The 208417-nt window shown below is 36.3% G+C and overlaps 3 protein-coding genes across 6 annotated transcripts; 2 read left to right on the forward strand and 1 right to left on the reverse strand.

Annotated features, from left to right (window-relative positions):
* Positions 1-36230: 36230 nt before the first annotated feature.
* Positions 36231-131759, forward strand: LOC123563080 (WD repeat-containing protein 90-like). Of its 3 annotated transcripts, XM_045355658.2 has the most exons (39): positions 36231-36366; positions 49871-49962; positions 52958-53270; positions 53825-53995; positions 56725-56916; positions 59282-59397; positions 59909-60058; positions 61600-61662; positions 65425-65493; positions 81762-81872; positions 83634-83779; positions 93830-93887; positions 94179-94297; positions 94615-94776; positions 95395-95519; positions 96469-96656; positions 97350-97514; positions 98024-98163; positions 98620-98881; positions 100110-100274; positions 101014-101142; positions 101606-101733; positions 104471-104688; positions 110332-110438; positions 111435-111632; positions 114053-114155; positions 115546-115667; positions 116622-116778; positions 117422-117663; positions 118017-118167; positions 121005-121204; positions 121712-121801; positions 122095-122214; positions 123156-123384; positions 123830-123960; positions 124430-124603; positions 127366-127488; positions 128108-128192; positions 129150-131759. In XM_045355658.2, the coding sequence occupies exons 1-39, from the start codon at positions 36357-36359 to the stop codon at positions 129302-129304; spliced, it is 5679 nt and encodes a 1892-aa protein (XP_045211593.2). In that variant the 5' UTR covers positions 36231-36356; the 3' UTR covers positions 129305-131759. The 3 variants fall into 3 exon arrangements, with proteins under 3 accessions (XP_045211593.2, XP_053384270.1, XP_053384273.1); XM_053528295.1 differs by lacking the exons at positions 36231-36366; positions 49871-49962; positions 52958-53270; positions 53825-53995 and adding an exon at positions 54952-55073; XM_053528298.1 differs by lacking the exons at positions 36231-36366; positions 49871-49962; positions 52958-53270; ... (4 more) ...; positions 61600-61662; positions 65425-65493 and adding an exon at positions 80213-80272.
* A 3876-nt stretch (positions 131760-135635) lies between these two features.
* Positions 135636-193527, reverse strand: LOC123563078 (annexin A4-like). 2 transcript variants are annotated; one of them, XM_053528315.1, is made up of 16 exons: positions 193373-193527; positions 182659-182797; positions 179958-180071; positions 178980-179069; positions 171984-172200; positions 171790-171947; positions 169935-170016; positions 168111-168205; positions 165631-165744; positions 163360-163450; positions 162993-163072; positions 159612-159668; positions 155710-155899; positions 154317-154375; positions 153731-153853; positions 135636-137814 (listed from the first exon to the last, which is right to left on the reverse strand). In XM_053528315.1, the coding sequence occupies exons 2-16, from the start codon at positions 182779-182781 to the stop codon at positions 137755-137757; spliced, it is 1653 nt and encodes a 550-aa protein (XP_053384290.1). In that variant the 5' UTR covers positions 182782-182797; positions 193373-193527; the 3' UTR covers positions 135636-137754. The 2 variants fall into 2 exon arrangements, with proteins under 2 accessions (XP_053384290.1, XP_053384280.1); XM_053528305.1 differs by having other exon boundaries at positions 171790-172200; positions 193373-193526.
* Positions 193528-201932: 8405 nt separating this feature from the next.
* Positions 201933-207437, forward strand: LOC123562531 (uncharacterized). Its single transcript, XM_045355160.2, has 3 exons — positions 201933-202144; positions 204449-206561; positions 207328-207437. The coding sequence occupies exons 1-3, from the start codon at positions 202108-202110 to the stop codon at positions 207329-207331; spliced, it is 2154 nt and encodes a 717-aa protein (XP_045211095.1). The 5' UTR covers positions 201933-202107; the 3' UTR covers positions 207332-207437.
* The last annotated feature ends 980 nt before the right edge of the window (positions 207438-208417 follow it).

Here is a 208417-nt window from a genome sequence, read left to right on the forward strand (position 1 = left end):
CTTCTTCGAATTTGTCTGAGATCTTATGTTTGCCCTCGAATTTCATGATTTTCACCAGAACTTGATCGCCAACATTCACTTTTGCTGCTTTAGCTTTGATATCGTAATATTTCTTTTGTTTTGCTCTTGCTTTGTCGTTATGTTCTTTTACTATACATCTTGTCTTCTTCATGCGATCTTTCAAGTCTTCTAAATATTCCTGGGTGCTCTTTTTGGTGTTGCTATCTTCAGTTGCCTGTTCAAACATTGCATCAATTGGTAACTTTGCCTTCCGGCCGAACATAAGTTCGAATGGTGCAACATCTGTTGACTCATGTGGAGTGCAATTGTAAGCATACACTAGGGAAGGTACATATCTCTTCCAATCATGTTTCTGTGAGGTTTCTAGTGTGCCTAACATGTTTAGTAGACTTCTATTGAAGCGCTCTGGTGTCGAATTTCCCATCGGATGGTATATTGTTGTATGGCTCTTTTTCGTGTTTAAGAGTTGGCAAAGTTCTTTGATTATTTCTGATTCGAAGTTTGCCCCTTGGTCTGAATGCAGTCTAGTAGGTATCCCATAGTGTATGATGAAATTGTTGTAAAGTGTTTCTGCTGTTGTCTTTGCAGTTTGGTTTCTGGTTGGAATTGCTAGTGCGTACTTTGTGAAATGGTCTGTTATTACGAGGATGTTTGAAATTCCACCTTTTGATTCTTCTAATGTCAAAAAGTCCATGCAGACCAACTCTAGAGGATATGTCGTTGTTACGTTTACCAGAGGCGCTCTACTGTTAACGTTGCTCTTCCTTCTCATGCATCTTCCACACTTGTCTATGTATGTTTCTACATCTGTATACATTCCTGGCCAAAAATATCTTTCTCTTAGTAGCCGTAAGGTTCTTTCTCGACCAGGATGTCCAACATCTGTATGAAGGCCTTTTAGTACGTCTCTTCTGTATTTTTCAGGAATTACTAGTTGTTCTCTAGTGTTTTCGCCATCCTCTACTTTACGATATAATATGCCCCTCTTCATGATAAAATTCTTGAAATATCTCCTCATAACTATGTCTTCTTTTGTAAGTTTCTTTGTTGGTATCTTGTCGTCGAGAACAGCACGTCTCCATCTATCTATCACTGTATCTTCTCTTTGGCTTCTCCTTATTTCCCTGAACTCAACTTGGGAAATGACTTGACTTGGGTCTTCTGTAGCTTCTATGATGTCAATATTTTCACACGGTACTGTTTCTATGTAAGCTGGAATGGTTATGGTGCTACATATGGCTCTAACTGTATCATTCTCTATCTTTGTATTCTCGGTGTCTTCTTGTTTGTTTTCAACTGATTCTTTGTCGAACGGGTATCTACTTAAACCATCTGCATCTTTATTCTTGATTCCGGCTCGATAAAATATGTCGAAGTCATATTGGCCTAGTGCTGATGCCCATCGTTGACCTGTGGCGTCCAGCTTGGCAGAAGTAAGAATGTAGGTCAACGGATTATTGTCAGTGAGGACTGTGAAGTGGTTCATTTGAAGATAATCGAAAAATTCTCTGTAATGGCCCATTTTAATGCCAAGAATTCTAATTTGTAAGCGCTGTAGTTTTTCTCCGATTTCGTTAGCGATCTGCTTGCGTAAGCTACTACACGGTTGTTCTTGCCATCTTTCTGATAGAGAACTGCTCCTAAGCCCTTGGTCGAAGCGTCAGTGTGAAGTTCAAATGGCTTTGTAAAATCTGGGTAGGCTAATATGGGAGGTTCTGAAAGTGTTTTCTTGAGGTTTTCGAATATGTGTTGTTCATTTTCTGTCCATGTCCATTCTTTGGTATTCTTCTTTGAGCCTTTCTTGGTTGATGTCGGTGGTAATAGGTCGGCCAATGGTCTGGTAATCTTGCTGAAGTCTCGTATAAATCTACGGTAATAGCCCGCAAACGCCAGGAAGGATCTCAATTCATCTGAATTTGATGGAGTAGGCCAGTTTCTGACTTTATCGATCTTTTCTGGATCGGTTTCTATTCCGTCTTCAGAGACAACATGCCCAAGGAAGTTTACTCTTTTCTGAATGAAGAAACATTTCTCTGGTGATAATTTCAGTTTGCACTCTTCAAGCCGTGTTAATATGAGATCTAGTCTTTTGACGTGTTCTTCAAATGTTTCGGCAAAGACTATCAAGTCGTCAAGGTAAATTACACAAATGGTCATATTGTAGTCCCCAAGGCATTCCTCCATCAGTCTCTGGTAAGTTGCTGGCGAGTTGCTTAGTCCAAATGGCATCTTAAGGTATTCAAAAAAACCGAGAGGCCCCACCGTAAATGCTGTTCTTTCTTTATGACTTTCTTCTATTTCGACCTGATGGTAACCAGCTTTCATGTCTATGGTGGTAAAGTATTTACTTCCTTTTAAAATATCAAACACTTCTTCGATGCGGGGGAGTGCGTATGCATCTTTAATGCTCCTATCATTAAGTAAACGATAATCGACACACATGCGAAGCTTCTTGTTCTTTTTCCGTACCAGAACTACATTGCTTGCCCATGGTGATTTGGACTTTCTTATAATCCCTGCTGTAAGAAGTTGTTCCAGATGTTGTCGCACTTCTTCTATCATCGCTGGTGGAATTCTACGGTGTCTTTGTTTGAATGGTGCTTCATATCCAAGAAGAAGGTCAATTCTGTGCTTTATCTTGTCGCACTGCCCAATATCAGCATCACTAACTGAGAATATACTTCTGTGTTTCTCTAGTAGTTCCTTAATTTCAAGTTTTTGTTGTTGGTTAAGGGCATCACTTGTATCAATGTGTATCTTATTGAGTACATCTTCTTTGTCTATTTCTTCTTGTACCTTTCTCATACTATCATGATCTATTGTAACTGGTTGAAGTTCACAAAGTATCGACTTTGGTGGAATTATAACTGTGTTGGTGGTTAAGTTTGAAAGGTTTACTGTGATACCAGGGTTCTTTCTGTATTTGTAGTTCACTACCGCAGGTGCTATATCAATGTATGAAGGCAGGTTAGATTCTTCAGACTCATGTATAATGGCTGATGTGTCGTGGTATTCCATCTCTCTATCTGTATATGCATTGACATTTATTGTTTCATTTGGTTTCAGTATTATTCTTTCAGGTACAGCACTTCTGACAATGGCAATCTTCTGTTTATTTTTCTTAAGTTCTCTTTCCCTAGTCACTATACATCTGAATGCCAAATACCAAGGTGTTTTCATACCATGTCTCTGGGCCTTTTGTAAAAATTGAACCCCAAATTTGTCTTTGTAGTCTGAGATAAGCTGATTTAATGCGTTGGTACCAAGTATTACTGGTGTTCTTGCAGAATAACTGGTGTCTGGACTGATTAAAAATAAGCATGAATGTTTGTTGGAATCTGGAAGACTCTCTGCACTGTTAATTTCAAGTTCAATGTAACCTTCATATGGAAGCTTCTGTCCATCAGCACATTCAATATCAATAAAATCTTTCAGTGGTTCTACTTCAATGTCTGAAAATTTGTCCTCATAAAGTGATTTGGATATAACACTCACACAACTGCCAGTATCAATCAATGCTGTAACTTTTATATCGTTCAAGGAAATTTCTGTTTCATTTGTGTCGCCTACAAGTTTGGGATCTTTGATGGTGCCCTTGTCCGATCCCACAACAGGAGCACTTATGCGTTTTTTGGTCAGTTCAGATCCATATAAAGGCCTTGGTCTTTACCGGGCAAAGGCCCTGAAAATTTAGAAAGGCCCTCCATATAAAGGCCCCCGACCTATATAGTGGCTCTGAATTCCCATATTGTGGCTTCCTTGAAGGCCCTGACTATACAAAGGCCTCGACTTTTGACCATATGGTGGCTCCGGTGGCCTTGAGGTGACCTTGACCTTTGGATCATGTTCGAGTTGTGCATAATGCTTGCCACCGGTCAGAGGTTCGAGTCAGTGGAGTTGGTCGTGATCGGGGTATGTTTAAATCTTAAGTTTGCCTGGAGCATATCTTAAAGGCCCTGCCCCTACGATAAAGGCCCTGAGCGTATTATAAGGGGGACAACTCATGGTGTACTTAATGGCTTATTATATAAAGGCTCCGGGTTTACTTAACCCTTTACTATATAAAGGCCCCCGGATAATGTGAAGGTGTTACTATATAAAGGCCCTGTGCGAAAACAAGGGGGAAAAACTCGTACATACAAAGTTATGTCCCTTGTTGTTCCCGTATAAAGGCCTTCAGGTAATTTGCGAAATTCAGGGCCTTTACACGGGAACAGCCTGGAGCCTGCCGTACAAAATGCTAAGTGCAACAGATGTCAGGGCCTTTGCACAGGAATTAGCCTGTAACATACTATGTAAAGGCTCCGGGCACGCTCCCGTGCAATGACCCTGAAAGTGCTTTTTACTTAGGAATTTTATACAGATGAGATTCATCCTAAGTTATGGGCCCTGTTGTCCAGAGCGTCTATACAGTAAGACAGATTTAAATGATAAAGGTGTTTATACAGGACACTGTTTTATTCGTGTCATCCTAAGTTATGGGCCCTCTTGTCCAGAGCCTTTATACTGTAAGACAGATGTAAATGATAGAAGTCTTTATACTGGACACTGTTTTCATGGCCCATAACTCGTTTCATCCTAAATAATGGGCCCTGTTGTCCACAGCCTTTATATAGCAGGCCTTTATACAGTAAGGAACCATAACTCGTTTCATCCGAAGTTATGGGCCCTGTTGACCGGAGCCTTATTTACAGTAAGACAGATGTAAATGATCAAGGCCTTTATATAGTAGGCCTTTATACAGTAAGGGCCTATAACTCGTTTCATCCTAAGTTATGTGCCCTGTTGTCCAGAGCTTTTATACAGTAAGACAGATGTAAACTATCAAGGCTTTTATATAGCAAGCCTTTATACAGTAAGGGTTAGGGCCCATACCTCGTTTCATCCTATGGGCCCTGTTGTCCAGAGCCTTTACACAGTAAGACAGATGTAAATGATCAAGGCCTTTATATAGCAAGCCTTTATACAGTAAGGGTTAGGGCCCATACCTCGTTTCATCCCAAGTTATAAATAATAAAGGCCTTTATATAGCAGGCCTTTATACAGTAACAGTAAGGGCCCATAACTTGCTTCATCCTAAGTTATGGGCCCTGTTGTCCAGAGCCTTTACACAGCAAAATGTTAATGTCCGGGCCTGTGCGCAGTAAACTAACCCCAACCCTTACTCTAACCCTATACCTCATAGCACTTATATAGGAAAAAAATCCGGGTTAGAGGTATTTGCTTTCAACAGCCTCTATATATTACGTAATTTGAGATTCGAACTCTGAGACCCGAAACCCATGGTGGCCGATCCGGTTCGTTTCAGTCTCTTTCGATCTGTCTCAGTCCAGGCACCAATCGGCGGGAGTTTGAGCAAAATGCATCAAACTGTTCGTGAGTTATTGGCCTTTTTAGTCCTTTTAACCATAAATATAGGACCATGTTTGAGACGATGCTGCCGTAAAGAGAATGACCGCAACCCTAACCCGAAACCATGGGTGCAAAGCCCAAACCGTACTGGCACGCTTGTGTTAAGATCAGACATATAACTTGAGGTCAGGGTCTCAGAAAATGCTGTCAAACCTTGGAAACAACGGGGGCTGAAAACGCCTAAGTGCGGTAACGTGGAGGCCTTAGCACGGTAAGGATATATGTACTGTACAAAGGCCTTGGCAAACCTTTCTAATTACAACAAATGCAAGGCCCTTGTACAGTAGGCCTTTGTATAGGAAAGTACAGTGATACTAGAGCCTTTGTACAGGAGGCCTTTGTTGTAAGTAACGTGTAAAGGCCTTGTGAGCCTTATTGCCGTTTACCACTATACAAAGGCCTTTCCCTTAGGCCTAATACTGTGTGAAGGCCTTCAAGGGCCTTTGTATAGCCTCATTGCCGTTTTCACTATACAAAGGCCCTTTAACTTAGGCTTAACACTTACTATACAAAGGCCTTTGAACTTAGGCTTAACATTAAGCCTAAGTTCAAAGGCCTTTGTATAGTGTTATTGCCGTTTACACTATACAAAGGCCTTCAAAGGCCTTTACACAGTGTTAGGCCTAAGTTAAAGGGCCTTTGTTTAGTGGTAAACGGCAATATAGCTATACAAAGGCCTTTCCCTTAGGCTTAACACTGTGTGAAGGCCTTTGAGGGCCTCTATATAACAATAATGATGGTTAGTACTATATAGAGTCCTTGAAGGCCTTTGCACAGTGTTAAGCCTAAGGGAAAGGCCTCTATATAGTAATAACGATGGTTAGTACTATATAGAGGCCTTTCCCTTAGGCTTAACACTGTGCAAAGGCCTGCTATATAGAGGCATTGAAGTCCTTTACACAGTGTTAAGCCTAACAGAAAGGCCTCTATATAGTAATAACGATGGTTAGTACTATATAAAGGCTTTCCCTTAGGCTTAACACTGTGCAAAGGCCTTCAAGGCCTCTATATAGTACTAACCATCATTATTGCTATATAGAGGCCTTGAAGGCCTTTGCACAGTGTTAGGCCTAAGGGAAAGGCCTCTATATAGTAATAACGATGGTTAGTACTATATAGAGGCCTTTCCCTTAGGCTTAACACTGTGCAAAGGCCTGCTATATAGAGGCATTGAAGTCCTTTACACAGTGTTAAGCCTAACAGAAAGGCCTCTATATAGTAATAACGATGGTTAGTACTATATAAAGGCTTTCCCTTAGGCTTAACACTGTGCAAAGGCCTTCAAGGCCTCTATATAGTACTTACCATCATTATTGCTATATAGAGGCCTTGAAGGCCTTTGCACAGTGTTAGGCCTAACAGAAAGGCCTCTATATAGTAATAACGATGGTTAGTACTATATAAAGGCTTTCCCTTAGGCTTAACACTGTGTAAAGGCCTTGCCACTATACAAAGGCCGTTGAACTTAGGCTTAACTATTAACCCACTGTGTAAAGGCCTCTATACAGGAAACTGTTTTCAGGGCCCATAACTCATTTCATCCTAAGTTATGGGCCCTGTGTACAGAGCCTTTATATAGTAAACTGGTGTACGCATACTATACAAAGGCTCTTTAAAGGTATTCGTAACTAGTCGGTGTATCCAAGTCAAGTAAAATCACGGCCTTTGTACAGGAAAGCCTTTATACTGTAAGGTAGAGTAACTGGATCCTTTTCACTATACAAAGGCCATATAAAGACCGTTGAGATAGGTGGTCTTTTCAAAGTGTGTACCTCGTCGAGATCGATGAAAAAAAGTTGAGTCAGGAGGATTTTCACTTGAGATTACAGCTCTGCAACGCCTTTTCACATAAAGGCCCTTTCGTTCATTATTGACAATGAGTGTTTCATGTTGTGCCAATAGTTGCATCTCGATGAGGTCAATGAAATACAGTTGAGATTACCAGATACCCCGTTGAGGTTACGTGTTAAGGCCATGAAATGACGCCTGCTGTGCAAAGGCCCTAAATTGACCCAATTACTGTACAAAGGCCTTGGGGTTAGGGTTTAGGGTTAGGTTTAATCTCCTATATAAAGGCTCCTATGCAAAGGCCCTGACAAGAGAAACTATTTGACTGAGGGCCGTTGAGGTTTGGTTTCTTTTCTAAAGTGTGGAGTTCGTTGAGGTAAATGAAGCGCACTTGAGTCAGGAGGAATCGCACTTGAGATTACATGACCGCAACACCGTTTGACATAAAGGCCCGTTCGTTCGTTATTGACAATGGGTGTTTCATGTTGTGCCAATAGTTGCATCTCGATGAGGTCAACAAAATACAGTTGAGATTACCAGATACCCCGTTGAGGTTACGTGTTAAGGCCATGAAATGACGCCTGCTATGCAAAGGCCCTTAATCCAAAATTGAGTCTCGTATAACGGCTTTTGGGGGAGATTTGAGTACCATACAAGGGCTCCGGTAAACGAAAACCCTATACTACGTGAGCCGATCGGCCGGAGTAAATCAGGTCGTGTAGAGGGGGAGGAGGGGAACATTTTCCCCACACTGGTTCATGTCTCCCACCTGAATTCGTGAAGTTTGACATATGATTGCCATATTAAGGCCCCGGGCTATTTTTCCAGGGGCTATAACTGCTGTTTGTTAAGCAGCATTTTTATCGGACTTGTGCACAAGAATGACCCTGAATGGGTGCTACATGATGGACCATCAACCGAGCCTCTGCCAACTCCGGATCCGTCCCTGGCAACTTAAGGCCTACATACAGGGAGGAAAATGGAAACAGGCTGAATTCTACCCCTAGATGACCTTGGAGCGACCTTAAACTTTACCCCCGGATGGAGGCCCCCGAGCTTCAGTGACATGCAATAAAGGCTTGAAATTCGAGCACCTAAAAATATGGAAAATTTCTAAGTGTTATCGGAGTTTTCTATAGAGAACAATAAGGCTGCTATAGAAGATGTTGACTTTCGACTTTGACCGGAAATTAGGGCGTGGTCGGTGGGGGGGGACCCCAAGACATGTTCCTATTGGGTACCTTGATGACCCCCGCGGGTAATTAGATTGGGTTAACCCCCCCCGCGTGACCCTAAACCCTATTTTTGGGATAAAAAATGTGTCGGAAAAATCCCAGGCTAAATCGAGGCCTTTAAACAAAGAGTAACTGCTTAGGGACAGTTTCTTGCTATATGGCCTTTCTGGTGGCAATTGTAGCATTCAATGGTCATTGTTGTTGATCCTAATGGTCTTCTAGGTCTAAAACTACCTCGACCTCTTCCTCTGTTGTCGCCTCTACCTCGACTCCTTCCTTGTGCCCTGTTATATCCATACCCATGACTCCATGGTGGTGGGTAATAGCTGTCATAACTCTTTTTGTGTTCTTCTTTGTCTTTCTCTAAATGGTCTATTCTATCATTTAGTTTCTTCAGGAGCTCTTTGACCTCTGCCATATCATTATTCTCTTTCTTGTCTATGTTCACTGCTGCACTGCACTTCTTTGTTTCTTTATCAGACTCTTTCATTTCGGCCTCTATCTTTCGCAATTCAATCTTGAAGCGGTCATAATCTGAGATCATATCATTCTTATAAGCTGCCTGATGTTTTATTTCTGGTTTAAGTCCTTCAAACAAAACTCTCTTTAGCTGTTCATCATCTGTGCTGCTAAAACCTTTCAGTGTTACAGCCTGTGAAAATAGTTCTTCTAATCTAGAAGTGTATGTTGTGATGGATTCGTTTGGTTTCTGTTTACATGAGAAGAATTTACAAAGTATGCTTTCTTTTGTCTCTATATTGCCAAATGTGCTTTCTAATTTGTCAATTATTTGTCTGACAGTCACTCCTGTTCCTAATCTCCGGACAACATCACTAGCATTCCCCTTTAAAGCTCTCCTGATTCCTTGTAATATCTGTTCTTCGCTAAACACTTTCTCTACTATCAGTGCCTCAACCTCAAATTTAAATGTAGCCCAACTAACTTCCCCTTTATTTTCTTCTCCATAGAAACTAGGGAGTTTTGGGAAGTGATATGATCCTCCATATTTTGGGGTATCACTACTACTGGCTGAAGGCGGATGAGGTGCAGTACTTGTTTCCCCTAAATGTGGCTTTAAGCTGAATGCTGAGGGCTTTGTTTCACTAGGTGGTTTTGCTTTCGAAACTCCTAATGCCTTAGCCTGGGCTGTGATAAATTTCTCTAATGCGTCTGAGTTTTCAACTCCTAATATTTTTAGTGCCTGCAGCAACTGATCCTCCTCCTCTGTCATAAGCTTCGGTCCTCCTGCTTCCTCTTCTGTCACATGCTTTGGTCCTCCCGTTGCCTCACTAAGTTTATCTTCCTCTCCGTCCATCTTTTATTTCAATTATACAAAGTTCACTTCAATACAATATCACCACTTTTTATTTCACTTCAACACTAATGTAGCACTATTTCAAGTGTCTATGTATCTATGTTTTATTCAAAATGCACAACAGTGTCCCTTTAACTTTTCTTCATTAAAGTTGTACTATTCACAGTGTCCCTTTAACTTTAATTGATTCAAGTTGAACTTTTCACAGTGTCCTTTTAACTTTTATTCATTTAAGTTGCACTTATCACAGTGTCCCTTTAACTTTCAATTATTCAGTGTCTCTTTCACTTTTATTCCTTCACAGTGTTATTTTAATTTTTTATTCACTCTTGTTTCACTTTCAAGTTTTCACAGTGTCCCTTTAACTATAATTTAGTTAAAGTGTCCCTTTAACTATGAGTATGATATAGTTAAAGTGTCCCTTTAACTTTTATGACTTTCAATAGTGTCCCTTTAACTTTCAATGTTTGTAATTACTCAATTGCACTACACCACTATATCATTTCATTCAGGTTACACTAACCATTCAATTTCAAGCTCACAATAATGAAGTTAGTCACCAGCTTCACTAAGCTAAGTTTATTTCTTAAAACACAAGTCAATTATCCCTGATGTACTTAACCTTCAGTTAAGTTTATAACAAATGACTTAAACAAGTTCTACTAATGTGTTAATTCAACTTCACGTTGTTCAATGTATATCGCACTAAATTATGTACCAGTTGACAACAATTTTCAACACGCAAAGTCTATCTCCGGTGGTACAGTGTGAAGTGCACCAATGCAGATTCCTTTCAATCTCACTATTCAATGCGCGAAGTCTAACTTCAGTTATACAGTGTAACTTCACTTCAATATTCAATTAAGCAGTGTGAAACGTACAATTTCTGTTTCCGGTTGACTATAGTGAATAGTATGGTTCACTGTTTCTACAATATCTCTGTAGCTATATATTCAGTAGCACAATCACTCAAAACTGTTAAGTATTTTTACACTCTCAAACTGAGTTGACTGAAATATTCTATTCACTTCATTCACTAGATCTCTAACTGTATCACAATCTTACAACCACTAAGCTGTACTTCTTATAATTTCATCAATAAGATTATTTCTATTCAAAGTATTCAGCTTTTTCAGAACCGAAAATATTTCAAAATGTCGCGAAAATATAACGCGGTTATTCAGAGCTCTGCGTCGCGACAAGTAATATACGGTTATTATTTCTAAGTGACTCACGAGTAACTTCAACTGTTACCCTGCCTTTAATTATTTAAGTCCAAAATTGACTTAAACTTCCTTTATCTCAAGAACTAATTCAGTATATATAACCTGAACTAATTTAACTTTCAATTGACTGGAACTATTTCAGTTCTAGTAAACTGAACTATTTGTCTAACTTGAACTATTCAAGTTACAAGTGACTTGAACTATTTATGTTACAAGTGAATTGTATCCTTTCAGTTACAAATAACTTGAACTATAAAACTGATATGAACTATTTAACGTACAAGTGACTTGAACCCTTTTCAGTTACAAGTAACTTGAACTAATATGCAAGTTTGAACTATCAAAGTTGTAAATTGCCTTGAACTTATTCAAGTAACAATTTGAAATAACATGAACTATTACACTATTATGAATTGTAAGTGACTTGATCTGTTCCAGAAACAAGTAACTTCAACTATAACACTGGTCTGAACTGTTTGAACAACTGTTTAATTATTTCCAATCTTGGAAAAAAATTTAGTGGACAAAAAAATATTTTGACAGATTTATAATGAAAATAATTTTCTATCTGTCAGAAATAAATAGAATCTATACCTAGATCTAATTCTGTATTTTACATTTATTGTTTACTGCACTTGTATGCAGTATTGAAATACCTGTATCAAATCTGTATTATTCAAAAACTCTACTACAGCATGTTTATACTCTCTGTATATGTCCTAGTTTACTTACTATACATGTACTCTAAGTAATACAGACCGCTATTCGATCTGCTATAAATATTTACGTGTTTTCCTGTCATGTGACGGTCATGTGGTTGTCTACGTCACCCGTATATAGATATCGACCAATGAAAGGACGAAACTCTAGTCAGGTGATAATCACGTGGTTATATACGTCACTCTAACTGCAGAGCGAGCCAATGAAACCAGGGGAATCCCAAAAACACCGATGTAAACAAACCAAAAGTTAATCACTATCAAATAAATGGCTTGAATGCAAATAATACCAAAATATACAGTCTCAATCTAATGGCAAATCTACCAGTAAACAAATTAACCGATTACTTTCAAGAAAATATGCACCGGTTCACTCAAGATCAAAACACAGTTGTAAATATGATACTACACAAAACCGAAAGTAGGTCACTTTGATTATCTGGTTTTCCGAAAATGTGTTTGAAATGAGTTTCAAAATAACACTTTTTTACCTTGTCAAGTTAAAAGTTATACTGCTTAATGATGTAGAAAGTATACTAGTCAGTTATTATAGAAAAGAGTGAAGAGAATACCGTCACCAATGAGTTATTATGTAAAAGTGATTTTCTCTTACATTCTTACAATATCACTCTAAATCTATAAATATCACAAACTGCAGCTATTTCAAAACATTCAAGATTTCAGAATGTATGCTTACTGTATCTAAACTATTTAATAATATCTCATCATACAAGTGATAACTGCAATTTATGAATATTTATCAAAATTTTTGTACTCACACTCTGTAGACTGTATTTATACTGTACTGTAACAACATAGAACCTGACTGGCCACTAGCACTGATAGTGTTATTTGTAATTGTGTCAAACACTGTGTCAATTTGTAAGTTAGCACTTTTCACTAATTCAAATAAGTCTTTAGCGTTTTACTATAAAAGTGTAACATATAAGTCCATGCACTGTCTTCTAACTATAAAAGTCACTTGAAAGTTTATGCACTGTCGAAAGTGCCACTTGGAAGTTTATGCACTGTCTTATCTTCTGTAATTTTATGATAAAACTTATAAGTTTATGTACTGTCTTCTTGCCTCCTCCCGAAAATTCGCTGTCCTCAGTGTTCCCGTGTACGTACTCCGTTGACGTCTGAATTAAGATAACCAGCCTTTATGTGGGTTGATTCCACTAGTATCAATTCCAGTTTATACGTATTAACACATGGATTCACTGTATTGAATCCTAACGATTTGTAATCCGGTGAATGAATGTTCTGATTATATAATCCACTGTATAAGTTAAATTCACTGTGACATGTGATATTACACTATTGAAATAAACTACTAGTCACTAGTCCCTGATGTCCTGATTTTAACGTTTGAAATACACTAGTCTCTGATCTTCTGATTGAAACACTAACGGTTGTTCACAAGAAACCATGTTGGGCGCCAGATGTTACGGGGGTGGTATCGGTGCTATATTAATAATAATAATAGTCCGAACCCCTAAGGGTCTATGAGTTCGATTAAGAGTCCACTTGTGTAACTGGATGGTAGATCTACTAATAGATCTAATATGATAATATGTAACGACTAGGTCAAACTCTTCTATATCCAATTTATTCAACCGTTTACTTAAGTAGTACAGCAACACATTCTGAAAAGCAAAGGTTAAAAGATATTCAATACATGGTCAATCATATTAAAAGCAATACACAATACATATATTCTCGTAAGTACCGTACATTCGCATTTAGAACATATCAACAAACGCGTCTAGTGGCCAAATAACCTATTTGTCCTATAACGTAAACAATACTTATAAACACATATAGTTACATATACAACACATTTAGTTATACATCCAGTTACACATAGAGTTACACATAACACATCTTGTCCCGTATGAAAAAATGAGGCGTATTCCGTGCGTAAAAAGCACGTAAAATACACGTAACTATATTTTACGTGTATAATTGGGACGTAACTTGTTTTCATCAATTTACGTCTCTAAATTACTGGCGTAAAATTCAAAATTTACAGGCGTAAACGCAGAGTTTCAGGAAATTTCCAGAGTTACAGGCGTAAAGTTGAACTTAGAATTTTGTATTAAAGACGTAAAATGGTACTTTGAGATTTTAAAACAAAAATCTTTGGTTGCAGTCAAATAAAATTTCTAAGTCCAAAATTACGTCTGTAAAAGGAACACGTAAAATATAACTTAGACACTTGTGCTCAATCTAGTGTAAGTAATAGTTTATTGTTTACCATACATTTTACCCCTTGTCAGAATCATAACTGCAGAAATCAAATCTTAGATTTTTTAAGTTGAAAAGTTAATGAAATTCAGAACGTAAAGTCAGGCATAAAAATACAGGAAATACAAAACTGCAGAATGTTCATGTACATTGATTAAAAACATAGCAAATGAAAAATTATACAAGGTGTAGTAATTTCTTCGTTATACAATATCTGTTTAATTGCTCTATAAAAATCAAAACAATATCACAGTAACTGTTGCTTAACCTAATAAAATTACATTAAGTAGTCCTGTATGTTTGTATTTTAAAAGAAAACAGTAAATTTTCTTTTGTTTATCGTCAACAAATTAGTCATGACTTAGTAATTTCAAAATCATTATAAGAAAAAAATACTGAAAAATACTGATACGGAGAGAAAAGTCTTCAAATTTTTGAAAATCAAACTTTCAAAGACAAGAAATATAGTAATACTGACTAGATATTTTTTTTTGGTTCCCGCCTTTTCTAAATCAAAAATAAAATACAGAATAATGAATTTTTCAGATCAGTTTCTGAAAAAATTAAGCAACACAGAACATCCATTATGAATTACAATGCTAATTGGTATTTGCTTGAGTTACATTCTTGAGTACTGAGAAGTATTGAAAATACACTTGTAACTTAAGAAAATGTTGAAATTCACTATTTGGCTTTTTTTTCCCAATCAGCAAAATCAATCGGCATTTTTTATTTTCCCAATTATTCTGTATTTCATTTCTTCATGTTTCACCCCTTTCCCATTGGCTAATTGACCCCAGATTTGGAGAGAATGTGCAAGGGAAAATTCTGAACATTATTGGGAAAAGACAAAAAATAGGCATTTTCGTTACTCGGGATTTTCGATCGACACAGTCGAAAAGCTCGTTAGTTTTAAAGAGTTAATCTGACTCTAGTGTGTTTGGAAATCTGCAAACATATGAATGCTTTACATTGTCTACTGTTTTAAAAGACACATACATACAACCTTCCACAATGGAATTTAAAGGCACTACAGACAGCTGTCTGGACTCTTCAACAGATAGTATACTGATTGGTGAATACTTCTTGCAATTCAGTTCATTAACAACAGCAAATACATTCTTATAAAGGTCATCACTAACATCTATTATGAGAAAATCTTTCACACATCCAAAACATTCTGTACTTTTGTCATTGTTATGAATATCTACATTTTTATAACAGATAGTAGAATTGTCCCTCTTCTTCATTCTCAAATATGATGTTCCATATATCAAGTAATCATAAAATTCCATCCTTTTGAAATATTTTACACATTCAGTTAAAACTGGATCATATCCAAAATAGTGACACAATGCAATATGTTCCTCATTTTTAAGAACTCTTCTTTTAACAGATCCTAAAACATATATATTATCTGTAATCTTCAAACCTCTTGTAAGAATAGTTGGATGTTCAATGGAATTATACAGCTTTTCAAGTTCTGACCCTTTACTTATTGTTTTCAATTTTAATTCTGGTAACTTCTGAAGGAAAGAAACACCTGTTATTATCTGGCTATCAATATTTTGTGTTCCGCGGATCATTTTTAGTAAAACCCCATTTTTGTCTTCAAATGGAAAACAGCTATGTGTGAAAAGTGGTCCAAGGGATAACACATTATCAGACAAATGTAATAGCTGATGCAAATTAAGGGTCATAAAACAAGTATCATACAAATTAGGAAATTCTTTTACAAATTCAGTTAACATTAGGTCTGCAGATGTTATCTGTGTTTCTGAACTGCCTGCTTTCAAAAGGATATGAACAGCATTTATAAGCAGTAAAAAATGCTGTAATCTATCTTTGTCTAAAATACCACTGAGTACAGGTGCACCATAAAACAACAAAAAAGATCTGAATTCAGATGCTTTCCAGTATTTCAATTCATTCTGAATTGATCTTGGTAACCTTGAAATACTGAGTGTTGGACAGATTGAAAGAAGTCTACGGTCAACTTCCATAACCAGACTGCAAAAATTGAAAGCTTTACCTTTGTGCACAGTTGAAAACCAAAGATTTAACAGTAGTTTCTGAATTCCTAATAAAATGCCGTGCATGTAGTCAATGCCAATGCCTTGAACAATATCAAAATGAGGAAAAAAAGAAAGCCAAGATGGCCCTTTTATTCCATTTACAGAATATTTCTTTTCCCCAGATTCTAACTTGTCAAGAGCTTTTCTAGAATCATAGATTACAGATTCTTTTGTGCGTTCTGGAAGTTTAGGGCCTTCAGATTGAAATGGGTACACATGGCAATGACCTTTTCCTACTTTTGCAGTTTGACCTTTTTGCAGGCACTTCCAGCAAGAATGTGCCCCATTGAATTGTACACTATTGCAAAGTAAGCATCTTGCAGGCAAGTCTGAGGTGCCGCACAGTAAAAAAGCTTTACACAAAAACTGGCCTCGCTCTTTACAGGATAGCAGAATCCCTTGCTCAAATGTCTTGAACTTTTGCAAAAAGGGTTGTAAAAATGTGCCCATAGATGGCTTTCTGTTCCCAAACCAAAGCCCAGCTAGAATCATATACTCTTTTTTCATTCGAAGTTTGAAAGGTAGTTCATTGATAACAAGAAACAGTGGCCATACAGAAACATTGCTACTTTTAAATACTGATGCACCATCTGTGTTAAATGTAAATGATATATTATCTGCAAAAGAAAGAGGTCCATTATTTTCAACATAATTCTTATATAATTTTCCATCATAAATGTCACTCAAAACATCATTTTTATTCCGTGTGAATCTATGTTGAATGTGAGTATAAAAACCTTCCTGTGTGAACAAATTCTGTAGCTGGGACTCCACTGGCATCTCCAGAAAGTATTCTTTATTCTGTTTTAATGCCTTTCCACACGTAGAGAAGGGACAAACGTCAGCATTATGCTCCACAAGGAAACCAAGACAGAATTCACAATAAAAATGTTTCACAATTGGAGTTTTCAAGTTCTTAAAAAATTTTGTGAATTCATGCAAAGTGGTTCTCATTCTGTGTCCATGTGGTAATACAACAGCAAAAATATTTAGAAGCTGTTGAATACCATCTCCAGCTAAGTTATGTTTTGTACAAAATAATGCCAACAATAACATTAGGGCACCAACTGAAACTGCGGCACCAGGATATAAAGGTTCTGATTCAGGATCTTCATCTAAATCCAAATTTATATCATCTTCTGTGTATTCCAAATCAGAATCAATATCAAGTAAGTTATAAACTTCACTTTCATTGTTGCTAAAGTTAAAATCAACATCTCTGTCTTCTATATCCTGATCATCAGTAGAATCTGTATATTTTACATTTTCTTTATCTACTTTTTTGAAGTCCTGTACTGTGATTTTTTCTTCATTAAAATTTTATTACAGCTGAAAGGGTTTGTCTTAAAACCCCACATGGTGATTCGCTTCACTTCTGCAGAAGAATAGGGGAAAAAAAACATAAATAAATTTTTTAAATACTATGATTTGAAATGGGTCTGTAGAAATACAGTCACTAATTTTTTTCCACATTTTAAAGACAGGAAGTGCCAAAATGGGGTCCCAAATTTAAAACCGGTCCCCCGGGTTTTCTAGGATTAGGGAAAATTTCCGTATCCCTTTAAAAAACCCCTAGAGGATAGGTTTGGGTTTAACAGGATTATTTTAAGAAAGCATCAAAGTATATTTGGGACATGCTTTAAATGATTTTTGAAAACTAATTATTTATTTATTTTTGGGCCCCTGCCTTATTTTACGGTTTTCTATCCGCCTTTTTGGGTTTAGTAAAAATTTAAATTTTATTATTTTTTGGGGGCCCGGGGGGCCGGGGAAAAAATATATTAAAAGATGGATCAAATTTCCCCCCTATATTTTGGGTTTTTAATATTTAAACCCAATATTGTATATTATTAAAGCCCATTGGGGGGTTGATTTGATGAAAAAAATGCAGGTTATACAAAAAAACTTGATAATTTTATTTCCGCCCACCACCACAAAGATTTCCCAAACCCCAAAAACGGCCCCGATCGGGGCCTCACCCACAAAAAATTTAGAAAAATTAAGGAAATGGAAAGGGTTTAAAAAGGGCATTTTTTGCTTTTGTCTTAACATAAATTTGTTTCCCCCTTAAATACTTCCGAAATCCTGGGGCCTTTTCCAAAGGGGGTTTGGTCTAGGAAACGGGAAACTCCCGTAAACCCTAAAAACCCGGAAAGGCTTAGGGTTTACGTACCGTAACGTACCAAGGCCTTTTATTTTTTATCGCATAATAAAATTAAACCCCCAAAAAAAAACTTTTTCTTTTATTTTTTTTGTTTTGGGCCTAAATACAAGCCCGGAAAAAACCTTGGATAAAATTTTAGGGGGGCCCAATAGCCCTTTTTGGGGCCCCTAGTTCTTGGGCTCCCCCGGGGGGGGCTCAAAAAATTACTTGGAAAAAAACCCCTTTTAAGTTTCCCTTTAAAATTAAAAATTTTAAATTTTTTTTTTGGCAGTCCCGCCCCTTTTTAAAATATCCCTTTTTATAATAATCCCTGATATCAATATCGCTTTAAAAGTTTTCTTTTTAAACATTTTTAATTTTCCCATGTTAATAGTTATTTTCAAAAAAAAAGCTTTATAAAAAAAAACTTTAAAAAATGTTGAAAGTAAAAATGAAAATTTTTTCAGCTAACTTTTTTGGGTCTAATATTCATTAAAACCGGTTGCAAAAAAAATTTTGGGAATGCATTTGAAATCAGGGGATTTTAGCAAATGAACTTTTTTTAAATTATTTCAAAAAAAAAATAGGGCCGTTACTTTTCTACTAAACTCATTTTTTCCCCACGCATTATTTTGAATTACGGGGCAAATTCCCAATGGGGGCGGCCATATTTGATCATTTGGTTTTCCCCGTTGGGAAATTTTGCATTTGGGTTTCCCAAAGTCCCAAAGTTAAGGTGTAAAAAAAAAAAACCAAAAAAAAAACCCCCTTTGATTGTTTCCCCTTGCATTTTTTTGGTTTTTTAAATATGTTTTCTTGGCTTTTTTGGGCTGGGGATTTTAATTTGTCTTCAAATTTGCATGGGATGTTTTTTAAAAATATATTTTAAAAAAATTTTTTTGGCCGTTAAGACTTTCATTTTACAAAATACGATTCTTTTGGGCAGATTTGGGGGGTCCCGGGGGTTTCGCAGTTTTATATGGGGACTCCAAAAAATTTCCCCTTTTTTGCCATACGGCCCCCGCCCCCGTTTCTCCAGGGTTTATTTTTTCGATAACAAAAAAAAGGGAACCTTTTTCAAAAATTCCCCCCTTTAAACAAGCTTTTCCCAAACTTGTAAAACAATTTGTTTAGCCCGGAAAAACCCCGGGAAAGCAAATTTTTACGCCCAAAAAAAAAGGGGGGGGTTCCGGGGGGGCCCAGGGGTAATCTTTTTAAAAAAATTAAAAATTTGTGTGGGGGTGATTTGACTTTTTGGGCTTCTTTTAAAAATTGAAAATTTCAATCATTTGTATTTAGTTGAAACAAAGATAGCTTTTTGGTTTTAAAAACTTTAAAATTTTAGGCCAACCCAGTGCAAATGAAATTATTTGTACAAAAAATTTTTTCTTTTTTTTCCCTGAAATTTTGGCCCATCTACCTAATGAAATTTGTAGCTGAAAAGCCCCTTCTACTTTTTACACAAGACATCGGGGCACCGATTGGTCAGTTTGAAATACTATCCACTTTGGGTTTTCAGTTTGACTGTGTTTTAGGGCTCTAGAGGATCTATTGAAAAAAAACAAAAAAAAAAAAAAAAAACCACTTGTTCGTATTTTTTTTAAACCCAGAAAAAAGGTTTTTTAAACATTAAAAGATTCTTTTCGTTACGTTTAAAAAAATTTTTGGCTTGCTTTTTTACTTAAGGGAAGATTGCTAGTTAAGTTTTTTTTGTCAATAGGAAGGGGAACCTTTCGTTAAAGTTTTCTGTCAAAATTTAAACTTTTCCCCCCCCCCGGGGGGTTTTGGGTGGAAATGCCATGGAAGTTACCGGGAAAAAAACCCCAAAAGGGAAAAATTTTTTCAGGAGAAAAGTTTTCAAGTTTTGGCGGAAAGGGGATTTTTTCAGTCTGTTAATTTTAATGATTTTTTTTTAGTCATAAAATTTTCCCTTTTCTTTGATTAAAGCCGCTCTGGGGAAAAAAATAGGCAACGGGAGCAATTTCATGTTTAAGTGGGGCCGAGCTTTTTTGGAATCATATTTAAATCCCCAAAAGTCCTAAATTATTTTTAATTATAAGATCCCGAGAGCTAAAAATTTTCAAAGGGAAATTTTAAAATTTATTTTTACTGCTCTTTAAATAATTTTGAAAAAAAACCCCTCCCTCGAAAAAACCGAACGTACCCGGAAAAGTTGAAAAATGCGCATGCGCAATATGTTTGTTTTCTTTTTAAAAAACTGTTTTAAAAAAATTTGGGTTTAAACCCAGGGCCCGCGGAAAATTATCTTTGGAATTTGATGTAAAAAAAAATAAGGGGAAATTCCCAAAAAGAAAGTTATAAGAAAAAATTTCATCCATATTTTATCCGAAAATTTTAAAAGGGGAAGGGCTTTTTTTACATATAAAAACCGAAAATGAAAGTAGAGTTCGCGGGCACAACCCAACAAGTCAGAATTTTGGTAAAAGTGTATCCCTGTTTCTCGTTATTCCAAACCCTTTATTGATCTAGTTTTTGGGAAAAATTTCCACTTGCAGTAGATTTTTTTCTGTTTCTAAATTTTATGTATTTGGGCAAATTTCATAGGGGACATTTTAAAAAAAAAAGAAAAAAAGGAAATCTAGGCGCCCGGGGTTACCCAGGTTGGTTTTAAACCCATTCCCTCCCCCAAAAACTCTTAAAAACAAATTACGGGACCAGCACTAAAATTCCCTTTTTAAGGGAAACCCTCGGGAAAAACCGAAAAACGGGCATTAAAAAAAGTTGTTTTTGAAAGGGGGTTATAAAATTTTTGGTTTGTATTTTTTTTACTTTAAAAACCCGGATGTTCAGCGGGAGGGTTTTATCAGTTTATAAAAAAATTTTGGCCACCTGTCTTTTTCGGATGGCAGTTTTAAATTCCTTTCTTAAAATTTCATTTGAAAGTCACCACTCAGCCCATTTAAATGTAACCGGTAAAAGCCCACTCCCCTTTTGCGCATTCCGCCCCTGGGATTTTGCCCCCAAAACTCCTCCCTTTTAAAATTTTCACATGAAAAAAAAAAATTTTAATTGTTTTTTTTTAGAAAAATTAATGAAAAAAAAACATCCCGGGCGACTTTTGACAATTGGGGGTTTTTTCATGCTGTATTTTTACGGGTTTACATTCAGCGGTGTTCCCCAAACATGAAATTTTTAACCCGCATCAAAAAACTTTAAAAAAAAAAAAAGTAAACAGGAGGGAGATATTAAAACCGGGGTCTTCAAAAACCCTTTGACACCTCTTGTCCTTGTGTATATTGAAAAGTATGCTTTCCCCTGTCAGTGTATAATAAAAAAACAAAACGTTTTGGGTTTTCTTTTAATTTGACTGTTTTTTGATAAGCGGGGACTAGTAAGGCCAATCATTTAAAAATTACATTTGGAGCGGTCTTGTTCTAGAAAAATTTGTTCAGGCAGTATTATGTACTGTATTAAAATTAAAAGCCCAAAAATAAATTTTGATGCGTTTTGTGGGGAAATATTGAGATTTTTTTTTCACATGGGGCAATATCCTAAATTGGAGTAAAACCCACTCAAAAAGACCAAAATAGTTGAAGTTTCCCTATTGGGTTTAAAAAGGCTATTTTTAAAATGCAAAATTAATCAGGGGAAATTGCCCTTTTTTAAAAAAATTCAAAAAAAAAACTAACATTATCAAAAGGGGTTTTTCAATTCCTCATTGCTTTACGAAAAAAAAATTAAACAATATCAAAAAATTATGAATTTTCTGACCGATTTTTCCCCCTATTTCCCGAGTTTTGGAAATCAGCATAGAAAAAAAAGGGAAAAAATTTTTCACCTTGTGATATCCCTTTACCAACAAGTATTTGGTTTTTAAATTGATGAAATTTTGCTCGGTTTTTTTTTTCTTGATATGAATCAATTTATGCCCTTCTTTTTTTTCCGTTTTGGCTCTGCCCCTTTTCCCCCAAGGTTATAGCCCCTGAAATGGGAAAAAAAAGGGAAATTTACCCCCTTATGGGGTCCCTATTTTTAAAAAAACCCAAATTTGATGTAAAATTCAAAAAAAAGCTTGCAGAGTCTTTCCCCATAATGGTCCCTTTGGAACAGGTAATATATTAGGGGGGAGCGGTGGTCAAGGGGGGAAAAAGGTGTCGGCCCGCTAAATCCAGGGGTCGGGGGTTTTCGAACCCCACTGGGGTCCCCGCCCCGATTTCCATTTTTGGGACCCCCAAAATTTACGGGGTTTTTTTCCAGGAAGCGGACAAGGGTGGTTAAAATTTAAGCTTGAAGTTTTTCTTTCAAAATAAACTAAAAAAAAAATTTGGGAAAAAACAAAAACAAAAATATTATCCTTTGAGATATGTTATAATTTAACCCATTAAATTCGGTTCTCCGATTTTTTGTTTTAAGTTACCAAAGATGTTTTTAATTTGGGAATTTTACGGGGAATTAAAAGAAAAGCGCCCTTGCGATCCATGAAATTTCCAACTAAAGGGACAGTCATGTTACAAAACCCTGAGTTGTTTGTTTTGTTTTTGGGGTAAAACTGTTTTTCTTTTTTTAACATCAAAAAAGGGGCCCATTTTTTTAAGGGTTTTTGCATTTATTGCTTACAAAAAAATGAAAATCCGGGTTTAAGATTTCCCCCATTTTGCTCCCCCACAGAAATGTTTTAAAGGGGGAAAAGGTGTGCAGCGGGCCCCAAAAAACGCTCCTGGGCCCTTTTTTAAAATTCCGGGATCAGTCAGGGGGAGGATTTCTGGAAAAGGAAAAGATTTTGAAAAAAAAGGGTTTAATAAAAGGGGAGCAAGGAGCAGGAAGCCAGTTTAGCCCAAAAAAAAAAAAGGGGGAAAAACCCAGTCTACCTCCCAAAAGACAAGGCAAAGGAAATAAAAAAAGGGCCCGGGTTTGGAAAACCAAAGGGGAAGGGCCCCCCCCAAGAAGAGTAAACCCTCCTCTAAAAAAACCATCCCTTAGATGATACTGCGTTTCCAAGTAGGGAAGCAGATTTTTTCCCCGGGTTTGACATTTTTTTGATTTTGGAAAATAATGACCATCTGCCAGAAGGAGGGGGGTTTTAATATTCCCAGATGCAAAATAACCCGGTGTCAGCAGAACCCCCAGTTTTTGGACACAAAATTGCCAGCTGAAGAGGGAGCACTAGATGCAGGGGGAAATGTTTCCCGAAACAAAGCTACCAGCTGAAAATGATTCCCAAAAAAACGTGGGAAAACCCCCTTTTCCCCCCAGACCATTTTCCCCAGCTTTAATTGAAAAGGCTGCTGACATGGGAAAAAGCCCTCGCAGTTGGAGATGGGGCCCCCTAGCTGCAAAAAGGGAAAGGGCCCCGGTCAAAGTAGCAACCCGTAAAGTGACAGTTGTACAAAAATTGGGAAAAAAACCCCATGCAGAAACACAGAGCAAAACCCAATCCGCCAAATAAACATTTGGCAAACTTGTAAAAATGCCATGGCTGTTGTTGGCGGGGGGTTTATGAGTTTGGGAAAAAAACCCCGACCTGCAAAACCAGGTAGTATATCAAAAAAAATAAATAAAGCTTTTGGGAATTTGGGTTCATAAACTCAAAGCATTTTTCAGCAGTAATGATTTAAAGTTTTCAGTTTGATTCAACTCCATAAAAAAAAATAAACAATTCTTTAAATTTTAAAGAAAAACTGTTTTAGATTTTTTTTCAGTGGTTTCTTTTAATTGAATTTGAATAAAGTAAAAACAAATGTCCCCCTTAGTTTGTTAAAACCTTTTTTTAAAATGTTTATGAAAGGGCTGGATTTTGGAATAGGATTGTAACTTATGTATTTTGCCCCGTGCAAAAAAAAGCTGTTTTCTGATGATTTTTGCCCTTTAATTTTACAGTACCCTTTACCTGAAGTTTTTTTCAAACTTTTAGGGCGTTTGTCAACCCGGGAAATTTTCAGTTTTTTTCCCAAAAAGGTTTTTAAACTCCAAAAAACCGGGGCCCGTTATCCATGTTCCCGGGGACTGTGTTTTACAATTGTCACTTTCCGGGATGGTAAGACTTTTCTTTCATCTTTTGAATTTAAATTGTAGGAAAGAAGAGGGGTTGTCGTTATAAGGTTTTAGCTGTTAGGGGCCCAAAATTAAAATTATGTTTTTTTGCTGTCTCCCTACCCCACCCCGTTGGGAAAAGGGTCCCCCCCCCCCCCCACCCACACAAAACAAAAAAAAGTTTTTTTTTGCGTATGACAAGGCCCAATTATATTTCAAAAAATAAAGTTTAAAAATTTTTAATTTTTTAAATTTTATCCGTTCTAAAAACCCCAAAAATTAAAGATTATTTGTCTTAAAAATTTTTTCGTTTTTAAAAAATATTCTGTAAAAAAACAATCCCTATATTACTGGTTAAAAAAAGTAATCCACTGACCAAAAAAAAAAAAAAAGCACCGCCTTTTCGGGTTTCTGACGGTAAATTTATTTTTTTGTATAAAAGAAAATTTTTTTCCCAACCCCCCATTTTCTAAGTCTTAAAAAAAGGGGGAACATTCTTGCAAAAAGCAGGATAGAGTTTTGTTTTTGATGTTCCTTCCCACTTATGATTTCTGAAAAACGTTGGGAAATTTTAAAGCCCAAAAGCTTTTAAAGTTTATGAGGGAAAAATTGGCTTAAAAAATAATATTAAAAAGAAAATAATTTTTCTAAGTCCCAAAAAAGGGGCAATAATTATTGCAAAAGCAGGTGGAGGGTTTGTTGCTTGCTGTAAAAAGGGTAAACTTATGATGGGTGAACAAGGGTGCAAGTTTTAAAGCAATAGCTTTGATAGTTTAAGAAAAAAGTTGGGCCTAAACATAAAAATTAACCAAGAAAAACTGATTTTTCTAAGTCCAAAAAGGGGCCCTTTAAAACTTGCAAAAAACAGGGTGGGTTATGTTTTTTGGGGGGTTTCGGGTCAGCTTATGATGGTGAACAAAGTGTTGCAAATTTTAAAAACCAATTTTGCTTTGATATTTGGGGTAAAAACTGACCTAAAAATTAAAAAATTTAAACCCCCGAAAAAAGCTGACCCTTTAAAAAAAAAAACTTAAACATAAAACTTAAACCCAAGAAAAAAGGACCTAAAAATAAAATTAAACCCAAGGGGGGAAAGATTTTTTAAGTTCCCAAAAAGGGGGAAAATTCTTGGCCCCAAAAAAAAGATGGGGGTTTTGTTTCTTGAATTTTACAGGGGGCGTTATGAAGGGGAACCAAGTTTTTCCAAGTTTTTAAAAACAATTTGTTTGGGTAGTTTTGGAGAAAAAAATTTACCTTAAAAATAAAAAAAACCAAAAAAAATCTAAAATTTTAAGTTCAAAAAAAAGGGCCCCAAAAACTTTCAAAAAAACAAAATGGAGGGTTTTTGTTTCTTGCTATACAGGGTCAAAACTTTGATGGTGGAAAAAAAATATTCCAAGTTTTTAAAGCAATAGCCTTTTATAGTTTTAGGAGAAAAGCTGACCTAACATAAAAAATTAACCCGGCCCAAAGCCGACGAGAGCCGAAAGCGCAACCCCTCAAGTGATGACAATAAATATCATTTTTTTTTAAAAAAAAAGATGAGCTAAAAAATGAATTTCCCACCCACCTACCTACCCAACTTTAAAAAAATAGGTCGGGAGACCCAAAAAAAACAAAGATTCTTTATATGTGGTCTTAGGTAGAATTTGAGCATCCCCCTTTAACAGATAAAATAAGGCGTAAGGTTAGTCTTTTCTTTAGCCAATTTTTTATTGGCATAGAAAATGTTTTTGCCCGGGTAATTATTCAAAAAACCCTTTTAGCCCCAGATGGAATGAACACACTAGTTCCTTCTTGGTCTAATGGAAATTGAGAAATTTAAACGTAGGGAGGGCTACCCCTCCCGGGGGACCCTCCCTGATGACCACTGGCCCCGGGTCAGACATTTAACCTTGAGTCGGACGCCCCGCTAAAAGGCGATTTCTTAACCAAGAATTACCCCAAAATTGGTAAAAATTTTTAAGCTTATTCAAATAGGATTTCTTTTAAATAAAGAAAGGGGAAATTTTTCTGAAAGAATTTAATTTTATAGGTGGGTTTTTTTCCTTCTGTTTGTCGAATAGAATTTTTAAAATTAAAAAAAGATTTTTTTCAAAATCAAATCAACCTTGGGGGTGAATTTATTAGTTGTTAAAAAAAGTAAGTCTGGTTTCACAAGTTTTTGCCAAATTATGGCCCTGGATGTTTGGGGTTTAGGTGGGATGTTGCTTTAATTTTGGAATGTGCAATTTTCTTACAAAAGCTTTTGTTTAAAAAATTTTTAAAAAAAAAAATGAAAAAGAAGAAAATAAATGCTTTTTAATTGCTTTTTCCGCTCGGTTTGGCCCCGTGGGAAAAGGTTTCCCCCTTTGGTGGGGAGAGGTCGTGGGTTTTGTTCCCCCGCCAAAATTAAAACCAAAAAACTTAAAAATGGACATGTACTAGCAGTTCCTTTATTGGGGCTAAGCTTTAAGAGGGTTGTCTAGGGTGGTCCCGCCCGGTGCGTTTTTAATGTGAAAGGGTGGGGTATCGTGTCACATGTCTACGGCGTGATATTCCGTGAGGGAAACATATAAAAAAATTTGGGGATTGGGCTCATGCAAAGAGCACCCTCGTTTTATGACTGAAAAATTGTTGAAAAAGACGTTAAAACCCCAACACAAAACATACTCATAAGTTTAAGCATTAGTAATTTTACGGGAATGTAAAATTACTTCAAAAAAAGGATTTAAAAACGCTTAAACGCTGGAATTACTCTAAGTAAATTTTGTGGTTTTTTTTAAACTAATTTTAAATTGCTTTTTAGACAAATGCAGGTTGGAAATTTTCCAAAACGGTCTCCTAGAAAACCCCAGGGCCCCAAGGGAGAATACAAAAAAAAAAGGGGGGAAAAAGGGTTTAATAAGGAAAAGGTTTATACAAAAATAAGGGAAAAAATTTTTGGTTACAAAAAAAACTGTAAATTTTTACTTGAAAAAAGCAAGTAAAATCAAAAGTTTTGAATCAATATTTAAAATTTTCTTTCAAAAAAAATTTTATTTTATAACCAAACATGTTTTAGAAGTACAATTTAAATTTTTAATCTTTTAAAAGGGGCACTTTTTAGCCAATTCAAGGGAGAGGGATTTTTTTATTTTCCCCGTGTTAAACCCCTTGTGCTATTTTTATTTTGGGTTTAAAAAAAAATTTTAAAAAAATTTGCACAAATTCTGCAGGGAAAAAATACATCAGCAGTTCTGATCATGTATTGGGAACTGTTTTTCTTTTCAGCCCATATTCCCTTTTTGGCCCAAAAACCCCAATAAAGAAATATATGTCTAAATTGGAAGATGGGCCCGTCCATTTTTGAAAAATTTTGCATGGGAAGGGTTTTTTTAAAAGGCACTTTGTTGGGAGAAAAAGACAGTTCAGTTCGGTGTTAGTTTAGCTTAGTCATTTTTTTGCCTTTCCGGGCTGCCAGGGGTTTTAGGAAAAAATTTAAAAAAAATGTTTTAAGAATAATGTATAGTGGGATTTTGACTAATTTTATTATTTAAAAATATACTTTAGGTTGTTTTAAAAGCCCAATTTAAAAGCAGTAAGGTACAGGCAAAAACTCAAAATCAGGGTAAAATGCAACCCGTTCACATCTGTTTACCCGTCCCAGACTGACAGGGGAAACAATCAAATGGGAAAAGGTATTGTATATTTTCTTTTATTTTAATATTACTCTCTATTTTTAAAGTAAGGGAAACCCCGGCAGGCAGTTAAAAAAAAACACAGAAAATATCATTAGTAAAAGCTGTATGGTGTAATGATGGCCCAGCAGAAACACACTGACGTTTCCCGGGGGACTGGGGGAATAATTTAAATTTTGGGCCCTGGGCCCCACTGTGCACTGGTTTCGTCCGGTTTAAATTCAATTTTCTCAGTTTTATAAATACCCAAAGGGGCACTTTTAAAAAACCAAAAAAAATGTAAGCAAAAAATTTGGGGCAAATTTAGTGGTTGTTGGTTTTAGAAACTTACCCTATTTAATTTTTGGGATAAATTTTTGGGTGCATCTTTATTTTATGTTTTTAAAACAAATTTCATATTTATTCAGGTATTTCTTCAAGTCCATAAATTCGGGTTAAAAGGAAAATAAAAAAAACATCCCTTTCTAAAGGGCCCCCCGAAAAAAGGAAAGGGAAGGGAAAATTTGGGCCTTTTATCTTCTTTTTGGTGAAGTTTTCACAATAACCCGAAATTTCCCAAATTCAAAGGCCTTGGAATTGGAAAGGCTTCAAAGGCTGATGATCCAAGACCTTCACTGGACCAACAGAAAAAAAAGGATCTTAAAAAATTTCAGTTAAAAAACCTTCCAAATTTGAGTTCCCTAAGTCAAAGGGAGGCTATATGCTAAAACCGGTTTTAAAGAAAAAATTTCCAGTTTAAGGTGATTAATCACATTTTGAACAAGCAATGGATGTGTTTGAAACTTAAGTATTATATGTCACATCGGTATCACAATATGTATTTTTATGTGAGACTACCAAAATCGTTAAACCCCCAACATTTATCAAAGATTGCATTTGGGCAGTTAAATTTTTTTTCCTAAAAGACTATACAAAAAAAAAAAAAAAATAACCCAAAAAAAAAAAAAAACAATCATAAAAAGTTGTGTCAGAAAAAAACATACTGACATTTTGGGATCAGTTATTTCCCCGGGTAGGTCATCAAATAGCAAACATATTTAACCTAGGTTTTAGGTAACTTCCCAAAGGAAGGTCAGTTAATTTTTTCCAACCCCCAACCCCCAGATTTTGCAATGTTACTTTTACCTAGGTCAACAAATGTTTTTCCCACCTAACCACAAGCTAAAAATTACCAATAAATTCTGGTTTGTTTTGTAATTTTTTGTCCCCTTGGTGTAAGGGCCCCAAAATGGCAGTTTTCCCAAAGGACAGTGACCTAAAAAGTGCCCGCACCCGAAACAATGGCTATGCCAGGGAAAAGGGGGAAGGGAAAAAAAAACAGTTTGCCAGCCAAAAATTGGGAAAAAAAAATGCTAAATCATGGAGGCCCTTTTTCCATGATTACTGTTTAAACAATTTTTTTAGCGGGTTTTTTATATCAAAAGGGTTTGGCCTCATAATTTTTTAAAAATTTTTTTGCCAGTTTAGCATTGATATAATGATATTTTAAAATTTTATATAGCAATTTTACTTTTAATGGGTTTTTAACTGGGGCAGTGTACTTTAAAGCTTTGGGATTTTGAAAAAATTTAGGGAGTTTTAGGGGTTTAAAAGTTTATAAAATTTTATGCACAAAACTTTTAAATTTGAGGGGAAAAAAAATTTTTAATAGAATTGAAATAATTTTTTTTTGTTTAATCCCCGGATGTCTGCTTTTTCTTATTTGCCGGGTTTTCCCCCCGTAAAAATTTCATTCAGTTATTACGCACGTAAAAAAAAATTTTATGCAAAAAACGCCTGTAAATTTTAAAAATATTCCACCCTAAAATGGTATTGGGTTTTTTTCCCCAAAAAATTAAAGGGTTTTTCGGGGTTTTTAAACCCCTTTTTCAAAATTTTGAATTAAATTTGTGTACTTTTTAGTTTCCTTTTTCGGTTTAGTTTACGCCGTAATTTCTGTTTTTAAAATAAGTACGTTGTAACACGTAAAAAATTCTGTTTACGACCGTAAATTTTCAAATAAAATTTCCTTTTTGTTTACAGCCGTTTCAATTTGTACGGGTTTAAATTACCTCTAAGGGATGAATGCTCTGGAATGTAAAAATTCTCAAAAAAGGCTTCATTTCCCCAGTGACTGTTAATTGATACGCAAAGTTAAAAAAGTTAGCGTGAAAAAAAAGACAGAAATGTGATTGAGAAAAAACAAAGGGCACTCTGGGAAAACCCCTTTTTAATAAATAAGGAAATTCACAATTCTAAATTACCCAAAATCAAAGGAACCTAATACAAAAGGGCTTAAATTCCCCGTACCAAAAAAAATCAAACAATAAGCAAAAAAACAGGACAAATACAAACCATTGGAAATACTTTTTGACCACTGGTTTAAAAAACCCCAAACTTTCCCAAAAAAAGACCCAAAAAGGCTGACTTTACCAGAAATTTTAAAAAAGGGCACAGGTCAATTGAAAACCCCCAAAACCCCCGGTAAAACAGATAAAATCTTGATAAAGGGAGAGGGTACCAAAGGGGGAAAAGGTTTACGGGGTGTTCCCTTATGAAATATTAAGTTTTTTAAAAGAAAACGACCCTGTTACATCTTTCTTTATGCAACGTGTATACACTCGAACAGATTCCATTTGCGATTTTTAGCGGTTCTGTACGATTCTTGAGAAAACCGTTTTTTCCGTCTGCCTTGAAAGTGGGAGGTGGACTGGATAGGTGGCAACACCAGTAACTTTTTCATTTCTTGGAACCATGGTTGTGCCGTCCACTTTGGTGCAATAAGAGTGGTACAAGGATATGCTCGTAAGAAGAATTTAGGCTAGAAATGCTGATTCAAAAAGAAGAAAAAAAGAACATTTTGTTATAAAAACAATTGCGTAGCGAAGACATTTGTCACCTTAACCTTCACGTAGGCCACATTAAAGGGGCATCAAATAAGTTTATAAATGTGCAAGGCGTGGATTTCATCCCGGGGCGGACTTGATTCGCACAGCCGAGTACCCGGTTCTCAGAATTCTTCAATAAAGTGCAGTAGAGTATGCGCTCAGCAGGTGCGCGGAGTAACTCTTCATGCACCAGAAAAAGAGGCGGTGCGATTTGAGCGGCCACGTGAGTCAAAATGAATATAAATAAAGGTAAATCTGCAGACATTAACGGATTAACAATAGAACATGTATATGCTGGATCAGATTTTAAAGACAGTCTATTAAGGTGCATAAACTGTATTTTTGATGAAGGAGAAATCCCAAGTTCGTTGAAAATTGGATTACTGACTCCAATATACAAAAATAAGGGTAGTGCAAACGACTCTGTAAATTATCGTGGAATTACCATCTTGCCTGTTTTTGAAAAATAAATGTTGAATTTATCTTAAAAATTGTATCATCTCAACAATTGATCATTCACAAAGTGTTTATCAGAGAGGATTTACTAAAAAATGCTTCTCCATTACATGCATCTTTGATAGTCGAAGAAGTAACCATAGAGTGTAAAGCTAAAAACATTCATTGTGACCTTGTATTTCTTGATGCCAAAGCGGCATTTGATGTTGTGAACCATTAACACTTATTACGTGGTCTTTTTCACATTGGTATTAACGACAGACATTAGTCATTGATCAAGAGTCTTCACACAGAATCAACTAGTGTTGTCAAATGGCAACATAAAAGGTCAGAACCATTCTCAGTATATCAAGGAGTAAAACAAGGAGGTGTAGCTAGCACAGAGTTTTACAAGGTTTACGTAAATCCACTGTTAAAACGTTTGGAAGCAGCAAACATAGGCGTATCCATTGGTGACATCAACTGTTGCTCTAGTGCGTGTGCAGACGATGTGACACTTAGCTCTTACGATCACTCAAAGACACTAATTTCGATTAATATTGCTGAAGACTTTGCAAATTCAGAAAGGTACACTTTACAACCAAAGAAGACGGAAGTACTACAATTTTCGGGTAGAAGGGGTAGAAGAACTTTGAAGAATTCTGATAATCAACATCAGTTTGAACTATACGATAGTCCTATAAATAATGTACAAACAGCAACTCATCTTGGAATGAAAAGAAGCAATACGTTAACTCAAACTTCTGAAATTCAAATTGACCATAACATTGAAAAGGCACGTAAAACTATATACTGTCTGATGGCCTCTTGGTTACATGGAACAAATGGTTTAGACCCAGAAACGTCACTTAGCTTGTACAACAGTTTTGTGTTTCCTATCGTAATTTATGGTCTAGGGATTGTAATTCCGAATAAAACACAGTTATCTCGCTTAGAACGCTTTCAAAAAAAAAACAAGATGTTGAAACAAATATTGTCTTTGACAACACATTCTAGTGATGCAGCAGTGTGTATGCTATCTGGTGTACTTCCAATTGAAGCTAACATTCACAAAAGAATTCTGACAACTTTTAATAATATTTGTCTACAATCTGAACAATCGGTAGGAAAGCGACTCGCCAGGAAACAACTTTCGGTGAAATCTCGGCATTATCCTGTTATTTGGTCTGCGGACCAAATAAATTCCACAACATTTAAATGATATGTTTAGCTTCGATTTTGTAAAAAAATCATAGTGTATCCATCCGCCATTCTAAAAAAATCATAGTGTATCCATCCGCTATTCACTATGGAGGTCATGTAAGGTCGCGTAGGAAACACATAATAAATTATACATGTGCGGACCAAATACCAGGAGTATATATAGAGAGACGAAATTGTTTTCCGATAGATTCATTCTAATGCCTTATAAGGGGAAGTATCCCCGGGAAAAGGGTTTTCTTTGGGGGGGCATATTTTCAGAAAATGGGGCTTGGTAGTCTTTTGGGGGGTGACATTCTTAAAATAATTCGTTAATATAGAAGTTTTCAGATGCGGACCAAATACCAGGAGCATATATAGCGACGAAGAATTTATTTGGTCTGCGGACCAAATACCAGGAGTATATATAGAGAGACGAAATTGTTTTCCGATAGATTCATTCTAATGCGTTATAAGGGGAAGTATCCCCGGGAAAAGGGTTTTCTTTGGGGGGGCATATTTTCAGAAAATGGGGCTTGGCAGTCTTTTGGTGTGACATTCTTAAAATAATTCGTTAATATAGAAGTTTTCAGATGCGGACCAAATACCAGGAGTATATATAGGGATGAAGAATTTATTTGGTCCACGGACCAAATACCAGGAGTATATATAGAGAGACGAAATTGTTTTCCGATAGATTCATTCTAATGCCTTATAAGGGGAAGTATCCCCGGGAAAGGGGTTTTCTTTGGGGGAGCATATTTTCAGAAAATGGGGCTTGGTAGTCTTTTGGGGTGACATTCTTAAAAAAATTCGTTAATATAGAAGTTTTCAGATGCGGACCAAATACCAGGACTATATATAGGGATGAAGAATTTATTTGGTCCGCGGATCAAATACCAGGAGTATATATATAGAGAGGTCAGGCATTCTGCAGACAATGTTTACCCATAATTTTATGTTCAGATCAAAAGATAATCATGTACTTCAAATGAACCTATTAACATAGTTCGCAGAGATGTTAATATGCCTTGATTTTGATTGCAAGTTTCAGTTGACCGTTAGCTATGGAAGCACGCGATCACAGAAGAAAATATTACACACAATAGATGATAATACAAGACATTATTGGAGATGCTAAAAAGTTGCCAAAGCTAATTAGAAGACTGTTTTGGAAGATAGGTGTTAAACATTTTGATAGTTTATTATTAGCTGCATTCGTGTATGTCAGTGGATTAAATCCAGATATATTTCTAGAGTGGGCTTATCTGACAAATTTGTGCAGGGATGAGAGCGGGATATAAACATTTTCGCGATTTATTCCGTCTGTTTGACGAAAAGAAATACAATTTGTATGCATTTAATGTCACAAATAATCGGTACGAGTATATTGATTTTTTTGTGTGTGTACGTAAACAGTATCTCGGAATAAAGACTTTACTAATTTTGTGCTGGAACTGCTCTTTTAAAACTTGGATATTTCGTTGTTCATTTGCTGTGGAAGTAATTTTGGACTGCTAACTGACATGTAAGTAGTTTTTATATTCGGTTACTTTACGGAATAAATAGCAGTAGTCAATTGATAGAGACTATAGTCAACTGAGGTTAGGGACTATTTTTTTCTCAACACTGTACGGAATAAATAGCATTAGTCTTTTGATACAGACTATAGTCACCAGAGGATATATGATAAGATAAGATAAGATTTATTTAAAGGCGGAAAACATCGAACAAGTACAACATAAGCTCATGTGAGCTTTTGAACCTACTACAGATTAACATATGTTATATATTTAAACAATTGTATAAAAGCTGCAATGATAATATGGATTTAGTGTTAACGAGTTAAATAGCATTTAGCACAATATACCACTAAAAATATCTAAACAATCTAAAAACTATGACATATGCCTATCTACGAAGTCACTTAAAAGGAAGAAGATAAATCACAGATAAATAAATTTAATAAAAGACTCTTGTATAAAAAATATTACCATAAGGAAAACTGGTTTTATGTCTAACATGAGGAATGAAAAAGACTTTAGGGACTTTTTTGCAACACTATAGGAACTACTTTTTAGGATGGACTACTTTTTGACCCCAATACGGTGAGAAATACCGATAAATAATTTCAAGAAAGTTACATTAAGGAGGTAGGTTACCTTCATATTTGTATGTGCGTATGTCCAACCGGAAGCTAACGTGACGATTTACGTCGACGTTTACGACAAATTAAATGTGTTTGTATATTCATTCTCCTGAAAACAAATCATGAACCTGCCTCCAGTCTGATACTTTATGGTTTAATAATGCAGAAATAATGAATCAACTGCCGCAGAAACGCTTCAAAACAATGTTGCTATAAAATGACGTCATGACGTTACGTGTCAGTTACCGCGCAAAATTAATAGCTTTTATCTTGAAAGTACGCAATTCTGTGCATTTTCTTTATTTTAACTATCTTCAAATAACAAATATTTGCTGAAATATTTGTTATGAATCTTTTGCTCTGAATAATCATCAACATTTTGCTTCTTTTATGTAGTTATATTGAAACGTTATGCGAATTGTAAGAAAATGGATGATGGTAACCAACGTTATCTGGAATATAGTTGGACGAAAGGTTACTTGTAACGGCCATTTTCAAATAAAAAATCTAGCAGTTTGATTTGTAATACCTATTTTTCAGGTTCTGTTGATAATTTGTTACTTATATACTAAAATAAGATCTAAAACTGTTCAAATTTCAGTAGAAAAATGTGGTTCCTTAAATTTAATTGATGTTACCATGGAAACGAAGCCCGTGACCTATGTATCTAAATGTAAAATTCAAAAGCGTTGACACTGGTCTATTTAAGAAACACAACTTCGGCTTTTTATTTTCATTTCAACAATATCCATTAGAATAATATCAGCATGCTGAACGATTTTTCCATGAAAAATGCCAGGCGAGGGGTACTGCCGTATGTATTCTAAGCTGTGAAATTTGTTTGAATCAATGCAAATAACAAGAAAATATAACTTACGTTAGAAATAATATGTTTTAAAGCTACATTAACTAGAAAGATAATCTTATTCAATATTTTTTATAAACATTACGACAAAAAGCAAGATATAAGCTATTTTAAACATCTCTGTTGCCATGGTTACTGTAAACTTTAAGAAAAATAGGGTACCATGTAAAGTGCATGGTATTTTGCTTATAATATTTCCCAAATATTCCATGTTAGTCATTAACAGAATGCCACTTAGGCCGTCGAAAACGCCTATTTTTATACATAGTTGTTTAAAAATGAGAGAAAATGCGTTATCATGGAAACACGAGCCCCGCGACATATGCATTTAAAGCTTATATTAGAAAGCTAACGTGCATACTAGTAAAATTATCAATTATGCAGACTTCTACGGATATCAATGAAACTAAAATACACTGAAAAGTGTTAAATATCCGTATTTTCCTTCTTCTTTTAATATGAAATATCTTTAGAGGGTCATGTTCTTCAAACCTAGATAAAAATTGAATTTGAAGGGGCAGAGACAAACGAAATTGAGATTGTAGCAGGTCAAACTCTATATTACACGAAATGCAAAAAAATGCTGCGGTTCAACTAACTTGAATTTAACCTTGTAACACGGTAACCTACCTCCTTAATACAAGAAAATAAGACCGGAAAGTTTCTGGTCCGCGGACCAAATAACAGGATAATGCCGAAATCTCTTGAACGTAGCAGTTGGTTTATTCAAGCAAAGAAGATACTGATTAAATACTCACTTCCAGAAATCTGATATGCTAGAAAATGTAAAGTGAGTGAATTTTATATAAAATAAAGAACAGCCGGATTTAGTGGTGTTCAGCCTGGATCAGTTTAAATCAAGTCCGCCCCCGGCCTGCGCATGTGTTGTAAACAAACATGGCGGCAAATCAAAATGAGAAATAGTAATTTTCTAAACATTTAGCGTTTCCAGTGATAATACCACATTTCCAATATTGACAGCCCAGTTTTTGAGAAGAATTACAACATGGCACAATGTGAGTCTTTGAACCAGTCGAGAGCATAAGAATTTCAATTGATTGTTGTTGAATGGAAAATTGATCATGACATGCTAAAACTTGTTTTGACAGATCTTTATTATTGTGGTGGGATAACGCATTCTGAAAGGAATAAAAGAGTATGTGTATTAAGAGTATTGAGTAAAAAAAAACATAATTTGATGCCAGATTTTTTGTAACTCTTAAGGCAGTGGCTAGACTTCCTGTAACCTCCACTGGATGCTGGAGCCCGACAAACATCAGCATGCCCACTCATAGATTTTATCAAGGCAATCATTCTGACCATATTTCATGAAGATCAATTGAAAAATACAGCCTCTATTGCATACACAAGGTTTTTCTTTGATTTGACCTAGTGACCTACTTTTTGCTCCTGATATATTTAGCTGTTGTATCTAAGGGACCGAGCTGTACATGCTCTCCATGAGTCTATAGCTCTACCTATGTATGTCAGGATATATATAGAAGTAGAAACTTTAAGAGGCCGGATGGCTCATTCAGGAGTCCCTATCATGTACTCTATTAAACAATTGGCCCTGGGTTCGATTCCAGGTCAGACTCCATTTCTATAACACAGCTCCTTCATACTGGGGACCTCTTCGGGTTTGTAATAAGTATATGGTTACTACACTACATAACACAACACAACACCAGCTCAAGGTTATTAGTTTTAATGAAGTGATATATATCTCTTCATATATAAGACTAAGTCCAACGTATTATATGTATATATATAATATAGGCTCTTCGTAGTAGCTCTACATAGTGTACCGTAGAGAAAAGATTCTATAACCGTAGAGTATATCTATTAATAAGAATATATTTGTATATGTTAATAGTGTTCTTGCACAATATGGTGGTCTAAGTCGTGTAGATCTTGGTAGATAGTGTAAATTCTATATAGGGATTATCCGTAGTTCTCTGGGTGAGGTAATTTTTGGGGAGACCACAAGTACCAGTTCGTATAGACATGGGCTACTCATTGTAGAGCTTTATTGTTGTAGAAGTGTAGAGACAAACCTCGTTCTTCGGTCTAGGCATAAGTACTAAGCTCTTCTAGATCTAAAGATAGAATGTAAACAATGTAGAGCTAAATATTCGAATGACCTCCAGTAAGGGTCACCTACATTTTAGGAGGAGATTTGATTGGCAAAGAAGAGACGGAAACCGGGGTATTTATACCCGTCATAGATGTTCTGCCTACGTCATCAACATGATGACGCAGAAGAGCTCCGATAACGCATTTCGGGTGTTTCCGTGGACATCGAACTCGATTCATTTGGTTTCGTAGAGAATCGAGCACAACCGGAAACAACCAAAGTAAACAACAAAGATGGCGTCTGACCTAGGTAGAGCAATGTAGAGATGAATATGATTTAAAGGACAAATAAGGGTCTAAGGGCCAAGTTGTAAGGAATACCCGGGCTAGTTGGGTAAGGAAGTTGATAACCAATTGAAACAGATAGGGTTGACCACAGACAGCCATGGATAAGCTGGGAAAACGAGGAGGGGCGGGCTGGCACTGGTCTCCCAGTGAGATCTAAAATCTTGGACACAAAAGTAAACGGTAAATAACATCAAGTTCTGACAAGGCGGGGTGCCTAACAATATTAAGTCCCATAGGATATAGTAAGGATGTCTTTAAGCACTTTCTTATATATAAATACACTTGTTTCACATTGTACTACCTCTTTAACATACTTCCATTACAAAATTGTCCATAATTAGGTCAATGTTTGTGCAATTTTGATGAATTCTTTTTCAGAATGTAGATTGGGAAATTTTGCACTCATTTTGGGAAAAATACATACTTTTTGGCATTGGGAATATATAGTCTAATAACAGCTATAAAAATGGCCAAAAAAAACCCCTGATATGACACAAGGTGCATAACTCTGGCACCAATATTTAATGAATTATGCCCCTTTTTGCTTAGGATATACTTATTTAGTGTTTTGATACATTTTATCTTTACCTCTCTTATTACTTTAAGTTGATATTTTTGACATGGACACAGGCTATTGTGCAATATCTTCATCCACAACTGGAGTCATTAAACACTCCAGTGACAGCTCTAGTTTCCTCAGATGTGCCCAATTTCACTATCTAGCATCGAAATAGTCGAGCGCGCTGTCTCCTGTGACAGCTCTTGTTGTACCTGTATTTCAAAATGTTCTAGGGGGAGACCCCCTTGACCCCCCCTAAAACGACTGGGATACCTGCCACCGTGCTAAAATATAACCCCAGACTTTATTAATAATAAAATAAATAAAAATAGTAAAATGTATGAAAAAATATTTATGTTAAATGTAACTTCATCTATTGTAGAATTTCTATAATTTGATATCAACTTATTAATTTACATTTTTAGAATTTAGTCTGAAAGTAATTGCTGAGAGCATTCTCACATTTTGACTTATCTTTTGTTAAAGTATTAAGACAAACGATTGAACAGAAAGCCATTTCCTAAAAGGGTTTTAACAGCTTTCTTATTTGATTAAAGGTGATTATTTCCTGATTAAGTGAGATGCCAAAAATCTGTCATAACTAGAGCAAATACTTAGAAATTTAATATTTGCATATTTGTTACAATTATTTTTATTGGTCAAAACTATTAATTACTAAATTAATTTCATTGGTTGATTCTTTTTGTAAAATGAACATGTTTTAAGAAATTAAGTCAGTATTAAGAAAAATAAGAGACAAAAAAGGGCATCTTTGTAAATGTGTTCTAAAAATATTTAATTTGGCAGTCAACATTGGATTTACTTATAACTTTAACTTGAATTTGGACTTTGTTACATTTTGAGAAATTGGATTTATAACAAAATAGAAAAATTGAAACTAAAAACTGTGTTTGTCAACTCCCTGCCACAAACCCACTCTGCTAATACATTTAGCAGAGTAACACATAACTGTTGGAACCGTTGGTTTTGGGAAACCTGCTGAGCTGATTCCCCATATAAGAAAATACAGAGACAAATTCCCCGGTAACCTCGGACTGAAAGGGTTCGAACGTAACTCTCCCTCAGGGGCAGCGGTACCAAATCTGCCACCGTGCTAAAATATAACCCCAGACTTTATTAATAATAAAATAAATAAAAAATAGTAAAATGTATGAAAAAATATTTATGTTAAATGTAACTTCATCTATTGTAGAATTTCTATAATTTGATATCAACTTATTAATTTACATTTTTAGAATTTAGTCTGAAAGTAATTGCTGAGAGCATTCTCACATTTTGACTTATCTTTTGTTAAAGTATTAAGACAAACGATTGAACAGAAAGCCATTTCCTAAAAGGGTTTTAACAGCTTTCTTATTTGATTAAAGGTGATTATTTCCTGATTAAGTGAGATGCCAAAAATCTGTCATAACTAGAGCAAATACTTAGAAATTTAATATTTGCATATTTGTTACAATTATTTTTATTGGTCAAAACTATTAATTACTAAATTAATTTCATTGGTTGATTCTTTTTGTAAAATGAACATGTTTTAAGAAATTAAGTCAGTATTAAGAAAAATAAGAGACAAAAAAGGGCATCTTTGTAAATGTGTTCTAAAAATATTTAATTTGGCAGTCAACATTGGATTTACTTATAACTTTAACTTGAATTTGGACTTTGTTACATTTTGAGAAATTGGATTTATAACAAAATAGAAAAATTGAAACTAAAAACTGTGTTTGTCAACTCCCTGCCACAAACCCACTCTGCTAATACATTTAGCAGAGTAACACATAACTGTTGGAACCGTTGGTTTTGGGAAACCTGCTGAGCTGATTCCCCATATAAGAAAATACAGAGACAAATTCCCCGGTAACCTCGGACTGAAAGGGTTCGAACGTAACTCTCCCTCAGGGCCAGCGGTCCCACATTGGTGGTAGAATTCGGGTACCTTCCTAAAAAGTGAATACTTTGGAATGGACTTAATTGTGAAGAAGATAAAATTTTCATTGTGGCAGTCAGAATTTTTGTGAACAATTTAGAAGCAATATGTAGCTAATAATCATTGAAACAATATTTCTAATCAATGTTTCGATCAAAAGTGATGGACACGTGCTGCTTTGCAGAAAATTATCTTCTGCGATAAATATCAAAATCTCAAAATCTTGATGTGACGCCTGGCCAGAAGTGATTTCGGAGGTACAACTACGAGGCTCAAGTGGATGTGGAAGCAGAAGACACGATTATCCTTAGACAACAGTCCGGTGAGTGCAATCTTTCTGTGCATGGCTCTTGTATGCCTATATAGTTGTGACCATCTGATTTATACACTAAAAGGCTAATATTCAATATTTTTGAACCTTGGGTGCTCTTGACAAAGATTACTGTGTCTTACATGTTTTTTTAAAGACAACAATATGGTATAATGTACATTAAAAGAAATAAGAAATCTTCAAGCAAAGGTACAAAGCTATATTCTCAACTTTTAGAATTATTGTACTTATATATAGACAGTGTTTTTTCTTGTACACTGCATAATATGTAATAGTTACTGATAATGTCAGTCTAAACTTTATACATTTTATAGTAATTTACAAATTAGTTCAAACACATCTTGTCTGAAAGTCTGTTGAATTTTTGCATTTATTTTCTGTTTACAAGTTTGAAGTCTGTTATATATTTATTTACAAAACTTGTACTTACTGTTTTGTTGAAATTTGAAAAATGGCTCCTATAAAGGAAAACTGGTCTTGTTCAAAAAGCAATTGTAGGATTAATAGTGCTACTGTTAAGAACAAAAGTCTGATCATGGATGTCGGTTTTAGACTGAATTTGCACAAGAATTTCTTTGATGTAGAGATAAATTCTCAATTAGTTCAATGTCTTTTGGACTCTGGTGCAGACATAAGTGCAATAAGTAAATTCCTGCTGGATCAGGTAGCACCAAATGCAGAAGTCAAAAGAAGTAATCTTCAGCAAATTTTAGGCGTATGTGGAGAAACACATCAAGTGCTAGGGCAAGTTGAATTGACTTTTAAGTGTAATAATGTTGTATTTACTCATACATTCCATGTTTTCCAACATTTGCATTCTAAAATTCTTGTTGGTATGGATTTTCTTCAAAAATATAGTGTAAATGTTAACTTTGGTGAAACTGAAATGACAATGCTACATCCAAAAACAGTTCAAACATTGAAAGTTCCTGTTTCAACCTTGACATCTACACATACTGAGTATGCAAGAACAAATTCTTCAACTGTGATACCTCCACATAGTGAAACCATTATTCCAGTGTGGATTCCTATGCCGCCAGATTCATTAGTGCTGTTAGAACCAAATAACTGTTTGAATCAACATGAACTTGCAGGAGGCAGAACTGTTACACATATCAGTAATTTTCAAGGGACATATAGGTTAATTAATCCTACAAGTGCTACTGTGTATCTGAAAAAGAACTTTGCTGTTGCCAAAGCCAATCTAATACATAGCTCATCAGTGACAGTGCTAAATAATGACAAGCCAGTGAATATTTCAAATTTAAGTGCTAAAAATCAAGATAAAAATATTAACTTTGAACATACTGTGAAGGATTTAGGCATAAACATTGAAAACAACAAAAATCTGACCAGTGAACAAAAACGACAATTATATGAATTTCTTGGCCGCAATAGAGACATATTTGCAAAAGATCTATCAGAACTGGGAGAGACGCCGCTTCATTATCATGTCATAGAAACTGGTAATGCAAGACCTGTGAGCTCTGCACCTTATCGCACCACACCAGAAAAACGTAGGATCATGGAGACAGAACTTAACAAAATGTTGGAATCTGGAGTGATAGAGGAAAGCACCAGCCCCTGGCATAGTCCTGTTGTCCTCGTCAGAAAGCCAAACAACGAGTGGCGTTTTGCCATAGACTACCGTAAGGTCAATGCTGTGACAGAAATGATGTCGTTTCCAATTCCGCATATGACAGACGTCTTTGACACACTTGCAGATGCAAAGGCCACCGTGTATTCTACGCTAGACTTACGCAGTGGATTTTGGCAAGTGCCACTTCACGAGTCTACAAAGCATAAGAGTGCATTTATTACCGAATCAGGAATTTATCAGTTTCGACGTCTCAGTTTTGGTTTGCGAAACGCACCAATGACTTTCCAACAACTAATGGCTAAGGTACTCAAAAACCTCAACTTTAAGATTGCTCTTGTTTACATTGATGACTGTTTAATATTTTCTGGCAGTTTTGAAGAACATCTGCAACACCTAGATCTAGTCTTTCAACACCTGAGAGAGGCCAACCTGAAACTCCATCCTGGCAAATGTGTTTTTGCGACAGACTCTGTCAAATATCTAGGTCACCTGGTTACCAAAGATGGAATGAAAGTTCTACCGGAGAATACAGACAAAATCAAGAATGCAAAAAGACCAAAAATGCCAAAGAAACCAAACAAGCACTCGGACTTTTTAATTTACTATCGTAGGTTTTGCCATAATTATTCTAAAATTGCCGAGCCATTAACCAGACTTCTTAGAAAAGACAAAGAATTTCAATGGACAGATGAACAAGAGACTGCTTTCAACACCTAAAGGAAAAACTAAAACAGCGCCAATTCTCAGATACCCAGATTTCAACAAAGAATTTATTCTAGCAGTCGATGCATCAGACTACTCAATAGGTTATGTCTTGTCGCAAATACATGACGGCAAGGAGCACCCAATCTGCTTTGGAGGAAGAGGGCTACGTGATGCTGAACGCAAGTGGCACATCACAGACAAGGAAGGACTTGCACTTGTGGAAGCCATCCAGACCTACCGGCACTATCTGACTAATCGGAAATTTACAGTCTACACAGACAACGTCTCTGTCAAGTACCTGAAACAGATTAAAGATCAGAATGGTCGCCTAGGGAGATGGAGCATTCTTCTGCAGTCCTACCAGTTTGAGATCAAGCATAGGTCCACTTCAGCAAATCGCAATGCAGACTTTCTTTCAAGGCAGCATTATGAGGACACTACCCCAGCAGCTTCATGTGATCTTGCGGATCACATTGGCATGGTAGCCGAGGACAACAGCGATGGGTACACGCAAGTCACCTTCATATATCCTGGAGAACATGAGGCAACTGTCATGGGAGCCATACACGGGGACCAAGTTCGAGACCCAGAACCACAGTTCCCAGATCTGGCTGATGCACAGCGAAATTGTCCTGACTTCCGGGATATATTCATCTACCTTGCTGACAATGTAGTTCCAAAGGATTCTGAGCGTGCACGTACTGTAATTGCCCAATCACATAGCTATGAGATTGTAGATGGGATCCTGCAACACTTCTACTCTCGCCGTGCGAAACAAGTGCCAAAGGAGGAACGTCTAATACGGCAGATTGCAATACCTAGAATTCTGAGAGACGAAATACTGAAGTCATATCATGACTGTGTCACAGGAGGAGGACACCAAGGCTTCGAGAGGACATACGCTGCTCTTCGCAATAAATACCACTGGCCTTCAATGTACGAAAACATAAGGCAGTATGTGAAAACTTGCGAAGTTTGTCAGCAATCTAAACGGGCCTTCCATGCGAAACCACCTCCATTGCATCCACAACCAGTTGATGATATATTCAGTCGTTGGCAAATGGACATTTTGAGTGGGCTTCCAACATCCAAAGACAAATACAAGCACATCTTGTTAGTTGTGGATAGCTACTCAAAATGGGCAGAAGCTTTTCCTCTGCAGACTCAGACATGCGAAGAAGTTGCCAGTGTACTCTTCACACAGATCATTTCTCGATACGGTGCACCAAGAGTTCTTCTTAGTGACCGCGGAAAGAACTTCATGTCGAACCTGGTCAAAGCCTTAGCTGAACTGTTCCAGATCAAAACTGTATACACCAGCAGTTATCATCCAATGACTAATGGCCTGGTAGAGTCTAAGAACAGCTACCTGCTGCAATCATTCAGGGCCTACTGCCAGAAGGAACAACAAGATGACTGGCCAGAGTTGTTACCAGGGATACTGATGGCGTACCGGTCAACACCAGCCACTCAGTCAACCGACTTTAGTCACTTCTTCCTACTTTTTGGTCGAGAGATGAATCTACCTGTGGACATTGCACTTCAGCCAAAGGACAATCTAGCACAGAGCCATAAGGTCCACCTTCAACGTATGCTCCATAATCTAGAAATATGCAGAAAGTTGGCAAAGCAGAACACTGAAAGGGCACAAGACAAATTCAAACAGCAGCATGACAAATACTCCAAGCCTCCCAAGTATAGACCTGGTGATCGTGTGTGGCTCTACTGCACCAAGGTCCCCAAGGGTAAAGCACCAAAGCTACATCGTAAGTGGGTTGGTCCTTACTACATTGCTATGCTAGGGCCCAACTTCACCTACAAGCTGCGACACATGCGAACCAATAAAGAAGTGAAATCACTGGTAAACGCCATGAGGTTAAAGCCCTATTTCGATCCTGCTTCAAGACCAACCAATCCACCAGAGGAGTTGGCTGAAGATGAAACAGAGTTGGACCGAGATGAAATACCAGACTCTTCTCACGACAACAGTTCAGAAGAAAATGCACCAGCAGACGAAACAGTGCCTGCTAAAAAGAACACAAACAAGAATAGAGGACCATGTCCCAAGAATAAAATTACAGCCCCTGGGGGAAACACAACCCCAGTGGAAGAGACAAGGCCAGAAGCCAGCAAAATGAAAACTTACCATAATAACAAAGGCCAAAGAGCCCGTAAAAGCAACAATAAAGAGCAAAAGCTTGATGAAGATGACAAAACCACAAAGACACAGGAAAACGATACAAATAGGGGTGAAACCAAGAAGACTAATGATCCAATACAAAAGAAAAAAGTAAGGTTCCAGCTAGAACGCAATCAAGATATATCCAGTCAGCAATCACAAAGTCAGTCAACGGTCACACCAGAAACATCCATACGAAAGAACCTCACATCTTGTCCAGACTGCAAAGTGAAAACATGCAAGCCATTCAACGATGATGACATCCAAAGGATAATCAAAGGAAGGAATGTCAACAAGATCTACTATTACAAAGTTAAATTTTATAATAAACCTTCAGAATGGGTCTTCCCCTGCAAACTTTCGGACAAAGTGTTAAAACACTTTACTAGCAATTACACCATGAAGGGCCGAAAGAAAAAGAAACATAAAAACAAGAAGCCACAATATTTTGATGAAGTTCCAGAAGTAAATTCAGTTACAACACCAGGTCAACAGAGCATTTCAACTGAACCTGTTAGTACAGAAACAGTTCCCACGTCTAAACAGCATAACCCAAACAGACTAACAGGAATGAAATTTATAGATGGAAGGGCTTATTTCACAAAACAGGGCAAGAAGGAGCAGCAATTGTACCACATTGCAGCCGTTTATGCAGAAGCAGGTGGTTTAATCAAAACTCTGGAAAACAAAAACAATGAGAGAAATCTACAACTTAAAATGGAGCATTTAAGATCAGAAAATAACCCACAGTATGCCCAAAACAGGAAAGAACAATTTAGTGATGCTATCATTGGAAAAAATGTACATGAAGTCAAAATTAATGAAAATGGTGAAATAACAACATTAATTGAATACAGAAACTATCACATTGCTCCAGAATGGGTTCCATTTGAAGCCAATCCACCTGGATTACTTTTAGGATTAATAAACTCCTTGAAATATCAATACAGAAAATGTGTTATGCAGCATAACTAGATTTTATATTTTTCAAGAATATTTTTCAGTTTGCCTTCCTTTTTATAAAAAATCATTATTAAAATTGAATACAAGTACCAGCTCTATGTCAATTTTACCTTAAGTAAAACTTTAAATAATACTTTTTCTCACTTTAACTATAGATTTTAAGTATAATTACTATGTATTAACTGAATTACACTGGTGGACTAATCTTAGATGTTGTAAAGGTGTTATTTTATTTTTACCTTTATTGTAAAGGTGTTTTATAGTGCTAAGATTGATTTGTAAGTGCACATGCAAGTCTTTCGCCTAACCTTTGCATAATCTGACATTAGCAAAAAAAAAATAAAAAAAAAAAATTTAAAATCATACAGTCATCTTGCACTGCCTAAGTTCATTAACTTGTATAAAATGAGAAACTGGCATGTTTCAGCCATAACTTGTTCTACTACTTTTTTTAGCTTATTTTTGGAGGAATCCACCTTTGTATACTTATCTTTTTACCTAGTTTTTGTGCATTTTTACTCATTCTTGGGTTAGAGCACTTGTGAGTAATAGGCAGCGGGGTTATACCCTTAAATTGCTGATGAACAGTGCAATCCAAAGAATGGACTTATGTTAAGGAGTTAGGATTTTTTTTTTAAGGTCTTTCACGTGGAATTCCTCATTGTTTTACATTTTTTAGAACTTTTCTCATAAATATTGAAATTGTGTGTCACTACTGTTACTGGTCACAATTATATAGATATACAGTTGCCATGTACTAACTTGATTGCACTTTGCTACTAAAATGCATAAACATTTAAATTTTTTCTATGAAAGATAATACTGGAACCTATACCATCGTCAGCTTTAATACAAGGACTGTATAGCTTAGACTGTTTCAGGAGAAACCCATGATCCTGTATAACAAAACAGGAACTGAAGATGATAATTCGCAGTGAATTGTTTTAATGAAATTATATACCATTATTACAGACTGGATTTACCTGCTCAAAAAACTGGTGACGATGACTGATGCTGGGATAAAGCATGACATTCTTAAAGCTATAGCTATGTATAAAGTGTATATATTATCCTAGGAAAATTTTAGTTCATATGCATATGATCTCGTACTTCATGACTATTTCATGCTTTAATATCTTTTAATTTTCAGGTGTTTGTACATAATGTTACATCACATTCTATTCTTTCCATCCTAAGAAATACTTGTAGATCAATTGAAATTGTTAAGTAGTTCGAGGACGAACTTATTTAAGCAAGGGGGAAATCTGCCACCGTGCTAAAATATAACCCCAGACTTTATTAATAATAAAATAAATAAAAATAGTAAAATGTATGAAAAAATATTTATGTTAAATGTAACTTCATCTATTGTAGAATTTCTATAATTTGATATCAACTTATTAATTTACATTTTTAGAATTTAGTCTGAAAGTAATTGCTGAGAGCATTCTCACATTTTGACTTATCTTTTGTTAAAGTATTAAGACAAACGATTGAACAGAAAGCCATTTCCTAAAAGGGTTTTAACAGCTTTCTTATTTGATTAAAGGTGATTATTTCCTGATTAAGTGAGATGCCAAAAATCTGTCATAACTAGAGCAAATACTTAGAAATTTAATATTTGCATATTTGTTACAATTATTTTTATTGGTCAAAACTATTAATTACTAAATTAATTTCATTGGTTGATTCTTTCTGTAAAATGAACATGTTTTAAGAAATTAAGTCAGTATTAAGAAAAATAAGAGACAAAAAAGGGCATCTTTGTAAATGTGTTCTAAAAATATTTAATTTGGCAGTCAACATTGGATTTACTTATAACTTTAACTTGAATTTGGACTTTGTTACATTTTGAGAAATTGGATTTATAACAAAATAGAAAAATTGAAACTAAAAACTGTGTTTGTCAACTCCCTGCCACAAACCCACTCTGCTAATACATTTAGCAGAGTAACACATAACTGTTGGAACCGTTGGTTTTGGGAAACCTGCTGAGCTGATTCCCCATATAAGAAAATACAGAGACAAATTCCCCGGTAACCTCGGACTGAAAGGGTTCGAACGTAACTCTCCCTCAGGGCCAGCGGTACCATACCTCTTCCCATACCTATAAATTTACACCAGAAAAATGCACACAGAGCCCACCATTTCATACTTTTTAAAATTTTCTGGGGGGGGGGAGAGCACTTCGCCAGTGATGCTTTTGTTCTGAATCTGGCCAGTTTGTTCTCAAAAGATCCTGCTATTTATCATCAGATTCCTACTTTTCTCCTACTTTTTTAGCTCGACTATCGAAGAATAGGGGAGTTATCCTACTCTGCATTAGCGTGAGCATTACCGTTAGCGTCACACAAATGCTAAAAGTTTACATAGCTCCCCAAATATTTTCAGTCCATTGAGATATTGCTTTCATATTTTGCATACTTGTTTACCATCTTAACCCCATTCTGTAAACAGGAGCAGACAACTCTATCAAGCATTTTGACTGAATTATGACCCCCATCCAGCTGGCTTACGGATGGTCGGTGGTTCTACCCAGGTGCCCGCTTGTGATGAAATAATGCACGGAGGGGCACCTGGGGTTTTCCTCCACCATTAAAGCTGGAAAGTCGCCATATGACCTATCATGTGTCGGTGCGACGTTAAATCCAAAAAAAAAAAAAAAAAAGAATTATGACCCCTTTTCGACTTAGAATATGCTTATTGTAATGTTAAAGTTTGTGTACCACCCGAAATATTTTCAAAGTCCATTGAGATATTGCTTTGATATTTTGCATACTTGTTTACCATCATGATCCAAGTCTGTAAAAGGAGGAGGCAACTCTATCAAGCATTTTAACTAAATTATGGCCCCTTTTCGACTTAGAATATGCTTATTGTACTGTTAAAGTTTTATTCGTAGCTTATATCATACTTTCAAGCACTTAGAATAGTCGAGCGCGCTGTCAACTGACAGCTCTTGTTATATCAAAGGCTCCTACTTTTCTCCTACTTTTTTATCAGAGGTTACATGAAAGCATGAAAATGCCAAATAGTTCCTGTGCCGAGGTTTTCAAAAGATGACCAAATGGAGGGTACAGTGGATCAGATCTAAAGCATGTCTCATGAGGGCCCCGTGCCAAATTTAAGGTAACCCTATGTGGTTAATCTCAGTCACCCAACTAGATAGCCCTTGCAGAAACGTTATATTATATTGTAATTCAAATTTTTGCGGTATTTGTGTTGTCAATTATTTACGTATGTTTCATTAATTTCAGGTCTGCGTATTTTTCATAGTAGATCTATGAGCAGAAGTATCAATTCATAATTCAGAGTTTTCACTGGCCTTAATTTTTTTCCGCCACAAGATATTGAAGTCAACGACACAAAGTGGAGGGGTGTCCAGTGCTCAAGGTGAGCTATTGTGACCAGTCATTGTCTGGCGTCCGTTCAATGATGTGTGTTGTCTGTGGTCTGGCGTCCGTCAACATTTGCCTTGTGAACACTCTAGAGACCACATTTTTGACCCAATCTTTATTAAACTTGGTCAGAATGTTTGTCTTGATGATCTCTAGGTCAAGTTTGAAACTGGGTCATGTGGGGTCAAAAACTAGATCAGTAGGTCAAATCATAGGAAAAGCTTGTGAACACTCTAGAGACCACATTTGTGACCTAATCTTTATGAAACTTAGTCAGAATGTTAGTCTTGATGATCTCTGGGTCAAGTTCAAAACTGGGTCATGTGGGGTCAAAAACTAGGTCAGTAGGTCAGATCAAAGGAAATGCTTGTGAACACCCGAGAGACAATGCAAACCATTTTTTTTCTTTATTTCAGTGTGGCAGCATCCATATGTAAATGTCTTCAAGCATTTTAATGTTTCATCATGGAAGAAGGCCACAAAAGAAGGGGATGTCACCTCTTCAATGGTTTGTTTTCTTTTTACATATTTTTCTGTATATTTAATGAATTGACATTGCAGTAAATAGATTAATGATTGGTAACTTTTCAAATTTAAAAGCTGTTTTTTTTTTTTTTAGACAGATCCCTAACCAGGAAAACATACTTGTAATTAGGAAATTCAGCTTAGAAAAGGAAAATAAGACAGTCCATCTCTTCACAATGCAATTATTGTTGTCACTGGATTGCAACATTACAGCACACAATTTCTGAAGGAAAATAAAAGTGTTGAAGAATATTGCACAGGCTTTTTAGCTCACCTGTCACAAAGTGACAAGGTGAGCTTTTGTGATTGCGCAGTGTCCGTCGTCCATACATGTGTGCGTAGGTAAACCTTTGCTTGTGACCACTCTAGAGGTCACATTATTCATGGGATCTTTATGAAAGTTGGTCAGAATGTTCATCTTGATGATATCTAGGTCAAGTTCAAAACTGGGTCATGTGCGGTCAAAAACTATTCAGTAGGTCTAAAAGTAGAAAATCCTTGTGACTTCCCTAGAGGCTATATTTTTCAATGGATTTTCATAAAAATTAGTCAGAATGTTCACCTTAATGACATCTAGGTAAAATTTGGAACTGGGTCACATGCGGTTAAAGACTAGGTCAGTAGTCTTAAAATAGAAAAACCATGTGACCTCTTTAGAGTTCATACTTTTCAATGGATCTTCATGAAAATTGGCCATAATGTTCACCCTGATGATATCTAGGTCAAGTTCGAAACTTGGTCATGTGTGGTCAAAAACTATACTGTTGAAAAATGGCGTTAAACACAAAACAAACAAACAAACAAAAACTAGGTCAGTAGTTCAAATAATAGAAAAACCTTGTGACCTCCCTAGAGACCATATTTTTCAATGGATCTTCATGAAAATTGGTCATAATGTTCACCTTGATGATATCTAGGGCAAGTTCAAAACTGGGCCACATGCGGTCAAAAACTAGGTCAGTAGATCAAACAATAGAAAAACCTTGTGACCTCCCTAGAGGCCATATTTTTTAATGGATCTTCATGAAATTTGGTCAGAATGTTCAGCTTGATGATATCTAGGTCAGGTTCGAAACTGGGTCATGTGAGGTCAAAAACAAGGTCAGTAGGTTTAAAAATAGAAAAACCTTGTGACCTCCTTAGAGGCCATATTTTTCAATGGATCTTCCTGAAAATTGGTCATAATGTTTATCTTAATGATATATAGATCAAGGTCAAAACTGGGTCACATGTGGTCAAAAATTAGGTCAGTAGGTCTAAAAATGAAAAAACCTTATGACCTGTCTAGACTACATACTTTTCAATGGATCTTCATGAAAATTGATCAGAATGATATCTAGGTCAAGTTCGAAACTGGATCAACTGCGGTCAAAATCTAGGTCAGTAGGTCTACGTTGTCTGTGCATCAGTGCGTAAACTTTCGCTTTTGACCACTCTAGTTTAAGATCCAGCCTTGGAATTTGGATGACATACACAGTTTGCACACCAATCTTTAAACTGTCTTTCAGTGACCTTAAATGTGACTACTGATCTACTTTCTAATATTTAGCGTCAGTTTCCCATTTGAAACATGTGGTCCAGTATATCAGGTCATCATGACCCTCTTGTTAAAGGTATTTCTAACAGAAAGAAAAATAGGAAAGGGCATCATTACCACACACATTTTCTAAAGAAAAAAAATAACTGCAGTGCAAGAAAATTGCTTTGCTAAAGATACTGTGTAATTCATTATCGATGTTTGATGAGTCAGTTACACTTTATTTATATACCTCACCCAGTAGGGAAAGTGCAGATCACAGGGAGAGGCATATGTTCTTCATTATGATTTGATAGATGACATTGTGTCTAAATTCAGTTAGTTAGGTTAATGGAAATACTGTTGATAAACTGCATTAAACCTAAAAAGTACAGACAAAACTTCATTTATTAGCTCATCTGATTTTTTGAAAAAAAATGATGAGTTATTGTCATCACTTGAGCGGTTGTCGGCGTCGGCGTCGGTGTCGGCGTCTGCGTCGGCGTTGCCTGGTTAAGTTTTATGTTTAGGTCAGCTTTTCTCCTAAACTATCAAAGCTATTGCTTTGAAACTTGGAATACTTGTTCACCATCATAAGCTGACCCTGTATAGCAAGAAACATAACTCCATCTTGCTTTTTGCAAGATTTATGGCCCCTTTTGTACTTAGAAAATATCAGATTTCTTGGTTAAGTTTTATGTTTAGGTCAACTTTTCTCCTAAACTATCAAAGCTATTGCTTTGAAACTTGGAATACTTGTTCACCATCATAAGCAGACCCTGTACGTCAAGAATCATAACTCCATCTTGCTTTTTGCAAGATTTATTGCCCTTTTGGACTTAGAAAATCAGTTTTCTTGGTTAAGTTTTATGTTTAGGTCAGCTTTTATCCAAAAACTATCAAGCTATTGCTTTAAAACCTGCAACACTTGTTTACCATCATAAGTTGACCCTGTATAGCAAGAAACATAACTCCGTCCTGCTTTTTGCAAGATTTATGGCCCCTTTTTGACTTAGAAAATATCAGATTTTATGTTTAGGTCAACTTTTTCTCTTAAACTATCAAAGCTATTGCTTTGAAACTTGCAACACTTGTTCACCATCATAAGCTGACCCTGTACAGCAAGCAACATAACCCCATCCTGCTTTTTGCAATAATTATTGCCCCTTTTGGACTTAGAAAATCATTTTCTTGGTTGAGTATTATGTTTAAGTCAACTTTTCTCATAAACTATTAAAGCTATTGCTTTAAAACTTGCAACAGTTTTTCACCATCATAAGTGGACACTGTACATCAAGAAACATAACTCTATCCTGCTTTTTGCAAGAATGATGGCCCTTTTTAGACTTAGAAAATCATGGGTAGGACAATATTTCTATTACACAAAAAAAATCAGATGAGCGTCAGCACCCACAAGGCGGTGCTCTTGTTTAATTTGTAACTTAGTGAATTTTAACTTCAGGACAAGTCGGTGAAGTCAACAGTGTTGAAGATTGTTGGATCAATTCCTGCTGGCAACTATATCCAGTTACCAAAGACAAGCTCTCAGTCCCTGGGCCTCACTGGACGATACATGTATCTCCTCATAAAACCAATCCCGACAAAGTATTTTGTTGTTCATATAGATGTAGCTACACAGGATAACCTCGTTGTAAGGATTTCATTCTCAAACTTGTTCAAGGAGTTTAAATCGACTTCAACGTGGTTGCAGTTCCCGTTTGTATGTAAAGCAACACGAGGAACTGTTCATGCAGTTACTGCACTGACGGGTAAAGGTGAGCTGCTGTTTGCAAGTGTGATTTGAACAATCTTATATATTCTCAACTGCATTTAATTACGTTTCTTCGGTATGAGGTTTAACCTTTACCCTTCTAAATTTCTGAAATGGACTGGTCCATCATTCAGTTTGGGCAGTACCACTTCTTATTCAAAGGGGTGTTCACGGAAAAAGATGCAGTCTTGAAAAATAAGGCATTGCATTAAGTTGCTAAATGTTTTTCTTTTGTTTTTCTCTTTTAATTGATATGTAAATATGTAATATGTAGTGGTGGTCTAGTTGTTAGGATGTGAAATGCTCAGTCCAGAGGTTGCTGGTTCAAGCCACACTTGGATCAAGATCACATTTGTTTCATATGATGCTATATGTGTTATTTCTAGAAAGCAGACTTGAAATTGATTTGAAAAAGCTTCAAGCTTTTACAGAGTCCAGCTAAAATGAATTAGTATTAACTTAACAGTCTTAATTAAGTAAATGTTTAAAGAGGCTGCAATTTTATTTTGATAAAGTAGATATAAATATAATACCTTGCATGTTCATTTTTGTTTACAGAAAACAGTGGTCCAGCCCCTCTGTCTACACGATGGACAATTCTTTGTCTGGACTTTCAGTACATTCTAGCAATGTATCTCAATAGAAAATATTCATATATCAAAGGTGTACGCTTGTGTGCAAACATGCTCGTGAAAAATATCTTTACCAGTGATATACAGTATGAGCCAGGTAGGTCTTTCGTAAAATTTTACTGAATAAACTTCAGGCCTGTTGTTACTTATTGCCTTTCAGTATTTAGGATTTTTAGCTTGACTATTCGAAGAATAATCTAACTATTCTACTCACCCTGGCATCGGCGCCGCCGTCCGCGTCACACCTTGGTTAAGTTTTTGCATGCAAGTACATACAGTTATCATTTAATGGCATACAGCTTTGAAACTTATATTTTCTTTTTCTAGATCAATTACCAACCTCACTGGGTCAAGTCCCATAATTCTGACATGTATTTTGTGCATATTATGCCCCCTTTTTGACTTAGAAAATCCTGGTTAAAGTTTTACATGCAAGTTACAATCTCCAAAGCTAATGCAGATATTGAATTGAAACTTCACATGTGCCTTCGGGGTTATAAAACTGGTTGATAACATCAAGTCCCATAACTCTGAACTTCATTTTAGCCAAGTTATGCCCGCTTTGGACTTAGAAAATTCTGGTTAAGTTTTGCGTGCAAGTACATACAGCTATTACTCAAAGGCATATAGATTTGAAACTTATTTTTTTGTTTTCTAAATCAATCACCAACCTTACTGGGTCAAGTTCCATAACTCTGACATGTATTTTTTGCAAATTATGCCCCCTTTTGGACTTAAAACAGGGTTTTTCCTGATGCACAAATCCTGCGTCATAGTCGCACTTTTCTGACAAATGACCCATAAAAATAAATTCTGAGCGTCACAGTGGACGCAATTTCTTGAAAATCTAAATTGGGCCAATTTTGTTTACAAAGAGCAATTTTCTGAAAATGTACTTTCAGTTTCTTAATTAAATACAGACTGTGTCACCGATTTTCTATATTTGTGTCGATTCACTTTTCACAAATTTAATACCCAGTCTGATACTTTGACTGATTAACACCTTGTAACAGTTGTTATCGCTGCTCGCTACTACAACCAGTAGAACCAGTCTGCTGTTTACTAAAAAAATGGCTCAAATGCAAAGCAAGCTGACGATGTTTATGATATCATCGGCAGCAAGTACAGTAGGACCCAGTGGTTCAGATCGCCTGTTTCTAGTATAACACTGCCTGGTAAAAAGTACTAAAACTTATTTTAGCACATATATAAATAAAAGTCAAATATCAGCTGTATTTATCATTTTATTCAGTGACAAATATGAGGAAAGACTTCAATCTGTATCATCACTAGTATTTTATAAGTAAAACAAAGTTTTATTCAAAATAATATGAATTAAGGCACCCGCCTAGCATGGGGATTTATCTTTTATATATCCACTTACAAAGAAATATTCAACACTCAAAAGAAAGTGAAACTTCGCTCTAACAGTTTACATTTAGTGTCATCATACCTCTTATAGCGAATATCATACTTTGCAAAATTTATGAGAAGCCGTGACGATGACGTCATTCACCGCATTCTCGCACTGGCTTTAGGATTTTTTTGTTTGTTTGCACTCCACGCAGAAACTTTACGGCCTTTACACTTCCTTACTGTTTTGAAAGTGTTCTTCAGTTGCACTTACAGTTTTCATTACGAAAAAGAAGTAAAAGAATCATGTTGGCGCAGATTACGAATTTCTGTGACTGATTCGAGGTGTTCTGATGTTCATGCAGACAACCAGTCTGCGACCTGTACATAAACTGGAACCGGAAAATGTCGAAAAAATTGCCTCAGTATATGCAAACAACAAAGAGGAATTTCCATCCCCTACTAATTGTAGTATATATATATATATATATATAAGCCTCAAAATTTGGAAATGACCCCCATATGTGAAACACTGGGGGCCACGATTACCCTCATTTTCAAAAGTCAAGGGAAAACGCTGTTTAAAATTTCTGGTTAAAGTTTTGCATGTAAGTTACTATCTCCAAAACTAATGCAGATATTGAATTTAAACATCACATGTGCCTTCGGGATTATAAAACTAGTTGATAGCATCAAGTCCCATAACTCTGATGTGCATTTTGGTCAAATAATGTCCCCTTCTGAACTTAAAACTCTTTTGATATTTAACATTTTGTAGTGTAATATTTTCCTGCCTCTGTGACAATATTTCGAATAGTCAAGCTTGGCTGTCTTAAGGACAGCTCTTGTTTCATTGGAAAGGTTCTGGAGGTTGTTTTAAAAATGTTTCTGGTTCTAAATTTATGCCCATTCCCAGGATTTGTTTCAATGCTTTTCTTGGCAGGTTTCATTTATGAAACTAACTCTCAGTATGAACAAATAAAACTGCCAGTAATCATGTTTGTATTATGGTTTATACTTTGAAATCCTAAAATTAATGTCTTATATAGAATCTCAAATTTGGCTTAAAAAATTAAGGTACATCATAGTAACTTAACTACTTGTCCTGGGACCAATTGGTAATGCAAAGCTGCTGTACTTGAACATGCCAGTTTGTGTTACAAAGCAGAATGCCCGCCCACTTAGCTCAGTTGGGAGAGCACAGACCTACAATTCATGGGATCTGAGTTCAAGCCCAGGGCGAGGCATTATGTTCTCCTTGACAGTTTGATAAAAGACATTGTGTCTGAAATCCTTTGTCCTCCACCTCTGGTTCTTGTGGGGAAGTTAGCAGTTACTTGCAGAAAACAGGTTTGTACTGGTTCAAAATCCAGGAACACTGGCTAGGTGTTACACAACAGAAAGACTGTTTAAAAATAGCATTAAACCCAAAATAAACAAAGTAGAATTTTTATGACAGAAATTTATTGACAGGTTTGACAGTTGAACAGGTGAAAAGATCGGGAGGTTTATCGGGTGTATCTCCACTGCCAAGAGAGTTGGATTATCCTGTGATGAAAGGGGACAGATGGCATGACCTGTATGACATGATTAAATTCCCAGCTGAAGCCAGCAACAAACCACATGACACAATCAAATCTACTACATCAGAACCAAGCGTGAAAGGTAGAACATGCATTTTTAGCTCACCTGAGCAATGCACAGGTGAATTTTTCTGATCGCTGAATATCCAGCGTCTGTCGTCTGTCTGTCTGTCAACATTTAGCTTATGTATGCGATAGAGGCTGTATTTTTCAACTGATCTTCATAAAATTTGGTCAGAATGATAACCTTGATGAAATCTAGGCTGAGTTCTAAATGGGTCGTCAGGGGTCAGAAACTAGGTCACTAGATCAAATCAAAGAAAAACCTTGTGTATGCAATAGAGGCTGTATTTTTCAACTGATCTTCATGAAATTTGGTCAGAATGATAACCTTGATGAAATCTAGGCTAGACTTTGAAAATGGGTCATCTGGGGTCAAAAAGTAGGTCACTAGGTCAAAACAAAGAAAAACCTTGTGTATGTGATAGAGGCTGTATTTTTCAATTAATCTTCATGAATTTTGGTCAGAATGATTACCTTGATGAAGTCTAGACCGAGTTCGAAAATGGGTCATCTGGGATAAAAATTAGGTCACTAGGTCAAATCAAAGAAAAACCTTGTGTATGCGATAGAGGCTGTATTTTTGAATTAATCTTCATGAATTTTGGTCAGAATGATTACATTGATGAAATCTAGGCCGAGTTTGAAAATGGGTCATCTGGGGCCAAAAAGTAGGTCACTGGGTCAAATCAAAGGAAAAGCTTATATATGTGATAGAGGCTGTATTTTTCAATTGATCTTCATGAAATTTGGTCAGAATGATTGCATTGATGAAATCTAGGCCAAATTTGAATATGGGTCATCTGGGGTCCAAAATTAGGTCACTAGGTGAAATCAAAGATAAACTTTGTGCAGTCATAGAGGCTATATTTTTCAATTGATCTTCATGAAATTCGGTCAGAATGATTGCCTTGATGAAATCTAGGTCAAGTTTGAAGATGGATCATCTGGGCCAAGAATTAGGTCACTAGGTTAAATCAAAGAAAAACCTTGTGTAAGCGATAGAGGTTAATTTTTTTCAACTGATCTTCATGAAATTTTGTCAGAATGATAGCCTTGATGAAATCTATGTCATGTTCGAATATGGGTCAGCTGGGTTTAAAAACTAGGTCACTAGGTCAAATCGAGGAAAAACTTTGTGTATGCAGTAGGGGCTGCATTTTACACTGGATTTTCATAAATTCTGGTCAGAATTGTTGCCTTGATGAAGTCTAAGTCAAGTTGGAATATGGGTAGTCTGGGGTCAGAAAATAGGTCACTAGGTCAAATCAAAGAAAAACCTTGTGTATGAGATAGAGGCTGTATTTTTCAATTGATTTTCATGAAATTTGGTCAGAATACTAGCCTTTATGAAATCTAGTCCAAGGTTGAATATGGATCATCTGGGGTCATAAACTAGATCACTAGGTCAAATCAAAGAAAATACTTATTTAAACGCAAGATTTTTGCTCCAATTTTAATGATAATTGGTCAGCATATTTTTTTCCATGAAATCACTAGATCAAACATGTTTACACTGTTATGATGTGTTATGTTTCTGTGATGAAAGGTGGCAGATCACTTATATGTAGTATGTATGTCATTTAGGTTTTGAAAATATTGCCCTAGGAGTAAATTGCTTCTACATCTTTTGTTACATAAAAGTTAATTCTCTATTTTGTGACATATGCACAAACAGACAGATGAAAAGAAAGGCAGTGAAACAATATGGCTTCCCAGTATGTTGGTGAGGGGACAGTTACACAGGATTCATTTCGGGGTGCTACTTATATCCCAGTTAGTGTTTACTGCTTAGTGATAACATAAAATGGGGCTGTTCCCAGCAGTAACAGCCAAAACCTAGACGATTCTTTGTTAACCTGCCTGCTAAGTTCAGTAGGGAGAGCGCAGATCTACAGCTCAGGGGTTGTGAATTTGAACCTGGGGCTGGTAGTATGTTCTCTGTGAGGATTTGAAAGTTTAAAAGACAGTGTCTGAAATCATTCTTCCTCTGATTATGTTGGGAAGTTTGCAGTTACTTGCAGAGAACAGGTTGGTAATTGAATAGAATCTGGGAACACATGTTAGGTTAACTGCCTGCCATTAAGTAACATTAGTGTTGAAAAACAGCATTAAACCCAAAACTAAGACAGAAACAACAAATTGATGCTTTGTAAATATGACACTGGCTATGGATTTGGCTAAATACATTTTAATCGGACCATTCCACTTTTGGATTTTTTACCACTCTTGCTCAAATTTTAGAGAAGAAATCTTTACCTTCATCCATAAAGACCAAGTAATCTTTTTCAGAAAAAAAACATGAATGAAAATATATTGATAATACAACAGGAAAAAAGCTTTTTAAAGCTTGCGCTCTAAATTTTGATGGTTTTTTGTTTTAACAGCTGTGAGACCTACATCAGGTGGACCAAAACGTATAGAGTCAAAGAAGGTTGATGCTAGCAAGTGTGCCTCAGAAAGGGTTTCAATGATTCACAGCATTACAAGAGATACTGACAAGGTAAGCAATTGTTCTTGTATCTTGTCCTTTTCTTTCATAATGCAATTTTCAGTGGATCTATTTTTACTTATTCTCTCCCTGGAAATAGAATCAAGGTAACTTTCAGGTTTAGTTTCGACCATAACAAATGTTATAATGGATATGAAAATGCTCAAAGTATCAAAGGGTAAAGTTCATATGTGAGTTCTATTTCACTTATCTGTCATTGTAACTATTTTTAGCCATGTGACATCATGGCTCATCTCTGATTTTATAGTAAATATTGAATATCAGAAGGAAAGGGAGGAAAAGATCCAAATGTTTTCACACCAACAGTAGTGTTGCACATACTTCAGTTATTAGGATGTGTATATGTGCATGTATCACTGTAGATGACCAATGAAGCCCTGACCTTACAGCTGTTGGTGTAGGTGAGAATGAAACCACTGAAGGACAGAGAAAAAGAGCACATAATGTTTTTGCTCTACCAGATGGTTGTATTTTGCATATATGTGCATGTTTCTATTTTTAGTATCATCGTAGACGACCAGTGACATCTGAGCTACCATCTGTTGGTGTAGAAGAAATTGACATGCAGAAGGACAGAGAAGGAGAGATCCATGTTTTTGCTCACCCTGACAGTAGTGTTGTACTGCATCAAGATGATAAATATACTGGAGAGGTGAATACTGCTGTTTTTCATACTTATGTTACACAATGTTTTAAGTGACTCATTCAGCCATTTTAGGTGAAAGTGTTTTCTCTCTCCCTAAAAATCTGTAAACAATGGGTATTGTGAAAGTGCCCAGGGGTACAAACTTTTTGACATAATACTTTTGCAAAATAATCCTAATGAATAAACAAATATATTGTGAACTAAACATGGTGGAATGGAGCATGTTGAAAAAATTTCACCCAAACTGTGGGTGAGTAACTTTAATGGATGCTGTCCTAAATTCTACAAAGAAAATTTACTTTTTATCATAGACAAACCAAAATTTGAATCCCTGTTTAAGCAATGTTCTTTAACCTTTTTTTTACCTTACCCAGCTAATATGTAAACATAAGTTAGTTAACATTATTCCATAGAAATTGATAAAATGCCTTAACCTTTAGCTTACTGGCAGCAAGTGTTTCTGCAAACCAGTGCAGACCAAGATCAGCCTGCACTTCTGTGCTGGCCCAGGGTTTCAGAAATCTGCAAATTTATTGGTAGCCCATTGGGCTACCAAAATTTTAATCTGACTGGTAGCCCGAACATTTAAGTTTATTTGGCAATGGCCATTTTGGTTTATTTACTATGTGCTTCTATACTACAGTGGATGGAATGATTAAATTATTAGAGGTTTCATAATTTTAGCCATATGCACATTGTTATAAATTTTGTTCTCTTAAATAGCAATTATCATTACTCCTTTTTCTCATTTTAAAAGATAAAACTACATGTTTTTAAATTGAGAAATATTATCAGGAGTACTCCTGATAGTTATTGCAACATGGCAATAAGAAAAAAGGAATGCAAATCATTTTTTATAAACTTGCAAATTCCTTAGAACTAATACTAACTTAGAGCTGTATGAATTGTAATTTATCTCAAAATTATTTAAAGTTGATCCTGTCTGATTCTAAACATCTGCCTGTTTTAATAAACAGACTAGAACCGCGTATAACGTTTCTCAGTTTCTTGACATTGTGTATTCACTTACCGCCGGGCACGCTCTGAAAAAAAATTAGTAGCCCGACAGAATTTTCTGGTAGCCCCCGGGCTCCGGACATGGGATTTCTGAAACCCTGTGGCCATTCATGCTCTGCACTGTAAGCTACTGTGAAAGCACATATTTTCGCTGGGTCCATCTTGCACGAATTTGAAATTTTGAGTATGTTCCCGAGGTTTAATATTCGCGAAATTGTGAAAATGGTATCCTACTTGAATTTGAATTATACTAATGGTGAATGTTTACACAGGGATTAATTTTCGTGACATGTAGGGTTTTGCGAATATAGTGAAATTTAAACCTTTGCGAAAATTTCTGCTTTTACAGTATTCAGTCAGTAAATTTTCAGTCAATACCCCTTTGAATAATAAATGGTGCTGCCCAAACTGAATGATAGATCAGTCCATTTTAGAAATTAAGCAGGGTAAAGGTTAAAATTTGATTTCCATTGGCGTGATATTTCAGGTTACTTTTACAGAATGTTATACATTTCTTTTTTGTCTTTCAGAGTGTAGTTGGGAGAGTTGATAAACCAGTGGATATACTACCTGTAAAGAAACCTTCATATAAGGTACATATATTTCGTATTCCTATTAGTAGGCTGAGAGGATGGGGATATGACTGATGTAGGGTATATTTTTACTGTTTGAATCATTAAATCTTATATATAGGATTATTATTCAGCATGTGAATTTGTGCACTTGGCTTTTGTTTGGGATTTCAGTTTGCCAGACAAGAATCATTGCCCTTAAGTCAGAAAGTGCATGAAAGGGCCTAAAAGTTTGTGTTGCACCTATATCAGAAAGTGTTTGACATACTGTCATGAAACATTACAGTGGTGTTATTCAGCTTATGGAGTTGTGCACCCAAGGTTTTGTTTTGGGATTCCACACCGCAAAACTGGAGTAATGGCTCTTGACTTCATCAAAAATATGCATTATGGTCCTAAAAGTTTGTGATGCACATATATGGAAAAGGATTCGATCGGAATCATCAAACTCAGTGGGAATATTGTTCAGCATGTGAAGTTGTGCACCTGAGGTTTCATTTGGAATTGAACCCCTCTTCTCCCTCCCCACATCCCCAAAAAAGAAAGTTTCTTTTATCATGTGTTTCTTGATGATGTTTTGTAGTTTCCATACCCATACCCACCACTCTGATGACTCATACTACCAACCCAAGGAAATATATAGGTTTATTGTCTCCTGCCTTTTTCGAAGGAAAAAAGGGGACATAGAAATGGGCTGCATCCTTCCAGCAATACATCCATCCTTCTAACTGTAAGTCCTTCTGTCTATCTGTCATTCTGTTTGTACGTCGGTCACACTTCATGTCCGGTATATAACTGTGACATCCATGATGGGACTTTAAAGTAATTTTGCACAAATGTTCCCCATAATGAGAAGACATGCCATGCGCAAGACCAAGACCCCTAGCTCCAAAGTCATGGTCACACTACAAAGAGGTCAAAGTTAACATGGTTGGTTTAGTGTCTGGTCCATAACTCTGCCATTCATAAAGGGATTTTGGAATTAGTTGGTACAAATGTTACTCATAATAAGGCAACATGTCATACGCAAGATCCAGACATTACCTCCTAGGTCAAGGTCACACTTAAAGGTCAAAGGTAAACCAAGTCTGTTTCTTGTCCAGTTCATAACTGCCATTCATTAAGGGATTTTAAAATTACTTGGGAGTATATTTAAATAACTTGGCATAAATATTCACCATAATATGTCAAATATATCATGTGCTAAGGTCAAGGTCAGATGCACCCAGGTTCACAAAGTGACAAGGTGAGCTTTTGTGATCGCGCGGTGTCTGTCATCCGTGCGTGCGTCTGTCCGTCTGTGCGTGCATAAACTTTTCCTTGTGACATCTCTAGAGGTCACATTTTTCATGGGATCTTTATGAAAATGGGTCAGAATGTTCATCTTGGTAAATTCTAGGTCAAGTCCGAAACTGGGTCTCGTGCCATCAAAAACTAGGTCAGTAGGTCTAAAGATAGAAAAACCTTGTGACCTCTCTAGAGGCCATAATTTTTAATGGATCTTCATGAAAATTGGTCAGAATGTTCATCTTGATGATATCTAGGTCAGGTTCGAAACTGGATACGTGCGGTCAAAAATTAGGTCAGTAGGTCTAAAAATAGAAAAACCTTGTGACCTCTCTAGAGGCCATATATTTCACAAAATCTTCATGAAAATTGGTCAGAATGTTCACCTTGATGATATCTAGGTCAAGTTTGAAACTGGGTCATGTGCCTTCAAAAACTAGGTCAGGAGGTCTAAAAATAGAAAAACCTTGTGACCTCTCTAGAGGCCATATATTTCACAAGATCTTCATGAAAATTGGTCAGAATGTTCACCTTGATGATATCTAGATCAAGTTCGAAACTGGGTCACGTGCGGTCAAAAACTAGGTCAGTAGGTCTAAAAATAGAAGTGCCTTGTGACCTTTCTAGAGGCCATATGTTTCACAAGATCTTCATGAAAATTGGTCAGAATGTCCACCTTGATGATATCTAAGTCAAGTCCGAAAGTGGGTCACATGCCATCAAAAACTAGGTCAGTAGGTCAAATAATAGAAAAATCTTGTGACCTCTCTAGAGGCCATATTTTCCATGGGATCTGTATGAAAGTTGGTCTGAATGTTCATCTTGATGATATCTAGGTCAAGTTCGAAAGTGGGTCACATGCCATCAAAAACTAGGTCAGTAGGTCAAATAATAGAAAAACCTTGTGACCTCTCTAAAGGCCATATTTTTCAATGGATCTTCATGAAAGTTGGTCTGAATGTTCATCTTGATGATATCTAGGTCAAGTTCGAAACAGGGTCATGTGCGGTCAAAAACTAGGTCAGTAGGTCTAAAAATAGAAAAACCTTGTGACCTCTCTAGAGGCCATATTTATGAATGGATCTCCATAAAAATTGGTCAGAATGTTCATCTTGATGATATCTAGGTCAAGTTCGAAAGTGGGTCACGTGCCATCAAAAAGTAGGTCAGTAGGTCAAATAATGAAAAAACATTGTGACCTCTCTAGAGGCCATATTTTTCATGGGATCTGTATGAAAGTTCGTCTGAATGTTTATCTTGATGATATCTAGGTCAAGTTTGAAACTGGGTCAACTGCGATCAAAAACTAGGTCAGTAGGTCTTGAAATAGAAAAACCTTGTGACCTCTTTAGAGGCCATACCCTTGAATGGATCTTCATGAAAATTGGTCAGAATTTTCACCTTGATGATATCTAGGTCAAGTTTGAAACTGGGTCACATGCCTTAAAAAACTAGGTCAATAGGTCAAATAATAGAAAAACCTTGTGACCTCTCTAGAGACCATATTTTTCAATGGATCTTCATGAAAATTGGTCAGAATTTTTATCTTGATAATATCTAGGTCAAGTTCAAAACTGGGTCACATGAGCTCAAAAACTAGGTCACTATGTCAAATAATAGAAAAAACAACGTCATACTCAAAACTTGATCATGTGGGAAGAGGTGAGCGATTCAGGACCATCATGGTCCTCTTGTTTTGATGAGGTATAATAAATATGTTTTTATGTCAGCTTCCTCACTAATTTAAAAATGACATTATGTCCAAGGTAAGATGATTGATATTGATAAATATAAAAAGCTATTAACAATTTTAGATTTCCAGAATGCAAACCCATTCAAAAGTTATAACTTTATAGTACATTTAGATAAATACAGCATTATAACAATTGCAGTACATTAGTTTGATATGCGGTGCAGCTGTCTATTGACCAACACTGGTATTACCTTTTTCTGGAGTGTAATTCAAAAGCAAGTTTCATGAGTACTACATGTATATAGATGTCATACATTTCATTTGTTTTTGATTAATTACTTCCCTTTAATGTGATAAAATATTTCATTATATTTTCATTTTTTTATTTTCATCATGATGATTTTAAATATAAAATCACATTGAACTCAGTCTTTGAAATAGATATTAATGTTTGAAAGCATTCATCAATTATAGACATCCAGACATTTTCAAACTACATATCTTCTTCATAAATTGTAAGATAATAACATTGTTATAATGTATATATACATTGTTAGTAAGTTGCCCTATTATTTAGAAGGTGCTGTATTTGCATACAGTATGTTTTGTAAAAAATGTCCGTAGGTGGGTGACATTTGTAACTCATACAAATTCTTGTCTAGTCTTGTATTATCCTATGGGAACACATCTAGTATTTGCATGAAATACTCTTATATTAGAGAAGACCTAGAAACCAAACAAAGTTATGCTTGGCAGTCACCATTATGTTATGATATCTAAGTTTTATTTGTATCATTTTGCAGATACTGGAACCAGATCCTATATTACACCTGAAAAGAATAATTGGGTTTGGAGGTAGCTCGTTTAGAGATGTAAGTTTAATTCCTTAATGTTGTCAGCTTTGACATGTTCTCTTGTTGCTGCTGAAAAAGAGGACATAATGATCAAGGAGTAAAAGTAGGACTATGTAAACAGGGGTTCAGAGTTCTACTCCCTGCTTCTTCCACTCATAAATAACAACTTTCATAGTGTTCTTCATGTGATTTTAAATTGCAATGCTGTAAAGGTGCTTTGCAACTTAACTGAAGGTATTGTTGCAGATGTGTTGGGCACATCACTTAGTTTTCCTAAGTTAGACTTACATTTGAAAATTGAAAGAATAAACAACTACCCAGTTTCTATCTAGGTGCTCTTTATCATTATTCTTAGCCCACCTGGGCTCAGGTTCAGGTGGGCACTTAGTTTGGGCAGGCGCTACGTTGTCAGTACTGGTACAGAACCCTAGAAAATTGGTTAGGTTTACTGATAAGCATGATATATCAGAAAAACTGTGAAATCAGTTAATAACATGGGCATAAAGTTTTAAAGTTTTGGCAAGAATGGAGTTTTGTGGGGACATTAGTTGCAGAATTCAACCTTTTATGCATTGAATTCAGGGATGATAAAATCCAAACTAATCGAGAAAGTCTCCCAAGTTCAGTTTTGAGATCAATGTAAATCTGTTGAATTCTTATGGTGGGTTGGTAGGGTGATGGTGGGTGTGGGGGGACGGGGAGGATGGATAATAGTGCCAGACTTTAAAGTTTGGTGAAGGTCACCGGAAATATGGAAATTAATGGAAACTGTCTATGAAGTGTTATCTTCCTTTTCCTTTGCCACAGATTAAACAATGTAACTGTTTTTAGCTCACCTGTCACAAAGTGACAAGGTGAGCTTTTGTGATCGTGCGGTGTCCGTGCATCCGTCCGTGCGTCCGTCCGTAAACTTTTGCCTGTGACCACTCTAGAGGTCACATTTTTCATGGGATTTTTATGAAAGTTGGTCAGAATGTTCATCTTGATGATATCTAGGTCAAGTTCGAAACTGGGTCACGTGCCTTCAAAAACTAGGTCAGTAGGTCTAAAAATAGAAAAACCTTGTGACCTCTCTAGAGGCCATATATTTCACAAGATCTTCATGAAAATTGGTCAGATTGTTCACCTTGATGATATCTAGGTCAAGTTCGAAACTGGGTCACGTGCCTTCAAAAACTAGGTCAGTAGGTCTAAAAATAGAAAAACCTTGTGACCTCTCTAGAGGCCATATATTTCACAAGATCTTCATGAAAATTGGTCAGAACGTTCACCTTGATGATATCTAGGTCAAGTTCGAAACTGGGTCACGTGCCCTCAAAAACTAGGTCAGTAGGTCAAATAATAGAAAAACCTTGTGACCTCTCTAAAGGCCATATTTTTCATGGGATCTGTATGAAAGATGGTCTGAATGTTCGTCTTGATGATATCTAGGTCAAGTTCGAAACTGGGTCACGTGCGGTCAAAAACTAGGTCAGTAGGTCTAAAAATAGAAAAACCTTGTGACCTCTCTAGAGGCCATATATTTATGAGATCTTCATGAAAATTGGTCAGAATGTTCACCTTGATGATATCTAGGTCAAGTTCGAAACTGGGTCACGTGCCTTCAAAAACTAGGTCAGTAGGTCAAATAATAGAAAAACCTTGTGACCTCTCTAGAGGCCATATTTTTTACGGGGTCTGTATGAAAGTTGGTCTGAGTGTTCATCTTGATGATATCTAGGTCAAGTTCGAAAGTGGGTCACGTGCCTTCAATAACTAGGTCAGTAGGTCAAATAATAGAAAAACCTTGTGACCTCTCTAAAGGCCATATTTTTCATGGGATCTGTATGAAAATTGGTCTGAATGTTCATCTTGATGATATCTAGGTCAAGTTCGAAACAGGGTCATGTGCGGTCAAAAACTAGGTCAGTAGGTCTAAAAATAGAAAAACCTTGTGACCTCTCTAGAGGCCATACTTGTGAATGGATCTCCATTAATATTGGTCAGAATGTTCACCTTGATGATATCTAGGTCAAATTTGAAACTGGGTCACGTGCCTTAAAAAACTAGGTCAGTACCGTATATTTCCGGCCATACGTCGAGGTTTTTTGACCAAATAATTAGCTCTGAAGTCAAGGGTCGACTTTTGGCTGCATAACTAAACGTAGTCATGATCCTCTATCCATTTTCGGATCGAACACAGCGCATGTAAGGCATTCTAATAAGTTTGTTATGATTTTCGCCATTTTGATAAAGGGAAACTACTCTTTGCGCACTAATTGTCTAGGCTAAAAACAACGATTGCCGTTACGTTCCGTAACTAAACAAAATTAGTTTTATTTAAAGTTAATTGTATTTTGAAAAAAAAAAATGAAAAAATCGTAAATTTTATTATACCTTTAACCGAGATCAAACTGCTGTGAACAACAAAACTGACATGAGGCATCTCACAAATTGCCGATAATTACTGGCCATTTGATCTATAAAGTTTAACAGATCGTTACAAAGGACTTTGAGTTTTGGTTTGAATTAAGAACTTGATGTCATTCTGATTCCATTTTTGTTGATACATGCCGGGGGCATTAATTATCTTACCACCTATTGTCACAATCGGCAAACAATTAACAGTTTAATGGTACACTTAGACAGATCCACTGTCACATTTTCAATCTCGCTAATCAGAGCCAATTTAAATCAATTAATTCTAACCGCTTACAACCTTCAAATGTACAACTCCCCTTTGCTTTGAAATTTACAGCTTCAAAAGACTTTCATTGTCTTAACAAGTTGTAAACAATATCCCAGGTGTTGTTTTGAAGTATGCCGAGGTAAATGTCATGTCTCACTGAATGGCCCTTTATCGATCTTTGGTTGGCTAAGGGCAGTTTGATTGACAGCGGAGGGCGGGGAGAAGACAACATAATTTGCTGCAACTGCATTGATTTTTCATCTGAGAGTTGTTGACAGTTTTATTGCATTTTATCAGGGTTTTTTTTAACTAAATGGATCATTAATTTATGAAAGAGGACAAAGAGGGTCTTGATCCCTGTGATTTAGTGTCATTACTGATAGAGAATACTCGATAGTGATTATGTTAGTGAGTCTGATGGATTTTAATGACTGATGGATAAACCACTGAAACGTAGGTAGAACTACAAATCTTTAATTTTGTTCATGTGTCTGATTATTGATTTTTTTTTTCACTTAGTAATTTTTCACGCTTGTTAATGGTGCTAGATAAAACGCGTATTTTAATGCTTGTTTGTACGGTAATTAACAAATGTTTGACTATCGTTATAAACACATTTATTGGTCATAAAATGAAATCAAATAAAGGAAAATTTTATTTTTTATTTTTGTTTGTTCAATTATATATGCCTTTACTGTAAAACTAACAGTATACTTTAACACTATTACGGCAGTAATAATTTATCGAGGAAACGTAACAAAAACGCGAGCGAAATTAGAAAGATAACTTGCCAGAAACATTTTTCTTTTCACAGTTTTTTGTGCCATAGCAGTTGTTAAAATGCTAGAAATATCCATCCCTCGACTTATGGTTGGGGCAAGTTGAAAATCTAAGATTTTTTATCCAGAGTAGGCTCTCGTCTTATGGCCGAAGTCGACGTATGGCCGGATATATACGGTAGGTCAAATAATAAAAAAACCTTGTGACCTCTCTAGAGGCCATACTTTTTATTGGATCTGTATGAAAGTTGGTCTGAATGTTCATCTTGATGATATCTAGGTCAAGTTCGAAACTGGGTCAGCTGCGGTCAAAAACTAGGTCAGTAGGTCTAAAATTATTAAAATCTTTTGACTTCTCTAGAGACCATATTTTTCAATGGATCTTCATGAAAATTGATCTGAATGTTCACCTTGATGATATCTAGGTCAGTTTCGAAACTGGGTCATGTGCGGTCAAAAACTAGGCCAGTAGGTATAAAAATAGAAAAACCTTGTGACCTCTCTAGAGGCCATATTTTCATGAGATCTTCATGAAAATTAGTGAGAATGTTCACCTTGATGATATCTAGGTAAAGTTCAAAACAGGGTCATGTACCTTCGAAAACTAGGTCAGTAGGTCAAATAATAGAAAAACCTTGTGACCTCTCTAGAGACCATATTTTTCAATGGATCTTCATGAAAATTGGTCAGAATTTTTATCTTGATAATATCTAGGTCAAGTTCAAAACTGAGTCACATGAGCTCAAAAACTAGGTCACTATGTCAAATAATAGAAAAAACGACGTCATACTCAAAACTGGGTCATGTGGGAAGAGGTGAGCGATTCAGGACCATCATGGTCCTCTTTTTGTTTTTTTTCCGGAACATTAGTGCATATTACGGTAAAGCATTTGAAGATACATAAGGATGAAAGTGCGGATATCTTGAAAAAGCAGTGCCAAATCATGACAAATGTTCCAAAGGGATGAAAATTTTTACATTCATTTTTAGCTTCAAGATAGACCTTAATCAAATGAGAAATTTTTCAGCAGGGCGGCATATATCTGACAGAGTTTGCTCATCTCTTAACATTAAAACTTGATAGAACTGTTGCTGAAAATATATTCAGTTGGATTCTGGTTGTTTGAGAAATGAGTTTGCAGGGTTGGCTAGTATATCCCAGTGGCAGGAATCCCGGCGGTATTGACCATGAATTTCCGTCCTTGAAAATACTCCTAAAATAGCAAAAAAAGTGGAAAATATTGGTAAATAGTCGGAAATATGGCAAAAATGACTCCAAATTCAAAAGGAAATGCTGTTTGCTGTAACAAAATGAAAAACATCAAATATCTAAGGAATAATTAATATTTAAATGAACACCAGCATGAGAAAAATACTGTACAAGTACTAAGCACTTATATATAACATAGTTCACTTTTGAGAAATGGACTTGCAATTTTACATAGTTCAACCATCCTAATGATCAATGATGTATTTGTTGGGGTTAAGGGGGAAGGGGGCTGAATTTCATGTTTCCTTGAATTGATTTTATCTTTCATTTGAAATGGTCGTAATATTGTTAATATTTATTTTTGGTCAACATGACTACAACTGATGAACATATTAAGTTTTTCCTGCTTTTACAAACCAACTACATGTATGATAAACAGTAACAACAGTATCAACATAAAAAATATAATAAGCTGTAAAAGAGAATAAGTGGAAGAATGATCAGAGTCATACCAGCAGTTAGCTGACACATTACTCTATGTATTCTAATGATAATAAAATATGTATAAATGTCAACAATGATTGTTTAGGAAATATGCAAGCATTAGTCATAATAAGACATTCATTATAGGTAGTTAAAAATTTCCAGAAAAATGAATTTTGTAATGATCTACGGAAATAATACAAACAAGTTTTACGTTTAGGTCAGCTTTTCTCCTAAACTATCAAAGGTATTGCTTTGAAACTTGCAACACTTGTTCACCATCAATAGCTGACCCTGTACAGCAAGAAACATAACTCCATTCTGTTTTTTGCAAGAATTATGGCCCCTTTTGGACTTAGAAAATATCAGATTTCTTGGTTAAGTTTTATGTTTAGGTAAACTTTTCTCCTAAACTATCAAAGCTATTGCTTTGAAATTTGCAGCACTTGTTCACTATCATAAGCTGACCCTGTACAGCAAGAAACATAACTCCATCCTGCTTTTGGCAAGAATTATGGCCCCTTTTAGACTTAGAAAATCATATTTCTTGGTTAAGTTTTGTGTTGTCAGCTTTTCTCCTAAACTATCAGAGCTATTGCTTTTAAACCAGCAATAATTGTTCACCATCATAAGCTGACCCTGTACAGTGAGCACATTCTTAGATTTAATGTAGAAGGTAATTTAAAGATTAAACTGTGTTTTTGCTGGGGGAGGGGCCTTTATTATGTACAGAGGCTTGCCCCTGCTGCCACTCCTGTGAATGGAAAAGGATAGGGATTTTATACTTTGTTGGAATTACATGAATTGACACAACCATGAAATCACGAAAGTTGAAATAGGCCCACACAAATGATAATAATTTCAATGTTCTCTTGATTAACAGAGGTCAACTAGTCAGTAAGACCACCTCATTGCTTGTCATGTCAGTTTCTTTCTTTCCAAGGCAAGTTTTTCAATACCTGTAGATGTTCTTCTATCCTTTAAAACACAGAATTCTATCAGTTTTAATTTTTGGTCCAACATATGATCAGATAATGCCCTTAATGCTTTGTTCTTTCGTTCCTCCAGTGGATGGCAATGAACTGGATGAAATTTCCTGGCTTTCAGTGTGTCTGTATTTAGATCAATATTTATCACAGATCTTGTAATAGATTTACTTGCTTGCATGACTACAGACAGCTGAAAAATACGTTCAGCTTTGTCTCTGTCTAACCCTGCATCCAATATTTGAATAACAATACCAACTCCTTCCTTCATATTTCCATTTTTAACACTGAATTTAACTACATCACCAATTACAATTTCATTTCTCAGGTGGACAGTAGCAGTTTCAACTTCAAGTGAGCTGAGTATTTTTCGTTCGTGCTTAGTTTCCATTTGAGTCTCATTATTGGCCCCTGTTATATAATATTGCCAGTGTGACTGTTTGTTAACTGCCCAGTAGCAGACGTGATCTGACCTGTTGGAGTGCCAGTGCCATTTCTTTTCACCTAGTCGACTTTGTATACGCGAAATTACTTCGTGTGGAGGAAATGCAGTCACTTTTCTCAGATCAAGCCGCCAAACTGTTTGTTCAGGCCATTTAATTTCCTCTTCTGCTATCACTCTGGTGTTTGGAAATACTAAATTATAGTGAACAACAGTTATTTTGCCAGAATTAGAGTTGTTAGGATTATGTGTAACTTTTGTAGCTATTGCAAAATGCTGAAATCCATAATATCGGAAAATTATGACTTCTCCCTGTTCAACCTCAGATAGCTGTTTGACTTTGATAGACTTGCATGCAAATGGTGATTTAAGGCCCTTATATAACCACTGTATACAAGCACTTAAAATAATAAATATCATATTTATTAGTATTGTCACTGGCCATGCTGGGAACAGCGGGATACAGGCCCATATCATCATGTACGATAAAGTACCAGAAAAAAGGAACCACATGAGTTTAATTACCAAAATGTATCGTCTTTCTTCATAACAATAGGAACATACACGTTTAGTGTTTTGTAGTCTTTTAAGTTTCCAAAATCTGCAAAATATAACAGATAAAATCCACCAACTGCAAGGAGAGGAGATGCTAGATCATAGTAGTTTTTCTTTGTTGTTATGGTGAATAGTCCTAGAATGTTCAAGATAATTATTGAAAAGACTCCTGCAGCCCCAGAACTTACTCTTAAAGGAAACAGAAGTAGCTTTCTCTTTTGGTCAACCTGGTAACTTTCTTGTTTGCCAATTACGCACCATGTTGCAAAATGTTCACAGTTACTTTTAAAGAGATTATAATTACCAAACACGCTCTCAATGTCTTCTGATTGATTCTCACTATTGTCAACATTTTTATATGTTTTGTCTGTACCATTTCCTACATCTTCTATTTTCTCTTTATCATTAGTAATACATACATCTTCTGTTTTCTCTGAATCATTTTCTACACATTTTGTTTTCTCTGTATCATTATATAAACCTTCTTTTATTTTCTCTGTATCAATACCTACATCCTTTTCTGTTTCTTCTGTTTCATTTTTCACACCTTCTGTTTCCTCTGTATCGTTTCTTATGCCTTCTTTTACTTGCGATTCTGCTCGTCGAACTATTTCTTCAGGAGTGTATTTTGAATAATTGTACTCAACAGTATATATTTCGTCATATTCTAAGTGTCTTTTTAGCTCACATGTCACAAAGTGACAGTGTGAGCTTTTGTGATCGCGCAGCGTCCGTCGTCCGCGCGTAAACTTTTGCTTGTGACCTCTCTAGAGGTCACATTTTTCATGGGATCTTTATGAAAGTTGGTCAGAATGTTCATCTTGATGATATCTAGGTCAAGTTTGAAACTGGGTCACGTGCGGTCAAAAACTAGGTCAGTAGGTCTAAAAATAGAAAAACCTTGTGACCTCTCTAGAGGCCATATTTTTCACAAGATCTTCATGAAAATTGGTCAGAATGTTCACCTTGATGATATCTAGGTCAAGGTCGAAACTGGGTCACGTGCCTTCAAAAACTAGGTCAGAAGGTCGAATAATAGAAAAACCTTGTGACCTCTCTAGAGGCCGTATTTTTCACAAGATCTTCATGAAAATTGGTCAGAATGTTCACCTTGATGATATCTAGGTCAAGTTCGAAACTGGGTCACGTGCCTTCAAAAACTAGGTCAGTAGGTCAAATAATAGAAAAACCTTGTGACCTCTCTAGAGGCCATATTTTTCATGGGATCTGTATGAAAGTTGGTCTGAATGTTCATCTTGATGATGTCTAATTCAAGTTCGAAACTGGGTCAGCTGCGGTCAAAAACTAGGTCATTAGGTCTAAAAATAGAAAAACCTTGTGACCTCTCTAGAGGTCATACTTTTGAATGGATCTTCATGAAAATTGGTCAGAATGTTCACCTTGATGATATCTAGGTCAAGTTCGAAACTGGTTCACGTGCCATCAATAACTAGGTCAGTAGGTCACATAATGAAAAAACCTTGTGACCTCTCTAGAGGCCATATTTTTCATGGGATCTGTATGAAGGTTGGTCTGAATGTTCATCTTGATGATATCTAGGCCAAGTTCGAAACTGGGTCAACTGTGATTAAAAACTAGGTCAGTAGGTCTAAAAATAGAAAAACCTTGTGACCTCTCTAGAAGCCATATTTTTGACAAGATCTTCATGAAAATTGGTCAGAATGTTCACCTTGATGTTATCTAGGTCAAGTTTGAAACTGGGTTATGTGCCATCAAAAACTAGGTCAGTAGGTCAAATAATAGAAAAACCTTGTGACCTCTAGAGGCCATATTTTTCATGGGATCTGCATGAAAGTTGGTCTGAATGTTCATCTTGATGATATCTAGGTCAGTTTCGAAACTGGGTCAGCTGTGGTCAAAAACTAGGTCATTAGGTCTAAAAATAGAAAAACCTTGTGACCTCTCTAGAGGCCATACTTTTGAATGGATCTTCATGAAAGTTGGTCAGAATGTTCACCTTGATGATATCTAGGTCAAGTTTGAAACTGGGTCACATGCCATCAATAACTAGGTCAGCAGGTCAAATAATGAAAAAAACGTTGTGACCTCTCTAGAGGCAATATTTTTCATGGGATCTGTATGAAAGTTGGTCTGAATGTTCATCTTGATGATATCTAGGTCAGATTCAAAACTGGGTCACATGAGCTCAAAAACTAGGTCACTGTCAAATAATAGAAAAAAAACGATGTCATACTCAGTTCAAAACTGGGTCATGTTGGGACAGGTGAGCGATTCAGGACCATCATGGTCCTCTTGTTTCTTTTCTCTTTTGAATAGAGCCCTTCTTAAAACCCTTGACATTAGGATAATGGATCAGTACAAGAGTTGCTTGATAATCATTTCTCTCCTCGATATCGGCAATGATAGCATGATGAAAGTAATGTGCCTTCAGGTCATGTTTTCTCTCCTTGTATTTCAATTTATTACTTCCAGGTTCACAGATATGCTGCCCAATTTTCAACTGGAATGCATTTAAAACCCTTGTTTTTCTTGAGCAAAATCCACATCCAATGTTTTTATCTGACATCTGATTTATTGCCTATGGGAAAATGTTACAGTTGTTTTTCAATTGTGCAAGGACAATGCTGAAACAGTTAAAAAAACAACATTCTTGATAGCTAAATCGTATAGTTGCAAACATTAAGGGTTTCAGTGGTTTAGGAGGCTATTTTAAGGTTGTTGAACAAAAAACATTTCAAAATATCAGAAAAGACATATTTTAGCCAAAAGGTTTATAATAGTAACCTCTAACCTGCTAGCAGCAAGTGATTCTGCCTTTGGAACCAGTGCAGAATTCAAGGACATGTAGGCTGGTCATTAATTGCCCAAATGGAATTTTGGACTTGTCCATTTTAGAAATATTATCTAATAATTATTCATATTTGCAAAATGCTCTTATCATGAATATTAGTTATATTGAGAAAAAAGATTCCAAAAGGCAGCAGAAAAAAAAAGCTTTTTTCTCACATGGAAAAATTCTATTTATGAACCCATGTTGAAGCAGCTCAACAGTTGTCAACAAGTTGATATTTTATTTTGCCAAGGTTAGTGTTTGAAATTACTGTTTATCCAATGGCATTCAGTATTTTTCAAGTTATCAAAAAATTTATTTTGGTAAATCAGCATTTACTTCCAGTCGTTTATTAACCCGATAAGTCAAATACTGCACGTAGGCAGAGCTTAAATTTGTAAACAAAAAATAATTTCAAACACTAAACAGGTAAGTGATATACATAAAAGAAGTTCAGCAAAATTTCTCCTTTTTTTCACTTCAAATTTTGCAATAATGAGTTTACCTAAACAAACTACCGGTACAAAAGTGTGTATTGAAGATAAATTCTTAAACTCAGTAAATCACTTTTATTAAAATTATTTATAATTCAAAAAACAACAACAACAACAACAACAACACATAAATCAGAAGTCCTGCCCCTTGTAATAAAAACAAAAGAAAACTTAAAATTGAGCTGCGCCATGGGAAAACCAACATAGTGGCTTTGTGACCAGCATGGATCCAGACCAGCCTGCGCATCTGCGCAGTCTGGTAAGGATCCATGCTGTTCGCTTTCAAAGCCTGTAGCTATTAGAGAACCCGTTAGCGAACAGCATGGATCCTGACCAGACTGCACGGATGTGCATGCTGGTCTGATTCCATGCTGGTTGCAAAGCCACTATGTTGGTTTTCCCATGGCGCGGCTCAAATGTTTCTCAGACGGTTTACTAATCATGAACAAGTCTTTTTCATTATGAACAATCAAATTAAGTATTTATTTTTCCTGATTTAATCACCATGTTAACTAGTTCAGACCTTACCTTGCTAAATTTCTATAATGAACTTGTCCATCTTTCAATTTGGACAGTACCATTAATTGTTAAAAGGGGCAATTACCAAAAAGATACTGGCTGAATAGTAAACAGTGCAGGTAATGATCAGAGTCTGCAGTCACTGCACAGATGTGCAGGCTGAGCATGATCTACACTAGTCGCAAAGGCAGAATCAATCCTGTCCAGCATGGTTAGGGTTTAAGTGCTGTTCAGAATACTGTAGAAACATTTAATTTTGTGGTTTTGGTCAAAATGGCAATTTTATGGGGATATGAATTCGTGGATTTCAACTTTTAAGCATAAAATGAATGGGAATTTTACCTGGTCATTAGGATTAAATTATGTGGACTGACTGAACCACGAAATCCACAAAAATTAATTCCCCATGAATATTAATTGATCTCACAGTATTCTGATACTAGACCAGTGAAATATATTTCTGTCAAAATTTCTTCAAAAACTGTCATATTGGGGATACATTGTATTGATAATGATACTTTGTTATTGTAATCATGAATGCAATTCTTACGAAATAAATGTATGTTTAAATTTGACAGTGTAAAAAGTACATCAAGACTTTCAGGTTTAAGACTTACTTTGTGAAGTTGTGTATAACTTCTTAAGAATTTTTGCATTATATATTCATTACATAAAAAAAATAATACTTACTGACAAAATACCTTCCTATACTGAAAGACATTATTAAATATGCCTTAGGAAACCCAAAATTAAGAGTCTAAAAATAAATCTTATTTCATTGCCAGAAGTTAAACATACCTTGGTTGTGTTTTATAAGTAGGATATATCTTATTTTTTTGTTATACCCAATATTGATATAGGGTTAAGCACTAGAGGGATTATAAACAAACTGGAGAGATAATGGTGCCTAGATTATTAGCTCACCTGTCAGAAAGTGACAAGGTGAGCTTTTGTGATCGCGTGGCGTCCGTCGTCCGTCAGAATGTTCATCTTGATGATATCTAGATCAAGTTTGAAACTGGGTCAGTAGGTCTAAAAATAGAAAAACCTTGTGACCTCTCTAGAGGCCATACTTTTCAATGGATCTTCATAAAAGTTGGTCAGAATTTTTACCTTGATGATATCTAGGTCAAGTTCAAAACTGGGTCACGTGCCTTCAGAAAGTAGGTCGGTAGGTCAAATAATAGAAAAACCTTGTGACCTCTCTAGAGGCCATATTTTTCAATGGATCTGTATGAATGTTGGTCTGAATGTTCATCTTAATGATATCTAGGTCAAGTTCGAAACTGGGTCAACTGCTGTCAAAAACTAGGTCAGTAGGTCTAAAAATAGAAAAACCTTGTGACCTCTCTAGAGGCTGTACTTTTCAATGGATCTTCATGAAAATTGGTCAGAATGTTCACCTTCATGATATCTAGGTCAAGTTCGAAACTGGGTCACATGCCATCAAAAACTAGGTCAGTAGGTCAAATAATAGAAAAACCTTGTGACCTCCCTAGAGGCCATATTTTTCATGGGATCTGTATGAAAGTTGGTCTGAATGTTTATCTTGATGATATCTAGATCAAATTCGAAACTGGGTCAACTGCGGTCAAAAACTAGGTCAGTAGGTCTAAAAATAGAAAAAAACTTGTGACCTCTCTAGAGGCCATACTTTTCAATGGATCTTCATGAAAATTGGTCAGAATGTTCACCTTAATAATATCTAGGTCAGTTTCGAAACTGGGTCACATGCCTTCAAAAACTAGGTCAGTAGGTCAAATAATATAAAAAACCTTGTGACCTCTCTAGAGGCCATAATTTTCATGTGATCCATATGAAAGTTGGTCTGAATATTCATCTTGATGATGTCTAGGTCAAGTTCGAAACTGGGTCAACTGCGGTCAAAAACTAGGTCAGTAGATCTAAAAATAGAAAAACCTTTCGACCACTATTTTTCAATGGATCTTCATGAAAATTTGTCTGAATGTTCACCTTGATGATATCTAGATAAAGTTTGAAACTGGGTCACGTGTGGTCAAAACTAGGTCAGTAGGTATAAAAATAGAAAAACCTTGTGACCTCTCTAGAGGCCATACTCTTCATGAGATCTTCATGAAAATTGGTGAGAATGTTCACCTTGATAATATCTAGGTCAAGTGCAAAACTGGGTCATGTGCCTTCAAAAACTAGGTCATTAGGTCAAATAATAGAAAAACCTTGTGACCTCTCTAGAAGCCATATTTTTCAATGGATCTTCATGAAAATTGGGTCATGTACAGACAGGTGAGCGATTCACGACCATCAGGGTCCTCTTGTTTTTATTTTGAAGTGTGTATCGATTTTAAATTTTTGGTGTATTGATTTTAAATTTTTGGTTCAATGTCTGTATGTTATGTTATAAAATGATTTTTGCTATTATGTATCTGTAATCTAAAGTATCACAGAATCAAGAAGTAAAAACTTGCAAACTTAGTGGGGATATTTTCCAAAGCAGTGGGTATGCTCAGTAGATAACCCAGATAGTTTTAGGGTCCAGTAGGTCAATGTCATATTGACCTCAATACTAAAAATATTTCTATTCAATAATTAAGGGAAACTTGAGTCAGCTGCCTTTAAACTTTAATAGAATAATTGCTTGTGTTCGGCAGATAGCTGTTGTTGTAGGGTCAGTAGGTTAAAAGTCAATGTCACTTAGACCTCGAGACCAAAATGCTTTGTGAATAATAATTGGCCATATGACCACGAAACATCATGACATTGTGAGGATTTTCTATGGTCGTCTAAGATGACTCATTGGTTAAAAGATTGGTGTGTCAAAGGTCAAGGTCATGAAACTTAGTCAGAATATTATCTTGATGATCTTTGTGTCAGGTTTGAATCTAGGTCATGTTGGGTCAAAAACCAGGTCACTTGGTCAAATCAAAGGAAAAGCTTGTTAACACTCTAGAGGCCACATTTATGACTGTATCTTCATGAAACTTAGTCAGAATGTTAATCTTGATGATCTTTAGGCCAAGTTCAAATCTGGGTAATGTGGGGGTCAAAAACTAGGTCACCAGGTCAAATCATAGGAAAAGTTAGTTAACACTTTAGAGGCCACATTTATGACCATATCTTAATGAAACTACATGTATCTTGACGATCTTTAGGTCAGTAGGTCAGGTGAGCGATACAAGGCTTTTATGGCCCTTTTGTTTAGGTCAGACCTTGAGATAGAAAGTAGAGTCAGACCAATTTAGGCATAAAAATTCATTTGCATGAAAGTTTTAAAAATCCATGAGTACAATGCATGCGTAAATAATCTGACAGAAGATACATTGTACGTCCATAATGATAAACATATGGCAAGCATTTTCATTTCAAGTAGACAAAATTCTTAGTAAATGGACCTCTCTAAAGCAATAGCCTCTGTACAATAAACACATTTCAATCTTACCAGTGGTGTTCACTCTAGAGAGGCTGCATAGCATGATATGCATGGTGAAATATTTGTGCCACCCTTCAAAGAAGGAGTGGTACTGTGAAATCATTAATATTCGTGGGGGACTAATTTTCATGGATTTCATGGTTGAGTCATTAATCCCAACGAACAAGTAAAATTCCCATTCATTTTATGTTCAAAAGTTGATATCCACGAATTCATATCCCAACGAAATTGGCGTTTTGACCAAAACCACGAAATTCCGTGCCCACAAAATTAAATGATTTTACAGTATATTGTTTTGCTGATATAGATCTGTCAGACGGTCAGTCTGTATGTAGACCAATCTGTTTCCGGATAATAACTCAAGAACGCTTGGGCCTAGGATCATGAAAGCTGATATGGAGGTTGGCCATGACCAGCAGATGACCCCTATTGACTTTGAGGTCAGTACCGTATAGCGGGTTATTTCTATGGGGGGAATATTTCTGCGTTTCTGCGGTCTCTCGGTAGAATCGCAAAAATATTTCCAGCAGAATATTCATCCAGCAAAAATTTAAAACGCAAAAAAACTGCATTTTTCCCCAATGTTGTTTCATGTTATGTTTCCCTAGGTAATCCGAAGTAATTATTGGAAATTACCGTCGCAGTCTGACAATTACCGATAATTGTATAATTAGGTGTGATGGTCAATCAAAGCCCTAACTGTTAATCCCTCAGAAAACATTTTTCTTCTGTGAATGAAATAATTGAGTGAATTTCAGTTGTGTTATTCTTATTAAACCCTTGTAATAGATATCTTCCGAACTATACTTTAATAACCTTTATATAAGTATAACCGTTATGCCGATATACCGTAGCTTGCAGTTGTTGTTTGTGCAATTGTTGTTGTACTTATATTTTTTCAATTCACATGTTATTGTATCCTACAATGTTTTCATTAAATGCAAAGTTATTTTACAACAGTTACCGGTAATTTAGTTTATTGTTTTCATACGCTATCATTCTCACAACGCCCGATCATGCGAGGAACTACCTCCTATTTGGCATCATTAACGCAGAAATTTCTCTTCCTTTTATGTGAAAACGCAGAAATTAAACACGCAGAAATTTGTTTCACAATTTTTGGGGCCAAAACGCAGAATATTTTGACCGCAGAAATAACCCGCTATACGGTATGTCAAAGGTCAAGGTCACAGTGACCAGGAACAGTAAAACGGTTTCCGGGCAATATCTCGAGAAGGCTTGGGCCTAGGATCAGGAAAATTGATAGGGAGATTGATCATGACCAGCAGATGACCAATATTGATTTTGAGATCATTTGGTCAAAGTTCAAGGTCACAGCCAGGAACAGTTAAAACGGTTTCTGGACGATAACTTGAGAACGCTTGGGCCAAGGGTCATGAAAGATGTTAGTGAAATTCATCATAACCAGCAGATGACCCCTATTGATTTTAAGATCAGTAGGTCAGAGGTCAAGGTTACAGTAACCCGGAACATTTAAACCGTTTCCAGACAATAACTTGAGAATGCTTGGGCCTAGGGTCATGAAACTTGATAGGGAGGTGGTCATGACCTGTAGATAACCCCTATAGATTTTGAGATCTGTAGGCTAAAAGTCAAGGTCACATTGACCCGGAACAGTTAAATCCTTTCCAGACGATACCTTGAGAACGCTTGGGCCTAGAATCACTTAACTTGATAGGGAGGTTGATCATGACCAGGAGATGACCCCTGTTGATTTTGAGGTCAATAGGTCAAAGGTCAGTGTCACATTGAACCAGAACAGTAAAAATTTTGTTTACAGTGAGCAAATAATTTGATGTTCCTTGTGCAATTACTGAATGCATCAAGGGAGGCATTTCGTGTTTGACGAGCTCTTGTTGATGAAATGTGTATTATACTTGTTTCAGTTAAATGTATTTTATATTTCAGGCATTGTGGACAGAGGACGGACATTGCCTGATCTATCCTTGTCATGCAGTGGTCGTAGCCATGAAAATATCAAATGGTCATCAGAGATTCTTTATTGGACATACTGACAAGGTATTTTTAGCTCAACTAATGCGAAGAATAAGTAGAGCTTTCCTACTCACCATGGCGTCGCCCCTTGGGTTAAGTTTTTCGTACCAGTCCACATTTTGACAAAGTCTTTTGAGATAAAGCTTTGAAACTTTCAACACTTGTTTACCATCATCATAGCCAGTTATAGGCAAGAGCACATAACTCAATCAAGGATTTTGGCTGAATTATGGCCCCTTTTGACTTAGAAATCATGGTTAAGTTTTTCGTACCACTTCATATTTTGACAAAGTCTTTTGAGATAAAGCTTTGAAACTTTCAACACTTGTTTACCATCACCATTTCCAGTTATAGGCAAGAGCACATGACTCCATCAAGGATTTTGGCTGAATTATGGCCCTTTTTGACTTAGAAATCTGTGTTAATATTTCGTACCAGTTCATATTTTGACAAAGTCTTTTGAGATAAAGCTTTGAAACTTTCAACACCTGTTTACTATCACCATGTCCAGTTATAGGCAATAGTACATAACTCCATCAAGGATTTTGGCTGAATTATGGCCCCTTTTGACTTAGAAATCATGGTTAAGTTTTTCGTACCAGTTCATATTTTTTGCAAAGTGTTTGACATATGGCTTTGAAACTTTTACCACTTGTTTAGTATAATAATCTCTATCTGTAGGAAAGAGAACATAACTCTGTCATCTATTTTGGCTGAATTATGGCTCTTTTTGGACTTCGAAATTGGTTCTGTTTTCATACAAGTCCATGTTTTGTCAAAACTATTTGACATATGGCTTTTGAACTTTGAACACTTGTTTATCATTATGATTTCCATCTGTAGGCAAGAGTACATAACTATTTTGACTGAATTATGGCCCTTTTTGGACTATGAAATTGGCTCATATTGCCATTTAGTGCAAGACTTATCGAAATCAAAGTAATACAGGAACATTGTTAGTCTAATCTATTTATTTCTTTTGTCTGAATATCCGTGGAAATATTTTGACCCCATTCTTCAATCAATTCTTCGAATAGTCGAGCGCGCTGTCATCAGACAGCTCTTGTTTGTTAAGCATTCACTTTTGCTTGAGGTAACATTACTGAATATTTCATAATGATAGAAGTTGATAATAGGGAGAGCACAGACATACATATTGAGGGGTTGTTATGTTGATCCTTGGGCAAGGTGTATCTTTTTTTGTGGTGATTTGATGATAGATATTGTGTCAGTAGTCATTTCATCCTCCACCTCTGTTTCATGTGGATAAGTTGGCAGTTACTTACAGAGAACAAATTAGTAGCTACTGGTATAGAATCCAGGAACACAGGATAGGTTAATTGTCTGCCATTACACGGCTGAAATACTGTTGAAAAACAGCACTTAACACAAACAGTTACTTTGTGCATGTTATAAAAAGTGAAGGAAAGTTGATCTATTAAGGATGTATTCAAAGGCATTCAATCAGTATTGTTTGCCTTTAACAATTATTTTTCTTTACTGGGATTGAAATAACACCAAGGACTGTACAAGCCAGCTGGATAATCTTCCTGACATGAAATAATTTTACTTTCCAAACATGATCCGGAGGTGTTAGGGATTTGGAAGCGATGTCCTTTCAGCTGTATAGGCCCTGCACAAAACAAATTGGAAAGAAAACTCAAATGTCCCTAAGGCTTTCTCCACAATCCAGCTATAATGAATTAGAATAAAACTATACACTGGCATTTAGTTGAATGTTTCATATACCAGTATGAGTTACAGAGATATGCCTTCACCTTACAGGTATCTGTGATTGCTATGACAGGGAACTCTGAGTTATTGGCTAGTGGTCAAACAGGGCAGCTCAGTGTGGTTAGAATCTGGAGAGTATTGACTGGGGAATGTCTGGCTCTTTGTAAAACACACGCACATTCTTTATCATGTCTGAGGTAGGTAACAGAGGTAGTCTTAAGGTAGTTCTGCACGTTACGATCGAAATTTTTTCTACAATGTAGAATTTGATTAAACTCTGATTTTTCAAAACTTCAGAATATACTAAGAAAATTCAGCAAATAAAAAAGATAGGGTCGTGTGCTTGATTTTTTGCTAGACTGATTTGAAAAATTTCGGCCTCATGCAAGTTTTCGTAATGGGAGTCTATGGGAAAATCGCAACTTTCATAACATTTTCGCAAATAGAAATTTTTCTACAATGTAGATTTTAATGAAACTTCTCACAGTTGTAAATAAATATATGGCCTATAATAAGGTGAAATAAAATGTATAGGTCCGTGTGCTTATTTTTGAGATATTTGGCTATGATTAAAGTGAACCGCCTATTTTAAGCTAATTTTAAGACATTATTTTGAATTATTTAAAGTGTCAGATATTTTAATATCATATATTAACTTTATAAAGATAGTAACAGTGCCATTTTAATAAATTTACTCACTGGTTGCCATTAATTCATAAAATGATTTTCGTTTCCGTACGCCGAATCCAGGCATTATTCTACGTTTTCCGGATAAATGACGTTACGCCATGACTTCCGGTTTATCAAACGTGCAGAACTACCTTAATATGTATTCTAAAATCAGTTCATTGCAAAGCTCTATTGTATCTTCTTCAGTTATATACAGTTGCTGGAAAGCTTCAGAAATTGCAAGTTTTTTCGGATTTAAATCAGTTTTTACCTCACCTGAGCCAAAGGCTTATGGTGAACTTTCGTGACCACTCATTGTCCGTCATCCGTCCGTCAACATTTTTTAACAAAATCTTCTTTTTGAAAACCACTGGGTAGAATAACACAAAACTTCACAAGAATGATCCTTGGGTGGCTGCCTTTCAAAGTTGTTCAAAGAATTGTATTCCATGAAGAACTCTGGTTGCCATGGCAACCGAAAGGAAAAACTTTAAAAAAAAATCTTGTCCAAAATGGCAAGGCATAGGGCCTTGATATTTGGCATGTGACATCATCTAATGGTCCTCTATGAAGGTTGTTCAAACTGTGCCCCTGGGGTGAAAAGAGGCCCCGACCCGGGGGTCCCAAGTTTTACATAGACTTAAATAGGAAAAATCTTTAAAAATCTTCTTGTCTGAAACTGAAAGGCCTAGGCGTTTGATATTTGGTATGTTGCATTGTCTTGTGGTCTTCTACCAAAATTGTTCAAATTATGCCTCTGGGTTGAAAAGAGGTCCTGCCCCGGAGGTCTCAAGTTTTACATAGACTTAACTAGAGTTGGGGCGATTTCGTCGATGCATCGGTGAATCATGATTTTGCTTTAACGATACAGTATCGTGATACAATGCCCGGGTATTGATACAGGACGATACTCGATCACATGTGTTACCCACATCTGTCATTGTTGCCATTTTGGTAAAGGGAAACTACTCTCCGCGCTTTTTGTCTACACTAAAATCAAGATCGCCGTTATGTTCTGTAAAAGGTCGAGTGGTTTATACTTCTTTTAAACAAAACTAGTTTCATAAAAATTTAATGAAATATATAAAAAAAAAAAAATCACGAATATTTTGATAAATAAATATAGATCAAGTATTATTTTTAACCGAGATCAAACTGTGAATAACAAAACTGACACGAGGTGACACGCTAATTGTTGATCAAAAACAAAATCCATTATTGAAAGGAGGAAGCCTATTTGCAACAATCATACTTGATTAGGCAGTCAGTGGGTGATAACTAGATTACTGAATAACAAATTGGATAATTATAATCATTATTTTGTTTGCTTTAAACATTTATATGTGTGGTGGGCTGGTTACGCTTTATAGCATTTTTAGCTCACCTGAGCACTTTGTGCTTAGGGTGAGGTATTGGGATCGCTCACCATCCGGCGTCCGGCTGTCCGTCCGTCCACACTTTTCTTTAAACAACATCTCCTCCTAAACCAACAGGCCAATTTTGATGAAACTTCACAGGGATGATCCTTGGATGGTCTTTTTTAAAAATTGTTCAAAGAATTGAATTCCATGCAGAACTCTGGTTGCCATGGCAACCAAAAGGAAAAACTTTAAAAATCTTCTTCTCAAAAACCAGGAGCCCTAGAGCTTAGATATTTGGTGTGAAGCATTGCCTAGTGGACCTCTACCAAATTGATCAAATCATGACCCCGGGGTCAAAATTGACCCCACCCCAGGGGTCACTTGATTTTACATAGAAAAATCTTAAAAAATCTTCTTCTCGAAAACCAGAAGCCCTAGATCTTAGATATTTGATATGTAGCATTGCCTAGTGGACCTCTACTAAAGTTGTTCAAATCATGACCCCGGGGTCAAAATTGACCCCGCCCTGGGGGTCACTTGATTTTACATATGAAAATCTTTAAAAAATTTCTAAAAATAAACCAGAAGGCCTAGAGCTTAGATATTTCACATGTAGCATTGCCTAGTGGACCTCTACAAAATTTATTCAAATCATGAACCCCGGGGTCAAAATTGACCCCGCCCCAGGGGTCACTTGATTTTACATAGGAAAATCTTAAAAAATCTTCTTCTCAAAAAGCAGAAACCCTAGAGCTTAGATATTTGACATGTAGCATTGACTAGTGGATTTCTACTAAAGTTGTTCAAATCATGATCCCGGGGTCAAAATTTACCCGGCCCTGGGGGTCATTTGATTTTACATATGAAAATCTTCAAAAATTTTCTTAAAATAAACCAGAAGGCCTAGAGCTTAGATATTTCACATGTAGCTTTGCCTAGTGGACATCTACAACATTTGTTCAAATATGACCCCCGGTTTCAAAATTGACCCCGCCCCAGGGGTCACTTGATTTTACATAGGAAAATCTTCAAAAATTTTCTAAAAATAAACCAAAAGGACTAACTCTTAGATATTTGACATGTAGCATTGCCTAGTAGACTTCTACAAAATTTCTTCAAATCATGACCCCCGGGGTCAAATTGACCCCGCCCCATGGGGTTACTTGATTGTACATAGAAATTTTTTTAAATTTTTCTAAAAATAAACCAGAAGGCCTAGAGCTTAGATATTTGACATGTAGCATTACCTTGTGGACCTCTACAAAATTTGTTCAAATCTTGACCCCCCCAGGGCCAAATTGACCCAGCCCCAGGGGTTACTTCATTGTACATAGGGAAATCTTCATAAATTTGTTAAAATAAACCAGAAGGCCTAGATCGTAGATATTCGATATGTAACATTGCCTATTAGACTTCTACAAACTTTGTTCAAATCATGATCATGGTAAAATTGGCCCCGCCCCAGGGGTTACTTGGTTGTACATCGGAAAATTTTCCAAAAAATTTCTAAAAATCATCAGTTTGACATTTGAAACATGTAGTTCATATTACTCTGGTGAGCGATCCAGGGTCATCATGACCCTCTTTTTATTACTGTCGAGGCTTAGTTAAAAAAAAAAAAATGCAGGAATTGTAAGTATTGAACAAATGTGATGATAGAAAAGAAACTGAACACAGTTACTTTATCGAGAATTAAAATTCTAACATTCGTTTTTCATATGTCACCAGTTTTCGCAACCGTGATTTTCAGAGATTTTATCGTTTCCAACAAGAGTTTCTAGTACACTCTTAATGATAAGTCAATAAAAAAAAGACTGCATTCAAGAAAAATATGTCAACTGTTGCCAAAGCAGCTCTTAGTTTTGAGCATTTTTTCAAGAATAAAACTTAAAAATGTCAAACCCCACCCACTTTTAGACAATTTTAAAATGTGATCTGCTTAAGAAAATTCTTCAAAACCTCGTTTATAAATGGCAAACAATTATAAAAGTGATAAGTTAACAAAATTTGATATCTTTAAATAGATTTTGAAAGGGTAGAAAGATTAAAAAAAAATAATTTCTGGAGTGCTAGATCTATAAGTATACTTTGGTAGTCCTACAAGAACATCAATGCCATGCACTTTGCAGTTGACTTGTTGGCCTTATAATCTTATTGTTTCCGAAAATGAAGTGGCTCAGAGAATAAATACCCAGTATGATGCCTGAATAATTCTGTTTATGATTGGCAGAACTCATGAAGCAGACTAAATAATTAACAGAATTCAGGTTTGTGTCAGTAAAGTTGAAAAGAATGTTTGTATTTAATCATGCAAAATTCCCCCCTTGCATGGACTCTGGCCCCGGTCCCAAAAAGCAAGAGAGCTCTGAGGCTTAAGTTTGTAAACTCAGTTCAAAACTACATTCATTCAGTATGTGTAAGTATCGTGATACTTATCGCGATACAAGCAAAAGTATGGTGATAATATTGCGATACATTTTTCGGGGCAGTACCCAACTCTAGACTTAACCCCTACTCTGCTAAATTTCTATAATGAACTTATCCATCTTTCAATTTTGACAGTATTATTAACTCTGTTAAATGGGGTGAGTAAAAAGATACTGACTGAATGGTGAACAGTGCAGATCATGATCAGACTGCCCGGATGAGCAGGCTGATCATAATTATCTACACTGGTCACAAAGGCTGAATCAGTCGTGCCTAGCATGATGAGGGTTATTATATAGAATTTTTTTAGCTCACCTGAGCACAAAGTGCTCAGGGTGAGGTATTGTGATCGCTCACCGTCCGGCGTCCGTCCGTCCATCCGTCCGTCCGTCGTCCGTCCACACTTTCCTTTAAACAACATCTCCTCCTAAACCAACAGGCCAATTTTGATGAAACTTCACAGGGATGTTCCTTGGATGGCCCCCTTTCAAAATTGTTCAAAGAATTGAATTCCATGCAGAACACTGGTTGCCATGGCAACCGAAAGGAAAAACTTTAAAAATCTTCTTCTCAAAAACCAGAAGCCCTAGAGCTTAGATATTTGGTGTGAAGCATTGCCTAGTGGACCTCTACCAAGTTTGTTCAAGTCATGACCCCGGGGTCAAAATTGACCCCGCCCCAGGGGTCACTTGATTTTACATAAGAAAATCTTAAAAAATCTTCTTCTCAAAAACCAGAAGCCTTAGAGCTTAGATATTTGACATGTAGCATTGCCTAGTGGACCTCTACTAAAGTTGTTCAAATCATGACCCCGGGGTCAAAATTGACCCCGCCCCAGGGGTCACTTGATTTTACATAGGAAAATCTTCAAAAAATTTCTAAAAATAAACCAGAAGGCCTAGAGCTTAGATATTTCACATGTAGCAATGCCTAGTGGACTTCTACAAAATTTGTTCAAATCATGGCCCCCAGGGTAAAAATTGACCCCGCCCCAGGGGTCACTTGATTTTACATAGGAAAATATTTAAAAAATCTTCTTCTCAAAAACCAGAAGCCCTAGAGCTTAGATATTTGACATGTAGCATTGCCTAGTGGACCTCTACTAAAGTTGTTCAAATTATGACCCGGGGGTCAAAATTGACCCCGCCCTAGGGGTCACTTGACTTTACATAGGAAAATCTTCAAAAGTTTTCTAAAAATAAACCAGAAGGCCTAGAGCTTAGATATTTCACATGTAGCATTGCCTAGTGGACCTCTACAAAATTTATTCAAACCTTGTCCCCCAGGGTCAAAATTGACTCCGCCCTAGGGGTCACTTGATTTTACATAGGAAAATCTTTAAAAAAAAATCTAAAAATAAACCAGAAGGTCTAGATCTTAGATATTTGACATGTAGCATTGCCTATTAGACTTTTACAAAGTTTATTCAAATCATGACCCCTGGGGTCAAATTGACCCTGCCCCATGGGGTTACTTGATTGTACATAGAATAATCTTCAAAATTTTCTAAAAATAAACCAGAAGAGCTTAGATATTTGACATGTAGCATTGCCTAGTGGACCTCTACAAAAAGTTTTCAAATCTTGTTTTTAAAGTTATTTAAAGAAAATTTCAACTATATTTTCTTCTATTATGATCTTTTGACCTTGAAGACTTGTCCTTAAGTGCAATGATAACAGGTGAGCGATATAGGGCCATCATGGCCCTCTTGTTTTAAAATGTTCTTACCTGAAACTGCAAGGCATAAGCTTTTGATATTTAGTATGTTCACGGGTATGAAACGTTGCCTGCAGCACAAAATGTGCCGCACTGAAATGAAGGCATTGCGCTTCCGACGGCGCAGGCATTGCGCAGGATGTTTACAAAAATAACGAGCAAGGCGAGTAGAATTGAAGGTTTTTGGTTATTGTCTTTTTACAGTAAAAACTTTTTAGAAATCGGGGAATACAGCGGGATGTAGTTGTGTCTTGCCGACAAATCCATGCCCAGTTTGTAAAGAAATATGTAATATTGTTACTTTGTGCATGTTTTTCATCGGATACAGTAACGTGAAAATTACAAAAGCAGTGAATATTCCGAGTCATTTCACCTCCTGCTGAAAAAGAAATGATGTATTTCTGTAGTATCTTATATAAAGACATGACATCTGATTGACTGAGATAAACTACATGTCAGGAAAAGGCATATCCCCTAGTTCTGCCGACTTTTCAGTCCAGTGCCGCAGGCATCTCGATGGTGCCGCAGACATGAGAGGCGCAGTCATCTTGAATACTATTGTAGTCAGTAGTACTTATAATTTCGACCTTCTAACATGTATTGAAGTACAAAAATATCAAAAACAATGTTGTTCCTCCAGTTATTGCGTAAGACAAATCTTCTCAACCCGAACTTTAGAATATTACCGTATTTTGGTGTGTATAGGTCGCTGTAGTGTATAGTCCGCATCTAATTTTTGCTCTGGAAATGGTCGGAAAATTTAAGTTCTAGCGTATTAGTCGCAGTTAACTTTCGGATTTTTTCCCCAGCAATATTTAATATTTACCGGCATAAAAAGTTATGGCGGCGGCCATATTGATGCCGCGGACTGAATTATTATCGAAACCTGATTGGTGGAAATCGGACAGTGTTATTTTCGATCCCAACCGTTTCGTACCAACAGTAGTATCGGTAACAGACTACATCAAAGAAAAGCAGCTTTTTGACACTAATTGGCAGCAGACGGTTTGCGTTTACATTCTGTTATTATGCAAGTTTAAATGTGAAATGTTTGCACAGCAATTATAACACCTTTCCGCGTCATGTAATTAACCGCGTTCTTTTGATTCTGAGATTAACAAAATATCTCTTTTTGGATTTTTTTTTCTTTTATTTAATAATCAAAAGTAAAAAATATTTTTTAAGTTTTTTAATACGCTAAGAATTAGTATAAACAATGTTTGGAATGGATGACGGATCTGTCCGGATTTTATCCAACCCGGAGTACATGTCAATGGCGTCCAGTAAAACGAAAGTAGAAACAAACGTGATTGAAATTGCAAAAACATCTTTGAATTAAAGTAATTCGTAATTTTAATAGTCTGTATGGGTTATTTACGATATATTTTATTGGAAGTAACCGCTATTGGTTGAAACGCCGCCGATATTGATATTTTTTATCCATTATGTCGTTCGTAACAGATGCACGTAATTTTGCGAGAGCCGCGGTCAGAAAATTGGCCCGAAAAAAAACTCTGCTGGCAATGTTCTGTCGTATAGGTCGCAGGAACTTTTTCAGACAGCAAAATAGGTAGAAAAAGTGTGACCTATACACACCAAAATACGGTAATAGCTATTTTAAGAAGTTTGCAATATTTTTCCTTGCTCTTTTGGGGGATGGGACCATGTGCCTCCCAGTTGAGAAAGTCACATCATTTTGTTTCAAATCTGGATTATTTTCTGCTAAAAAACATTATTCAATTACCAAACCTTCTCATTTGTAACAATTATTGATGCTTAGTTCAAAGCAAGGTATGAAAACCAGCATTGGAGCACAAAAACTGTCATTGTCATTTTTCAACCAGTTTTGATGTTTTTGTTTCAGCATCAAGTTTTGTTGTTGTTGTTTTTCTTTACAGTTTGGGCGTACTATTTTGATAAGCGATGAGTTGAATTTTGCCCCCTCCCCCAACCCCCGAAAAAAAAAAAATGGCGAAAAATCACTGTTTTGGCTTTCCGAAGAAAAGGAACGGCAAAAAAGACACACACACACACACACACACACACACAAACCCCGTAAAAACATGAAACTTCCCTTAAAACGATACCATTCCCAAGTTTTGTGTGGAAAAGAAGCAATGAAGTTAATATTTTTGTAAAATTTCAGAAATAATTAGAACAAGTTAAGCCCCATTTGGACAATTTTTTCATTGGTTCTTTTCTACACAAAACTTGGGAACAGTATCGTTTTTAATATTCTTCATTCGTATCTAAATATCTTGACATAACAGTAAAATTTGTGCTGATATACTGTTACAGAAAAACATGGCGCGAGATAAGCGAGAGAAATTTCATGGTTTTTTGTGTGTGTGTGTGTGTGTGTTTTGTCTTATTGTGTTCATTGTTTTCGGAACGACAAAACTGCGAATCTCACCATTTATCTATATTTTTTTTGGGGGGGGGCGGGGGGTATTGAAATTCAGCTCACTGCTAATAAAAAAAGTACGCCCAAACTGTAAAGAAAAAAGAAACTCGATGTTGAAACAAAAACATTAAAATTGGTTGAAAAATGACAAAAGTTATGACAGTTTTTGTGCTCCGATGCTGGTTTTCATACCTTGCTTTGAACTATAAGCATCAATAATTGTTACAAATGGGATGTTTAGTAATTGAATATTGCTATTTTACGGGAGAAAATGAATCCCAAATCGATACAAAATGACGTGATTTTCCTTGGCCCCATTCCCCAAAACAGCGAGAAAAAATACAGCAAACTTCTTAAAATAGTTATTTATATTACAAAGTTCGGATTGAGAAGATTTGTCTTACTACTACAATAACTGGAGGAACAACATTGTTATTGATATTTTTGTACTTCAATACATGTTAGAAGGTCGAAATTGTACGTACTACTGACTACAATAGTATTCAAGATGCCTGCGGCACTGGCCTGAAAAGTCGGCAGAACGAGGGGATATGCCTTTTCCTAGGCATGTATTTTATCTCAATCGATCAGATACCATGTCTTTAAATAATATACTACAGAAATACATCATTCCTTTTTCAGCAGGAGGTGAAATGACTCCAAATATTCACTACCTTTGTAATTTTCACGTTACTGTATCCGATGAAAAACACGCGGACAATAACAATATTACATATTTCTTCACAAACTGGGCATGAATTTTTCAGCAAGACACAACTACATCCCGCTGCATTCCCCGATTTCTAAAAAGTTTTTACTGTAAAAAGACAATAACCAAAAACCTTCAATTTTACTCACCTTGCTCGTTATTTTTGTAAACATCCTGCGCAATGCCTGCGCCGTCGGAGGCGCGATGCCTTCATTTCAGTGCGGCACATTTTGTGCCGCAGGCAACGTTTCATACCCGTGATGTTGCCTTGCCTAATGTTCCACTACCAAAATTATTCAAATTATGCCGTAACATTTCGTGTCCGCTCTGTATCTCGTTAACCCCTTAAAGGATTTTCATGAAACTTTAGTCAAATGATCACCTCATCAAGACAACGTGCAGAATGCATGAGTCAGCCATGGTGGCTTAAGATCAAGGTCACAAGTCTAGGTCAAAGGTTTGAGCTTTCTGTTTTTTGCCCGTTCTGTATCTCCTAAACCCCTTGAAGGATTTTTAGAAACTTGGGTTAAATGATCACCTGATCAAGACGATGTGCAGAACTCATTAGTCAGCCATATTGGCTCAAGGTCAAGGTCACAACTCTGGATCAGATGTTTGAGCCTTCCATTTTGTGTCTGTGGTGTATCTCCTAAACCCCTTAAAGGAATTTCAAGAAACTTTAGTCAAATGATCACTTCATCAAAAAGATTTGTAGAAATCACTAGTCAGCCATGTCAGCTTAAGGTCAAGGTCACAGCTAAGGGTCAAATGTTTAAGCCTTCATACAGAATTCACCCCTGCCAGCTTTCAGTCAAAGTCACAACTCAAGTGTTTAATGGTTCCACCCCAAATCATCAACCCTTTCACTATCCATAACAGTCAAATAATTTCGACTTTTATAATTCTACTTTGAATACATGTAGGGTTCGTTGTACTAGGGTATTTATATCTTTTATTTCAGCTTTTCCCATAAAGGCAGTATCTTATGTGGGGTTGGAAAGGACAACCATGGAAAAAATGTGAGTTTGGTCTTAAAATTATTATTGACAATATGCAACATAATAATCTGTAACTGGTTGTAGATACAGATAGGAATTTCTGGATTGAGAGTAACTGTTTTGGGTGGATCAAAAGTAAAACTTTTTGGCGGTAACAAGGCTCTGAAAGTTAGTCATTTTATTCAGGTATGAACTTTAAAAAAAATAGGTTCTTTCCTCTTTATGACTATATATACATACAAAAATAAATTGGGCGAAATGATGTTTTGCCAGGGTTTATATTTAATGGTAATTTAACATACTACTTTTTAGATGGTTGTGATATGGAACACGAGTAAAGTGAGCAAGACAAGGGAGGTAACTGTGATGGCCAAAGCACATACTGATGTGGATATCTTCAGAATGAGAGTAGCAGTGTTTGATGATACAAGGTAGAGACAGTTTCTGTCAAATTTTGTTATCTCAAAGTAGAATGCTTGATCCTTTGGAATTCAGGATTCTGGGTTTCAACAGTAGAACTTCTGATGGCAGCTGTAAGACTTGGGGAAAAATAAATCTTTCTTTAGTAATGAATATTTTGTGAGGACATCAACTTGCTAGAAAGTATTTTTAGTGACAGTCCAGTAAATACCTTTTTATTCTCAGTATTCAGAGAGGTTATTTGAGCACAGATACTGGTTGACTGGTTGCAAATAGATTTGAAAATTTCTTATGATATGACAGATATGTACCTGTATGTTTTCCTTAGAATGGTATCCTGTGGCCGAGATAATATACGGTTATGGAGAGTTAAAGAAGGATCGCTGAGATCGGCTCCCGTCAATCTAGGGGAGTATCACAACATTGAGTTTACCGATGTAGCCTTTGAGGCGGGCTACCACACAAACAAAGATCCAGCAGACAGAATTGTGTAAGTTGCACCTTATGCTATATTTAGCACATAATTATAATAGTGTTAAATATGTGTTACAGATGCATATTGTTCAATATACTGAAAAGCGGAAATATTTTTTCATCATAATTATATTGTGTTAGTTTTGTTTCTATTTTAAACCATAATAAATAATAACAAGAATGATGATGAGTAATAATAATAAGTATAACAGCTTTTAAAGTAGTGGTGATAAGTCCATTATTATACCAACATACACATGGTATATCTGGGTTATATTTCAGTCATGTTTGTCCACAGGTCTGTCAGCAATTCCTTTCCAGAAAAATATATTTCAAAACAAGAAATGAATTTTCAAATAACTAAACTAAAACTATGTCATCATAATACTACCACAAAATACATGTGTAATGATGGTCACTTGGTCAAATGTCAAGGTGTCGCCTCCATAATTTCTAAACCTCTCGAAGGATTTTTATAAAACAGGCATAAATTACTATTTGCAAAATGCTTACCTTCAGTGTATCTAAAGAGTGTGAATCACCTTCCAGTATAGTAGTGGATAATAAATCTTGAGCAAGTGTATGTAAGTCTGCACATGTTTAGAAGACATAATTATTTATTCTTTTGTTGTAGTTATGCATGCAGCAGGTCAGGCCATATATTTGAGATAGACATTAAAAAAGTTTGTGTACAGCATGTAAGGAGACTTTTACCTAATGAGTCAAGGTCGGACAAAGATAAACAAACATTCAGATCAGGTAGGTGTCTATCAAGTTTTGATCTTACTTGAAAAGAATAAGTGTGTTTGGTACATACTCGCCTGTAAGGTTAATCGTTCATAAGACGGGTCCCAAGTTTGCAAGTTGTGTCTGAAAAAGTTTGCATCTGCACAGTCTGGTCAGGATCCATGCTGTTCGCTAATGGTTTCTCTAATTGCAAAAGGCTTTGAAAGCGAACAGCATGGATCCTGACCAGACTGCGCGGATGCGCAGGTTGGTCTGGATCCATGCTGGTCGCAAACCCACTATGTTGGTTTTCTCATGGCACGGCTCATATGTGTTCTTTCACATGTTTGAAGAAGGGACCTCCTTGGTTAGGTGGTTAATGTACCAGACTTTGAATCACTTGCCATTCAGTTATAAGAGTTTGAAACTGCACTTGATGTGTAGAATTCTTCATATGAGGAAGCCCTCCAGCTGGTATATGGAAGATTGGGGAATTCTGTCCAGGTATCCTATTATACCATGCCTGAAACAATATCTAGAGAGGCACCATTGGCTCTTCCTCGACCATGAAAGGCCTGAAAAGTCGCCTTATGACCTAAATTGTATTTGTGTTGCTGTAATCCCAACGTAATATAAAACAGACATGTTTGAAGAAGATTATTTTAAATATGAATTTTTACAGAAGTGACATGAAATAACTTTATATATAAATACTAGTAGCTTGATATGACGGGGCTACATAGGAAAATTTCAGTCAAAGAGCTTTGAATTCAGTAACAAACTCTGAAACACTCGAATTTTGTACTTTTTGTTTTGTGACTGTCATGCCAAAGGTATTGTGTTTAATTTCATGTTCTATACATATTTCTTTTTCATGCACAGAACAGTTATTATATTTCAAAAATAGTTATCTTTCATTTATCAGCATACTATGTAGTAAATTTAATACATAACTTTTCTCCAATCTCCCATCTATTTTCAGGTCCTGGTATTGCCATCAACTGTATGTCAATCAATGAAACATTTTGTGTGACGGGATCTGACGATGGATTTATGAGGCTGTGGCCACTGGATTTTGCCCATGTATATCTGGAAGCTGAGCATGAGGGACCAGTCACAGCTGTAGATTTCTCTTCGGATGGTCTCAAGATTCTGGCTGGAACTGCCCAGGTTTGTGACTGATTAGTTAATCCACCAGATTGGACTAATGGTAACTTAGTCCTTGTCCATCCATCTGTTCTTCCATCTGAAGGTCATAGAAAGCAGACTTGTGAAAACTACAATTCAAGAAACCTCATAATAAGGAATATACACATCCTTCTGTTATTCTTTAGGATTTATTGTTCCATTTCAAGGTTAAACTGTTCTGTTAATTCATATATTGGTATTCAGAGAGCTCTTGTTAGAAACTACAAACAGAAAAAATTCTTAAATTTGACACATTTGATAAACCTGCGAAGTTGTCAAATAGAAGATTTTCCCTATCATTATATGAGCCGCACCATGAGAAAACCAACATAGTGGGTTTGTGACCAGCATGGATCCAGACCAGCCTGCGCATTCGCGCAGTTAGGTCAGGATCCATGCTGTTTGCTTTCAAAGCTTATTGCAATTACAGAAACCGTTAGCGAACAGCATGGATCCTGACCAGATGGCGTAGATGCGCAGGCTGGTCTGGATCCATGCTGGCCGCAAAGCCACTATGTTGGTTTTCTCATGGCGCGGCTCATATAGTGTTATACAGTTCCTTTCACCTCTTCCTTTGATGATTTTAAATGATTCTGAATTTTTGCGATAGATGTGATGACAATTATGCATAAAAATTCTTTCACTTTGATTTTAATGATATTGTTTGATTTTCAGGGAAACCTTGGTATGTTAGATATAACGTCTCGAGGATATACAACATTTATGCGTTCACATACGGGCAGTATACGGAGCGTAGCTGTAGATCCATACAGAAAACATATAGCTACAGTGTCAGAAGACAACACAATCAGAGTGTGGGATTCTGAAACTTTACAGCAGGTAAAATATATTACTACAGATGGTAGAACTACTCACTCGGGCAGTAAATGGAACATACATTAGATCTTTAGAGGGACACAGAGTTAACATAACTTTTTTAAAATGTATAATTAAAATATTTTTAAAGCCACTTGCTCAAAGTTGTATTGAAAGGTTGAGATGTCTAATGTCTTCATATACACAGAGTTTCATATAATTATACTGTATAGCTGACATTTAGAATAAACAACTGAATGAAAAGTGATATTAAATTCCCATGTATTTGTATACAATACAGATTTTAGTCATTATTTTGATACATCTTAGAGATATTTGCTGTTTTCAAAACATTGCTTTTACACGGCTCATATGTCGATATAGGTAAATACTACTTACACCAAGGTATGTACCTGCCCCAATCCCCAGTCCAGCCACATTCTGCCCCCCCGCCCCCAAAACTTGAATGAGATGTTTTGAAATTGTATGAAATGAATGACAGTCATTTGTGTAATAGAATGATCTTGTTTCAGTTGTATGACTTCAGTGCTCCAAATGAGTGTCCCTGTACTATCAGCTACCACCCATCGCGGCAGATCTTTGCTTGTGGATTTGAGAGTGGTGTTGTACGAGTGTTCAATGTTCAAACAACAAGTCTGCTGGCAGAACACAAGTATTCTAAGTTTTATATATTATTAAATAATTGTGTCAGCAGAAGTAGATATTTATATATATGTATTGATACAGATTGAAATCTTTTCTAAGGAAGATTTTAATAATAATAAAAAAATTTCAACACCCCATGATAATTTTCTTTTGGAGAAATTGAAATTGACTACAGTATACTATTCACAGCCATGTACCACAATATTTAAAAGAAACTTGAATAAAGATATATTGTTATATCTGTGTAACTCAAATTTTAAATTTAAATGAGGCAAGCTCATTTAATTGAGAGTTAAATTATTCAGCATCAAGAATTGTGGTTTTTAACTTTCAAATATGTTGCCTGTGACTTCAATTTATATATTATAAGTACAAACAGTTGGAAATACTTAAATTTTTGAAAAAGCCTATAGTTTTAAAGAAGCCTACACATCTACAGTTTTACAACCATACCTTTTTACAGACAGCACAGAGGGAAGGTGACAGGTCTCTCATTCAACCCTAATGGAGATTATCTGTACAGCTCATGTTCTCTCGGCTCTCTGGCCATGTATGATGCATCATCTGACGGCTATCCACTCCTACGTCTCCTTGGTAACACAGTTGCCCGGGGAGAGAGGTACTGCCCTGATGCCCTCGCTGTGAGTCCTGATGGAAGACGTGTAGCATTTATAGGGCCGTCGGAATACACAGTCACCATTGTAGATTCTAAGTCCTTGGATGAGGTAAACATAAGTCTAGATAATTATGTCTCCTGGTGTGGGAGACATATTGATTTACTCCAGTCTGTGTGTCTGTCTGTCACAAAGCTTGTCCGCACTCTTAAGTCGAACATTTCTCATCCGATCTTTACCAAACTTGAACAGAATGTGTTTGACCATAAGACCTCAGCCAAGTTCAATAACTAGCCAAATCCCCCCAGGCACTTTTGAATTATGGCCCTTGAATTACTGATTGGGTCCACTCGTCCAAGCCATCTAATTGAGTCCACTCGAGAAACTAGACATTTTTCATAGGGGCAGTTGTGGGAGACATGCGCTTTTCTCAAAAGCATCTCTAGTTAACTTTTAGACTTTGCTAAATTTCTAAAATGGACTGGTCCTTAATTCAATTATGGCAGTACCATTTATTATTCAAAGGGGTGTTTACTGAATATTTACTGGCTGAATAGCAAACAGTGCAGACCAAGATGAGCCTGCAAGGATGTGCAGGCTCATAGTCCACACTGGTCTGAGAGGCAGAATCACTTGCTGCCAGCAGGCTAAAGATTAAGATAATCACCCACATCCAGTTGTAAAAATCTTTAATTTTCTCTGATTGTTTAATGTTGCGTTTATGTTACATGTTTTAAGCATTATTTTTTATCTATATAGATTGTGAAAACCCTATTTTGAAAAATAATGAGCTTCCAAAAAAATGTAAAGTTTACATCGCTAAAGTTGAAATCTGTCTAACATTCTATCAGCTTACAGTATGTGCGATACATTTATCAGTAAAACAGTGTGATTGTTAAATCGTTGACTCCACTGACTTTGAATTAAGAGTTTTAAATATCATTGAAGTGATAAGCTGGTGTTGTAACTATTTTTTGTAGGCTAAAATATCAAGTAAGGGGCCTCTGCAGCCAAGTGGTTAAGGCTGTTGATTTTAAATCACTTGGCTCTCACTTATGTGGGTTTGAGCTTCACTTCATGTGGGGAAGCCATACAGCTGGCTTTCAAAGGTTGTAGGTTCTACCCTGGTGCCCGCCCATGATGAAGTAATGCCCAGAGAGGCACCTGGGGACTTCCTTCACCATCAAAAGCTGGAATGTCACCATATGACCTATAATTGTCTTGGTGTGACTTTAAACTCCCCACAAATATCAGTTAATTGCACAGCCTGTTTTAGGCTTTATAATATCTGTGTAATTTTGCTGTATGGTGTATATATATATTCTTCTGATATATTTAGACAATGAGGATTGATGTTTCAAGTGTAGGGCAGAGTGGGAAATCAAGGATAGACACTGCAGCAAAAATATACTATTCTCCATTGAAAGTCAGCCATCTTCTGGTTGTCACTGGCAACAATAAACTACTCAAGTTTGAGGCTAAAACTGGCAGAATACTTTCTGAGGTAAGTTGGAAAAAATAGGCTCATTTCCAGGCTGTAGTTCAGTGAACTTGTTGTTGTAGGAATTTATCACATTTGGCATTCACTGAAAATCATAAACATTTCAGGTTTACCATATTTTGCAGTCATTGAAAACCATAAACATATTAACCTTGCCATATTTGGCATTCACTAGAAACCGTAGAAATTTCAAGATTACCATATTTGGCATTCACTAGAAACCATAGAAATTTCAAGATTACCATATTTGGCAGTCACTGGAAACCATAAACATTTCAAGATTATCACATTTGGCAGTCACTAGAAACCATAAACATTTCAAGATTAACACATTTGGCAGTCACTAGACACCATAAACATTTCAAGATTACCACATTTGGCAGTCACTAGAAACCATAAACATTTCAAGATTACCACATTAGGCAGTCACTAGAAACCATAAACATTTCAAGATTACCATATAAAGCAGTCACTGGAAACCATACACTTTTCAAAATTGCCACATCTGATAGTAACTGGAAACCATTAGCATTTCAAGTTCGAGGCTGAATCATGTAGAATACTCCACAAAGCTTTAAAAAGTGACAAATTATATCCTATCTTCCATGTTTTTAGGAAAAAGATCTTGGCCAAACATGGGATACTCCAATGATTACATTAAAGCAGAATGAAAGTGCATTTGATAAATTTTATATCAGATTTAAAACTGTTCCATTCTGTACGTATTTCATTATATTTCTAGGTTGACCACATACACAAGAATGGATGTTCCTCAATAGCCCTGACAGATAATGGTCATTACCTAGCAACAGGAGGTGACAAGGTCATCAAAGTGTGGGACTACAATATGAGATTAGATATCAACTTTCAGGTGAGGTTTATTTATAAATTATGCTGACTTTATTATAGTAAAAAATGTCAGCTTTTTAAGCTTCTTTAGGGGAAAAAAGCAGTGCTTATGTCTTGTGTTGGTGCTGTGTTTGTAACAAATTATAAGATAATTATGGGTGAAAATTATTTTGATTTTCAACTATGCAGTATCACAGACCAGGACTTCAAAATAGTTAGCCCTCAATACTGTGCGTTGGATACCTCCCTTGGAGTGTAGAATCCTTCCATCTGAGGAAGCCATCAAGCTGACTTGTGGAAGGTCGATGGTTCTGCCCATGCTTGGAGGGGCACCTGGGGCCTTCCTGCACTATCAGATGGAAAATGCTGTATGACTATAGTTGTGTAGGTGTGATGTTACACTGAACAAAACAAACAAATGGACTCAAAAACTAGGGTTCTGATAGTGGCAATGAATGCTTGAATGTGTGTATTATTCATTACAGGTATTTATAGGGCATTCAGAGAATGTGTCAAGGATAATATTCACACCAGACAGTAAGAACCTGTTGAGTGTTGGAGAAGCACTCTATCTATGGGATTTTCTAGCATACAGACCTCCTTCACCATCAGAGTAAGTAGATACAAACCATTTATATCTTGGTTCAGGTTGTGGATCCAAAATGACAAGCCACAATTTTTAGCTCGACTTTTTGAAGAAAATGTGAAGCTATTGCACTCGCGTCGCCGTCGCCGTCGCCGTTGGTTAAGGTTTTTGATAAAGTCATATATCTCTGTTACTATCAAAGCTATTGACTTGAAACTTAAAATAGTTATTTACTATCAAAGTCTACACCAGGAGAAACAATCCCCATAACTCTGATTGAATTTTGACAGAATTATGCCCCTTTTTAACGTTACTTAGAATTTTTGGTTAAAGTTTTTGATAAAGTCAAATATCTCTGTTACTGTCAAAGCTATTGACTTGAAACTTAAAATACTTATTTACCATCAAAGTCTACACCAGGAGAAACAATCCCCATATGATTTGAATTTTGACAGAATTATGCCCCTTTTTAACTTAGAAATTTTGTTGAAATTTTTGATAAAGTCAAATATCTCTGTTACTATTAAAGCTTTTGACTTGAAACTCAAAATAGTTATTTACTATCAAAATCTACACCAGGAGACACAATTCCTATAACTCTGGTTTGAATTTTGACAGAATTATGCCCCTTTTTAACTTAGAATTTTTAGTTAAAGTTTTTGATAAAGACAAATATCTCTGTTAATATCAAAGCTTTTGACTTGAAACTTAAAATTCTTATTTACCATCAAAGCCTACACCAGGAGAAACAATCCCCATAACTCTGATTTGAATTTTGACAGAATTATGCCCCTTTTAACTTAGATTTTTTTGTTAAAATTTTTGATAAAGTCAAATATCTCTGTTACTATTAAAGCTTTTGACTTGAAACTCAAAATAGTTATTTACTATCAAAGTCTACACCAGGAGACACAATTCTCATAACTATAATTTGAGTTTTAACACAGTTATGCCCCTTTTTAAATTGGATTTTTTTTTTTTTACTGGCCAAGCTCAAATTCAGAGTCAAGCACTGAGAAAAGTCGAGCGCGCTGTCTTACGGACAGCTCTTGTTGTTTGATATTCTACGTATGTGATTTCAGCATTCCCTGGTTGTTAGGGAAACTAAGTGCATGTAAAAGATAAATGCTGAAAAAACATATGAGAATAAGAAGTCACACTGAAATATGATTTCTTTTCAAGCATTCTTCATTAATAGTTATTAGATTAGGTAAAAAGATAGATTAATTAGGCTGCAGACACAAACAGAGACACTTGATAGACAGACATTGTCTGTATTCATATCTGTTTTCAAACACAAGGCTTTTAATTTTTATCATAGTGGTTTGGTACTGGTAATGACTTATTATCTCTGAAGAACAAAAAAATAATTATTTGGTTTTTAGCTCGACTATACGAATTATAAGGAGAGCTATCCTACTCGACCTGGCATCCGCATCGGCGTCCTTCCACGTCCCCACCTTGGTTAAAGTTTTTTTTACACTTTTCTCTTTTTTCTTCTTATTTCTGTAATTGCTTGATGGATTTGATTCAAACTTAAAATAGTTATTCCTCATCAGACTTGAAATAATTGTTCAACATCATCACCCACATCATATGACACAAGGTACATAACTCTGGCACAAATATTTCATGAATTATTCTCCCATTTTACTTAGAATTTCAGGTTAAAGTTTTGATGCACTTTCACTCTATCTCTGTTATTACAGAATGGATTTGATTCCTACTTAAAATAGATGTTCAACATCATCACCATCATCATATGACACAAGGTGCATAACTCTGGCACAAATTTTTCATGAATTATTCCCCCTTTTTACTTAGAATTTTAGGTTAAAGTCTTGATGCACTTTCACTCTATCTCTGTTATTACTGAATGAATTTGATTCAAACTTAAAATTATTGTTCAACATCATCACCCGCATCATACGACACAAGATGCATAACTCTGGCACCAATTATTCATGAATTATGCCCCCTTGACTTAGAATTTAAGGTTAATTTTGATGCATTTTCACTGTATCTCAAGTCTTACGAAATGCATTTGATTCAAACTTGACGTAGTTGTTCCACATCATCACCCACATCTGAGTCAATCCACAAAATTTAATGGTGGACAGATAGCTCAGTGGTTTGCACACTGGCCTTCCAATCCTGAGGTCGGGGGTTCGATCCCCGGCAGCTACTCGGGACTTTTCAGAAACACTTTTCAGTGTTTCCCACCCAACTAGAGGTGTACTGGTCCGGAACCCAGGCAATCTTGCGTGTATCAGTGCTATACACTGGGCACGTTAAAGAAGCAGGCTGTCTATTTGCAACGAGCTAGGCTAAGTTAGCCGGACAAGCCTGTATCTGATTTCTGATCTCTCTGTCATGGGGGCTTTGTCTCACTCTGTCCCTCTGGTCAGATCACTCTGTGTCTGTACTAGTAGAGGATGAATTATGCGCCCTGTGTGGCTGCATTCGAACTATGTAAAGCGCCTTTGAACGTGAAATTGATCATGAAAAGGGCGCTATATAAATCTGGTATAATAATAATAATCCCACGAACATGTTAAAAGTCCCATTCATTTTATGTTCAAAAGTTGAAATCCACGAATTCATATCCCCACGAAATTGCTGTTTTGACCAAAACCATGAAATTTCATGCCCACAAAAAGGAAATGGTTTTACAATAAGAGATCAACAGTAACATGTATTACATTTATATATGATTGCTTTAATACTATCTTGCTGCTTAACTCAGTTAGAACTTTTTGCACAGAGGACGTGAGTATAGAGAGAAGGACTATCTAACAGGCCACACAGACAAGCCAACAACTGTCTCATTCAGAGAAAACCATAATGCATGTAGTCCTGGTCGAGAAAGTCTGGGAGAATCATTCCTTGACATGCCACGACGTACCCCACCCCGTCCAGCACGAGAAGATTCTCCAGGAAGGATAGGAGACCTCAGTTCCATCAGAAAATTCCCATATGATGGTAAGTATCATTCTTGGCATTTGTAACTACAGTCTAACCCACACTAACCGTCACCTCCGATCAGTTGTCACCTCCATTTAGCGGTCATTTTCTAAGGCCCCCGACAGATTTTCCTTTATTTCATCACTTTATACAGCGGCCACCGAAATTGCCTCCCGATCGCTGTATTTGACAGCTTTCAGCGGCCGTGTTTCTTCCAAAACTAATTATTTTTAGATGATAATCGCCAAAGATACCCGATTTTTGAGAAACACGTGATTGCTAAGTTTCGCTTGAGTTTACCACAAGAACAACAAAATGACATGAGCTTCTCAATTAAAATTGATAACCAAAGGTGTGATCCAATTAAAATTGATAACCAAAGGTGTGATCCCCGTTTTGTTACGATCAAGTTGCCAGTAATTATTGGCAATTAGCATGTCACCTCGTGTCAATTTTTTTGTTCACAGTTTGATCTCGGTTAAAGATAATACTCGATATCTAATTAGTAGCATAATATTTTTGATTTTTTTTGTATTTCTTTCATCAAAATACAGCCCGCCCGCTTAGCTCAGTAGGTAGGAGCGTTGGTCTACAGATCGCGGGGTCGCGAGTTCGATCCTCGGGCGGGGCGTATGTTCTCCGTGACTATTTGATAAACGACATTGTGTCTGAAATCATTAGTCCTCCACCTCTGATTCATGTGAGGAAGTTGGCAGTTACTTGCGGAGAACAGGTTTGTACTGGTACAGAATCCAGGAACACTGGTTAGGTTAACTGCCCGCCGTTATATAACTGAAATACTGTTGAAAAACAGCGTTAAACCCAAAAAAACAAACAAACAAATCATCAGAATACGTTTAAATTTATACGAGATTTATTATGTTTGAACGAAATATAAACCACTCGATCTTTTGCGGAATGTAACGGCAATCTTAGATTTTAGCATTGACAAAATGGCGAAAATTGAAGCTTGTTTTGAAATTGGAAAATTGTCTCTAACAATTTTTGTTGTAAAAAAAAAGATAACGCCAGAGTTTTAGATTGCTAAGAAAACCATTCGTATTGCAAAGACAAATGCATGCCAATGTATCCTGGTAAAATAATACTAGAAAACTGAAAAAGAAATTGGCCTAAAGGCTAAACTGGTCAGAAGTCTGAAATACATATACTGGCTGCACCTCCGATCAGCGGTCGCCTGGCTTAAGCGGCAAAATTGTCTGCTTCTCCTGGATGGCTGCTTAAGACAGGTTTGACTGTACCTGCACATCAGTTGCGTTAACTTTAGATACCTCAGTAAAAATTTAATATAGGTTATTGGTAATTTATTGAGCTTCTAATAAAATTCTTTCAGCGTTATGAAAGGCTTGATGATGGCTTTCATATAAAATTAACTTATTTTCAGGCTTTCCTTACCCTTTATTTTTTGTTTTTAGCTCACCTGTCACAAAGTGACAAGGTGAGCTTTTGTGATCGCGTGGTGTCCGTCGTCCGTCCGTGCGTCCGTCCGTAAACTTTTGCTTGTGACCACTCTAGAGGTCACATTTTTCATGGGATCTTTATGAAAGTTGGTCAGAATGTTCATCTTGATGATATCTAGGTCAAGTTCGAAACTGGGTCACGTACCGTCAAAAACAAGGTCAGTAGGTCTAAAAATAGAAAAACCTTGTGACCTCTCTAGAGGCCTTATATTTCATAAGATCTTCATGAAAATTGGTCAGAATGTTCACCTTGACGATATCTAGGTCAAGTTCGAAACTGGGTCACGTGCCATCAAAAACTAGGTCAGTAGGTCTAAAAATAGAAAAACCTTGTGACCTATCTAGAGGCCATATATTTCACAAGATCTTCATGAAAATTGGTCAGAATGTTCACCTTGACGATATCTAGGTCAAGTTCGAAACTGGGTCACCTGCCTTCAAAAACTAGGTCAGTAGGTCTAAAAATAGAAAAACCTTGTGACCTCTCTAGAGGCCATATATTTCACAAGATCTTCATGAAAATTGGTCAGAACGTTCATCTTGATGATATCTAGGTCAAGTTCGAAACTGGGTCACGTGCCTTCAAAAACTAAGTCAGTAGGTCAAATAATAGAAAAACCTTGTGACCTCTCTGAAGGCCATATTTTTCATGGGATCTGTATGAAAGTTGGTCTGAGTGTTCATCTTGATGATATCTAGGTCAAGTTCAAAACTGGGTCATGTGCGGTCAAAAACTAAGTCAGTAGGTCTAAATATAGAAAAACCTTGTGACCTCTCTACAGGCCAAATATTTCATGAGATCTTCATGAAAATTGGTCAGAATGTTCATCTTGATGATATCTAGGTCAAGTTCGAAAGTGGGTCAAGTGCCATCAAAAACTAGGTCAGTAGGTCAAATAATAGAAAAACCTTGTGACCTCTCTAGAGGCCATATTTTTCATGGGATCTGTATGAAAGTTGGTCTGAATGTTCATCTTGATGATATCTAGATCAAGTTCTAAAGTGGGTCACATGCCTTCAAAAACTAGGTCAGTAGGTCAAATAATAGAAAAACCTTGTGACCTCTCTAAAGGCCATATTTTTCATGGGATCTGTATGAAAATTGGTCAGAATGTTCATCTTGATGATATCTAGGTCAAGTTCAAAACTGGGTCACGTGCGGTCAAAAACTAGGTCAGTAGGTCTGAAAATAGAAAAACCTTGTGACCTCTCTAGAGGCCATATATTTCACAAGAATTTCATGAAAATTGGTCAGAACGTTCACCTTGATGATATCTAGGTCAAGTTCGAAACTGGGTCACGTGCCTTCAAAAACTAGGTCAGTAGGTCAAATAATAGAAAAACCTTGTGACCTCTCTAAAGGTCATATTTTTCATGGGATCTGTATGAAAGTTGGTCTGAGTGTTTATCTTGATGATATCTAGGTCAAGTTCGAAACTGGGTCACATGCGTTCAAAAACTAGGTCAGTAGGTCTAAAAATAGAAAAACCTTGTGACCTCTCTAGAGGCCATATATTTCACGAGATCTTCATGAAAATTGGTCAGAATGTTCATCTTGATGATATCTAAATCAAGTTCGAAAGTGGTTCACATGCCTTCAAAAACTAGGTCAGTAGGTCAAATAATAGAAAAACCTTGTGACCTCTCTAGAGGCCATATTTTTCATGGGATCTGTATGAAAGTTGGTCTGAATATTCAACTTGATGATATCTAGGTCAGTTTCGAAACTGGGTCACATGCCTTCAAAAACTAGGTCAGTAGGTCAAATAATAGAAAAACCTTGTGACCTCTCTAAAGGCCATATTTTTCATGGGATCTGTATGAAAATTGGTCTGAATGTTCATCTTGATGATATCTAGGTCAAGTTTGAAACTGGGTCAACTGCATCAAAAACTAGGTCAGTAGGTCTAAAAATAGAAAAACCTTGTGACCTCTCTAGAGGCCATACTTGTGAATGGATCTCCATGAAAATTGGTCAGAATGTTCACCTTGATGATATCTAGGTCAAGTTTGAAACTGGGTCACGTGCTTTAAAAAACTAGGTCAGTAGGTCAAATAATAAAAAAAAACCTTGTGACCTCTCTAGAGGACATACTTTTCATGGGATCTGTATGAAAGTTGGTCTGAATGTTCATCTTGATGATATCTAGGTCAAGTTTGAAACTTTGTCAACTGCGGTAAAAAACAAGGTCAGTAGGTCTAAAATTATTAAAATCTTTTGACCTCTCTAGAGGCCATATTTTTCAATTGTTCTTCATGAAAATTGGTGAGAATGTTCACCTTGATGATATCTAGGTCAGTTTCGAAACCGGGTCACGTGCGGTCAAAAACTAGGCCAGTAGGTATAAAAATAGAAAAACCTTATGACCTCTCTAGAGGCCATATTTTTCATGAGATCTTCATGAAAATTAGTGAGAATGTTCACCTTGATGATATCTAGGTAAAGTTCAAAACAGGGTCACGTACCTTCGAAAACTAGGTCAGTAGGTCAAATAATAGAAAAACCTTGTTACCTCTCTAGAGACCATATTTTTCAATGGATCTTCATGAAAATTGGTCAGAATTTTTATCTTGATAATACCTAGGTCAAGTTCAAAACTATGTCAAATAATTGAAGAAACGACGTCATACTCAAAACTGGGTCATGTGGGAAGAGGTGAGCGATTCAGGACCATCATGGTCCTCTTGTTTTGTTTGTTTTGGGTTTAACGCCATTTTTCAACTGAATTTCAGTTATATAACGTCAGGCAGTTAACCTAACCAGTGTTCCTGGATTCTGTACCAGTACAAACCTGTTCTCCGCAAGTAACTGCCAACTTCCCCACATGAATCAGAGGTGGAGGACTAATGATTTCAGACACAATGTCGTTTATCAAATAGTCACGGAGAACATACGCCCCGCCCGAGGATCGAACTCGCGATCTGTAGACCAACGCTCTTACCTGCTGAGCTAAGCGGGCGGGCTTCCTTACCCTTTAAAAAAACTCATTTGAAAAAAAAAAGAGATTTAATATATAAGTTTCTTTAGATTTTCCTAACATGTCGTAACTTGATTTTTTTCATTGATTCCCAATGCTTAGTATGTATATCAGAGCACGGTATGCAAACTTCAGATATTAAGTCAACAGCTTTTAGGTACCTCAGTTCATATGGTGATTACAGCTTAACTTTGACCTAAAAATAATTTACATAAAGTCATGTTTGTGGTAGAGATCAAATTATTTGTTTATCCCCCGCCACGAGTGGTGGGGGGTTACAGGAATGGTCTCCGTCTTTCCGTTCGTCCTTCCATCTGTCTGTCCATAACACTTTCGTGTCCGGTCCATATCTCCTAAATCCTTGAAGTATTTTCATGAAACTTGGGTCAAATGATCACCTCATCAAGATGATGTGCAGAACATGTGAGTCAGCCATGCCGGCTCAAGGTCAAGGTCACAACTTAGGGTTAAAGGTTTGAGCTTTCCACTTTGTGTCCGCTCTGCTTCTCCTTAACCCCTTAAAGGATTTTCATGAAACCTGATTCAAATGATCACCTCATCAAGACAATGTGCAGAACTTATGAGTCAGTTCTGTTAGCTCAAGGTCAAGGTCACAACTCAGGGTCAAAGGTTTGAGCCTTCCATTTTGTGTCCGCTCTGCATCTCCTAAACCCCTTGAAGGATTTTCATGAAACCTGGGTCAAATAATTACCACATCAAGACAATGTGCAAAACCCATGAGTTAGCCATACCAGCTCAAGGTCAAGGTCACAAAGGTTTGAGCATTCCATTTGTGTTAACTCTGTATCTCCTAAACCCCTTGAAGGATTTTCATTAAACTTGGGTCAAATGATTACCACATCAAGAACTCATGATTCAGCTAGGTCAGCTCAAGGTCAAGGTCACAAATCGAGGTCAAAGGTTTAAGCTCTGTATCTCCTAAACCCCTTGGAGGATTTTCATGAAACTTGGGTCAAATGATCACCTCACCAAGATGATGTGCAGAATTTATGAGTCAGTCATGTCGATTCAAGGATTCAAGGTCAAGGTCACAGATCAGGGTCAAAGGTTTACCCTTTCACTGTCCATAACATTGGCGGGGGATTTAGTTGTCTTTCAGACTGCCTTGTTGAGACTGATACAGAATTTTTTTTTTAATTTTCCCATGTTCTTTAGATGGTTATATTAAAAATTTTCTGTTACAGATGATATAGAATCAGTTTCATCAGAGAAGGAACCTGTCTTAGCAGCTGCACTCAGACAGCAAGAGAGAATTTCTAACAACCAGTCTGACGATGAATACTTAGAACCAGTATGTTTTATTATATGCCTGAAGGGACTTATTAATGTTACCATGCTGGTGTCCGTCTGTCTGTCCGTTTTCAGTTTGGTGTCTGCTCTGTAACTCTTGAACGCCTTGAAGGATTTCGAAGAAACTTGACACAAATGTTCACCACACCTAGACGATATGCAGGGCACTTGGATGGCTCGCTTCAAGGTCAAAGTCACACTTAGGGTCCAAGTTCATATGAGTTTGTTTCATGTCTGCTCTGTAACTTAAAAGATTTTAAAGAAACTTGGCACAAATGTTCACCACATCAGACGATATGCAGAGCGCATGTTTCGGATGGCTTGCTTCAGGGTCACGTACACATTTAGGGGTCAAAGGCCATACCTTCGGGCATATATTGCTCCGCATTCAGGTGCTCTTGTTTTGTATTTAGTATGATCTCAGTTTTTTCCTGAATATTTTAAGGATCTCTGACAGAAAAAAAAATTAAATGACTTTTAAAATTAAAAGTTTTACAATGTAACTTAGAGTGAGGATTTTATAATCTAATTGTTCTTAATGAGACATTCTTATAACAGAAAACAGACAGACATAAAGCTTTGAAGATATGGACTGAAAAGTTTTGGTTTTAAATCCTAGTGTAAGGTTGAATTCATCTTATTCAGAAGGGGAGCAGTGGTCTAGTGGTTAGGGTACTGCTCAGTCTGTGGAGTTGCGGGTTCAAGCTCTACTTGGGCCAAGTGACAACTGCATCTTCTAATATTAATCCTGTACTTGAAGTGGACTCGAGTGGTTCAATTAAGCGTGAAGCTTTCATCACCAACAAGCCAAAACTGATTTGGATGTGGTTTCCCTAACCTTTACCATGGTTGAAGTACCGGCCAGGAATCTAGGAAGCCGCAAGCCTTGATAACAGAAGTTTTAGTGTGAAATAAGTTTATACCAACAAAATGACATTTTGTAAGTTTTCCACTATGTATCAGGTTGTGATAGTTGTGTGTTTATATTTTCTTGTAGGACAATGAGAGTGAGGCAATAACTAATGGCCAGTATGGTCAGCAATTTACACGACACACCACCCCATCAAGGATGCCATGTAAGCGGGCAGCACCTATGGGTATGACACCCAGAAAGAAACACACAGAGGCAGAAATAACTAAACCTGGAGCATTTAAACATTTTGTTCAGAGAGAGAAAAAACATGCAATGGCGCAGGTATGTACTGATTTGTATTAAATATTTTAAATTTTGTAATCTGTTTATACATAGCTAAATACAACACAGATTCCTTGGGTTCATGAACATTTTAAATTCAAATACAGCAAAAGCAAGACAATGCATATGCGAAATCATTAAATATTTTGGTGGTCTGCTTTTTAGCTCACCTGAGTCAAAGGCTCAGCATGAGCTATTGTGATCACTCACCGTCCGGCGTCCGTAAACTTTTACTTCAAACGACATCTCCTCATAAACCGCTAGGCCAATTTCATTCAAACTATGCAGAACTCTGGTTGCCATGGCAACCAAAAGGAAAAACTTTAAAAATCTTCTTCTCAAAAACCAGAAGCCCTAGAGCTTAGATATTTAGTGTGAAGCATTGCCTAGTGGACCTCTACCAACTTTGTTCAAATCATGACCCTGGGATCAAAATTGACCCTGCCCCAGGGGTCATATGATTTTACATAGGAAAATCTTAAAAAATCTTCTTCTCAAAAACCAGAAGCCCTAGAGCTTAGATATTTGACGTGTACCATTGCCTAGTGGACCTCTACTAAAGTTGTTCAAATCATGACCCCAGGGTTAAAATTGACCCCGCCCCAGGGGGTCACTTGATTTTACATAGATTTCTATAGGAAAAAATTAAGAAAATAAACCAGAAGGCCTAGAGCTTAGATATTTGACATGTAGCATTGCCTAGTGGACCTCTACAAAATTTGTTCAAATCATGACCCCGCACCAGGGGTCACTTGATTTTGCATAGGAAAATGTTCAAAAATTTTCCAAAAATAAACCAGAAGGCCTAGAGCTTAGATATTTGACATGTAGCATTGCCTAGTGAACCTCTACAAAATTTGTTCAAATCATGACCCCCCGGGGTCAAAATTGACCCTGCCCCATGGGGTTACTTGATTGTACATAGAAAAATCTTCAAAATTTTCTAAAAATAAACCAGAAGGCCTAGAGCTTAGATATTTGACATGTAGCATTGCCTAGTGGACCTCTACAAAATTTGTTCAAATCTTGACACCCCCAGGGTCAAATTGACCCAGCCCCAGGGGTTACTTGATTATACATAGGGAAATCTTCATAAATTTGCTAAAAATAAACCAGAAGGCCTAGATCTTAGATATTTGATATGTAACATTGCCTAGTAGACTTCTACAAACTTTTTTCAGATCATGATCCCCGGGGTAAAATTGGCCCCGCCCCAGGGGTTACTTGATTGTACATCGGAAAATCTTCCAAAAAAATTCTAAAAGTCATCAGTTTGACATTTGAAACATGTAGCTCATATTACTCAGGTGAGCGATCCAGGGTCATCATGACCCTCTTGTTATGGTTGCATCAGTCTGTGGAATTGTATCCCAAACAGACATTATATATTCTCATTGATTTTGTCTTTAAAAATTGAAATCCACAAATTTATGTCTTCATAGTAATCTTGTCCAAAACAAAATTTATTGTTTTCCACAAAAATGATGATTTTGTACCGATCTGAGTTTTTTTCACCAAATTAACTTTGAAAACAACATAAAAGACATCAGATTATTTTATTCGTATTTTGTTATACTAAGTTACTACTAAGGAAATTTAGTCTTAAAACTGACATTTATACCGTGTTCAGACTACGTTTTTAATCCTACATTAACTTGGGTTTATTTTTTAAACTTGCTTGCGTCCACACTATATGTGGTGTAAAACATGAATTTTGTAAAGGTCAAGTGGTTTCTGTATTGTAGCATTAAAACTACCTCTGGAGGTGGTTTTAATGCTACATTAAAAAGTAATGCTACATTATTTTACAAATGTGAACGCAAATGTGGGTTATAACTGGTTTTTACAATCCCAAATCCACAGATCTTACCTTTTTGAGGAAGAATACCATGTGTTTATCTTTTGTATCAAACAATTGATGCTGTGGCTGGCAAAAGTTATTGGACTGTTGTTGAAACAAAAACATTAAATTGCGATATGCAGTCATGCTGACTCTCAAAATGGACAAAAGATTGAATGGACAGAAATTCTTAGATGAACACAGAAGTTTAAATATTGATGACCTCTTCTTGTTTCTGTTAGTCTCAATTCTTTGTAACCTATTTTGCTTATTGCAAGATATTTGTTAACTTCCAACATTGCATGTATATATTTAAACCACATTTCTTTGCCTAGTGTGGACGCAAACTAGATTATATTTTGATGGGTTTTGAATGTCAAATACCAATTATAGCCAATTAGTGCATAATAAAAATAAAACCGTTCTGCTAGTGTGAACACGGTATTAATGCTTTGAATACTTTATATACATGTAGATATGTTAGTATGAGAATATAGTTTGATTTGATATGTTCTTTGCATTGGGAAGTAACAGATATGATTTTACTTTGAATTTGAAAAATGCCATATTTTTATTTCAGAGAAGATATACAGCCCCTCCAAATCAGGCTGGTATCAGACTTAGGTCTGTTATAGGGTATAATGGTAATGCCAGAAACAACATGGTCTGGCATCCGGATACTGGTATGTTAAATAACATAGTATCATATTTTCCCAAAATCTTTAGTTAGCCCGAAAGTTTGTAAATTGCATGTGTAATTAGAGGCCTTTTTGGTTGTGCAGTAAAGGTCACTGACAGGAAAACACTTGCCCCTCACTGATGTGGAGTCTGAGTTTTGGAGTAGAATTCTTCATGTGAAGAAGCCATCCAGCTGTCTACAGAAGATCAGTGGCTTTACCCTGGGGTCCACCTATGCTTGGCCATCCAGCTGTCTACAGAAGATCAGTGGCTTTACCCTGGTGTCAGCCTATGCTTGGCCATCCAGCTGTCTACAGAAGATCAGTGGCTTACCCTGGTGTCCGCCTATGCTTGGCCATCCAGCTGTCTACAGAAGATCAGTGGCTTACCCTGGTGTCCGCCTATGGTTGGCCATCCAGCTGTCTACAGAAGATCAGTGGCTTACCCTGGTGTCCGCCTATGCTTGGCATCCAGCTGTCTACTGAAGATCAGTGGCTTACCCTGGTGTCCGCCTATGCTTGGCCATCCAGCTGTCTACAGAAGATTGGTGGTGTACCCTGGTGTCTGCCTATGCTTGGCCATCCAGCTGTCTACAGAAGATCAGTGGCTTACCCTGGTGTCAACTATACATAAAACAATGCTAGGAGGAGGGGGGCACTTGGGGAGACTTTCCACACCATCCAGTCACCATTATGTATGGTCTGATTTGTGCTAGAGTTACGTTGAATCCAAGAAGAACAAAACAACTGTGTGTTACTATTTAGCTTGTCATATTTTCAATACATTTGCATTAACTCGTACGAAAATGTATTATTAGACACATACATATTGAACATTTAATCACAGGTCAGTTGATACCTGTAGAAAGAACTTCCTTATATTTCACTAAAAACAGATCAGCATTGGTGAAATTTGTAAAGCATTATTTCATGTTAAAATACAGTACTATTGTCTGTATGTCTGTCTGTCTGTCTGTCACAAATCTTGTCCCTTCTAAGTTGAATATTTCTCATTTGATCTTAACCAGACTTGAGCAAAATGTGTTTGCCAATAAGTCCTCTGCCAAGTTTGATAACAAGCCAAATTGACCCAGTCACTTCAGAATTAAGGCCCTTGAATTACCAAAAATCACATGTCAGCATCCGCACTGTAAGTCATGAGTGCATGTTTGACTCAGATACATAACTATTCAGATGATAAGGCAGGTGTGGGAGACATGCGCTTTTCTCGAAAGCAGCTCTAATGTTAGTTAATGCAGAGGTAACTAGGTACATTTTTTAGGAATGACAAATACAACAAAAATCTTTTAAGGTATACTCTGTTACTGAAGATTTACATATGATGATACACATGATGGTATTTTCTTGATGAAATATTCATGTGTCTATATTTCAGGTCTGTTTGTATACACAACTGGTAACACCATTATTATAGAAGACCTTAACAACAGTTCACAGAAACACCTGGCTGGACATGTAGAGGAAATATCAACTTTAGCACTGCAGAATGATTGCCAGGTAACATTCTTATATACTGAGGGTTGGTCATTAAACTGTAGTATTTCATAGAGGGTTGTCCAATAAACTGCAATAATACAGTGAGGGTGGGACATGAATCTTTGGAATATTAATCCTTATCTAAGAGTTAGTATTGTATCAGGATTAAGAGGAAGACATATTCCAAAACACCACTTGTATTTATTGATGAGAAAATTAATGAAAAATAAAGACAGAACTTTGAAATTGGTGAACACTATTTGTAAAATTACACATGATTCTCAAAAAGATTGATATAGGGTCATCTGGGGTCAAAAACTAGGTCACCAGGTCAAATCAAAGGAAAGCTTGTTAACATCACTAGGGGCCAGATTTATGACTGTATCTTCATGAAACTTGGTCAGAATGTTAATCTTGATTATCTCAAGGTCCAGTTTGAATCTGTGTCATGTAGGATCAAAAACTAGGTCACCAGGTCAGATCAAAGGAAAGCTAGTTTATACTGTAGAGGCCAAATTTATGAACATATCTTAATGAAACTTGGTCAGAATGTTAATCTTGATGATCTATAGGTCAATTTCAAATCTGGGTCAGGTGGGGTCAAAAATAAGGTCCCTAGGACAAATCAAAGGAAAAGCTTGTTAACACTCTAGAGGCCACATTTATGACTGTATCTTCATGAAACTTAGAATGTTAATCTTGATGATCTTTAGGTCAAGTTTGAATCTGGGTCATGTCGATCAAAAACTAGGTCACCGGGTCAAATAAAAGGAAAAGCTATTTAACACTTTTGAGGCCACATTTAGGAGCATATCTTAATGAAACTTGGTCAGAATGTTAATCTTGATGATCTTTAGGTCAATAGGTCAGGTTAGTGATACAGGGCCTTCATGGCCCTCTTGTTTAAATTAAAGGTCACATGAAATATCAAAATTCCCATGTATATATTGTTCAGTTCCCAAGTTTTCTTTTCAGACACTAGCTTCAGCCAGTGGTAGTTTTGAGATGTCTGGCAGTCAGATATGTATATGGGACCTGCAGTCTCTGGTTTGTAAGAAGGTGTTGTCCCATCACGAGTTTGATATTGTTTGTTTGGCTTTCTCCAGAGATGATAAATTTCTTGTCTCTGTTGGTAAGTTATTTTGGTAAGCTGACAATCTGTAGGAATTCCTTGAGACCTATTAAAACAGTTGTAAATAAAATCGTCTTCAGATTTTATGTCAGATTTTACTAATGAAGAGTTATGAATTTGAACTGCAATTTTTGACTTGAAGGCAGTTAAGGTATATCATAAGATATGAAACATCATTAAAATATTTACTTTTATTATGACATTAAATTCTTTGTTACGTTGCTGGCCAGTACCTGATGGAGGAGACAGAGCAGAGGTGTTTGCTTCATAAAAATGAGAACATTTATATGTTAAGTTATTGGTATTAAGGCCCACCTTCTTAGATCAATAGTGAGAACCCAGATCTGCAGAGCAAAGTTCATGAGTTTGATCCCCTAGTGAGGTGTTTGTGTTATGTGATAATTGATAAAAGGCTAGAGTTTGAAATGAATCATCTTCCACTTCTGATTCATGTGGAGATGCTGGCAGTTACTTGCAGAAAACAGTTTAGTATTGGTACAGAATCCAAGAACACTGGTTAGGTTAATTGCCAACCATTACATAACTGAAATACTATTGAAAAACATTGGTAAACCCAAAACAAACTATATATCAAAGTCTTGAGAAAAAGCATTTAATTTGTTATTCTATTTCTTTACTGTAGGGGACTATAGAGATTGTACAATAGTTATCTGGAGTACACATAATTACTGTATCCTGACTACATCAAAGGCAGCTAGTCCAATCCATGACCTACGTTGGGATCCATACACAGTGAACGAGTTCTCGTCCGTAGGCCAAAATGGTACAGTATTGTTCTGGTTACTGGATGAGACGACATCAAACATCTGTCTCAATGTGCATGAAGGAGAGGTGCCAGATGATCTTCTTTATGTCAAGGGATCTGTAAGTTAAAGGAAAACCTTTTTTAAATTGTTTTCCTTTCAGATATTAAGCTTTTACTGTAAAGAATATAAGCAGAATGCTTTGTAAGTAACATTAGATAAAATTTGTATGTCAGAACTTACAAAATTTCTTTTGAGTTATGATGATTAGATATGTACAGTCAGGATAAAAAGTTCGTTTTGATAAACTGTCATTCAAGTTCAAAACTTTGATTTATGGATTCATTTGGAAAACTTCAAGTAGATGCTGTTTCTAACATGTGGGAATTACTTTGTGTACAGACGAAGAAAAGTATTGATTTCTAAACCTTTGTTGTTTTCTGTGGTATTTGAACTAAGGACTTCTGATTTCAGGGTGTGAAGAAAGAGTGTGTAGAGTTTACATGTATTGTGTATGCTGGGGACAGCACCTTATACACGGGAACCAGTAATGGTAAAGTTGCAGCCTGGGATACCAACAACAACAGCTGCTTTATGCACTGGGAAGCTGATAGCTCAGAGATAGGTAAGTACCCGTAGAAGGAACTAATGCTGGAAACTAAAATTAAGCAGGGAGAATGCATATCAAGTTGACCCTATATTAGGAAGTGGGCAGTCAGCTATCTTCTCAAATTCATGTTTTGTTCTAATTTCATATTGTCTTAAACAGCCAGATTGTTTAGATTGCTTAATACAGGTGTGACTGTTTACCTGTCAGGACAGAATTTTTGACTGAAGAATATTTCATCCATGAACAGTGTTGCAAAACCTAATTTTAGTATGGTATAGTGGTAGTTTGGGGAGTTATTATGGAGGAATCATTCAGATAAATTCCTAATTTGATATTTGCCGTTTGAATTGTAACAGTATTCTAACACGACTAATTTTGTTTCCCTATTAAACAAAGAAGGCTGAAAACTTTGCGTTATTATTCAACAATTTGTTTTTCTAGAGTGACAGTTATTACGTCATAACCTTAGACTGCTTCCTCGTGATATTCCTTCGCATCTAACCTCCCAACAACGATTTTAATATTCAATGATAAATCACGGTTTTGGATATATCACTTTTTAAGTGGATGCTTAATGTTGAATATTTACTAGAAAGTGAAAATAACTTTTCATACTGAATGATTATATTAGGTACATAACATCAACTTTCAACCATTTCACTTTTTTTTAGCCCACCATCATCAGATGGTGGGCTATTCAAATCACTCTGCATCCGTGGTCCGTCATTCCGTCCGTCCGTCCGTTAACAATTTTTCGTTATCGCATCTCCTCAGAAACTACTGGGGGGATTTTGACCAAACTTTGTCAGAATGATGTATTGGTACCCTAGTTGTTTCCCCCGGAAAATCAGACTGGTTCAACAATCTATGAGTGAGTTATGGCCCTTTGTTTATTTCTATAATTTACAAAGATTTATGTAGGGAAAAACTTTGAATATCTTCTTGTTCAAAACCACAGAGCCTAGGGCTTTGATATTTGGTATGAAGCATCATCTACCGGTCCTCTACCAAGATGATTCAAATTATTTCCCTGTGGTCTAATATGGCCCCGCCCCGGGGGTCACATGGTTTATATAGACTTATATAAGGAAAAACTTTGAAAAACCTCTTGTCCAAAACCACAGGGCCTAGGGCATTGATATTTTGTATGTGACATCATCTAGTGGTCTTCTACTAAGATTGTTCAAATTATCCCCGTAGGGTCAAATATGGCCCTGCCCCGGGGGTCACATTGTTTACATAGACTTATATAGGGAAAAACTTTGAAAATCTTCTTGTCCAAACCACAAAGCCTAGGGCTTTGATATTTGTAATGTATCATCATCTGGTGGTTCTCTACCCAAGTTTGTTAAAATTATCCCCCTAGGGTCAAATATGGCCCCGCCCTGGGGGTCACATGGTTCTATATTATAGACTTATATAGGGAAAAGCTTTTAAAAACTTCTTGTCAATAACCTACAACATTCAGATTTGGACCACATGTATGGTTTTGAGTGGCAAGATGAACCTTGACATGAGTTGACCTTGATTTTGACCTAGTGACCTACTTTCACATTTCTGTAGCTACAACCTTCAAATTTGGACCTCATGCATGGTTTTGTGCACTGAAAGAAACTTTGACCTTGACATTGACCTAGTGACCTACTTTCACCTTTTTGAAGGTACAGGCTTCAAATTTGGACCACATGCATAGTTTCGTGTTCCGAAATGAAATTTGACCTTGATTTTGACCCAGTGACCTGCTTTCACATTTCTCAACCTACAGCCTTCAAATTTGGACCACATGCATGGTTTTATGTACCAAAACAAACTTTGACCTTTACATTGACCTAGTGACCTACTTTCACATTTTTGAAGGTACAGGCTTAAAATTTAGACCACATGCACAGTTCTGTATTCTGAAATGAAATTTGACCTTGACTTTGACCTAGTGACCTACTTTCACATTTCTCAAGCTACAGCCTTCAAATTTGGACCACTTGCATGGTTTTGTGTACTGAAACAAACTTTGACCTTTACATTGACCTAGTGACCTACTTCCACCTTTTTGAAGGTACAGGCTTCAAATTTGGACCACATGAATAGTTTTGTATTCCGAAATTAAATTTGACCTTGATTTTGACCTAGTGACCTACTTTCACATTACTCAAGCTACAGCCTTCAAATTTGGACCACTTGCATAGTTTTGTGTACCGAAATGAACTTTGACCTTTAGATTGACCTAGCGACCTACTTTCACATTTCTGTAGCTACAGGCTTCAAATTTAGACCACATGCATAGGATTGTGTACCGAAACAAACTTTGACCTTGACAGTGACCTACTTTCACATTTTTGAAGGTACAGGCTTCAAATTTGGACCACATGCATAGATTTGTGTTCTGAAGTGAAATTTGACCTTGATTTTGACCTAGTGACCTACTTCCACATTTCTCAAGCTACAGCCTTCAAATTTGGACCACTTGCATAGTTTTGTGTACCGAAATAAACTTTGACCTTAAGATTGACCTAGTGACCTATTTCAAATTTCTCAAACTACAGCCTTCAAACTTGATGCGCATGCATAGTTTTGTGTACAAAGAACTTTGTCCTTGAAATTGATCTAGTGACCTACTTTCACATTTCTCAAGCTACAGCTTTCGAATTTGGACCACATGCACAGTGTTGTGTACGGAAATGAAATTTGACCTTGAGCTAGTCACTAAATCTTGAAATTTGGAACACTAAAAAATGGCACATTGGTGGGCGCCAAGATCACTCTGTGACCTCTTGTGCTCGACATAAAACAGCTTGGGCACCTGGAACTACTTTGTTGACAACCTGACAATACAGAATATGAATTCTTTATTACAGATGTGATTATAAACAGAGGTAATTTACTGCTGACTGGTAGTGAGGGAAAGAATGTGCGGGTGTGGTCAGTGGTGGGTGTAGGGGAAATGAGGCTCCCTGGGGAAATGTATAACATGCGCACGGGAGGTCTGACCATGGAAGACGAGATGAATTTAGACGGTGCTATAGTATCTGCTGCATTTGATGAGGCCATGGACATGGTAAGAGGGGTTGATTGTATTCTTATATGGAGTTTTTGATATTTTAACATAAATAATTTGTTATCATGATATTGTCATGTCTCAAATCCAGCTTAAGGTTAAGAACTGGTGTGTAAACCAAAATTGCAGTTCTGCTGCTACTTCAACTTGTGTCCCAACAGTCTTTGAAAAAATTACCAAGATATATTCATTATGCAGGTACAGTTGAATTGATACATATGATGATGACAAAAAGCAGCATTTCAGGTTTATTAATAGGAATGCTGTTAATCAATTAATTGCATAGGGTTTTACCCAAAACAGCTATTTCATTGGGATATGAATTCATGAATTTTAACTTTCCAAGATAAAAGAATAGGCACTTTGCTTGTTCGATAGGATTTAATTTTGTGGATTGATGCAGTCCAGAAGTCCATGATAAGTTGCCCAAGTCCCCCCACTGGAGAATAGAAAAAAAACTTCTGTTGTACTGATTATATTTGTTTACATATTTTTGTTGAATGACAGGGTATTGTGGGAACATTGGCTGGTACCCTGTGGTACATTAACTGGGGTGAGAGAACAAGTATCAGACTGGTATCCAGCCATATGAACAAGGTATTTACAATAGAACTTCACTGATTTAAATAATTGAATAATTCTGCAGCAGGTGTAGTGTTACAGTTGAAAGGCGAAAAAGGTAAAAAATAGAGCTACAATACAGATTATGTTTTAACTTTGTTGGCAGTTTAAAAAGATTTGATGGTACTTTAAACAGACATTTTTCTTTCGTTTTTATGAAGTTTTTCCTATCAGTGATACAGGGTAATACTGTTGACAGCAACGTCATCTTTGCAAATTTGGCTTCAAAATGTATAAGCGAAATATGACCTTTCTGTTTTACACTTCAGGTAAATGGATTATCACTGTGTAACAATGAACTGTTGGCATCTTGTGCTGATGATGGTAGTTTACGAGTATGGGCTATCAGTGACAGGGAACAAGCACTACAGTTCCAAGTCAAAGATCAGGTAAGGAACATGTAATTAAAAGTATTTTTTCTGATGCATGATATACATACTTGATTTTTTACAATTTAATGGACACTGTAGTTAAGCTTTGTAATGGTCTTTTTACAAATTTAATGAAAACTGAGAACATGATTGTAGCAGTCTAGTATATTTTAATCAGGTTGTACAGATTTTAATTTCAAGTTTGGAACTTGTATATTTGATACCATGTAATAGTGTGGAAGTTCTCTGTAAACACTTAAATACATGACCCTTCTTTCGGAGTGATTGTCTTTATACCTTTGTTTCTCACATAGGATATTAGAAATTATTGGATGTGGGAAGAAGGTCTAGTCATTTTTAGTTCGACTTTTCAAAGAAAAAAGTAGAACTATTGCATTGGCCCAGGTTTCGGCATCTCCTTCAGCATTGGTTAAAGTTTTTTATGAAGTCAAATATCTCAGTTACTATCAAAGCTATTGACTTGAAACTAAAAACAGTTATTTACTATTTAAGTCTACACCAAGAGAATCAATCCACATAACTTTGATTTGAATTTTGACAGAGTTATTCCCCTTTATAATTTGGAATTTTTTGGTTAAATTTTTTGATAAAGTCAAATATCTCTGTTACTATCAAAGCTATTGATATGAAACTTAAAATAGTTATTTACTATCAAAGTCTACACCAGGAGAAATATACCCATAACTCTGATTTGAATTTTGACAGAGTTATGCCCCTTTTAATTTAGAATTTTTGGTAAAGCTTTTACTGGCAAAGCTCTAATTAAAGCACCGAGAAAAGTTGAGCGCGTTGTCTTATGGACAGCTCTTGTTCATATAACTGATTAATTAGATGCTTTCAAAAACTTTTTTTTTTATCCTGCGCATGATAGATTTTTACAGCTGTATTTATACTAATTTTGACATAAATTAAGTAACTCAGTTTATCTTTTTTTTCAGTCATGCACTTGCCTAAGTTTTGCTCCCATGTCATCAGTATTGTTAAACCGGGTAAACGGGTCATCAGATATAGCTGCCACCTCATATCAGAAGAAAGATCAGTTACCAAACATTGCCGCTGGTTACAGTGATGGTACGGTGCGGATGTTTGATGTCAACAAGGTAGAGATGGTACTCAAGATGCATCCACACGCTGTTGCCGTGACTGCCATCAGCTTCTCATCAGATGGTAGGTGTTCTATTGATAGTTTATAATGTTTGCTGAGAGGAAAAAATTCAAGGATTTGCCAAGAAATAATTTAGAATGTATTTTGTGCTTATAATGTGGAATTCGTGGCATTATAAGAAAGTGAAGCAAAATATTTGACAAGGCATATTTTCAAAAAAAGAATAATCTGTATGTGAGGTAAAATTGACAAACAATAATGGTAAAAATTAGGGATAAAGGCTGCCAAAATAGAATGGTTAAGTTTCTTTGATTTGATTTCAGAATGTTAAAACCCTGCTCTGTAGGAAATCTGTTTATGCTAAATTATGTATATTCAGTATGAGCAGTGGAAAGTGTGTCAGAGAACTTTATACTTTTAAGTGACCAAAGCTATTCTTGTAGAGATGAGATTTATTACTGTACGTGACTTATTCTTGTATGTGACAGAACTGTATCTGTATTACAGGTACAATGATAATCTCAGGTGGGAGTGATGGTTTGATAGCAGTGAGTAGTCCTACCACAGGTATGACGGTCAGAGTGATTAGTGACCATAAAGGAGCACCTATAACTAATATAGATGTTACCAATAAACAGGTATGTTTAAGCATAATTTTATAAACTCTTTATGTTTAAATTTGACACAAAAAAAACAACCAAAAACACAGAGAAATAGTTCTGACATGATTTTGGAGGCCCTACAAAAGGCATTATCATACCTTCTGTCTTCATTCGATATCTATATTTGATTATTAATTTTGGAAGCAATTAGATATGTTAAAATGTTAGAGAGATAAAAAAAAAAGTCAGCAGTCCTTTCCTTCGATGAAAATTTATACCGGCAAACCTGTATTAAGCTACCATTTAAGGGAGTGTACTACCAGTTTAACTGTTTAAAGCAGGCAGTTTCTTAAGACAAGTTGAAATAGTAAGGGAAGTTAGCTGACTGGCTGCCTAATACAGGTAGGCAGAATTAACTGTACAAGGGTCTCAGCATGTAATACTATCAAGTATAATTTTGCTATGTTTTTATTGTTCACTTGCTGAAATTGTTGCATGTTTCTAGGACCAGGATGTTGGAGTATCCGCCCCTCTGCTTTGGTTGGCTACAAGTGCAGATAGGCGTGTCAGTGTGTGGAGTGCTGATTGGTCGAAAGATTTCTGCGAGCTTGTTGATTGGCTGACATTCCCAGCACCAGCATTTGGTCCTGATGGTTCTGTACTGCCAAAGGATGATCAGGTAACTAGAATGTTGTCTCGTAGTTTATAAAATACTGAAATATTGTTTTGATTTCATGGGCATGAAATTTTGTGACTTTGACCAAAACTGCAGTTTTATTGGTGGGGGTCAGAATTTTTGGATTTCAGATTGGAAAAGATAAAATTAAAAGAATTTTTAACTCACCTGAGCACAAATTGTTCATGGTGAGCTATTGTGGTCACGCTGTGTCCATCATGCGTCAAGTTGTCCATCTGTCATCAACACTTGTGTTTAAATGACATCTCCTCCAAAACCAATGAATGGCTTTTGATGAAACTTAGCCATGATGTTCCTTGGGTGGTCCTCTACCAAAGTTGTTCAAATGGTTCGGCTTGGTTGCAAATAGGGGCTGCCAGAGCTAAAAAAATATTTGATAAAAATTGATAAAACCTTGCATAAGTCTTTATCTTGATATGAATTTGCACACCATCTATTTTTTATCTGGCTCCACCCCTATTTTTAGAGCTATTGCCCCTGAAATAGCCAAAAATGCACATTTTCACCTTGTGACATGCCTAGCTCAATAAGCATTTGATATAGATTCGTGAAACCTTGCACGAATCTTAATCATGATATGAACTTGTGCACCTATTTTTCATCTGGGTCCGCCCCCTATTTCCAGAGTTATGGCCCCTGAAATAGTAAAAAATGCACATTTTCACCATGTGACGCACCTAGCTCAAAAGTGTTTAATGTAAATTCATGAAATCTTGCTTGAGTCTTTATCATAATGTGACCTTGCGCACTTGGCATTCTTCTTGAGAATCTTAGCGTTTATTACAGAGTTATGGCCCATGAAATAGTCAAAATAGTGGATTTTTTGTTTGTGATGCTCATAGCTCAAAAAGTATATGGTATAGAATAATGAATACCCATTAAGACTGCAAACATTTGAATTTTTTCCCTTTATTTATGACAAATGTACCATGGGGGGTGGGGGGGGGGGGGGGGGGGGGGGGGGAAGACGCACCCTGTGTCCTACAGACACATTCTAGTTTCCTATAAGTATATAGTAGAGGAAACTTTAAAAATCTTCTTGTGTGAAACTGTTGGCCCCATTTTAGAATGATTTTACACAGATTGTCCAAATGTGTGATCCTTTACCAAGATTGTTCAAATTATTTCAATTCATCAAAAAACATTGCTACCAGAGGGCATGGTCACTTTTCCAGGCCCGTGTCCAGGATTTTTTTGCTGGGGGGGCCCAACCTGGGGTGGGTTTGGGAGGGGTATCCCCTCCCGATGTCGAAATTTTTTTAATATGGTACATGAAAAGATGCACTTTCCTGCTACCTGAAACACCTTTAAGGATGCATGAATGTATTATATAATTAAGGAAAAGTCTATTTTTTAATCATTTCATCAAGCCTTTTCAATGTATGTATGATTGTACAGTCACAGTGTATGGACTTCATTTTTCTGTATGATACCCAGGTCTCAGTGTATTGGCTCTGATATCTACCAGTCCAATGTATAACCAGCTACCAGTAATAAAGAAGCTAGTGGTTTGAAAATCAACTTTATTTATCATAATAAAACAAACTATATGATTGTCAGCAATAATTATACTACATTTTAATCAAATGAATAAAATTTCATTCATTCTACCCTTTTCTTTCAATCATAATATAAAAAACTGTTTTCTAATTAAATTTAAAAATAAAAATAAGTGTAATTTCACTAAAAAGAAAGTTACCAAAAACTGCTCAAAACTGATAAACAAAATGACATGATTTGTAGAAAAATGATTTACTAAGTTCACAAGTAAGTATTAGTAATAAAATAAATAAAAACACAAAAATATTTTTTTGAACTTTTTCTGCATTTCTTGTGTTCTAAGCAAAAATAATGAAAAACTACCCACTACCGAATCAAGTACCACGTTTAAAAAGCAAGCGATCAATGAAATATGTAGCGTTAGAAATTGTCAGACTGGATTCCCAGGCTATGAAGCATGTACAGATAAATTTTTACCTGTAACATGCCTGGGGCTAATTTCCACTACCGGACACGGTTTTATGGCTCTTTAGCCTGTGTATTGCTGTCAAATCAAGCCAATTGCGCTGGTGTATAAATTTGTTAATTGAGGGGCCCATAGTAATAAAAATCGTAACTAGCCAGCCAGCTGGGGGGGGGGGGGCCCAGGCCCCCTGGCCCCCCACCTGGACACGTGCCTGTTTTCCCTATATGTATACAGTGGAAATTTCAAAAATCTTCTTGTTTGAAACTGCAAACCCAATTTTAAAATAATTTTACGCATTCAAATGGTTCTTGTGTGACCCTCTACAAAGATTGTTCAAATTATTCCGATTCGTCGAAAAACAGGCTGCCAGGGGGTCACTTTTCTTCTCTGAATCAGTAATAACGCCTTGATATAATAGAGCCTTGATATTTGGTGCGTGATGACAGATATGTAATGTCTGCCATAAGTGTTCAAATTATTGCCCTAGGTTCAAAAGTGTGTGTGACATATATATAATATAGGCTAACATAGAAGAAACCTTACTCTGTACTTAAAAAAACACACTTGAAGCCTAGTACACAGGTGAGTGCTTTAGGGTCTTTTTTGTTCTTTTGGATTTAATTTTGAGAAATCCATGAAAATCATTCCTGCACTAATAATGATTTTACAGTGTTATACCTTGGATCTGTATACGCACAGTAATGAAATTTTACTGAGCTTTTTTTCACTAATTTGTGAAAGTATGTAACTTTATTTTACAATGTATTACTCTTGACAGGCTGTATATAGTCAACTGCCACCAAGTATTGCCAGATTCTCCCCTGAGGAATCAGACATCATTGTGTATACTGGGTATGGTATGCAGAAAAACATGCAGTTTTACAGTCTGTCACAGAGAAAGGTATAGCATTTCTGTTTTGTCTGTATTGACTTAAATTCTGATTCTTAACTTATGCATGAAAATTTTGACAAGGTTTTGTAAGAATTTTTCATGCACATAAATGTAAGTTTTGTCCATAGTGAATTAGAGTGACTGTAATTTTTTACCCTAACAGCAAGACTTAGTGTCATTTCTCTCAGAACTGGATTGGTTTAACCTTTTAAAACCAGATGTTTATTTAAGGAACAAATTGTGATAGTGAACATGATGTTACCATCAGGGTAATCATTAGGTTTAATATTGAATTCTTTTAAAGGAATAAATCTTTGAAAGGACAAAATTATCAATTAATTTAAGGTAGTTGTTGAAATAGTGGACTTCCCAACATTGTATCACAATACATGTACATGTTTTCCATTGGCAAGTTTAGGAAACTATGCATTTTACTAATGTTATCATGATGTATGTAAATAATCATAGCCAATGGACAGTCATGACTCTAATTTGGTCACAACATTCATTTGGGACTGTACCAGTATGTGTTAGTTGTATAAAACTGTATCTAAAGGAACACATTTGGACTGTAAATATTAAAAATGGTTCTTAACCCAGCACATATAAAACACTTTATTTATTTCAGGTTTTGAGAACTTTAGCATTAACTCACTGGTGCCGAAGTTTAGACCTTGTTGCCGAGTGTCCTTTAATAGCTATTGGAGCTAATGGTAAATACATGATTTTATTTGTCATCATTGTATAGATTGAGGCCATTCTGGCCACGTAGTTAAAGTAGCCTACTTTGATTCCATTCGCTGCTGGAGGTTTGAAACTTAGCAACATATGCAGAATTCTTGCAAATAAGGAAGCTGTCAAGCTGACTTCAGGAAGGACAATGGTTCAAACAAGGTGCCACCATTTGTGCCATAAATTTTGACAGAAGAGGGAAGAGCATGTGATCTTTCTATCCCAGATGTTCACAGTAATTTCAATTCTGCCCTATTAGCTTAGTAGTAGAGTGTTGGTCTATGGATCTTGGGGTCGTGAAATCGATCCTTGGGCGGGTCGTATGTTCTCCCTGACTATTTGATAAACGACATTGTGTCTAAATTCAAAAGTCCTCCACCTCTGATTCATGTGGGGAAGTTGGCAGTTACTTACGGAGAACAGGTTTGTACTGGTACAGAATCCAGGAACACTGTTTAGGTTAACTGCCCGCCATTACATGACTGAAATACTGTTGAAAAATGGCATTAAACCCTAAACAAACAAACACAAAGTAATTTGATGAAAACTAAATGTCAGTGAATATTATTTTAGCATGTAATTAATTGTTACAGAAAAAAAAAATCAACTAAAGACATGTAAATTATTACCAAGCGACTGGTATCTCTGAAAGAAAAAACTGTCAACATGTTAGCAGTATAGATTGCTAAAAATACTAGTAAGAATATCTAACACTTGTCATATAGATTATTTTGCATTATAAATATAAATGAGGTACAATATACAATGCTAGGTAATTTATCTTTACTTCTAATATGTATTTGGAATCAGTTAGTCACTTCAAGAGAAGAAATTACTTCTGAGAAGTTTGATAGATGAACTTACTGCTGTCTAAACCTTGAATACTCTTGTAAACCCTTAAAAATGGTTCAGAAACAAATTTATCTTTCTGATTTCAGAACGTCTGTTGAAACTACTAGACTATTTTGAGGGCAGTTTTCAGGACTTTATTGGACATAATGATAGAGTGCAGGCTGTGAAATTCTCACCAGATGGAAAATACTTATTCTCTGCCTCACATGCTGAAATATTCATCTGGGATGTTACCCTGTGATAGTTTAAATGTTACTCTGGGATGATACACTGTGATAGTGTGAATGTTACTCTGGGATGTACTCTGTGATAGTGTGAATGTTACTCTAGGATGTACTCCCTGAGACACATCTAATGTTACACACTGGAATTTCTGGTATTACATTTTATGTTTATGGGATGATACACTTGTGTTGTAAGCTAGAAATGAGAAAATGTGAAATCCATCTCTTGATGAGTAATGGGGTCACAATGTTCAAGTAAAAATTAGGGAAAGTTCACTAATGGGGTGACATATTTCTTGTTGAATTACTGAATTAAGAAGGCTTGAAATATTAAATGTTATTATAAATCTTCAACATCATGTTGATCAGAACATGAATCATGTGGTCACAGAAGCTTGAACACATCATATAAATGGAATAAAGCAAAAAATGTGACATTTATGGGAATGATGGGGATACAAAGTCAAAATTTGATGAAATGTAAACCTACTATGTGACATGAATCCTGTGAGGAATAATGACACAGCCTGTAGCTAGAAAATACTACAGGGTGAGGAAAGCATGGCATTTTTAGTACTTCCTGTACAAAATAAGGCATTCCAGTATTCTGTGATATGTTGAGTGCTAGAGTGACTACTTAATTCGTGCCTATTGTAATGAAATTATCATCTGAAATGTATTTGTATTATTGGTGTTAGAAAAATTGTGCTTGTTGTAATATCTTCTACAGACTAGTGGTTCTAATGAAACAAAGCCAAATGTTTAGTCACTTAACACAGAAGTTATACTTGAATTTATCATCTGAAATGTAAATGTGTTCTTGGTGTTAGAAAAATTGTACTTTTTGTAATATCTTCTGCAGACTAGTAGTTCTAATGCACACAAAGCCAACTCTTCAGTCACTTCACACAGAAGTTATCCTTAAACTATAAATTCATATTTTCAGTTCTAACTAAACCCATATCGTTTTCCAATAAATCATTGAAGACTGAAAGTGTGACATTATTATGGGATAAAATCAGTTGGTACCAGTATGTCACAGTAATTGTGTCATAGCGTTGCCCTCAAAATGAATTGGACACAATACAGGCAATTTTTTTATAGATTTGGTTGAGGATGTAAATAGATATCCATGATAGCTTGTTAAAATAAAACATTACTTATTTCAATAGTGATTTTATTATTGAATAATCTTTGTTGTTCAGATTGTGGTTGCACCCTTGTGATATATTTTTTTTCGCACAAAGATTTTATTTAAGAAATAATAAGTTCCCCGAGTGTGGTTTATCATCTATATTTTATTATAACCTGTGCTTTGAGTTCTTATGCATAAGAATATATCACGAAGGCCGTAGGGTTGAGAGATACATTGTTTAGCATAAGAACGAAAAAATGGTAACTACTTTTTACGACATGAACTACACTTGGTGCTATGCACCTGGATTTGGGGGTTGAAATTTTCTCCATGTATTCTCCCCATTGCTTCAGGATTGCAGCAAATAAAGTGTAACATGGCCATCAGACCGTTCTTCAATTACCCTCTAGTCCCGAAAATCATGGTGAATCTCGCAGATTGTTCCCGTACGCACCAGATTTGTTGTTTGTGCCATTTTGCAGCCGAACTTTGTTGTTGTTTTTGTTATATGTGGATACCACAAGTTTTACGCTAGCATTTACAAACATCATGTGTCCTTCATTCATAAAAGAATTGCACATAGGGGTTTGGCGGTAATCGGAACAGTGAAAACAATTCTTTGCACGCACATGGGTTATTGCAAAATAACCGTAATTTCATTTTCTTCTCTGTGTATGTAGGTTATTTGTTGGTCGTGTTAAAATCAATGATAAAATCACTGTTAGGAATGAATCATTTCTTAGATATAAGACTTTAGTCTAGTATGTATATGTAGCACTAGATTTTTTGCCAGCATGACATTTTTCATCAGATAGATTGTTATTTCTTATACAAATTGGTAATTTAGCAAATGCATGCATTTCTAAACTTACAGGAATATTACTACAAGTGTCCTTTAAAATCACTAGGGGATTTATAAGGATCCTACACATACACAGTTTTCAGGAGAGGAGGTGTTGATATTGTAATTGCAAGAAATGTTTGGCTCTAGGATAGATTTCCTAAATAAAACTGCTCTTTTTCAGTATAAGAAATTTAGCTGTAGGTGGAAATGCCAAGTACTCTTGTATGTATTTTAACCTTACAGCCCGAATTTCTTATATGATCAATTGAAGTTTGAAGCAGATCTGTTCTTGAAGAAATTGTTTATCTATGTTTGTGTACATTATACCTGACGGAAGAATAATTGGTCTGTTGTATTTAATGTTAGAGGAATATTATTGTATTATGTAAGAAATATTACATTGTAAATTTATAGTGAGAAAATCTCATACTTTCGAATGTCCGTCCATTAATTTATTGAATATATGCTAATTTAATAAAGCTAGAAAAATCAATTTTGTCAACTGGTATTTATATTTTACATGTAGATTTATTGGACAGATACTATAGAATCATTTTATTTCATGGGAACAAAGTTTCATTTTGTCCAAAACAACTGTTTTGTTGGGATATGAATGTGTGAATTTAAGCTTCTTAACAAAATAATTGAAATTTACTTCATCACTGGAATTTAATTTCGTTAATCGACTCAAAAACAAAAAATTGTTCTGTCATTATATTTTTACAGGTAATGAAACTTTGCATAAATGTACAACAGGCTGCTCCAGACATGTCTGAATAATTCATCTGTATAAAGATAAAGCCCGCCCACTTAGCTCAGTAGGGAAAGCATTGGTTTGCGGATTGTCCTCCACGTCTAATTCATTACTTGCAGAGAACAGGTTTGTACTGGTACAGAATCCAGAAACACTGGTTAGGTTAACTACCCGCCGTTATATGACTGAAATACTGTTGAATATGGTGTTAAACCCAAAACAAACAAATCACTAAGGAAAGAAGTCCTGTTTACCTTTAATCCAATGACTCCATCTTAGCTGACTGATTTTTTGATTCCCTGTTCATGGGGAGAAAGTATTTTCAGTAATGATATTGTAACCATGACCTGTCTACTAACCTCAGTCTCCCATCCAAGTAGCAGGGCAGATATTCTAAGACTATTTTATTCTCGAGTTATATTTCTGAACCAATATGTTATACCAACAAATTCGTACAGTTTCTACAACTTACTTCAAAACTAGAAAATGCTTTTGTAAAAAAGCGCATGTCTCCCCCAATGCAAAGTCCTTTAGGCAAGAAGTCAATACGGGTCAGGAGCTAAAGTCAAAGAGACACTGATGGTTCTCAAGTTATTGATTGGAAATGGTTTTCCATGATCAGGCCCCTGTGGCCTTGACCTTTAACAGAGTGACCCTAAAATTGTTAGGGGTCATCTACTCTGCATGACCAATCATCCTATGAAGTTTCATCATTCTGGGTCAAGTGGTTCTCAAGTTACTGACCGGAAATGGTTTTCAATGTTCAGGCCCCTGTGACCTTGACCTTTCACAGAGTGACCCCAAAATCATTAGGGGTCATCTACTCTGCATGACCAATCATCCTATTAAGTTTCAACATTCTGGGTCAAGTGGTTCTCAAGTTACTGACCGGAAATGGGTTTCAATGTTCAGGCCCCTGTGACCTTGACCTTTAATGGAGTGACCCCAAAATCGATAGGGGTCATCTACTTTGCATGTACAATCATCCTATGAAGTTTCAACATTCTGGGTCAAGTGGTTCTCTAGTTATTGATCGGAAATGGTTTTCCATGTTCAGGCCCCTGTGACCTTGACCTTTGATGGAGTGACCCCAAAATCAATAGGGGTCATCTACTCTTCATGATCAATCATCCTATGAAGTTTCAACATTCTGGGTCAAGTGGTTCTCTAGTTATTGATCGGAAATGGTTTTCAATGTTCAGGCCCCTGTGACCTTGACCTTTTACGGAGTGACCCCAAAATCAATAGGGGTCATCTACTCTTCATGGCCAATCATCCTAGGAAGTTTCAACATTTTGGGTCAAGTGGTTCTCTAGTTATTGATCGGAAATGGTTTTCAATGTTCAGGCCACTGTGACCTTGACCTTTGACGGAGTGACCCCAAAATCAATAGGGGTCATCTACTCTTCATGGCCAATCATCCTATGAAGTTTCAACATTCTGGGTCAAGTAGTTCTCTAGTTATTGATCGGAAATGGTTTTCAATGTTCAGGCCCCTGTGACCTTGACCTTTGACGGAGTGACCCCAAAAACAATAGGGGTCGTCTACTCCAGCAGCCCTACAACCCTATGAAGTTTGAAGGTTCTAGGTCAAATGGTTCTCCAGTTATTGCTCGGAAATGAAGTGTGACGTACGGACGGACAGACGGACGGACGGACGGACAGGGCAAAAACAATGTCTCCAGGGGGAGACATAATAATATATCTTTATGTTAGCATGAAAATATCATAGTTTTAGCCAAACAACTACTTCATAAAGATAAGTATGTGCGGATTTCAAATTTCGACAGTAAAATGGGAATTTTGTCAATTTTAATTTATATTTTATGGATTTGTGCAGCCGAGAGTATAGACTGTAGACATTTTATAAAGAGACCACACAAAGCACTACCATTAGGTGCGTCTTAGTAGAATGGTCACATAATTAAAATTGGTGAATTTAGAAAGAGACCATCCAGCTGGCTTACGGAAGGTCGGTGGTTCTACCCAGGTGCCCGCTCGTGATGAAATAACGCACAGAGGGGCACCTGGGGTCTTCCTCCACCATCAAAGCTGGAATGTTGCCATATGACCTAAATTGTGTCGGTGCGACATTAAACCCAACAAAATAAAAAAAAAAATAGAAAGAGAACTGTTGATAAACCAAACTCAAGGTTTGTTCCAGTTTTCAGATGGCAAATACTTTTCACAACACTCCTGTTGCCTTTCCGTATTTGTCAACTGTTGTAAAGGTTAGAGGATCTTCATCAGTCATTTGATACGTAGTTTCGCAGACAATTTTACCAGCTGGAGCCAGTTGCTGATCACATAATAAACAAGAGGTCCACCATGCAGGCACTTTATACCCACAAGGACAGAAGCAAAATTAAAAGAAAGCAAACAAGAGATTTTTTTTGGGGTGGAGTGGGGGGGGGGGGGGGGGGGGGAGGTGTGTGCATGTGTATAAGGGGTGGAGGTGTAATATAGGTTGTATTCTGTACATCGTCTCATCACCACCTACCTGTATTCAAAGTTTTGTGTCAATACCTTTAATACATGTATGTCCTAAGTTATGCTCTGAACTAAAAATATGATGGGCAGATTTGGCATCGACCTTTGACATATCACCCTTGTTAAAACACTCTGCACATCGTGTCATCACCACCTACCTACTACATCCAAAGTTTGTATTCAATATTTTGAATGGTTAGTTAAGTTACGCTACGCTACGGATAATTTTGGCATTGGAGCTACATTTGTGACCTTGACCTTTGCCTTACAGAGCTAGTTCAAGAGCACATTGTCTTACCACCACACTGCGAAAAATATATGCATATACGGGAGTTTACGGTCCCGTATATGTCTAATATACGAATATCATATAAAAGGTATCTTTCCAGAAAGTATGATCAAAACCTACGCCTTAAACATACCTTTGGACCTTGACAATCCCTAACTTGGAATACTGACATAAACTGTTGAAACGTATTTGTGCTAAGTATGAATGAATGGATCCATGACTATTTGTGAGAAAAACATGAATGTCCAATTAAAGAATACGGGATTCCCGTATATGGAATGTTCCATATACGGGAAAAATGTTTCCGTATACGCCCGTATATTAGGAGTATACGGAATGCGTACACTCCCGTATATGGAACCATTTTCCGCAGTGCCACCTACCTACATCCAATGTTTGAAGCCAATAAGTTGAATGGTTAATAAGCTATATACTACCAACAATTTTGACATTTGAGCTGAATCTATGACCTTGACCTTTGCCCTACAGAGCCGGTTCAAACACATCATCTCACCATCTACCTATACGCCAACATCAGTCAATACCCTTAATGGTTATGAAGATACACTGGTCACACGAATTATGACAGATGAAGAGACGCATGTGTCATATAATGCGTCCAGTTTTTCAAAACGGGTGTATTTATAAACATATTTGCTGGATGTCTTTTGGCTGTCGATTCATATGAAAAATAGCTTCACATAGGTGCTTGTGTGTACAATATTGACTTACTGGATTTTCAATTTTTAAAAGAATGTAGCTCCTTATAATGCTTTTAAAGTTGACAAATATACCAAGGGAAACTGGATGGAAAAAAAGTCTATAAAACTACAACATATAATTGCAACAATATTTTATTTGCTAAAGACAAATTTAGCAAAAATAGTTACATTCATAGACTATGAATTCTCCTTTAGTTAATAGAATCGTAAATAGTATACATGTTTAACGATAAAAAAATGACGGGTGTATGCAGTGAAATTTGATTAACCTTTACCCTGCTATATTTCTAAAATGGACTGGTCCATATTTAGTATGGGCAGTACCACCATTTATTAAATGGGGTGATCACTGAAAATCTGACTGAATATGTGCAGGCTGATCTTGGTCTGCACTGGCTGCAAAGACAAAATCACTTGCTACCAGCAGGCTAAAGGTTAACTGTTATATTTCACTAGAAACCAATACAGACAAATAACATACACATTAAATATCTATAATTAACCTAAAAAAAACATCACTAGAGCAAAAACAACTGATGTGTATTTGAGTGTAAAACATGCGTAAAACATTTATACAGCTGGAAATAATAATAATTAACATACCGATCTAACATCTAACCTACATGAAGAATCTCTTTAAGTAAATAGAATAATATGTTGACAAAAAAATATGTCTTGATCCAAATTTGTGTCTCCTTTATATCGTTAATTTGTCACTGTAAGAAGTAAAACAAAAGTAAAGTAAACAGTTTAAGTATAAATTTAAACTTTTAGTATAAATCTGTGTAAAAAAACAACAACTGATACCTGGTGCCCTTTGGCCCCCATTTCATAAAAATGATTTCATATGTTTCTAAGGACTGGTAAAATTTTTTGTAAACATGCCAAAGATTCAAATTTTCACTATATAGAGAATCATGAAACGTTCCTGTCATATAACCTCAGCTCATAAAATTATACATGAACACATCACAATTTTCTTGATCGTATAATCTATACTATTTATCTATATTACAAGTTGGACTGTCGAATTGACGAGGTGGGCTGGTCAAAACTACTGAAAAAAAATGGACAGAATTTTCTATAATTTTTCTAGGAATTATTTAACGTGAAGAACAACAGGCACCTGGGTTTAAGAACAACTGAACTGGAGCTAGCTAGCCAGCTATAGGCTTCCCTGTATGTGATCCTACTTAGGCTTAAACCCAGTGGACACGAGTCAGCTGTTCAAGTCTGAGACTCGAACCACTCAAACACTTGAGTTAAACATTTTTCTTCGAGGTTTTTGGGTGGGCTTGATCATATTTTCAGCATGTAAAATTGGTACAATGAATCAGGTTAGCACTTAAAACACGATATTGCTATAATTTTATGTATAATCAGTAAAATATGTTGATTTATTTACAAGCAATAATAGGTCATGTATAAGACAGAAAAAAGAAAATAATCAGTATGTGATATGTAGAAGTGAAGAATGCCGTGTCGATTTAATGCTTTTATTAAAATTATAAAATAATACAAAGTCGTACAAAACTTATCCTAAGTTAGCTGTGTTTTTGCCAGTTAAGATTTTAATACAAATTGAGACTTCTGGCTAGAAAAGATTTCTGCTTAGATTTCAAATTCTTAAATCGCATGTGTGTTGAATATGTAGTATTTAACAGTACAGACAAAATGTAAGAAAACATGATTTGTAAATGGAGAGTAAATAAAAAAAAATGAATTACACTTCATTATTATATTTTATCCCAGTTTTCAAGAGTTACAAATAAATATTCAAAGAACAATATAAGAAATCCAGTCTGATTACCATAAACAACTTAATAAAAGACGTAAAAAAATTCAAAACAAGGAAATATCCTTGATTTGTTTGCGTACAGGTACAAAAGTTTGCCAGCTGTTCACTTGTATTTAAGCTGTACAATATGGCTATATTTTCATTTTCTCAACTGCCATTAAAAAAAAACACTCATCTTATTACGTCTGCCTTTCACAAATGCATTACCGGTATGCACAGTTCCAATCTCTTACAGCTAAAGTCCATTAATCCTGCCTCGAGTCAACATCACAACAAAATTTGTCTTCTCAAACTATTGTTTTAACACTACTAAATAATGTCTGTATCCATGGCAACAAAAGGGATTCAAAATAATATGGCAATAAATAACGAAACTAAATATCTAAGAACATGTAATGTGATAAATATGGAAAAAAGGCAAAATAGATGTGGCGCTCAGTATGATCCTCCTATCAGAGAAAGCAAACACCTCCGATAATCTCCTGATGTGTCACCCTGAAATACAGAAAAAAAAAAACATGGTGTTACATTTAAAAAACACCCACTGAATTGGAAAAATATCTTGCTGTAGTATCAGGTTAAACAGTAAGTCTTTCTCAAAAATCAAAATACCATAATTTTCAAAACAGATGGAAATTTTTATAGAATATTACAAGCGGGCCATGTTGACCTTAAATCGCTCACCAGAGTTTCACAGCTCAAACATGTTTAAGAAGCAACATCTCTAACAACCAAATAACTTAGAAAACTGGTTTTCAGATCCAGAGGAGACAATTTCAGTTTCTAACAAAGTAATATGGGGAAAACTAGACCCTTCCCAAGCAGCCATAGTTTTTTCTCCGTCAAATTAAGATGGCTGTTATTAAATTATAAATCGTAAGAGTTAAACTAGAAGTATTTCTGTGACATTTCAAAATTGGACCAGACTGGTTTAAAAGGAGATGGCATTTGATTTTTTTTTCTTCTATTTACACAAGTAAATAACATTAACAACTTCTGAAGAGCAACCTCAAAAAAAAAAAACATATCAAGGCCAAGTTTCATCAATTTCCAACAAATTGGGTAAAAGATGTTGTTTTACAAAAATGTTGATGGACAGGCCACAGGCCCAAGAATCGTAAGTGTTCACACTTCACACTTGATTTGTTGACCTATTATCTCCCAATCATATGATCCAGAGGCATGTAACAGTGTCAGTGGTTATACCTTTTATATCATATTGCAAAAACAGAGTAACAAGTATTTGAGGAGTTACATCCCTTCTGTGTATGTCATTACATGTATTACTGTGTTGCTAGCTGATGTATACATGTTCATATATCCCCAAATTTAACTAAATGCCATCATGTCAGTATGACCTAGAATATAACAGGAGTCATAAAGTTTTCTGCATATATAGTAACCAGCTGTTCAATCAAACTGGCAAATTCACAGCTTTTCTCAAGACGAGGAAACAAAATTATGTTATGTAAAAGAACTCGTTAGCAATGCTATAACAAAAGAAAACATCTTTAAATGACAGGATTCAATTTATTAATCACCAGTCTCAAAAACATGCCTATTAACCTGTACATTTTATTAGATTATTTGAAAAAACTTAAATGAGCCGTGCCATGGGAAAACCAACATAGTGGGTTTGCGACCAGCATGGATCCAGACCAGCCTGCGCATCCGCGCAGTCTGGTCAGGCTCCATGCTGTTCGCTTTTAAAGCCTATTGGAATTGGAGAAACTGTTAGCGAACAGCATGGATCCTGACCAGACTGCGCGGATGCGCAGGCTGGTCTGGATCCATGCTGGTCGCAAAGCCACTATGTTGGTTTTCCCATGGCACGGCTCAAATATTATGTCACTGAAGTCTCAAATCGATGGGTCAGTGCAACACGGTCGTAACTCTGTTTTTTTACCAAACTCACTTTTTTGCATTAATTGCTTTATTTTACACATATACATCATTTCTGTAAATATCTAGATCAAGTTCTGAAAATTTAAGTGTGAAAAAGTAAATTTGCCAGAAGGTTGTATCTCAGGTAGACACTTTCAGTTAGTGCAACATGGTCGTAACTTGAGATACGACCATGTTGCACAGAGATACTCTTAACTTAGCAGCATGGTTTTCAGTGCAACATGGTTGTAACTCATGTTAAATTCTATAAATAGAAGTGAAGATGAGCTGTTTATTGATTTTTCTTATAGATTAAAAGAATTAGTGACATCATAACTGATGTCATGAAATATTGGTATTGAAAGATTATTAAACAGAAGATGGAAATAAAATAAAAATATTATATTTTTGAAGTAATGAAAATATTTGAAGAAGGTTTTACTACTAAATCAGCCAGAACTTTGAATGAAGATTAGATAACACAAAAACATCTATAGGTAAGTTTGATACAAAGTTTATTAGTATTTTTATGTATTATAATATATAAACTGAGTAATACTGCTAAAAGAATATTTATTACATTAAAATTTTTTGTCTCTGTTTGTTTTATCAATGTTATTAATGCCACATTCAATCCCTTAAAATAAAGATAATGATGGTTGTAAAATTCATGAAAACCTATATGCACTTTCTCTAATCTTAAGATAAGAGTATTTAATTGTTTTAACATCATTGTTGACCAGATTTCTATAAAATTTTATATTAATGATAAACTACGGTGGTTATTCTTTTAGTCTTTTTAGCTTGACTATTCTGAGAATAGTCTAGCTATTCTACTCACCCTGGTGTCAGCGTCAGTCTCATACCTTGGTTAAAGTTTTTCAAGGAAGTACATAATTATGTACCTTTCATTTAGTTTATACTAATTTGTTTTATCTCCAAAACTGATGCAGATTTGAATTGAAACTTCACATATGTAATGAGGATTATAAAACTAGGTGATAGCATCAAGTCCCATAACTCTGACATGCACTTTGGCCAAATTATGCCCCCTTTTGGACTTAGAAAATCCTGGTTAAAGTTTTGCTTGCAAGTAAATATAGCTATTACTTAATGGCATATAGCTTTTAAACTTATTTTTTCTTTTTCTAGGTCAATTACTGGGTCAAGTACCATAACTCTGATTTTTATTTTAGCAAATTATTCCCCCTTTCGGACTGAAAATCTTGGTTAAAGGTTTTGCATGCAAGTTACTGTATCCAAAACTAATCAGTTATTGAGCTGAAACTTGAACTGAAGACTGTGTCTTTGGGGTTATAAAACTAGGTGATAGCATCAAGTCTCGTAACTCAGACATGTATTTGGGCCACATTATGCCCCATTCTGAACTTTGAAAATCTTGGTTACAGTTTTGCATGCATTAGATACTATCCCCAAAACTAATAAAGATACTGGATTGAACTCTGTAGATATTTTAACATTTGTGGTATTAAATTAAATATATTCCTGCTTCTGGGACAACAATTCTAATAGTTGAGCACTGGCTGTCTTACGTACAACTCTTGTTACTGCATTTACTGATAATTATACTAAAATGCAACATGTTAAGAAAATTAAAAGAGCAAAAATACACAGGTAATTATCCTTTTTCAGAAATCAGTCTACCTGTGCCTAGAACAATGTTAGCAACACGTCACCAGGGTGATAAGATATACAAAGGAAGTGGCAGACAATGCATTGGGAATTCCATTCAGTGTCTGCTTACTGCTAAAAGCTCAAACCCCTGTAAATGGACAACATCTACTCTAGATGATATACTGTATAAAGGGGACCAGCTATATCAAACTCTTATTCCTAGCAATGAGTCATACCTATCTCTTGAGGATATCCCTTCAACAATAAGCAGTTTTATGGTACGTTTCCACGCCATTACAGGGTACCTTGGTAACCAGAAGAACTGATCCACCAACTTACACTTTAGAAGATGCAATAGATAAAATGTTCACGCCAATTTGTAACAAAAGTGGATACCTGTTTACCATTGGATCAAGTAGTCCTTATTACACAAGTGCTATTGTGGTAGACAATAACCAGTTTTATTTCTTTGACCCCCATAGCAGATCGGAGACTGGTATGGTAGTGGCAGATGGTCAGGCCTGTATGACAACACATCAGAACACAAGACAACTTTGTCATTTCATCAGACATTTATCTGCATCTTTAAGATCAAACAGTAGTATCAATTTTGAAATTGCAAAACTGTTATTAACTGATGTACATTCTAGCACTGATTCTACTGACTCTGATTTTTCTGGCTTTAGCTCTGTAAGTGATGGGGAAGTTTCATGTAAACTGTTTCTAGCAAAAGAAAAAAATGACAATATTGATACACTTGAAGTTTCAGATGTAAGCAGTGTCTACCTGTCTGATATATCGCAGTCTTCAGTTGATTTAGATTCTAGTTATCTCGATAGACTCCTTGATGACTTAAATGACAGTGCCACTTTTATAAAATCTTTAAATGTTGATGCACTGAGTCCTATCAGTGATGAAAATGGTGTCCGGGGGAATGATAATTCCAGTGATGGTGATGATGATTGTTGCATAAATGGCAATTATGATGGTGATAGCCATGGTAGTAATGATCAGTATCAAAATGAGTATGATGTTGTTTGTGAAGGAGATAATGAATCAAATGATGAATTCACTAGCATTCTCTCCTCTAAGAAACGTAAAAAGGGTAAACCTTTTAGCACCCCAAAGTATACTAAGGATGATGTGCCTGTATATCCTGGTAGTGATTCAGACAGTGGGGACAATATCCCACTGTCTAAATTACGCAGGAGGTTATATGTTGCAACAAAATTACCAGATACAGATGAAAATGGCCCATGCTTTAAACTGAATATAGGTAGTGACAATTTGGACACGAATAAAAAGCAGACAGGTAATGTTGAACCTTCTTGTAGTAGTGTCACGCAAGATCTAGAACCCTCTTCTGATAATGAAAATATTGCTGAAAATAAAAAAGCAAGAAGCAGGAAAAGGCAACGAAATCAAAATGGTTGGAAAAGAAATGTAACTAGGAAACGTAGAAACGAAGGCAAAAGTTACATAGACAGGACTGGTAAGTATAGGGCAGCAAAAAAAATGAAACCTGGTTGTGGTCAAAATTGTAGATATAAATGCAAGCAAACTTTCAGTGATGAAGACCGAGAAACCATTTTTCATTCTTTCTGGCAACTTGGCTGTATTGAACGACAAAGGTATTTCATACATAAAAATTCTACAAGGAAACAAAAGACAAGCAAAACAAAATCTGCAAGCAGAAGGCATTTTTCTATTTCGTACTTCTTGCCAAGATCTGATGGTGGAACAGCAAAGGTTTGTAAAACTTACTTCTTGCATACATTAGCTGTGTCTGATAAGATGGTTAGGACTGTTCACAGTAAGTCGGAAGTTGCTGGGGTAGCTGTGGATGATAGAGGGAAACACAAATACCGTCCAAATAAAATTACTGACAGTCAAAAACAAAAGGTAAGAGATCATATAAATTCTTTCAGAAGTGTTGAGAGTCACTATTGTAGGAAAGATACAACAAAAAAATATTTGCCCTCAGACCTTAGTGTAGCTAAGATGTACAATATGTACAAACAAATGTGTGAAGCAGATGGTGAAATGCCAGTAAAGTTGTCATACTATAGGGAATACTTCAACTCAAATTTCAATCTGGCCTTCAATAAACCTTTAAAAGACCAATGTGATGTTTGCAGCATCTTTCAAAATTCTAATGACCAAGAAAAAGACACACTTAAAGATGACTATATAAGGCATCTAGAAAACAAACAGATGGCCCGTGAAAATAAAACCTTGGACAAACAGAGAGCTAGAAACTCTAATGAACCAAATCTTGTGGTAGCGGTTTTTAATTTGGAGGAAGTACTTCTGACTCCAAACAGTTTTCAGTCCTGTATGTATTACAAGCGCAGGTTGAATACATTTAATTTCACAGTTTATGATATGGGCACAAAAGATGGTTACTTTTACATCTGGCATGAGGCCATAGCAAGCAGAGGGGGGTGTGAAATTGCATCTTGCGTGTTTTCATTTATAAGTGATATGAGTAGAAAGGGTAAGAAAGAGTTCATTTTTTACTCGGATAATTGTACAGCACAAAATAAAAATAGGTTCTATGTAACCATGTTGTGGTTCTGCCTGCATAAATTTGGCTTAACTTCAATTACTCATAAGTACTTAGAGAAGGGACATACGCAAAGCGAGGGCGACTCTATCCATGCAGCAGTTGAGACTGCACGTCGTAAGATATCGGTGTATTCTCCCCAACAATGGTCTGCTGTTGTCAAAACATCAAGAATTAATCAGCCCTATATTGTTAAGGAGATGTCACTGCAAGATTTCTTTGATTTCAGGCAAATGTCCACAAACATTAAAAATTTTGAAATCAATTCTGAAAATGAAAAACTGTACTGGAATTCTATAAAAGTACTGCGGATTACTTCTTCTTGTCCAAATCAAATAGAGTACAAAATGGATTATTCTGGTGTTTCTCACTTTCTAGATTTATTTCATCGTCTTCGTCTAAGAGAAATCCCAAGCCCTCATAGCTTAGGCTTGCCTCAACTGCGTAAGGCTATGATCAAAATTAGAAGATTAAAGTACTTGGATTTGGTTGAGCTTTGCAGGAAAAACATCATCCCTAGTATACATCATGCTTTCTACCTCCTCCTTCCTCATGAATAAATTAAATCTCATGGCACCCTGTTAGAAGTCTCAAGCTTAGATTTTCGTGTATAATTGCCATAAGCTGATGTATTTAGGAAAGTAGTGAAAGCATGCCCAAAAGATGTTGATATTATTTATCTTGAAATGCATACTTCAATCTATTTAGAGTGGCACCATCAAGCCAAATTGTTGATGTAAATTATGGTTTACATTGCTTTGAAGGTATTTTAGTCGCAATTACAATAGACAGTGTTTCATGGACTTAACATTGCTGTATTGTATTTGCATAATAGTACTTTATTTTTATCCTGAATAATAGAAAAAATAAGTTGTGACACATAACTATGCTTTAGTTTTACACTAGGCTGTTCTATATTCCATATTAATTTTACATGAAGCCCAGTCCATAACCTAGAGTATTATTTTTGTTGATGGTTAGCATTTACGAGTTTGTGTTATATATAGATGTATCAGAATGCATTATTTAGTGAACTTGTTATAAACAGAGCTTTTCATATACAACTGATATAAATTGTAATATTTACTTTGTATAATGAAATTGTTTTAATAATTTTCCATAAAAATTATTTCTAATTCAGGAATAGTCATTATTCATAATTGTGAAAATAGTAACCTTGCCACTTGCGATTATTTTGGATTTTCAATGAAATATACAATGTAAAGGTTATATGTTAGTATAATATTACTGAAGAATGCATTTGTTAGTAATATATTAATAATTCTTTTAACAAACAGCTGTTAAATCAAATATATTAAGCACAGTTTCTGATTTTTTTTTGAGTTACGACCCTGTTGCACTGAATCAACAAGATGAATATGCTCACTTTTCAGCGCAACATGGTCGTAACTCACAAATCTTCAAATATATCTTTATTGATTTTTTTTTTTCAATTTTATCTTGCATATTCTTGATTAAACTTTGTTCAGAAATAAAAAGTTAAAGTGTCCTGTTTTTCAAGTGTTGCATTTGTTCATTATGGTTTTTTTTGCTTGTCCTGTAAAGTTTTGAAAAATCAAGTTACGACCGTGTTGCACTAACCCATCGAAATGTGGAATTTTCAAAACTGTTGATTTATATGATGATATAATATGTGGATATTTGTACAAGAACAATAATTTATACACTCATGCAATATGGTAGCACACAGCTTAGGCCTGACAGCCATCTTGTTCCCACAGCATACATGTACATAGTGAAATTTAATACTATATATATTGGTAAGCTGCTATGAAATTAACTTATTCCAGTCATGTTATTGAATTCAGCTACCAGTACCTCTTTACCCTTCATAAAATACTTTTAGTAGTATTACCAAACTTGTCAAAGAAACCAAAGTTGTGAATGTAAGGATCTAAAGAGGGCCAAATTGTGAATACAAAGAGTCAAATATGAGAATTCAGCAATGTGAAAATGAACCATGTGTAAAGTATGACTTAAGCTAGAACAGCAGATTCCTTGTTAAATATGGAAGGGATGGACACCAAACAGGACATGAAACACTCATAAAGGTCTTCTTATCTTAGACAACCATCTAATGTGGCTTCATCTTGCATACAGAGTAGATTATGCAAAATCCCCTCACATTAATGGTATGTAATTTGTGTTACTCTGTTGTGGGTTCTGCATAGTTTTGACAGCCAAACAAACAACTCATATCTGCTAAATAGCCCTTTGTCCTAAATAGCCACAGCATAAATGTAAGTATTTATTAATTTGTTTGTGCTCTCCTGTTAACTTTCTAGAATTTGCATGAGATTTCATACTCCTGGAATGTAGATCAACTCTTGAGTACACCAACAGTACAAAAGTACATAAAGATAAGGTATTAAAAGTTATTAACTCATTTGGTACAGATAAAAGTTAAACTTGACAAGTTCATAATACAAACACTGGCACCCAAACAAAATTTCAGTCAAACACGAGTTTACTTGCACCTTGAATTCATAACAGGGGTAAGAAGCACCTTAAAAGTCTAAGAAAGGGACTCCTAAAGCAGTAAAGAGATACCTTATTTAGTTAGGTTAGAAATCAGACACACTACAAACTGTGATACCATTCACCACTCACTGGGACAGAAATGTGAAAACTTGTAGCTGAAGATACATGTGATGTCAGACATAATACTTCTATTCCAAGAAGAAATTGGACATAACACACAGCAGATGTCAAGCAAGTGAAAACTTCATACTTTTGTTGCACTTACACCATCCCTTAAATGTACTGGTTTTAATGCTCTTATCTGCGAGTGGGATTTTCTAAGGAACAAAGTTTACACATTTTTTTCATCACTTTGACAAGGACAACATTGTCTTTACCCACAGATACAATACCAAGGGCTCATGATATGTAATCTAGAAATTTCTACTGCACAAGTGTCACTTTTACAGAAACATCAACAAAGTTAAGTAAAGATACAATATTTCATAAACTCTATAACACCAACATGCACAGTTTGTAACAGATAGTCCAGACAATTTATACTGGACAGGTGTGTATAAAATCTATATTTGACTGTAAGCAGAAGATATGCAGTGGTGTGGCCCTATACACCTAGCTAATCAAATTAAACCATCCCTATTAGATAATATTTGATAAAGTTAATCTTCAATTTACCTACTATGCAAGGTATTTTACTGAACAGAGGGCAAGATAAAGTATACATTTACATACCATTATACTTGTTTATTTAACTTAAAAAAGTTTTTCTTTTTCATCTAAATTTGTGATCGAACAACAAGATTAACAAGAGCTGTCTGTAAGACAGTTAATGCTCAACTATTGAAACTGTTGTCCCAGAAGCAGGGTAAGTAGAATAGTCCAAACTATTCAAATAGTCAAGCTAAAAACAGTGATAGAAGATCTGCATAAAGTGAGGTATGACTGCTTATAAATGAAGAAAGAAGTTTGCTGGTCTTTCTTTTTCTTTGCAGTACAATAAAGCATAACAAGCAGCTAATGCCTGATGGTGTACTGGCCGGATTTTCTGAATAAGGTGATAATGAGTTAAAGTTCTAATAAAGGCATACAATAAATCACCTCCAAATTAATAAGCACAACTGAAGGAAAAAGGGATAGAAAGAAATGGACAGGTAGAAAATGAAATTAAAGAACTAAATTGGTGTAAAAAGTAAAATAAAGAAATACACCATTTTCAATGTTTATATCCCTGTGACCTTGACCTTTGACCCTGAAATCAATAGGGGTCATGTACACATCAAGACCAACATACATAAGAAGTTTCAAGGTCCTAGGTGAAATACTTGTCCAGATATTGAGCAAAAACAATTTTCAATGTTCAGATCCCTGTGATCTTGACCTTTGATCCAGTGACCCCGAAATCATTAGGGGCCATGTACACATCAAGACAAACATACCTATAAAGTTCCAATGATCTAGGTGAAATACTTGTCCAGATACTGAGTGGAAACCATTTTCAATGTTCAGGTCCCTGTGACCTTGACCTCTGACCCCAAAATCAACAGGAGTATGTACACACTAGACCAACATACCTAGTATGGAGTTTCAAGGTTCTACTTCTAGGTGAAATACTTGTCCAGATAATGAGTGAACAGAAAGGTTAACATGAGATTCATTATTTCCATCCATCCACCTGCCCACCCATCCTCCCAGACAGACCTAATCCACAAGTCGGATTTTTCTTCGAAAATCCTTCCAATAAAAATACTGACTAACTTCCCTGTGGATTTCAAATGACTGATTACTTGAATACTGGTCTGAAGATCCAAGGCATATACTGCACTTTATATTATATAGTGCTCTGTTGGACTACAAGTACCTGCCAATACTAATTCTAACTTAATAGCTGAAGTGCTGGTAAGGGTGCAAAGGGTACAAATCTTTCCATGCAAAATGGTTAAGTTGTGAAACTGATATGATACAGCAAATAAAAAAGTAATCACTTAGATGACATATGGTAGAGTGGAAACTTAGTTCAGTTACATATTAATGTCATTAAATGAATACAAAGCATTGGCTTGTAACCAAAATACACAATCAATTTTATCGAAATCAAGCACATCTGAAAGTTTAATAATTTAAGGTGACCCTCATGACTGGTAAAACTTTCAAGGTTTTCCGCACAAACATCTAATTTGTCACCAGTCTAAATATCTCCTCCCACTACCGGGTATATAGGGAAAAGCTAAAACTACAAAATATGCTACTTTAAAAAAACCCAAAGAATCTCAGAACAATTTTGAATAATTTTATAGTGACTTATTACTGCAAGCCATTCCCCAGATATAAAAGGTACCATGTTACCACAGTGTTAATGTGGAAAATTAATATAATTTACTTACTTTTTCCATTACGTTTTCACATTTATAAATAAATAATTAAAGTAGTGTCTTAAGTGCTGTACAAGTAATACAAAAAACACAGTCATCCTGAGCCTTTAAGAAATGCACAACCAAGTTTGAAAAAAAAAATTGTACTAAGCAAAGAAAAGTTTCATCAACCTATACCAAGGAGGAAATAGCAAGAGAGAGTTGCAGCCATTTTATCCAGGAGGCGGTCTTAACAGTGGGTTGACAGTGGGTTGAATCATACAGTCTAGTTTTGTTTATAAACATTGTCATTTGCATTAATTTATCAGCTTTGACATAGAAGTTTTGAAGTCTTGGAAGTTTTGTTGATTGATTCTCAAATTATAACCCAAGTTTCTTTCTTCTTAATTTCTTTAAAATCCCCATCATTGTGCCTCCAAGATCCACTATTTTAGAGTCAAAATGAAATAAAAAAAATGACACCAATGGAGGTCACCCCTTTATGCATCTACCCCCCAGTGCCACAACAATATTCTGGAGTACTGGACTTTGGTAAATTATAAAACAATAATAATGTACACGAAGATGAAAATACAAGTGCAGACATACTACATAGATAATTAATCAACATGAACTAAACAAGAGACAGTTCAGAGCATGATATAAAATAAAACCACATACATAAGAAGTGGTTCAGTGCCGCCCAACAATTCCAGCATAAACACGAATCACCAGATATGTCATCCAAATCAAGAACACTGTCGAAATAAGAAAACTGAGGAACACTTTGTGCAAATCAGAAATATATCTAGAAAGAAAACTAGCGGTCAGAAACAATTGATCGCAATAACTCAGTAAATTTCCAAGATCTGGCCCAACTGAATACCTAATTTGTCTTTCTTCCTCCAAAGTCCTTGACTCCATTCAACAGTAACAGAATGCAAAGAGACTTAAAAATGCCCATTTGCTATACTATTCCAAACACAGAGAAAAGTGAAAATGAGAGAGAGCTGTGGGTGCAATACAAAATTTTTAAAAATAATTTAACTTTTTACTTTTGGATGTGTGTGGGTTTAGCGTGCATTAATAAGGAAGATGGATTTTAAGAAACACAAGGTGCATGATTTATTTTACTCTACTGATTACATAATTATATGCACTAAGAAAAGCACTGGGAAAATACAACAGCATCTTTCATATTGTTCAAATAGTCAAGAGGGCCATGAAGGCCCTGTATCGCTACCTGACTATTGACTAAGATCATCAAATTAACTTTCTGACCAAGTTCATAAGATTGGTCATTAATGTCTCTAAAGTGTTAACTACTTTTCCTCTGATTGACCAGTACCTATTCTGACCCCTATGACCCAGATTCAATTCACTAAAGTCATCAAGATTACATCTGACTAAGTCAGTAAAGATGAGATAAAGTTATAAATGTGTCCTAAGTGTAACAAACTTTCCTTAATTACTAGTAACTGTTTTTGACCTCACCTGACCAAGATTAAAACGATTATAGATCATCAGATTAACATTTGGCCATTTTCATTGAGATATGGTCATAATGTGGCCTCTACAGTTTTAGCTAGCTTTTCCGTTGATTTGACCTGGTGATCTAGTTTTTGACCCCAGATAATCCAATATCGAACTTGTCCAAGATTTTATTTAGGGTAACATTCTGAACAAGTTTCAATATCATTGGGTCAAAATTGTGACCTCTAGCACGTTATAAAGTTTTTCCTTTGATTGACCTGGTGACCGCCAGTATTGACCCCAATACATTTTTGAACCGCATCCAGATTTTTTAGAATAACATTCTGCCATTTCATAAATTGGTTAAAATTTGAACAGTGTTAACAAGCATTCTTTGAGTTACCTGGTGACCTAGTTTTGACCCAGATGACCCAATATCAAACTTGTCCGAATTTTATGAGGTAAACATTCTAACAAGTTTTCAATATGATGGGCAAAATTGTAGACCTTTAGCACTTAACAAGCTTCCTTTGATTTGACCTGTACCTAGTTTCTGACCCGATGACCCAATATTGAATCATCCAAGATTTTATTAGAAATTAAATAACATTCTGACCAAGTTTATTCATAGATTGGTTAAGATTTGACCTTTGTTAACAAGCTTTCCTTTGAATGACCCCGTGACCTGTTTTGACCCCAGATACCCAATATGGAACTCGTCCAGATTTTTTGAGGAATTAAACCAATTATAATTAAGATTCCAAAATTGGACCTCTAGAGGTTAACCAACTTTTCCTTATTTACCGTACTAACTTTTTACCCAGATGTCCAAACAAACTCGTCCAAATTTTATGGAGGGTACATTCAACCAGTTCATTAAGTTTGGGCCAAATTTATGTTTAAGTGTTAACGTCAAACTGTTGATGACGGACGGATGCTGACGCGGACTGATGGTCACAGGGCATCACAAAAGCTCACTTTGAGATTCGTCCTCAAGTGAGCTAAAACTGATACCATATGTTAATCAATAACAAATTAACCCTTAAAACCACATCATCCTTTTTCTAAAACCCTTGCAATCCTTAAATTATCAATGAGAAGGACATAATCTGGCAATCCATATTCCTTCGTGTAAATATGTTCTGTACGATGTAACAGCATCTTCATGCTGCATTATGTATCATACAGCATCTGCTTACAATGAATTTAGAATGCTAAATTGTTCGAAAGCCAAATTTAAAAATCCTTCAAATTATAGAGATACGCACTAAACCTTGCCTATGAGTTGTGATGTCTTGATTGACATCCATTTGTGAGAAAGGAATGAAAATCCTTCAAAGGTAGAATACAGAGTACACAAAATCAAGTCAACCTTGACCTATGTACCTTGACCCAGCGAACTGACTCTAGTCGACTTGTCTGATAGTATTATTTGACCGGTTTTAATGACTCAAGGTAAGAGAATACAGAGCGACACAAATGGAAGGTTAAACCTTTGACCCGAGTTGTGACTTCCTTGAGCCACTGGCTGATTCATGATCTGCACAGCCCTGATGAGGTTATCATTTGCCCAAGTTGAAATCTCAGGTAAGTTAGGAGTTACAGAGCGGACACAAAAGGGAAAGCTCAAACCTACCTAAGATGTGACTCACTTTAGACCTTATGTTCTTGTTTGTTTGTTTGGTTTAAGCGTTTCAACAGTATTTCAGTCATTACGCTGGCAGTTAACACTAACAGTGTTCCTGATTTGACATACAAACCTGTTCTCCGCAAGTAACTCCACTCCCACAGGAAAGGAGTGGAGACTAATTTTCGACACAATGTCGATTATCAATAATCACGGAGAACATACGCCCGCCCTAGATCAACATCGCTACTACTCGCGATCCGTAGACCGACGCTCTTACCTACTGAGCTAAGCGGGTGGGCCTATTGACCTTAAGTTGTGACCCTGACCTTGAGCTAATATGACTGACTCCTAAGTTCTGCATATCGTCTTGATGAGGTGATCATTTGACCCAAGTTTCTTGAAAATCCTTCTATGGGTTTAGGAGATATGGAGCAGACATGGAAGTGTTACAGACGGATGGAAAAGTGGAGAACAATCTTATAACCCGCCCCCCTCTCCCTCCTCCACACCACCACTCAGGGATTCTGATCAGACTGTGCAGATGCGCAGGCTGGTCTGGATCCATGCTAGTTGCAAAGGCACTATGTTGATTTTCTTGTGGCGCAGCTCAAGTATTGTCATTACAGGTCCACTACCTTAACATAAATGATACTCACTATCACTGAACCTCAAAATAACCCCAGTAAAATAATTTGGAATCAAAACAACATGGGCTGAAGAAATTAAAGGCAAAATCGGGAGTCAAAACAACTTGTGAAAAGAGAATTCAGGCCAAAACAACCACTTTAGAAATATGTGGTCCTTAAAGAAAGTTTCTACTGGCACATAATCAACAACAAGAGGTCCATAAAGGCCCTGTATCGCTCACCTGACATACTGACCTAAAGATCATCAAGATTAACATTCTGACCAAGTTTCATTAAGATATGGTCATAAATGTGGCCTCTAAAGTGTTAACTAGCTTTTCCTTTGATTTGACCCGGTGACCTAGTTTTTAACCCGCCATGACCCAATCTCGAACTTGTCCAAGATTTTATTGAGGGTAACATTCTGACCAAGTTTCATTAAGATTGGGCCAAAAATGTGACCTCTAGAGTGTTAACAAGCTTTTCTTTTGATTTGACCTGGTGACCTAGTTTTTGACCCCAGATGACCTAATATCGAACTCGTCCAAGATTTCATTGAGGGTAACATTCTGACCAAGTTTCATTAAGATTGGGCCAAAAATGTGACCTCTAGGGTGTTAACGGTCAAATTGTTGACGATGGATGGACGGACGACTGACGACGACGGACACTCGGCAATCACTAAAGCTCACCTTTGAGCACTTCATGCTCAGGTGAGCTAGAAAGTTTGATCTAAAATTTCTGTGCTACACATTATTTTTGATTTCAAATTATTTTTGGAAAGCAATCATTAATAGTGAGTAGGATGTATTTCAAAAACTTTATAAACCTTAAAGGAACACAACACCAGTGAAAAACACAAGTTGAAATTAAAGTCTGGTGGGATACAATTATTTTATCAAAGGCAATCACTGACAAAATAGCCAGCCACAAGCACAGACAAATCTTCAGTTTATGATCAGAAACCATTTTCAGCCTGGAGGTCCCACCGATCCGAAACACTGTCAAATCCTACAAAAGTTTGACAGTCTAAGGCCCTTCTGTTCTCACAGACACCTTTTCAATGCTAAGGTCACTATGACCTTGACCTATGACCTACTGACACCTGAAAGATACAAGGCATATACAGTCAGTAGACCCATGAGTTTGAGAACTGATCTGGCCGGCTAATTATTTGTTTCTCCAGTGCCCAGGGCAAGCCTTAAAAAAACTTTGTTTTTATTACTGAACTTTTGTGGTTTAAAAACATCTAGTTCTTGGGGATATGAATTACTGGATTTCCACTATTGAAGACAAGATGGATGGGCATTTTTTTGATCCCTGGGATTTAATGCAACAATGAAATCCATAAAAATAAGTTCCAATAAATATTAATGCTTCCACAGTGTTTAAACTGTGCAGGACTGTCACATTCCGTAAGAAGTATCTCTTATCTCCATAACATTAGGAACACTACTACATACATAAGCACATTTGAGCCGTGCCATGAGAAAACCAACATAGTGGCTTTGCGACCAGCATGGATCCAGACCATCCTGCTCATCCGCACATTCTGGTCAGGATCCATGCTGTTCGCTAACGGTTTCTCTAATTGCTATAGGCTTTGCAAGCGAACAGCATGGATCCTGACCAGAATGCGCGGATGCGCAGGCTGATCTGGATCCATGCTGGTCGCACAGCCACTATGTTGGTTTTCTCATGGAGCGGCTCACTTTATGTCCACAAAAGAAATGTTGTGTATACAAACCCTGACAAACTGCTCCAGGCTCTGACCATACATCTTCTGGAACTCTTGTTTAATCTGCACCATATCTACCTCGGCACGGGTTACAATAACTCGGATCAGCGTCCTGTCATCTGTACCAGCACCCTGTAATTTAACATGACCAAGTTCATGAAGCTTAAACTTTGGTAAGTTACAAAGGAACCTAAAACAGCAACACTTATTAATTTCATATCTGGTGTATGACACCATTTGTGTGCCACTTCAATCTGTGTTGTCATGTATAAAGGGCAAACATGAACAACGATCGTAACATAAGTATGAAGAAACATAGGAAAGCAACCAAACACTCTTTTAGTGAAGAATTAGGACAATCTGTTATATCCAGGAGATTATCAATTCTCCTTACAGGCCCATTATCTTGTATTTAACTTAATCCAGTCAGTTTCAGCCTTACAACTGAATCTGAACTAAATATATGTCATGATACAGCCAGTGTAGGATTTTAGGAAGGAGATTATCAATTTACTTCACACTGTACCAATGAACAGAGTTAGCTGTAGTTTAAACATCAGTCGAGAAGGTAATACTGTAATACTATCATACAAACCTTCATTGATTTGTATAATTTTTCTGCAAAGTAACCTGGCTTGTTCCGCACACACTTTACTGAAACACAAAATATTCACATTTTAATCAAACAAAGCAAGTCATTGACATACATATCTAATCCAGCTGAAACTCAATATCTTGAATTCCAAAGGATAAAAGTTTAACTTTGAGTTAACCAAAATTTGACTTAAAATGATATTTTGTATATTTTGTGATTTTTGGGACTGGTCTTGAAATTGTCTTTGAGATAGCCAGTATTTTCAGATATATGAGAGTTCAAGATTTCCAGTTTCAACTGTATATCTTTTGACATAGTCCAAAATGTGATATTCATTTACTTAGCACTATTATCTTTCAATATAACGAAAAATCATCTATTTTCCCGCTGTGTCAACAACTCTTTTAACTTCAGCACTTCCAACCCATACAAATTACCTATAACAAGCATATCAATTTCAAAGTTTCAAAACTACAACATTAACTATAACAACCAGTCCTATCTCAAGCTTATAAATCCATTTAAGGAAGTGGAGTGGGGGGACATGTCATGATAACTGAAAATTTCCATTTGATTACATAGTCTCTGTATGTGACTCTGGCATTATCCATGATGAGCCAGGTGCTTCTGTGAGCTGTATTATTGTCTGAAGAATGCTGAAATGCTATATACGAAAGCATAATCATACAGAAATTACAAACTGCCATTACGGGTCCAGTACTTAGACTGGGTAGCTCACAAGTTTTATCCCCAGGCAAGGTATATTCTCTTGATAAATTGATGGAAGACAATGTGTTTACAGTTATTCATCCTCCAATTCTGAATCATAAGGGGAAATAATCAGTTACTCAGGGACGACAAGGCAGCACCGGTTACATCACTAAAATACTGTTGAAAAATGACTTATAGCCTTTAGCTTGCTGTCGCTTGCAACCAATGCAGACCAAGATCAGCCTGCATGTCTGTAAATTTTCAGTGAACACCTCTTCAAATGATAAATGGTACTGTCCAAACTGAATGATAGACCTGCCCATTTTAGAAATTTAGCAGGGTAATGGTTAAGCAAAAGTCCTTTGATTTCTGTTGATACACCAACACAGTCTGGATTATGTGGCACAAAACTGGCCAAAAAATTTGGTTTTGCATTTCATTTACATCATAATTAAAATTGGAGGTGTGGACACAAAACTCTATACATGCTAGAGTGACAGTCATCCAGCAATATCAGTGGTCTGACCATATTGGTCACCTCTCAAAATCATACACATGCAAGATAGTGGTGCCAATTCTTTTTCAAGCACAAGGTTTCCCAGAACCAAATGGGATGAATCAAGAGGAAATCATAGTTTATTATATATGATACACACTGCCACAAAAAAATTTCTTTACTTACTAATAGCAAGCATTCCAAGTTCAAGATTTCCAGACATTTCACTCTTAATTACTTGCTCAATGTCTCTACCAGAGATTTTAGAATATGCGTCAAATACCGCCCTCAACTGCTCAAAACTTTGCGATGCCATGATTACATTAAACTGTGACTCGTCTGTACCCCATCTCTTTTCTCCAGCTTGATACAGGGACTGTTGGAATGAGCAAAATAAAATCAATATTTGAATTATTAATCATCTATTCTACAACAGACGCTCTTTCCACACAGGACTACAGTAAGGTCTATGGCAAATAAAACCAACTGAACACCACTGGTTTAAACTCAAGTGCAAAAGCACAGACTGGTGCCTGGCTTAAAACTATGGTTAGTATGTCCTAAAATTCAACAGAACTAAGAAACTGAGGGGAACCAGTAAATTTGTATCAGTAAATCTAATTGCCAATGGGTATCTTAACTGTTTTTAGTATGCACTGTCTGAGAGTCTAAGCCGACAGAAAAGACATCAATATAAAAACAAGAGGACCATGATGGTCCTGAATCGCTCACCTGTTCCCACATGACCCAGTTTTGAGTATGACATCGTTTTTTCTATTATTTGACACAGTGACCTTGTTTCTGAGCTCATGTGACCCAGTTTTGAACTTGACCTAGATATTATCAAGATAAAAATTCTGACCAATTTTCATGAAGATCCATTGAAAAATATGGTCTCTAGAGAGGTCACAAGGTTTTTCTATTATTTGACCTATTGACCTAGTTTTCGAAGGTACGTGACCCTGTTTTGTATTTTACCTAGATATCATCAAGGTGAACATTCTCACTAATTTTCATGAAGATCTCATGAAAAATATGGCCTCTAGAAAGGTCACAAGGTTTTTCTATTTTTATACCTACTGGCCTAGTTTTTGACCGCACGTGACCCAGTTTCGAACTTGACCTAGATATCATCAAGGTGAACATTCTGACCAATTTTCAGGAAGATCTTGTGAAATATATGGCCTCTAGAGAGGTCACAAGGTTTTTCTATTTTTAGACCTACTGACCTAGTTTTTGATGGCACGTGACACAGTTTCGAACTTGACCTAGATATCATCAAGATGAACATTCTGACCAACTTTCATAAAGACCCCACAAAAAATGTGACCTTTAGAGTGGTCACAAGCAAAAGTTGACGGATGGACGGACGGACGGACGCCGCGTGATCACAAAAGCTCACCTTGTCACTTTGTGACAGGTGAGCTAACAAGAGCACCGCCTTGCGGGTGCTGACGCTCATCTGATTTTTTTTTGTGTAATAGAAATATTGTCCTACCCATGATTTTCTAAGTCTAAAAAGGGCCATCATTCTTGCAAAAAGCAGGATAGAGTTATGTTTCTTGATGTTCAGTGTCCACTTATGATGGTGAAAAATTGTTGCAAGTTTTAAAGCAATAGCTTTGATAGTTTATGAGAAAAGTTGACTTAAACATAATACTCAACCAAGAAAATGATTTTCTAAGTCCAAAAGGGGCAATAATTATTGCAAAAAGCAGGATGGAGTTATGTTGCTTGCTGTACAGGGTCAGCTTATGATGGTGAACAAGTGTTGCAAGTTTCAAAGCAATAGCTTTGATAGTTTAAGAGAAAAAGTTGACCTAAACATAAAACTTAACCAAGAAATCTGATATTTTCTAAGTACAAAAGGGGCCATAAATCTTGCAAAAATCAAGATGGAGTTATGTTTCTTAACCAGGCAACGCCGACGCAGACGCCGACGCCGACAACCGCTCAAGAAATCTGGTATTTTCTAAGTCCAAAAGGGACCATAAATCTTGCAAAAAAGCAGGATGGAGTTATGTTTCTTGCTGTACAGGGTCAACTTATGATGGTGAACAAGTGTTGCAAGTTTTAAAGCAATAGCTTTGACAGGAGAAAAGCTGACCTAAACATAAAACTTAACCAAGAAAACTGATTTTCTAAGTCCAAAAGGGGCAATAATTCTTGCAAAAAGCAAGATGGAGTTATGTTTCTTGATGTACAGGGTCTGCTTATGATGTTGAACAAGTATTCCAAGTTTCAAAGCAATAGCTTTGATAGTTTAGGAGAAAAGTTGACCTAAACATAAAACTTAACCAAGAAATCTGATATTTTCTAAGTACAAAAGGGGCCATAAATCTTGCAAAAATCAAGATGGAGTTATGTTTCTTGCTATACAGGGTCAGCTTATGATGGTGAACAAGTATTCCAAGTTTCAAAGCAATAGCTTTGATAGTTTAGGAGAAAAGGTGACCTTAACATAAAACTTAACCAGGCAACGCCGACGCAGACGCCGACGCCGACAACCGCTCAAGTGATGACAATAACTCATCATTTTTTTTCAAAAAATCAGATGAGCTAAAAATTGTAAAAAAGATATATTTTCTCGTTATGTTTTAAAAATGTCAACGCATGATTCAAGAATGAATGCATTTACTATCATCATATAATATTATACTTTTTGTACCTGAAATCTACAGTCAGTGTTATACCAAACACTTATCATACAGCAATGGTGAGCCTGAAGTTATCAGCACGGCTAAAGCTATATTTGCACAAGGGTGTAGCAGTGAAAATATATGTTTATGAGAGCTAGAACCATGCAAGGAGCATCATTGCTGTTTTATGAATTGTTTATTATATACTTAAATCTAATAATGCTCACCCAATTGTTTTAAACAGATAATCATACAAACAAGAGCTGTCGGAGGACAGCAACGCTCGACTATTCAACAGCCTTGTCAATTGAATGAATACAAAAGTTGAAAAAGGGGCATAATTTTGTAAAATACAAAGTAGAGGTATTGAACCTCTGTACTGCATGTCATATCATGACAGTGAACAAGTGTGTGAAGTTTCAATCCTTTCCAATTTGTGGATACTGAGATACCAGCTTACATACAAAAACTTAACAAAAAACTGCTAAGTCAAAGGGGCATAATTTTGTAAAAATGCCAAGTAGAGTTATGGGACCTTCACAGTGCATGTTAGATCATGACAGTGAACAAGTGTGTGAAGTTTCAATCCATTCCAATTAGTGGATACTGAGATATCAGATTACATACAAAAATTTAACCAAAAACTGCTAAGTCAAAAAAGGGGCATAATTTTGAAAAAAAAGAGAGTAGAGTTATGGGACTTGCTTAGTGCATGTCAGATCATGATAGTGAACAAGTATGTGAAGTTTCAATCCATTCCCATTAGTAAGTACTGAGATACCAGCTTACATACAAAACCTTAACCAAAAATTTCTAAGTCGAAAAAGGGGCATAATTTTGTAAAAAAGCAAAATAGAGTTATGGAACCTGTGCAATGTAGATCAGTTCCTCACAGTGAATAAGTGTGTGAAGTTTCAATCCATTCCCACAAGTGGTTACTGAGTTACCAGCTTACATACAAAACCTTAACCAAAAATTTCTAAGTCGAAAAAGGGGCATAATTTTGTAAAAAAGCAAAATAGAGTTATGGAACCTGTGCAATGTAAGTCAGTTTGTCACAGTGAATAAGTGTGTGAAGTTTCAATCCATTCCCACAAGTGGTTACTGAGATACCAGCTTACATACAAAACCTTAACCAAAATCGGGACGCGGACGCAGACGCGGACGCCGACGCCGACGCCAACGCATGGGCGAGTGCAATAGCTCACTATTCTATGAATAGTCGAGCTAAAAATTGATGTTAACAATTTTTTCATCTCGACGACAATGGGTATAATGACATCCAAAATGATGACACCTATTTGCCTGACTGTCCAGTAACTAGTTATTGTGCCCACTTCCAGCAATATTGACAACTTCTGGTTATTTAACTTGGATTACAGGATTCTTTCTTAAGCAATTTTGTTACTATTTATAGTAAGGTATTATAATAAACTGGTATATACATACTTGAGCATCTGTATTAGCTTTGTTCATATCTACAGCCTGGTTCTCCATTCTACCACCCTAAACAAAACATAAACACATGTGAGATATAAAGTATATAAAACACATATTTAACAAGAGGACCATGATGGTCCTGAATCGCTCACCTCTTCCCACATGACCCAGTTTTGAGTATGACGTCGTTTTTTCTATTATTTGACATAGTGACCTTGTTTTCGAGCTCATGTGACTCAGTTTTGAACTCGATCTAGATATTATCAAGATAAAAATTCTGACCAATTTTCATGAAGATCCATTGAAAAATATGGTCTCTAGAGAGGTCACAAGGTTTTTCTATTATTTGACCTATTGACCTAGTTTTCGAAGGTACATGACCCTGTTTTGAACTTTACCTAGATATCATCAAGGTGAACATTCTCACTAATTTTCATGAAGATCTCATGAAAAATATGGCCTCTAGAGAGGTCACAAGGTTTTTCTATTTTTATACCTACTGGCCTAGTTTTTGACCGCAAGTGACGAAACTGACCTAGATATCATCAAGGTGAACATTCAGATCAATTTTCATGAAGATCCATTAAAAAATATGGTCTCTAGAGAAGTCAAAAGATTTTAATAATTTTAGACCTACTGACCTAGTTTTTGACCGCAGTTGACCCAGTTTCGAACTTGACCTAGATATCATCAAGATGAACATTCAGACCAACTTTAATACAGATCCCATAAAAAGTATGGCCTCTAGAGAGGTCACAAGGTTTTTTTATTATTTGACCTACTGACCTAGTTTTTTAAGGCACGTGACCCAGTTTCAAATTTGACCTAGATATCATCAAGGTGAACATTCTGACCAATTTTTATGGAGATCCATTCACAAGTATGGCCTCTAGAGTAGTCACAAGGTTTTTCTATTTTAAGCCCTAGTGACCTAGTTTTTGACCGCACATGACCCTGTTTCGAACTTGACCTAGATATCATCAAGATGAACATTCAGACCAATTTTCATACAGATCCCATGAAAAATATGGCCTTTAGAGAGGTCACAAGGTTTTTCTATTATTTGACCTACTGACCTAGTTTTTGAAGGCACGTGACCCACTTTCGAACTTGACCTAGATATCATCAAGATGAACATTCAGACCAACTTTCATACAGATCCTGTAAAAAATATGGCCTCTAGAGAGGTCACAAGGTTTTTCAATTATTTGACCTACTGACCTAGTTTTTGATGGCACGTGACCCACTTTGGGACTTGACCTAGATATCATCAAGGTGAACATTCTGACCAATTTTCATGAAGATCTCATGAAATATATGGTCTCTAGAGAGGTCACAAGGTTTTTCTATTTTTAGACCTACTGACTTAGTTTTTGACCGCACTTGACCCAGTTTCGAACTTGACCTAGATATCATCAAGACGAACATTCAGACCAACTTTCATACAGATCCCATCAAAAATATGGCCTTTAGAGAGGTCACAAGGTTTTTTCTATTATTTGACCTATTGACCTAGTTTTTGAGGGCACGTGACCCAGTTTCGAACTTGACCTAGATATCATCAAGGTGAACGCTCTGACCAATTTTCATGAAGATCTCATGAAATATATGGCCTCTAGAGAGGTCACAAGGTTTTTCTATTTTTAGATCTACTGACCTAGTTTTTGAAGGCACGTGACCCAGTTTCGAACTTGACCTAGATATCATCAAGGTGAACAATCTGACCAATTTTCAGGAAGATCTTGTGAAATATATGGCCTCTAGAGAGGTCACAAGGTTTTTCTATTTTTAGACCTACTGACCTAGTTTTTGAAGGCACGTGACCCAGTTTCGAACTTGACCTAGATATCATCAAGATGAACATTCTGACCAACTTTCATAAAGATCCCATGAAAAATGTGACCTCTAGAGTGGTCACAAGCAAACGTTTACGGACGGACGCACGGACGGACGACGGACACCGCGCGATCACAAAAGCTCACCTTGTCACTTTGTGACAGGTGAGCTAAAAAAACGTTAACGCTGAGAGTATCATAGACCTTTCATATAAATATCAACCAATTTTTAAACTTTTACACTAAATTATCTCGCTGATCTTGAAAAAAAGATAAGTTCTAAGAAATGTGCAATAAAAAGGGTACCCCAGCATTGTCCAGAGCACATATTAAGCTAGGGCCACTTGTAACAGACTGAGTAAACAAAACAATCTGACTTGACAAACAGGCCAAACAGACTCAAAGGAATATTTCAACAGAGTGCTGTCTAACATGGCATAATATGCTTGTAATCAAGCAGAATTGGTCACTGCAGTAAAATGGACATTAAAATGCAGCTCACTGCTGATTAAGTAGAGTTAAGCAAGAGCACATTTTAACACATGTTATATATTACAGAGAAGTTAGAAAACAAATGCAGATTTATACAGAGCAAAATAAACCAGAATCAATATGTCTATCAAGTTTAAGGATTATATGTCAAAGCATTCTGCGGTTATTGAGGGGAAACAAAACTGCAAACAGACCATCTGAGGGCCAGCAACATTTTTTTCTTTTTTTTTTTTTGTTACTGAGTTTAATGCCCTTTTCCAACTGTTACAGTAGTTCAGTTATGTAATGGAGGGCAGTAAACCTAACCAGTGTTTCCTGGAATATGTACCAGTACAAACCTGTTCTCCTTAAGTAACTGCCATCTTATCTACATGAATCAGAGGAAGAGGACGACGGATATCAGGTGCAATCTCCTTAAGAAATCGTCACAGAGAACATATGCCCTGCCTAGGAATCAAACTCGTGACTTTGGGATCTGTACATCTGTGTTCTCCCTAGAAGAGGGCTGGTTTCAAAACGCATTAATCTGAACACTTAGCAAGACAGTGACCAAGACCTTTGACTTAGTAACCTCAAACTCAGAGAGCTCAACAGTGACTGTTCTTTTCATACTTAATGTCACTGTGCTCTTCAGCCACTGACCTTACAAAATAATAGGGGTCATCAACTACTCATCAGCAATTTGCATGCTAAATTAAGGATTGTTTGTCATGACATTCACTAGACATTGAATGCATGCCAATGAAACCAAACTTCTCCTATGGTGCTGCCATTGTGTGAAATCTGAAAGGCCACAGCTTTTACACTTTCTGACTGGTTAACTTTGGAGTTTACAAAATTTAAACCCAGTCCTTCCCCTTTGACCCACTAACCCCAAAAAGCAGTAGGGATCTTCCTCAAACAATTTTTAGTCATTGTGTAATGTTTAAAAGCAGGAGTTATTACACTCTCAGACATAAAAGAGTCTAGAAACAAATGGATACTGCCATAACTATATATTCATCTTTTTCCAAAGCAGGTCCATAAAAACGGAAGATTTTAATTAACATGCTTATACACTTACATTAGCCATAGAAACCATCAGACGTTTAAAATGTCCTGATGTATCACTAATGATGTCTTTTTCCAACTTTTGTCTATACACTGAAAAAAACAACAACAACAACATAATGTACATGTACCATTTTCAGTAAAATATAGAACCACAATGTTAAATTTCTTACCTATCAGGACCTCAAATGATTCTGTCTTACAAGTGGCATTTCTCATGCAGAAATCTGCATAACAGTCAGTTACTTGTATGTTAACAAATCTGGGAAAACCAGGCATAAAGTGTCCAACACCATGTAAAATGTAGATGTTGTTTTTTTCACCCTGGGAATGAGTAGCTATAAAACACTAACTGCAGATGAAAAAGGCTAGATACTTACTATGCTGGTATGTCTGGTTGATTTTCTGTATCTGAGCATTACTTCTAGAACATAGAATCTCAATCATTGCATCCTCGTCTGTTCCAATACCCTGAAAATAAATCAACAATATTTTAGTACCCTGAAAATATATGAACAATGTTCCAAAGCCCTAAAAATAAATGAACAATATTCCAATACCCTGGAAATATATGAACAGCTTTCCAATACCTGAAAATAAATGAATAATGTACTGTATGTGGAATTTTCACTTTCTGTTATTTATTTATTACAAGCTTGTTAAAATTCACAGTAGAAATCCTGCTTAATACTTCTTACAAAGTAACAATGCTCTACCAATGTTTCAGTTACAATAACTAATGAGTGTGGACATATTTCAGAACACAAGGCAAGACAGAAAACCTAAGGAGGAACAGTGGAGAAAGTGTTCTCAAAGTTTTTAGCATAACTAACTACCGCTTTTGTCATTTTCAGCGGGTGTTTTAAGGTATTAGATCACTTATAGTAATGTTTACAAAATGACCTTTGCTTGGTGTATTCTGAAAGGAAACCATGTTTTGCACTATTTTGCAATTTTTAAACAACTTTTACCGTGCCGTTTTTTATAAATTTTGTATAACTTATGGTATCTCCTCAAGCTCAAGTAGAGACAAATTTCAAAGTGATAGCCACTACCCAAAACATTTGCAGAGAACTCATTTTACCATTAATTTTAATAAAAGAAACATCAAACTATTGGTAAACAATTATAAAACACAAAATAAAAATGACAATTTCATTTTTTCTATGGTGCCTCAAGTAAATGGATTTAATGAGACAGAATTCATACTTCAACACTGAAAAAATAAGGTCGAATGCTGTGTTTATGTTTTGAGTTTTGCTTACTCCATTTAAAAATAACCTTAGGGCAAACGTAAAACTACCTAAATTTCTTCCACAATATATAATCTAAGAGTGAAAGCAAAATGGAGAACTTAACAGCTAAACAAATGTAATTTTACAAAGAGAATCTGTCCCTCAAGTGCTGTTTTGTGCGTTCCATGGTAAAATAACGGATAGACATCAATGTGAACATTCAATGCTGAGATTCCTATGGATTTCATGAACATTTAATAAAGTTGATGGACAATGTATTCTTTTATTTAGTTTTTTACATATCTCATGCTAAAATACAGTTAACACATTTGTTTCATGTTATAAGTCTACAGAATCCCGGAGGATACTATGGTAACCCCACCCTACCAGGCTCGAGCACCAACAAATCCCTCAGAATTCCGCACATGTTACAACATGAAAACAAGAGGGCCAAGATGGCCCTAGGTCGCTCACCTGAAAAACACACCATAACACAACATAACAGTGTAAACATGTTTGACCTAGTGATTTCATGGAAAAAAAAAATCTGACCAATTATCATTAAAATTTGAGCAAAACTCTTGAGTGTAAGTAAGTATTTTCTTTGATTTGACCTAGTGACCTAGTTTTTGACCCCAGATGACCCATATTCGAAATTGACCAAGATTTCATCAAGGCTATCATTCTGACCAAATTTCATAAAGATCAATTGAAAAATATAGCCTTTATCGCATACACAAGGTTTTTCTTTGATTTGACCTAGTTTTTGACCCCAGACAACCCATATTCAAACTTGACCTAAGATTTCATCAAGGCAACCATTCTGACCAGATCCTATGAAAATCCAGTGTAAAATGCAGCCCATATTGCATACACAAGGTTTTTCTTTGATTTGACCTAGTGACCTAGTTTTTGACCCCAGATGACCCATTTTCGAACTCGGCCTAGATTTCATCAAGGTAATCATTCTGATAAAAATTCATGAAGATTAGTTGAAAAATACAGCCTCTATCGCATACACAAGGTTTTTCTTTGATTTGACCTAGTGACCTAGTTTTTGAACCCAGATGACCCATTTTCAAACTTGCCCTAGATTTCATCAAGGTAATCATTCTGACTAAAATTCATGAAGTTTAATCGAAAAATACAGCCTCTATCGCATACACAAGGTTTTTCTTTGATTTGACCTAGTTTTTGACCCCAGATGACCCATTTTCAAACTCAGCCTAGATTTCATCAAGGTAATCATTCTGACCAAACTTCATGAAGATCAGTTGAAAAATACAGTCTCTATCGCATACACAAGCTAAATGTTGACAGACGACAGACAGACGACAGACGCCGGACATCGAGCAATCAGAGAGCTAAAAAGACAAGGATTATCTCTACATTAAATGTGAAAGCATGGTAACATACCCTCATTGCCCTCTTGAGTTCGTAAGCATCATACTCCTCTGTACTCATCATCAAGGCGAGAATAACATCTTCAAAATTACCACCCAACTCACTTTTCAAGTCTTGAATCAAATCCTGTAATGAAAAAATTGTTGTTACTGCCAAATATCATTTTCAGGAACAACTATTGTTATATACCGTAGATACCCATGTATAATGCACAGTTTTTTGACCCCTGGAACAAACCCCGAATCGTGGGTGCGCATAATACACAGGTATAGACAATTTTCCAACTTCAAAGAAATACCAAAGTTTTCAAAATCGTTCTGTTGCAGTCAATTATTGTACGTAAGTCAATTGTCAACAATTTTGCCAACTTTCAGTTTGAAAGAATGGCTACTGTCGGAATAATGCCCCATTCAGACAGACAGTCCACACCTGCAAAAAACGTGTCAGGGGCATAGATAATGCCAATTTTTCATTAAATATAGTATCATATGGCCTTACTTTTCTTATTTCTATAATTCGTTTGCAAGAAACAGCTAGAAGTACACGAAAAATAATCGATTTCTGTCATTCTTACCTAAAATGGTGCCGCTGATGCAAAACTGAGATGTGGGGAATCACTTTAAAACTCAGAATTTTGCCTACTTTCCGAAAAAAATCACAAATTTGCCCAAAATATGCAAATGATATGCCATGTTTGTCTTAAAATGGTGCTTACTGCTCAATTCTGATCAGAAAGTACCAGTTTTACATCGGTTGAAGCAATTTTCACAAAGTACGAATTTTTCATTTTAGGTATGAATGTATTAAATGCCTCCGCTACTATTTTCTATATAAAATTAACAACTTATAACATATTTTTATCAAGATTTCTAGCCTTTCACTTCCTGCGAGACTACCCTTGTCTTGAAGGTCTGTCTTTAGGCAATCAAAATATACCCAAAAATTATGGGGTTGACCATAATGCAGTGAAACCATGGTCACGTGACTGAGACACATGATGAAAACGCTAATATTGCTAAGGTAGACATCAGGAAATACCTACTTTCACTTTCATTTTACAAGGCGGCTTCCAATCAACTTTTGAAGCATATAACATAGCTTAAAATCATCTGCGGACATTCCTTTTTACAATCAAGCATCAATAAAGCTTATATCTGGCATGAAAATGGCCTTTACTAGGCGGGAAAATTGCACTATATATTGATATGGACTACATTCGAGTGGACCACGGAGGCATATCCGGCTAATTGGCCCCTTCATGCCTCAAAACAAGTTTGTTACTGATGTTCGCCATTTTGGTAAAGGGAAACTACTCCCCGCGCTTACTGTCACCGCTAAAATCTAAGATTGCCATAAAGTTCCGTAAAAGATCGAATGGTTTATTTTTCTTTTAAACAAAATTAATTTCATATAAATCTAAAAGTATTTTGATGAATTCAAAGAAATGTTAATAAATCACAAAAATTATGATACTAATTAAAGATCGAGAATTATCTTTTATGTGAACAACATAATTGACATGAGGTGACATGTTAATTGCCGGTAATTACTGGCTATTTGATCGTGACAAAAAGACTATCACACCTTTTGTTATTGGTTTGAATTGAGAAGCTCATGTCATTTTGAAAGATACCATTCCGAAATATTGAATCAGCTGCTGTTTATTTATTCAAAATAGTTAATTAAAAAGGTAAAACAACAAATAAAACAATATTTTACTGGTTTTATTTTCGAGAAAACAAAAATTGATAGTACCGCGAGACCGATGCTGCTCTCCGCCGCGGAAATAATATTTATTACCGGTGTCGATGTAAACTCTACTTTCGTTTTCCATCCACCTCAAAATTGACCAACAATGTTTTTTTCCCAGGATTTTGGGCCAAAATCGGGGGTGCACATTATACACGGGTGCGCATTATACATGAGTATCTACGGTAAATGAAATCATTACTATCAAGAAACTCTGTTGTCTTTTTTTTTTTTTTTCAAGTTTTTTGTCTTTTACTATCCTTGCCTCATTTCTTATTAAATAAAATACCTATAGTTTACCTAAGCTACATGTGTTTCTCATGCAGGGGCTCAAAAAGGCACATTTAAATTGTCTTTATAATCAAAGTCAGACCACCCTATTATAACATTTAAGGACATGATAGCATATCTTTCCAAAGTTGGTTTTAATGGGGTGTTTATAAGTCTTTAAGTAAATGATAATATTATGCATTCCTATTTTTAGTGAACAAGAACACTTTTAAATAAGTAAATGATTACACAGTTGAACCTGCCTTGGTGGCCACATGTATTAAGTGGCCACCTGTATTAAGCAGCCAGGCAGCTATCTTCCCAAATTGACTTTATGTTCTAATTACAACCTGTCTTAAGCAGTTACTTTCCTTAAGCAGCCAGACTACGTCATTCCTTAATACAGGTTTGACTGTGTATATTTCTCAAGGTGGTTTCAATGTGTTCACCACAAGTAAATAAGACAAATTTACCTTTCCAAAACAGGTTTTAAACATCTGTTTGATCTGTTGCCTCTGACTGTTGGTTCTGTAAGCCAAGATGTCGATAATAGCCTTCTCATCCGTACCTGCATATATAATACAGTATAAACTCTTTTCACAACACCTTTGAAGAGTCAACACCTCTCTATAAAGGCCAATATCTTTTTTCCCATTAGATGAAATTCATAGTATATTAACCCCTTCAGAGCAGCAACCTATGTACAACAAATAATTTTAAGAAAATGGACCCGTGAAGACACTGGGAAATGTCCCATGTGATTACGTATTCTCGCTACGCAATTTGACCCAAACTGTAGTTCAATGTGCATATGGCTTTCTGAAAAAACTGGAGAATGTGGAAATCAGACACGGTTAACAGTAACTTAATACGTGTTTTGCCCATTGTCATTACAGGTCCATTAACTTAATTTCCACCCAGCAGTGTTTGCTCTGGAGAGGTCTGGCTGAACTTAATGACTTAGGTCTGTTAACCAACACCTCGTCTGTATATTATACATCAAAAACTGAAGTCACCAAAATTCCAATTTGTCTAACTGCTGATAGCAACAAGCTTAAGCAATCATTTTCCTAAATTTACCAACCAGCAATTAGTAAAGCTTTTAAAATCTTTTCTTAGGAATCTTAATATGGGAATCTGCTCTTCTGATAATCTGTCACTGCCAATTTAGAAGGCTGTGGCAACATATGTATCAAATGATCAAAAGTGAAATAGTCTTAAATTTCTTTAAGAGGCTTGTCAAAAAGGATTTTAATGCAAAAAGTCTGTATATATCTTCAATTAAAGAGCTATTATTCACATGACATCTTGTCTTTTTGTAAGTATGTAAAGGACAGACTGATTTGTTAAATACTAGTATGTAATCATTAATATTAATGAGGTGGGTGGGGTTTGGGGCATGAGAGAGGGAGGCTAATTTTCACTGATTTTGTGACAAAGTTAATCCATGTCATTAAATCAAAACAAACAATTCAAATTCTATTTTTTGTTTATGTTCTAAACTGTAATCAAAGTCCACAGGAAATAGCCGTCTTCTCTTAATACATCAAAATTTTGTACCCACAAAATTAAATGACTTTACAGTAAGCAGAAACCTGCAAAAACGTTTACTTACTGTTTAAACAGCATATGTTAATCTATATAATTAATGCTTGAAATTTAACAACATTTTTAAATTCATTTCTCACATTATTATTCATGAAATTTCCTAAATTACCATGATTTAGGATAATTAGGTGCAGTACAGGCATGTGACAGTTGCTATTTAGCATAAATTTAAACTAATAATGTAATTAACAATCCATCACGCTATGCCAATGCTACACGACAATACATCATTTAATTAGTGTATACTTATTTCTCTAGGTAAAATTTGCCCGCTTTAGGTTGAGCACAAAATTATGGATTGAAAGGTTAGAATTTTTGGTGACTTTTTCAGACGTATTTTGTCCTCGATATTTGACTAATGTGGTGAAGTTGTCAGTTATTTGTGGAGAAAAGGTACAAGCAAGGAATTCTGCCCCAATCACTTGTTCGGCTGAATTACAGCCATTCCGTAACTGTGATACTGCTGAAATACAATGTCAGGGTGACCACAGAAATCCAAAAGTTAAATTCCCTGATCAATCAAATGATCCATCAACTGACAGACTGACAAACAAATGAAAGAAGCTTGATTGTGAACAAGTAGCTTGTCTTCACTGTGAGAGGTACAGCTGTACCCCCAACAGGGTTTACATTCTCTACCTCTGACACAAGAACCATTCTGAATCTGCATATACAATAACAATTCTCACCAAATCCCTTCATTGCCTTTCTCAGAATTTTGGCATCATTTTCAGGACTGAAATTTGCAGCTGGCCTCAAAGTAGGATCTTCCTGTAAAACAATTAGAGTCTTTACTAATAAATGTATTTACTTTAAATCCCTTAATTTCACAATGACTGCAGAGAAAGTTCTCAAAATTTATATTAATATACTCAATGACTGTTTCCAGCGTGACTTTAGAGTATTATTTTTGCCCTAGTTAAGACTGCAGAGATGTAGAATTAAGCTTTTACAGGAATTCCAATCTCTATCCTCCTTACCAGGAGTATCTTATTCTATCCTTGCACCACTGTGCTCCCTCATAAACATGCTTGCTTAACATAGATATAATGAGATGTATTTACACAAGAGTGTACCATGACATCAGTAGTATTCAGGTGTGTGTGTGTGTGGGGGGGGGAAGGGGAGGCTGAGGGGACTAATGTTGGTGGGAAAAATAAATCATTTTGGTAATATTAGAAACACATTCTGCATGTCCATGGGCAGAATGTCGAGCCCGCCAGCACCTTTGGCCTCTAAGTGAGCCCTTGACCTTAGACCTGGGGTTCTGGTTCTTGCGCATGACACTCTGTCTCATAATGGTGAACATTCAAGTCAAGTTACATCAAAATCCCAACAAGACGAAATGATCCAGACAAACTTCCATTTGAGCTTTGACCTCTAAGTGTGACCTTGACCTTAGACCTAGGGACCTTGTTCTTGCACATGACCAAGTTACATCAAAATCCCACCATGCATGGAGACGAAATGCTCCCGACAACTTTCAACTTCACCTTTGACCTCTAAGTGTGACCTTGACCTTACACCTAGGGACCTGGTTCTTGCACATGACACTCCGTCCTATAACGGTGAACATTCATGCCAAGTAACATCACCATGCATGAAGAAGAATGCTCCAACTGTGACCTTCACCTCTGAGATAGGAACATGGGGTTTGCGTATGACACTCCTTCTCATTGAGGTAAACACTCATGCCAAATATAAACAAGATTGGTCCATGTATGTCAAAGTAATGGTCCGGACACACGCAAGCACATACACCGACCCGCCAAAAGTGACGACTATATCGTGCTCATCACAAGCGGGCTCAACAAAAAAATAATATCAATGAAATCAAATGTCATAGTAAAATTGTTTAACAATGAAGGTAATTTAAAGAAAACAAGGAGCTACGTTCAATAAACGCTTGATGCCCCTGGTGGCATCCTTGTCGATTCAAAGCAACCTAAGTCCCAAACGAGGTCAAGGTCAAGGTCAAACTGAGGTCAGGTGATGTATGAAGATGAGGAAATTGGTCACAGGTTACATCTGTATTAGTATCAATTCATTCTTGTAAGCGATATTGATGCTAGACAGAACGGTCCCATTTGGTTAACCAAGAGATGGCACATATAAAGCAACCTAAGTCCAAAATAAGGTCAAGGTTAAACGGAGGTCAGGTGATGTCTGAAGATGAGGAATGGTCACAGGTTACACCTGCATTAGTATCAAGTCATTCTAGTAAGGGGTATTGATGTAAACGAAACAGTCCCATTTGGTTAACCTCGAACGGACGGACAAGACAATCACTATATGCCTCCTGCATCAGAGTAGATGCCAGGGGCATAAAAATCAAGTCAAAGTCACAGTCTGGTAATGATCTGACCGAGCATGTCTACATGCACTAACACATACACCAAAATGCCATTATAAGGATATGTCGAGTTCAGTGTAATCAGGCTTGACATAAATGATTAAAATTAATAATATTCATATTTATGATACTATTTTTGCAAAATATATTCTAGATATATATATCAAACTTCTTTACCCAATATTACTTACCCTAACTTTATATCCTGTATGTGCCCCTCCCTGTCCCAGAGCCGACACATTCTGTCCTGCAGTTACATTGGGGGCATACGACATACCTCCTGGGGCTGATGCTGGAGCCCCAGGCTGACTCTGTCCATAACCTCCATAGCCACCTGCTGGTGCCTGACCTGGGTAGCCTGGTGCTCCCCCAGCTGGTGCTTGACCTGGTGCCTGACCTGGGTAGCCTGGTGCTCCCCCAGCTGGTGCCTGACCTGGGTAGCCTGGTGCTCCCCCTGCCTGTGGGTATCCTGGTGCACCACCTGCCTGAGGATAGCCTGGGGCACCACCTTGTGCAGGATAGCCCGGGGCTCCTGGTGGGTTGTACCCTGGCTGAGGTACAGGTGTGTTATAAGCCGGATTTTGTCCATAGCCCACATTTTGCTAAAATCATAAACAATCTGACATTAATCATACATTAAAGAGGCTGTTTGTTGATTTTTGAAATGAGGAGGGAAAAAGAGAAATAATCTGTGTTCTTCTATTTCAGATTGCTGTTCAGCACAATTTCACTATAAAAAAATCTACCATTTTTCTGGAAAAAATACAGTTAAGTATAATCTAGGCAAAAATATAGGGACCAGTCATGATTACCTGTGTAAACAGGGCTTTCCCAAACCTGACAGACTGCAGAGAATTGAAAACTGAGTGCTAGCAAGGTTTTTCATCTACACTATCCCAAGGCTTGGAAAAACTTCTGCTTTATTCAGGCAGACAATGTCATAATAGATAATATTTCTTGCTAACCATTACTATTAATTTTACAATATTTCCAAAGATAAAGTAAACTAGAGCTGCTTTTGAAAAAAACGCATGTCTCCCACAACTGCCTTATCAGACATTCAGTGCTCTGATTATCAAAAACAAGAGCTGTCACAGGAGACAGTGCGCTCGACTATTTCGATGCTGGATAGTGAAACTGGGCACATCTGAGAAACTAGAGCTGTCACTGGAGTGTTTAATGACTCCAATTGTGGATGAAGATATTGCACAATAGCCTGGGTCTATATCAAAAATATCAACTTAAAGTAATAAGAGAGGTAAAGATAAAATGTATCAAAACACTATATAAGTATATCCTAAGCAAAAAGGGGCATAATTCATTAAATATTTGTGCCAGAGTTATGCACCTTGTGCCATATGGTGTGGGTGATGATGTTGAACAACTATTTTAAGTTTGAATCAAATCCATTCAGTAATAACAGAGACAGAGTGAAAGTGCATCCAAACTTTAACCTAAAATTCTAAGTAAAAAGGGGAAAAATTAATAAAAAATTGGTCCCAGAGTTATGCACCTTGTGTCATATGATAAGGGTAATGATGTTGAACAATTGTTTAAGTTTGAATCAGATCCATTCAGTAATAACAGAAATAGAGTGAAAGTGCATAAAACTTTAACCTGAAATTCTGAGTAAAAAGGGGAATAATTCATGAAAAATTGTGCCAGAGTTATGCACCTTGTGTCATATGATGTGGGTGATGATGCTAAACAACTCTTTTAAGTTTGAATCAAATCCATTCAGTAATAACAGAGGTAGAGTGAAAGTGCACCAAAACTTAAACCTGAAATTCTAAGTAATAAGGGGGAATAATTCATGAAAAAGTGGTGCCAGAGTTATGCACCTTGTGTTATATGATGTGGGTGATGATGTTGAACAATTATTTTAAGTTTGAATCAAATCCATTCAGTAATAACAGAGACAGAGTGAAAGTGCATCAAAACTTTAACCTGAACATCTAAGTGAAAAGGGGGGATAATTCATGAAATATTGGTGCCAGAGTTATTGCCCTTATGTCAGATGATGTGGATGATGATGAGGAAAAGGTATTTCAAGTTTGACCAAATCCATCAAGTAATTACAGAGATAAGTTGAAACAAGAGTGCCAGAATGTCACAATATACGCCCGTCACAGCATAGCACCTGTATTTGCAAATGGAATTTTAATTTAGTGGTTGTTTAGTAATCATTGTAAGTCATTTGTTTTTCTAAGTCCACAAAAAAACTCCTTACCAGGTAGAGATACCTTAAAATACACCTAAAATGTGAAAGTAACATCTATGTTGTAATACAGAAAAGTGGTCTTGTTTTTTCCCTACGTTCAATTATAAAAAAAGTTACAATATAAGTGATTTATAGTAACAACTAAAGGAAGTTAATCTAAAAAAAAAAACAAAAAAACAAGAGCTGTCTCCATAGGATGACAAATGCCCCCGATGGCACTTTGAATGAATAGTTATGGCCGATGTTAGAGTTTAGGACCTTTGACCTACGGACCTGAGTCTTGCGCGCGACACGTCGTCTTACTGTGCCAAACATTCATGCGTAGTTATTTTAAAATCCATGCATGAATGACAACGATATGGACCGGACACGCCCATCATTGCACTATCATGAAATATGACCTTTAACTTCTAAGTGTGACCTTGACTTTTGAGCTACGGACCTGGGTCTTGCGCGCGACACGTCGTTTTACTGTGGTACACATTCATGCCCAATAATTTTAAAATCCATGCATGAATGACAAAGATATGGACCGGACACGCCCATCAATGCACTATCATGAAATATGACCTTTAACGTCTAAGTGTGACCTTGACCTTTGAGCTACAGACCTGGGTCTTGCGCGCGACAGTGAAGTTGAACTGTCGTCGTCTTACTGTGCCACACATTTATGCGTAGTTACTTGAAAATCTATCCATGGATGACAAAGATATGGACCGGACAAGCCCATCAATGCACTATCATGAAAAATGACCTTTAACGTCTAAGTGTTACCTTGACCTTTGAGCTATGGACCTGGGTCTTGTGCGCGACACGTCGTCTTACTGTGGTACGTATTCATGCCAAGTTATTTGAAAATCCATCCATGGATGACAAAGATATGGACCGGACACGAAAATTGCAGACAGACCGACAGACAGACAGACGGTTCAAAAACTATATGCCTCCGAAGTCCCTTTGGGGGCATAAAAAATCCCCCCCCCCCTCCAAAAAAAAAAATATCAAAAAAAAAATTGTAAGTCCACAAAAAAATCTTTACCAGGTAGAGATTGGTCAAAATACACCTCATAATTGGATGTAGCATGCATGTTGTACTACAGAAAAGTGGTCTCGATTTTTCCCTACGACTAGTAATGATAAAGTTACAATATAAGCTATTTATAGTAACAACAAAGGGAAGTAATTTTAAAGAAGGGAACTGCGCATGACACTTTGTCTCATGATGGTGTATAACTGTGCCAAGTTACATTAAAATCCCTCCATGCATGAAGAAGAAATGCTTCGGACAAAGTCATTCTTGTATCTGACCTTTGGCCTCCAAGTGTGACCTTGACCTTAGACCTAGGGACCTGGCTCTTGTGCATGACACTCTGTCTCATGCTTGTGAACATTTGTGCCAAGTTGTATCAAAATCCCTCAATGCATGAAGAAGAAATGCTCCAGACAAAGTTTTCATTTTTGTATCCTTGACCTCTAAGTGTGACCTTGACCTTAGACCTAGGGACCTGGTTCTTGCGCAGGACACTCCACCTCGTGGTGGTGAACATTTGTGCCAAGTTATATCAATATCCCTCTATGCATGAAGAAAAAATGCTCCAGACAAGGTTTTCATTCTTGTATCCTTTGACCTCTAAGTGTGGCCTTGACCTTTGACCTAGGGACCTGGTTCTTGCGCATGACACTCCGCCTCGTGGTGGTGAACATTTGTGCCAAGTTATATCAAAATGCCTCCATGCATGAAGAAGATATGCTCCGGACAAAGTTTTCTTTCTTGTATCCTTTGACCTCTAAGTGTGGCCTTGACCTTAGACCTAGGGACCTGGTTCTTGTGCATGACACTCAGTCTCATGATGTCAGATGATGAACAATTGTGCCAACTTTCATCAAAATGCCTCCATGCATGAAGAAGATATGCTGCGGACAAAGTCATTCTTGAATTTGACCTTTGACCTCTAAGTGTGATCTTGACCTTAGACCTAGGGACCTGGTTTTTACGCATGACACTCCGTCTCATGATGGTGAACAACTGTGCCAAGTCTCATCAAAATCCCTCCATGCATGTAGAAGATATGCTCCAGACAAAGTCTGTGGACGCCGCCCGCCCGCCCATCCGCCCGCCAGGGTCGTTCCCATAATACGTCCCATTTTTCAAACGGGCGTATAAAAGGAGAAAATGTAAAAAAACTTTAACCAAGGTGGGGACGCGGAAAGACGCCAACACCAACACCGGGTTTAGTAGGATAGCTCTCCTTATACTTCATTAGTCGAGCTAACAAGTTTCAAGGGCCATAATTCTGAAGTGCCTGGGCCGATTTGGCTCGTTAGCAAACTTGGCCGAGGACTTATTGGCAAACACATTTTGTTTAAGTTTGGGTGAAGATTGGATGAGAAATGATAGAGTTAGAGTGTGGACAAGATTTGTGACAGACACACAGACAGGAGTAAATCAATAATTATGTCTCCAAAACCACTGTGTGGTGGGAGACATAATTAACAAGAGCTGTTACAGGAGACAGCGGGCTCAACTATTTCAATGCTGGATAGTGAAATTAGGCACATCTGAGGTGGCTGGAGCTGTCAGTGGAGTGTTTAATTACTCAAATGCGGATGCAGATATTAGGGAACAGCTTCAGTCTGTGTCAAATGGATTAGTTATAACAGAGATAAAGTGTATCAAAATATTAAGTAAGTATAAAATTTTGAGAAATAATTCATTGAAAACTTGTGCAAAAGTAATACACCATGTGTCATATCATGTGACTAATAATGTGGAACAACTATTTTCAGTTTGAATCAAATCTGTTACGTAGTAACTGAGACAGAGCAAAAGTGCATCACATCTTAAACCTGAAATTCTATTATTAAAAAGGGGACATAACTCATAAAGTATTGGTACCAGCATAGTGCACCTTGTGTTACATTATGTAGGTGAAGATGTGGAACAACCATTTTAAATTTAATTAAATCCATTTAGTAACAAAAGCATCACAATTAAACTGAAATTCTAAGCAAAAAGGGGATATAATTCATGACATAGACATATTTACACCAGAGTTACAGACCTTGTGTTATATGATGAGGAGGATGATGTAGAAGAACTGATTTAAGATTTAATCAAATTCATTGAATAATAACAAAGATACAGTGAAAGTGCACCACAATTAACCTGAAATTCTAAGTAAAAACGGGGGCATAATTCATAAAATATTGTGCAAGAGTTATGGCCCTTGTGTCATATGAAGTGGGTGATGATGTGGTACAACTATTCTAAGTTTAAATCAAACCTGTTTGGTAATAACAGAGTAAAGAGAAAGTACATCAAAACTTCAACCAAGTTATGGACGTGGAAAGACGCGGACGTCGGGTCGAGTAAGATAGCTTTCCATACTTCATATAGTCAAAATCCTCATCAAATGTATTTAACTTTACTAAATGTATAAATTAATTGTGTAAGTAGAGCTATATTCATAATTAAATGTCATATAGTATTAACAATTGCTTTTTGTTTTTACTGTGTTAAGCTATTATATGGATTGAGTGTATGCTATTTTAAACTGTAAGCATTGCACTGTTAATAAACATAAAACAAGTTTATTCAAAGTTTACATAACCTATATGAGCCGCACCATGAGAAAACCAACATAGTGCATTTGCGACCAGCATGGATCCAGACCAGCCTGCGCATCTGCGCAGTCTGGTCAGGATCCATGCTGTTCGCTAACGGTTTCTCTAATTGCAATAGGCTTTGAAAGCGAACAGCATGGATCCTGACCAGACAGAGCCGATGCGCAGGCTGGTCTAGATCCATGCTGGTCGCAAACGCACTATGCTGGTTTTCTCATGGCTCGGCTCATATATAGAAATTGTTTTGTATTTTCAAATATGAAATTTGGGTCATCTAAAGACAGCAAACTGTTAGCCTCGTAAAAGTGTTTCAGTTTACAGTACCTGAACCAAACTGCTGTTTTTATATTTTACCATACATGGAGATAAATCTACCTAAGATCTTTATCTTAAGATTTCCTTTGATATTAAACTGACATCCTGTTATGAAAACTAAAACAAATATAACAATTGATCTACAATCAAAAACATACATTTACTTCCTTATCTAGAATAGATAGTCACATATGCAAAAATGTGTAATGATTTTCTTTTTTTTTTCAATTAAAAGCAATTTTTTTAACACTTCACATTCAGTCAAAGATATTCTAAAGACCACCACTCTGTCTACAGAGATGTTCTTTATGTACATGATTCAATTCCTCAAACACCTTCTTTATAAGTACATGATTTACTTCTACAAACATGTTCTATTATATGTATATGATTCAATTCCTCAAACATTTTTTTATGTACAAGATTTTCTTCCTCAAGTATTTTCTTTATGTACATGATTTTCATCCTCAAACATGTTCTTTATGTACATGATTCAATTCCTCAAGCATTTTCTTTATGTACATGATTTTCTTTGCAATATTTTCTTTATGTACATGATTTTCCTCCTTAAACAAGGTTTTTATGTACATGATTTATTCCTCAAGCACTGCCTTTTTGTACATGATTTTCTTCCTCAAGCATGTTCTTTATATATGTTTCTTCCTCAAGCATGTTTTTATATGTATATGATTTTATTCCTCAAGCATGTTCTTTATCTTCTTCCTCAAGCATGTTTTTTTTATATCATATGTACATGATTTTCTTCCTCAGGCATGTTCTTTATCGTCTTCCTCAAGCATGTTCTTTATATATGTTTCTTCCTTAAGCATGTTCTTTATCATATGTATATGATTTTATTCCTCAAGCATGTTCTTTTTCATAATGTATAAGATTTTCTTTCTCAAGCATGTTCTTTATGTATGTTTCTACCTCAAGCATGTTCTTTATCATATGTATAAGATTTTCTTTCTCAAGCATGTTATTTTTCATAATGTATATGATTTTCTTCCTAAAGCATGGTTTTTTTTCATATGCTCATATGCATATGATTTTCTTCCTCAAGCGTGTTCTTTATCTTCTTCCTCAAGCATGTTCTTTACCTTATGTATATTATTTCTGTCTCAAGGAAAGTTCTTTGCGTACAATATTTTCTTAATCTGTATTCTGCAAAACCAATGGGCAGATCAAATAACCATAAATGTTAACTTAGCTTATATCTACCTGATATGTGGGTTGTCCAGCTCCAGGACCAGCTGGCATAGAAACATTAGGTGGTTGTGGGTAACCTGGTTGTGGAGGTCCTTGAGGCATCTGAAATATCAAAACAGCATTATTATAATATTAACACACTGCCAAAGTGTTCTTGAAGCAAAACTACAAACAAGTACTACATACTTTTCACATATCATCTTTTGAATGAACCATTTTAAACCTAACAGTTAAAAAAATGTTTAAAACATTTTTAACACAGCTAAAATTGCTTACAGTGTCGTTACAAAACTACCTCATTTGAAAAACATAAAAATTAATCCAAATAGGTATAATTCAGACTTAACCATCATCAAATTTTCTAAACACAAGAGCTGTTTATAAAACATATATGCTCTCCATGACTGCTTGTTGGAGGCAAGTCAGTATGAAATTTTGTATGCTGTGACCTTGAATTTGAACCAAATAACTTTCAAAACATCAGTGGTCATCTACTGACTACAGTCAATCATCCTAAGTCTCCTTTTTTTATCGAGCTGAAACTATTTCCAGTCGAATGGTCACAATGACCTACCGAATCCTAAACAGTAAGGGTCATATACTGACCATAGGCCATCATCCTAAAAAGTTTGACAAATGTAGGTCAAAGCATTTTTTTTATTACTCAGCAGAAACCATTTTCAGTCTCAAGGTCACTGGACCTTTGACGCATTGATCAAAACAACATGTGTCATCTACTGAACACAGGCAATCATAGTATGCAAATTGACCATTGTGAGATCTAGCCTTCTTTAGTTATTGACTGTAAACCAAATGGTCTACCAAAGGACAGATCGACAAACAGACCAATAGACAAACACTGAGCAAAACAATTAATATATCCCCCTTCTTGGACAGGAGGCATAAAATTCTAGAAAGTCTTTTCCACACAAAATGAAGTTTTAAACATATCATAGGAGCAAATAAAAAATTTACAGAAAAAAATCTTACCCCGAATCCTAGCCCTCCTGGAGCTCCACCAGGTGGCGCTGTGCCATACGGCATTCCACCAGGCTGAGAACCATATGCTGCAGCAGACGCAGACTCTGGTGTTGGCATGCCAACCTAGAAATATATCATCATTCAACACAGATTATAAAATTGCCAAGGGATGAATTCAGAGAATAGTGAAATAAGGTACATTATAAACGTCACACTGGTCATATATTCTGCAAAAATGATATTAACCCTTAACCTGCTAAATTTCTAGTATAATGATCTTGTCTATCTTTCAATTTGGACAATACCATTAGCTGTTAAAAAGGGGGCTTACCAAAAAGATACTGACTGAATAGCGAACAGTGCAGATCATGATAAGACTGCACAGATATGCAGGCTGATCAGGATCTTCACTGGATGCAAAGGCAGTATCAATCGTGTCCAGCATGATATGAGTTAAGAACTCTTTTACATGAGATAAATTTTTTAAATATCTTGATTCTTTGTGTGTAAGGGTTTGATATAAAATACAAAAAAGTGAAAACTGGTGTTAAACATTTGTAAAACTTTTGGAGAATACTAATTTTGTCTATCATTTCAAAAGTATCTTTGATGTTCTATAGTGAAATCTTCATATTTTGATTTTGTTGACAGTTGATACATGTGTGAACAATGTTAATTGTTAACAAAATCAGATTATCACATTTTCACTCTGCTTTCTTCTAGTGATTGCTCTTTTTTTGTACTTTACACAAATACTTTGCAAAAATTCGAATATCATAAGGTTGGTCAGTCAGCCCTGTATTAAGGCATGCGGCTGCTTGAGGCAGGTGGGTATAAGAACACAATTTGAATTTGGGAAGTAAGCTGATTGGTTGCTTAACCCTTACCCTGCTAAATTTCTATAATGAACTTGTCCATCTTTCAATTTGGACATTACTATTAACTGTTTAAAGGGGTGCTTACCAAAAAGATACTGACTAAATGGCGAACTGTGCAGATCTTGATCAGACTGCAGATGTGCAGGCTGCCCATGATCAACACTGGTTGCTAAGGTAGAATTAATTGTGTCCAGCATGATAAGGGTTAAGGCAAGACTTACTAGCTGCTGGTGGCCAGATGAGCAGGTTTTGACTGTATACCAAAGCCCACAAAGTTAAACAAATTTCAACAGTAACCATTATGAAGGGCCTTTATACAGACAAGCAATGAAACCTATCTTCTCAAATGTGAAAAGAAATTATATCCATAACACGAGATGCCCCTGCATGATAACAGCCTGTCTATAAATTGGTTATTACTTATCTTACAATCATTCTGAAAATGTATCAAGCCTTTTCTGACATATTATTTACATACAATGTTTGTATATACAAAACAACTGGGGGCATTTAGTTATGAATATATAAATATGGCCATATCAAAAGTGATTATCTGTGAAACAAGACAAATTGCGGCTGAAAGTTACTCAGTTCAACAAAACAACACTGCCTTATATGGTATATACATTATGATTGTATACTATGAATATTACAGAGGAAAGAAAATGTAACATGGTCGAACAGCGTTGCCAAATATGACATCAAAAATCTGTTTTTGACCTCAACAGTGGTTTAAACTAGCTCAACCAATAGTGCTGGAGGGATTTCAGAGTACAAGGGATTTAACTAGCCTTACTCATTTTCTTTATTGGCATAGCTTATTTTACAATCTGATATTTTATAGTTGCCATCCCTCTAGGAAAAATAACCAGTCAATAAGTAATCATGCCATCCTGAAAGTCCTACTAGATTTACTCAGACAAAATCCGTCTAACTGCCACAAATGTAGATTAATCCACTTAGTATTTAAAAAACACGAAAAGCAAAGTTAACGCAATATTTATCAGTGAATTTTGTCAAAGGTCATAAATACGTAAACCAGTCACAAAATGCAAACATCTGATTGGATGTTTCAATGCGTTTATATCTGAATAAACCAATGGGAAAGTTACATTCTTAGTACAACATTTTATAAGTATAACTAAGGTTGAATAAAGTCTTTACAAGCTCTCAACCAAGAAATATGCCCTTGTTCTAGAATAGTACTATGCTCTGAAAATGTTGCCTAATATCCCCAAAACAGAACTCGAGCATATTTCTAGATACAGACCTAATAAACTATAAATATCACAGACATTGCAACAGTGGATATACTGACGCTAAAACAAAACATATTGAAATTTCATAATGACTCGCAGAAGAGCCTTGTGCTGTGCAATCATGTAGTGTTTACACATTATACCGGTCTGCTGTAATCAATACTGCTCTATTCCCGATACAGATAGCATTTCATTCCGCAGTATAGTAATCTTTATTAAACGATAACACAAAAAACACCAAATTCTGACTACCTGTTTTGACAGTTCTTGACGATGAACTTTTCTTGGTCGTTATTTATTTAAAATTGAAGGTTAAGCCAGTTCTTATGTCTTTTACTAACGAAATTTTTGCTTACCGGTATGTTTCAGTAACTGCAACCTGCTATTGAACAAAGTCTGCAGCCTGCTAAATTCTTGCCCAAACAGGATTTATTTCCAAACTTTTATTCAACCTCATGCTTTAGTACTGGTAATCTGTTATGTTTCTACATTCTATACCCTACAAGGATTTTAGCCACTCACCGGACTGGCCCTGACCCTTCCGCCCAAAACACTTACACACATTATACCTACCCCTGGTTGTGGTGCACCATATCCTTGCTGGGGGTAACCACCTCCGGGCTGGGGGAAGCCCTGGCCTGGGTATCCGGGCTGACCTTGACCTGGGTAGCCACCTCCTCCATATGGATAACTCATTTTGTATGTTTATTACCTGAAGTGTGAAGGAAAACACAAATTAACTTTTTTTCTAAACCTAAAGCAAATGTACTATAAAACTTTCCAGGTACTGCGAAATGATTTAACCTTTAGCCTGCTGCTGGCAAGTGATTCGGCCTTTGCGACCAGTGCAGACCAAGATCAGCCCGAACATCCTGATCACAGTCTGCACTTTTCTCTATTCAGTCTGTAAATTTTCAGTGAATGCCCCTCTGAATAATAAATGATACTGCCCAAATTGAGAGTGATGGACCACTTAATTTTTGAAATTCAGCAGGGTAAAGGTTAATAATATTCATGACTGAGGAACTAATTTTCATAAATTTCATGGTAGCAGCAATTGTCAACTAAAATCCCAACAAAGAAATAAAATTGCAATTCTTTTTATCTTTAAAAATTGAAATCCACTGAGTTACATCCATACGAAAGAGCTGTTTTGGCCAAAAGTACAAACTGCACAGTCATGAAGTCAAATGATTTCACTGTGAGTTAAAAATGTTCTCTTCTATAGATAATTTTAATGTTAATAATCCATGATGTTAATGAAAACTAGGTAAATTTTGATATCACTAGAAACTGACATAAATGCTCATACTATTGATTTTAAAGCAATTTAATCAATAATACTGTAAACATATGACAGCTTCAGTTTAGTCAAACATATTTACACTATTTTAATTGTATTGTAAGCTAAAACGTTATTGATTATTGCTGATTACTTTCCATTGGGAATATATATACTGAGGCCTCGTGAAAAGGACCATGACACCATCTAAGCTCCAATGTATGACCTCTTCAAATCTGCAGGAACAGAATCTGATGTCCACCCTTCTAAATTTGACCAATGCGGTAAATTCCCCGTTAGATGTTTTTAGTAATCCAAATTTTCGCTTAATTCCTTTTCAAACCTTATAATTATATTGATTTTTCTTTTATTTCTTTCAACTCTTTTTTTTCAGATTTTTTTCAACAGGGTGGAGTTTTCTGCCTTGGTTAAATTGTGCAGGTGGTTGGGGGCTGGGTTGGAGTTTGTCCTACATGTTATATCTTATCCACTAGTTAGCATTACTACAGTAGAAAATAATGTTTAGGCTTATGAGGTAGTACAATTAACCATTGATATATATGACAATTTACAGTATGCATGGCCCAAATCCTTACTAGGAGTTTGGAGATCCTCATATCAGATAATATTTGTAAGCTTCAGTTTTCAGATAAAATTGCAGTTCCATCAAATTCAGCAGGTCATGAGGAGTTTGGAGAACAGGGATCATCTACTTGGCATATCCAATCATCCCACTAAGTTTCAACATTCTGGGCCTAGTTTGTTTGTTTGTTTTGGGTTTAACGCCGTTTCTCAACAGTATTTCAGTCATGTAACGGCGGGCAGTTAACCTAACCAGTGTTCCTGGATTCTGTACCAGTACAAACCTGTTCTCTGCAAGTAACTGCCAACTTCCCCACATGAATCAGTGGTGGAGGACTAATGATTTCAGACACAATGTCGTTTATCAAATAATCACGGAGAACATACGCCCCGCCCGGGGATAATGTATATAACGTTGACCTGAAACACTTTGACGCCAACGTCTGTGTTGCATTACTACGTCATATCCTATGTTTGTATATATGTACGATAGTTACAAGAGTTGAATAGAAGTAGAAAACAGACACAACGTGTTGTACATTCATTTTAGTGTTAGTGTCCCATACCCAACTGACACAAGTGACCCCAAAATCAATAGGGGTCATCTACTACACCTGTCCAATCATTCTATGAAGTTTCAACATTCTGGGTCAAGTGGTTCTCAAATTATTGATCAGAAATGGTTTTCCATGTTCAGGCCCTTGTTACCTTGACCTTTAACAGAGTGATCCCAAAATCAATAGGGAACTTGTTGTTTATCCTTTTTTTTGTCAAAAATGTGGAGTCTTAGAGTTTTGTATGTCTGGGGCCAAATTCCTGCAACACAGCAGGGAATGTATTTGTTTGCATTACTGCCCATTTAGGGTCAGATGGTTAAGGTCCTTTTCAGGTGAGTGACATAGGGCCTAAAAAAGAAATTCTTTGTTTCCGGTAACATGCTAAAAAAAATTAGGGTAGGTAGGTCGGAAAAACTTTTTTTTTGGAGTTTTTTTATTAAGGCAGACTTTTCGGAAATTATTTTTGTGTCAAACAAGAGATCACAGAGTGATCTTGGCGCCCACCAATGTGCCATTTTTGAGTGTTCCAAATTTCAAGACTTATTGACTACCTCAAAGTCAAATTTCATTTCCGTACACAACACTGTGCATGTGGTCCAAATTCAAAAGCTGTAGCTTGAGAAATGTGAAAGTAGGTCACCAGGTCAATGTCAAGGTCAAAGTTTGTTTCAGTACACAATCCTATGCAGGTGGTCTAAATTTGAAGCCTGTAGCTACAGAAATGTGAAAGTAGGTCACTAGGTCAATCTTAAGGTCAAAGTTCATTTCGGTACACAAAACTATGCAAGTGGTCCAAATTTGAAGGCTGTAGCTTGAGAAATGTAAAAGTAGGTCACTAGGTCAAAATCGAGGTCAAATTCTATTTCAGAATACAAAACTATGCATGCGGTCCAAATTTGAAGCCTGTACCTTCAAAAATATGAAAGTAGGTCACTAGGTCAATGTAAAGGTCAAAGTTCATTTCGGTACACAAAACTATGCATGTGGTCCAAATCTGAAGGCTAATAGATAGCTTAAGAAATGTAAAAGTAGGTCACTAGGTCAAAATCAAGGTCAAATTTTATTTCAGAATACAAAACTATGCATGTGGTCCAAATTTGAAGCCTGTACCTTAAAAATGTGAAAGTAGGTCACTAGGTCAATGTAAAGGTCAAAGTTCATTTCAATACACAAAACTATGCAAGTGGTCCAAATTTGAAGGCTGTAGCTTGAGAAATGTAAAAGTAGGTCCCTAGGTCAATCTCAAGGTCAAATTTTATTTCAGAATACAAAACTATGCATGTGGTCCAAATTTGAAGCCTGTACCTTAAAAATGTGAAAGTAGGTCACTAGGTCAATGTAAAGGTCAAAGTTCATTTCGGTACACAAAACTAAGCAAGTGGTCCAAATTTGAAGGCTGTAGCTTGAGAAATGTAAAAGTAGGTCACTAGGTCAAAATCATGGTCAAATTTTATTTCGGAATACAAAACTATGCATGTGGTCCAAATTTGAAGCCTGTACCTTAAAAATGTTAAAGTAGGTCACTAGGTCAATGTGAAGGTCAAAGTTTTTTTCGGCACACAAAACTATGCAAGTGGTCCAAATCTGAAGGCTGTAGCTTGAGAAATGTGAAAGTAGGTCACTAGGGCAAAATCAATGTCAAATTTCATTTTGAAACATGGAACTGCGCATATGGTCCAAATTTGACGCCTGTACCTTCAAAAATGTGAAAGTAGGTCACTAGGTCAAAATCAAGGTCAAAGATTTTTCCAGTACACAAAACTATGTATGTGGTCCAAATTTGAAGGCTGTAGCTACAGAAATGTGAAAGTAGGTCACTAGGTCAAAATCAAGGTCAACTCATGCCAAGGTTCATCTTGCCACTCAAAAATATACAAGTGGTCCAAATTTGAAGGCTGTAGCTACAGAAATGTGAAAGTAGGTCACTAGGTCAAAATCAAGGTCAACTCGTGTCAAGGTTCATCTTGCCACTCAAAAATATACATGTGGTCCAAATTTGAATGTTTAACATTTTAAAAGCTTTTCCTATATAAGTCTATATGAACCATGTGTCCCCCGGGGCGGGGCCATTTTTGACCCTAGGGCGATAATTTGAACAAACGTGGTAGAGAACCACTAGATGATGCTACATTACAAGTATCAAAGCCTTAGGCTTTGTGGTTTGGACAAGAAGATTTTCAAAGTTTTTCCTTATGTAAGTCTATGTAAACCATATGATCCCCAGGGCGGGGCCATATTTGACCCTAGGGGTATAATATGAACAATCTTAGTTGAAGACCACTAGATGATGTCACATACAAAATATCAAAGCCCTAGGCCCTGTGGTTTTGGACAAGGGGTTATTCAAAGTTTTTCCCTATATAAGTCATTATAAACTATGTGACCCCCAGGGCGGGGCCATATTTGACCCCAGAGAAATAATTTGAATCATCTTGGTAGAGGACCACTAGATGATGCTTCAAACCAAATATCAAAGCCCTAGGCTCTGTGGTTTTGGATAAGAAGGTTTTCAAAGTTTTTCCCTATATAAATCTATGTAAAATATAGAAATAAACAAAGGGCCATAACTCACTCAAAAATTGTTGAACCAGTCTGATTTTCAGGGGGACACAACTAGGGTACCAATACATCATTCTGACAAAGTTTGGTCAAAATCCCCCTAGTAGTTTCTGAGAAGATGCGATAACGAGAAAATGTTGATGGACGGACGGACGGACGGACAGAATGACGGACCACGGACGCAGAGTGATTTTAATAGCCCACCATCTGATGATGGTGGGCTAAAAATGAATACAAATAGGGGGGTTATGCCTCTAGAGCATCAGTAAGTGATTTATAACATCACTGACCATGTTTAAAGCATAAAAAGTGCAGTTTTGCAACATTTTGTCAAAAAGTTGAAAAACAAATGTTCTCCAAGGCCATAAAAACATTTAGGGTCGGGCCAAAAATTTAGGGTAGGTCAGGATACCGGAAACAAACAATTTTTTTTTTACGCCTAGTGACTATTGTTAAAGGTGTATATGAATATACATTTTTTTGTAATGCTATTCCCTGTATATTCTTTATAAAAAAGAACAATGTTATCAGGGTTTTTTTCAATCTGACTAAAGTACATATCCTATTACGCTACGCATAGGATCTGAGAACGACCTATTCATTGCCTCGTTCTGACGACCCTTTCGCTAGCCAATCAGAGCCTAACTTACAACATCTTGCAAATCTACCTGTAGCCTTGACTTTTGATATTTATAATTCTTATGTCATAATGTATCAGATAGCCAGTTAGCGCAGTCGGTAGGCCACTTGCTTTGTAAGCGAGGGGTCCCGGGTTCGAGCCCTGGAATGACTGCACATTTTTCTTACTCTTTGACATTCGAACAAGTCGTCTGATTGGATAAAATAAAAATAGCAATACTGGAAATCCTAAATATACAGAAGACGAATGTGAATGGGTCGTTCTCAGATCTTCGTTTAGAAGATCAACTACTTTAGTCAGATTGGGTTTTTTTTACAAGAAAGTGACGCCGATAGTCAGCATCTAAATCCTCTCAGAAAAATTTCCCCCAAATGTCAATTTTCCCTAGTCTAGTGGCAAAAAAAATCTCCAATTTTTATGTTTTAATAATATTAGATCTACCGGTACTTATCTGAAAAATCATTGCATCCTTAATAGTCGGACAGCAACCATGTAGGCAACTGATTACACTAAATACAGCTGTTTTATTACGTCATGGACAATGTGTCCCAGCATTCAATGCTTGCTATTTATGATGACGGGAACCAATTGCACTAGATCCCGGCATTACAAGTTGGCGTATATTGGCCACATACAATGACGGAAACCAATCTTTATCCAGGGATATCAGAATTCCGGAAAGACTGACAACCGAAAACCAGTATTACATGATGTATATAACATGTGAATTTTCCCCAAACTGGCCCCTTTTGCATGATACAGTCATGTATTTCCCCTTTTGACCAGCACCCAGCGTCTTCCTCATCTCCTAAATAAAAAGCCTGGTTGTACAAAGTCTGGCCCATTCTAGATCCTCATGTTTAAGGAACTATCTTATAGGAGGTCATTCACAACTCTGCAACATTTTACAGCATTATATTCACTTTTCTTATATTCTATTACAGATTTGTTTAAAGGAACAAAAAGACTCAGTCATAGAGTTAGATGATAAAATCCCTATTACAAAATAATGGTGTTATTTCTAGAGCTCAAAAAGGGCAGGGTGCTGCCTAAAAGGGGCAGGGTGCTGTCCGAAAGGGGCAGGGTGCTCTTTTAGCCATGAAAGTTACCATAGCAATAGTTGCATTTCTAGATGTCTATAGTTAATACGTATTCCATTTATCTTTATTGCACACTGAAAAGAAATGTCACAGAATAAAGTGGTAAATCTTCCCAAAACCAGTAACATAGTTTAGTAATTACAAAGGCTTTTTACTTATAATATACTTTATAGTTTAGGTTGAATCATTCAAGCCTTTGTCTTAAAAAATGTCACCAAGAATGTCAACTTATTCATATGAATATGAAATAGTGGAGGGCCTTAATATAAGCTTAATCTTGAAACCAAGATCATGTTGTAAACAACATATAGATGTTGTAAACAACATATAGTAAAACGCCTGTTTCAGGTCACATTGTAAACTAATAATTATCAAAAGCCATGTTGTATTGATCAGGTCTTTCACCAATATTTCATTAACAGAAAAGTGCTATTACAGTCAGATTAAAGTTTACTAAAACGCATATCCAAAATATACTACCGGATACTGGTACACTTTCGGAATATTGTCTGAAAGTAGCTTTTTTTACCTGCCAGTTTTTACTCAGTTTACGTGACCCACTAGGGTAAACCAGAGATAGGTCCTCAAATTCTGATGTTTCTCATCATAAAAAATACACAGTCAGCTTTTTTGAAGGAAATATGGAAAAATTGCATACGACATCGGGAGAAATAAGACTCGTGAACGGACATTCTAAACTTACTTTTACTTTCGATATTGACATTAAAATTTGCGTATTGTGTATTTTCTAGTTGAAATTACAGTAGAATCAAACTGCATTAACTGATATATACTTGTTATTATACTAAACAACGGTCTAATTTAAATTTTGCACAAAGAAATCTAGGGCACTTTTCCATGCTCGGTAATCAGCTGGCCGCTTACGAACGCCTTTGGGACATTACACAGGATCCATACACTTTATCAATTAGTTTTAACACTTCATTGATTCTCATTTCCTGTGTGCACTCGCCATGAGGCTAATCAAAAAATCGTCGAGGCATGTCAACAGGAAAATTGGCGGGATATAGCAGAAGATCATGAGGGCACATTTTCAGGGCAGCGTGGCGGCAGTAAAAAAAGGGCAGGGCAGAGCGCCCCGCTGTGTCGCTCTAGAAATAACACTAAATAAATGTAAATTTTGTTATGTAACTTATATAAAATTCTGTTATTACCCCCTCCCTGCCTCCAACATCCCACACTTCCCATCACTTTAATAATTTTAAAAGACAAAAAGTTGCTATTTCTTTTGATTTCAGTGTAATTTCTCGTTGCATTTACCAGGAATACAAAATGGGGTATTTAACCTTTAGCCTGCTGCCGGCAAGTGATTCTGCCTTTGCGACAAGAGCAGACCAAGATCAGCCTGCACATCTGTGCACTGTTCGCTATTCATTCAGTAAATTTTCAGTAAACACCCCTTCTAATAATAAATGGTATTGCCCAAATTGAATGATTGACCAGTCCATTTTAGAAATTTAGCTTGGTAAAGGTTAGACAATACAATTTACAAAAAAATTAATGAAAAAGTAAAGTTTAAAACTGTGTGTGACTTTGAAATTCATTGATTGGCACAACTTAGATAGGCAAATGGTAGTAAAAACAATTTTACAAGCTTGCATTTTTATGTATTTCTGCTTAACTTGTGACAAAACACTATTTCATGTGTATCCATTGAAGTTTGAATGTGTTTCTTACAATAAAATATCTTTTAAAGGCTTTTTTTTATTACATTTTGTCTGGATTGTATACCATCACAGCTATGTGCAAGACCACTGTGATTGTAACATGTCTTCCATATAATTCATTAAACCAATTGGTGGTGTACCAGTCACTGTGTAGGGAACAGCCTGACCTGATAGATCAATGCATACAAGCATGCCTGTCAGCTTATTTCAAATTTTTATTAAAATGGTTTCAAGCCTACTGTAAGCAACTCATACAGACAAGAACCCAGACTACCTGTTGCAACTTGGGTAACTAACACATGCAAGCCCCTCTTTTAAATATAAAAAGGTCCTCCCGTGCAAAATACTTAAAAAGGGCTAGGTATGACCTAGTTGTTATAAATTGATGGTTGTATGCATTTAACACGCTAATGAATGAGTACAACAGAGCTCAAGATAAGGGCCGTATTTTTGTAAATACGAATATATTTTAAAATCTGGCCATATCTGAGTACTAATTTATTTTAAAATGTGGTCGTATCAGTATGACATGTAAACAGTATTACGAATTTCAAAGGAAGATCTAGCCATATCACGTGTCCGTGCTGAGTTGCGCATTTGGTGGTCTGTAAACCAATATTATCTTTCCAGTACTTTATTTAGCGAAAAGCAATAGACTGCTTTACCACTTTCGTGCATTATTTTGCTTCTTTTTTCCCAACCTACCGATCCAGTCAAAATAAAATGGCAGTGCACAGTGCAAAAGGCAGGTCGAAAAAGAAATTAGAAATTCAGAAGAACACACTGCTTACATGTTTCTTCATCATGTTCATCGGCGAAAGAAATAAACACTGAAAAGACATTATTCGTCTGATTGTTGATGAGCTCGTGGTAGCTGCTACAAAACCTGCTAAAATGCACAATGGGTTAAAGTTGTTGCAGCCAAAGACACTTGACGAATTTTATTTCAAATGTAAATCAAGTGGTATTGAAACCAAACAAATTTCCTTGGTACTAATTTTTGTTATCTGGTAGTACTTATTTCACAAAATATAGATACTCTCTCTCTCTAGCATCACACCTCTTTTCGAGTATTACGTGCAGCTGTGTGCCTGTACAAGAAATGTAAAAGTAGAATGGACAGGAGAATAAAAGTAATACACGATTGCAAGCATGAAATACAGTAACCTGTTGATAGTGTTAAAAAAAAAAACAAGAAGGATTTACAGATAAAAGTAGTTTAAAAACAGGTTTATCATGTTAAGCAATGTGTGCAAGTTTGGTCACACCCTGCTTAAAGTGGTTCAGGTTGGGGGCAAAGTATCAGGTAGTACCGTTACTAATTTCACAAAACATCAGCTAGTACTGTTACTAATTGCACAAAACCTTATCTGGAGATCTTTACAATCTTGTTAGCCGAAGGCAGTGGCTAGAGAACCGGAATCGGTTCCCTAGACAGCGAACTTATTCGTATGGAACCGGTTCTCCAACCAAAATACCGAAACATGCGGTCTGTGTATTTATACATGTTGTAGTTCTGGCTAACATAACTTAACTGACGCTGTTTTATTTTCTGGTGGCCGCCATTTGGTTAACTAACCAGTATCAAACCGCAACATCTTAAGGAGAGGACAACCGTAAGCTGATATAGCTTTCTGTTCAATTCCTTAATTAATGTTCTGTAAATGTTTCATGTATTACTAAAATAAAATATGTTTAAACTAAACTGCAACATCTTGCACAGACTCTCATGAGAAACTGATGACGTCATGCAACGGTTCAGACCAAATGGTTATTTTTGAAAATCAAGATCAAAATTCTACCTACCTATGAATTTAATTTAATCTAATCATAAACATATCCATTTTCGATAAAACTCATATAAATCATACCTCTGAAGGTTTAAGTTCTCAGAAAAGGTCAATAAATAACAATTCTAAATTTTATACCATCTATTGGTTTTCAAAATGAAGAGTACCGTGATCAGGTGCCAACTGCAATGGCGGACAAAATATTACAGACAGGTGTACCAATTTGAAACCTGTGTGTATAACCTGTGTTCAAATTAAGTTGCATGGATTATTTTATGCGAGATCAAAAGAAAAAGGGTATAGAAATATTTTAAAATAAAAGGTGAGTACATTGCATTTCATTTGATGAAGTTATAGCGTAACAGACTTCTGGCACGATTACTGGTTAGGTTTCAGAATGGGATTCGTTTCAGCTCAGAGATCCGTAACAGCATATAAACATCTGAGCTGAAATTTTTTAACTAGATCTATATATGTTGCAATTATTCATTATGATGACAGTTGTGTTAAATTAAACGTCTAACGTTAAATGTCTACGTTCCCGCAAGGGGTTTGACCTCTACGGAATATAGATAGATTGAAATAGTTACCTATTCAATATTACAAAATACAAGAAGTTGTATCCTCATCATGGGCACAGTGTTCCCAGAAACCCCCAAAATGGTACATTGTACCCCCAGTTTTGGAGACAGCTATTATACGTCTCTTAGTGATGGGGTGCAAAAGTGCAAACCCCCAACTTTAAATGCCAGTGGGAACACTGGTGCACAAGGAGTGGCGGAAAACTACAAGACAACAACAAAATTGGTTTAGGTCCTACACTGGGCAGATGTATGTTTTTCTTCGTAACAACACATCAGTTCCTATATATTTTTGGTTTGATGCTCAAGGGCAGAATCAGTATTTCTTGATGAAGAAAATATCATGTAACTAACCAAGTTAGCCGCAGGCCATAAGCATGATGGCCGGGCAACAACTCACTTTTTATACAAAAATCGTTTCTACATACAATCCCAGTGGTACATGTCCTTATTACATTCAGACTCATGCAACAGTGCAAGACAGAAATATTGTAATCAAAATACATACTTTATCAAAACAGCAGATGTTTCCTTTATTTCGAAATCGACTTTCGGAATAGCTGAATAAATAAATTCAGGAAGTGGATTCTTTCGTGACCGCAGTAGCTTCCCTTTGAAAATACTAAATTCCGTCACTCCGGAACAGACTCCGTTATCACGGATATTTTAGGCATGAACGTGGTAAATATAAGCAGTTTGTTACTATGGTTTTGTTTTTTCACCATATTTCGTATGATAAAAAAGATGTTTTCACAAAAATTCTTAAATATGCGATAATCGTCGTCCGAAGTTGCAAAATTAAGAAAATATTTGCAAAGTTCAAATAGCTGTCGCACGAGATTTTTTTTTGTTGGGTTTAACATCGCACCGACACAATTATAGGTCATATGGCGACTTTCCAGCTTTGATGGTGGAGAAAGACCCCAGGTGCACCTCCGTGCATTATTTCATCACGAGCGGGCACCTGGTTAGAACCACCGACCTTTCGATGGCTTCCTCACATAAAGAATTCAACGCCCCGAGAGATGCTCGGCAACAATTCTAAGGGTTATATTCATAGACCTTTCTCCAACTCCACTTATTGAGTGCACTCTAATTAAATTGCCTAACGGTCACTCCTTTACTCAAGAAAGATTTGTTTTGTATTCATTCAGTGATTGGAAAAAAGCCACCGTAGCCCCCGTATTTAAAAAAGGTCCCAAGTCTAAACCTAGTAACTATCGCCCAATTTCCCTAACTTGCATTGCTTCCAAACTCCTTGAACACATTGTTGTTTCCAATCTTATGACCTATTTTGACAAGCATAAGCTACTTAGCCAGTTCCAGCACGGCTTTAGATCAGGTCACAGTTGTGAGACTCAGCTCATTAATTTCACTCAGGAACTTTACAATAACACTGAACAGGGTCAACAAACAGATGTTATTGTCATGGACTTCTCCAAGGCGTTTGACAAGGTCGATCACATTAGACTAATTTATAAACTACAAAGCCTTGGTGTCAACCCACAAATTACCAAATGGGTCAAATCTTTCCTGTCCAACCGCTCACAGAAAGTCGCTGTTGATGGTCATTTTTCCAGTGAACTTCCTGTACTGTCTGGAGTTCCCCAGGGGTCTGTTCTTGGGCCATGTCTCTTCCTGGTATATATCAATGACTTACCAGATTCCGTCAAATGTAACGCAAGAATGTTTGCAGATGACACCATAATATACCTTACCATCAACTCCATTTCAGATAGTATATCTCTGCAACAAGACCTGATTAGCTTAGAAACCTGGGAGAAGACATGGTCCATGGAGTTCAACCCGGACAAGTGTGAAGTCCTTAGAATTTTTAGAAAGAAAAATCCTGTAGTCTACCCCTACAAACTTCACAACATAGAGTTAAAAACTTGTGAGGCAGCTAAATACTTAGGCATAACCATTTCCAAAGATCTAAACTGGTCCAAACACATTGACAGTATCACTTCCAAAGCAACTTCCACTCTTCGCTTCATACAACGAAATGTCAAAACTGATAATAAAAAGGTCAAAATTGCTGCCTATAACACCTATGTCCGCCCTCAACTTGAGTACTGTTCAAGCGTCTGGCATCCTTGGCAAAAAACCCTCACTAGCAAAGTCGAAAATGTCCAAAGGTCAGCTGCTAGGTACGTCATGTATGACTACAGTTACACCAGTAGTGTTACACAAATGCTGAAAACCTTAGAATGGAATACACTCCAATATAGAAGGTTACACAATTCATTAGTAATGTTTTATAAAATAAGGACCCAGACAGTTGCAGTCGACCAATCTCATCTTATTCCAACTAGAAACCTAAATTACTTAATCCCCATGTCTCACACTCAGTACTTTTCTAACTCCTACTTCCCTAGGACCATCCGACTCTGGAACTCCCTACCAACTCATGTTAAATCTAGCCCCAGTCTCAGTATCTTTAGAGAGAGGCTGGCGGTGGTCAGTATGTAATTCTGTTGCCTCTGTCCCATTTTAACTGTAGCATACTGTCTTTTTTAGCTTTTATTCTTTTAACATTGTAACATATCAGTTCTTTAACAACTGTTTCTCTGACAGCGCCGCCCAGTGATAATCGGAAATCGACGGTTGGGTGAAAGATGTAGATAGATGTAGACATAAAGGTGAATGACAGTCGAGTCAACTCCCGAGTGTGAGTGATTGTTGAGGGAGGTACTGGGGACACATGAGTGCTTCTCAAATATCAACATACAAGTTTAGATGATAAATTTACAATCTTCATTCATCTAAAGGTATGATAACAGTGTCGTATATTTATTTTAGGCGATGGTTCATATTTATAACAGTTTTTTGTTTTTTAATTCTTTCTAATACACTTTGTTGAGGATGATGAAAATGCAAAAAAAAAAACAACAACCAATTAACAGACAGTAAATTGATGTAAACTATTTAAAAGCAGATATAGGCAAATTAAATATAGATCTAGGAAACATAGTCTGGCAGGGCTAATCAGTCACTCTCAGAAACACACGTTCTAGTAACAAATATTTACATTTAACAAGCCTAGATATAGGAAAATTCATACTGAAAAATATAAACATTCCTTCCAATTTAACGTATCATTACGAAAACCTATATTTATTGAATCTCATTTTTAAATGACAGCGAAAACATTCATTTTATAAATGATATATTTGTAATAACTGAAATTTACGCGAATTGGTTTTCGGAAACACCAACTGTTAAAATTATAGGCACGAGTATTGTTCATTTCAATTTCAGCGAAAAATAAACTCGTGTATTTTTAAGTATAAAATAGAAAATGTGGAAACTCCACAGGTCGCCCAACACGACAAAAACGAAAATGTTGCAGGCTCGGTTTGATTGAGCCTGTTCATTCTAATAATACAGATGAATAGACGGACGGATGGACGTATTATAGGACCGACAAGCATACAGACTGACAATAATATTACAACTTTCGACATGGCAAATACATCTATTCTACAAAAATAACGATCAGCACTTTTGCGCACCTTTGATGTTATTGTCATATATACCGTTACAATCCGCTAAATCCATCGTGTACAATGAAACCAGTATATACTTGAGTTGTCCTTCCGAAAGTTAAAATTGAGTGGGATTTATGAATGTGACATTGGAACTCCACTCACACACTCGCAATGCGTAATCGAGGCCCACTTGAGTGATACTTACCCAAGTTTGAGTCAAGTGTGAGTTTGAGTGACGACTATATGGCCATAAGTTAAGCTTCACTTCCTTTCCTTTTCTTTCAAGAACATTAATTTACAACTGTTCTTTTTTGCACGAATATTTAGCCATCAAATGGACCAATATTGACCGCAGATTTTTCAGAAATTACAAAAAGTTCAAGAAGCAAAGATACGTTAATTTAGAAGATTTTTTTGTTGTAGTTTAAGGGCGCATTGACTGAAACCAACTTAAATATTCCGAGATCATTAAACTGCTGACCAGTGCTCATTCTGTCCCTAATTAGTCAATATAGAATATAGCAGATGACTGGTCAAGCTGCATTTATACTGTTAAACAAAAACTGTTACTAAGTAATTTTTCGTGGGAGGGAGTATCACGAGTGCAAGATACAAAAGACGCTTACAGAAGCTTCCCTGGCTCTTTTAGAGTGTCAGGTGTAAAACACCCATACACTGGACTCTGATACCAATGTTAGTAATTTTAGTTGTAGGAGCAGGAGTTCGAGCTCAGGACCCTGGTTTCGTAGTCCTGGACCTAGAACCGAGGTCTATAGCTATTTCTTATCTAATTGGTTTAAAATATCTTGAAATCTTCCTGGTAGGAGTGTTTGTCCTGTATGTAGAGATAAAGTAAATAACCACTTGACAAATATATCCGTGCACACGTACATAGAAAGCTATCAATCTTTGACCATATAGCTGACATACACGGAAGTTGTATATTAGTTATTCTAACACTTTTAAGATTTCCTTTTATATAAACTATAAACAAAGAAGGATTTTATCGTGTATTGTCTTGTCGATTAAAACACGTTTCGCAAAATGATCTACTTTTAGCGCCAAGGAACGTAATGCATCCATGTACGCCTAAAAAGGATTCCAGATTAGTATCCCTTCCTGGTGTAATTCGAACGGGTTAGAATGGAAATAGATTATTGTTTTGCGTGCTTTGATGGCAAATAAAACACACACGTCTTTTCGTTCAGATGCCGTCGGCCTTCGTGATTAGATTAGTACGCATCTGAACTCAAAATCCTGTTTTATTTGCCAACAAATCACGCAAAACTAAAATCCATTTCCCAAACTTCAAACAGTTGCAAAGCTGACTGATGCATGAACAGGGCATGCAATTACCACTAGTCTAATGGCTGCTGAAAATATTTCAATATTTTAGCCCGGTTATGTCTTTTTTCTTGTATTTCAAAGGTCAGAAGTCTTTAAATATCTTTATTGTAAAATTATATAAAATGCCGATATGTGATCTTTAGAGATTGTAAAGCTTAAGGAGATTGTAAAAATAATTCTAATTATCATTGTCACATATATTAGCTTCTAGCAATTTAGCAATGACAATAAGAGGTTTAGATATTGTCAAACCTGAAACTATGACAAATAGACTGCTAGCTAAATAGCAGAACAGAACAGAACAGAACAGAAAAAATCTTTTATTTTTTTAGACTTGAGCTTACGCTCCTCATCCTTAAACAAATAAATATATATATGAAGGTCACACATATACATATATATATCAAACATCCATACAATACAGACAATTGATTAAACGAGAGTGACATTATGATAATTAAAGAAAATATCAGTTGTGCGTATATCAAAGTACACAAACAATTACTTTATATATATATCAAAAGATAGACTCGCGGTTGTGATTCATACATACAGGATTCTGAATATATTTTTAACCGTAATGGTTATAATCTAAAGAACTTCACAATATGTTACTTCTTATTTCTGAAACTATGACAAATAGACTGCTAGCTAAATAGCTGAAACTTATCATTTACTTATCATTTCGGCGGACTCGTTTAACTTGTGGGGGTGACAATTTTCAAATATTTTAATGCCCTTTATTTGTCGACAGAATTAATCGTTAAACCATGAGTTATTCTAGGATCAAACATATGTAGCTTTAATACTGTCTTACACAAAAATTAATTTAATAAAATATGATACTATGATAGCTTAAGTAATTCCCGAGGTCTTGGAGAGAGAAGGAATAGTCATCTCTTTGTTAAGATTGTCCATTTTGGCATTGATTCCATTCTTGGCCGAGAAGATAAAGCCGCTGACATATCGAATCTCTTTCCTATTACCGCTGTAGGTTCGAACCTTTGCTTGAGCTGTAGACTTTTTTATGTGAGGAAATCATCCATTTGGCTTATGGAAGGTTTGAGATTCTATCCAGGTACCCACCCGTAATAAAATATAGTCAGGGGCACATGTGGTCTTTCTATACCATAATAATCTGAAAAGTCTCCACGTGACCTATAATTGTATCGGTCTGACGTTAAACCCAACAAAACTATAGTTTTGGTCCTTTGGGATAACGGATTTCATTCAATGTAAAACTTTGTATCAAAAAGTGATGGAGAGGGGTGGGGGAAGCTGGGAAGGGAAAGGGGGTGGGAGGAGATGAGGTGGGGGATGCGTGCTGCGTGCGTGCTTCTGGTTTTATCAAATAGATGTTGAAATTTTGGCTAATACCATATAAGGTTTCTTAGCGTTGAACTTTCTGATAACTGTCACGGGGCCTCCATTGCCGGATGGTTCGCTGGCTAAGAATCGCTTGCCCCTCACCTACGTGGGTTCGAACCGTCGCTCGGGGTGTTGTATTCTTCCTGTGTAGAAGCTGTGTGGAAGCCGTCCATCTGGCTTACGGAAGGTCAGTGGTTCTACCCAGGTGCTTGACCATTCTTATAACAATGCCTGAAGGAGCATCTGGGGTCTTCCTCCACTATCAAAAGCTGGAAAAGTCGCCATTTGACCAAAACAGTCTCGTTTTGACTATTTACCTGACAAACAAAAATAACTGTCATTGTTGTTGTTGTATAAGTTCTACTCGCCGCCGGCTATTGCCATATGGGCGTGAATATTCGCGCATTCGTTGTCGATCCTAGAGTCTCAACGGGCGACTTCTCATACTGACTGTCGTAATCCTACTGGAGTACCATATTCTGCGTACGGTGACAAGACGAAATCTGAGGAGGTAAACTGCCCTTCTTACAGCCACTTCTCTCGCCCTTGGTTGCGGCTCCACCAGCTGTCCTCAATATAGTTAATGATCACTTCCGGTGGAGCCGCATGCCTACTCCGCGACTTGCACGCGGCGAGAGCTCAGGAGTAAGTTACTGTCATGTTCCATATGTTGCATGAAAAAAATCTTTATTTTAATAGAGCATTAACAATTAACAAAAACAAAGAACATGTTATTCACAAAACCATGGAATTGTGGAATTTAAATTGCAAACAAGATTAAACACACCCATAGGATTTCAACTGTAATCTTTTTAAATCGGTCACTGGTACAATTTATTTGATAATTGTAAACGATCCATCTTAGAAAAGATTTATTCAGTTCAGGGTTAGCACACACATTTATCACTTGAAATTAATTTTATAATTTGAATAAGACGGGTGAAATTGCAGTCTGTTTACATTTCTTTTTTTTTTGTTTTGGCAAGTCATGGATCCGAGGTGACAAAACTGAGAATGGAGACCAGTCTCAGATTACCGTCTTGCCATTGGTCAATTTCAAATCGTTACCCCAGAAGTAGCCAATCAGATGGCTGGAGTTTAAAGACTGGTATCCAAAGTTTTATGTGTTGGCAGCAATGGTATCGAATGATAACATAATTTAGGGAAACACCATTCAATTATCAGTGATCGCATAACGCAATATGAAACTATCTGTGTTTTTGAATATTTCTGTTTTAGCAGTTGATAATAACTTAAAATTAGTTTACTTGCAGAGGAGAAGATTCTAAAATATCTGGACTCTACCGGAAATAAACCATTCTTACGCATTTTTCCATAGGGTTAAACATGTCTAATTTTAGCTAACTTCTATAGCATATTCATACTGTATCCACCTTTTTCATGTATATAGTGACATTGCTGCCAATAGTTTATTACATAAGTTCATCTCTCTTGATCTAATTCATTATTCTAACGGACAAAATATAAATTTATTTTCCGAAGAGCGTTTATAAACATTCAAGTTTTATAATGAATTTTATTTTCAATTTAACTAATTATGTATGAAATACACAGTTGGTATGAAACTTAAACATTTCTAGTGTTCTCGAGTTATTTCTTTTGCATATGAAAGGTCTGATAAAACTTGTATATAGATACAGTTCGCATGAATAAAACCATCCATTTTGTGTTCGTATAATTAGTTCCTCGTTATATAAAACTAAGAAGGTTGTAACGCATAAAGATGCCAGATAACTTTATAGTTGTATATAGAATGTACACAGGCTGTCAGATTTAAAAAGACTCTTGACATTATATTTCCCCTAATGCTCTTTTGAGTGCATTTCCTTTGCACATTTCTTGTAGATTTAAGTTGGAATTTAAAGATAAAAGACATGAGGATTTATTGATCATCAACTGCGTAAATGTCAACTCAATTTGAGCCGCTCCGTGGGAAAACCAACATAGTGGTTTTGCGACCAGAATGGATCCAGACCAGCCTGCGCATCTGCTCAATCTGGTCAGGATCCATGCTGTTCGCTTTCAAAGCCTATTGCAATTTGAGAAACCGTTAGCGAACAGCATGGATCCTGACCAGACTGCGCGGATGCTCAGAATGGTCTAGATTCATGCTGGTCGCAAAGTAACTATGTTGGTTTTCTCATGGCACGGCTCATTTGTATTTAAACGGAATTTCAGCAATTTGGTGCCTTAAATAGAACAAAAAGATATTTTGAGATAATGAGCGGCGTTCCTGTAGTAAATATCAAGTGTACGCACATGTTGGGGTGGGGAGAGGTTGGATGTGGGAGAGGTACGGTGGTATGTTTAGGACACATACACATATTCTTTACATAAAATTATTTCGAGCTCGCGCGACATAATATGTCAATGTCATGTTCGAGATAAGATGTCGTGCGCTCGAGATAAGACACCAAACGATCGAAATAAGGTGCCTTGCGCTCGAGATATTTTTTTCTTTAACCAAGAGGGTTATGATGGTCCATGTCGATCACAACTTAAAGTAGGTAGGAAACAGTCTCACCCTCATTCATTGACAACTGATTTTTTGACGACAAAATATACGTATTTCAGAAATTACTTACAAAAAATTAATACCTATTAACATCAAAATTAAAGTATGAGATATGGCATGGACGCAGAATATTCGACTTTAATGTGGCTCATTTATTCATGCTATATTTCTTTATTTTTTGGTGTTGATACATCACAAAATTTTTTTTTCAAATGATTGTAAAATGTCCTCTCCTTTTATAAAGAACTTTTTGCGTTCCAATCTTTAATAAATTTGAATAAATTACCAGCTATGTGTGTAATTTCACAGAGTTTTCGTTCCTGAACACAATTTCACGTCGCGGCGTGAATGACGTCGTTGACGTCAGAAAAGATGACGCAAGAAAAGACGTTAGCTCTATAGTGATCAGTTCAATAGTTCATCACGACAAGAATTTTAACGAAAGGAAAACAAACAAGTTAGCAAGAATGAAACAACGCAATTACAAGAATATTGTATAGAATGACTACCGGAACTTTATCTATAGATATTGGAAAAGGTAAGAAAAATATCTACGTTAATTAAATTATTAATCTGCGATTATTTTATTTTATTTTTTTTTTTTTTTTTGCTGTACAATTTCCATTCATAAGATTGAATTCATAAACTCGCCGGCACACATGATTTGAATAAACGTGCATAGGAATGATAATATGTGCATCAATCAAATCGCGATACAGAAGTCAAAACAGTTTGCGTACGACTTTGATATTTAAAAAAAAGTCAAGTTATTAATCTAAATTTACAGGTACATATAAATGAAATCCCTGCTGTAGGTTTTTATGTTACGCAGCACCTGTTTAGTGAATCAGTTACGTAGATCATGTGGTAATGCTAACGTTTACCACTGAAATGTTCAGTTTTAAAGTCTCAAAGCCCTAAGTCATTGCATCTTTCTCAGAAAGTGGATTGCTGTTCAACATATCTTGAATTGCAAAACAAAGGCTCAGTTTATACTGGTTTCAGACCAGTTTCCGATAAAAAATGAGGGTTTTCATTATATTTATTTTTAAATACAAAGTGTTTACAAAAGTAATCTACAAATTGTTAAACCCTAGTCTTTACTCTTTGCAAGGATGTAAACAATACCGGCCTTATCTGCGCATGCGTCCAAAAACAGGGGCTCCAAAAGGGCAGTCTAATTAACGTTAATTGGTTTATCTACAGTACCAGTTTCCGATAAATGGTTTTTTAAGCAGCTTTAAAATTGTTTTGACTGAAAATCTTTATAATTTTGATTTTAAATTATATAATTAACCTTTACAACTTTTTCCCATAAATCGTACAGGGTGTGGCTATCTTCCGTTCCGTTACGTACGGTACCGTACAGCACCTGTACAATCGTATTATGCAACCCTTTCACATCGTGTATTTGTCTAGCTTGTAAACAGTAGTTTATTTGATTACTGTATACATTGTACCGCCGGTATATGGGAGTTTTATATTGATTTTAAGTCCTTAAGCTGTGTTATATAGATTAAAAAAAAGTAATAAAAAAAAATATAAGCGGAGGCTGGGATTCGAACCCACAACCTCTCACACCTGAAGCTAGCGCTCTACATTGTATCTAAATACCCATGTGATGCTTTAGCAATATAATTTCCTTAATATTTTATCTAATTATAAAGGGAGAGTAATTCTACAACGGAGTGCAAGTCATAAGCTCAGGATTTACCTCCCTGGAATAGGACAAAACATGGGTTTGTCTTCCGCGCATGCGTGTTATGCGGAATCCCTCAGATGTAAACAAAACAGAAAGTTGATTGCTTAATAAAGAAGGTAGAATTTCTCTGTAAACACTTGTCATTGATGAACAAAATTTCGCTCGATGCTTGCTTGTGAAACAGCCTTCCAAAACATATAGTACTCCCTTTATGAAGGGTTACATGAAAGGAGAAATTACGAGAATTCGGATTCTGGTACTGTTCGGGTACCGTTCCGATACCAGTAGCTGGAATCGCGCAATGTAAAATAGTTTGCAGTTTGCAATTCAATAGAGAAAAGTGGAAACTTCACAGGTCGCCCAACACGACAAAAACGAAAATGTTGCAGGCTCGGTTTGATTGAGCCTCAAGTTACTTGTATTTAAACCTGTTATCCATAGTAATTGCCAGTATCTCTACTTGAATCAAAGGTTTCAGATACAGTGTCCTGTCATTTTGGAGAACACACGCCTCGTCAGGAGATCATATTCACGACCAAAAGGTCCATACTAGTAGGTCTGCGCTATCCCTACTGAGCTAAGCTGTCGAGCTTTCTGAAAATATATGTCTTGAATTTCAAAAATGTGTAAAATCAGTTTGCAATCCCAACTGTTAACTACAAAATATAGCAGTTTTAAATTCAAATTACAAAGTGCTAAAAGACTGAAAGCCTGAAATGCAATAAGCACAATCCTTCTGAGAAACTGAATAGAAATTCGAGATATATTTCTTGTATTGCAGTTACTGTTCCAATCGCAAAATGCAAACTACTTTGCAGTTTGCAATTCAAATTACATAGTGTATAAAAGACTGAAATATCTGCTTAGTAATATTGCATTAACAGAACAAACTCGTTACAAAATAAACTACTCAAAACACTTTTCAAGTTGGTTTTAAATATGCAGACAATTTAACCTATATGGAATCTTTGATAAAAATAAACAATGTAATGAAATAACCGGATACCAAAAATAATTGTCATACAATTTTGTTGTGTACTCTGGAATAAATATCACAATTGTTGGAAAACAAAGCTTCCTCCAACATCAATAGATCCTAGATACAGTGGTGTTAACTAAGTTCTCCTGTTGTATTTTCAGAGGTTCATTGCATGACACCAGTCCAGAATAGCGGCTTTGTCGGCAGTGAGATCTTTTCCTTAATTAAAAATGTCCACTACAAACGTAACTTTGGCGCCGGAGATGCTGATAACGAAGTGCAAGCTAAATTTCATGATGTACTAAATACCAATAAAGAAATTGAAGCAGGTGCTACGTTACAAGAAGAATCAGTATCGGTGGAACGATTTGTCAGTGTGCTTGATAAGCGAAGGATAACGAAAAGAACTGAAGAAGATGGATGTGAATGGAAACCACCTGTAAATGTCCATGCCGAAACCGTATCAAGTAAGGTCGATAGTCTCATAAGCACATTAAGGGTACGTTTCAATTGTGAAAGGCAGGCCAGAAAGGACACCACAAAATCCACCCGATCTCAGTATATCTTTTGCAACAGCGTGGATGCGTTTCTAAGACACCACGAAAAGCCAAAAGTTGACATTCATTATTCAGAGACAGAGGGATGTTCACCAGAAGAAGGTTTATACAGTTTTGCTGTTCGTCCATCAAGAATAAAGAAAGGAAGAAAAGATACATTTGCCACTCCTCAACCAAACACAAATGTATATGCAGTATCATCAAATGCGGTTATCGGCACAAGGGCTGAAAATTGTGGTGATGAGGGTTCTAACAATTCAACAAGGTTTATCAACACAGTTTCTGCCATGCAAAATGCCGATGCATCTGGCGATGTGTTCAAGCACAAGAATACTGTGATCTGGAAGATCCCATCATTATTCAAGGCTCCCGACTATATAGTAACGCCGATCGTCAAGTGCAACAATCCAGAAGACGTTAACAGCCATGTAATATCTCCTGTTGACACTATCCGAAAATCTGAATCAGTTAACGGTTGCTCTATAACTCTGATTAAGAAGAAGATTGGCTTTGCAGAACTGTTGCCTATTTTCTGTGCGACTGCCAATCCGTCAAATCCATATTCTCTTGCGATAGTTCCAATTTACAAGGTACAGTCTTGTTTAAAAGCGTCCGGTCACGCTGTTCCTTTGATGCACGATTATCACGTTCCAGAGAAAAACTGCGACTACGTTATACAAACATTCCCAAAAGTAACATTCGGTAACAGCATTCCTTCGATGCTTGAGTATCACAGTTCAGACAAAAACTACGACCACACCATAACTCCTTCCGAAAGAGCAAACATCGTCCACGCAATACCTTTGCTGCTTGAGTATTACAGTTCACAACAGAAAAACGGCGACCATGTCATATCACCCTTCCAAGGAGTAAGCTTTAGTGCGGAAATCGACGGTTCAGTCTATAAAATAGATATATTAGAAAGCATGACTCAACTGAAAAGACGAATATGTGACACTGCGAAACACTATAAAAAGCCAACGTTAGTAGAAATTTGTGGCCGCATCCTACGTTTAATACCAAACGTACCGACAAACGAGGAACTCAGTGGTGACTCGGTGCTTCCAATCAAAAGTCTGATCATACTTGGAGAAGTATACAGCAATATTATACACATTACTTGCACCTTCCACACACTTGAAAAAGCTGGCACTGAAAAGATATGTGAGATGCCAGTCCCAAGTCAGCTGATATTGACTGGGATAAAAGAAATCTACGGACACGCTCTATCTCAAATCAGGTATATGCTTACAGCTAAAGAATACAAGACGTTCGCGTTACCTCAAATCCATATGATGACTTTAGCTGTAGACATGTACGGCCATATGCTACCTAAGATCTATAAAGTTGGTGGGTACACATACAAAGAAAAAAACAAATCGGTATGTCCGGTCACAAACAGGACTAACTTGGAAGAGACACATGACAATGACGTAACTCCAGTTTGCAAGACTTTAATACCTGAAGAAAGTTACAGCCACATGTTTCCTCTAATCTACAAATCGGAATCAGGAAAAGTCCATGATTACGAAAAAGGTCCAATCGACAACGTCTCTACCACTGGAAATGTTTCCGACAACGTTTCAACAACAGACAGCAGGTACACTACAGTGCACGAAGTTCACGCGGCAACAAGTGACACACTCATAGACGAGTATGATGATGATAGTCTCTTTGGAATATTGTCAGTCTACTGTAACAGTGAAATTCATTCAAGGTAATATACATTTCGAAATTGACTCTTTTTTGTAAATTTACAGCATGATTCCGTAACCCAATTCTTAAAACATTTAGAAAGTACGCATATCTAAATTGCTTTTCGAGACGATCGTATTTAAAGGTTATTTCTTTTCTCAGCTGTTAATTTAACATGTAATATATAAAGTTTACTACCTTCGAAATTATTATCATATATACGCATAAATTATATGCGTAAATATAATAGAAAAGAAGTGACAAGTATTTTAACATTGGCAAGGGTCTGAAAATAGTAGATTCCCTATTATCAATTACACTAAGTTATACTTGAGCACTGTTTTACCATTTTATACACATAGAAAATCTTACATGTGTCTTTTTTCCGAATTTATTAAAAAGGATTGAATAAAATAATAAAATTCGAGTATCTTCCGAACAATTTATCAATTATATTCAACGAGGTTTAATAAATTCAGTGTTCAAATATACAAATGTAATACCATTTTTATCACGTGTTTGCTGATTCTGCTGGGACATCGCAGTTTCTTCTTTCTTTACCTATTATAGACCAAGTCAATTCGGCCAACGGACTTTATAGTCAAAACGGCGACAACGTAAAACTTTTATCACACTAGTGTTACACGAAAGATACGAAATGGTTCTACTTCACTCTCAGGATGTAAAGTATGTGATAAATGTCGTTATTACAGGGTTGTGCGGTATCCTATTTTATTTTTTCACTGCATCTAGCAAAAAATGAAATATTTTTTGTTGTTGTACGACAGGTGAGACGTATGTTGCAAGATTAAAGAAGATTTCACAGAGAGAAAGAACAGAGAGAAATATTTTTGGACAGTCATTTTAATTTGCTAAATAAATATTATTTAAAGAGGAGTTCTTGTCAAGTTTTAATTGTTTCCTTTAAATTAACCTTTACCTTAATAAATTTCTAAAATGGACTGGTCCATCATTCAATTTGGGCAGTATCACTTACTATTTAAAGGGGAGTTCACTAAAGATTTACTGACTGAATAGCGAACAGTGCAGACCATTATCAGTCTGCACAGATGCGCAGGCTGCTCTTGTTCTGCACTACTATTGTGCAGGCTGCTCATAGTCTACACTGGTCACAAAGGAAAAACCACTCGCAGTTTAAAGTCCACAAATATTTCATAACCGTCTGCAAAAATTAGACAGGAAAGTTGTTTTTTCAAAGTATTTTCCTGGGGTCTTCCTCCACCATCAAAGCTGGAAAGTCGCCATATGACCTATAATTGTGTCGGTGCGACATTAAACCCAACAAAATAAATAATATAAATGTTCAATTTCTGTCTTAGACATACCTTTCTGCAATATTTGGTCATAGCAGAACAAAATTGTATAACAACTGAAAAGTATAAAATAAGTAAAATATACAGGGGAAAGTGTTCGGAGAATAAAAGCAGTAAAACCTCCGGAAGTACGTTTCGAACAAATGACTTTGTTGTAGTGTAGCCACTCTGAGACAACTTCCCTACCAACTACGACAGTGGTTCTTTCAAGATAAACTGTGTTTAGTATCAAACTTTATAATTATACTGATGTAACATCACTTTTACACGTGAAAACCGATTATATTGAGACCGAGCTATAATATGGAAACCGATGATCAAAATTTATGTAATAAATATGGTCCAGTCTTTAAATGAAATATTATTTGTTGTTTGATTAAATTTGTTTTGTTTTTTGTTTGTTCAGGACACAAAATGTTAGTCAGAAACAATGTGATTTTACTTTGCAGCTAGTTATTGTCGTTGGAGTACATTGTGAAATGATTATCGAGCTCATTGTAAGGCATTTTTCATTTCAAGTTATTAATAAAAAAGCATTGTAGCA

This window comes from Mercenaria mercenaria, chromosome 2 (genome assembly GCF_021730395.1).
Source record: "Mercenaria mercenaria strain notata chromosome 2, MADL_Memer_1, whole genome shotgun sequence".
Lineage (NCBI taxonomy): Eukaryota > Metazoa > Mollusca > Bivalvia > Venerida > Veneridae > Mercenaria > Mercenaria mercenaria.

What these genes read in the sequence shown, in the direction of transcription:
- LOC123563080 (XM_045355658.2), top strand. An exon ending in TGATATACAGTATGAGCCAG is followed by an intron (nt 53,996 to 56,724) that starts GTAGGTCTTTCG and finishes ATTTATTGACAG; the next exon opens with GTTTGACAGTTGAACAGGTG. An exon ending in TAAACAAACATTCAGATCAG is followed by an intron (nt 95,520 to 96,468) that starts GTAGGTGTCTAT and finishes ATCTATTTTCAG; the next exon opens with GTCCTGGTATTGCCATCAAC.
- LOC123563078 (XM_053528305.1), bottom strand. Translation starts at nt 182,781, where the DNA reads ATGAGTTATCCATATGGAGGAGGTGGCTACCCAGGTCAAGGTCAGCCC. An exon ending in CAGGAGGGCTAGGATTCGGG is followed by an intron (nt 179,070 to 179,957) that starts GTAAGATTTTTT and finishes TTGATATTTCAG; the next exon opens with ATGCCTCAAGGACCTCCACA. An exon ending in TTAAAACCTGTTTTGGAAAG is followed by an intron (nt 165,745 to 168,110) that starts GTAAATTTGTCT and finishes TTTTCATTACAG; the next exon opens with GATTTGATTCAAGACTTGAA.
- LOC123562531 (XM_045355160.2), top strand. Translation starts at nt 202,108, where the DNA reads ATGACTACCGGAACTTTATCTATAGATATTGGAAAAG. An exon ending in ATCTATAGATATTGGAAAAG is followed by an intron (nt 202,145 to 204,448) that starts GTAAGAAAAATA and finishes TTGTATTTTCAG; the next exon opens with AGGTTCATTGCATGACACCA.